The sequence below is a fragment of the Ambystoma mexicanum genome, chromosome 2q (genome assembly GCF_040938575.1).
Source record: "Ambystoma mexicanum isolate Mex_15411 chromosome 2q, UKY_AmexF1_1, whole genome shotgun sequence".
Taxonomy (NCBI): Eukaryota; Metazoa; Chordata; class Amphibia; order Caudata; family Ambystomatidae; genus Ambystoma; species Ambystoma mexicanum.
In genome coordinates this window covers 307,389,764-307,678,121 of record NC_090924.1, presented here as the reverse complement: position 1 = coordinate 307,678,121, position 288,358 = coordinate 307,389,764, and the positions used below count along the sequence as shown (strand labels likewise).

The following is a 288,358-nucleotide window of genomic DNA, read 5'->3' as shown; positions in this document are numbered from 1 at the left end:
GTCGACCCTGAATACCATTTCCTACTGCTATTTTTATGTACTGCTGATTGTTCTCTGTGAAGCGCTTTGGTAAAAAGCACTATATGAAATTTAATAAAATACAAATAAAATACAAACACACTGGGGAGAAAAGTACTGAGTCTGTGAAACATTGGATGCTGAATTCGCAGGAACCACAGGAAGCAACCATCAGGGGGTCACACAGGTATCTTTTGCAATCACAGGTTTTACCAACAAGAAATCGTTTTGACTGCCGGTTCGATCTAAATGATATCAATTGACTACCTTTGTCTTTGGCCATTTGCAATGCCAATGAGCCGTTAATGGTTTTATCGTGGTAGGTTGTCAGCTCAGTGTCATCTAATGACTTACCCTCAAGGGAGAGCCTGAGAGCGTCCCAAGGAGAAAAAAATCATAACCTTTGTCTCTTACAACATTGCCGGGGCAAAAAACAAGTTAGAATGTCCAGCCATAGCTGACTCCCTCAAACAGGCTGAGTTCATACGTAGGATGTGGAATATTTGGTTCTGGGTGGATTTATGTCACACTGGCTAAGAAAATAAGTGTGGTAGATGATATGGGAGTATGGCAATTCATACAACACAATGAGGGGTCATTACGACCCGGGCGCAAAGGGATACCGGGCACCGGTAATGACACCGTTGCCGGTAATCCCTTTGCGCCCCATTCCGAGGTCCCTTTGCGGGTCCTTCCTTAACGCCTGGTTTTAGCAGGCGTTAAGGACGGGACCCGCAAAGGGATACTGGGGTCAATAACGGTACCGCAATTTGCGGTACCGTTATAGCCGCCTTCCCCCTTCCCATTGAGCCGTATGGGGGCTCAAATGGGAATGGGGAATGGCATTTCAAATAGGGACTTACCAGTCCCGCAAAGGGCGGAATGGACCGATAAGTCCCCATACCACCACGTCGGTCGCGGTACCGGTGTTGGTGCAAGTCATGCCGCTAATAGCGCCATGAGTAGCACCAACCTCAGAATGAGGGCCAATGTATGTATGGGAACCCTTAATTTTAGACTCTTCTCCTACTTTTTTCATTCAGTGAAAGTCAGAATGGACAGCCACAGCGAAATATAGCTAGTAAACTTGTGTAACAGCCCACACACGCAATATATGAATCGCTGTCTCCTACAATTAAAATTAATAATTGATATGCTGATAACAAGAACGGGATCTTCCAAAGTGATATTGATTGTGAGTGGGGATTTCAACCTAAGATTCGACAATGGCGCCCCTGCTAATCTTTTTGATGATACTGAGGACAGGATTGTGGGTATCTCCCAACCAATAATGATCGACCCAAGAAGATGCTCTGATAGTCTCCTTTTATGGTCTTGCCTCCTTGACTGGGGCCTACATACGATCAATGGGCACGTAGTAAATGACAACCCTGGGAAGCCAACATGCATAGCAACCCAGGGAAGTTCTTGCATTGACTATTTGCTCTGGCCAGTCATGTTTTGGGAGTCTGAAGGATTTTTATGTTGATTAAACTTTATTTAAACTTTATTTAGTGAACACCATCCTCTTGTGCTAAAATTAACTTAGGGCAATCATTGGAATAACATTGATCATCCTTTTTATGGCTAGCTTACCAACCTCTAAACAAATCCTAGGATGGGGGATAGTGCATCAACTGGTGATCCAGAAAAATATGATTACATCAAACTATGGCCTAATTAAGGTAGTATTAGACAGCCGTGAATCCGCAGAGCACATGGTCTCTATCTTTAGGACTCTAGCTTTAGGCATGTAAGGAAGGTTTCAGAGGCTGGTTAAAAGTAAAGGGCCTTGCATACGCAAAGGCTGGTTCAATAGTAAATGTACTAGAGCTAAAAGTGACCTATTCTCTTTGTTTGAAAAAACGCATCTGTTTAAACCATAATTGTGGCTGGGGCCAATTACAAAAAACAATTAGCCAGGAGAAAAAAGAAAACTTCATGAAAACTCCTGGCAGGATTTAATATAAGCAGCTGCAAAGAAGGACTCCAAAACATTCTGGGAAATGGTGACTCTGGGGCCACAATACAAACAAAATAGGTCCGGTCTTGAAACAATGGTTCCTGACCAGATGTGGGTTGATCATTATTCTAATCTTTACAGGGAAATCACTGTTACTGGAGTGCTGGACATTGCCTGTCTTTCATCAGGCTCTGTCCTTGAAATAGCCTTACCTATGCAAAGTGGTCAGCTCTTCTTAGTATTCTCTATAAAATAGGTTTGTGGTGCCCTTAAAAAACAAAAGCCTAATTGTTGTCTAGGACCAGATGGCATACCTTCCCATCTTTTTAATACTGAACCTGATTTGTGGGCTCCTGTGTTAATATTTGCTTGTAATGCCATGTCTTCTTCTAAGCTCATCTCGAAGTTGTGGGGTATTGTGATTATCCAACCGATCTACAAAAAAGGTCCAATGGACTCTCCACTTTCTTGATCTTGCTTTTAGACTCTTCTTTTAAAATATTTGGCCGTGCTTTGTTGGGAACAGAGGAAGGTACTTGCACATATCCAGTTGGGTTTTCGCCAAGGTTTGGGTGTCAGCAAACAGTTCCTGAACCTTTATTTGATAATAGCAAACTCTTTACATTGAAAATGAGCCTATCTGTTTGGCCTTCATAGACCTGAGCACGGGTTTCGACACGGTTAACCGTCTTAAATCGTGAAATGTGCTCAGTTCCATGAATTGCCTGGCTGAAATATTGTTGTTATTGGAGGCCATACATTAGAACACGTTTGCTTGTGTTAGATGTGGAGTACATGGTCATTGTACTGAATCTTTTGCAGTAATGACGGGGGCTTCAGCATGGCTGTGTGATGGTGCGTCTACATATTAGTCTATATCAATGGTCTCAGTTCAGCCTCAATTCAGCCTTGATACCCTTAAGAGCCAAGATACCAAAAATGGCACTACTGAACATGGCGTACGGATTACGGAGTACACCAAGTTTATGAACCACCTGGATCTGCATGTTAGCACTAAACAATTTGCAATAATGTGCCATAGGGCTAGGTGGCCATCCAGATTCTTGGCAATGACTAGTAAAAACAGTGCAATTCCTTTGATGACTGAATTTGTTTACTTAGGAATGCGTATACATTTTACTTTCTGCCGTCCCCCATATTAGCAAACAATGTAACCATTTTAATCAGGGATTGGGGGAGAAGGGCTTTTTATGGGAATGTCCAGTGCTAAACCCATTGATCTTATTACTACAGTTTATATGAATAAAGCAAGGTCAGTGTCAAGGTATGGTGTGGAACTATGGGGCTTTGAGAAAGTAAAAGACGTTGAAGTGTGGCCGAACGGCTTTCTTGAGCAGATTCCTAGCTTTCCGCGCTCGTCAGCAAACTACCAGGTACACCTAGAATTCGGCCTGCCTCACTTCAAAGATGATTTTGCAATATTACCAGTGCTTTGTTGGAACCGTCTATGGTGTAATGAAAAGGTGACTCTCACAAAATCACTAATAAAAACACTCCTTGTAAAGGAGAAGGTATTGAAGATACCATGGCTGAAATGGCACTTTATGTCATGCCATTGCAAAACAAATAAATAAGAAAATGATGCTTGCACCAGGGATAGATGAGAAACCAACAAGCTCGCCAAATCATTCAGTCATAGCCATGTAATTACTACCTTGAGCAGCCTTCACAAATATTTGCTTTGGGCTACCGATCCTGTCCAACGTGTCCTGATTAGCAGGTCAAGATTTAATTATCTGCCCTTGAGAGTGATTCATTCCAAATGTCTGGGTAACCTAAGTGACACATCCTGTCCATTATGCCCGGCACCAAAGGAAGATCTTTTACATTATGCACTGTTTTGTGCAACTAATGTTAATATCACAAATGGAATTTTTAAAATTGATTCTAAGAGGTGGGTTTGATGTTTTCCCTTGCTCATTTAGTAGTAGCTGCTGACGAGCAGTCAAAGCCAGTTTTTAAGAGGGGGGTGTGGTGTACACAAATACAGTAGAACACAATATAATTTTTAAATAACGAAAGTTCCGCGCAGAGATATTATGAAATTGAATGGTTAATCTACTGTTGAAGGGCAATGCTGATGTTGGTACAGGAGTAAATACGAGAACTATGGAAAGTCTGTAGCACATTAACCCCAAGGTTACAGTTCTCTATGAGGACGACGTAAGTGACTTGCTGAAGATCCTACAGTAGGCACACATACATGATATGGAGGTATGGGCCTGTCCCCAATGTCCTCGCAGGCCCAACCTTCAATGCGCTTTGTGAGAGCCCTTGACAGACATAGCAAACTACGCAGGGACTCTGTGCAAGTGTGCCCACCACTTGGTTATGAAGGCCCGCACAAGGACTGAGTCAAGCAAGATCATTGCCTTATGTACAAGGCTAGGGACACACTTGCTTATAAAAGCCAGCCAGACCACAAACTCAGCATATACTCCATTTGTGTCGCTGGAAGAGCATGGCCCCTACCATTGAGCTCTACGTTTAAGTAGTTTGGAAGGTTTTTAGGTTAAAATATGATTATTTTCATGAGGTTAGTCTAAGTAGGAAATGCACCTTTTGCAAATATCAGATACATGTTGCTTGTTAAGTTAGAAGCTGTTGGGCCAATATTTCTAAACTCTAAATCTGTGGTGTGGTTCTTGTGTTCTCATCTTTTCCCTAAATGGTTAACTAACTTTTTCCCAATGAGTTATTTTCAAATGTTTCATCGGAGGCAAAGATGCTGCATGTGCCCCTGTAAGGTCTTGAATCTCACCTGATTAAGCTTCCTTGTGAAACCTATTTTCCATGCCAGCCTTCTTGCACATAGGGCTCTGATGGCTTCACTGGTTGTTGGAAGACTTTGTGAATTATAGTGAGGTACAAACTGCTAGATCCCAGGTTGTACTTTCTATGTTAATCTACTACTGAGTCCCACAGCCTAATGTGTCCCACAAAATTGAGTGGGATCCAGATTTATCCATACATGGTCATGACTGATGCCTGCCCCCGAGAGCGAGCACTGTAGTTGCCAGAACCAGGTATAGACAGATGCCTTCATGGTTCTGGATTCAACTTTGAAACAACAGGCTTTGACGTCCTCCCTGTTCCTACCCAAAGATGACTCAAGCAGAACCTCAGCTGGTGCTGCATCTTTCCAAGAGCCTTTCTGATGGTGAAGGTCTGTGAGGGTTTGCATACACTTATATTCTCCCTTGACTATAGGGAGACCAAGTTGTCTTGCTCCACAATCCTGCTGGAGAATCCCAGTGGGGCTTGCTTGATTGCCCCCAGTTCCCTCCAGTTGGAGGACCTCATGCCTCCCCCAGGCTTCCGCTGTCTTTGCATTATCATGGTCCCTAGAACCGCATCCCAACCCCTCGAGTTGGCATCACCTTTGGCAGCAGGGGGTCTAGACCTAATTACAGGTCTACAGTCACCATCTGAAATCCTACATGACTCTGGCTGAAAATGCGTTTAGAACCTTGGGGCTTGAAATCTTGGGAGGCTTTGATCCAAAACCCTCATAGATGCCATGGCAGGGACCGAAGATGGAGTTTCACCCATGGCATGACAAAAACAGTCACTGACATCAGACCTTGAACTCTAAACCACTGTCTGGCCATGGCATTCTCTTAATGACAAAGACTCATCACTTCCTCCCCTTGATACAATTCCGTTTGTCTGTGGCACGTTATAAATGCAAATGCAATAAAATTCCTGCCTGACAGTAGATGCTCTCTTTTCTGGCAGGCAAACCATACCCAGTTTCATCTGGAACCGAGCCCCAATGAATTGGATATTCCGGACCAGCTTCCTTGGTGACTTTTTTTTAATTTATAAGGAACACAAAATTCTCCAGGATCCTAGACACCTCTGTTACTGCAAGCTCGGTCTCCAAAAGCTTCAAACCTGAAGCCAAGGTTTGTCGAGAGGGGCATCGACCTGAACTCCCCTCATGCAATAGGCCCACCACCAGAGTTAAGGACCTTGTGAGCACTCTGGGGGTCGTAATTATGCCCCAAACGGCAGAACCACAAACTGAAAATACTGTCCTGTCGCAACAAACCTAAGAAACCTGAAACAGGATGGATGGATAGGCGCATGTATGTAGGCATCGCTCAGATCTACCGGTGCCAACCAATCCCCTTTCGTGAGGAGTTGAATTACCTTTTGCAAAGTGGCCATTTGAAAGAGCAGGTTGCTGACAAACCTGTTCACTGCCTTCGGGCACCAGGTAAACCCTGGAGGAACATCCCTGTGCCGGGGCTTCTTGCTGAACCAGAAGAATTGCTCTCTTCAGCAGCAGGCTCTGGATCTCTGCTTTCAAACAGTGTCTCTTGACAGGATCCTGAGGCCAAGGGATGTCCACTACTTCCGCCTCCCTGGTGGAAGTCGACAATTTGATTCAATAAGTGTATATCAGGATGCCCTGAATCCAGGAATGCTGCACATATTTCAGTCAGATATTCCTGAAGAGACATATCCTTGCCCCTACTGGCATCTCCACAGAAGGAGCCAGCTAGTCAGGAGGGAGCAGATTTTGGGGTGCAAAAGATCTGATCTGATCTTCAGCTGTGGCATGCTATGTCTGATGATCTTGATGGACCTGTCCAGAATGAGATGGTCTGGAATGTTGAGACCAGTTTAGGCACCTGTGGCTTCTATTTTCTCAGAGTGCCCAAATGTTTTTGTTGCTTATGCACTCTGTGTATATTTTCCTCCAATGCGGCACCACATTGGTGCCTCGTTAAAAGGGGAGGCACAGAGCCACTGTGAGGAATTCGACCATTCGCATGGTGGGCATGGGTTCGCCTGGACTTTAAAATAAATAAATAAATAATGGATGATGGTAGACCTATCACAGGAAAATGCGCGGGGCTAAGCCACACACATTTTCCTATGCTGATACTATAATAAATGCATAGACCTGTGGACTCTGGTACAGACACACCCTACAGACACAGTCCACTGCTGTCATATTTAGTTGGAATGTGACAGCAGAGGAGGGCAGAATGAAATCTCAAGGAGGGTGAGGACAAGCTTCCCCCTGCCATGGCCAGCCTGATCGACTAACAAAGGATCCATGGAGCCACCTGCTCTTTTGTTAGGCCATGCAGCTGGTGGCAGCGACTACCATACCAACAGGGGTTCTTCAAATATGCCCAGGGGCCTGACTGCAGAGGATAACAAAGGGGCAGGAAACCCAAACAACCTTTCATATGTAACTGTGTCAACCTGAAGCCAGCTCCCGCTCTCAGTGTCAATGACAGTGAATTGGCATGTCTGGACCTATTGTGGCAGCAGGCCACCCCGCTATGCGGACCCCATTCATATATATGCTAATGTTGTTTGCTGAAACAAGAGAGTCTGGTCTCTCAGTATCTTCAAGGGAGATCTACAGCTTTAATCAGGAACCACAAAGGGAGGACCATTAAGCAGAGAGACTCTTTGATCAAAGCAGACAAGAAGATGGGTGGGATTTAGTAGCACAAGAGAGGCAGCCCAGAGCTCTATCTGTTGAGAGAAGGGTTTCTGCCATATTAGTTCTGGGACATCCCTTGTTCCTGACATCCCTTGTTACCTTTTCCTGTTGCAAAGCACTGTGGTTATGACCTCACACATACAGAAGATTGGTGATAAGGCCCGCTAAAGAAGTTAAAGAAGGATCATCTTACACCTATCACTATCACTGTGGCCCACTTAGCCTTAAAAGATGTCTGGAGCCTCTCTCTAAGCATATCATCTGAAGACTTCACAAGAAGTAGCAAAAATAACCCATCCTTGGACCCTGGCTGAAGGTATAGTCTGCCTGACAGCTTTCGCCAGTGAAGGAGGGCCACAATTATTCAAAGGGGGAAGCAAAATCCCTCTCCCTTAACTTCTCCCAGGGAACAGAGGAGGAAAAGCACTCAGAAGGCCCTCTGCCGCTTCAGAACCGGTACCTAGCCAGCACACAGAGTGCCCTGCTAGGCTCTGCAGCAATCTCCCTGGACAAGGAGTGGCAGAAGGTCTCTGACCTCTAAACCAAGGACAAGGAAGCTGCCTTTAACACACTCACTAGCTTTGGGCCGTCTGCCTTAAAGGACAATGCAGGCTCATTGAAGAAAAGGGCGAAGTTCAACGACAAGCATATACCACCGTCTGCCTTAAAGGACATTCTCGAGCCAGTCGAGTTCCTCGATCCACAACCGACTGCAAAATTGACCGCTGTCAAGTCGCACTTGCTGAAAGAAACCTGAGACATCTCGACCAGTGCTTCAGAACCACCGATCAGTAGAGACAACGATTCCTGATCCCGAGTTGCCGTGAAGGTCAGCCTGCAGCCATTCGCCAAGCTTCGATCGCAGAACCATCTTGCCGCCTGATACCAGATGCTGACTCCCGTCTCGAACTCTGTGGCAGAAGCCTGAAAAGTGCCCTGAAACTGACTCGATGCTGTTGAGCACCAAGAATAACTACAACAAGAGGTGCTTTTGTGGTCTGTCCCCGTGTTCCTTCCTAGAAGGCCCCTAGAGAAATTTTAAGACCCTTTCTCCCTTTTGCTGAAGCCAGGAAGGCTTTTGAAAAATGATTGTGGTTATTAACCATACCAACCACCCTCCTGTCAGTATCCAGAGTGCAACCCTTTTCCTTCTTAGAAACTGTCTGTTCACTGCCTTCCTTTACAGGTTGGGTTGTATTTAGTAGTGGTATTACATTGTCTGTTGTGACAATAATAAAGTAGATTTGAATACAACTTTGTCTGGACCCTCCTTTTATCATTGGGTAATTATTAAATGTTTGCTGTGTTGTAAATAACCAACGATCCACAACCTTTAGAGGAGATAAGTCTACTGTTCTGTTGCCGTGTTGGCAATATTGGACAAGGAGGATTATAATTTTAATTGTATGCTTAGGTGTATAATTTGAATTGCTGTGTCTCCATTCTGATGTATTAGAGTTGTGGGGCTGGCTGATGGTTTAGAAACCGATATCCACTGCATGACCACTGGAACCCCAGAATTGTATTTGCCACATTGGTGGCAGATGGTCAGATCTAATTGGAGCCTTAGTCATTGAACAATAAAAGTCCTGTTGCCGGCAATGTTTTAAAAAAATGCCAGGTATGTTTTAATAATCATGGATCTTGGCATACAGACTGTGAAAGGCATGAGCAAAGATGTCCTGCACATCCTATGCCAAGAGAGGGAACTTCTCCACAGCACCAGGATTAATAAACCTGAGTTACTGATCAGCCTCCAAGCTTGGGTAGAAGCTAGGTTGGCTGGGGAAGAGGTCTTCGAGAAGGGGTGGTGGAAGATGGCGAGGAAGACAACCTGAGTAGTGTTTTTCACCAACTATCCCTCAGGGAGGCAAGTCTGGTTTCTCAACACTCCAGAGTGTCAACAAGATCAGGGGCTAGTGCGGCATCAGCAGGTCCCAGGCCTTGGCACAGCCTCTAAGTGGCCCAGGAATTGTTCTGAGTGTAAACGATTTAGCAGCTAGAAAGCTCCTGTTGGAGGGGAGGAGACTAGCATTGGAGGAACAAAAACAGCGGGACAAGGTCACCATAGAATGGACAAGGCCACCAGAGAGCTACGCTAGCTGGCACTCAAAGAGAAGAAAAAGGCCAACAGATCCACCTCGAGCAAGAGCAGCAGAAGTGGCTCAAATCAAGGTCCTCGGAACAAGCCTAGACACCACATCCAAAAAGATTTAGTACAGGATTATGAAGTGGGGAAGGACATTTTTGACGGGTTTGAAATACTCAAGCTTGCTTTTCAGCTACAGGAGCTGGAGGAGGTACTAGTGTGTCGCTTACTGACACAGGGGACTGATGCAATTCTTCAGTTAACTCCTGAAGACAGGCTCATTTATCCAAAACATTTAACATAACCCATAACTAACATAAACAAGTAATTAACAAACAACCAGTGACTTGGCTGATCTTCACATGTCCTGGGTAGATCTTTTTCCCAGGAGTCAATCTCTCCAAGTTTAAATGGAACTAGTAACAGTTCTTTATGTAGCTGTTGAAATGTTTCCCTTCCAATGTCATTAAAGAAAACAACACCAATGGTAATCCTGGATATCCTCCTCCCAGGATACCATTTTAATAGTTAAAAGGCAAATGTACCACTTCTGCTTCAACAACTGTCTGTCTGGTTATCATCTCTGCAGCGTCTTTAGTATGATTTGTCAGGATGCTTCTCAGGATGCTGCTACTTCCTGACAACCCCCCTCTGCTACTGTAACTGTGGAGGCAGGCTCCTTTGCCCCACAGTAGTCGTCTGCTTCAACCACTTAAATGTAGAATTTACTGACAGTCTCACAGAAAACCACAGTCCTGATAAATCTGCTTCAACAAGGTATTTTAGGCAATTAAAAGACAAGGCTCTTTGATCTTCACAGGTAGGCAATGCACTCTCCTTCCCTAGGTTATCAGGAAAGGGCAGCCTCTTTGCCTGTCTCACTGCCACTAGGATAATCTGTTTTGGCTTCAGACCGTTTCTCTTTCTTTCTCTGCTGCAACAGTCCCAGCCATTCAGATTGTTGACTTAATCTTCTAAGAAGCACACAGCTCCCCTCCCCATCTTGAGTCACACCTTCTTGGTTCCAGTAGGTAATATAAAGCTGCAATAACACTCTTCCAACTTTGAATAACCTTGCCACACTTGTATCAGAGGACACTGGACCTTTAGCAGCTTGAACAACTTCAAAGTAAAGGTGGTAAAGTTTTAACAGGGCTGGTTTCACTATATAAAGGGTAAGCCTACTGGCTTTGATAGTGCTTGTTCTTCTTTTTGCTTTAACAACTTTTACAACTTTTACAATACTTGTTAGTTGTGTTACACGATTTAGGATTCTCAAGAGAAACAGATTTAGGCACACATGTTTAGTCTTTGATGTAGATTTTCACCATAAAGGATTTGCTTTCAATAATGCAGAGTGATACTTTCACTCTGAGCAGGAATCGTAATTATCCACAATCAACCTCTCTTTGTTATTGTATCCCTTGTAGCAGTATGTAAAAGTCAGTTTAAACTTCCCGAGTGATTAGCACAGTGTTCCTCCCTTCTCAATTGGAAACACGCAACCACTTTGTTACATTTATAAAGTTCAACAATGGAAACTAAAACCTTTTTCATTCACTTCAACTCGCTTTAATTGAGTGTGTGTTATATTTTCTTTATTTGGGAGACTCCCTAAAATGAAGAACAACTTAAGATGACTTCTACTCGCTTCTGCTAGTGCGCAAGCAATATTGGAGCTGGTAGCAGTTACCGGCAAGAGCTTTTCAGCGTATCTGAGAACGGAGCTCCACTCACTGGCTTCAGAAACACTGAGGTTGCAGGCAGCTTCCACTTCCTGACTTTTCTTTCTACTACTACTACTTCAGGCGCTCTTGGGACCCACATCCTTCTGTAGAATTGGTGTCTCTGTTCCAGACTCGACCACAGGGAGTCTCCTTCGCTCCCCAATCCCTAGGATTGCTTCTGCACATGGGCCTCGGGCTGTAGCACAATTTCTGGTCGGCAATCACTAAGCACACCTGGGAAGATCTTCAATGGCATGTCTCTCTTAGTGCAGCCACGGCCAGACAGGGTTTGTGAACAAAGGACCTGCAGGTGAAATCTGCTCTTCTCTCATCCTGGCGTCCCTCAAGTACACTTCCTTGTGATTTGCCAGCTTTGTGCTCATCTCCTTCTGATACTACTACTACTGCCTACTCTCCAGCTCCTGCTCCTGCTCCAGCTCGTTCCTCCTATTCCCTCCTGCTGCTGCCTTTTATGCCTCTCAGGTGGAACAATTAAGTTCAGGTGCGGGTCTTTAGTGTGAATTGGCTGACCTAGGGAAAGGCTGTTAGGTCTAGTTGCCTGTGCTCTACTTCTGCACGCCTCCTGAGCCTTCTTGTTTGTCTCCGTCTTTGTCCCATTCTGGGAGATGTAGTTAGATTTTTCTACTTCTTCCAATTGGAGAAAAGCCATTAAAAGGGAGGGATTATGGAGAAAGTTAAAAAGGGGCTACCAGTCTTCCCGGTCTGTCCCCCCCTGTGTGATCCTCCTGCAATACACCACCCCGGGATCAGAACGTGCCTGCCTTTCCCCGGCCACATGAGGAGGGTCTCAGACCAGGTTTCTGGGGGGATTCAATTGGATTCTCCACATTGCCCAAGCAAGCCATAGTAAATGCTGGACTCATGAAGGAGGCCATCATCAGTGTGGGCTTCCTAGAGGAGGACTTCCCACTAGGCCAAGGAGTGGCTGAATGTGGACTGGTTGCACTGAGTGGGAACAGTACTGGATCTCCAGTAGAGATACCAGTTCCCAACAACACTCAACTGTTCTTACAACACATGTATATCAATGGACACACAACTCTTTCAGTCAGGGACACCCGGCTAGCATCACTGCTGTGAAACAGCAGTGAGTACAGCCAGGAAAGTATGTTGCTGGGCCTGATTGTAAAGTCAATTGGTTTGATGGGTAGAGTAAGTGCCCCTGGGTGATAGTAGAGTTCAGTTGGCTGGGTAAAACTACCCAGGGCCGTGTACTGGTGAAAGACTCCCTCCCTGTCCCATGTCTGTTAGGTAATCATCTTCCTGACCCTGGGTTAGTGTGGCAGTCACCGGAACAAAGGCCAAAGAGGCCACCAGATAAACTCTCAGAGCCTTAGGGCCTGGGGTGCTACCAGAGGGATTGTGTGAGGGAGCGGTGTGGCCGGTAGCCCCTGGTCCAGTTCCACAGATTGCTTAGTAACCTATTCCTGTGGGAGAGGGGCCAGTTGCCACTGAGAACCCTGCTTTTGTAGCAGCGGACTCAGTGACTTCAGCGTTGCTTGGCGCAGCACAGGAACCTGAGGTGGTGGACCAGGTATCTTCAGATCTGAAGGGCATGCCCAACCTGGATGAGTTTACATCAGCTTGGACCAAGATCAGACTGACTTCTTTAAAGCCCAGAAAATCCCAGTATGGCGGGCCTGCGGAAGCAGGTGGAGGAGCAGGCTAAGGGCGAGGCCCATAGACTGTTCAAAGTGTACTGTGAGGATGGACTCCTGTACAGCGTGCCAAAAGACTCTGAGGGTGAGGGCACAAGGAGGGTGGTGATTCACCATTGCCACAGAAACGTCCTTTTGGATTTGGCTCACCAGATTCCTTTAGCGGGTGACTGTGGAGTGACTAAGACATTGGACTGGTGGTCGGCACACTTTTACTGGCCCCAGTTTGGTGTAAAGGTTAAAGAACTTGTCTGGTTCTGTCCGACTTGTCAACCTTCTGGCAGGTCAGGCCATAAAGGCACCCTTAATTACAATACCTGTGGTTGGGCAGACTTTTACGAGAATAGGCATGGACATTGTTGGTCCTTTGGATCTCCAAACCAGCTCGGGGAACAGATACATCCTGGTGGGGGTAGGCCACGCCACTAGGTACCCTGTGGCTGCAACTCTGAGGAGTATCAAAGCCCATGTGGTTGCAAAGGATCTGCTTGGGATATTCTCCCATGTTGGTTTTCCCAAGGAAGTCCGTTCTAACAGGGGAACAAACTTCATAACAGCATATATGAAGGTTATGTGTGAAGAGTGTGGAGTCAAGTACCGGTTCTCCACAGCCTTTCATCCACAAACCAACGGGCTTGATGAGCGGTTCAACAAAACCCTGAAAGGCATGATAGGTGGCTTGGAAGAGCACCTGAGGAGAACATGAGTTATACTCCTGCCATGCCTACTATTTGCCTACAGGGAGGTGGCAGAGAATGAAATAGGGTTTAGTCCCTTTGAGCTTCTGTTTGGGCACACTGTAAGCGGTCCGCTCAGTCTAGTGTGAGAGGGATGGGAGGGCAACCGCTAATCCCCCACTCAAGATGTGCTGGACTATGTACTTGACCTTCAGTCTAGAATGGCAAAATACATGGAACAGTCTATGAAAAATCTAAAGGCCAGTCAGGAGCTGATGAAGCACTGGCATGACCAGAAGGCCACAGTGACAGTTTATTTTCCAGGCCAGTGGGTGTGGATTATGGAACCTATCAAACAGCGCCCTTAAAGGCATGTTGACTGGGCCTTACTGTTTACTTAAAAAATTTCAGTGAAGTAAATTATCTCATTGGTTGAAAGGGCCTGAACAGATGTGCAGCGTCTTTCACGTCAACCGGCTAGAACCCTGTTATAGCGGTGATGACTTAGTCACGGCATTAGTGACAGATGGAGATAATGGGAAGGAGACCGATCCCCTCCCAGACCTCCTACACACTGAAGCCACATATGGGTCAGTTGAAGGTGTCAACCTTGCCACTGAACTGTCAGAAAAGGAACTGACAGACTGTCACCATTTACTGGGACAGGTTGCCGGTCTGTTTTTGCGGACTCCAGGTTGTGCACATTGGTGAACCCATAATGTGGACACTGGAGACAGTAAGCCAGTGAAAAGCAGAATTCACTGAATGTCTGATAAGGTAAGGGACTCCATCAAGGAGGATTTTCCAAGATGGTGGCCCTAGGAGTGATAGAGCCATCCCACAGATCCTGGGCTAGCCCAGTGGTACTGGTCTGTAAAAATACCAGTGTTGGAAAGACTGAAGTCCACGTTTCTGTGGACTACAGGGGGCTCTGTCCTGTGTTGAAGACAGATGCTCACCCCATTTCTCTGGCAGATTAACTAATTGACAACCTCTGCGCTGCCAAGTACATGAGTACCGTTTACCTCACGGTGGGGTACCGGCAAGTCAGCTTGACAGAGCATTAGCAAGTTCAGCATTTTCTACCCCAGAGGGATTTTATCAGTTCATTGAAATGACATTTGAATTGAAGAATACCCCTGCCATTTTTAAGAGGATGGTTAAGCAGGTTTTGTTTGACCTGGAAAACTTCTGCATTGCCTATTTAGATGATGCTGTGTTCAGCCACACCTGGCAGGATCACCTATCCCACCTGAAACAGTGCTTCTGGCTCTGCAGAATGCAGGTCTGACAATCAAGGCCACGAAGTGTCAGTTAGTCCAGGGCACCGTGACTTACTTAGGCCACCTGGTCGGTGGACTTATCAAACCACTTCTTGAAGCCAAAATACAGGTTGTGAAGGATTGGGACATCCCCACCACACAGACACAGGCGAGAATCGTCATAGATTTCACTTGGTACTACCGGTCATTTGTCAAGGGGCAATGGGACCATTTCCATTCCCCTGAATGATGTAACTTTGACAAAGATGACAAAAAAGGTAACTGTCAGGATTTGACGGATGGATTGTATGGGCCCCAGTTCTGAAAGTGCCAGAATATGGTCAGGTGTTCATTATCCAGACAGATGGCCGTGATTCTGGGATTAAAGCCGTGTTAGTGCAGCTGAACTCTCAAGGAGTACAGCAATCTGTTGCCTATATTAGCAAAGAATTAACAAAATGGAAAAAGGAACTGGGCCATCATTGAAAAATAAGCTTACGTGGTCGTTTTGGCAGTGAAGAAGCTGAAACCCTACATCTTCGGGTCTCACTTCACAGTCCAAACAGACCATTGGCCCCTTAGATTGTTAATGGCCATGCAATGGAGGAACCCTAAGCTTTTGTGCTGGGTTATAGCCCCAGAGGGATTAGATATGGACATTCATCATATGCCAGTGCTCCCAGCATGGTAATACAGATAGACCAAGCTGGTACGTTCGTCTAGATGCCGAGCCAGACCCTCAGTAGGGTGGTGGTTCACATGTTGTGGTTGGGGGCATGCAAGGAATTTGACCATCTGCGTGGTGGCCGTGGGTTCACATGGACTTTTTTTGAAATGTTTAAATAAATGGATGATTGTAGACCTACCTCAGGAAAATGTGTGGGGCAAATGTACACACATTTTCCTATGCTCACACCACAACAAATGCATAGACCTGTGTACTCTGGCATAGACGCAGCCTACAGGGACAGTCTGGCGCTGTCATATTTAGTTTGAATGTAACAGCAGAGGAGGGTACAATGTCATCCCAAGAAGGGGGAGGACAAGCATCCCCCGCCATGGTGAGTCTGATTAACCAACAAAGGCTCCATGGAACTGCCCTGCGATTTTGTTAGGCTCTCCAGCTGGTGGCAGAGATTAACATGCCAACTGGGGGCACTTCAAACAGGCCCAATTGGGGCCTGGGTGCAGAGGACAACAAAGGAGACAGTAAACTCAACAACCTTTCCTATGTAACTGTATCAACCTGAAGCCAGCTCCAGCCCTCAGTATCAATGACAGTGAATGACATATCTGGACCTATTGTGGCAGTAGGCCACCCCTGCTAAGGGGACCCCATTCATAGGTGTGAGAATGTGGGTTGCAGAAGCCAGAGAAGCTGGTCTCTCAGCATCTTCAAGGGAGATCTGCTGGTCTAATCAGGATCCACACAGGGAGGACCATTAACAAGAGAGACTCTTTGATCACAGCAGACAAGAAGAAGGATGGGACGAAGTAGCACAGGGGAGTGAGCCCAGAGCTCCTTCTGTTGAGAGAAGGTTTCTGCCATATTGGTTCTGGGAAACTCCTTGCTCCTGGTTCACCCATTTACCTTTTCCTGTTTCAAAGCACTCTGGTTATGACCTCACGCAAACAGAAGATTGTTGGTAGAGACCCCATGTTTGGTTCATTAAAGCAGGCTGTGCCTACACCAATCACTGTGGCCTACTGGGTTTAAAAGAGAGCCAGAGCCCCTCCTTAAGCAGATCGTCTGAAGAATTCACAAAAAGTAGCAGGACCCGCAAAGAATGTGTGGTCCGACCACACATCCTTTACAGTTCCCGTTAAGGGACCTCGGAATTGGGCGGTAAGGGATTACCGCACCGGTCTCCTTGCCGGTGCCCGGTATCCCTTACCACCGAAGTCATAATGACCCCCATGGTCTACTGTCACCTGAGTCAAGGATGGAAATAGAGTAGAGCGTGGAGTTCTAGAACAATGATAGTGCATGCTCCCACTCCCATATATTCCCAGACACGAGAATACTTTGCAAGGCCAAGTTCAAAGACAATCTTCATGGCAGAAGGCATGGGTGATGAGAGATGATGGGCTAATTGGGTAGGGAGGTAAAGTCAAGTCCACCTCCTGGCACCTGGGTCTGAGTTTATGTGCTGCTAAGTGAACAAAAAATTCCGGACATGGCACGAGCATGCCAACTAATTATAGAGGGCCGTATAATGAAGGGCTTTATAGTTTGAGAGCCAATGATAACCTGTTTATTTAAATATTAATAATGGTGAAGTTGACATGTTTTAGAGGTAGGCATAAATTGTCCACCTGACAGTAAATAACCAATCACAATCCCAGCCCATATAGAAAGTATACATAGATGTTCCCCTTGAACGTATTACAATCCCTCATAGGGTTTTCTCATTTGCCACGTAGTAGCTGATGTATTATTTTGTATATAAGGCTGTATTCATGAGAAATTCACTGAGAGCTCGAGCGAACGTCGGTTGATGCCCGTTGTTACTCTCTGTTTTAGATAATTGTTAATAAAACAGCAACATTTGCCATCTTCCTGAGTTGGTTTGATTATTTGGTGTGGGAGTTATTCTGCATTTCCATCCATTGCATGCACAATACCCAAAGGGCCACATGCTCACGTGGTAGAAGTGTGGATGGTTAAAAAAGATCCATACTAGTGTGTCCCCAGTCTTTCGGACAATCGAGTATCCTCTGCTATTAGTCAGAGGATTGCAGGTTTTCCTGTGGCAGCGGCAGATAGAAATAAACTTGCAAGAATAACTGAGACGGTGGGCAGGTCCCCCTTTGACAAAATCCCTGCCAGGTTTCGACGGGCGCTCTACGGACGCAAGGCCAAGGGGTCGGATTGGAGGAGGAGTCAATACCGAAGGCCTTAAGTCGATTAACAAACGAATGGTGAGTAGACTAAGGAGAATGGCAAATGAAGAGGATGGGATTGTGATAATTTTTAGCTCGGTAACGGGAAATATTGTGTGAAGAAAAGGTAGCGCCTAGAGTCCTGGCTCAAGGGAGTTTCAGACAGAGATGCTTTAAAATCCCCACAGGGTCAGAGCAGAAACATATAACGCATACACAGGTTTACGTAAGGTGACGTCTTAAACCCTGTATACAGTATAAGAATAAAGGCGAGAGAGAAAAAGGTGATCACAGTGTTTATTAATGTGTAAAGTCGACAAGTTTGTATGTTGCTTGTTGAGTAAAAATGTCAAAGAACGATAGAAGTTGTTAAATAATTGAAAAAGTTGAGGAGCAATTTTGATTAAGCCTAGTGAAGTGATTGGTACCAATCAAAAAGTAAAGATAGCTAATTAAGAAATTAGAGGCTTGAGCGGAGATTGATGGTGCAAGCTCATATTTGTTGTTTTAAAAGGCATTGAAAAATTGGTGATCTAAGCAAAGGTATAGAGGTTTTTTCATAAGTCTGGTAAGTATTGACAGTCAATTGAGACTTGTCATTATGAGAGATACTCTGCTGATGTACTTATGTCAAATATTCCCAAGGCACATGCCCAAGCTCAAACAGTACAGTGCAGAATGGGTGAAATGTTCATGCCACTGCCACAAGGTGGATCATTGTCAAAAGCGGTATTGCAACACATGATCTCATATGTGCACGTTGCATACACTGGGAAGAAATTAGAGAAAAGATTCGCAATTTTAGAGCTCTGGAAAATGTTCCATGAAGAGAGGGAAGATCCACCACCGAAGGAGTGGATGCTTAGTCAGTGTAAGGAGAAAGGTGTTGAGTCTCCAGCTCCCCTTCCCTCACCTGAAGTAAAAGGCGCTAGCATGGAAGAAATAGGGTTATACCCTTTAAAGGAATTGAAAGCAGAAACGGGGTATAGTAATCCGATATACGATCCCCCAGCTTATGATAGTGATTATAGTCCAGAGGAGAATAAAAGAAAAGAAGAGATCTATAAGATCATACAAGACAAAGAAGAAGGGAGTGAGCAGTCAAATCTGTCAACAGAAATAGATGGGAGATTAAGAGATGGAAAGGAGAGAAGGATAAAGCTGACAAGATAGCGCTCATGCAGAACGAACCGATGTGAGGACAGATATTACTTAAAATCTTTGGGCATAGTATCGAGGAAGTTAGGCAAAGAGAAGATAAGGATGAACAAGAAAAAACACAAAGAACAAGAGAAGAGATTGAAAGAAGATGAGCAGAAAAGGAAGAGCAGGGAGAGACGAGAACAGCTATATCAGGAGGAGCAAGATAAAAAAGAAGAACAGGCAGAAGAACAAAGAAAGTAACACATACAATACAGAGTGATAGAAGATAGGCATAGAAGAAAAAGGAAGAGGGGGCAGCACAAAGACTAAGGGACAAAAGAATACAGAGACAAAGGGTAGAAGAGGAAAGAAGGGAAGGAGTAAGTAGAGAAAAACAAAGGTAAGAGGAAGAAAGAATTAGAAGGAATGCAAGAAAGCGAAGAGAACTAGATGAAGAAATAGAACGAAGAAGAAGACAGCAGGGTTTGATACCAGTCTCATTTGTAAGGGACCAGAATAGAAGAGATTCTCTTATGAAGGAAGCAATGCCAAAGGCATCTAGAGTACTACTGGAAGAAGATTTTGATGAGGTGAGCATATGGGAAAAGATTGATAAGGTCTATTACAAATTAAAGGAAGGTAGCAAGTCTGGAATTCAAGGGAAGAGAGATCAATCCCTAGCGTTTCAATCATGAAGCAAAGAAGGAATTCCGTTCAGTCACAAACATAGAGCACTGTACTTAAGCAGATTGAACCTAGATAAAGGTGAGGAAGAGAATAGTCACAGTAGTTGGGGACAAGATATGTCAGTCAAGGAAAGAGATTCTAGTCTTAGGGTAGGAGGAACCAGCGCGTGCGCCCCTGAAGGAAGCATGCAAATGGATAAAGAATTAAGATGGTCAGATCTGGAACAACCTAAGGATAGGGCGCCATATCCCATGGCATATCCAGAGTGTCCCTGAGGATGATCGTATAGTGAGAAGGCAGAATCGCTGCCATACGTGAGCAGGTTAAGGTTGTTACCGATAGGCGACAGACAGGGACAATCATCCCTGCCATGGATAGACGAATGCAGGTAGCTGACTCTAGATTGGGGCACACACAGTTTCCCTTATTGGACCAAAGGGGAGCAAGACGACAGTATACCCCATGGCCGCAGATGGACAGGGATAATTTAAGGTGTAAGCTCCGAGTTTGAATCAGGTACCGGAAATGGATATATGAATCAGAAAAAATGACAGGAGGAAACACACTGACCATAGGGGACATAAAGGGTCTTCTGGCAGCTATTATTGAGGAAAGGTCTGATGACATGTGGAGGAGAGAAGGATATTCAAGTGGGACAGCACAAAACACAGTGCAGGACAAAACGCTGGTTAATAATTGTAGAGCAGATGTTTGCGGAGCGCTCAGGGTTCAGTACCCTGATACATCAGATATGGGTGCAATTATGACACGTAGGATGAAGGGAGATGAAGACCTCATTGCTTACATTCAGGAGAAATGGCAAATTGAAACTTGCAAGCCGTGGAAAAAAAACAGTGGCATTATTTTACCACATTTTATGCCTGGGGTTGCCCAAGCCAGTACAGAGACAGATAAAGAAACAAGTGGGGATTGTAGCGAAACCTTGGGCTGGGATACAGTTGACAATAGCACACCATTGTAGGTTATTGCAAGAGAAAAATAAGAAGAAAGTTTTTTTTTTTTTTTTTTTTTTTTTTTTTTTTTTTTAAAATAAGAAGAAAGTTGAGACTAGGAAAATCGAGGAAGCCTAGTTAGTTCAGAATAAATGGTCTAAATTTGGCATAGAAGGGTCGGTATTGACAAGTGGAGAAGGATTGGGAATGCAGGAAGCAATGGGTGCACCACAGGCAAATAATCAACGCCCGATGGACCAAGGTGAATATGGGTTTGTGCCATGAGGCAGAGGTATGGGATTCAGAGTACCCAGGGAGGATATAACCAAGGGGGACTTGTCAGACGGGCACCCCCGGTATGTTGCACTTGTGGGGTGACAGGGCACATTACACACGTATGTGGAAGCCAAGGGAGTGTACAAAATAGCCAATTTTCAAGAGGGGGGACAGCTCATCCTCCATCATATACAACACAAACTAGAGAGGGGTTTGCCCAAGATCACACATTGTATCAGACACAAGCGCTGCGAGGGCAGCAGGTACAACAGCAAGAGCGAGTGCAAATGAATCCACCACAAGGGCAGTCGCAACAAGCCCTTATGCAGGCACAGCAGTATGCAAGCAAAGGACAAGTGCTTACACCCAGAATAGGAGGTGTCACTAGTAGGACGAAATCCTTTCACAGGGAGGGGAATGAGCCTGTACCCACAATAGGACAGCTCACAGGATGACTTGATGTGCTCAGTACTATCTGTGACACCAGACCCCCACGAGAAACCAATGGTTGATGTGACGATAGGAGGCAAATCCTTTTCTTTTCTAGTAGATACTGGAGCTAGTCGCTCATGTATTTGAGACGAAGAATATTCAATATCGGGAAATGCCATGAATGCTCAAGGGTTCTCATGGAGCTACGAGTCAAGTACCTTTTATTAATGAATTACCAATCTCTTTAGGAGAATGTCATATGTCTGTCCCTTTGTTATATTCACAACAGACACCGGTTAACATTTTGGGAAGAGATTTAATGACAAAACTTAACATGATGATTTAATTCACTGATCAAGGGATAGCGTGCTCCACTCCCGGTTTACACTATTTAAACATGGGCAAATGTATACTAGCGTTCACAGGTCATGTGGATCTGTGAGGCGTTCCAGTAGATCCAGAGATTTTCCTATATCGAGTGAGTATTCTATTGTCATGGCGACCTGACTTGGTGGTAAAAATTGTGAGGATACCTGATGAGTTTTTATTTAGACCGTGAATATCTATGGATGAAGAGGGGGGACAGACTATCTCCCTTGCACTTGCGCGATCTGAATGACACGTGGCCTAGTAAGATAGTTGTCTGTGTTCCCTCTGTTCCCCCTCCCTTACCTCGTAGCTCCTTGAAACACTTGTGTATAGGCACGTTATAAATGCCATATCATATCATATCATATCATAGAATTAGAAGCAGCCATAGTACGAAGGGAAATGGCAATGCTCGAAGGAGTAGATGAGGAATGTAGACGATGGAGAACAGTAATGACTCTCGAGGAAGGGTACAGATTGACTGACATAACTGATGACGACATGTTCAGGGAAGACCAAACAGATTATGAAGTGGTGTTCTTAATGAGCTTCACATACTGGATAAGGATAGAAAAGGCAGAGGTCCCACAGCAAATGACAATAATGCAGCACCGTCCAGCATTTTTTCAGGAAGAATTGGAGAAGGCGCCAAGTGTCCTTTGGACCACAGGCCCTTATGACGTAGGTTTATTAAAGGAATAGGGGAATATAAAATAAAGCTGAAGCCAGGAGTTATTTTACCTTGACAAAATAATACCCCATGTCTGGAGAGGCTGATAAAGGTATATTTCAGACTATTTCAGCAATGATGAAAAAAGGGATTCTGGTGCCATCAGAATCATTGTGTAAAACCGCAGTGTATTCAATCAAAAAATCTAAAGGAGGGTCGTGGAGATTTATACAAGATATGAGACTGATTAACCAGATTGTAGATGCAGAGTTTCTGTTAGCTCCTAATCTCGACACAATACTATGCAGTATCTCGGTGGAAGCTCGACATTTCACGGTGATCGATTTGAAAAATGTGTTTTTCTTGATCCAGTTGCACAAAGACTCACGCAACTTGACTTCCTTTATGCTCCGCCAAACTTGACTGAAACTTACTAGGCTGCCCCAGGGGTACTCTGCATCCCCATCAATCTTTAACAGAGTCCTACAGATGGATTTAGGCAATATTTATCTTTAGAGTGTAGTGATACTAAATAATCACATCTTAATTCCTGGATTTCTAAAGCTAAATCTAGCTCCAAAGAGCTTTTTGTTATTCTTCAGGAGCTTAAGGTTTGCACTACTACATCGGTGCCTCCGGCGGACACTCCATGGTGTCAAAACATCCACAACAGCTTTGTAAATAAAACCCTAACTCATCAAAATAATATTAGTACTCAGGTCAAACTCATATCGGCCAATATATCACCTACTATAGATAATATTGATATTACTGAAGATTTTCCTGCTTTTACCTTTAGATCTGTTTCTATAGAAGAAGTCATTGACACTGTTTCTAAACTTAAACCTACCTCCTGCAAAGGAGATGTTTTTCCAACCTCCCAATTTAAAGATCATATCCTTACTCTTGCCCCATGGATCACTACCTTTGTCAGTAGATCCTTTCAGGAATCCTATGTCCCTGAGAATATAAAGGAAGCCTGGGTCACACCTTTGCTCAAGAAGGAAAATCTGGATCCTGCTGAGGCGGGGAATTATCGTCCAATCACCAATGTTCCCTTTATGTTGAAAATTTTGGAAAAATTGCGTATTGTTAATATCAAACCTTCATCGAGGAACACAATATATTAGCCACACAACAGTCCGGGTTCCGTCCTAATCATGGGACTGAGACTGCGCTGCTGGATTTACAATCCTATATTGCTGGTCTTGTTGATGAAGGTCATACAGCCCTGCTGCTGTTATTAGATCTTTCTGCCACGTTCGATTTAGTCCATCACCAACTTCTGGCGGATAGACTAATTACAATCGGTAAATGCTCATCTGAAGCATCAGCCTGGTTCAAATCATTGCTGGGTCCACGGAACATGAAGGTAACAAAGGACAATGCTTACTCTATGGCATCCTTACTACTATGTGGTGTTGCGCAGGGCTCATGTCTTTCCCCTTTACTCTTTAATGTGTACTCACGTCGCCTCTGCGCTCTTTTGTCAGCTATGGGCATTTATTTTGCCAACTGTGCTGATGACACGCAGATTGTCATCAAACTTACCGGTGAGTATCTAAAAGATTTAGAGCACATTAATCAGATCTTTACTGAAATTCAGAAATGGATGGCGTTAAACTCTCTAGCCCTCAATAATGCCAAAACTGAGCTGTTGATCTTAGGCACTCAGCAGAGGTTAATGAAACTTGACACAAAACATGACAACTTCTTGATTGGTCAACATGTTATTCCTATATCTAAATCTGTAAAAACTCTTGGGGTCTTTTTTGACCCTCAGTTATCCTTTACCCGACAGACCAACTACCTTAAATCCTCTTGCCATTACTATATCCAGCTCTCATGGCAGATACGTCCATATCTGTCCAAAGAAAATCTTGCTCTGATCGCAGTTGCAATTGTAAACTGTAAATTGGATTATTGCAACAGTCTTCTGATTGGTACCTCACAGGCTAATCTTAAGACTCTGCAGGTCATAGAGAATAGTGCAGTATGTGCTGTAATGGGCCTCAAGCGCAATATGCATTTTTCCGATGCTAGCCGTAGCCTACATTGGCTGCCAGTTCAACACAGATTACAACATAAGGGTTTACCCATTGTGTTTAAATGCCTATATGGTAAAGCTCCATCTTATTTTACTGCTAGGCTAAAAAAGAAATCAGTTGGTCGTTCTCTGCGCTCAAGCAGTAATACTATCCTGGTTCAACCTCCATTCACCTTGAAAAGATTTGGAGGCACAAGCTTTGATTCATGGGCCCCGGCCCTATGGGATTCACCTCCCAAACACCTTGCTAATAGTGGCTCCTTGTTCATCTTTAAGAAACAACTAAAGACCTCCTTGTTTGACAAAGGTTAAGACATATTCATCTTCCCTGTACAGTGCCTTCGCACTGAATCTTGTATCTCGCCATATTTTACCTTTACTTTGGCTTCTGTTTGTACTGGATTCCTTTGGTTCTATTGCGTCTTACGTTTTTGATTGTTCTTGTTATCTGTTGTCTGTCTCTTTCCTTCTCCTGTGTGCGCCCTGAGGCCCTCGGGTTTGTGGCGCAATTCAAGAATTTAGATAGATAGATAGATAGATAGATAGATAGATAGATAGATAGATAGATAGATAGATAGATAGATAGATACAATACGTCAATGACATTTTAATTTGTAGCACCATGTGAGTGCAGACAAGATTCTATTCAGTTGATGACTGTTCTAGCAGTTAAGGGGTAGACAAGGAGAAGTTACAATACTGCCAAGAAGAGGTGTTATACATACGGCAGTTGATTTCACATGAAGGAAAGAAGGTGACACCTGTAAGAGCTGAGGCGATTATGAAAACGCCAAAACCATACTCAGTCAAGCAAATGCAAAGGTTCTTGGGGTTATGCAACTATGCCAGAGCATGGGTGTTTGCTTATCATACGTATACAAGACCACTTCTGAAAGCTTTAAAGAAAGCACAAGTGGATAAAGTAAAAGTAGAATGGACTGAAGAAATGGAGGAAGGGTTTGCAGAGTTAAAAAAAGAAATTTGTACAGCCCCTGGTTTGGGAATTCCCAATTATGCTGAGGAATTGTATTTGTTTTAGCACACAAATGGATCAGTCATGACAGCAGTGCTTATGCAGAGAACTACATTAGGGTATAAGCCTTTAGTGTATTACAGTGGGATTTTAGATCCGGTTATGGATACAGGAATTATGGAAGCAATGGGGGTGTTCTTTATCCCGCACAGAAGCATTTTTGTGACAGGACAGCACTGGACAGACGGTGATGCCAGGAGCATTATTAACAGTCGTGCTTGCACAGCTGCATTACTGCCTGCATGTAACTAGGGAGAGTCTTGCTGCTACGATTGCAGAAGACTGGTTCATTCCAAATTCGTTGGAGCATGTTGCACTAGTTATGGTAAACTGCATCGTGTGTCAAAGGTTTACTGCTGGGCATACACTGAGAACAATTAGAGGGGTAATACCTCGACCGAATGGGCAGTTTCAGCATTTATATATCGATTATGATATGAATATAGGTATCTATTAGTGATGGTGTGTCCCTTCTCTATGTGTATCGAGACAGGTCCGTGTACACACCCTGATGCCAATTGCACAGCAAAGTTTTTAGTTCACAAATTTTTCCCGAGATGGTTCCCGAGATGGGGTGTGTCTGAAGTGCTGAGATCCAACAATGGGCCACATTTTGTTATTGAGCTATTTCAACAAGTAGGGTTTCTATTGAATATGAAGCACATGTGTTCTTCTGCTTATGATCTGCAAGCAAACAGGATATGTGAGAGACTCAACAGCCTCCTTAAAGAAAGGATTGCCAAGATTAAACTGACTTTGAAGAAGGGATGGCTATATTGCCTACACCTAGCTTTATATGCCCTTCGTAATCAGCCAGGATCAGACTATCACCTCACCCCTCACAAGCTAGTTACAGGGCGGCGAATGAGAACGCCCCTTACACCTCCATATAGGTGTAGAAGTGATGCTCAGAGTGTAGCTAAACTGTTAGGTGATGAATTGCATGACTATTTGACATGTATGACCTCTAGCATCTTTCTCATGTCAGATCATGTCAAGCGCAAGTGGGGTTGGTTTCAGAATACAAAAGAAGACAATTCAACAACCAACCCAAATCAACTTGTATCAGCGACTAAGTTATTTGTTGGTGACCTAATAATTATTAAAAATCTTTACTAGGAAGTGGCATGGCCCACGATTCAATGGTCCATTTTGCATTGAGAATATAACCCCTTCAGCTGTAAAGGTTCAAGGAAGACGAGCCTGGCTTCACCTGGGCAACGTAAAAGCCTATAAAGGTGAGACATGCCGTCCCACCGTTGCTGATCCAGAAGCAAGACAAGAAGAAGAATTTCAGCATGTGCAGACTCGATCGATGACAAAGAAGAAGAAGAACGATAAAGCAACTACCAGTGGATAATATAGATTTTGCATTTGAAATGAAATTCAAAAGGACACTCCTTATAGATATTTTAGTGGGAGTGCAAAGACTTGCCGAGAATTTCCGGAATTCTGAAAATGAACTTAAGAAATAAACAGGGAAGTATCGAAAATTATGCCTAAATGTCAGTTCTTGATCAGAAATTGGAAACAAGATCAGTATCCAGATTAATTCTATTGAGAATACTTGTTCTAAGCAGTTAAACATATGGTACTTACTACTAGTGATGTTCATCGGCCTGCACTTGCTGTCTTTGTATTTATACATCAAGCTTAACATGCTCTTGTCATAAGAAATGTTGATATTCATACTTTTTACATGATCCTAAAAATGGCCCAGTAATAAGAAGGCTCCTTGTTGCAATAACTGAGCAAATTTTACAGTTGCAAGTATAAAGAAATGTGATGATTGTATTAAAAATTAGAAATATAGAAGTCAGCACGGTTCTAGAGAATGAACAAGTGCAATAAGTTCCAGGATGGTGCGAAAAATGTATGCCTCTGTTTTTATGCATTATATATGTCTGTAGGATTACTCTCGTTGTCTTGCTGTTCCTCATTGTTCACAGTCTCTATCATGTTAGCACTTCTCCTGAAGCAGAGGTCCCCATGGTTCTTCCAACTGTGAGAACTGCTTTTGACTTGTTTCATGATTATTACACAACTTTTGCATATGGCAGACATAAGAGAAAAGCAGAGGAAGATAATGAAGGGATAAATACCTATCTAGACAATGCAGCACACTTTGGTAATAACATGTGGTATCAGCACATGAGAAAGGTGGGAGAAAGAACACCAAAGGAGAGTTGCTACGTCTGCACTCTCATACCCTATGCCATGAATACAGTCCAAACTTTCATCTCCAGGTGCTTCATTCATCTTGCAGCATGTATGACCACAGGGCAATTTCATGGAAGTTGGGCCACTTTACGATGGAGATCGAAATGGTCATTTCCATTTCAGTATGATTATATCAAGACCACACAGATGGAAAAGGAACCTGGATGGAAGAGCTGGGTGCTTGTGTATCCTGCAGCAGGACAGGATGAGGTGGGCATTGAAGAGATGAAGAAAATGAACTGCCCTGGATGAGTAAAGTCCAACAAGGGATGGGAAGAAGGACTTATGTCCTGTGCAGCTCACTGAAGCCAGAGTATGTACAAGAGGTTCAGAGAGTAAATGGTGGGTGTTTGAAGTCATGGCTAAGCATGCCAAACTGCTGACATGGATAGAAGATGAATCAGGTCCAATGGTAGTGATCCCATTGGCGAATGCTGCATTGTGCTTCCGGAGACATGGAAAGAATCATGTGGGAAATAACAAAGACTTCAAAACTACAGTTGAATTTTCCAGGATGGGAGCAAGGACAGCTGTCCTCATGGATTGATATTGGACTTGTGAGCCTAAGGCCTACATGAAGCTGCCCAAGGATTGGGGAGGAACATGTTCCTTGGTGCTCATTTATGTTTCAGCATTAGTGATGCCTCAGAGTGACCTGAAAATTGTTGCATTTCCAAAAGTTGATGCCCATTTAAGAAAAAGAAGATAACTTGAATTCCTCAATCGAACCAGAAGAGGGAATTACTTTTCAGCAAAGTCAATAGAAGCATAAGACTCCATCCCTTATGAACACAGGTTGTTTAGTAAGACTGCTTCAATATTTACAACTATATTCATGCCTGGCACCCATACAATGGCCAATGACAAGTGGTTGCAGATTACGAGATGGGCGCTTCTGCGGATAATTAACACCACCATAAAGGGATTAAATGCTATCAAAGAAGAGCTGAGGGCCATATGACTAAAGACCCTGCAGAACAGATATGTTCTTGACATGATCACAGTGATGGGGAAGGAGGAGTTTGCACAAAAATCGGGCCATCACATTGCACATTCATACCTTATCATGATGTTGAGAATGAAACCCTGACAGAGGCCATAATGTTGCTAACACACCTGCATAACAAGATGGAAGACGAGACAGAGGACATTATAGATGAAAGTTGGTTTGTCTCCATATTCTCATGGATTCCGCAGTGGATGACAAACAGCTTCAAGTTTCTTGGAGCAATATTAGTCATGGTGATGTTTGGATTCTGTGTGATCAGGATAATAATTGCCCAATGCAAAAAGACAGCAAAGAAAGGAGTAGGAATGAAGATTATGATCGATGTCAAATCAGGGGTTGGACCCAAAGAATTGACTGATGAAAATGTCTGAAAATACATAGAGGCCAGCATCGTAGCACCTGAAGGAACCAAGTTCCTGTATCCAAAGAATCATAACAAGTATGTGGGATGATGGGTCTATTGTAATCCGAATGGACAGCGCAGCTACATGACAGGCAGTGTGGATGAACATGTCAAATAAGCCGGAACCCTGAGAGGGGGGATGAAGATAGGGACTCCAAAGAAGCACTTCTTAAAAAGAAAATATCAAGATGTGGAGATCATTGAAGAAGTGGATGACTCGACCAGAGGGTCCCCCCATGTAGAGGAGCAGCTGCATGCCTCTGGAGGAAATCCTGCTGTAGAGGAGGTCCCAAATATAACCTGCACTCCAGCTGCCCATTTTGAAGTACCAGGAACGTTCACACCAGGATATGTGACGTAGGATGAGCAAATAAACCAGCAGAGAGCTGCATTTGGGCTCTGCCCAGTGCCCATCAATAGAGCAATGCCTATTGAGGTGCCAATAACCAGACAAACATGGGCAGTAAGGTATCCATTGAGAACACCCTACCAGCAAATGACACGAAATGACGATTGTTTAAACACTGTCCCAGAAGAAACTCAACAGGCCTTAATTGAAGATGAATGGTGACATCACAAGGGCCCGGACAGACATACAGATGAAATTAAACGACAATCAAAAGATGACACGCAGAGACGAAATGTCATGAATAAGGACATCATGAACTTAGAAGGAGAGACAATGTTGAAATATAAAGAAACTTAAACTGTAAAGCAGGATGAAGCTATTCAACCAGCTAACGTCTGTACATATGCTGTAACCGCAAGAAGCTAAGAAAACAGTGCGGCTTGCTATGCTTAGTAGAAGAACAGAGCGGCAAGCGCCACCTATATATCTACCTCAACAAAGCACACTATATAAGTGTGAGTCCACTTTACACAAAAGCAGAATTACCTCAGGTTGCTAGAGGTTAAACAGGATAGGATTTGTACTCCAGCTAAAGCGAAAAGAGACGGCGGAATTGAAACTCAGCAAGCGCAGCTCGTGCCTGGGAAATCGAGATCAAACCAAGAGAGGGAGGTGGACAGTAGTTTCAGAGAATTGAAACTTAAGAACAGAGCAGCCTGCCCCATGAAGGTCGAGATAAGGAGGCCCAGGCAGGTGGCAAGCCGACTAAAGAATTAAATGCACAAAAATAAGGAAAACCAAGCAAATTCACGGTGTGCTAGCACATGACCAGTCAAGCGAGAAGAGGCACCTACGCCTGGCTGTCTCCCAAACAGAAGATGCCATAACTTTTCCTGACAAGAAGCTACAGTTTCGAGGCCAACCACAGCCAACTAATTGACACATAGCACTAAAGTACTGATTGATGGAAGGGAGGCTGGGTGAATCTTGGGGCATCCTGCACCTGGTTGACCATTCTGCGTGCTGCTAATTAAAGTGGAGATTTATGCATGGGGTTGAAGCCAACCCAATCATAGTGGACCAAATAATCTAGGGTTTTATAGATAGTAGAACCAATGGGACGTCGTACTTTTAGTGACGTCCACCATAGTCATTTTTGAAGGAAGGGCTTAGACGCCCACCTAAGATGTTTATCCAATCCTCAAACTCCATTACCATATACAGATATAGCACCTAGATTTAAGTTACCTTTTCCAACCAATAGAATTGCATGACAAACCTTTTTAGTGTTACACATCAATGATGATGAATGTTGGGTATAAATGTTATCGTTTGCATGAAGTCGCTGGGAGTTGAAGCGAGACGGGCTATTGCATCACTGTTGATTTCCATGTTTCCCCATTTTTTGTACTTGTCATTAAACGGACTCCCCTTTGCCAAACCATTCAGTTGTCCTTATTGATTGGTGTTGGAGTAAAAACCTGCACCCCTATCCACCTCAACGTACAGCTATCTTGTTTTAAAGTACTAGAGAGCAAGCTCTGACTCTATGGACCGGTCAGGGGTCACTCTCTCTCTTGTACACTTGGTAGCAGAGGATGGTTGGTGACCATCGATTATTGATTATTGATTAAAATAAGACAACCTATTGACCGTCGACATAAAGTAACTCCAGGTCTTTGGCAATATCACAAGTCCTTTGCCATTCGGCTGAGTAGACCGTTAAGCTTCCCCTAGACAATGGTAGTTAAACCCAAGACTGCAGTCGGGGCCTGAAGGGACCCGTTTTCCAAACACATACCTTCCCATTCCTACGGGCAGCTGATCGGGTGAAAATCTGAAGAAGGCGGTAACGAAGGTGGTATTCCCGAGGGTCCAGAGACGAACAATGAGAACGGTGAGTGAAGAAAAAATTGAGTGCTTTGGAAAACGGTGTACGCCTTAAGAACAAGTAAAGGGAAAAGGTAACGGAGGGAGGAGGAAAAAACAAAATAGTCAGAAGTAGAGAAGACTGTATATATAAGGGGATAATGACTTGAGAATAATTTAATAAATAGATGTTACCAGGGTGGACACCCGAGAAGAGAGAGGTTACCAGGGCGGACACCTGAAAAGTGAGAGGATTCGCCTTATTCCTGCGTTTTAATATAACGGTCAGAAGAAACGTGTACCCAGAGTCCCACGTAATGGGAAACAATTACACTACCACCACATTTAAAGATGTTGTGAAAGGGGTTCGTTTAAACTCCATGAAGGGGTAAATGATTGGAGGCAGAGATATCTGTGTCCAGCTGGTGTCTGTCTAGTCTGTTAAGTGTGTGTCTTACATGTTTTGTTGTGACGTCATATGTGAAATTTTGTTAAGAGAACTGATTAAAAAATGTTGTGCGATTCGATAGCTGAGACAGAATCGCACGTGAATTGATGTTTTGAGCAAATTGGTAATATAAAAAAAAATGTGGGTGGAAAATTTGGATTGGAGCTTGCAGTGTTTGGTGCTCGCTCATACTGTCACAAGGTGTTTGAACCACACAAAAGCATTAACAAGTGTTATATAAGAGGAAAGGAAACAGATTTAAACATGGAAGACATAACTCCATTAGCACACTTATGCAAGCAATTGCCAAAACATGCACCAAGCTAAAGAGGTATAGCACTGAGTGGGTTTAGGGTACCGGCCACATGATGTTTATGCCATGGCCACAAAATGGGTCTTTATCTAAAGCCGTCTTGCAACATATGACAACATATTTGTATGCCACATATACAGGCAAGAAGCTAGAAAAACGCCTTGCAGTTCTAGAAATTTGGAAGATGTCTGAACAGACAAAGGAGGAAGAGCCGCCAGCAGATTGGATACTAAATGTATGCACAGAGGGGTGTGAGACGCCTACCGCGCCATCTGTCCCGCCTGAAATGAAAACCTGAGAAAGTAAGGATGAGGGATTATACTCATTGAGGGAGCTTAAAGCAGCCACGGGGTATAGCAACCCCACTTATAAGTCACCTGCATATAGTAGTGACGAAAATCAAGGGAAGGATAAGGACAAGAATCTTACCTCCGCAGTCCCGAGGGACAAGGGGAGACGCGATGATGAAAGAAAGGATCAGGCACAGACAAGTGCATCTCTCAACAAGGAGAGAGAGGGAAAGAAATGGAAAGGAAGTGAAGACAGAACTGATGAGATACCATTCGCAAAAGACGAATAGATCGGAGGACACATCTTATTGAAACTCGATGGGAAAGGAAATTATGACGTGAGACCAAAGGAGAGGTTAGATGAGGCACAGAGAAAGGAGAAAGAGAAGGAGGTAAGAGACAAAAAGATAAAAAGGAAAAATAAACTAAGACGAGAACAGCTATATCGTGAAGAGCAAGAAAAACAGCTTGATCACAACCTGAGAGCAGCTTATGATCAAGACAGACAGAAACAGCAAAGGTTAGAAAAAGAGCAAAGGGTACGTGAAAAAAGGATAAGGAGACGAATAGATGAGGAAATTCGAAGGGCAGGTGAACGTAGAAATTAAAAGAGACGGGAAGAAGATAGGGTCAGAGAAAAGGTGAGGAAGTGCAAAGAATTTGACGATGATATCGAACGTCAGCAAAGACAGAGGGCACGTGATCTCGAATATTTGGAGAGGGAAGTTAAAAAACCTGAATTTGTAGACTGGGAAGACATTGAAGAATTCTTTCCTGCGTACGATTCAGTACCAGACACGTCTAAGGCAAATATTGAATGACTTCAACACCAGAAGCATCGGGGAAACGATCAATAGAGTATATGATGAAATGGGGCTAGAACAAATACCCCAAGGAGAGGGGGAGGACAAGCTCTTGGAAAGCACGCAGCTGTATGACACTGAGGATGTCACTCGAAGTAGTGGAAGTAGGAAACTGTCCCTGGACAGATTAGAAATCAGTAGAAACGATGAAGACACAAGGAGTTGCGTGAATTGGGAACAAACCATGCCTGACTCTGAAGGGGAGGAGCACGAGGCAAACAAGGAAGGGAGACGGCGCGAAAGACGACTCCCAAGGGAAAGAGGGATACAATGGTCAGACACTCGCGAGCCGCACCGAGGGCATCAGAGTCAGCCGTACAGTCTGACAGACATGAAGGAGTACCTCATGGTCAGCGGGGGGGTGTCGTCACTGCCCTATGTAGACAGACTAAGGACACTGCCAGGTGGACGGCGATGCATGAATATTACCCCTGCGATAGACAGGAGAACTATGAGAGAAGAGAAAGAGGGCTGTGCATTCCAATTTTCACTTCTAGAAAAGGGGGGAGCAAGACCACAATATATTCCATGGCCACACATGGATCGAGAAAACTTGAAAAACAAGCTTCCAATACTGACAACAGGAGCCGGAATATGGATACATGAGTTAGAGAAAATGACAGGGGGAAACACACCAGCTATTGGGGACATTAAAGGTCTCCTGATTGCCATACTTGGTGAGATAGCAGACGATGTGTGGACCCCGGCAGGCTACCCCACTGTAATGACAAATAACACTGCGCATGACGTAGCACCATTTAACAATTGCAGAGCAGCAGTATGGAAAATGCTATGAGTAATTTACCCAGATACTTCCGATATGGGAGCTATAATGACTCGAAAAATGAAGGAGTCAGAAGATCCGTTAATTTATATCTAGAATTTCCAAGACGCGTGGTTGCTCGAAACACATGAATCTTGGACGAAATCAATACCTGTGTTTTACCATATATTGTGCCAAGAATTGCCAGAACCAGTGCAGAAACAACTCAAGAAATTGGTAGGAGTTGACTATCGCACATTACTGTAGACTATTGCAAGAAAAAAATTGTAAAAAGGAGGCAACTTGAAAGGCTGAGGAAGCGAAGCTGGTGCAAAAGACAGGGCGTTGCACAGAATCACACGGTGCAGCAACACGCGCCAGGAGTGCAACAAGAGGCGCAGCCACAAAACATGGGGAATTTTTCACAAGGACAATCCCAACAGGCACCGTTGCAAGTGTCACACACGATGAGCACAGGGTAGGCCCAGAACCCTGGAAGGGGAAGAAACACTGGGAATGGGGAAAAGCCACAAGTGCACAGTGGGCCAAACTTATATATAGACTAGGACAGCTCACAAGGAACCCTGATGTGCTCTATCCTATCAGTGACACCAGACCCTCATAGGGAACCTAGGGTGGATGTTGTTATAGGGGGTAAAGAATATTCCTTCCTAGTGGACACGGGTGCAACACGCTCATGCATACATGAAGGCAAGTTTTCCTTGTCCGGCGAGGCCATAGATACTCAGAGTTTTACAGGAGCTCACAGTCGAGTTCCCTTTACAGACGCACTCCCAGTCTCCATAGGAGAGTGCGAAATGAATGTACCTTTATTATATTCACGTCAGACCCCAGTAAACATTTTGGGTCGAGACTTAATGACAAAGTTGAACATGACAATTTCGTTCACAGAGGAGAGCATAATATGCTCCACTCCAGGAATGCACTATTCAAATGTATGCAAAATGATTAGAGCATACTCAGGACACGTAGCCATGAGGGCCATACCATTGGAGCCAGATGTTTTTGCATATGGCATTCTTGTGCTTATGGCAGGATTTACAGGCCTTGCAGACAGAACCATGAGAACCCCTGATGAGTTTTTATTTAGACCACGAATACCTATGCATGAGGAGGAGGGACAAGTATTTCCCTTGATGATACACACAGCAGCAGTACGAGGGAAAGTAGCATTGTTTGATGGGTACCATGATGAAGGCAGACAATGGTGCACGATTATCACCATCGAAGAAGGGTATCGAGTGATTGACATCACCGATGACAATCTGTTTGAAGAACAATCAGACACGGAAGAGACAAGAGTGGAAGTGAGACTCATTATTTGGTTAAACATTATCAAAAGGGAAGTGCCTCAGAGAATGATGTTGGCGCTAAAGCGTGCAGAGTATTTTGATGATGATACAGTTAAAGTGCCTGTCTCAGTATGGACTACAGGACCCTATGACGTAGGCCTCTTGAAGGGGTTGGGAGAAGTGAAAAGTAAACTAAAACCAGGAGCAATATTACAGAGAGTCCGACAATATCCCATGTCCAGAGAGGCAGGTGAAGGGATTTTTAAGACAATTTCTGCTATGATGGACCAGGGCATGTAATACGGCAGTTTATCCTATCAAGAAATCAAAGGGGGGGTCTTGGCGTTTAATTCAGGATTTACGAGCAATAAACGATATTGTTGAAGGTGAGTTCCCTTTAGTCCCTAACCCATCTACAATTCTATGTAATGTACCCGTCGATGCAAAATATTTCATGGACTTGAAAAATGCCCTTTTCTCAATCCCGTTGCACAGTGACTCACAAGGTCTGACATCATTCACGTTCAGACAAATGCATCTGAAAAGCATGAGGCTGCCACTGGGGTACTGTGAGTCTCCGTCTATTTTCAACAGAGTCCTGCAGATGGAATTAAGCAATATTGCATTAGAAAGTACCGTCTTGCAGTATGTGGATGACATTCTTATCTACAGCACCATAGGAGAGCAATGCAGGCACGATTCTGTTCAGCTACTGACTATACTAGCTGATAAAGGTAATAAGGTTGACAAGGAAAAGTTGCAATATTGTCAACAGGAAGTTCTGTACATAGGCCAGTTAATCTCACATGTAGGCAAGAAGGTGGCCCCAGAAAGGGCTGAAGCCATATTGAACATGGCTAAACCACACACAGTAAAGCAAATGCAGAGCTTTTTAGGCCTGTGCAACTATGTTAGAACATGGGTTTTCGATTACAGCTCTTATACTAAGCCTTTACTTCAGGCTCTAAAGAAGGCCCAGATGACAAAGGAAAAGATTGAATGGTCTGAGACAATGGATAAAGGGTTTACGGAAGTTAAGAGAGCGATTTGCACAGCTCCAGTTCTCGGAATTCCCAATTATGCAGAGGAATTTTACCTGTTTTTGCACACAGATGGTAGCGTTATGACAGCAGTGCTCGCCCAAAGAACCTTGCTGGGGTACAAGCCCTTAGCATATTACAGTGGGAACCTGGACCCAGTAATGAAAGGCCATTTCCCATGCGAACAAAGTTTACCTGCCGCAGCGTTCGCCATAGAGAAATCGACAACCATTGTAATGGGATGTTCCATGACGTTATACGTCGAGCACTCATTATTTGCCATTTTAGAGAAACCAAAGGGCACATTGACATCTCAGAGAGCTACTGCTTATGAAGTGATCATATCAAACCCATCGCTCAAAATAGTCTGATGTAAGATAGTGAACCCAGCTATGTTTATAGCAGAGCCAGTCACCGAAGGAGAGCCGATACATGACTGCACGAATTATGAAGAATTCTATGATGAAATCCCCAGGGTAAAAGAAAATGCCTTGATAGAAGGAGAGATCATCTTTATTGACGGTTCCTCGAGGATCAACCAAAGCGACGGGCAAAGATACACAGGCGTCGCTGTGATGAAACATATAGCAAATGGAGAATTTCGAGTACTTGTTAGTGCGTGAATACCATCTCATTACTCAGCGCAGGCTGCACAATTATTGGCATTGGTACTCACCATTGATAATCACACAGACCAGGAAGTAACAGTGTACAGTGACTCTGTCTATGCGACGTCAACAGTGCATGCAGGCGTAGCGTGCTGGAAAAGGAGGGGCTACCTCCGAGCGGACGGCACGCCAGTGCATCACGCAGCCTTATTGGACAGGCTGATAGAGGCACTACAGCTCCCAGCGGGCATAGCGGTCGTGAAATGCGCCGCCCACACAAAAGGGAGAGATTTTGTATCACGTGGAAATCACGCAGCAGACACGGAAGCCAAGCGTATGGCATCCAAAAATGAGACGGTTATGGAAGTGCCGTGCACCCATGAAAGGATGATGGTAGCACGAACCACACCAGAAGCCTGTAGCAATCTTGGGCAAACGCAACTAATGGAGCTCCAAGGGGAGGCACCATAGGAAGAAAAAAACTTGTGGAAACATCAAAAAATAGCCCTAGCACAGTTGCATTACCCGACGCATATGACAAAAGAGAATCTAGCAGCAACGCTCGCGGAAGACTGGTTCACATCGAATTTAGCTGAGCATGTTGCATTCTTTATGGTGAACTGCATAATCTGCCAGCAATTCACAGCTGGGCACACATTAAAAGTAATGAGAGGAGTCATCCCTAGGCCAAATGGGCCTTTTCAGCACTTGTTGTTGATTTCGTCGACATGATTCAAGTATGCAACGGGTACAGATATTTAATTGTCGTGGTGTGTCCATTCTCAGATGGATAGAAGCAGGTCCATGTACACACCCAAACTCTACCTGTGTGGCCAAATTCTTAGTGAGGGAAGTGTTCCCCAGGTGGGGTGGGGGTGTGAAGTTATGAGATCAGATAATGGGGCTCCTTTTGTAAACGCAGTCTTTGAGCAGATTAGCTTGCTGCTTGGTATAAAGCACAAGTTCTCGTCGGTGTATCATCCAGAAGGTAATGGGGTCTGTGAGAGGCTCAACGGCTTGTTAAAGGAAAAGATAGCCAAGTTGAAGCTTAAGGAGGGGATGGTTGCACTGCCTTCCACTGACACTATATGCTCTTCCGAACCAACCCGGCTCCGACCATCAAATTACACCACACGAGATAGTCACAGGAAGAAGAATGAGAACTCTCCTCACACCCCGAGATAGAGCTAGATGAGATGCCCTGTCGACAGGAGAGGTTCAGGGTTCTGAAATGCAAAATTATCTGAACTGCATGACATCTTGCCTTACTGTAATTTCAGACCAGCTGCAGCGAAGACGAACAGGGTGCAGGGAAGCACAGTACACAGAAAGAGACACTGCACCAGACACAGCTCATGGGCTACGTGTTCCACTCGTCTTCCCTGGGGACACCCTCTTGGTGAAGAATCACACAAGGAAAAAGTGGGACGAGCCAAGGTTCAACGGACCATTCACAGTTGAAAACGTTACTCCATCAGCAGTCAAGCTACAAGGAAAAAGAGCTTGGATTTTCCTGGGTGATACCAAGCCATACATCGGAGGAACCCCCCTGCCTGAACCCCACCGCGAAGAGACTACAGACAATGGGGAAGAACCACAGCACATGCAGACGAGATCCATGATGAGGAAGAAGAACGCATGACCAGCAAAGTAAAGACAAAGAACTTTTGCAAGTTGTGGCTTAACCTGGACACTTCATGTATGCAAAAAAGGGGATAAGGACATAAAAATGGACACTCTGTGCATCTTAGTTGCAGGGTGAAGAAGAAAAGTGTGTGCATAAGCCACAGCATGTTTTGTTGACTTGAACTTTTTGAATGAAGACACTCTCAAGCCGTGAGGAGAAAAGGACTATGACAAACTTTGTTCAAGGATACGTACATTGGAAACAGATACAGCATCCTGATTCATCCAAAACCGAGACTTTGTTTGGAAGCACTTATGGTGTCCCACAGTAGAGACATCACAAAGGACGTGTTTACATATTTCCACCTAGTGTTAAGATCATACCCGTCACTGGTAGGGAGGCCTACCAGTGTCACAGACTTTCTTCAAGATCCTGACAACGAAAAAATAATCAGACAACTGCTTACTGTCATTACTGATACATTCATCGTACTTCCTGAATACAGTGAGAAGGAAACAAATGCTTCCACCACAGGTGGAAATAGATGAACTCGTCAATACACTTTTCTTTCGCATAATCGAAGACTGTCCATCTCTTATCGGGAGAACAACAGATACATTGACATTCCTTCGAGATCCAGCAAACACTGAACATTTGAGCCATCTGTTAAATAAGATAAGTATTTTGGTCGCACTCCACGCGACCAGACAGTGCAAACATTGTTTACGTAAAGGAAAGAATGTATAATCCTGAATCTCAACAAAGACAGGACAAATGTCCCTATCACCAGAAGACAGCAGATTAGCGCACAATGTCCTTTTTCGCCTAGTTACTGACTTCCTGGAATTAGTGGGGAGACCTATCGAGGTTGACATCCTCACCTTCATCAGAGATAAAGCCAATATCACACAAATGGGAATGCTCCTGCGTGGGAAAATACTCCAAGTAGAACTTTCCAACCATCAGAGAGATTATCTGAGGAGATTCTGAAGAGACTTTCGCCGAGGGACAGATTTAGGGAGCAGAGTCAAGAACCTTATTGTTATATTTGTTGTCATTTTTTCCCTATTTTTTCATACTGACCAGTGTCCAACATGTCCACAGGACTGAAGCAGAATCGAGGAGTGGACTGGGAACTCACACACTTTGAACATGCACAGTAAAGGTGACTTATCGAAGTATTATTTTAATCTATTTTTCCCATAGTTTAGCAAAGAAACTGTATCCTGTATTAAGAGACAATCGTCACTCACAAGAGGGGAGACACTTGTGAAGCACCTGACACTTTTTGACACAAAACCCTGAGAACGGTACTGGGTGGGGGAACAATAACATTGACATTTGGCGAATGATCGAGATGGGGGCCCTGGTCTTCCCACAAGCAGAGAGACACCCCCGCTTTTCTGGAAGAAAATGCTGTCGCCTTGCATATCGAACTACAATGTATTTATGCATTTTATTTATCATTATTTTACTGTCATTAACGGTCAGAACTGCATTCTTTTTTGGTGCACAAAGCTTTCCAATTTCAGTGCACCCACCTGATGATACACGCATGAAACCCACAAAAGCACCCAGACCCCATATAGTAATTCCAGTCCCTAGGAAACCTGACGGTGGAGTGAATGAACACAAAATGAATGTGATTAGCAGTGATACACACACACTTGAGGTAACGAATGAAGAGAAAAGCCGGAGACAGGGTGGGCACGAGATGAATGAAGTGAAATCACTGACAACTACACGCACACACACACTGAAGGCATACGAACCGGACCAAGCGACCAAAGAACCTCGAACGAAAGCAGCAGAGAAGATGAGACTGCCTACCGAAAAAACGTTCACAGGAGATAGTGAGAAAAAACAAGACGAATTAAGAGGAAGGCCAACAGAAGCAGTCTTGTCAGAAGCCCTTAAGAACACAGAAGCGGCCTCAGAAAAACTCTCCGCAAGGACACAAATGTTAGTAGACCTTCTATTCCTGCACCTAACCAGAGCAAGAACATGACAAGAGGAACTGAAGAACAAAACGGCAGAGACTGTATTACTCAGCACGCATATTCCAACACAAGGGACAAGTACCAGGCCTACAATACAACCATATACCGGACCAGTGCCAGGCTGGTTGGCATGAGCACTTGCATGGAGCAGAGAAAAGATGCACGAGGACCAGGAAAGAGCTGCCAGACTTGTGTCCACTCAAATGGCGCAGATGAAGAAGCATGCATCATGGGCCAGGATACCTGAGAACCCCCCAGCAAGTAAAAGCCATACAGAGGCATTCAGAGATGTAGTTATAGCAAACTACAGGAAAACATTAAGAATCGAGAGAAGCTTACATGAAGATAATAATGAACTTAACGATTACCTGGACAGCACAGCACATCTAGGGAACAACATTTGGTACCAGCACATGAAAGAAGTTGGAAGACGAAATTCAGAAGGAGAATGCGTTTGTGCACTTCTACCGTACAGCATGGGGAAATCCAAGATCTTCGTGGCTGTAGAAATTGATGTCCCGACAGCACACTGTCTGTCACACGTAGCAATGCCCAACACCAGAGGCCAGTTCATGGGAAGTGATCCCTCATTGATGTTGGCAACTGAAACAGATTATCCCGATGAAGACGATTATTTTCAGGAAATTAAGATGAGCAATAGAGCCCATACTAGAAATCACGTGATCAGGTACGAGAAACCTGAAGTTAAAGGAGCAGGGATAAGATGGGAAATAACCCCAAGACTGAACGTCCAAGGAAAAACTCCAGAAGAAGCTCAAATTTGGAAAAACAGAGGCCAAATGCAGATTTGGGGAACAGGGCTTTCACCAAGCGGATGGAAAGAAGGAGTACTGATCTGCCGAGCATGGATGGTCCTTGGACCCTGCAAGGAAGCCATAGGAAACTCACAGAGATTGTGCAAGCCACTATAGCCAAAGCTTACAAGATTACTGACATGGGTCGAAGACAGAGGAGGACCCTTGCAGATAGTGCCACTAGAACGCCTGAAATTGTGCTTCAGCAACAATGGCACAAGGAAAATGGGAGAAAATCAGAACTGCAGACTCATTTTTTAAGCTCCAGGAATGACTCATGGGACTGCGGTAATCATGGATCATTGTGGATCCAAAGCATACATCAGACTGCCGAAAAACTGGAGAGGCATATGCACAATAGTGAATGTCCACCTTCCAGTACTAGTGATCCCGAAAGGTGACCTGAATATGGACAGTTTCCTGAAAGCAGATGCTCACCTGAGGAAGAGAAGATCTGTGGAACTGACAACTCGAGTGAAGAGAGAACATTATTTCTCTGCCAAATCAGAAGAAGCATTTCATGCAATCCCATATGAACACAGGCTGTTCAGCCTCACCTCATCAGTGTTCGCAACAATCCTCATGCCAAGATTCCAAGTTGGAGCAAATACTAAATGGTTGCAGATAATCAGATGGGAGTTACTGCAAACCATCAACTCGACAATAAAAGGATTCAATGCGATCAAGGAAGAGTTAAGAGCCATCGGACTGATGACTCTCCAGAAAAGATATGTACTTGACATGATCACAGCTATGGATGGAGGAGTTTGTGCAAAAATTGAAGAATCATGTTGCACATTTATACCTTCTCATGATAAAGAAAACAGAACTTTAACAGAAGCCATAGGTATGCTGACAAACCTGCAGAACCAGATGATCAATGAAACCAACGAAGTTGATGATGACAGCTGGTTTGGTTCACTGTTTTCATGGGTTCCACAATGGATGGCAGATGCATTCAAGTTCTTGGGAGCCCTGCTAGTAATGATATTACAAGGATTTTGTGTTATCAAGATAATAATCTCACAATGACAGAAAACTGCAAAGAAAGCCATAGGGATGAAGATCATGATTTATGTCAAACCAGGATGGAAGCCCAGAGATCTAACTAACGATGAAATAAGAGACTTTGTGAAGGCAAGCGAGCATGCGCCAGAGGGTACTAAGTTTCTTTATCCCAGGAAACACAGAAATTATGAAGGAAAATGGATCTATTGTAGCCCAAATGACCAATGTCAGCTAATGACATGGAACAAGAACGAACATGTAAAGACAGCAGGAAGCCTGAAAGGAGTGATAAAAATATTGACTCCAAAGAGACATTCCTTCAAACCATCATGTACAAACCCAGAAGACGAAGAAGAAATGGATACAGAAGAACCAAGTAAGATGAATCCAAAAGAGGAAGCGGAAGTGGTCGATGAACTGACCAGATGGGGGAGTGTAGTGGAGGTCCCAAATATAGCCTGCACTCCAGCTGCCCATTTTGAAACCAGAAACATTCACACAGAGGTGTGTGACATATGATGAGCAAATAAACCAGCAAAGAACCACATTAGGGCTCTACCCAGTGCCCATCAGAAGAGCAATGCCTATTGAAGTGCCAATAACCAGACAACCATGGGCAGTAAGGTATCCATTGAGAAATCCCTACCAGCAAATGACACGAAATGAAGATTGTTTAAACACTGTCCCAGAAGAAACTCAACAGGCCTTAACTAAAGATGAATGGTGACGTCACGAGGGCCCGGACAGACTCACAGATGAAAGAAACGACAATCAAAAGATGACACACTGAGACAAAACGTCGTAAATAAGGACATCATGAACTTAGAAGGAGAGACAATGTTGAAATATAAAGAAACTTAAACTGGAAAGCAGGATAAAGCTATTCAACCAGCTAATGTCTGTACATATGCTGTAACTGGAAGAAGCTAAGAAAACGGTGCGGCTTGCTATGCTTAGTAGAACAATAGAGCGGTAAGCGCCACCTATATATCTGCCTCAACAAAGCACACTTTATAAGTGCGAGTCCACTTTACACAAAAGCAGAATTAACTCAGGTTAGTAGAGGTATCGAGGTCAAACCAAGAGAGGTAGGCGGACAGTAGCTTCAGAGAATCGAAAATTAAGAACAGAGCAGCCTGCCCCGTGAAGGTCGAGATAAGGAGGCCCAGGCATGTGGCAAGCAGAATAAAGAATTAAATGAACAAATAGAAGGAAAACCAAGCAAAATCACGGTGTGCTAGCATGTGACCAGCCAAGCGAGAAGAGGTACCTACGCCTGGCTGTCTCACAAACAGAAGATACCATAACTTTTCCTGACATGAAGCTACAGTTTCGAGGCCGACCACAGCCAACTAATTGACACATAGCACTAAAGTACTGATTGATGTAAGGGAGGCTTGGTGAATCTTGGGGCATCCTGCACCTGGTTGACCATTCTGCGTGCTGCTAATTAAAGTGGAGATTTATGCATGGGGTTGAAGCCAACCCAATCATAGTGGACCAAATAATCTAGGGTCTTATAGATAGTAGAACCAATGGGACGTTTTACTTTTAGTGACGTCCACCGTAGTCATTTTTGAAGGAAGGGCTTAGACGCCCACCTAATGATGTTCATCCAATCCTCATACTCCGTTACCATATACAGATATAGCACCTATATTTAAGTAGCCTTTTCCAACCAATAGAATTGCATGACAAACTTTTTGAGTGTTACACGTCAATGATGACGAATTTTGGGTATAACTGTTACTGTTTGCATGAAGTCATTGGGAGTTGAAGCGAGATTGGCTATCGCATCACTGTTGATTTCCATGTTTCCCTGTTATTTGTACTTGTCATTCAACAGACTCCCCTTTGCCAAACCATTGAGTTGTCCTTATTGATCCTGTAAACCGCCCTCCTACCCCCTATATGTTGGGAGTCTGAGATTGTGCGAAGCTTGACACCAGCTGTTGTGACCATACCACAAGTATTCAAAAGAAGGTATCCTCTGAGGAAACCCTATCAAATGTATCCCCCGAAGAGATGACAATCTGAAGGAGGAACTACCTGAAGGAATATGAAAAAGAATTAAAGAAAAGACACTGACACTGTACTACAGTCGCACCCTGCTTTAATACATAAAAACCTATTGTGGCTCCTGGATGCAACTCTTCTCACCTGTCTATGAGTAGAAACACTCTCTGTAAACTGCTGTGCATGAACTGTATTTAAAATGTAAGATGTAATATGTAAAATGTATGTTAACTTTTGTTCGTCCAAGAAAGCGTCCTGTAACAGTGCCACGATGCCCTGGGGCAGTTGAGCGCTTTGTAAATTCAAATAAATAAAACAAATAAATAAATAGAAGCCTGTGATGTCACAAGAAGACGAGCGTGATGCTGTGAGGATACTGACTGAAGAGAATGTATGGATCCTATAGAAAATGATGACGAAGTTAAGAATCAAGTAAGCTTTCATATGCGAAAAGAAGATTGGACGTTTGCTAAACTCTGCAGAAAATGCAAGCCATTCAATAATTGTACAGATGTTGTAACGCAAGTAGACTATGTGATCATAGAAGCTGGCTATGTGCAGTGAATAGACTGCATGCAAAGCCGCTATTGTATAGAACCTGGACATCGGTGTCATGAATTTCGTAAGCCCAGACCCATGGAGAAGAAAGGCCGAGAGCTGTTTCGGAGCAAGAATAAGATGAGATCATAGATGAGCATGGCAGGGCTGTGTGGCCTAGTGTCAAAGTTCAAGCAAGCCATGGTCGGTTATCTATTCATGAAGGCAGTGAACGTGAGAAGCTGCATCATCCCTTGTTAATGTGTGAAGAAAGAACACAAAGCGTGCCAAGTTGTATTCATTTAAGACATTTAAATGCTGCAAAATGATCCAAATCATGGTCTCCTGTCATGTGAGCCAAGGATGGAAATAGAGTTGAGCGTGGAGTCCTAGAACAACGATAGTGCATGCTTGCACTCCCATATATTCCCAGAGACAAGAATATTTTGCAAGGCCAACTTCAAAGACAATGCTCATGGCAGAAGGCATGGGCGATGAGAGATGATGTGCTAATTGGGTGGGAAGGTAAAGTCAAGTCCACCGCCTGGCACCTGGGTCTGCGCTTACGTGCTGCTAAGTGTGCCGAAAGTTCCAAACATGTCACGAGTATGCCAACCAATTATAGAGGGCCATATAATGAAGGGCCTTATAGTTTGAGAACCAGTGATAACCTGTGTACTTAATAGTGTTGAAGATTACATGTTTCAGGGGTAGGCATAAGTTGTCCACCTGACAGTAGATGACCAATCACAATCCCAGCCTGTATTGAAAGTATACTTAGATGTTCCGCTTGAACATATTACAATCCCTCGTAGGTTTTTCTCATTTTCCACGTAGTATGATGTCACATCTGATGTATTTTTTGTTTATAAGGCTGTTTTTATGAGAAATTCACGGAGAGCTTGAGCGAACGTCTGTTGATGTCTGTTGTAAATCCCTGTTTTAGATAATTGTTAATAATACAGCAACCTTTTCCATCTTCCGGAGTTGGTTTGATTAATTGGTGTCAGAGTTATTCTGCATCCCCATCCATTGCATGCACGATACCCAAAGGGCCATATGCTCACATCTATCGATGTCCGTCTTAAAGGACATTCTTTTGCCAGTCAAGTTCCTTGATCCGCAACTGACTGCAACGCTGACCGCCGTCAAGCTGCAGTCACTGAAAGGAACCCAAGACATCTCGACCAGTGCTTCAGAACTGCTGATCAGCAATGAGACGATTCCTGATCCCAAGTCACTTTGAATGCCACCCTTCAGCCGTTCACCAAGCTTCACTCGCTGAAACCTCTTGCCGCCTGATACCCGCTGCTGACTCCCATCTCAAACTCTTTCGCAGAAGCCTAAATGCACCCTAAAGCCGACTCGATTCTGTCGAGCACCAAGAATAGCTACAGTAAGAGGTGCATTGTGGTTCTGTCCCCCTAGTCCTTCAGAGAAGGCCCCTAGAGACATTATTAGACACTTTCCCCCTTTTGCTTAAGCCAAGAAGCCTTTTGAAAAACCATTGTGGTTATTAAACGTACCAACCACCCTCCTGTCAGTATGCAGAGTGCATCACCTTTCCTTCTTAGAAACTGTCTGTGCACTGCATTCCTAAACAGGGTGGGTTGTGTTCAGTAGTGTTATTAGATTGTTGGTTGTGATAACAATAAAGTAGATGTTTATACAACCTTGACTGGACACTCCTTGTATCATTGGGTAATAATTCTATTTGCGCTGTGTTGCAAATAACCAACAATCCATAACCTTAAGAGTAGATAAGCCTGCAGTTCTGTCCGTGTTCCCAAAATTGGACAATGAGGATTATAATTTTATTTGTATTCTTGTTTAATCCAATCTGTTAAGATGCATTCTGATGTAGTAGAGGTGTGGGGATGATTGATGGTTTAGAAAACGACATTCCCCCCTAGACCACTGCTACCCCAGAATGTGATTTGTCACAGGCACATTCTTCTGGGAATTTTCAGTCTGCCAATCTTTTACATGGCTAAACCTCCTCGATGCAACTGCAGTACTGATGGCCATTGGGGTCGACCTGACCCTATCGTACACCAAGCCTGACAGGAATTCAACTTGGCGATGCATAGGCTCCAGGAGGCCAGCACATTCCTGTCCTTCTTCCAGAAGTGGGTAGAGCTCTTTAAAGTCCTCCAGAGGTGATGTGAGTTAAAGAGCCCAGGGACAGGTGAGAGGCTGCATGATTGCGTCTCAAAGCAGAGTCCACCATTTTTATCAGTCACCTACCTCACTGCCGCCTGCTCCAAGGACATTAATGGGTGTCCTGTGGGGCTTGAGAGCAAAGAATCAGTCTGAAATGCAGTAGGCACCAAAGCTTCCTCCCCTCTCAAGGGGTAAAGCTTCCCCGTGAACCTCAGCATGGACAGCCTGTATGGTTCCTTCCATTCAGGCATCAGCTTGTCCCTGATGTCAATCAACGGGATGCCCTTTTCCCGGTTTCCTGAATTGCCTCCCCATAGGTTTGGGGTACTGAGTAGTAGTTTCAGTCTCAGCGAACTGCATCCACCCTGCCACACACTCCCGTACCTTGCCCCTGCCTCCTCATCCAAGCACTTTTCTTTTGGCTTTGCATCCTGCCCAGAGATGCCACTTTCCAATGACGAATTTTTGTGCTGGAAGAAGAGGAGGAAGCCCTTCTGCACTTTGAGCCAGGCCCCTGAACTCTCAAGCCGACCTGCTCTTCCCTCAGTGTGTCCTTAATAAAAGCCTTGATCTTCCTGCTGTGCCTGTCCCATATAACAAAGGAAGATGAGCTACTAGAGTCACTTGCTTTGTACCAGTGCTTCCTGCTTCTCTTGTGCGACCCCATAGTTGTGAATAGTCACACAACAAGCTTCCAAATATGGTACACACATTTCCTGCCTACCCCATTTTGTACCGTGGGCCATCTCACCAGCACTCCTTACTCTCTGGTGTGCAGTGTCCCTTGTGGGTGTGGAGAGAAGCCCTCCCCCCCAGCATCACCAATGTGGCTCGAGGCCCTACCCCGGATCCATTTCTCACGCACAGCGACCCCAGTTTCCCCGGCTCTGCGCGGTTTTACCAGGTCTGCTCCTCACCTCCGCGTGCTGGTTGGGCTAACGGGACTCCACCATCAGCTCCAGCCCAGCAAAAACACCATAAGAGGCTGCGACAGAGCCGAACAAACAGGAGCTATGGAGGTAGTGGGCCACCTTCCATCTCATACCAGTGGAGAGGAATCATGAGGGGGCTGTGGGATGGAAAAAGGATATGCTAGAAGTAACTAGGATGAAGGCTGACTCCTTCATAGAGTAATGAACTGTGTGGAGGAAAAGAAGGACGTGGAGGTCGTGCTAATTTTCTTACTTAAATATTGTGGGTTTCTATTATTAGCTGGTGGTTACCTTTGTCTTAAGGACCAGGTGGTAGTGTTACCTGAAATGATCACACAGTGTTGAGCTTTTCCACTGGTGGATTGACGAGCAGGGCCAGCCGGAGGCACGGGCAGTCTGTGCAGTTGACTAGGGCATCACAGTCATTGGGGCCCTGCAGACACCAGCTGCCTCCCTACAGCATATAAAGGGATATTGCTTTCAAAAGGGGCTGTGCTGCCTCCATGTACGAGGCTCCTGTTTTGTGGTCCTAGTGAGGCAACGTGTCACCTCTCAACCTGCTCTGCAAAGCTCTCGAGACAAGGATACCCCTCCCAGGGGCCCACTAGACGGTGCAGCTACGTGTTGCCTATCACTTCAATCAGAGCATTTAAAGTGGGAGCGATTTACAAGAGATGGCTCATTTAAGAGACCATTGTTTTGGACAAGACGCTCTTAACGTTTCCTTGATAGGAACTGCAAAGGGGCATTTTTAATTTGAAAGCACACGCACACCACCAGTTAGCTGCCTAAAAGCTCTGCCCTCCTCCAGGACGATTACATATACGCCACAAAACAGTTTAAAACTATCTGCTTTATTTTCACATGTGCATATTTGACACACCAAAAAGCGTTTAATAATCAAATATCTCGGCTTCCATATTTCTACCCCGTGGAATAAATGGCCCTGATTGCTTACTTAAAAGAGAGCCATTTTCAGAGGCAGTACAGGCAATTTTCGCTAGCGCCAATTTTAAAATGGTTTCACAGGAACATTCTAGCAGCAATAACATGTACATTAGAGATATGCCGTCAATTGGTTGATGTCGATTTGGACTTTGTTGAGGCGTTACTCTGGAGAGGGACTCTTGCTGTGCCACACACCATTCCTATGGCCATTATTCAGTTTGTGCTTGGTATTGTGTCACTCAATGTTCGGATTCTATGGAAACGCTTGTTACTTTGTGCACATTTTGTTAGGCCTCCGCCGCACTCATTGGATGGGTGTTTCTATAGAAACGAGGCCAGGACTCCAAATCCCGAATCTATCGATAACTTCGAGGTCCAATTTAGGAAAAGGGGTTTTGTGTGCAAAGAATTTAGTAATTAGTACTTAAGTCTTGAAAGAACATTTTCAAAATCCACAGGCCAAGTTTTGCCTTCTCCCGAATTGCATTCTGGTATTTGTAGTCTTCCATTTAAGGTGGTGGAATAATGCCATAATTGTACACTTTTGCCTAGCATACTTCTACAAGGATTTATATATGTGTGTAAGAGTACTTTAGTAAGGTCTGTGTACTTTTCAAGTTATCGTTATAAAACAGAGCATTGTTGAAAGCCATACATGAGGGTGAGAGGGGAAAGGATGAGAGGGCAACGATGTGATGGGAGAGGTTACAGCATCCACCCACTTTTTTTCAGAGGGCGGACGCAACCCCTGTTGAGTGTTTTTGAGACCAGCATTAAAAATGAAAGTTTGCTTGCTCACATGTTCGGCTACTAAAATTTCGCAGCAGGTTGTCATGTTTGGAGGGCAGGCGCTTACACACAACACCACATAAAAGTGTCATTGAAGCACACGTTTTATGTTTGAATTTTGTTTTCCTTGGAATATTTCAATATAAATTGTTGGGTTTTAAAGGTTGGCACCTTTCATACTTTTGAAAAAAACAGATGTTGCAGCCAATGTCGGCTTGAGTTCCTATCTAGAGCGAAGCCTTTGTGACTCTCTGGTTCCTTTCTCAGATGGCTAAGGGTCTGCACCAGGGGTGCCTGTATTGTGGCTGCAGCAATATATGTACAATTCCGAGAAATAAAGTTGGTACCCTTTAGTGCGCTCCTTGGGAAGAATTACTCAATCACTTGGTTATGTTAATTCCAATTTGTTTATTCAGTATAGGTTCTGGATACTCCATACACTTAAAGTTTCAATAAACAAACTTTGTCTCCCAAATTGTCTCCCAACACGTGTTTCCCCATGACTTTAGCCACGGTTCCTCAGGGGAGATTCCTTGTCATGTCATAATTCTGATTCAGTATTGATTGGTATTCAATTTTCTCTCTCATCGGCTCTCTATTTGTCTTTCTTTTGTTCTTTTTCCCTTTTTTTTCCTCTTTTTTCCTTTTTTTTCTTTTTTTCCCTTGTGTGTAGATTCTTGTGGATTCAAAGATGTTCCTTTCTCTCGGTACGATTGCCTCTGTGCATCCGTGGTTCCATCTTTGAATCCACAAGAATCTACACACAAGGGAAAAAAAGAAAAAAAAGGAAAAAAGAGGAAAAAAAAGGGAAAAAGAACAAAAGGAAGACAAATAGAGAGCCGATGAGAGAGAAAATTGAATACCAATCAATACTGAATCAGAATTATGAGAAACATGACAAGGAATCTCCCCTGAGGAACCGTGGCTAAAGTCATGGGGAAACACGTGTTGGGAGACAATTTGGGAGACAAAGTTTGTTTATTGAAACTTTAAGTGTATGGAGTATCCAGAACCTATACCTTTCATACTTTGCCAGCATAGTTATTGGAAATTCATCTATCTCTGATTATTTTTCCAGGTTGATTAATTGTTTAGAAAGGCAAATGCTAATTTGTCTTGTGGACTTTCTTCTAAGGGGAAAGGCCAATTTAACAAAATGTGTACATTTCACATTAATATATGTTTATTTTCTCTACATATATTAATGGGTGGTAGCTTTTGATTTTCTCTGTGGGGGCACAGTTTCACCCACTGAGTGACGCAAGGGAGCTGTACCAATCGCCTGGTCAAATCAACACATTTTGCAACACATTTTGTAGAAGGAATAGGAAAAAAGCCATATGATTTAAAGGAAGGTCTAAACCTATAACATCTAAGCAACAGTCACCTATGCTGCTGGGTTGTCTTTGCTTCATTCTGCTGTAGGATACCCTGCAACTCCCGCACCTGCAAAACAGATGTGGGGTTTCCACACCCCACGCAATCAAGAGTCAAGTAGTACATTAATGAGGCTTGCATCCCATTTTGAAGTGAGCAGCAGGTGCTAATTTTGCAGGATGCATGCTAACTCATCACCATGCCTGAACCCAGCAGGAGAGGAGACACAAGGCCTGCCAAAGCCAGGGATTTAGATGAACACGGCAAGGAGAACGGGTGCAACTACGCCCTTGTACTCAGTGCCTATGCATGTATTACTGAGTCTCGCCCACTTGTTTTTTACGACTGGAGCCCTGTTAATTTTGTTAACATTTGAAGACCTGAAAAATGTTTTACTTCCCTGCCTCAAGACATCCCAGGTAAATAGGGTCTATCGTACTATAAGTCAGTCCTGCCGTAGATGCAAGTTGCCACGACTGCTCCCGGGCCAATCCCTGCCCTGACATGACATCCTTAGAACTTGCTTGGAGTTTATTTCTTTGGACAGCCAGAATAATCCTTATCTGTAGCTTCTGAAGTAAAAGCATATTGCTAATTTCGACAATATGGTCAAATATATGCACAATAAAAATTAAAACAATTATGAAACGCAAATAAAGACCACAGCAAACTACAATCGTGATATTTTTGCAATTCCTTTCACAGTCAGATGGTGTTTTCAAACAAAAGTTTCAAAAAGACCTTTTGCAAACAACAATTCTACCAATTATATTTAGGAAGAGGTGTTTTCAAGTTCCTGAATTGTAGACTGGTCACAAATCCTGGCTTCTCTATTCAACCAAAGTGTGTGCTCCTGGGCAAATCCTTTTATCTCATTATGCCTTATTTGCCAAAATTAAAAGTCTATTTAAGGTATTGAGATCACACTGTCTACTACTTCAAAAAAAGACTCACTCCTGATATTGCCACATAGTAAATATTAACACTGACAATTCATATCCTGGACATCACTGTGTATTGCTCTCCTGCCTTACTCATGTCAATTTGTTTTAATTTACCTTCCCATGATAGCGTTGCATATTGAAGACTCATTCTATGATATCATTTCTGTAATAGCACTATTTATGAAAAAGGGAGGGGGGGCACACACCATATGCCGCCCAGTTCCCTCACAAATCCTACGGCCCGCCCTGTTGATGAGCCAATCATTTTCATTGGGGGCTTCTTGACTTGTCAATTCTTTTGATTGGTCGCTGTGTTAGTTGGTACTTAGTATTGTACGTTTGATGCGGACAGTGCCCGCACTGGTGATTTCATTCCAAATAAACTTCGCAAATCCTCACTGCGCTTCACGCTGCATGCTTTTATTTCTTTGGCAAGCATAAAATGGGAGCGGTGTGGGAAAAATATACTGTCAACTAGTGCGCTGCCAGAGCCAAGGTATCTGTAGGCATTCCAAGGTATTGTGCAGCTCAACGTGCGCAATTTCCAACTCTGAAAGGTCGCAGCTGCTCGACCTGTTTTGCGGCATAAAGCCGTTTCCACTTGCCAGTATCATCTTCTGCGTATCCAGTGGCTCTGGGGAGCCTCCCCCGGCTTCGGTGCACAGGTGCGCTCCCCCCCACGCACGGAACCAGGCACTGTGATCCAGGCCGCCCGCCACCCCCCCCTTCTCGGTTTCAGAAGCAGGAACTGATGGGCGCGTCCACCGCGTGAGATCCAGAGACGGTCTCTGCAGCGCCTGGGAGACACACCCAGTTCATCTTCCGATTAAAACATCTGTGAGCGGCCGCTGCTGCGCTGATTTCCCTCCCCTGTCTCGGGACAGTCTTTGGTGGCGGCTGCTGGACGCAGAGGTATGTACCAACTCGCGGCTATCGCGGGGGGCTTTTAGCTGCCTGTGAACTTAGCGAATCATTTATTTCGTCTTCAGAATCTCGAGTGATTCGGTTGGACTTTTTTTAAATACTACCAGACGTATTCAAAGCGTATGATCAGGCTTAGACACTAAAGGGCGCATTCTAGTTATTAAGATTTTGCAATGGCCTTACATTTGACCAAATAAGGGATTTGCCTCACATAGATTTATTTTTTTTAAAAATCACATTAGAAGGGGTTTTATTAAATTAAGTATATGGAGGGCGCCTGGGGACCACTTTCGGTGGTGACGGTGCGCGGTACAAATACCTATAACATAACATATGTAAACTCCTTCCCTCCTCCCCCAAGACCCCAGGACTTCTTGCGACCTTCTTTGTACTAGTCAAACAGCAGAGCAATTTTGCTCCATTTGTGATGTTTTAAGAAAATGGAGGCTGCAAACTGTTGGAGGTCTATTTTTGCAAAGGGGAGATTTGGGACCAAGTTTGCAGGAAGATAACTTTGTTCCTTAACTTATTCCACGATCATGAAAAGAGGGTAACATTTCGATCGCTGCATGTTTGCCGCTGGTGCACTGCTGTAGGGAATGAGTAGCTCCAGCGGTGCCAGATCCTTGTGCTTCTGCTGCGTTAAGATGGCAAGCTCCTCATGCATCCGGCATTACATTGTGTACTGACTTACAATTCCCCACATCTGCCTTGGAAACACAGCCCACTGTCACAGGACTTTGGGGCAGGGCGGCCGCCTCTCTTTCCCGGAACCATGGTCCACCTTACAGGACAGGCGTGCACCTATGCCATCAGGAATCATTTTCCCGCCCCCTGTGCGTGTAGCATCTATTTCCCGCTTTCCCACCCTCTCACCTTAAGGTCTGAATACCCCAGGCTATGGCACTCTACAGCGTTCCCTGCCCCGGGCAAGTCCACACACTCTGAGTCTACTACAGCAGCGAAGTGGCTCAGTACACAAGCATATTAGCAGAACATGGCACTACCATGGGGTTGATATTGTAGCCTGGCACGGCTTCTTTAATGCACCTATTTCTAATGCAAGTGTGTGCAGCTCACACAACTGAGTTACTTTTTTTGTATTGTGTACTTGGTTAAATAGAAACCTGAGACACATTATAAAACATACACAATTACACAATTCAATTCATCAGTACAATTGCATCAATACAATTACATACACATATACAATCCCTTCTCAATACAGTCAAATCAGAAATATACTAACCAATTAAAACCTTTCTGAAAACCTTTTTCAAAATTGAAGCCAAATGTGAAATGCAGCAGAAGTCATAACTAAAAATTCACCTGAAAAGACTCAGCTCCAGAATTGATTGGAAGTAATATCACACATTTTGTGCTAGCAACTTCTATAACCCTTGATGTAGTTGCCTATGAGGCAGCAACAATTTGTGAGAATGTTCATATGGTTTCAATATCCTGCATGCACAAGCGTTGTCCCCGTGCTCTGCCATGCCAGAGGGTCTCACAAGAGCATCACAAGTGTCTGGGACCCTTGCAGCCTGGCAATTCATCCCGCCCAGTGTGCTTGCTCCAGCAAACTCCAGGTCCCCCGACCTATTGAGGGGTGCATCGGGTTATGTCACGGCCCCACCAGTGACTTCTTCCTCTCTTGCTGCGGGCTGCCTGGGCAGCAGAGACAAACACACTGCAGTAGATAGCAGATGAGAGATTCCTAGTGTGACACTGACGGTCCCCGTAGCACCCCCATCCACCCCACTTGAGGTAATGTCTGGTCACTAGCTAGAGCATCTACACGGCTTGTGTAGCACAGATAGCTCAGCGAGTTAATGTCTTGCTGGTGAGATCTGTGCTCTTCTTGCAGGCAAAGGCAACCATTTCAGAAACACACTGACATCAGTATGGTGAAGATTATGCAAGAAGATGTGTTGTCATGAATGTGAGAAGAAGATTCCCTTTTCTCTGCTGCTAACAATTGCTCCATTGTACGGTGAAGTGGCACGAAGCTTGAAACTGGCCCTGCTGCAGCATCACCCTGCCTGACCTGCTGGTGGCATCCCAGTCACTGTCCTTCATAGCTTAGAAATGCGCACACCTCCCAACGCAGCCCACCAGTGTGCCTTACCCCGCTCGGGGGCAGCTAGGGGACAGCCACCCTGTGCTACGGCCCACAGGTGCTTGGTCTGTTCATCTGCCCGCCAAGGACCAAAGGCACCCATAGGCCAGTCCATCTCTGCCCCTCAACACTAGCCTACTCTGCAGTATTGCGGAGCGTGTTCACTGTAAGGGCGGCGAATCTGCAAGGTCATGGGTGAAGGTTATTCACCAGATTGGGGGTGTTACTCAGGGTGGAAACTCAGCCGGCGACAATCAGGATGTGTTCTGGCAGAAACACCAAAAGCCACACATTTGGGATTTGGCGGAGCAGTGAAAATAATAAAAACATCTGTGACCAGCATTTTTACCAGTGCCACCAGACTCAGAATGAGGCACTCGGCGTCCACAGACACACACTACACATCACACGCGTTTCTGTCCCAAATCAGATGTCCTTCTTTTAAGAAACACCGAAATAGTGGCTGGTCATGGCAGTTAATTTAAACACAGCAAAAACCAACCCAGGGTTTCCACACAGTGGTTAGAGGGCTTGCCGAATGGCATTGCACCACAGCTGGTTGTGAAATCATCTGCCCTGAAGCGGAGGCAGGCTTCACATTTCTCAACGTCCCACTGCCCACATAACCTCCCAGACCCGCCACTGCCATTCACAGCCTGGGCAAATGCATCTCCTCCCGGCTTTCCCTAGCCAGCCTGATGCAGACATCTTCCATCTTTCCCTAGCCCAGTCTGAAACAGACACTTGCTTCCAGCTTTCCCTAGCCCAGTCTGATACAGACATCTTCCATCTTTCCCTAGCACAGTCTGAAACAGACACTTTCTTCCAGCTTTCCCTATTCCAGTCTGATGCAGACATCTTCCATCTTTCCCTAGCATAGGCTGAAACAGACACTTGCTTCCAGCTTCCCCTAGCCCAGTCCGATGCAGACATCTTCCATCTTTCCCTAGCCAGTCTGAAACAGACATCTGCTTCCAGCTTCCCCTAGCTCAGTATGAAACAGACACCTGCTTGCAGCTTCCCCCAGTACAGTCTGAAACAGACACTTGCTTCCAACTTCCCCTAGCCCACTCTGATGCAGACATCTTCCATCTTTCCCTAGCCCAGTCTGATGCAGACATCTTCCATTGTTCCCTAGCCCAGTCCGATGCAGACATCTTCTTTCTTTTCTTAGACCAGACTGAAACAGACACCTGCTTCCAGCTTCCCCTAGCTCAGTATGATGCAGACATCTGCTTCTAGCTTTCCCAAGCCCAGGTGATGCAGACATCTTCCATCTTTCCCTTGCCCAGTCTGAAACAGACACTTGCTTCCAAATTTCCCTATCCCAGGCTGACGGAGACCCCTCTGCTTCCAGATTTCCCTAGCCCAGTCTGACACAGAGGCCTCTCCTTCCAGCTTTCCCTAGCCCAGTCTGACACAGAGTCCTCTGCTTCCAGCTTTCCCTCACCCAGTCTGCCACAGACTCCTCAACTTCCAGCTTTCCCTAGCCCAGGCTGACACAGAGTCCTCTGCTTCAAGCTTTCCCTAGCCCAGTCTGACACAGACTCCTCTACGTTCAGCTTTCCCTAGCGCAGTCTGACACAGACTCCTCTGCTTCCAACTTTCCCTTGCCCAGTCTGACACAGACTCCTCTACTTCCAGATTTCCCAAGCCCAGTCTGACACAAGGTCCTCTGCTTCCAGCTTTTCCTAGCCCAGTCTGACACAGACTCCTCTACTTTCAGCTTTTCCTAGCCCAGGCTGACACAGAGTCCTCTGCTTCCAGCTTTCCCTCGCCCGTCTGACACAGACACCTCTGCTTCTAGCTTTCCCTACCCCGGTCTGACACAGAGTCCTCTGTTTTCAGCTTTCCCTAGCCCAGTCTGACACAGACTCCTCTGCTTCCAGCTTTCCCTAGCCCAGTCTGACACAGAGTCCTCTGCTTCCAGCTTTCCCTAGCCCAGTCTGACACAGAGTCCTCTGCCTACAGCTTTCCCTAGCCCAGGCTGACACAGACTCCTCTGCTTCCAACTTTCCCTCGCCCAGTCTGACACAGACTCCTCTACTTCCAGATTTCCCAAGCCCAGTCTGACACAAGGTCCTCTGCTTCCAGCTTTCCCTAGCCCAGTCTGACACAGACTCCTCTACTTTCAGCTTTCCCTAGCCCAGGCTGACACAGAGTCCTCTGCTTCCAGCTTTCCCTCGCCCGTCTGACACAGACACCTCTGCTTCTAGCTTTCCCTACCCCGGTCTGACACAGAGTCCTCTGTTTTCAGCTTTCCCTAGCCCAGTCTGACACCGAATACTCTGCTTCCAGCTTTCCCTAGCCCAGTCTGACACAGAGTCCTCTGCCTACAGCTTTCCCTAGCCCAGGCTGACACAGAGTCCTCTGCTTCCAGCTTTCCCTAGCCCAGTCTGACACAGACTCCTCTGCTTTCAGCTTTCCCTAGCCCAGGCTGACACAGAGTCCTCTGCTTCCAGCTTTCCCTAGCCCAGTCTGACACAGAGTCCTCTGCTTCCAGCTTTCCCTATCCCAGTCTGACACAGAGTCCTCTGCTTCCAGCTTTCCCTAGCCCAGTCTGACACAGAGTCCTCTGCTTCCAGCTTTCCCTAGCCCAGTCTGACACAGAGTCCTTTGCTTACAGCTTTCCCTAGCCCACACTGATGCAGAAACCACATGGAAGGATTCTGCACTGTGGATGTTGGCATCAGTGCTGAAATTCCCTCACCTGGAAGACTAAGGAATTGAAGTGACACCTGTCCCCATGCACCTCAGCTTTAAGGTCTTGGTGGTCTGATATATTTTGTCAATGAACCAGAGAAGTACTCCCTTGACAAACATCATGGACCTGATTTACAAACGTGTTTTACAATGGCTCAATACCATCGAAAATCGCTCTGTAAATCAGGCCCCATGTCATCATCTCTTGTATCCCCTTCCGGGTTACCGAGTGGGATTTTGGGTGTGTCAGTAGAACACGCTCTTCACATAATTTACATGGGTGTAGCTGTATTCTAGTGAAAAATAGCCACACCAGTGTTTCTCCTAACCCAGTAATGTATCTTTCCTCATTCATTCATTCATTCCTCCATCCATTCATCTATCTATGCTTTCAATCAGTAATAACTCCCAATAACTTCGCCCGCAATATTACTCTTGCCCCGTTGGAAGCAAGCGCTGTGTAAGAAAAACGACTTCCCATTGATCGTTAAGCAGCTTGGTGTGCATGTGTGCCTGCAGCAGAGATTGTGTTCACTATGTAGATCGGGCGCTAATATGCTAATGAGGTGACCCTGTCATTCTTTCGTGCGCGAGTGGTACAACAAACATCACAGAATTGCTTAGAAGTTATACATTCATTTCATTTTCATTTCATCATTTTTATAGAACCTTTCACTATGGGTGTGGTCCCAACGCGCTGTAGGTTGAATGCCCCCGGAGGGACCGAAGTCCAAAGTATGGGAAATTGGGAGGTGCCATTATGCGTGTGCGCAATATGGCCATTAAGGGTTAAGAGGGTGTGGCCAAATCCCTGCTAGTCACCCATCTCTAAAAGGCTTGTGGGTTGGTGGAGAGAGGTGCACTAGAAAGATACACTGAAGGGGTTGTGCAAGAGGATAAACAATTATGTGTGTAGCTACAGTTCGAATTTGTGTCGGGAAACATATGCTGCATTCTTACGGTAGAGGTTTTGCACAAAGTGTCATTCGAGTTGTGCGTGGAAGCAAATGTGTGCAGGAGTGTGGCAGCGCCTTTGGCTAATTCCATACGCGCAGGAGCGAGATGAAAAGGCAATGGTTAAATTCACCTAAGTGCAATACATTGCCTACCACCAGAACCCATATACGTGCAGTAAATTGCTTACCACCAAAACCCATTTAAGTGCAATATAACACTGGCCCCCAAATCTATATAGGTGCAATACATTGCCCACCCCGAAATTCAAGCAGGTGCAGTTCGTTGCCTACCCCAAAATCCATCCAGGTGCAACAGATTGCCCACCACAAAATCCAACTATTTGCAGTATATTGCCTACCCCCAAAATCCATCCAGGTGCAATACTTTGCCCACCCCAAAATTCAAGCAGGTGTAATTCCTTGTCTACCCCCAAAATCCATCCAGGTGCAATACATTGCCCACCACAAAATCAAAGTAGGTGCACTATATTGCCTACCCCCAAAATCCATCTAAGTGCAATTCATTGCCTGCCCCCAAATCTATCTAGGTGCAATACATTGGCCACCACAAAATTCAAGCAGGTGCAGTTCCTTTCCTACCCCCAAAATCCATCCAGGTGCAATACATTGCCCACCACAAAACCCAAGCAGGTGCAGTATATTGCCTACCCTCAAAATTCATCTAAGTGCAATACATTGCCTGCCACCACATTTAACTAGGTGCAATACATTACCTATCCCCAGAAGCCATCCAAGTGCATATTAATCATACTGCCACCAGGGGATACACAATCACATAGAATGTGGATCCTGGGTGACCACTGTTGAAGCCAGTCCCTGGCTGTTGGAACTTTGTGCTCCAGCAGGCTATAAATGGCAGCATTGGTTTTGCCTTTCACGAGAAAGGAATCTCCCAGACTCGCAAAAGATCAGAGACATCCAGGAGGCGAAACTACCCGGGAACGCGTCGGAGGTGAGCAGCTTGCTAGGGATGGTGACCTACTGCGGTAGGTTCATACCCAGTCTGGCGACCATCTCAGAACCCCTCTGGATGATGACAAGGAAAGAAAAGGCCTGGGAGTGGTCCGACAACGAACAAAAAGCCTTCGACACCATCAAAAAGGCACTCACAGGCAAGGAATCAATGGCTTTCTTTGATCCATAGAAAGAGTCTGAAATCATTGTGGAAGCCAGTCCGGTCGGCCTAGGAGTGGTTCTCTCACAGGCAGATACGCAAGGACAGATGAGGCTGATTGTCTATGCCAGCAAGGCACTTACTAGCACGAAACAACGATACTCCCAGATAGAGAGAGAAGTGATGGCTGTGTTATGGGGATGCCAACATTTTCAATATATATACTGGGAAAACCCATCAGAGTGATAACTGATCACAAACCGCTACTCTCTATGATGGCAGGGTCATCATTCAAGCCACCCCCCAGGATCAAAAGTTGACCTTTAATTTCGATTCGTGTTATCTGACTCAAATATTACATAATATTTACATTTTTCAGTTCACCAGTGCAATGAAATTACTATAGGTCGGTAGGTGGACAATTGTTGTTTGTGCCCGCTTACTCCCTCTTCCTAGAGGTTAGCCTGACTGCTCTGTAATATCACCTACCTTTTTAAGAATAGTAAAGCACTGTAAAATCAGTCATTGTTTTTTCATAATTTTTAAAATGATGTATTCATCAATTTGAACAAAATTGTACACTTCGGAGACACATTTTAACATGTCATGTGAAGTAATTTATGAGACAACGAAACGTGACAAACGCCATCAACTGTGTAGTTATGTTTCTGTATAAAATGCATATTTATGACCCCTGTAGGGCTAAAGAATCTACACTTCATCCTGAAATATAATTATGCAAATGTAACACAAAGGCCCAATACTTACTTTTGTTTGGCAATGAAAGATCGTCTGTGCGCTGTGGATTTTAGCACAAAGAAATTATAATGTAATTAAACCGGGTTGGTGAAATGCGTAAAATAAAAAGGTGACGGCCATTCCCAGAGGTGGGTCCCTTGTCAGATGTACATAGACAGCCAAGCTGCATGTCGCCGAAGCAACCCGGCAAGACGAAACCTGTCAGAAGTTGGTTGTGGTCTCCGACATGTCTATCAGCTCAGATAGGCCGGTTTCTTTGGTGGTGTTTTTATTTTATTTATATAGTGCCCACAGGCGTCATAGCACTGTTACATAAAAGACAACAGCACATAAAAGACATCTGTCCAACAGAACCAGCATATCAGAAGGTGAGATCTCAGAACGCAGAGTGACTAAGTAAAAGATTCAGAGAAAAGTAAAGTTTTCAAATTTTTCCTAAAAGATGTGAGAATGTGATCAAGCCTAGCACACAGTGGTAATGTGTTCCATAAGGTGGCCTCAAGGAATTGAAAAGATCTACCTCCCGCGCAGATGCGCTTGATGTGTTTATTAGTTAGTAGTGGTCCGAACTGGAAGGCAAAGAGAGGAATGGCTTGTACGATGGTAGCCGAGTTTTAAGATAAGCTGGTGCTTCACCATACAGGCATTTGTGCATAATGGTTAGGGCCTTCAACTTAATCCGTTGTGCAACAATGTAGGCAAAATATGGGATCATCTGGCAACATTGCCAACAATCCTTGCAGCCAAATTCTGCACCACCTGAACTTTAGCAACATAAGGTGGTGCACCAACCAGCAAGGCGTTGCCATAATCAATCTTACTCCCAATGATGGCCCTGGCGTTAGTGGCAGCATTGGAGTCCAATGTGAAGGGCTTAATAAGCACCAGAACAGGGTTTACCGGTTAGCTAAGAAGTGTGTGCTCAGGTACTTACGTTTGTCAATGTTTGATGTTTAAACACAACAGATGTTTCACTGCCCGAATATTTAAAATATCTTTTGAGAACACTTAAAAGAATGATACCTTCAATAAAGTCATAAGCTACTAAAAGTTTAAACATGCACTGTTTACAGAAACCCGTAAAAGGTGATACAAGGTGGATGTAGGGTAAGGTATGGTGTGTCATATAGACAATGTAACGACCTGTAATACAATGGAGAACATTATAAAACATTGAATTGTGAACTCTAAAACATATGAATGATGTCCAAGGCAGTGGCATTTTTCATTTTAATGCAGACAGGTGCAACATCAAGCATAACTGGGACAGACATCCTAGAGGGAAAGTGAAGACCTGCAGGCTATCATGACAGACATCCTAGAGGGAAGGTGAGGACCTGTAGGCTATCATGACAGACATCCTAGAGGGAAAGTGAAGACCTGCAGGCTATCATGACAGACATCCTAGAGGGAAAGTGAAGACCTGTAGGCTATCATGACAGACATCCTAGAGGGAAAGTGAAGACCTGTAGGCTATCATGACAGACATCCTAGAGGGAAACTGAAGACCTGCAGGCTATCATGACAGACATCCTAGAGGGAAAGTGAAGACCTGTAGGCTATCATGACAGACATCCTAGAGGGAAAGTGAAGACCTGTAGGCTATCATGGCAAACATACTAGAGGGAAAGTGAAGACCTGTAGGCTATTAGAAGGAAAAACAAAGAGGTGATGGCTGGAAGGTTTAGACTGAATCTTAACCTCTTGCATAGCTCTGGGAAATCCTTCAATCATCATTCTCCGCCTGCCAAGCCATTACAGAAGGGGAAAGACCAGAGGTTAGGATTAATTCCAAACCTTCCAGCCATCACCTCTTTTGTTTTGCGGCTATCAGAAGGGAAATATTTCAAGATCATCATGTCAGATGGTGGTGGTGTGGTTGTCAGTGTAATAAGGCTGTAGGGTACACATTTCAAATTGACCAGTACTATATGAGACTGGACGGGGCAAAGGGGGTGATGAGTGAGAGCTGGAGGAAATACTGACGGATTTTAGGGTGGATGTTTACCCAGAAACTCTGCCAATGTTTACCACCACCCCAGAGGTGAAAAGTGCTTCTCTACACTAGATGGAGACATCTGTTGATCTGGAGATATTGGAGGAGGGTCACAAAGTGGACATCTCCGATGTCCACCCGCACACCCAATTTCCCATGTCATGCTAAAATGTGTGAGCCTTGACCCTTGTGTGAAACTTGAACCCTTTGGGCATTGAAAATAATGTACGGCAATGGAATACACCCCATCTGTAAAATGTACTTTGCCATCATCATAATGATGGTGGAAATGGAGAGATTTTTTCAAACTTAAAAACAAACTGCCATTTCGGAAATACTGCCAACTTTTTTCCAAAAATACCACTACTGTTACCACTGGCCAGCTTAAGGTGTACTTTGCAGATTTTTTTTAAATACCTTTAGCGGCAGCGGTAATAACCACTGGCTGTATTTCTGCCAAAAATCTGCCCAGACTGTAAAACATCCCTAAACGAATTAGAAAAGCATAGGACGGCTAATGTCGATCAATAGCACTGAGTATACCAGTGTAAGGCTGGAGCCTCTGGACTGTAGTCTCTGAGTAATAGGCCTCAGAAGGGGCAACCGTCCGATGGCATTAGTCTGGCAAACCCTATCTGTTGTCAAAGTCTATGTTTCTAGCTGGGTCCTATGAACAGTACATTTTCCATGGCAACATTTATTTAAAGGAACAGGGCTATTATTTCAAAGTTTCAGTGAAAAACACCCCCACCCCATCTCCAATCATCAGTTTACAGTGAAATTTGAAGACCACAAGTGGGCTCCTCTTGAGAGCATTGTAGCATCAGTGACACTTGGTGGGGCCATGTCCCCACAATGCTTGGCCGTGACCACAATGGCCTAAAAGGTCAGGCAACTACTGATGATATTCAGCATTGCCCGCGTACCCACCACGTTATTCACTTTGGGATCCTCATCCTTCCTAAGTTTCATTTGGCCGGTTTGCAGACCCCTGCTGAGTGATCCTGGGTGGGGCTAAATTTCCCATTTACTGTGCAAGTTCCAAAGCCTCTGTGCCCAGAGAGTGGTCCTAAATGGCCCAGCAGGCATTCAGTATTGCTCGCCCGAACTGTGTTATACCATGTACTGGCTGCAAATTTCCTAGTATTGATGGATCTCAGAAATCGCGATGGGCAGTGTCTGGAGTATTCTACCACGGGGCAAGCGGACCCCAAAGTGGACTGAGGTCTGTGAGTAGTTCAGCAACTAAATGCCTTCCACGCTCATCCTGAGAGCAGGGGACATCATCTCAGAGGCTGCCCAGCCGCCCAGCGGCATCCAGGATTGGGTTCCACTAGTGCTGAAAGGTCTTTGACCACCACAGAAGTCCTAGCGACCAGATTGTTTGATACTAATTAAGATTACTGTGCTGAAATGGACTGCTGAGTTACTTCGCTCTACGAATACTAAACTGCACAGGGTCATATTGCGCAGCCTGGTGGTAAATTCTACTGAATGGTATGTTCCTCTTGTGATTTGCTTTTTAGGTTTTTCTAAGTGTGATACTGATGTGAGCGCACATTGATCATACATTATAATAGGAAAGAAAGCAGAAACACACAGGGGGTCATTACGAGTTTGGAGGCAGCCATAGTGCTAATAGCACCATGGCTGCCTCCAAACCCGTGTCCGGGTCCGTGGTGTCGGAATGCGGACTTACCAGGACATTCCAACCCTTGCGGACCCGGTAAATCCCCATTTCAAAAACCATTCCTCATTCCCATTCGAGCCCCCATAGGGCTCAATGGGAATGGGGAAGGAGCTAATAACGGGCCCGCAAATTGCGGGCCCGTTATTAGCTCCCTGGTCCCTTAACGGGTCCCGCTAAGGGCTGCTGGTAAAACCAGCCGGCCCTAGTGGGACCCGATAAGGGACCTCGGAATGCGGCTGTAGGGGGTTAACGGCATCGGCACCCTTACCGGTGCCGTTAACCCCCTACGGCTGTACTCGTAATGACCCCCACAGTAAAGATGAACCATGTCCAGTTTGGGGGAAGATGGCCGAATTGTGTGGACTGCATCCTTATACATTACTCAGCCCCTCTACTTATTCACGTGTCATGAACTGTCTCCTGTAGTTGATGCTCAATTTAATTAGTGAGGGTGCGCTAGCAGCTGCGATACTGACTGCGATAGAGCGCTGGAGGATTTGGGGATATCTCATAGCTCTTACCTGTGAGCATAACTAAGGTGGACGATCAGCTGGAATTCTAATGGCCCGGGAGGGACACCTGTTGCGCAGTGATGAGCATCGATGTGGCAAAGGTTCCCGTTTGGGCTGATAAGCCTGCATGCAGTCCTGATGCCATCCAACTGCCAAACAGGGCTGTTCGTTGCTGCAGCCATCATAACTGGGGATCCGTATGAGAGTAAGCTCGCGCATGACCGGCCCACAACTGATTCAGCGGTGCGAAGAAACCTGATCAGGATCTCTGGACTTTCAGCAGGCGGGCCAAACCACTGAGGGGCAGTTGCAGTGATAAAGGGGTGCTTCATAGATTTCAGCGTCTCCTCTGGTACCATCAATGGCACCAAACCTCCCAGCAGAAGAAATGGAGCAACATGGGGAAGTAAAGTCTATGAATCCAGCTTTTGCTATCGTGCTTGGACTATACAAACCACCCTGTGTCCCGCGGAGCGCTGTGACCATTCAACCCTTCATGCTCTGCTTACTGGCGTCCGCTCAAAACGAGATCCCAATGTATAGACCTAGGGGGTCATTACAAGTTTGGAGGTAGCCATAGCACTATTAGCGCCATGGCTGCCTCCAAACCCGAGTCCGGGTGCGGTCTGGTTGAATGGGGACTTACCGGGACATTCTGACCTGTGCGGACCCGGTAAGTCCCCATTCAGTAAACCATTCCCCATTCCCATTTGAGCCCCCATAGGGCCCCATAGTGCTCAATGGGAATGAGGAAGGCGCTAATTACAGGCCCGCCAATATCGGGCCCGTTATTAGCGCCCTGGTCCCTTAGCAGGACCCCAAAGGACGTGTGGTCAGACCGCCCAACTCGGAATGAGGCCCGTAGTCTGGATTAAACATGCACATGAGGTGGCATTGACACCTGTCCCAAAGCAGCCATCTCAGCCAACGCAGGTTGAAAGGTGGGCCACCCAGAAACAGATTATAGTAGTAGTAGTTCTACATGTTGTATCCTATGTCAATCTAGGGGTCTCGCTCTCGTCTCGCCCCTCAGTCTCTCTGTGCTCTCTTTCTCTCTCTGAATCTGTGTCTCTGTCTATGTCTCTCACTCGCTCTCTCTCACACACAAACTCTCGCTCTCTTACTCTCTCTCTGTCTTTTGTTTCTGTCTGTCTCTCTGTGTCTCCGTCTCTCGCTCTCATTCTCTCTCTCTTTCTGTGTGTTGGAGACCCAATGTCGAGTGTGCATTTGCTGGAGCCACCTCAGCTGCCACTGACAGCAGCATGACCAGAGAAAAACACAGATGTCATAAAGGAAGGGACTTTTGGCTTTTTTTGGGCAAAATATGTTATTAAAAGTCAGTTATGTAATTTTACTAAAATCAAATTGCAAAGTGCCTCTTTTTAAATAAAAATACAATGTTAATTTCTAATGATCACTTTCAGTATGCAATGTAGTCATGAAGAGAATGTTACGCTTGTCTTACTGAGCAAAAATAAAATCAGTCATAGAATAACCATAATATTTGCTTCTGATAGCAGATTGTCATTCCGCATAGGAAAGAATGTTTCACTGCAATTGGACTCTTTCAAAATACCCCATTGAGAAAAACGCCTGGGAGAATTAGAACCAATGAGGGGTTCTGGCTGCTTTGTATTAAATTAGATAACATTTTAGGAACATAAGCATGACAAGAGATCTTTATGTAGACAAATATATCTTTGATAAGTTGGTTGCATGCTTGTTACACTACTTGCATAATACATACTAGGATTGGTGCTACTTTAATTTTTTTCATAACACTCACCCTAACAATGAAATGTTTGTAGCCTAGAACAAGATATACTTATTAGGGTGGTTATATGTGATTTTACCGACCACAATAACAGAGTGGCAAATTTCATCGCTGACAGAATACTGATAAACACATTTTTTTATTTTTTATTTTGGGGTTCCCCCACACACCCTGTTTTGTTACTCTTATAACGCCACCCCAACCCCATCCTGACCCATGTTAACCCCTTTACCCCACAACCCTTTATTTATTTAATTAATGTTTGCAGTGTTTTTCGGTATTATGGAAATGTACCACTCTGTAACGTTGTAGATATATTGACTGGATGCCCATTCGGACAGCCTCAGGGTTTGATTTCAAGGTTCAAAGGGTTTGTGACATTTGTCGCTCAATTGGTCCCCTGGGGTTCCCTTCCTTTTTGCTTCTGCAGACCTTGACAAGATAAGAGCCTGCGTCTCAGTGTGAGCATGCCCAGAACCCCGAGCACAGACATCCTAAGAGAATTAAATAGGGTAAAACAGGGGTTAACTGATTATTCTACAGTGTCTGGGTGCACTAATTATCAAAGATCAGGCAGTTACCTCCTTCAGGCAAGATCAAATGAGCTTGAGGCACCAGGCCTTGGTGGAGGCTATGAATAGGGGGGCGGGGCCCTTGCAGCCTGCCATTATTGACTTCACAGTAAGCTATGCAGCCATCGGCTTGGTATTGACATAAGGGCCAGGTCTGGGGTTCTGGAACAGGAAACGGTGAAGCTGTTGTTGAAGCACAACAGTTTTTAATCCCTATCCCCTCCAGCGGGAATCACTCCCAATGCCCAAGTCGAAGGCAACCTCTGTAGCTCTTTCAAGTTGTTCTCCATCATTTCTTCTGATGGATTGATGTATTCCTGGCACGCTGCTTGGCAGTGCTTGCTTATTACTGCAGTACTTTTGTTGGGTTCTTTGTGACCTTTTTGGGTGAATGGAGTCGTGACTTTGAATGATTTGTTGGCATTCAATCTATTAATTTGCCAGACAAGGAGTATGCATGGCTGTTCCGCTTCCCTCAAATCTTTTTCTGTAAGTACACTCACTGCATGCTGCCCCCTTTACCCATGATCTTACCACATCCCTCCCTTTTGTGGTTAATGGTCGCTGTGACCTTATTGTGCAGTGTTCCCTTACTAAGTTTAGTTAGTCTTCAGGTTTTTATGTATATTTATAACCTATCAAATAGCTCCAAGGCACTGTTTTATCTCCTAACCGCATAGGTTTTACACCTCACACTCAGAACTGCCTTGAAGGTATCCCAGAATCTGTCTCCCATACACTGTAAGATAAAATGGCCCTTGTTAGCAAAAGGACGGCAGCAGCTGAGTTGTATATGCAGCATTTAGAGTCAAATGCTTGCTGCAATAATCATATATTTTTGGTGGGATCACAGAGCAAGAAGCAGTGTCAATTAATGACCTTCTGAAGTTTATAATGCACCACTTTTGTAGGTATTTGTACAAATACAGCGGGGAATAAACTTGGACTCGGATATACCACAGTCCCACTGAGTTTGCTGGGTAAAGGACAAGCATAGAACGAAACCGTGGCCAATGGTGAGTATCTGGTAATATTATCCCCATATATATGGTCACTGAACATAATGTTGCCAGGAAAAGGTTGTGGCGACATTATATATGTTGACCATATATAGGGGCTCATTGGAAGTGGGGATGGCGGGGGTGTCCCCCACTCCTCTTGCAAAGGAAAAGTGTCTGTGGGTTGCAGGGGTGTCCCCGCATGTTCAATTTGATAATATCCCTGCAAAAAATGGCAAATATTTGGTGACTTTTTTGCCAGGCGACATTTTTGCAGGGACATTATCACATGGAACCGGCCAATGATAGTCAACTTTAAAGTGTACTTCGTCAAGGGGAATCTGATTTCTACCACAAGAAAAAAAACATCAACTAAACAAAGATGCAAATGTATGAGTTTAATGGGAGAATTTGAAAAGTCTGGGTGTGAGATGTTCTTTCAAAGCACTATTAGATTTAAGATTCAATAGAAACAATAATGGTTGTATTACAAACACGAGATGAGGACATTGCCTGACCTGAGCAGGTTTGAAGCAGATTTTAAGGCGTTGTGTATTCATCTGTTGTGAATTGTGCTCCCTAGACTATTTTTCAGGGCTGAGGTTGCTGGGGAAAGTGGATTCCTAACAGGGAGGGGTTAAGGACTTTTTGGGGAGGAAGAAGAATGGGGCAGAAAATTGAAAAATACAATCGAAAATATAGGATTTTTAAAATATTCTTAATGGGTGGCAAGTATTGGTTTACAAAGGACATTTAATTTTGACAAAATGGGGTCTTCATGGAAGAATCTTATTCAAGGTTGGGGTATCTTTTATTACATGGAAGTCATTTTTTCATGGTTCCTGTTGATATGTTAAAATTATGAATTGTCAGCATCTCACTGTTTTGATGTACAGTATGTACGGACATATGCACTTGATTGATTTGTCTGCAGGGGACCAATGTAAGGTAAATGGAAAGTTACTTTGGCCAAGTTGGGTTTTCACAGTTTTGGTAACTTCAGAGACATGGGCAAGTAGGGGTTGTGTGAGGAATTCGACCATCCGCATTATGGGTGTGCCCTCGCCAGGGCTTTGTTGTCATTTTAAATGAAATTGAATGATGGTAGATTAACCTCTGGAAAATGTGGGGGACTAATCTGCACACATTTTCCTATGCTCACCGCATGAAATACACATAGACCTGTGTACTCTGGTGGACACAGCCCACAGGTGCCGCCCCCCTGTCATATTTTGTTGGAATATGACAACCAAGAGTACATCAAGGCATCTCAGTGGGGCAAAGGCAAAATCTTCCTCCTGCCATGGCCAGCCTAATTAACCAGCAAATGTTGAATGGATCCGCCCTATCCTTTGTTAGCTGCTGGTAGCAACTTTGCATACTAATCAGAGTTAATTCAAATTGGCCCCCGGGAGGCCTGGTCGCAGGACTAACAAAGGACAGGAAAACTGCAACAACATTTGATATGCACTGAGTCAACCTGAAGCCAGCTCCTCCCTCTCGGTATCAAGGGCAGTGACCTGTCATGTCTAGGACATGTGTTTACAGCAGGCAACCCCAGGAGGGGGACCCCATTCAGAAGGTATGAGTATGTGGATTGGTGGAGACCAAAGGTCTGGTCCTGTCGCAGCTTCAATTGAGCCCTGCCATTTTAATCAGGAACCACAGAGAGCTCAATTAACACTCTCATCAGCTTTGGGCCGTCCGCCTTAAAGGATGACACAAGCCCAGTGAAGCAGCTAGGAGGAGTGCTTCGACAAGCATCAACCAGCTTCCACCCTAAGGGACATTTTTGAGCTAGTCGAGCCCCTCAAGCTGCAACCAACTGCAACGCTGACTGTTGTCACGCTGCAATCACTAACTTTGTCTGCGACACCTTGACCAATGCTTCAGACCCACCAAATAGCACTGATACCATGATACCTGACTGGGAGCCACCATGTAGGCCAGCCTACAGCCATCCATCCAGCCTTGCTCGCTGACTTGCCTACCGCCTGATACCCGCAGCTGTCTCTCCTCTTGAACTCTGTGCAGAAGCGCCAAAGCATCCTGAAACCGACTCTACACTGTTGAGCACCAAGAGCATCTACAAGCACAAGGTACATTGTGGTTCAGTCCCCCTGGTTCTTCTCCAAAGCACCCTAGTGACATTTTAACCTCCCCCCATGCTGAAACCAAGTATCCCTTTTCTTCTTGAAACTGTCTGTTCTCTACAGGGAGGGTTGTATTTTGTAGTATGCTAGAACTGTCTGTTATGATAATCATACAGTAGATATTTGTATACAACCTTGACTGGACAGTCACTGTTATCATTGGGTCATTGGGTAATAATTGTATTTTCGCTGTGTTGCAACTAACCAACGTTCCATGACCTTGATAAGCCTGCTGTTCCATCCACGTTAGCAAAATTAAAGAAGGAGGTTTATAATTTGCTTGTGTTTCCAATATGTTCGGATCCCTCTGGTGTACTAGAAGGGTGGGGTGATTGTTGGTTTTGAAACAGATATTCATCCCTGGATCACTAGTGCCTCAAAAGTTGATTCGTCATAGGCTGGCAGTGCTCATCATGCACCCAGAAATTAAAAATGGCAGGCATGTCGAGGACCAGTTTGGCTGAAAGGTAATTGTCCAGTCGGAATATAAAGAGAAGCATTTCACATTTTTGTAATTACAGACACCTAATTGTGCTGATCCTCGCTAATTTGAGATGTGTGTAAAGCTACCTGACTGGGCAAAACCATTGATTGTTTGCTGTGATTCCAATCGGGCTCCAAACAAAAATGTCGTGTGGTCAGTGACAGAAGATAACCAGTCTGGAAAGTGCATAAGAAAGTCTGATTCCTTTTCATGTGTTGGCGGACATTTGGTGCACAATGCATCCACAGAAAAGGAAGGGCTAAAGTTACGGAAACTCATATGGTGAATACTCATTAATGAGGCGGGCATGTGGGGATGCTGATTCATGCAGGCATCACACCATCTCTTCTTATGATCATTGTCCACTGGATTCAATGCTGCAGTGGTTAATTATACCCTGGGCTCTACAAGCTTGCTCGCTTTACCGCAAGTTATGATCTGACGCTGCCTTCTGTGATAAGGTTGAGGAAAAAAGTGGGACAAAATCTTTGGCAAACAACATTGGGTCTGCAAAATCTGGTGTGGTCATTGATGCTGTAAGGAATGTTTCAGGGAATAACTAAACAGTGTTATGTATGTACCTTTTGCAATTAAACAGAGGAGCGAAGGCAACCGATTGAGAAGCTAATTCGCTCACAAAATAGCCATTCTTTGGTGTGCAGAAGGTGACTACTCTCAATTGAAACATGGACTCTGCTTCAGTTAGTTGATTATGGCTGACATTCAGCCTTTCTACCAGGACGCCCTCCACGTTTAACAGTATGGCACACTCGCAAGCTGGGCAAATCCCAGCAAGGCAGAGCAAGGAGGCCTCCTTGTTGAAAAACAAATTGTGGAAATGAATGAGTCTCAGGGAAATCAGTGAATGAAAGCACACATCTCTGCAGACTCCACTAAACATGACGCATCCTTATTTTAAGAGGATTCCAAGGCCTTGATTACTAACACAAGTGACTATCTGGAGTCAGTGGAGCTATCTGCACTTTCTACATACTGTATGAGATACTCTGGGGATCCTGGAGCAGATGATGAGTTTAAAAAAGCAAACAAGGGATCTTCCAGGCTGTTAGGCATATGGGCCAGATGGCATTGCACTCAACACATCTGCTGAGTTCCAAGATGGATGGCTTGTATAGTTTACGTAGGTTATGTGATAAATAAAACAAACTAATGTCGCACCACAGTATTGGCCGAATGGGAAGCTCCCTGTAATCCCCATGAAGGAATACTTTATCAATACTGCCTGTCCTCACTGAAAAATGCAGTTAACACATGTGTTGCTTAAATTATGAAATGGATCATAGGCTCTTGTGTATATGGACTCCCAACTCACTTGTACCTTCTTGGGTGCTGAAAAAGCTTTTGATTGAGTTGCCTGGGAGTTCCCCCCTGTACACCAGCATGGTTATGAACACGTTAAGTTTTAAGGGTACATTTGTAAACCATATCATGTCATGTGATGGGGCGAAACAGTCAGTGGTATTACAGAGGTGAAAGACTCTGAATAAACCAGTATCTCCAGAGGTAGAAAGCAGGGGTGTTCTGAGTCACCTCTGCTGATTGCCTTGCATATCTAGCGTTTTTGCTCAGGCTATTCGGTGACAGAAAGGCATAGCATCATCACTCCCATTTGAGCAATCAGCTCCAATCGCTACAGATGAAGATGACGGTGTGGTGTATACCTCCAGCCTAACTCCTTCCATGACAGGCGTGTTTGAAAGCGGTACACAGTTTTTCTGGAGATAGCATCTAAGTACCATGAAAACAAAACAGTAGTTTGGAATGGTAGTGGATCTCAGGGTCCAACAGTGAAGAAATAGTCTGTTTGGTGTAGAAGTCTGGACACAGCTCTTTACATAATAGTGACCGTATCTTGTCTTATGCAGCAAAGAAGCACTGCAACTTTTGTGGATATTTCTGAAACCTTATTTTTCCCACACGCACCGCTCCACAGCCCCACACTCCACATCATCTTTCTTTGAAGCATTGTTTAACAGCCATTGAAGAAGGAGCTCTGAAGAGTGGTGGAAAGCACTTTTTGAAGGATCTAATAGAGCAGTCTTATTTGCCCTGATAAATGTCCTTCAAGTGATAAAAACTCAGTTGGAAGAACAGGATCGAACCTAAGTGGCTAAAGAAAAATCGAAAGGCCTGGTAAACAAAGGGCACGACTGACTGAACTGTATGAGACAAAATGGACTGGCTAAAGCTTTGAGGAGGGAGGGAGGGAAAGGAAAGGGGTAACTCCTTACTCTTTGTATTGTTTCTTGTTTTTTAAAGGTTGAACAAACCAATAAAATTAGAAAAAAAAATAAAAAAAAATAATTGTTTAAGACACAGGATGTTCTTCGCAACTCTCTTGTTAATCTGAGCAAATCTGAGTTTAGGTCATATCCCTCTTATCCTGCAGCAGGAGAAGGGATCATTTCAAGACACCTTGTCTTTTCAAACAGTGATATAAATATTCTTGCAATTTGCAATGAAGGTCTTACTCAACGGTATTGGCCTATCTGGTTTTAGACCCTTCATTTGAAATGTCCATGAGCAATACTTTCTTACAGAAGCTCCTGTTTGCACAAGCCAGTGAGAACAGTCTGAACATTACCCAAGCTTCCTTTCCTCTGCGGAGCCCGCAAGTGTCTCGTGCGCTAGTATAGACATCTCAGAGAAAAAGGTCCCATTTTCTGTCATGCAGAATTTATCGAGAGTTTCAAGATTGGGATTTGGCATCTTGAGACGGCAGTTTATTACATGAACTGGTTGTCCAAAGAGGGTTCCAATCCTTCCTCAGCTCTTGATGTAGTGACTGGGGCGCTCTACCTGGCACCTGGCGTGAATATCCAAAAGGCCCCCTCCATTTTGTTCAGAGAATGCTATCTCCCAGGCAGATATTGCCTGCGATAGATCAAGCAACATTTTGATGTCCGATCCCCACCCTCCTGGCACGCTAGCTGATGGAAAGCAACAATTTAGTCCACTGAGTCACTTAATAAATAAACTTGCATAACCCATTGGGGAGAGGCACACATGCTCGCAAACTAACCACAAGCTGGACACAGTTGGGACACTGCTGCTTGTTTCGACACAGACCGTTTGGACATCATTCTGGGTGATGAAAGGAACTACCAGGCTCTGGATATAGGAGCTGGCATCAACCCTCTTCCAGGTGGTGCCGTGAGATATTACAGCAGTGTTCCGCATCAGCTAGTTCCTCAGGTGGGTCTCTAGGGCCGCGGGCCAGGAAGTCTGATTTCTTCTCACAAGCCACGTGGTTTCATTTGTCCAATTGTTTTTTTTTAAATTAGTTTTAGAGAAGACCCTATATGTTCTTATTTCATATCTACACGATTTGGATTTTCACATCTGCCTGCAATGCCATCCCCAATCTGTGTATATTTTATCACTTGTCATTATCATTCCTTATCTCAGCCAATGGCACAATGTGCCCCTTTTCCACAATACAGTTGGCTGGATATTGCTTGCCACACAATCCTTTTCTTTGTTGCCTCCCACATTTCTCTGACCAGAAGAGAAGTTGAAGCATTTTACTGGACGTGGCGGCAAACTAGGAATACCAGATTACGCCACGGTTTAGTACAGCGCATGCAAAGTGTTTACTAAATCCATGAACTCTGAATTTCTAAATGGGATTCCTGGGTCAGAACAAGACAGGATAATGCCCAGCTCCAAATCCAATCGAGCATCATTTTCTTTCAGTCTTCAGGTGCTCACGGCGCCATTTTATTATCCTGCAGACTTTGTGATTTAGGACCGGAGGCTTCAGCTGCTGAAGCGGTGCTATAAATGAAGTAGACACAGGACTAACAGAAAAGGAGAGCTAATAAAGTATGCGTTCAGTTTTGCCTTTTGTCCCATAACCTAAGAGCCTTGAGTACAGTGTGGGAGATAGCCGCGTACTGTACTGTGGTGTTAAGCGTCAAGTTTAGATCGCTTGGCAGACTGTCTATATCAAAGCCGAGATGTTACTGCATACATTGGCTGGGGAGGTGGAGGGGGCTATTTTGTTCCCAGATAACTTCCGCCTCAATTCCCCCACCTCTACTCGAAGTTCCATCACTATTGTTTTCAAAGTGGCAAGTTCCGGTTTTACGAAATGACAGTCCTGGCAATGAGTACTTCCATCTCCTATCCTTTTACAATAATCCACTTGCTTATTTACTTGCTCCTACTGACATGGAAGCTGCTTCCCTTTTGTCTCATCTCTATCTTTACTATCTAACTGGCCAGTCGAAGGTGGCGTCTGCGTCCCAGTCGTATCTACTTGCAGAGGTGAAAAACGATTGGAAGTTGGGATCACTTCATTGATCACAGGGGGCGGGGGGGGCGACGATGACCGAGAAGATTGTACACATTGCCCCCACACATATCATCCATCCGTAGGCCAATCTGGGCAGGGGGTACAACTACTACTCCATCTCCCATGGGATGAACTTCAATGCAAAAGATATAATTACACCCACCTTGCAGATGTTCAAGCCGAGGGCCAGGGTTACAATCCTAACATTTCGGTTATCAATTCATAAAGGCTTGGTTTGGCTGTAACCAAAGTCGGAGTAACTCTGTAGTGTATTATCTCTGATTTGTAGTCAGAGGTGTCCCTGGACTCAAGTCCTTACCATAGTCCATGCACTTGTACGGCTTCTCTCCAGAATGTATCCTCTGATGTCTCTTCATATCTGCCACCTCGTTGGAACGCTCACCACAGTCCATGCCCTTGTGGGGCTTCTCCGCAGAGTGGATCCTCTGATGATTGTGCAGGTTTCTGATCTGAGAGCAGCATATTCACACTAGGTACACTGGTACGCTCGCTACCCAGCGTGGGGTCTTTGATGCCTTACAGTTGTGATCCCTGAGTGGTGCTTTTGTCACTGTGAAAAGGATGAGCTATAGGAATGGGTCTTACCCTAAGTTGCTAAGGGTATTCCAGAAGCGGACTGCTGTATGTATGCGTCTAGAAAGCCCCTGTACCTCAGCGGCACTTCAGTGGTGATCCCTGACAGGGCAGAAAGAGCTGTCTGTGCCTGCTGTTGCTCAGTGGGGAACGGGCTGGCATTTCAGTGTGAGCCTGCCCTTACTAGCAGTACCAGGCTCATATGCCTGGTACCTATCTTACCTCTGGGGTGGCACAGAAAGCTGAAAATTGATTTTAGTTGCTTGTGGATGGGTACAATTCCTAAGAACAGGTTGTCGGCACTGCTGTTTTCAGTAAATGGGCTCTTACATTTTAGCCAATCAATCATTTTTAGAGCTCCTCCAATTTAACCATGATGTAGTAAGAGGATCTCTTCGACTTAAATCCTTTTTAATCTTCACCCTTAAAGAAACACAATTGGGTCCAACCTCTTGTGAGCGATCACTTGGGAGCCAAACGCTTACGCACCTTTCTAGGCAGTACCTCTTTTTTGCGCTGATGCATTATATATTACTTAGAAACAGTTACTTTAACACTACAGAGTTACTATTCTTTGTCACGTGTGAGTTTATGATCGGTTATTTATAACGCGCTTAATACCCAGAGGTTTCTAAGCACGGACTTGGGGATCGAACCTGTGTTGCTCGGTGTCGTCTTGCTTCCAAGGTGAGCACGTTGCTGCTGAGCTATCCTCCCAAGTTCATTTATCAGTTCCTATAACGACCCCTCGAGTTTCGCCAGTCTCACATCTGTCATGTTTATTTATTAGTAGAGTGCTCAGTGCACACATACATTGCTTCCTGGCACTTAAGTGTGGCTCCTCCTCTACTTACTCCGGGGACCCCTAATTGTCCTCTGTTTGATGCTGCTAACCCCCCATTGTTTGTGGGACTCCTAAGCCTCACATTCCCCTATTGCCTAAATCCCTCTTCTATGTCTCGCTTTGCAATGGCTTCCTTCAGAAAAGACAGCCATGGAATGTCTTCTCCTGGTCCAGGGACCATGGCAGGGAAGCATGTTTTCTGACTTGTCCTCTGTGAATGACATTACCCTTTTGCCTCATGAGGTTTGCTCCTTGCACCGCCCACATAGATCTTGCATCCTCTATGCGCAGCTGTGACGGCGAATCCAAAGAGAAATCCAGAACGGTTGCTAATACCTCAACATCACTTGGTGACTAACTGCCTTCAAAAGAAACTTGCAAGACAGCAAAGAGCATCCTCCCCAACGTGGATACTACACGTTTTCTGGCATTGCCTATTGTACACACATGGGAAGACCTCGATGTGTATGCCTTCTCTGTGGTGTACAGCCGCGTGCCTTTAATTCATTTTCTCAGTACAGTGGTCAGATCCACTAGACCGCTGAGATCACCACTTGCTTTCTCAGGATCTGATCCTCACAGGGGAACTGACCAATAGACTTAGATGTATTCAATTGGGCAACAATGAAACTGATTTTCGCAGAAGTTAAAACAATGAGGAATTGGTCATGAAGTGGTTACATATTTAATATATTTGAAATGGCATCACCAGTGATTCACCACATGGAGTCCATGGCTGCCTTCTCTTGAAATCTTGCAGCATTTTAGAGGCATTCTTACATCATCGTTGGGTCAGGTTTTATCAGGAAAGGTAGATTCCCTAAAATTCACAGAAGTGTTTGGTTTTTAGCTGCAGGGTGAGGGATCTGATGATTGTATTTGTAATTATTTATTTCGTTTTCTGTGGTGCAATCCAGGTCCTCAGTGCATCATATTTTTACAAGTATCATCATTACAATGATCACATAATGATTACACAAACCTCTCCCTGTTGCCTCCCCACCCCCCAAAACAAATCCACGCCCTTTCCCCTCCCCCTCCCTTATTCCCCACTGGACTGTTGGACCAGAGGTTTGTGCTCCGGTCCTGGCGCTCCTCCTGTCTCCCGGCCACCACCATTGAAAAAGAAAAAGGATTTAATCCCTTTTCCCTATGGCGGCAGCCATCTTTTTTCCTTTTATTTTCTTCAGGAGATTGGCTGCACAAGCTATACTAATCTCACGAGGAAAAAAAAATAAACCTTTTGCCACCTGGATAAACCCTGGTGTGTGAATATAGCGCCTTTGGAAGCTGCCTGCTTTTGGCAGGTGCTAAATGGAGTCCGATGCATTGTTTATTTATTTATTTATGTAATTATATACAGTAGGAACAATGCTTCTTTGATCACAAAAGAATGTACAATAGGTAAAGAAATCAGATTTGATGGGAAGCAGTGAGCTTCTTACAATGGTGTGAGTTTCAGGGACATTCTTACCAGGTTGTGGAGTGGAGTAAATGGATTTCATGTAACTTTTGTTGTAACAATTTTGTAACACTTGAAATTGGGGTCATCGTATGTCTTACAGACATGGTTCTGGTATCATCCCGTTTCGCATTTAACACACTTTCATGGTACACTATCCAAATCTGTAATTCCTAAGGCATTTGAAGTGTATTCACTGATGACGTTGTGTGTAAGTGACCATTTGGTGTAACGTTTTTCTGTTCATTTATAATGCTTTAAATTGGGGTAATTGTATATCCTACACACATGGGACTGGTGTCATTCCGTTCCACATTTTGCCCACTTTAGTGGTATACTGTTCAAACTGCAATTCCTAAGGCATTTGAAGTCCATTCCCTGGAGTTCATTCATTGATGAAGTTGTTTATGAGTGACGATTTTGTGTAACATTTCAATTGAGTCTTGTGGCATTCCGTTCCACATGCATCCAACTTTGATAGTGTATGTCAGGAAGGTCTGTAATCTCCTCTTCCTCCTGAGATGCTCCAGACTCCCTTTCCTCCCCTTCCGCCTCACCTTGAAGTCTCCGGCGTTGAGTCAGCTTTGGATTGTCCTTTGTTCGAGTCTTCACCCCTTTTTTTAGAAGATAGGGACGACCAAGGTAGGACACCACAGTGACACCCTTTGGGTGATCTGTGGCAACCCTCCTCGGTCGCTGGTCAATGGGGAAAAAGCCAGTGGCACAAAAAACCCCGGAAGATTTGGATCTTAAAACGCAGAGAGGTAGTAGTAAACACACCCCGGAGGCAGCAGCAGAGGGAGAGGAATCTGGTGAACACAGTCCAGAAATAGAAGAAGTTCCAATGAGAATCGGGTATGAGACCAGATAATGAGAAAAGTTCCAGTACAGATAGACAGAAGAGGGTTTGGCGAGGCAATCCACAAGACAGGCTATGGTCGGTACACCGGGATATCAACAGGAAGTAGTTCCGATACAGGATAAACAGATGAGGGCTGGGCGAGGCAATCCACAAGACAGGCAATGGTCAGTACGGAGAGATAAGCAGAATAGGAACAGAGGAGGGCAAAAAGAAGAGGACCAAGAGAGGTAAGCACAATTCAGGAAGGAAGCAAGAATCAACAGAATAAGTATAGAGAGAAAAGCACGAGATGGGAGGGAGGGAGGAAGGATAAGAGACGGGAACGGGACAGACAAGGGAGGAGTAGTCAAGAAGGAGATACTGACTAAAGGTAGGGAGAGCAAGGAAAAGGAAAAAAAAAGGGCGAAAAAGGAACGAAAGGTCAACGGTGGAAAAAAGGGAAACTCCACGAAAAAACAGCAGCGCTGGAAAACAGGACGAAACACTGTACGTTGCAACGCACCCGACCCTGGAAGTGAAAGGATTAAATACCGGTGTCAGGAACGTCGCAACGACAGCTAGACCTGCACAGCGCTTCCCAAAAAACGTGATGGAACCCGCTATGGCGGGCACAGCTTCCACTTCTTCCAAAGCCACCAGGTTCCTTGAGGCGTGACAGTGTACTATCCAAATCTACAATTCCTAAGATGTGTGAAGTTTATTAAGTGACATCAACTGTTGAAGTTGTATGATGAACTTGTGTAAGTGATAAGTGATGATACCGTAATACTTTGAATTGGGGCCATTGTATGCCCTAAAGATATAGGTCTGCTGTCATTCCGTCCCACATTTCTCCAACTTTGCTGGTACACTCTCCAACTTGCCAATTCCCCAAAGTGGGGGGTACGAATGAAGCAAGCCATTGGTGGAGTATCCCAACAAGCGGCCAACCTGTCAAGTTCAATGCGCAGCAGTTTCCAGGGGCTGGCGGGGCGAGCAAAGCATATGGTAGAATTAGACTGTCCTGGGGTCTATGGTGTGCACCTGTGTCGATGATGATTGTAGTCGGCCATCGTCAACTGGGTCTAGGGTGACATTACCTACAGCCTTCCTTCCCATACCGCTTCCTTCATCCTTCCTGTGCTGCATTTCTGTGTGACCCTTGCTTCCTCAAATATCTCTGAGCGGAACTAAATGCTCTAGTTTCCTCAGAAAGTTGGTTGAACATCTTATACTTGTTTGCTTCGTCACGTGTTGAAATCCAATCCAATTCCCAGATTTTACATTTAACCATTTCTCGGTTTACTCTTAGATCTTGTTATCCCGATTGCACCTATTTTCAGTCCTGTTAAGTACAGCCAAGCTTCGTAAATGGCAGGAAAGGTACCGTGGCAACCCTTCCGTTCACCACTCTTTGAGAATAGACGCGTATGTGTCTTGTGGAAGCACAAGTTAAACCCATTAAGTTCCTATTCTGCTCTCCCACCTCAAGGCAGGCCATCAGAGCTCTTTCCTTTCTAGTTCGTTCTAGGTTTTTTGTTTCTAGTTCAGTACCGAAAGGACAAAGGAAACTTAAACCCTGGATGGGCGATGGCTGACTTCATTCTATACTGCTCACTGAATGAGCCAGCTAGAAAAAACAAGCTCTGGTGGCTTCCCTTGAGGTGGGGGAGAAGATAGAAAACGTAATCTGTTCAACTTGTGCTTCAAATGTCAAATCATAGATATCAAATTTAATTGTTTTAATCCGCTGTAAAATGAACTTCCATATGGTGTAGTGCAAATTGTTTGTACTTTGCCGAAGTGATTAGAAAGTGAGAGGCCCATTTTGCAAGAGCAACTAATACGGGCTTGATGAAATGGTTGCCTGTGTGTAAAGCTGGATACATGTGGGCCCTTAGGTTCTGTGAGCCAGGTTACCTATGGCAACGGAAGTGCCAGTGGGCTATTTCTGCTCGCACTTGCTGCAGCCGTTTTGCGAGGTCCTTTGCACTTCGCAGACTGGCAGCCTGAGTTGGGACGCCATTTGCACTCCAACTAAAGGCCCTTCATGTCAGAATCCACGTTAAATCCACGACCTTCAGAGGAAGCAATTATTGGCTTGTTAGAGACCTGGTTGCCATGATGTGCATTGTGCGCGCGCCAGCCCTTAAGTTAATACATGACAGGGATGTCCTAGCAAACAGCAAAAGCCCTGCAGGCAAGGCCCACGGCCGACATGCGGCTCTGCATTCAGTTGGTATGTTGGCTGTTTATTGCGGTATCTAGGCAGCCTCGGTACCCAGCTATGGGCCGGGTATGAAAGTGACTTAGAAACAGAGAGTGCTGCCAATGGCCTTGCCTGACAGAGCGTCGACAGACAGCGGCGAGAGAACTCACAGTCCTACGGAGCGGTGTCAAGGGTGACTCCTGGTACCTGACTTTGATTTCAGAGCGCCATTCCCTTTCTGAACCCCAGCAGGCGGTGGCAGTGCTCAATTTAAGGTGAGTCCCAGAGAGACCCAACACCATGCCACAGATGAGAGAGCCTGTCCCAATTTCTGTTCTTTCAATATTTCTATTTGGAATAGTCCAACAATCAACATACATATATGCTTAGAAAGGGCCAGCTTAAAATGGCATTTGCCAAATGTATGATAAGGAATAAACAAATAATATCACATCGAACGTGGGTAAAACCATTAAATAATGCATGTATCGCAGCCAATAACACCCAGCAAAACAGCTTACGGAAAATGAAGTCAACTATGCTGATTTAGTTAGTCTACAGCACTAAACACGTGCACGTACACATAGAAACGGAAACATGTGGAAACACTTGCTGCATTATTGCAAAGATCAACACTATGGTGTGTGCCCCTATGCCTATGGGCCGTGACCGAGTTACAAACAAATAAATAAATAACACATCCTGAAGTGAGGCAGGATGCAGGTCTTTTTTTAATTCATGTGGGAAAACACAGCAATGAAGGATCTGTTGCAGAGAACCAAGATAATAATGTTATCGTTGATGACCCTGGCAGGGCAGGGGATGACGTGCTGCACAGAATCGTCTGTTTTCCTGACACAGTTTAGGATGTCAGTCAACGAAACAGGCTTGAAGTAGGTAAGAAGGCGGCAGGGTACAACGTCCTTTCATCGACAGTCGTTATTTCGATGTTTTTTTAATGCATATTTTTTCACGAAAAAAGTAATCAAAAAATAGAGGAGGGGGTGGGAGAGTGTATTTAAGCGGTAGGGGGTCGGGAATAGAAAAAACAACAGGGGGATGGGGGCTTGGGAGGAACCTCCCAAACAAATACAAAAAAAGACATTTTGATGAGTTTTTTTCATGAATAAATATTCATAAAAAACCCATTGAACTAATGATTGTCGATGAAATGACATAGGACCGGTGGCAGAAGCTGTGGGCAGCATCAGAAGAGGAGAGATTACTTCTTTAGACTGAGCAGCAGTGGTGGCAAGAATCTGTTTGATCTTGTTGATGAAAAAGGAAGAAAGACTATCAGCCATGGTTTGGAAGCAGCACATGTCACCGGAGCACTCATTTCTTTGTTAATTCTGAAGAACTCTGCTGATTTATCAGTAGCTGAGTCCATGCGGCTATGAAGGGAGGTCTTTTCTTGCGCTCTGTGCTGACATGGTAGTGTTTCTGGTGACATAGACCAGTTTGTCACTACTAAATTTGGATTTGTTCCAGTGACTCTCTTCCGCTCTGGTTCTTCTCTTCATGGAGTCCAGTTTGAGGTCGAGCCAGCTATTGAATTTACGTTCTGCTGTTAACCATCAATTTGAAGCCAAAAGAGAGTAAGGGAGCGGCAGCAGCGCATGCGTTACTAGAAAACACGTTATAATGAGACACAGGATTTCAATGTTCAGCTCCACAAGAATGTTGCAGATGTTAACAAGATACTTGTTCGCAGACCCAACATTGATTTGTACGTCTGGATTTCAAGGACTTTCCTCAGAGCAGGACGAGGGGACCTCTAGGTCTCCCTACTTTCACCTTTGGGAGATTCACATGCACCTTCTATACCCAAAACATAGTTTATAGCTCCTAAAATTTAAGGAATATACAACCATTTTTCAGGCTCGCCAGTAGTAACCCAAGGGTCACACTTACCACTTAAAGTCAATTTCAACCCAACCCAGGTCAGTCAGGAGCCTCAGGGCTAGCCAAAGCCCCACATCCCTAACAATAATTGTTAAATGTATGCAAATATGATTGTGGCAGCATAATAAAAACCTTCTACTTAGTACAGCCAGATAGGAACAAGGAGTTCTGAACATACCAAACAGGAATACCCAGCTTGCAATTCTCCATTCCTGCCTGGCTGGGCCAAGCCAAATGTCCCGGTTACCTGCAGCTGTCCTCTGCTACTGCACCCTGCTGACTCAAAACTTACCACACCTTGACATTTCTCACGCTGACATTGTGTCTCCCTGCTGGTCCTCGAGGGCCTTCTCCATTCTCCTGGCCACTCTGGGTCTCAGCTCTTCCCCAGCCCACTCCTCCCGGTCCCCACACGCATGGCCTCGAGGGCCTTCTCCACTCTCCCGGCCACTCTGGGTCTCAGCTCTTCCCCAGCCCACTCCTCCCAGTCCCCACACGCATTGCCTCGAGGGCCTTCTCCACTCTCCCGGCCACTCTGGGTCTCAGCTCTTCCCCAGCCAACTCCCCCCGCCCCCACACGCATGGCCTCGAGGGCCTTCTCCACTCTCCCGGTCACTCTGGGTCTCAGCTCTTCCCCAGCCCACTCCCCCCATTCCCGTAGGTGTTGTGAACATCAATGCCAGAAATGGCTCTTCGCCATCACCTACTACACTGCGTCGCCCAAATATGCAGAGCCTTGATCAAGGCCTTGCACCGACAATGTCGCTCCCTCTTACAGGCAGTTTACATTTTTCCTTTCCTGCACTTGTGTTAGAGTTTGAAGGCATCAATCCAGACCGCGTATCCTGTCCCCAATGGGTGCTAAAAGCTCTAGAACCCTAGGGCAATCCAGGGATTAGGTGTCCCCAGATTTCCATGACCTCTCTGACCAACTATTCCTGACTTTGCTGAAGGCCTTGGGCGCTAATGCATAAGTAATGTGCTGCTAAGTGTCTACCCAAAGGTATCATTGTTCCGGAAAGCTATGCGATACCAACAGTTTAAATGATACCCTGCTCCTTCCATGGATTACTACATACTCTGAAAGCGAGTGTTTGATTTAGGCATTTATCAAACTCATATCTGGGATTCGTGTCCATGTTGGACTAGACTACGTAGGACGTCCATCTTATAAAGGGTTGTTAGTTAGTCGTCACCAGCCCTAGACCCAAATAATAATACTTTTGAAATGTTTGAGGGCTTCTCCGCTTGTTGAACCTACTGCGAGGACTGGCTGTACGGAACAGGCTAGGTGGGAGTGGATTCCTTGCACTTTTTCAATGCAATTCCTGCTAACTACTTAAGTGCAGGGGTGGGCGGGGCTTACAAAGAAGTCTAATGTAATTCAGGACGAAATTCTATGCCCAGAACACTTTAGGAGAATCCTTTTGTTGGGGCACAGCAATCTTCATGGAAGACAATCTCGACCATAAACGCTGAAGGCTACAAACAGGCTTGGACTGGCCTATAGGGCAACAGGGCAATGCCCGAACCAAAAACGCATAATGTTAAGGTGTGTGCCAGTTTTTTGGGTCAAAGTGGGTCACTTTTTTGGACCATATGGGCCAGTTGATAAGTTACTTCACCCTGCGGCTAGTAGTCTCTTGACCAGTGTTACTGAATAAATATTCTTTAAAATGCACAATTTGCATCACATTGTATCAAAAACTCCCCCTTGGGTACTACTCAAACAGTCTGTCACAAAAGGAATGAATAGCCATTTGCAACTGTGTGCCACTTTTTCATTGGTACCTGAGACAATTGTATGCCCCAGCCCAACCATGGCTAGGAATGTGTGTTGCCCCCATCAGCATAATCATAATTCTTTAATAGCCAACATGGTTTATACAGTAATGCCATGTAGTACAACTTGTGTTGTTTTATTTCACTAAGGGTATTTTTGAAGCAAGCCCCTAATGGCTGCACACAGCTCAAACCAACTTTGACTTTACATTACAAGAATGGAACACAGCATTAATGAGCAAGAACATTCATTTTTTGTGTATTGCTACAGTCAAATTTATAATGATGCACGAACTAAAGAGTATGGTATTCGTTCTCATTTTACTACTGTTGCAATTCTAAATTATAGTATATTTCTTTTTTAGAATCAAAATCCAGAAGAGATGAGCCCAGGGTGTATGGCGAATGCGCCCTTTTCCCGGATAATGGGAACGCTTCTCCTTTTAGGTAAGATTTCTCTGGGGAAGGCAGAGGCATGCCAGTGTAATCTCATGTTATGGTTTATTTGTGCATATCGTCCTGATTCTTTAAAAGTGAAATGACCTGCTCAAATTGCTTTGTGTAGGTGGTGTAATGACACTCAAAGGACCATGGCATGGGGATGTGTTGCGGGGGAAGGGCAGCCACATCGCGGAGTGCATCTGTGTCTCTTGAAGACATACACATGTCTGTACAGCTGTTTGCCCTGCACATGTTCTCCCTTGCCACAGCGCAGGTGAGGGCAGAGCGCAGTGCATGCCAATCGGCTGCGCCCCAAATAACAAGCATACGTTTCTCTATCACTATTCATATTTCCACCCCGAAACAAGGATGGACATGTGAAACGTACCTTGCCACCAATGGACCCTGGCGGCCCTGTCTCTGACAAAGCCAATGCCTAGCCTACCCAGCACCTCTGGGATGAAGAGACAAACCTGTCCCCCCCACTCACTGGGTGGCGATGCATGTATGATTGTCAGACACAAGTGGGACACTTTCATATGCATGGATGGGTTGACACTGGGTTGCTTGTGCCCTCAGGCATTTCCACCTCAGGCACCCAACTCCCCATGGTTACTGAAGGCCAGGAAATGCGTGAAGATGCAGGAGGAGAATGAGAGGGGCATTTTGCTCTGCCCTAACCGCCCCTGCAACTTTCTCATGAAAGGGGTCGTTATATGCATCTCCAGTTTATGTTATCTTAGATTATTGTGACTTGTACCGCACACCGCTGCCATTTGCATGGTCTTGAGGCACCCTGTCGTATTTTCAAGGGGGTTGGGATGGGTTGGCTAGTAGGATTGATAGGGAACAGCGCAAGAGAACTTTGATGTGCTGTTGGAGACTTCAGTTTGGAAAAACCTGTGACTGTGTGTTGGTATGTGTTTGGTTGATCAATGTTTGTGTGGTGTTTCATGGGTGGTTTCATGCTGGGGTTTTATGTGTGTCTTAGGTGTTGTGAAGAGTTGGTAGAGTGGCTATAGTTTGGAGTGTTTTGTGACAAAGGTATGTGTCTTGTTTCTTCAGTGTTGAGTGCTGGGTTTGCAGAGTATTGAAGAATTTTTAGCAAAGTTGTCTGGATCTTTTTCTGTGCGTTGGATCCAGCCATTGGTCAAGTCCTATTGTATCGAGTTTGCGGTCAAGTTTATTTTGGCTGATCTGGTTTGGCAGATTATTATTGTGTTGTGTAGGCGTTTTTTTTCTCTCCTGTGTTCTTTCTTTAACTTGGTGCATTAAAGAGCCTTGTTTTGATCAATATTCTGATTTTTTGGTGGTCTTCTGTTATTTGTATTTCCTTTGGGAGCAAGTTCCAGAGTCTCACTGCTATGTAGGAGAATTCTGATCCTCCGAATCTGTGCTTTGCGTATGGTTTTGATACGAGGCAAATGTCATTGCTGGACCTAAGTGTTTATGTTGGTTTGTAGATGATGATTTTTTCCTGCATGAATACTGCTCCTTGGCCGTAGATTGCTCTGTGTGCTATGCAATGTGTTTTGAAGAAGATTTGTTTTTTTCTCTGGCAACCAATGCAGTGTTCTCAGTGCTGCAGTGGTGTGTTCTCTCTTAGTGAGTCTGATGAGTTGTCTTGCTGCTGCATTCTATATTCATTGTAGATTCCTCATAGGGTATTCTGGCATTCTGATGCTTTTGGCGGTGTCTATTCTTACAAAAAATAAAGTTGCTGCTGTGCACAATTTTGTGACTGGGAATGCAACAGCGTCTCAGGTGCAGGAGTCTTCTTAGCAAGAGTACAGACACAAGATTATTTTCACTACCAAACTGTGCAAAGGAAGCGGATCCAACCACTCTGAGTTGGTGGGACCGTCCCTCCAGCCCTTCTCATCAAGCTTTGCTAGATACGTTGGAGGGGGCTGCCGCCATACCGAAGCCAACCGTGTGGTTGCATTGGTACTGCCACCCGCCAAATCTATCAGCACTCCTGTGATTTAACGAGTGCCTTCTGTCAACCGATTTAGAGGTGGTGGGTGGGCACAGAAGAGGTCGCTTCTGATAGAAACCACATTCATAAATCATGTGATGGGTGAGTGTGGCAGAAGCAGGCCATGTCTTCCTCCCACTAAACTTGATACAGGGTTGGGCAGTAAATGTCTGGTGTTCCCTCCTTCTGTGCAATGTTACTTTTTTTTAGCTGCTTCTTTGCTGGTTCTAAAGAGTAAAACTCTTGTTTGCAATAGCAAAAAGAGATCTTTTTTGACCCTCTGCAGGTTTCAGTCCTCTGTCCCTTACACCTCTCAACCCTGACTCCTCCTCATGAAACCAATGCCATTTCAAGCTAACTGTGCAGACCATTACCAGCCTCTGGGGACAGAGCAATCGCCCCAGTCATCTGCTGGAAGGCAAGGGCGTAACGCAACCCTAGGCGCCCTTCCCCTCACACTCTCACAACAGGGTATGTTGCCTGCAGCACAAAAGAGGATCCTCCAGGGCTTGAGCTTATGCTAATGTTGCTCATCCACATGGCGCTCCATGCCACTTTGACCTGTGCCCTCTATGCTAGATTTTAAACTGTGTTCATCATGAAACTAAGTCATTTTGCAGTCACTATATTACAAATAATGTAATTATTTACTTTCCTGTGTTGTTATGAAGTCCTGTGCTTTTTAGAGGGGCTGTGGGATTCCTAGGGTTAACAGATTTGTAAACAATAAGACGTCATAGAATTATTCACGATGGTGGCTTCTCTCCTGAGAATGGCTCTTCCTAGTTCTGTACGCAGTCCTCCATTAGTGTTATCGCTCAACACCAATCCCTGTTTTCAGGTGAGGTTCGAGTGCTTTGGTGGGTAGGTGATTGTTCAGAGTGTTTCTAGTTCATAGTGTCCATTTACAATGGTTTACAGAGTGCATACATGTCCCATCACGCATTTCTTTGAAAATTGTATGACCAGATGCCTCAACACCCTGAAGAAAATTCTCGAACGAAGAACGGTTACAGCAAAGTAGTACAGTAGACTGGACCATTTCCATCAAGCCTAAAAGGGGAGCCTTTACCACAACTAAACCATTTTTGCCTTTACTAATTTTCTGTAAAAACTTGCACCCCTGGATAGTTTGATTTGTGAGGTTTTCCTGCCAAATACTATTTCATGTTTTTATGAAAAAGAAAGCAACTCCTTCCCACGTGTGCGTACATGCAGGCAACGTCCACCAACATTCTTCCAAAGCAGGAAATGGCAGCCTCCGCCTGGAAGAGGTGCTTATGACGTAGTGCTTCCTTTTCTTAATTCTCTGATTCCTCCCGTGTCAGAGTGCATCCCACTGCGACTCAGGCCTGTCAGAGAGTTCTGCTACAGATACAAATGTGTCCAAAATGTGCCCCATTTCAGGCATGTTGCTCTGACTGAATTAATATTTCCCCAATGAAGAGAGTGGGCTCTGGTGCTGCCCACACGCTGACTCGAACCGTGACTTTGGTTCAGGAATTGTAACTTTATACATTGAATGTAAACTGTCGCGCTCATGTTATTTACGTACGGTATGCCGGTGAGAATAAGATCAATCAATGGGATTTTGAAAGCAACATGCATTTGAGTGTGTTTACACCTTTTAGGTTTTGTGTTTATCGGGTTTGGGACTTCAGTTATGAAAAATCAACTATTCCAGTCAATCCAAAATAATGTTATCAATATATTTATTTTTGGATTCCAAACATACTGACTCCAGAAAAATTAATGAAATGCGCACAACAAGTTGGTTCAAAATACATAGTTAATAACATACATAAATACAGGCTTAAAATGTGTCCACTGCTTATTTGCTTCTGTGTATTGCATTGGGTACACACTTCTTGAGTGATAAGCACGACCTAAAAGTGCAAATAGGCAACTCTTCTTTGCTCAAGACGTAAACATTTAAAAATGGATGAAAAATACATAAAAGAGACATACAAAATGAAAGTAAAGACGTGTTGCTAATGCAATACCATCAAGTTGCGTCTGAGTGCAACTCCTCATCTATTTACCAGCCACAACACAATACAAAAACTCTTCACAAACAACAACCTGAGATGTATCTTCTTAATATAGGTTAGGTATCTTTCAGAGCCTGTCAATGCTTGCGCATCAATTACTAAATCCTCATTCATGGCTTCTGTTAGAATTCAGAACTTCCCTTTTATAGTTAACGCTACATTTGAAGGACGTTCGATCAGATAGTCCAACCAACCACCCAGACCTAGGGCATGAGATATTTTTTTGTGGGTGTTTTCTTATCGTGTTTCGTGCTTCAGTCCACGCTCTGAGCACAGGGCTGGGTTTTGAACCCATGCTGCTGGGTGATGTTCTGTTTCCCGGACAAGTCCATTGCCCCTGAGCTATCCTCCTTAAAGGCAGCTGATAAATCATCTTTAGATCTTTAGAGCAGCCTCAAGAAGGCAAACGACCGCTAAAACAGAGCTCTGGAGCGCAGTCTAGGACTGCACCAAATAGAGCACCATTGAAGCAAAGGAATGAAAGACTTTCTAACCTCCATGCATATGATTTCCAGTTCTTCATGTACATCGCAGATGGGGTTACATTGGGGGTACCGAATGCTGTTCGGAATGGGAATCTCAGCAACGTGCCGTGGGGGCGATCGCCATCCACCAGATTCCATATCAATGATTGGCAATAGCAACTTTGTTTGCATATATTGGCCATAATATCTGCAGGGTGACTTAGAAGGCGGTGGCCAAACCGAATAGAACATTGTTTTGCTTTGTTGGTTGACATGCTCATGCCAGTTACCAATGGGTAAACCATAACTGGTAGACAGGGGCAGGATGCAACTCCTCACATCAAATTTCCACTTATGGCAATTGGGTTTCTTACATAACAGAGGGCCGAGAAATGTATGTTTAGATTCCCCAGCAGTGGTCTGGAGGCCTCGGAAGGCGTATAGCCAGTAAATCAACCAGTGGTAGAAGTGTACCAAAAAAAGTAGTGGAACTGTGGTCTCGGCAGGGAAGGGGGTAGGCGGAAGCATAGTGCAACATGTGACATGGTGTTGCAGCCCGTGCACTGCAATAGACTAAGTGACTGGTAACTAAGGCTCCTATTAAAACATTACAATTGCACAGGGACACACATGGACAAATCCTCTATAGAATGGTAATATGGTTGTAAAAAGTAGAGGAATGGTAAACAGAACAAAATAAAAGTAGTGGAACATCGCTCCCGACCGTTCCCGCTCACTTCTATCACTGAAATCAACGAATGAATGCTTGCAAATCTTTATGTGTTCTAGATACGAATGCTACGTCAAACACATATCATAGTGGTGTGGCTTGGCTCACACCTATTTGTGGCGCATCTTCTGTGAGGTCTTTGCATTCATTGGCTAAAGAATTAAAATCAAAATGGAAAAGGAATAGTGCCGGAAACTATGCTTGTCATGTTCTTCCTGATTACAGGGAATCCATAAATCAACATACTGTAAGTGCTAAAGTGTACAGATGCTGTCATATTCAAAATGAAACTGGGTTTTTATATCGTGGTCCAGGCTCCAGTCCAAGCTCTAAGCAGACAACCAGGTTTTGAACTCATGCTGCTCAGCGATGTGCTGTTTCCAAGACAAGTGCGCTGCCCCTGATCTATCCTCCTAAAAGGCGGTTGATGAATCAATAAAAGTGATCTACATTGGGGAACAATTTGCAACAGTGTATTTTCAGCACAGTAGATGTAAATGAAGGGCCTGCTCTTGAGGAGCCAGTCCTTGCTTGAAAATACATTGCAAATCCTCCTCCAACTTCCTGTCACCCACCCACTGTTGGAGACAGGCCAGTGGGAGCTAACCACATATTTTGACAGCCGAATCGGGCACCAATTTAATCGGGCACCAATTTAGCGTGATAATAGGCAGTGGGTGACTTGTCATCCTTCTAGAAAAGAGAGTCAATAGTAACTGCCTTCGATGTATTGGGCTTTCGGCCTGCCGAAAAGACTACATAACACACATGTCTCAATATGAAGGCATACAGTTGCTCGTATGATTTATACATCGCATGGGAGCTCCATTGGAACCGTCGCTCTTGCATTTGCTTGGCTTCCAAAGGCACTATTCACTTCCTTTGGGGTATAGATTGCTACACAGTGTAAGGGGAGAGCAAATGTGGAGCAACACAAACACGCCTTATTGATATCTGGCATGCAATTCTAAATACCTGAGAGTTTATTGACCAATTGCTCAATTCTGAAATGTCAATCTTGTTCAAACACATCCCCAATACCTTCAGCAATCAGTGACTAGAATTCGGAAGCAGCCCTTTCATCTCTGGAGGTTAACAATGTTTGACAAACATCCTGCCTCAGGACTGCATTCCCATTGGCCTATCTTGTTTTATAGTTACTCCTCTTTTGTGCCAAGATGTCTCTGATAGGTGAGGTCCTCTTCAGAGGCGTCGACATATCCCGTTTTGCAAGCCTGAGCTTTTCATCACACCACCCTTTTACGTGCTTACGTTCTCAGTGAAAGAAGCCCTTTTGTTATTGCCTCAAAATAAGTCATTAGTTGGTCATTCTCGAGATCCCCTGAACTCGATAAGAAACCTTCATTGGCAGACGTTATGAAATACTTAGTGATGCTGAGTGGATTACCATGTCCCTAACTTAACCTTCGTTTATTGGTCGGTGGCTTCACACTGCTCTTCAATTTACCTCAGGTAGTGGGTATTTGGCATGAAATAATTAGTAGCTCATCATCTCAACACAGTGTACCACCTCCATAGCGCACTCTAGCAGAAAATCGAAAAACGGAACGTAATCGATGGTGCTATGTTTAGCGATGGTTGAATGTGGAAAGGCAGTGGCCTTATCCAAGATGGCTCTTCTAATCAAGGTTCTGCGTCCCAACTCTGCCATCCGATTATTAAGCCGATGACCTATTTGGTCTATGTTGCTGCCCTGCATCAGGTAGTGGGAAGGGCCCTGGCCATTTCCCCCAAGTAGCCAGTATACTGTCTTCCAACTCACCAACGTCTTGCCCAAAATCAACCCCCAAGATCAAACATTGGCCAGATGATGAGTTGTCTTTAACTTCTCAGGCATAGCTCCCAAGGAGAGCATTCTGCTTCCAAACAGGGGCATTGTTCCTCGTTACGTCCCAGGTGGCCACTGTCAGTCGCGTATTCTGTTCAGGCATGAGCAAAGTAGCCTGGAAATAACTTGAGTCCGTTACAAAAGGCCTGGCTCAGCAGTGCTGAGGACACCTGTGCAGGTAGACCTAAAGAATTATTTGCTCACTAGTGCTTTCAAGCTACCTCGTGTGATGAAGTAGAACTAAGACTGAATCTGCACGGAAGACCCCAGATCCCCACTAGTGGTATTTCATAATATGTGCTAATGGAGCAAACCCGATCTCCATCGCCAAGGTTACTAATCAGGCCAGCAGCTATGTTTACGTTCTCCGGCCAAATGATTTGCAAAGGAGGAGTAAACTAGTGTGGATCCAGTGGGGCTCTGCACTGAGCATCTCCACCTACTGCCTTCTTCAGTTGGTCAATTTCCTGCAACCTGGCTGATATATCAACTCTATTTAGACAAACTGTTAGATATTTCTCTCCTGTGAAGGATGTGAAGAAACCTCTATGGACAATGTCAGCGCATGTTATCTTGTCCAGGTGAAAAATGACCCCCATAATTGCTTATATGATTAGTGGGAATCCGCGCGTGTGGAGCATTAGCTTGCACCATTGTAACTATTCCTTTCTACATTCTTGTGGATACTTGGCCAACTATCCATTGAACAATGAAATGATCTCATCCATGTACCTCCAGTTCTAGATATTATGTCAGCAATAGATAATACGGTACTCTCTACGGCCCGACAAATGAGAGAATTTCCTTGCATATGACTGAGCTGTGGTGCCCTCCTCAAGAAATAGTGTTCTCCGAGAACGCAGGGCCATTTTAATTTCAGGGAGCCATATGTAACCAGCCGTGCAAGTGCCATTTGCAGACCATGCTTTTATATGATCAAAGGCATGGAAGTTGTTGGCTTGAACATTTTTGGGCACCGACTGCAATGCACTTGAATTGAAATTCCAAAAAGTGGTTTAGATGGGAGTTGTGTGGTCAACCGGGCAACACGTGTTTTATGTCAGCATGAGCAAGGCCCAATTATTAATTCATCAGTCGCCTCACCCTTTTTCTGAACTCCGCACGCCCCTTATGATAAAATAAAAGACATACTAAAATTTCAGATTGAGCTTGTGTAACATAAACCCACCTGTGCAACAACGTCTGTGCAACAAGGTGTAGCAAACGTATACTACCATTTATGGTATGCTAGTAAACCAAATGTGAAATGAAAAATCATCATAAATGTTCCATTTTGACAGTTCAGGCAGAATTTAGCTATCCACGTCCTAGTTCTGAAATTACAAAAATAGAACAAATGTGTTCCAAAGTAACATTATTTCCTTATTTAGCACAAAATGAAAGTCCAAGTTCATGTTATCCAGGCATGTGTAATAGTGAAATATGTCACCGTTTTTTCTACCAAGACACTTGCATTTTATGAAGCATGTTTGACCAGATTTCACAGCTTTCAGACACACGATCCTTTTTGCTTCAGGTTGGACTGGGAGGTGCGGGGGGGGCGTGTCCTCCTCTGGGCACAAGGGTAACATGAACTGTGGCAAACAATGGTCCTTGTGAACGCTTCTGTCTTCGAGCCTATGCCCAGAGTCTGCACGGGCTACTTACAGTGCGATACTTGATCTTCCTGATATGCAAATAAATGTGTTCTCTGGCAGGTCAAATGGTCCAATCAAAGCAGTTCCTTCACAAACATTTCCAGCATTGAAAAAACATATATGGTACGGTAATTCATGAATACTCTTAAGTGATGAGTTTTAATTGCACCTTCGTCCAAACATTTGGACATGTGGTGCATACCCGCCTCTCAGTGTGCCCGATTCATGGAATATTTGCCCGGTTCAAATTGAATTTGCACTGATGTTAATGTTAAAGGGATGGTCTAGTAAAATTTCCAACACAATAACGTTGTATTTATGTTTGCGGTCGCTTCAAAAGCGACCGCAAACATAAATACAACGTTTTTAAAGCTGCAGTTCTCCTCCAGCCCGGAAAACTTAGAAAAAAAAACGCAGCTAGTGCTTATTTTTTGTAAAAAAAATAAATAGCACTTACCGAGATTCAGCTGCAGCTTTCCTGCTCTGGTCTCCGGTCCGCGTCCTCCGAGTCCCGGCACTAATGAAGGGAAAGCCACCCAGCGGTAGACTTTGTTTACTACAGCTGGCTGGCTTTTCCTTCATTAGTGCCGCAAAAGCAAAAGCCAGCACAGGAGGGCCTCCATTTCACAAAATGGCGGCGCCCCTGTGCTTGCTTTTTCGAATTTTGAGCTTGAATAGCTCAAAATTTTACATAGGAAGTTTTAAAACGGAGGATGCTAGTATTTTTTTTTATGTGGCCTATCTATTTTTTAAATAAAAATTTTTACTAGACCATCCCTTTAAAGGATATTTGTACCGCGCACTATCACCACCGGAGTGGTCCCCTGGCGCATATGATGAAAAGTGACTTTGCACTGCCGACACATGGAACCGTGCAAAGTGTATTTCTGCAGTGCAAAGTCAGCGCATAGTCATTTTTGCACTACAAAATGACTTTGCCCGGATTTTGCTCTGCAAAAATACACTCTGCACGGTTCCATGAATCAGGGTTTGTGTTGGCAGTGCAAAGTCACTTTTCACCAGTGCAAATTCACTTCGAACCGGGCAAATATTCCATGAATCAGCCCAGTGAGTCTGCACTTAGCATGTTCGGACCCTGTGGCAGGCCCACCTGCCTTTCATCTCTCTGAGATGGATACTTTAAATACCATTAACAATGGGATAATAATCACAGATGTTATAACTGCATTTTCGAAGCGAGAGAAATCCGGCATGCAGTCTTATATAAGAACACACATTGTTACTGTGTGATATATTGAGAAAAAAAAAACATTAAAGAGAGATGAAAACCTTTTAGTGAGTCCCACTGTTGCTGGATTAGTAGACTAGCCCAGCACTGGCGTGTGCCCAGGAGGGGCATCAGGGTAAGGCGCTTAGGGCGGATTAGTGATCTTCATCTAATGCCAATATGGACGAATGTGTTCACACCATTTTAAATCATTTGCTATTTTGTTGAAAACTATTTTATGGCGCAACGAGGGAGTTCTGGTAACCCTGGAGGCTTTGGAAAATGCCTCCTGCAAGCTGACGTCAGAATCTGTGTATGGCAAGGACGCCATTTGCGGGTCGCGCCTGCGACCCCTGAACTCCCCCTTGCCAGCCCTGTGGTCTCCCTTGCTACCCCTAAAAGAAGGACAAAAAAGAAATACTTAGTGTTTTTTTAATTTTTTTTAAAGACACTCCTGGGCTATGGCCAGTGCCATGTGGCTCTTTGTTTCTGGGGTGGCGGGCTTTCTTGTTCCAGGCTCTTAAAAAAACTGTGGGTTCCACAGACCTGCAGATGAACTGGCCTGCTATTAAATCTCACTTACCAGTTTAATGGTGTCCACTACAGAGTGTCATTGTCTTTCTGACGCTGAGAACGTTCGTACATGTAATTGCTCATGTTACTATAGCTGGTGAGATAGCTATAGCTGTTAATATAGCTCAGTGGGATGAGCGCTCGCTGCTTCGATGTGTTTGTGATTGTCAGGTTGCAGGTTCAAATCTCGGCAAAGGCCACATCACCCTTCCATCCTTCTGAGGTTGATAAATGAGTACTAACACGGGTAGGGTCATATTGTCTGTATATTTGTTCTATATAAAGTGCGTAAGTGCTATATAATAACTTATCCTTTATCACAGTAATTTGGTAATATTGGCCTATACACACTGATATTAACGACGCATATGGTGATACATTCTTGTATGAAATGTATATCACATTACAGTGATAGTGTACTTAGGAACCATGTTATGTGATGGCACTTACTGTTTTGTCAAGGGGTGAAGGCCGTGTTCCATCGCTTCCCGTGATGTCACTTTGGGGTGGGGTCAAATGACAGCACTTCCCGTGATGTCATCAGAGGTCAAGCCTCCTGTGATGTCATTTTCTCTACCCCTGGCATTTTGGTGAAATGACGTCCCTGGTGTATGGCTGCGCAGGCGTCCTCTTTTCATGTTACGCCCTGCCCTCAGTTTCCATGACTGCGTGTAGCTTCCTTCTAGAGTTGGCTTTTTCATATTTCTGCGGGTCCAAACGTATTTAACGCAACACGTGTGGATGTTCTTTTTCTGACTGCTTCCCTGGGTAACGAGCCTGGGATATGTAGAAATTCAAGGGTTCAAAATGGCGTTGCTCTGGCAACTCTGTTTGGTCAATTCTGCATATGATTTCATGTTCAGATGTGCAATGTTTTCAACTCCTTTGGGCATCCCCAAAATAAAAAAACGCGGAATCAAATGTTGCTCATCTTTGCACCAAGCATGCTCGTTTCAACGGGTTGCAATATTTTATGTTATGTTATGTGACATTTGAGAGTGCCTAAGCTATTGTTTTGGCCTCGAAGCACTTTGTGTTGTCTCGGACTCAGCAGACCACAATCTGACCAATAAGAGGTAACGCGCTACATTGAAACACAAGTTACGTGATGTATAAGCGCCTTTCAACTGCACCATAAATAAATAAAATAAATACATTGCAAGTAAAGGACATTCAAAGGTGAGCTGTACGTTATAATTTGCAAGAAAATGACAATTGCTTTAGCAGAGATGACTAGTGCTGTAGTGTTTAGCAGTTGTATGTGCTGGGTGTGGGATGCAGTGTGTTTTGCTAGGCCAGTGACTAAGTGATTGCTGGCATGAGAGCCGAATTTGGGCGTAGGTGTAGATGCACCCATATGGGGCCATCGCACTTGATGGTGGAGCGAGCAGCATGTAAAGACAGGAATAAAGTGACTTACTGCATCTCTGGGCTCTGCAATTACATGTTAAACTGTGCGTTAAAATCCACTGCATGCCTATTCGGTGGAACTTGTCTAGTTCTCACAACTGCAGGAGAATTACTTTCTAAGATGATAGTGACATGTTAAACAGCATGGGACATTGCAGGCATATTCGAGGTCAGCAGCTCCTCTGCCTCCTTCTCTCTCCCGCTCTCTAGTTCTCTCTCTCTCTCTCTCTCTCTCTCTCTCTCTCTCTCTCTCCCTCTCTCTCTGCCTCCCTGCCTCCCTCTCTCTCGCTCTTTCTCTCTCTCTCTTCCCCCTGTCTTTCTCGCTCTCTTTCTCTCGCGCTCTCCCCTCTCTCTCTCTCTCTCGCTCTCTCTCCTCTCCCTCTCTCTTTCTATTTCTCTCTCTTCCACCCTCTCTCTCTTCCTCCTCTCTCTCTCTCTCTTCCTCCATCTCCTTCTATCTCCCTCTCTTCCCCTCTCTCTCTGCCTCCCTCTCTCTCGTTCTTTCTCTCTCTCTCTCTCTCTTTCCGTCTCTCTCTTTATTTCTTTATTTCTCTCTTTCTCTCCCTCCTCTCTATCTCTCTCTTTCTCTCTCTCCCCCTCGTACCACACCCCTCTCTCCCCCTCTCTCTCTCGCTCTCTCTCCTCTCCCTCTCTCTTTCTATTTCTCTCTCTTCCACCCTTTCTCTCTTCATCCCCCCTCTCTCTCTTTCTCTCTCTATCTCTCTCTCTTCCTCCGTCTCTTTCTCTCTCCCTCTCTTCCCCGTCCCCTCTCTCTTTGCCTCCCTCTCTCTCGTTCTTTCTCTCTCTCACTCTCTCTCTCTCTCTTTCTTTCTCTATCTCTCTCTTTCCCTCCCTCCCCCTCTCCCTCCCCCTCTCCCTCTCTCTCTTTCTCCCTCGTTCTCTCTCTCTCTCTCTCTCTCTGTCTCTGTGTCTATTTCACTCTATGGGCCTCATTACGAGGTAGGAGGTAGCCATGGTGCTATTGGCACCATGCCTACCCCCTTACCATATTCCGGGTCTGGGTTCTCGGAATAGGGACTTACCGGGTCATTCCAACCTTGGAGGACGCGGTAAGTCCCCATTCTGAGAACCATTGCCCATTCCCGTTCGAGCCCCCATAGGGCTCAATGGGAATGGGGATGGAGCTAATTAGCTCCCTGGTTCCTTAGCGGCTCCCGCTTAGCAGGACCCGCTAAGGGATCTCGGAATACGGAGGTAAGGGGTTAGCGGCACCAGCATCCTTACCGGTGTCGGTAACCCCTTACCTCCAACCTCGTAATGAGGCCCTATGTCTCTGTCTTCATGTGGGCGGGAGTCCTGTTGTCAAGTGCACATGTACTAGAGCCATGCCATCTGTTGATGACAGCTGCAAATTAGCCCAAAGCTCAAGCATTTGCGCCAAGTTAAGGTCGTTCTCTATAGTGCAGTGATTTGAGCTTGCATGGGCCACCTATCGGCCCAAGTAAGTGGTCACTCAAAGATGAGGTAGACCATATCATCATGTTGACGGTCCGGATGACCAATCCATCTACATTGACCCTCAGGGCTTGTCTTGCCTCAATATCCCTGAACTCTATTCATTCCTACAGCAACAGTGACTACATCCTATCTGAACAATGGTGAACAAATGAACCCATGCCCTTTCCAAGGAAGTTAAAAAGATGCTTGCAATCTCATGATGACGGGGATGCATATGCCTGGACTCCACGCAAAGCTTGGCTGCCCGAGCATTCCAAGGAGATCATGAGAGGTGCCAAATGAGAATTCTCCCCAAAAATTGTTGTCCATTGGAAACTCCACATAGCTATGATTTCAGCACAGTAGACCATGCTAAATGACCTATCTGATTCCAAGTAACCTCACAAATAGTCCAAGGGGAATCCCCATTTTGATCAACAGGTATGGTCAGTTTTTCTGTACTTTTTCTCGCACCTGTCTCCTCCCGATAGTGATGAAAACATTGAACTAATTCAAGTGACTATGATTCTCATACCTCTGCTGTGATTAGGCCTATGGTGGTACCAAGGCCTTTTTCATGTGTCGCACGAGCCTCACCGGAGGCTTCCTTTAAGCCAGACCTGCTTTGCAGGATGAATCGCAGCTTATAACCTCCCATCCTCCCATCAGTGATCTTAGCTGTAGAGGTCTTCGATGCATCAACTATGAACACTGAAACCTGCCACATGTCTGGGCTTGGCCCTGCCACCCCTTGGGAAGAGGAGGTATTAACTATTCTTCTCTGTTTGGCAAAATATGGCTTAAAGTCTCCATGAGCGGTCATGGCTGCTAAATGAAATCCTCTGACCATGTCGCTTTATACCCCGATTCAGGGAATTAGAGATTTCTTGGAGGGGTTGAGAAATGTCTACACCATGCAAGAAAGCCACCCCCTCCTTCGGAAAGGAATGCTGTTTTAGACAAATGAATTGGGCCTTTTTTAACCTATATATAAATCAGACTTCCAACAACTGTTTTGGAATATGGCATTTTGGTAACCAGAATGGCATACAGGAAATAGGTACCCTGTGCCCTCTATAAGGATATAAAGTATTTCAAAGCAACAAACCTCCCCTAAAAACACACAAAAGTCGCCTTCCTAAAACCTTTTCACACTTTTTAGGTAACCAGCCTCTTTGCCTGACTTTGTTTTTCACTAACACATCTTCAATATGGAAGAACAATGCTCTATGCTAACGGTTATACATTGTTTGATCAGGTAAATTTGCTTGAGGTTGAGTTGTTTGCAATTCTTTTATTTAAACAAATTTAATTGCAAATAAAATTCGGGGGGAGACCGCCCGCACCAATCCTCCCTCCTTCAACTCCAATCATTATTAAATACCTAAACCCACCACCCCATATATATTTGCAAGGAAATGTGTTACACAATTGCAAACAGGTGGTCCTAGAGCAATGAACGAGAAATCAAGAGCATGCAGACCATTGTGTGTCCTGCAATAGCCTCCAGAATGGTATAACGTTCTTTCATTGGCTAGTGCAATTTCGCTGTTTTTTTTTTACTAGTACATTTAACTGAAAAAACTCAACGAAATATATATGGGGAGTTGGGAAAGTATATCTAAGCGGTGGTGAGGTCGGGAATAGGTCAAAAAGAATAGGCGATTGGGGGCTGTGGGTTGGAACCCCCCAAAAATGAAAATACATCAATTTCAATGAGGTTTTTCAGTAAACCATACCCGTAAAAAATCATCGAAATTGCACCTGTCGATGAAATGACATCGAACCTCCAGAATTACCTGCTTCATCATTACAGTCCTTCAGCATTATAGCTAGAACAGTGTCTAGTATACAGACAATCTAGCTTGCGCGTTTAAAATGGGAAAATATTTGGCCTTTCATCCAGACGCTCCTGCTGCAAAGCAAGGAGTAGGGCTAGGGCTGTAAGGATGACATTGACACAGGTGACCTACCATTGCATTGTACCTTACTCTTTAAAACAAATATGTGATATTTCCGTAAATCGTGTCATGATAATAGGGCATGGTCATAGATCCGAAAGGAAGCCATGCTACAGAAAATGTTACACTAGCAGAAAACAGTCACCAAAAGGGCCAAGGCAATCACCCGCAGACAGTGAATGGTGTCTAACTGATTACAGTTGCATATATCCAGGTTGTAGCGACGCATATTTTACAAATATTCAAATAAGGAATAAACAGGTTCCCCATGGCTGTTCTGTGTATTTGACAGAAGGATATATTGCTTGTAATGATTGTCTCTTTATTTATTTACCAGTCTGGGAGAAATGTTACATTTGATATGATTGGTTATTTATAAAGTGCTTAATACCCAGAAGTTTCTAAGCGTGGACCCGGGGATCGAACCTGTGTCGCTCTGCGTCGTCTTGCTTCCAAGACGAGCGCATTGCCCCTCAGCTATCCTCCCGCATCACTTGTTCTTTCTTTTATTAAGTTTTGACGTATAAGTCTAGCTCTTAAATAGTATAGCCTTTTGTTGTAAAACACCTTTTTCTGCCAGATAAAGGGAACAGCAATGGAGGCTATATTCACCCAAATGTATGCCATCCTGATTATGGGATGTTATAAGGGGGAATATGTCTGATGTGATGATGTAGAGCATTTGTCTGAGCACATCTTCACCAGAACTGGGAGGATAGCTCTGGCGCAACGTGCTTGTCTTGGAAGCACAGCAACACAGAGCAGCCCTGGTTCTAATCCTGTTGTCATGCTTAGATTAATAGATTACAATTAATTAGTTCTCCATTTAATCTTTGCTAGTGATTGAAGGGAAACCACCACCAACTGTTTCTACATGAAATCAAATTCCAGGAAGCAGAGGAAATGGCTTCAAAGATGTCACTTGTATAGAGTGCAGGGTCTGTAAAATGTCCCGAATCTTACATTTCGTTAGTGTTATTGATTCTAGAGTACTCAACTTGTTAATAGAGCCTCAGATGAGGTGCAGTATAAAATGCAGTTGTGCCTTTGTTTCAATGCAGCTATGTCTCATGTTCTCAAACACATTCCCTTCTTTGTGTGCTTGTAGGAATCCTGCTGACATGCAGTCATGCAGCCGCCGTCAATGATACAGTAAGTTTACATTTCCTTGTTCTAATGTTGCTTCTCTCAGGATATCAAAACTTGAGAAAATAGCGATTGTTTGTAAAAGAAAATGTGCGTCGTTAGTTAACTATCTTTAGGTATATCTATCTATCGATCATTCTTTTTTTGGATCTCTCTATCTATTTGCCGTTGGGTATATCTATCTATTTTGAGCATAGCTATCTATCTGTTTATCTGTGTTTGGATCTCTAGCTATCTAGAAATCTATTCTTTTGATATTTATATCCGTCTATCTTGGTTTGCCATATCTTTTTATTTATTTATCTATCTGCCTTGGGTCTCTCTAGCTATCCATGTATCTGTCTATCTATCTATCTTTCTATAGCCATACATACATCTATTTATCTATCTGCCTTGGATCTCTCTAGCTATCCATGTATCTGTCTATCTATCTATCTTTCTATAGCCATACGTACATCTATTTTATCTATCTGCCTTGGATCTCTCTAGCTATCCATGTATCTGTCTATCTATCTATCTTTCTATAGCCATACGTACATCTATTTTATCTATCTGCCTTGGATCTCTCTAGCTATCCATGTATCTGTCTATCTATCTATCTTTCTATAGCCATACGTACATCTATTTATCTATCTGCCTTGGATCTCTCTAGCTATCCATGTATCTATCTATCTATCTATCTTTCTATAGCCATACGTACATCTATTTATCTAGCTGTCCTTGGGTATCTTCATCTACCAGTTTATCTTTCTCTTTCCTTGGGTGTTTCTATCTAGCTATCTATTTGTCTCTGTATCAGCCTTTATTTAGATCTATTTATCAATCCATCCGCCATGGCTCTCTCTGTAGCTCCATCCATCTACCTCTCTTTCTCCTGCTTGTGACCTAGGGAAGCCTGGTTAGTTTGGCACCAACAGCTACCAGGAGCTACTTTTGGCTCCCCAGGCCAACTGATGCCAAACAAACACACACTTGTGAACTTAACTCTATGCATTGGGAAAATCTATAAATAAACATTATAACACACACATATATATGCATTTAAAGCATACGGGGTCATAACAATAAACAAAATGTTAAATTTGCATCTTATGTTGAAGTTAGATTTGGAGAACGCAATGTACTAGACCCTGGTTCCCCAGTCGTAGCTCCTGCTCACTGGTTGATGCCGGATAACAAAGTTCTGCTTTTTGGTCCCGCTTATCTAATCTTAATTTCAACCCCTGTATATATCATTCTATCTATCTCTCTCTCTCTCTCTCTCTCTCTCTCTCTCTCTCTCTCTCTCTCTCTCTCTATCTATCTATCTATCTATCTATCTATCTATCTATCTGTCTGTCTATCTGTCTGTCTGTCTGTCTGTTTGTCTGTCTGTCTATCAATCTATCTATCTATCTATCTATCTATCTATCTATCTATCTATCTGTCTATATGTCTGTCTGTCTGTCTGTCTGTCTGTCTGTCTATCAATCTATCTATCTATCTATCTATCTATCTATCTATCTATATTTGAGTGTATGCATCTAGCCATCTCTTTTTGGGGTAATCTGTCTGTCTCTATATCGGTCTTAGTCACTCTATATATCCGTCTGTTTGTCTCTGCCATATATCATTTTATCTGTGTACCTATCTTTGTGTGTGTCTATCTGTGCATTTCGTTTGGATCCATCTATGTGTTAATCAATATCTATCTATAAATGTGTGTATCTTTGTTTCTGTCTGCTTGCCTGTCTTGGGTCTCTCTCTCTCTCTCTCTCTCTCTCTCTCTCTCGCTCTCTCTCTCTCTCTCTCTCTCTCTCTCTCTCTCTCTATCTGTTCTCTCTCTCTCTCTCTCTCTCTCTCTGTCTGTCTTTCTGGATGTCTGTCTTTCTGGATGTCTGTCTCTCTGTTGTCTGTCTGTCTTTCTGTTTGCCTGGAGCCTCTATCTATGTATCGGTCTGCTCTTGTTTTATCTATCTAGCTATCTGGCTTAACCTAACGTGTGGGCTCCCCATTCCCCCCTCTTCTATGCTATCTTTTCCCCCTCTTTTTTATATATCCGTTCCATCTTCCCCCATGAAGTGGAGTGTGCTCTGCAGTAGTCTAAGATCGATTTATTTATTTATTTATTTATTTATTTATTTATTTGAAATTATTTATTGTTTGCTTGTTAGGCACTCATACAGGAAGTAAATTCTGTTTCAAAGCACCCACAGGGCAACAGGGAGGGGCCAAGGGAATGAGAAACGATTAAAATACATACAAAAATACTAAATACAGTGGGGGGGTGAACCTGCTATGCCTTGTGAGTATTTAGAACGTGCAAGGGCAGAAGGGAGGGGGAATGGGACAGATGCTGTGGTGCTCATGGGTGAGTAACAGGTGAAGTGCAATGTAAATTAAGTGCAAGCCTCCAGGGTGGAAGGTGAGCCGAGGCAAGTGCCGAGGATAGACAGAAGCGGGGGGCGATTCAGTGTGTGAGGTCTGGGCCCTGAGGGTGCATAAGGGCCCTGAACACCAAACAAGGAACTGTGAGATTAGCAGAGCATAGTGGGGGTGGGGGGGGGCGAGGGGATAAAGAGGAAAGTCTTGAGCAGCTTCTGTAATTTAAGAAAATCCTGGTCAAGACGAAGAGGGAGGGGTAGGCTGTTCCAAAGAAGTGAGCCAGCGGAGGAAAGCGATCGACCTCCTGCCCTCTGTTTAGACGCTTTACTCACAAAGAGTTGGTGCCAGAGGAGCGCAGAGGTCTAGAGGGGGGCTATTTAGTAAGAGAGTGTTGCAGATAGTGTAGGGTTGTGATGCCTCCACCTCTTGATTTTGGGGCACTGCCCCGTCTGTGACTCCCATTCCTAGACAACTCATTGTTGCCTCTCACCCCTGCTCCTTTGTCATTTTTTCTCCTTTGACGTTCCCTGATGTTGGCCACAATTCCAGACCCTTGCCCCCTGCCCCAGATCTGTGCCAGACACTGCACATGATTTTGCACTTTGGGGTCTTGGCCCCTGGTCTTCTTTGTTCTTGTACGAGATCTCTCCCTTGGACCCCTCTGCTCAGCTCCTTTGGGGGTTTTGCTGTTGATTTTCTCTCAGCGTGAATCTCCCTTTTTCAGGTTCGACTAGCCGTCCCAGCCTCACCCGTAAAATCCTCACAAATTACCGGTGCATGGAAAACCGGGCCAGTGAGTCACCAAAGCTCCTCCCTTGCTTAAGACGGGTTCACAGGAGGAGCTATACTTAGTGCTGTCGTTCTACGCCAGCAAACTCAATATTAGGGTGTGCCCGTTGCCAAGCGACCCAGAGATAATTGATGCCTCTCTATTATCAAACAGCACAATGAAAAGAAAAATAAATACATGCAACAGGAGCCTCGCCCCTTAGCAGCATTCCCAAACTGTTGCTGCACCCTGCCCATGCGACACCGATCCCCAAATATTGACCTCTCGTCTGGTTTATGCCAGACTCAGAGCTCTCATAAAACTGCTTGTTGGGCAAATGAAACTCCCACGTGTGTCTTAGTGTCAGCACAACCACCAGATCCTCCTTTACAACGGCAGAGTTTGCCAAGAGCAACAGCTGTATTGCATTGCTGACTCATTTGGCAATTTTATAGTTATAATGTATAGTTGAAGTACATATAGCAAATCATTAGGTCTAGTGGCTCCGTTTGAAACAAACAAACAAAATCCTAGCTTCTCCACCTGACCAAATAGCTTGATCTTGGGCACATCACTTCATTTTGTAGTCTGAAATGCCAGCATTGTCCTCAGTGCTCCCCTGTGATCATCCTCAAGCACTGCTGTTCCCCAGGTTTGGCCTCTGATCATAAATGTGTCTTCAGGCCAAAAAGAGTATGCCTGGCTGCCTGGACTGGGTGTTTATGTCTGCAATGAGAGCCCAAACTCAACCCATGGGGTCAGGACTGCACTTATCAGCAGCCTTACTCTTCCTTCACCCCCTGCAATCACACCTCCCCCTGATGTAATCAGGAAGGGGCACTGACTACTGGTCTGTGAGCGGATCATCTTCAAAATGCTCTCCATCACAAACAAATATCTCTCGAACACTGTGCTTAAATACATCTCGCAAAAACTCAACACAGCTCAATCATCCAGACCTACTCATACCACCTTCGCTCACTGTCCGACTATCCCGAGATTCAGGTGCCCGGAAAGCAGGGGGGATAAGCTTTCCGGTCATTGCAGCCAAGATCTGGAATGCCCTGCCCCCTAACCTAAGGGCAGACCAATCTTACTGGGCCTTCCGCTAGCAGCTTAAGATACTCTTATTCACACAGGAGTCTACTACGACCAAGCTCAGTTCAGAAAATGAGACTATCTTTGTCTCAAACTTTTGTTCTAACTCCTCTGTATTTACCAGGATAAATATGTAATCTGCAACCAGCGCCTTGATGCCCCTGGGATTAGTACACTTTAAAAATGAATAAATAAATAAACAAATTAAGTCATGCCTGATCCCCATTCTACTTCTCCTTCCACCTGTCTAGATCATGACTTTCATACCTCATTTAATACCATTTACATGTACACATCTAGTCTTGAAATGTTGTCCTCCCTGAAGCCCTCTGCATCTATTGAACTCTAGGCGTGCACTATCAATTCCACGTGGAATTCGTTGCCTCTGCCTCCTTAGCATCTAGGGAGTCGCCAGTGAAGCAGAGAAAGCTCTGTGTTCCCCTGCTGTGACATCAAGCCATTGGAATGCATAGCCTTACCCCGTGATGTCATACCAGCAAAATACGACGTTCAGGTGTTAGTTTTATTTTCTGATTCATGCACAATAAATGGACAACACCCTTCTTGCTTTTTATTTGTGGTGGCGCAGAATACTTTCTCACTGGAGGAACGCTGTGCACCCACCCGTGTGCCTTTCCACCGGGACCCATGCCATCACGCAGGGACGCAAGACAGCATCGCAATGCAGAATAACAGGCGTGAATTGTGTACATGAGCGGAGAGCCAGCAACAATCTATCTACAGGTGTGTCATCACCTCATAGCTGCTGTGGCCCGGCTCACTCAGGCCCATACACGCCAGAGTGCCCTCCTTACTGGGACATGGCCCACACACTGGGCCCCTGTATATCCTGCTCCAGGATCACTGGCAGTGCACGACAGGGCCCCTCTAGGAAGGCCTGCTCCATCGAGCAGCCTCCCTACACCAGAGGCCCCTGTGGCTGAGGACTTTGGTAAGGATCTCACACTATTCTCTAGCCGGCAATACTTTGGGATGATCTTAATGGTCCCTTCATCAGTGCACAAAAGTGAGCCGAGGAAAATGTTTTTTTAACATAATTCTAGCATTATCAGTCAGATATGTTTTGGAGGTCCCTGCAAAAGGTGTCAAGGCGCATATGAGGTTCCCACCACCTCAAGTCATTTGAAGCCTTATTTCTATGAGTAAGGCCCTCCGTAGCGAGTGGCCTGCTGCGCTGAAAGAGCTGCAAAGGGCCATGTTAGGATCCGACGCTCCTCTACTCCCAAAGAGCCAAACACCAGCACCAGAAAGGATTGAAGCCATACAGGGACACCACATAGTGAGACGAATAAGACATGGCATTTAGCACAGGCAAGGGACACATGCAAAAGGTGACCATGAATCACTCCAGCGGGGCTTCCGACGATCAGTCTTAAAATGAGCACCAGCAAAAGTGTGCAGGCGGCTGGAGAGGGCATGCACCCCTGTTCGAGCTGTGGAGCGAGTGTCCTCCCATCGCAACATTAGGGGTGTTCTGAAATTCGGCTTCGGGTAAGTATTCAGCCGAATTCTGGCTGAAAATGAGATATTCAGCTTTGGCCGAATACTTAATTTATTATCACCCAAAACCAAATAGTTTCCCCTACAATATACATGAAGTACTGCTTTGACTGCATGCCTGGAATCATTCAGGCGTGTCATGTTTATCCTTTAAAAGGATCATTAAACTCATGCTGCTGTCACTTTTCTGATTGAGTACAGGCTGAGCAGAGGTGCGAAAGTGCAAGCAAAGTCCCTGCCCTTCTTCTGCTGGACAAACAGACTTTAAACTAGTGGTTTGCTGGGCAGCAGTGAGCTGCAGAAAAACTCTCAATATTTTGAATGTATCTCTGATGTCCCCTTTATTTTGCAGTTGAAAACCATTGAGCTGGAACAATAGTTAATGAAATTGCTTTAGAAAAATGGTATTTCTTCTAGACGCTTATTGATTTGCTGATGACCCGTGTGATATATCTGAAAGTTAGAGGTTCAATCCCACCAATTCCCAATCCAAGTAATATAATGAAGTGGATTAATACAGCTGTTGCTGGGATCCCAGAAAGTTCCAAACTTTGAGGAAAATAGATCAGATGGTAGTGTGCCTACAGAAAAGAATTGTACTCAGCCTGCAAGCCAAGGTTACAAAGAAAGTACGATGGCTCAGTGGGAAGTGTGCCTGCGGCAGAGATGTGCTTGCAATATCGAATCATAGGTCACAATTCCTGCCCTCATGTTGCTAAAATGAGTCCCTTTGAATTGTGCAGAAGTGACAGAAAGTGGCTATATATCTGTAACCAAAATGCTGCAGTCTGTGGCAGCCGAAATATTCCCTGCAACATTAGAGAGTTAAAAAAGAAGAGGGATATCTGCGTAATAAAGATGAGGAGATACACGTTTACAATTTAGAAACATTGGACCAAATGGATGTACAAGTGGACAGCATAAGTACAATAAACATGCACATGCCAGGTAAAGATCTAGAAATCAGCACTGTCCCTTCCCTATAGGAAGCTGAGAACCCTGGAGGACTCAGCATTCCCTATGTATTTTTGTATGGGTTATTTTACCATTCCCAAAACAACCCAACATGCCCCACCCAAAAAAGAAAAGAAAATACTATCTATTAATGAAAAGACATTTTTCAAATGACTCATCCCCACTCAGTTCCACGGGTAGAAAGCATGACCTTGGCATCCCAAATGGTTGTATTCAGCAGCACTTCAGCAGGCAGCAGGGGGCTAATTGATGTGATCACTCCTTTTGTGTTTCAGTGCCCTGCTGGAGCCAGAAAGCTAAAGATGGGCAGGCCCAAAACAAGTCGACACATCCCTGTGTTCCATCACAGTGATTGCACACTTGCACACTACACCTTTGGGCTAGTCTTAGTTACCCAGGCCCTGCCCAACACGCACCCATGAATGCACAAAAGTACACTGTGCTGTTATTGAACAGTTTTTGTTTTCAATAATGTATTCCTTTCATTGTTTACACAAACATCTTACAAAGACAAGGGGCCTCATTACGACCCTGGCGCTAATGGGTTAACAGCGCCGTAAAAGGCTGCAGCGTCGTTAACCCATTAGCGCCTTACTACGAGGTCCCTTTGTGGGACCCGACCTGAACGGCTGGTCTAGACCAGCCATTAAAGTAGGGACCCGCAAAGGGACCTTGGTGCTAAGTACGGTACTGCAATTTGCGGTACTGTACTTAGCGCCTTCCCCAGTCCCATTGAGCCCTATGGGGCAAAAATGGGAATGGGGATGGGCCAATGTTCAATGGGGAATTACTGCCCCGCCAACCTTGGAATGGGGTGGTAATTCCCCATTGAACCATGGTGGACCCATTACAACACCGGCACCAACCATGGTGCTAATAGTGCCATGGTTTAGCGCCAGTATCGTAATGAGGGCCACGAAACAGAAAATTGATAAGGAATGGATATGCATATTTTAAAGTATGTTTTTAACTTTATTTATTAAAAAGGTACCTATTCGGCTCCGTATTCGGCTCCAGCCGTATACATGTCCAACAATTTGGTTTTCGGACAAATATTTAAATCTACTATTCGGTACACCCCTACGCAACATTCTCTAAAACGAACAATCAGCAGATCGTTCTTTCATTTGCAAATAAGGTGGACCCTGCCGTCCTTACGTTCGTAGTCGGCTTGCTGAATGTTTTAGTGGGTTCCACGGAATCACCGTTTGCCACTAATCCTCTGCGACCAACTCAGGAAACAAAGCACGACACTGACTGCCAGCCACCGTGACACCAGGCTGCTGCTCCCGCCCTGCCTGACTCCTGCACGAGCCTCGTTGTTTCCTTCCGGTGATGGACACATTGTTTGATGTTTCACTTTCAAACCACAATTATAAGATGAACACAGATGCACATTCAGATAGGATTAAAGACATAATCCAACCGCTCTTAGGGAACTGAAGTGACCGGCTCTCTACCAAGGCGATGTAAAGAAAAGCAAACACAATTTACAAACAAAGTGGTTTCAAGTAATGTGGCCGCTGCGTGTGTGGCTTGGCAGCACGCACTGCATGTGTGGTGTAGTCCCATTTAGAATAGCGGTGTCGCTGCCACGCACCATCACTGCTTGGCCTGGCACGGCCGCACTTAGAACATGTAGCTCTGAAATGCCTTTGCTGTGGGAAAGGCACGATGCACCGGAGTGCGGGAGTGACTGACATACTGACTGAGCAAGAGAGTCAATGAGTGAACACGTGATTTAGTGAGTGAATGAGTCAGTGAGCAAATGCTTGATTGTCCGCGCGAGCGGGTGAGGGATGGAGTATAAGATTGGGTGACTGAATCAGAGAGTGATTAAGTGAGTGAGCAAATGACTGAGCGGTTGAGCAAGTGAATGAGGAGACAAGCAAAATAGTAGATAAGCAAATTAGAGAGATTGAGTGAGAGATCATGCATTTGAGTGGGCAACTGAATGAGTGAGTGAGCAAGTGAGGAAGTGAGCAAAGGATTGAATGAGAAAGTGAGAAAGTGAGTACATGCATTGGTGTGTTCCTGATAGGCAGGTGTGTGGCTGCACATGTGTATCTTATGTTATGTATTCTTACAATGTGCAAGCATTCATCACAAATAGTAACCTTTTGGCACAGAAAGAAGGAACCACAGCGCAAGCCAATAGCACCCATTGAACAAGGCCAGCCAATGGAGCGTTTGCAGGTCTTTAATGAAGAGTGGATGTCCTCTGTGGCCTTTTATGGCAGAGTATCGACATTCTATAAACTAAGGGCGTGCGCAGAGAACGGACTGCCACCGGGACTGCTCTCTTTGGAAAGGATTAACTTACGCAAGCAGAGTAATGGAGGTGTCCAGGAAATGAGAAGTAGCATAGTGCTCAAACCTTTCTAAGCTCACTGTAGGCACTTGGCCATAGCATGCGCGCATTCTCACGGGTACATAAAATCAATTATGTCTTCCCTTGCTAACCATTGGAAAGATCAAAGAGCAGGCATGGCATACTCTAAATGTCCCTATGGCAATAAAAGCCGAGCCGCAGAGTGGCTCCCCTTGTGGTAATGATGGGTGAGGGGCTTTGGAGAACCGAGACGTATGCAGTTTGTGGAATCTAGATGGGATAACACTAGGCCATAAACACTTGCAAACTGTTAGGAAAAAGTCAAAGCCAAAAATCCTTAAGAGAATTTCTAGATCATAGAATCCTTTTTTTTTATTTTTTAACATTGCAGCTATGCGTGGGTCCATCAGTTCTGCATCAGCAAGAAACCCACGACTGTGCACTACCATTTTGGCGTCAGGCCATTCTCCTAGTTGCTGCCCCCTTATTTAGCTCACTATACAGAGGACGTGGACCAACGTGAACCTTCGTCCTTGGAGGATAGCTCAGCGGCAACGTGCTTGCCTTGGAAGCAAGACGACACGGAACCATGCAGGTTCGATCCCCGGGTCCGTGCTTAGAAACCTATGGGTATTAAGAGCATTATAAATAACCTATCGTCTCATATCAATGAAGCTACTTGAAATGCTCATGAACAGCAGATTTGAAAGCTGCTACTCTGTGTATCGGGGACCTTTAACTGTGCATTGGTACCCACTGTTTTTCTCTCCTAATCAGCTGCTTACTGAGCTGTTCTTTCTTATTTGTATTGTATTTATTGTTTTAATAAAGCGCTTTACAGATTAACAACAAGAATACATCAAACATGGAACAGTAGAAGCAATAACAACATACATGAATCAAACCAGAAAAACAGCATGTAGAACAATTTGCATATGAGAAGGAAGAGGAGAGAAGGGGGTGGGGAAGGAAGGAAGAGAAAGAGAGAGTAGGGAGTAAAGTGAGTGGTAGGAAGAGAGGAGATCTTAGGAAAGATGGTGGAAGATAAAGAGAACTATGACTGGGGTACTAGAGGGAGAGAGAGAAAGGTAAAGGGAGGATATGGTGTCAGAGAGGGGAATGAAGAAGGAGTGATTTCAAGGAGGAGCGGAAGGAGGAATAGGTGGGGTTGGAGCAGATAGAAAGAGGTAGGGAGTTCCAGTGTAAAGGGGCAAGGAGCTCAAAGGAGTGGGAACGAGAAGAGGCACAAGGGGGTGGGGGACAGAAAGTAAGAAGAGATCAGCAGAACAAAGGGAGCGAGAGGGCGTGTAGAATGACTGAAGAGAGGAGAGGTACGAATTAATCCGTTGCCATTTGCCCATGAGTTTGATCTGAGTTACACTGAGATTATTTCGTTTCGATACAGTTATGTTGTTGCCCACAGCAGATGTATCTTCTACTAAACTGTAGGGGAGGGATTGGTGGAGGACCTGAGCTGGTGTTTCATCGATGGAGGCAGTAATGGGAGAGAAAGATGGATGCCAAAGTGGAAAGATAGAGATCAATTACCTGGATCATTGATAAAGTGATGGGGTGTGGATGGATAATACAATCGGGATGGATGAATGGATGGACGGACGGACAGACAGACTGGCAAATGGATGGTCAGGGAAATGAATGAACAACTTGATGACTAGAAAGGGAAAGGATGGATGATCAGGTGGAAGTAAGAGTGATCATTCAGGGTTGTCAAATCCATGGCCCCGAGGGCTGGATCCTTGGCGGGTTTTCAGGATCCCCCTCATTAATATTCATGAGGTCATTTTGCATACAATGATTCTAAATGCATGCCAATTTTTCCACATGAATATTAATGAGGGATATCCTGAAAACCCGTCAGGATCCCGGCCCTCGAGGCCTGGAGTTGGACAACCCACATGAATCCACCATAGGAGAGATGCCTGAGAGACCTCCATCTCGTCTCTGGCATGGTTGCTGAGTTCTTCATGTGTAACACACTGTTACAGCCGATCACCTTTACTAATCCACGTCATGTGTTGGCATTTCGCCTGTGGCCCATTATGTGAATATCAATTACTAACAGTTCGCATTTTCTCTTTTTTTAGTGCCTCGTGAAGCCTGCAAATGGTAGGTGTCTGCTTCTATATTGCAATATTTTCTGTAACATATGCGCCTTTAAATTGCTTGTTTTTGTAGTGTTTAGAGCTGCTCCATGCTTTAAGTTTAACTCTGGCATCATGTGTACTGTTGCACCTGGCTCTGCTGGAGGCTAGTAAATGAAAGTTCAACCATTTGGTGACATGCTGCCTCCTGTACATGTAAAGCCGTTCCACTGTGGTAGGGAGCGGAGTGAGGGAACGCGCTGCGCGCTCCACATTTAAATGATGCCATGGTGCGTACACTCTATGAGGGTAAGGCCCAGCGAATGGGGTGTGTTAACGAGCTCAATAATCCGAAATGCATGTACTCAATAAGGCTTTTAATTCATTGATTCTGATAGGGTCCGACGAATTTCATGCGCCGCTTTGGCCCACACTGTCATAGCTACTTGGCCCGCCCCTTGGTCCATACTCTTGAAGCACTTGCCTCCCGCAACCCATAATAAATGAGGATGCCGGCGCACAGGTGTTTAAGCACTGCTTGCTGTGCGAACTATACAGTACCTTGAAAGCACTCAGCAGCCTCCCTCAGTGCAGTTCACGCTGTGCTGCATTGAAGCCTTTTACAGTACCTTGAAAAGTTTAGCTGGCTCCCCCTCTCCCCCTTGGTGCATGACACATGTGACCTGTCTCCCATTGAGGTCATATATTGACTCTTGCATCTGTGTGTGCTGTCGCCCTGCAACATGGGGTAGGCTCCATGTTTATGCCCACTGAATTGACTCTTGCATCTGTGTGTGCTTCCACCTTATAATATGGGGCTATGCTCTACGAATGCACTTACCTTGAACTCTCTTCTTGCACTTTGCGCGTATGGTATTACACCACAATATTCTTCTGCGATGTAATCAACATATGCGCTTCACTTCTGTAACCTGAAGCATTGTAACCAATCTCTTAAGTAAAAGCGTCTAGATACCCCTGGGTTTTGTTCGCTATATAAATAAATAAATAAATAAATAAATATTGCTGTAATGCATGGAGGCTTTCATTCACCACGGCGCAGGACCACAGTTGGGGCACTCTGGTGCAGCAGGCGAAATATCACCCTGAAGACCATGGGGGCTCATTCCAAGTTTGGCAGGGCGGGAAAATCAGTGGTGGTAATTCCAATACAGCTGTTTTTCCCGCACCACCAAATTATAATTTGTGGCGGATTTACTGCCAGTATAATTACAGTGCCGTAAATCCACTGATTATTGGAGGAAATGTGGCGTATTCACCTCCAGCTTATTGCTGGGGGTAACTCCTCCACTTTGATTCCAAAAATCATCAAATTTACCAATAAGGTAATGCCACTTTTGGTATATTCAGCAAAAATCCCCATGAAATCCGAGGGACTACACAAATGGGGAATTACACCACCCTCCCACCACTTGTGATCCCAAGGTAAACCCACGGATCTTGCAGCGGTAACTGATTTTGGCAGTAATTCAGCAGATTTGCACCAATGTACTACTAAGCTCAGGATTTGGCCCCTGGTCCTTTATAAGAGAGTGGCATAATGTGGGCAAGAGTGAAAGGCGGCTGGAGCTGCAGGTGAGGATGTTCTCACTTGAAGGGAGAGGGGCAATGGGTGTTCAAGGTTGCTGCTGCCGCCCCCCCTTTCCGCAAGCAAGGGGTTTGCCTCGTCACCAAATAATTGCATACTAAAACAGTGATGCACCTTGTAGTGAAGAGACAGCGGACTGGAGGTGAGATCAAAAAGTCACAAGTTTATTCCATATCATCAGGTGCACAGGAGATCAGCGGTCATCATCAGGAATAATTACAGAGAAGGCTGCATCAACTTTCACGGCGGCCCTCAGGATAAACTCACATTCATAGGACACACATACCTCTGGCATACCCATGGTTCTATGCATCATTCCATTCATGTCATCGCTCACTCCTGTCACTCAAACATGCAATCATTCAGGATATACGCAATCAGAGGCGTTGCTAGGGGGGGGTGAGGGGGCTATAGCCCCGGATCTTTTGGTTGTAGCCCCGAATAGAAGCTCAGGAGCTACAACCAAAAGATTAGCTAGCCCCGAGCCTCGACAGTCCTGACATTAGTGTAGCCCCCGGATCTTTTCCAGACTTAGCAACACCCCTGCATGCGATTCTTAAACAAGCTTTGGAAATGCCAACAGTTTGGTATTTCTTTGTAGGCATGGGCACAGCCGTAGTGGTGTTAAGTGGCCATTGATGGTAGCAGGTGAAACATGGTGTGCATGTCTGGGCACATAATAGCAGGGCCTGTCAAATGCCTAATACTTAAACACAAGCCAAAACTGTTGGCTCTGCCAATGCTTGCTTTTAACAGGACTTCAGTGAAGGACAGGCATAGGGTGGTATGCAGTGTTTATAACGACTGTAAAAATAATGACACTGCTGTCGTTATTTTCATTCTTTTATTTAAATGCACTATCCAACACTTTCCCCAAATATTTTAGGACTGGAGTTAGTATATAAAATTACACCAGTCCTGCAATATGTTGGGGAGGGTGTTTGGTGCATTTAAATAAAATAATGAAAATATTGACAACGCTGTTGTTATTTTTTCAATCGTTATAAACAAACCGCATAGGGCTTATAAATCGAGTGGCTGAAGGCAGACCTGGTTAAGGCATTTTTATTACACCCATGGCACAGTTAAAGCTCCAATTAAGTCATTAACTCTCAGAAGACAGCTTTGAAAACACACTAGCAGGCACTTTTAATGCAAAGTTTGATAGTAAGGCTTGATAAAAGCTAGATCAAAAAGTTCCCATGAGGAAGTGTTTTGAGCAGTGAGGGGCATGAACTCGGTGGGAATGGCCATAGGGATTAGCACGGCCCTGGGCAGTCAATGGGTGGGTAAATAACCAAACACCACCTACAAGCTTTGTGTCCCTCCTCGCATACCATTTCTCCCTAGCTACACTCTAATGCAATAGTTTCAGTTTATAGGTGGTGATTTAGTGCAACACTGTTCACCCTATATGCAGAATATGCCGCCTCCCTGTGTGCATTCCTGATTCATGCATGCAGAGATGACTTTTTGGGATGCGTCAGTTCCTACCGCCGCTCAACCTGAGCGTGGTTTACCATGTTGCAGGCCAGGCCGAGTACAACTGAGAGAGTGGTCTATACAGACCCATGATCATAGTCTAGTAGCTAGCTTTTTTTTTTTTACTTTTTACTTTTCCACCGTTGTAACAGGAGTGAAAAAGTGAAAAATGTGTTTGCAGCGTCGGTTCCCCTGAAGTCAGTCACTGCAAATGCGCACCAACCAGCGTTGAAGCACTCTCTCTCGCCCTCCAATCACGTGGATGCTGAGGTCCTATTTGAGTGGGAGCCTAGGACCCAAACCAGACTCTTAAGTATCAACTGAGGGACATGCAGCTTGTCCTTTTCTCCCTGCACGCCAGACCCACTATGAGTCTGCGGGCTTGCGTGCAGGGAGAGGTGGGTGTAGAACGCCCTTCACATTCTGCTCCTTGTAGGCCAGAGCTGGTTGTCTCTTGATGTCCCCCTCCTACATTATAAAGTGTTTGTCTGCCGCATTCCCATTGTTGAAGGAGGAAATGGAGTAGAGTCCATTTTCATTGAAGTCTCGTAGTCCATCAGGCCAGGGCAGAAATGACAAAAGAACAAGGGGGGTCCTGGGAGACCCTCTGCCGGACATTAGTCCCAGTTACGAGAGCCTTACCCAGATTCTTTAGCTCACTATCTTTCACAGAGAAGAAGTATCCCAAACATATCAGTTTTTGTCTTGTACTGGGGCAGTCCAGCACCGAAATGCTATGCAATTCTCCTCTGAACAAGAGTACTAACAGCAACCCCAGCCACGTCAGTAGGGTGCAGCTGTGCCTCTCTTAGAATAGTGAGCAAAGGGTCCACGTCTGGATTCCACTAGTAACTTAGGGTGAGACGCAAAGTTACTTAAATTATGCAAAAAAATAAGGGGGTCCTGGGAGCCCCTCTGGCAGACATTAGGTCCGATTACTCTTACCCAGATTCTTTAACTCACTATCTTTCACAGAGGAGAACTATCCAAAGCACATCAGTCTTTGGGCCTCATTACAAATCAGGCGGTCCGGAAATAGCGGTGGCGGTAAACCCGCCACCACCATTGTTTCCGGACTGCCTGATCCCGACTCCTGCAGGCGGGAGGTGATGTTCCAGCCAGGTTTGACCTGGCGGGTTTAACACGCCCGCCTGCAGGCGGACGAGGAAGCACCGGCAGCATTACGAGATGCTGCCTGTGTTTCCATGATCCCCATTCCCATTGAGTCCCATGAGACTCAATGGGAATGGGGATTAACACTATTCCGCCTCCGTGATTCCCGGGAAACCGGGATTGTAATGCCCCGGTAATTCCGGGAATCACGGAGGCGGAATGGTAATACGAGTCCGGCGGTAACCAGGCGGTTTTACCGCCTCAGTTACCGCCGGACTCGTAATGAAGCCCTTTGTCCTTCCCTGGGGCCGACCAGGACTGAAATGCTATGCAATTCTCTGCTGAGCAAGAGTTCCAACAGCAACCCCAGACACGTGTTTGAGGCCATCTTCCAAACAATGTAGTGCCCTCCCATGACCAGAGCTAGAGTCCACCCCAGACATTGGCTTGTGTTAGAAGGGCTGAAGGAGCTGTCTCCTCCAAGAGAGGTCTGCGCTGTACTGCCGCCGGGCTAGCTACAGGGATCATACTTTGCTAGCTATTGGCTGGCTCACAAAAAGGGGCTCAAGCAATTCGTCTGCACACTTATGCTACCGGCTACTGAAGCAGAGCCTGCTCCCTTAAGCAGCTTGAAGCCAACTTAATCTACCGGCAAGCACAACTTTGCTGACCTGATTAGGCATTTCTTTGTTTGCTTCTTATACGTTTCTTCTGTAGCACAAGCAGCCTCCTGCAGTACATGTTGAGGATCTGGACAGGGATCGCCCTCAATTTATACAAAATCACTGGTATCAGAACCGTTTGGTAGGAGGTGGGTCGAGTCTCGCCAGCTCTCCAGTAGACCTTTTTAGGAGATGGGACTGCCCCCTTTTATAGGCAGGTTGCTGGGCTGCATCTTCATCCATCTTGTATCTAATTCCAGTGGCTCTCGTAGGCCTGACAAGTTGAGAGAGTGGTGATGGGAACCTACTCTTTTCAGAGTCAGTTGGATGGGTGGAATGGCAAGGTGGAGGGATGGTGGTGCACAGGTGTGGTGGGTGCGTGCTGCCGACAGACCACCCACGGATCTACATGAACTCTGACCTACCGTCCACTTCTTATAGGACAGGCTGCAAGCTCTTGGGAATCCCTCACATAACACCTTCTGGGAGCTTGGTACCAGGAAGAGTAATTAGCTCTCACTGAGAAGGTTTACCTCATGATATTTTTTAAAAATGTTATGTTTTGTATATAAGGCTCAATGGCCAGGCTAGGGCTTTCCAGCTGATAAGTGCCTTATTAATAGCAGAACCACAGACCACACGTTTATAAAGCACCCAGCACAGGAGGGAACTGAAGTTGTGTGAAAACTCAACAGTGTTGATGAGAATGAGATGCACCATTCACAGATGATCACTTTTGAAAGAGTGGGAGGGACAGACCCGGGATCTCACAGAGCCGGGAGAAAGTGCACATTGATAGTGCCCCATTGCACTAATGAAGCATCTACTGTCACTGGAAGACTGTCAAATCTGAGGTGGCCACACAAGACTATCAAATGTAATAAAACAATACATGTTTTGCAGAAATGTTGGAACATGGTTTTTAAGGTTTGTAACCTTCGAATTGTTCTTGTCCCACAGAAACCACCCAGTGTGCCAGTATCACCAGGTAGGTGTTATATGAAGCCTTGTGCTGGCTGGTATATGCTTTGTGATGTGGCATGTGTGTTGTGATCTATCTGTTGAATAGTATGTACATTGTGTGATATATTTTGGTGAATGTGTTGCACCTTTGGTGCTCTTTGCTTATTTTTTTCAAATTTGTTTTTATTGACAATAAACAAATAAGGTTGGGCAGGAAGGCCGACCCAACCGGCAAAAACAGCAATATGAATCACATTGTCAGTAGCATTTTCTTTTACTTTACCTTAACTCCCTTTCCCAATTGTCCCCTCCCGCCCCACCCCCCCAAACGGTTAACATGCCAAGTTTAGAGGTGTTGCGAACTTATTGAAATATAGGGGAGAACACTTGCTAACCACTTGATTATTATGAGTATCACTTGAGACAGTGGGGTGCAACTGAGAAACAATTGAGCAAAGGCTAGACCGGGTCTATGTGGGGTATGAGGAAATGTACCATGTTCAATCCAGCTCAATATCCCTTCTACAAGCGCATGGAAACACAGTCATCATGCAAAAGAAATGGTGTGTGTTGTGTTTGCTGTGTTATGAGTTTGGAGGAAAAGACTAGTACTGGACGAGTTGGTTCCAACCAACTTCGGTTTTTTTTGTGGGAGTTGGGGGGGGATTGCGTTTTACCTTTGGCCTATGACGACGCCCGGAAGATCTCCTTGGGGAAGATCCTAGGTGCCCAATGGACATGAAGGCTCCATAAGGCAGTGCCAGATGAGGTGGTCTCACCGTGGCGGTCGTTTTAGGGTGGGGAATTTGTGTTGATGCTTATGGCCTGTAAGGAAGTCTGTGGTCTTCTCTTGGGAAACAGGATCCAGTAGACGAGGGAGCTTAAGGGGGTCATTCCGAGTTGGGCGGTAGCCATGGTGCTCGTAGCTCCATGGCTGCCTCCCAAACCGGGTCTGGGTCCGGTCTGGTTCAATGGGGACTTACCGGGTCATTCCAACCCTGGAGGACCCAGTAAGTCCCCATTCAACCAACCATTCCCCATTCCCATTTGAGCCCCCATAGGGCTCAATGGGAATGGGGAAGGCGCCCTTAGCGGGACCCGTAAAGGACGTGTGGTCAGACCACACATTCTTTGAGGCTCCCGCTAAGGGACCTTGGAATTGGGCGGTAAGGGATTACCGGCACCGGTCTCCTTAACGGTGCCCGGTATCCCTCACTGCCCAACTCAGAATGACCCCCTAAGTCTCAAGTAGAGGAAACAAATGTGTTGGTAGCGAACAGGAGAAAGATAGGCCTTCATTAGGATACTGGCGGAAAACCATGGTGCTATTAGCACAATGGTCGATGCTGGAGTCGGCCATGGCGGAATGGGGAATTACCACCCCATTCCAAGGTTGGCGGGGCGGTAATCCCCCATGCCACCATGGCCCTTCCCCATTCCCATTTTTGCCCCATAGGGCATAATGGGAATGGGGAATGCGGTAATTACGGTACCGCAAATTGCGGTACCGTACTTACCTCGAGAGTCCCTTTACGGGCCCCTACTTTAACGGCTGGTCTAGACCAGCCGTTCAGGTCGTGTCCCGCAAAGGGACCTCGTAATCAGGCATTAAGGGTTTAACGGCGCCGACACCTTTTACAGCGCCGTTAACCCCTTAACGCCAGGGTCCTAATGAGGGCCATAGATGGAAAAGGGGAGCATCAGGAGGGGTGTGAAAGAGTAATATGCTACGACAGGTTATTTATAACGTGCTTAATACCCAGAGGTTTCTAAGCACGTACCCGGGGATCGAACGTGTGGTGCTTCATGTCGGCCTGTTTATAAGGCAAGCATGTTGCCCCTGAGCTATCCTCCCAAGACAAAGCCAAAGACATCAAAGTGGCCAGTTTCACTGCGATGCACTTGTGGAGGTCCAGTGATTGGGTTTTAATAGGATCACAGAGAGAGTATCATAGCGGGTTTTGGGGGCAGGCGCAACAGATGCATTGTATGCTAAATGGTTGTATAATTCTGAGATCAGTTTGAAAGCATCCTTCAACAGGCAGGTTGCCATGGTGATCGCGTATGAATATCAGTCTTCCATGGCCTTCCATGCCCCAGCCCTTTACTCATATAGCTGGAATTGTGGGGTGGTTAAAGCATCACGTATGTTGGAGAGTGCATGTTTGTGTCCGGGAGAGCAATCATGGTGTGGGTGCTTTTACATTTACATGCCATTATCCTTGCACTGCATTTGATAAATTGAGCCAATTCTCACTGGAACCTTTCAACTGAGTAAAGGCGAGGAACAGATTGAAAATGAGTCAGTCCATTCATTGCTACTCTTCCTAAAGGTTAGTCCTTCAGTCATCTGGTGCCCTGTGTTTCTGATGTTCTCTGCTTTCTCCTTACAGATTGAAACTAGATGCATTTGTCCGTGTTCTTGTCAGTCTACGTTCACCCTGCGAAATCAGCGCTGCAGAATACGCCTGCGCAGATGTGAGTAAGAGTATCTTCTAAAATGTACGGCGAAAAAAATAAGTTGTGTACAACTCTAGTGGGAGAGGAGACAGAAGCCCCTCTTACTTCAAAGGTTTGCAGACAAGAGCAAAACAGCAGGTCTCTGTGTTCCTCACTTGAGGTGCTTGGTCTGAAATTAAAGGCTTACCCACGGCCATGTCAGCAGGAGAGCACAGACAGAACCACTTCAAACTGCAAAACCATTAAGTATGAACTCATTATGACGTTGAGACATCAGCAAAGGTGATACCTCCAAAAGTAAGCAAATGTGGTGCCAGTGGTCACTGCCACGCCTGATTATGAATTTTCATTGGCCACCATTCTTCATTGATAAATTGAGGTATGGCTGTAGTGGCAAAAGTGCCAGTTGTGATACTCTAATGTGTCTGGCGGCAATACCGCTATGCATTTGCTAGAGGCATTGTGCCTCCTTATTTGTTTAATTACTCACAATGAGGCAGACCAAAAGAACAGGTCGTAATATCAGTTCAGCCTGTCTTTACAGTCATTGTACAACTCCTAATGAGACCCTTCATGCCCAAATACACAGTAATGTGGCCATATTGCCATTTGCTACACTACCAACCACTACCAAGTTCCATTTCCTGTTGAAGTTATTGGGGTCAGCTGCTATTCTAGCAGTCCAAGAAACAGATGTACTAATGGAGGTGGTTAGGAACATATGGTAAATTGTAAAATGTCTAACCAGTCTTTAATTAAGTAAATCCACTACCAGTGGTAGTCCACCTCGAATGTGACGTAGGCTAGCTTGGGCTAGGACCAAGGGCAAAAGGTACTTTCAGATTAAGTAGATTTTGTTGGCGCTCAATCCAAACACGCTGGTTTTGGACACGGGCAAAGGCCAAGATGGGTTCTGCAGCCTCTGATAGGTTCCACAAGAACCCTCGGTGAAAGCTGCTTGTGTAGATGGAAAGGCGGCAGCTGGTAGAAGGCCCCTCTGGAGGCCAATGCAGCACAAAATGGCGATGGACTCACATGGTGGCCTGCTGCAATTGGTGTGAAGAGACCGTAAGTTATGGAGCTGCGATGTCCTCAGCGGAAGACAGCCACAGGAAGTATCAGGCAAGAGTAAACCAATGTGTGATAGGCCATGTGAGAGCCAACTATCAAGAAACATATTCTAAAAACAAATGCTCCAAGCATCTCCCACAGGTGGCAGGAAACCTATCTTCTGCATTCACTTGGTAGGTTTGTCCCTATTGATTCTCCGAAGAGACTGTTTTTGGCGCTCCAGATTCCTCAGCTGTTCACAGGCGATTCCTGGTGGGGACTCCACTAGGAGTTCTCAGTGAAGTGTCTTCTCGCCGAACAAAAATCTCTTGGTAATGGATCCAAAAGAATTACATCACTTAAATTTAATTACGAAATCTTGTAAGTACTTATTGAAGGCTAAGTTGTAACTGGGGAAGTCGACACTGTCTGTGCGCTAGAACTAGAATTAATATCTTGGTAATAGAGTATTGTTCCTATATTTGGACTGACACAGTGAGCGACGGTGGCAGACACTAGCAAAATGAATACATGGGCCTGGGCCTAGGAGAACAGAAGTCCATAGTAGTGACTGCTTTGCCAAGACCCTGAGAGAATGCCAAAGCAAACATCCCAAGCACGCATACTCGCTTTCTTGGTATTCTCCTCATGACTCGTTTAGGAACACGATCATTGTTGGAGCATTGCATTACTAGGGAGGAGATGGACTCAGTCCCTGATTAAGGACTTTGAATAGTCTGAAATGCATTGGACTTCAGTTCTCTTGCTATGGTCTCCTCATTAAACTTCTAGCATTTGTCAACAGACATTGTTTCATGCATATGTTGGTATCTAAATAGAGACATTTAAAAAGAGAAAACATATTTTTTTTCAGGACAGAAATTTACAGCGATTATTCGCAAGGGACCACAGAGTACTAATAATAAATAATAATAATTTGGCATTTATATAGCGCTACGAACCCTCAGGTATCTGAGCGCTGCTTGTTATTACCCACGACCTCGGAAGGATGAAAGGCTGAGTTTGGCGCTGCTGGGATTCGAACCTGCGTTCGCAGGCTCTGCACAGATGTCAAAGCGAGCGCTCTACTCGCTGTGCCACTTGACCAGCCGAATCCCTAGAGGTTGATTCCCCCTCGTCTCAGGGCCAGGTACTTATTCAAGGCTAGCCTCAGTCCTCACCAGGTGGAAGGCTCAGCGCACACAGCTTCCAGGAAGCTGACGTCCCTGCTCATCCACAGACCTGTTTAGCCTTCTCCATAGAAGAGGCAAAAGGCAGCTGACAGACCCACCTTCGTAGACAGACGGTGGTGCTCTCATGCTAACAAGTGAGGAAAAGTGTTTGCAGTGTTTCCTTACCAGTGAAGCAAAGCATACTCCAGGTGCTTCATTTCCGAAATTCGACCAGAATTTGAGGCAACAGCATTCACATCTATGCAATAGCATTTGTGCGAGTGCAAATGTACTTCCGATTAGATGCAATTGTGCATGCACCGACACTGCTTTCAAATGTGCAAGATGCACACATTTTTTGTGGCTTGGCCTCGGGGTTCATGCACAAGTGAGTGGATCCCAGCCTGATCCTATAAACCCAAGACTAGACTCTCAGGGCTCCTTATTGAAGCAATTTCAATGTTTCGCGGGCTCCGGCAGGGTTGTGTGCTGGCACAATCACTCTTCAACCTGTATATTGCTGATTTAGGGTAAGGTATTGCCTGGTTGCAATTGCTTTCCAGCCTGTTGGGTCATCTTCATATATGTCACTTACAATATGCAGATGAAGTTGTACTACTTAACCAAACACCCATTGAGCTTCAAAGACTACTGGAGTCCCTTTCTAACAACATGCGTAATCTAGCTTTGAAAATCAATTCACTTAAAACACACATTTGAATCTTCAACACAAGCTCTAACAGAAGGGTTAATGAAAGATAGCACATCAATAACCGCCCTCTAGATCAAGCGAAATGTAGGAAATATTTAGGAACCAGTATTGAATCTAAATTGACCCCTGCCACAGTATGTACAGAATAACATGTCTTTGGCTTTTGCTTATCAGATGAAAAAGCTAGACACGAAATATGGGAAATTCTCCATTCTCCCACTCATAAGATTGTATGAGGGTAAAATAGTTCCAAGCATCACCTACGGTGGGGAATCACATTTTGGTTAAGTTCACTCTGAGAAAGTGTAGGTAGCTCTTTGTTCTTTGTCTCCCTCGGGGGGTTCCAATATCTATTATTCAACAGGAGTTTGGGCTGAAATCCCTACAAGCATATATCACTTGGAAGTCTCTCACACTCTTTTCCAAGATTTTAAATCCTCCATGTTGTTTGTTGTACATTTGTTTTTCTTAAGTAATAACACTTCTGAGCTCGTGGAGGCTCCAGAGAGAGTGAAATAAAATCTAAACTTGACTGACCAGATTCAAACCAGAGCCGCAAATACCAACTAGAAATTGTTTAGATTTTCCGTTTTAGAAGAAAAAGGACTTGGACATGTTCCTCCAGATGGAGTTCCTCCTAAGGAAATCCCCAAACAGAGGTTGGAGGAGGAATTTCCTTAGATTCAGATTAAACCTTCAACCAACTAGGGAGATCAGCGGTAGTAGAGATAAGGACAGGCATGTCTTAAATCGATGTAGGTTTTGTGGTGATGCAACTGCAATCGAAACCATAAAACATTTGTTCTTGGTGTGGCCCTTGTTAAAATCTAAATGTGTTACATATTTTTGGAGATTCCAGGAATCTTTTAATGTCATGTCATCCACAAGTATATCGAGTAACATCCTTATTGCAAGACAGGGCTCGTTGAATATTGGAGCTATGCATTTTTATATCAGATATCCTAGACTTAAAGTAAGGTATGTTGGTATAATCTATTTACATATTTTATGTAGCCTTACCCCTTTGTGTGAAACTCATGAAGTGTGTGGTTGTATATATATTGTGAGGATTGTGATGACATATTTTTTTCTATTTCTAGCGCAGGCAGGATGCTCATACAGGAAGTAGAAAAACACTCAATTACATTTCAGTGTGGGCAGATCGGCTAGTGCTAGAAATGGGAAAAGTATCTTTCTATTTCTAGCACAAAATGATGATCTCATTCGGCATAGAAACAAACTGGGATTTTCAATGGTGGAAGACTGGCTGCATTGAAATTTCGAATCTATGTGATCACTGCACCACCCGTAACTGTGCCGATGAAAATGGCGATGCCAATTAAGGCACGGTGCAGTTATCAGATGGCTTACTTTGCTTGCATACCCTGGCCTGCATTCCCCTACCTACTCCCCCCTTATCTTTACGGCGGTACACATCTGTGTGCGCCAACGACTCCAAGCTATCCCTGCCATGTCAGTTCCTCCCCCTTACGTGGAACGGAGCTGACGCTGCAGGGTCCTTTTTTTAAAAAATAATTATTGTCCCCTGGCACCCCTGACCGTTACTGTGCCCAGGGAGAGCAGGGGACACCCCTGCAAACCCTGCTCTGCTTGGGCACAGTAATGGAAGTCAGCAATAGGAAATGTACCAAACTCACCATAAGTGGTTAGTCCCAGTTACATGGTCGACATTTTGGTACATTTCTGAAATTTCAACAGTTTTTTGCCATATCGCTGAAAATGTTGATCATCGGAGGGACCTCCAACTGGTCTGATCACGACTAATTAAGACTCTGAGATATATCCCGCAAATGTAGGGCAATATGGTGGACGGTCTGAAGGTACATCAATTGTAGTAAGATAGAGCTTTTGTTCCATACGTTCATAATAATGTGCTGGTACTCAATTCAGCATATCCTTTTCCACTTAGTATAACCCATTGCTTATTGCAACATATCAAAATGACAACACCATCAATATTACTGATTAAGCTATGCCCCTGCCAATAAATTCCAAATTGCATTGCTAGCAGCAGTTTCTCATACCAAGAACCATGGAAAATTATGAACACCAAAACATGGATTTTAGCAAGTTGTTTTTGCCCTAAAGAAGAGAAGAGATAAGGGTAGAGACATGTTGGGGTGGCCAATGTAATAAGGCCAGCAGTGACTGGACCTTATGTTTACTGCATACACTGTATCAGGCTGAATTTGTATTGATGATTTTTCACTTAACAGTATTATTCATGTGGTAGATGATGGCTTTTGCATAAAGGTGTGTTACGAATTAAAAGGAGTTGATTGACTTTGGATTGTGATTGTGAGACAGGTAGGGCATTTTGTCATGATTTATTAGTGCCCCAGTTTGCCCCTGTGTAATTCACCCAGGCCCACAATGTTTTCACAAATTAATTGTTAGTCTAACATTCGTCTCAGAGTAATAACATCAAGAAAATCTGTAAGTGGCACAGAGCAGAATGCAACATATTGTAGGGATTACGTGGCTTGTTTAAAATTGTTGGTAACTGGTTGGACACAATATATTAAAAAAATATTCTTAAAGTGCAGTGGCAAAGTAAGAAATCAGTTAGCCATGTTAAGAAATATATACGAATGAATCAAAATTATCTGGCATTTTCAATTGATGGTGGATCCTGGTGGGGTCGGAGCCCGGCGATGCGGTAACGAGAGCCATCAGCAAGAGGCATCTCTACTTGGTGCATTGTGTCAGCAAATGTTAATGGGCTCCTTCCACTTCTTCAGTGCTCTGCCCAGTGGGCAACACTAGATGCTCAGGTGAAGCAGGTGGGACGTACAGGGACCAGATGAGCAGGCGGGAAAGAAAGGGCGCTTTAAGGAAGAGGACATTCTCAAGAGGCTTCTCCAACCACCGCAGCCAGAGGTCTCACGGGCATGCACTCACTGTCAAAGTTAGCTGAGCAATCTACACTGGCATAAATCCCAAGAACACACGAGGAGGAGGCTGTGTCCCATGTCTAGGCCTCTCCACGTGGACTGAACTGTATCTTCTTTGACGCACATAAGGGGGTCCTACAAGCCTTGATCTCCTTCGGTCTCCCCATCTTTGTATGAAGATTTGAATAAGTGTATGGGGAATGAGTCTTGTGGAGGTGGAATACAGTATATGTCCCTCTTAAGTCGTGAATGTAAATCTGGATACTGAGTCCCTTCTCACAAATACAGAAAAGGTTAAATCCGGTCTTTACGATGTAGACTGGATAGAGACCATTGACCACTTTCAAAACTATCCCTCTCTGAGTCACCTTAAACACAAGTACAAGAAAATAGGCGTTTTTGCGCCCTATTGGATTTTATTTCCAAAGGCTCATTATTATTATTATTATTTATTTATTGTGACATAAATCAATCAATCAATAAATTTTATCAATTACCAATATCTATTTCCCTCCAAGTTGGTAGATACCGATACACCATGATGTTGCATTTGTGTTTCCTTTCATTTCTTTTCCTTCCTACCTTGAAGGCTAATCGATATGTTCAATGCAGGCCCGTCCGTTCCCTCTACTCAGTCAAATCAATGGATTTACAATTTACAATAGCTGATTTTCTAGCTTTCTAGCTTTAAAGCTCATTATAGAGCAATCGTTCTGAGATTTCGGTGGAATCTATTTCTGACTAGGGAAGACCTACTTTGGCGAGGGATGATCCCTCCTGAGGAAACGTCATGTAGATTCTGAAGGATGAAGGCAGTTGAAGAAACAACTGGACATTTGATTTTGAACTGCCCCAATCTGAATGTTCTCAGGATGGGTTATTTAGGCAAGATATTTTTGGGTGTGAATTGGCTTAGTGGGAGATGGTTTGGCCGTGGCCGCCTTTTTAAAATCAACACATTTAAGTAAGTTCTCAGTTCTAAGCCACTTATGAATTCTTACCGTGTAATTGATGGAGCAGTGGCTTTTAGATTTGCTAGCAATGGATTTTAAGGGAGAAAGTGCAGTTTGAGAAGAACATTTGTGTTTATTGTATGCTGCTAATTATTGTATTTGTGATGTTTTTTAGTCTAATATATTGTGTGGTAATGTATCCTATGGTTAACATGTTGTAAAGTTTTTTGTTTTTTTTAACGAAATACAATTATAATAAAAATGTTAAAAAGAATATATACTTTGGCGGCTACCTTTCTTGATGATGTCCCAGCCAGCATGCTTACACTGTCTTGGAGCCTCTAAATCGAATATGCGGCAGGGCTGCCCATATGCTCACATGGCCTTCCACTCTACTATGAACAGTGATTACCATTGTCGCAGCTGTGGTATAATGTAATTCTTAGATATGTCAACGCATTTCTAGGGGCAACTCTCCTGCAACATTGGCTGGCGGGTACCTGACAATGGGCTGGGAATGCAGAATTGGGATTAGCACTGCATTGCGGTTGATTGCCGTTTGACTGGTGACCCATTCCTTACTGGACCTTTATCTTTTTTTATTTCCAGAACTCTGTGCTCGTCATTTTGCCTACAAATTTCTTGATCCATTTAGGCGGCTGCCAAAGCAACGCGTCACTGATGAGCTTGGATTCCCAGTACTCGGACCTGCTGTTCTCACGACTGCAAACGCCCTACTGTGAGCATGTTCTCAGTGAATTTGCAAAACAGGTAGGCCCTTGGATAAAAATGAACACTTATCGTAAGTCAACAAACATAGTAGGCATGTTGATTGTGACGAGGGAGACGTTGATGCCCTTGAGGGTGGCATTCTGACTGGCCATGTGTGGGATTTGCTTCTAGAGCATGAGATTCAATCAGAGGCTACAAACACCTTGAGGCCAGTCTCATGTGAATCTGCCTTCTAGTGAGTGAGACTTTACTGCGAGTCTGTGCTGGCGCAATGTTATTTTCCACCCACTAAATAGCCCTCCCAACATATTTTAGGACTAGTGCAATTATATAAACAAACTCCAGTCCTAGAAAATGTGGAAAAGTGCTTGACAGAGGGAGAAAACTAACTTTTTTTCTGTTGCGGAATGTTTTCTAAGTGCGATGATATCACATGTAAAGCCGTATAGTAAGTGATACGCTTTTGAAGAATATGAATGCTTGAATACTTCCTGTCATTGAGTGAAACACCGTTGAAGTCTATGTCACCATTAAGTCTGGCAGCGAGTCAGATTACCCTGGAATGAAGGAGATCCTACCAAATTTTAGGAAGCCACTCAGACTGGGGCGCATGCCTCTCCTTTCTAGAGATCTGTAACGTTTACAAGATCATTAAGACTTAGCATGACTGAATTCCAGTGACTGAGACACCATTGAAGTCAGTAATGAGATTATTCTATAAAGAATGAGTCTGTGAGGCCATTAAGAGGTCTTAGGTCAAGAGACCTTTTTAAAAAGACCGGGAAAAAAAACGATTTAGAAAGACTGCTCTGTGACTGCACAGAGCGGTCTTTAACTGTCAGCCCGTTCGATGCACACAAGTGTGTGTAGGGACTGACAGGCACACCAGGACCTGGAAGCGGCCAGGAGGGAGAACAAATACGTGTCTTTGTGTGTGTTTGTGTATGTGTGTTGGTTGTTCCTGTGTGTGTTTGTGTGATTTTTTTGTTGGGCTCAGGGGTGTTAGGAGGGGAGGGAGATGGCGAGGACTGTGGGCAGGGGGTTCGGGCAGTGAAACCCCCCGATTTGCACTAGATCTTGGAAGAGGATGTTGGGGATGAGGAAATTACATTATTTCGATTTGTGGAGGCCGCCTAAAATCAGCTGAAAGAAATCTGTCTTTTGGTTAGACGACCTACAAAAATTGAAATAATGACATAGAACCCATTTGTTATGGCCCCCGGCACAGACCCACTCCAGGTATCACCATTAAGACTGGTGGTTAGTGTGCAATTGTTTCCCAGCAAGAGGTAGGCCACAGCAAAGGTCAGCTTGAGTACAGGTTTGGAAATGCCCTCTAGGCAATGGTGTGACCAGGTGTCACATGAAGTGGCCCTGAAACCAATCTTCCTCTACATGGCCAATTCTCAGACCTGCGAGTAGTGGCAAAACCTTCAATGGTGTGTCTTAGCACATTTTTACCAAAGTGTAGGAGCCCCTCTACAGAGAACAAACATGGTTCAAATAACCTGCTCTGTGGGGTGTGTCCCACTCAGCGGGGTCTACAGCCACATGTGGGGTCACTGAATTCATCACAGAGGAGAAATGTCCACTTGTATAGTAGTCAGGTCCCACCCACAAGGACAGCTATTTTGTTACATGTATAAATCTTGCAGTTTCTAAGCAGTTGATTCAGTTTGCAGACTTTGAAGCAGGTGGTGCTTTTCTATCTTAATAGAATGTACATACACAATGACAAGTGTTTTGAGGGCTCAATAAATGATGTAACAATGTATATATTCCTACACAAGACTTGATAAAGATTGTGACAATGGCGTCACATTTCTCATCCCAGACCCATCACCCACAAAGTCAATGTTTCCTTTTCTGGTGCGATGTTATATTACCTGAAGGAAATAAACCTGCTGAGCATTAAAAGGAGGAAAAACGAAACAAAGGAAAGGCACACTGTAGCCTATGTGCACAACTGTGGACTCTTTGTCGATCAAAGATTGTCCTGGAAATATCAACAGTGCCGGCATCAGCCTTCCGCCTGTTGAGATAGATTGAGCACTGCTTCCTTTCAGGCCTCCTTTACTTCATCAAAGGTGGCCATTTTGATTTCTGTTGGCAACCCATGGCTAGACTACAGTAACTGAAATAGCTTGCAATTTGAATGAAGGTGGAACTAGAACAGAACTGTTAATCAGCCAGACTTTGCTGGGAAAGTTAACAGATTGTTTGTCCTGAGAGGGCAGAAAATCGTTACTGGGTTCAGAGCGTGATAAACTGATGTGTTCATGATGAAGCAGAAACGCAGAGTGATTTTCGGAAAGACATATATTTTTCCTTGAGGGAATATAAAATCACAGAGGCAGGATTATGAGTAAGACATTCTTTCGGAGGCACCTGTAAATTGCAGTGACTGATTTGTTGTGACACATCAGTCACTGTTTTTTCAGAGTTACACATATCTTTTATTCCTGAGTGAACACAAAATATGTGACAAGCCTCAGAGAGACTCGCATTTTCCTTCCTCAAGGGAACAGAAAATGATTGGTAAAACAGAATGGCAGGCGTATCTTTACTTTGGCTATGCAAAATCAGTGAGTTCAGAGTGACAAATGCATTTGATTTCTGAGGGAGACGAAATTCCCAGTGAAGTTATGTTTTGTGAGGTGGCAAAAAAATCACTAATTGGCAGAGACACACATGATTTGTTTGTGCCTCGCAAATGTACATTAGTTATATGTCTTTTCTATCCGATGGGTGGTTTTATGGTTCCAAATGGTTATTTGGTCCTGTTCCCAGAAAAGCCACACTTGCACTGTGGGGTGCAAAAGGTATCTAGGGATGTTGTCTGAGTTGGAATGCCCCAGACGTCTGGAAGGACCTTATGTGAATATATCACTTGTAATTTACATATATATATATACGCTCAAATCTGTTGTCAGAGACATGTATCTTATAGAAGGACCCTAGGTCATAGAAACAGATCAGAACAAGAAATCACCTTTCACAGCCTGACAGGAATACATTGAGCTCTCACGGAAGTAAAAAGTGAAGACCATATAGCCATTGGGCAACCCGGGAAAGCCTATGTCTCTGATAAATAAATATTTAATTGTATGCAAAACCATGCTTTTATAAAATGTTCCATGTAGAAATATGAAGAAGTTAAATACGGACCATCTATGTAACATGAATGTTGACAATATATGTGTATATATGTAAATTACAAGTGATATTTTCACGTTAGGTCCTTCCAGACGTCTGGGACATTCCAACCCAGACAACATCCCCAGGGTGAAAATCACCTCATAATTCTTTGAGAGGTTTCAGGGCCCTTCCTGGCTGCCTCGAACCAGCCAACATTACAGCCAATACTGAACTCCAGTTTGAGATCCAAATGTGAGTTGCAGTTAAAAGACAACTTTTAGTGATCTGCAAGCCTAATCAATCCCCTTACAAAGTTTGAGTGGCTTGTCGGTCTGTTGCGGTGGAGTTCACATGGCAGTACTTAAGTGGTGCCAGATTGTGAACTTGAAGACGAGCCAGAAGAGTTCCTCAGAGTGTGCAAGGGGCATGGACAAAGACAATTGTACTCAACTCCCTCGGCCTTGCTTCATACGTCCAGGTGCAAACAGCTGGAAAGTTGGCGATGCGTAGATTATTGCTGGCTAAAACGTCTGCCAGGCATTCCTGGCGTTTTCCTTAATTGCAGGTTCTCTTTTTGTAATGAAGATAACTGTAGGTTCCATTTTTCACGGAGAGCAGAAGCAGGATGTTGCTGGGCATGCACTCATGCCATCGCATGATACATTTAGAGCAGATCTAGTGTATATTTCTTTGCAGCTAATGTGCAGTGACATCGATGTTCCTGGCGTACGGTACCTCTCAACCTACTGAGCCCTTTAAAACACTTGCCTTTTGTATAGGCGCTTTACAAATAAACATTACCATTACCGTTACCATTGACTCTAAGGAGGCTGAAGGAAGATGTTTGGGAGGATGGCCCGATAAAGGGAAATGAAGGCAAATCATGCTTGAGAGGACAATCCAGATGAACTGGGTGATCCCTTGGCAGTCTTTCCAGAGAAGCAGCCTGCCCGAAGGATAAAGATGCTCCAAAAGCAGTGGCAACTGGTGACTTTTTAAAATGCCTGACTGTATATATTTTTCCAGAATCGGAACAGGTAAGCAAGAATACTGAGTGAGCTCTAACCCACTTGGGAGGATCAACTCTACAGGGAAGTCTCTCGAAGCTATTATTTTAAATGGGTCAAAATAGTGAAATTATGTTGAAAAATATTGCTTTTACAGGCAGTTGTAGTTGTGGAATACAAGAAAATCTTTGAATACTTCAGAAAGCAAAATAAAAGAAGTGATGGCCAGAAGGTTTACAATAAATCTTAACCTCTGGCAGTGCTCTGGGCAACCCTCCAGACCATCGTTCTTCGACCTGCCAAGCCATTACAAAAGAGGAAAGACCATATGCAAATCAGGCTTGGTCCCACCCCCAAAGGGGCAGTCCAGTACGAACTGCTTGGTCACTTTCCTTGCGCACCAGACCACAAGCCTCCCCAGACGTGTTTCGGCCTCATTGGGATTCATCAGTGAGGGGTAGCTTGGGTCTCTAGGCCCAGCACCCATATTTGGCATACCCGTCCCACTCGGGGTGAGAATAGCAAAACAAAAGAGGGGGTGACTGGAAGGTTTAGAATAAATCTTAACCTCTGGAACTGCTCTTGGCAACCCTCCAGACCTTCGTTCTTCGCCTGCCAAGCCATTACTAAAAGGGAACGACCAAAGGGGCAGTCCAGCCCAAACTGCTTGGTCACTTCCCTTCTGAACGAGATCACAAGCATCCTGAGACATGTTTCAGCCTCATTCGGTGTTGTCAGTGAGGAGTAGTTGGGTCGCTAGGCCCAGCAGGCACGGCACCCACGTCTGGACATACCCGTCCCACTTGGAATGACAATAGCAAAACAAAAGAGGTGATGGCTGGAAGGTTTCTATTTCCCTATGTAAGAGAGGATATGGCCAGATGTGGGTTCCTTGTTTGCTGCGATAGGGAACCAACCTGCACCTCACTGAGAAGGCCCAACAAGGCCGACACATGTCTTGGGTTGCTTGCGTTTCTGTGCAGAGGGGGCCTGGCCTAGCAGTTCGGGCGGGGTGGCTACCATTGGTGGCAGTACCTGACTGATTTGCATATGGCTGGACCCCTTTCACAATGGTGCAGACGGGCTAAAAAACAGTGGTGTGGAAGGTTGCAATGCCAGTGGTTCAGATTTATTTCTAAACCTTCCACCCATCATTTTGTGGGTTGTTAAATACTTCAGATGCCAGGTCACCAACAGTATGCAGGAGTATTTCACTGGAGCACATCTTGCATGTGCAAATCAGACGATTGACAACCCCTCAGCTTGTGAGGCCTGGGATGCCCCTGCCTGTGCTCTTACCTGGTGCCTCCCCAACAGGCACCCCCGGCACTTCCCTCCCACTCCCTTGGGAGCCCTTTAGCACATACTTCCCCAACCGCGGGTCGGGGCCGTCTAGCACTTACCCCCCACCTACCACCCCCCCACTTCTTCTTCTCTCTGCACTTGCATGTTCTGAATGTGACAAGGCCTCGTAGTGCCGCTGTTGTGCGTTTTTTCTTATTTATTCGTTGTCATTTCCATTGTTTATTTTTACCCTTGTCCCCTACACTTTGCCTTGTGGTGCTTTGAACCACTGTCTTGTATAAGCGCCATATAAATAACCCATATATACAAATACAAATTGTGTGCAATGTAGAAACACAAGGTACACAGTAGACACACACATTTGTGACATGTTTCTGAATACATTCTGGATACATTTCATCACTACGACACTGAAAAATCACATCTGGCAGTGACACCAGTTTTAAATACTGTGCCCGTAGATTTATAATTAGTGCACACCAATATTCCTGTGCATCTAATAAGATACCAACAGAGCAACCGCAACATAAAATACAATCAATATCAGCTATGCTGTGCCCCCCAATTTTGCCCCACTCTATTCCCATAAAATGCCTTGTTGGGCGGGTTCAGCCCTATGTCACAGTCATTGCCCACCTTTAAGACACTCACTTTTTTTGTTAATTTATATTTTTAAAGCGCTCACACAGCCCCGGGGGAATAGAGGCGCTGTTCCAGGAATATGTCTCTTAGTTGCGTGTTTATAACGCAATAAATACCTGGAGGTTTTTAAGCACGGACCCGGGGATCGAACCTGTGTTGTTTTGTGTCGTCTTGTTTCTAAGGTGAGCACGTTACCACTGAGCTATCCTTCCAGGACAAAAACCTGCCCCATCGTCTCCCGTAATGTTCCATGTCACTCTCATTGCCCTAAGAAGTGCCCTATCTCGATGTGCCACATCATGGTCTGTCCAATTGCTCTTTCATTTCCCCCCACTTGCCACATATCATTCGCATCGTCCCCAGGCCTCCTCTATTACACAAGGTTTGTCGTCAGGTCAATCCCATTATCCCAGAATTGCCTCATTGCCTCCACACCTCCCTGTGCTACACTAGTTCCCCCCAAACCGCCCTAAGCTTTGCCCCATGCCACTCTCATTGCCCCGGCGCAGGCCAAATGCCTACTTATTTGCCCTTGTTGCTTTGCTTGCGCCTAACTTTGCCCAACTATCTCGCACTTCGCTCCTTGAACTGCCCCATTATCCCCAGTTGGGCCTCATGCTTGGCTCGTTGCCGCCAAAAGACCCCGCTGCCCCCTAGTGTGTCACAGCGTGCCTCATATTGCACTTGAATTGTCCCATTAGCCCTAGTGTTTTCCTATGTCATTCTGGAATGCTGCACGTTTCACTTCCATTGCCAGGCTATGCCAAGCCGGAATGGGCATGATCTAGAATGCCCCATGCACAGTTACAATTTGCCAACGGGCAGCCCCGTTTTCTTCTTCCACGCTCGGCCCGGAGGGTCATGCCTAAGGGATATGGAAGCAGGGAGAATGGTGTCTGTCGCTGCTCTCCTTGAAACCTGCCTTCATCAGGACTAGGGAAGGACGCTCGCAGCCCCAGCTGTGGCTGTAAGATTTGAGCTCTCCCCGGGACTAATAGGGACCATTTCACACCCGCGCCACCCGGTGGCATGCTGAGGTCTAAGGCGCTAGTGTTGCAGAGGGCACTGCAGCCAGCGAGCCTCAGAACTGATCAGCTCAAACGCTGGTTGAGGATGGTGCTTTTCTGTTTCCACGCAGCACCCCCTAATGGTCGCTGGGTGTATCGCATCGCGAACTGTTCACAAGTGTGCCGCACTCCAGGCAGGCATGCGTTGGGAGGTTGCACGGTCTGACGTATTCTTGCTGAAGGCTGATTCTTCGCTGATGCTACAACAAGGCATTTCTAAGTGGCTGCCTCGGGTGCCACGTGCAAAAGGACTCCATCTTGGCTCCAAAAGCATCAATGCTGATCCTAGTGCAATGAATTGTGTGCATCAAAATGACCCTTCACCTGCAACAGCATACATGCATACACTAGCCCGGCTTCTTCGCACAGCTGCTGTACTGGAATCATTAGCAACTTGGGGTTTTAGCATCAGTAAACATGCAGAGATGCGGCTGCAGGGACACCAGTGCCAGGCAGGTGTGCCCCGAGGTCCTTTGGCAGGTGGAGTCCAGGCTTGAAGGTCAGGGCTTGAAGGTCACTGGCACTGAGATCAATATTTCCCATCTGAGCAAGTTTGTGAATAATCGAAGACATGCCGTACATCGACAACCAAACCGAAATGACCTTGTGGCTCAGAGGTCACCTTCATGTTTTTTTAAAACTTTCTTTTGACAATGGCAGAAAGACTCATGCATGGACTGAAGTTCTTTTTCGGGTCTTCAATAGAATTTATGAGGCCCACTGAGCTCCTGCTTTGCTGGGGCCTTGAACCTTGAACTAGATCTCCAGACCTATAACGCCCGGCATAGCCCAGCCTAACAGACTATATTAGACCATTCAAATGTTTATATCTGAGTTATCCATTGGGAAACATCAGGCCTTTAGGTATGACGAAGAACCAACTGCCACAACATAAACATTATAATGTTGCTCATGTGCTCAGCCACTGACTCTCTTGCCCACGCTAAATTCCTCAACCCCTCCACCCCCAGGGGTTATCCACCTATAATTGATTGACAGTTAGGTAGGAGACATGGGTCACTTGTCATTACACATCACATGCCTCTTCATCCCGTCATCCTTGCTTAAGGAACTGAATAGTTTGCCAGGCTTTGTTTGCAAGTGGGAGGAGCAAAATAATGCCAGACAACCTGGGTTCGATACCCGGTCCTGCACTTAAGAGGCTGGAACCTGGTATAAAGTGTGATATACATAACCAAATGAATTACATTAATTAATTTCCAGTGACTTGTGGGTAGCTGAATGACATATACATCTGAAGCTATGGCTCGAAAAAGCAGTAGGTAAGCCTCTGCTCTCTTAGCATCACTTTAGTCACTGCCTCTTCCTCTGCTTGACTCTGACCTCAGTGATTGACAAGATCAAAGGTGGAAGAATGAGCGAGGAAGGTTAGTGCCTTTTCCAGGGGCTTTATCAAGGGCACGCTAATCTTTAGCCTCCTTGAAGATCCTGGAATCCTCGGTCATGTGTGGCAGCCATTTATAGCCCGAGAAAACCAGCTGCAACCTTCACTAATGCTACAGAAGGTCATTGCAATAATTGAGTCCCTTTTACTGAGTCTGATTTCCTTCTCACTAGTCAATTTCTCCCACTCCCGCCATTTTACATGTCATCCGTAACCCTAAGTATAAAGGAAGTACATGGAGCTTTTGTTCGCGATTCTGCTTTCCTGCCCGCTTCTCCCGCACTTGCCCGCCATCTCAGAATTTAGAGTCGGATGGTCCGCTGCACACTAGCATTTTGAAGAGTGATTTGTGCAAATTCACAATGATTGTGTTTTACGACAGTAGGCTGCCATCGAGCATGGAGGGAATTCACTATAAAGCTGTCCTAGACGGCATGCAGAGCAATACAAACACCCCTAGATACACACAAATATGCAGAAACAATCGTGTCGTAGGAAGGGACACATGAAATTAATAAAATGAAAAGGTTAACAGGACAGAAACATTTTTTGATTTTACTTTGCGCCCGTGTTCATTTGTGGTGGACGGCTTGAGGTGTGAGGTGTGCTGCAATTATTTGCTAGGTGCAAACACATCGGGCACGTCATAGTGCGGGGGCATTGCCGCCTTATGCTAGTACAGTCAAGCATGGATATTTACTGCTATCCTATGCCAAGTAAAGCTTCATAATACAGGTACAGTCATCACATGCAAAATGCAGCCACACCTGCCCATGTTACAGCAACATATGCCAAATAACTCTCAAATGCCAAAATACTGCCATCTTATGCAAAATAAAGCTTCATTGTCCAGGTATAGTACTGTTATGGATGGTACAGCCTCATAGGTTAAGTTGCTGCTATCATATATCCTGTGCAACATCAAAGGAAAGGTAATACCTCAACATCATCATCACCTGCCTTCCCGCCCTCCATCACAGCTTTCCTATCCTGCTAGACTGGTTAGACCATCTAGCAATCCCCTTTGAGATTAGTCACACCATACTGCTCATGCAAACCCATTGGAAAACCAGCAAACAAGCCTTCATATCATTCAAGAAATGCCCAGTGGAGGCTCTCACACAAGATCTCGCCAAACTCCACCTCAAAGGGCGAGTCTACTGCTGACGAACCAAGACTGTGACTCGTTTCTCCAAGAACTAAACACCACCCACACAAACAACATCAACCACCATGCCCCAGTGAAACAGTGCACCCTCAAGCCTAAACCTTCCACACCCTGGTCCACTCAAGGTCTCAACTTCAACAAACGAACCATCAGAAAACAAGTATAGAATTGGCAAAAATCCTGCACTGCATTTGACCTTGCCCCGCTCAAGGAACTACACGCAGACTACGGATCATCACTGCCAAGACCACATACTACCAAAATACCATTGTCAAGACCAACATGGAATATCTGAGGAAACCCGAACAGTAGGTGTGAATTTGTGAAAGTCCATGTCCTGTTATTATTTCAGGAAACCTGGGCTAAAGACACACCGACCCATCTCATAAGTACACAATTGAAAAAACGATCATTGCATTGAAATGAAATCTTATCCCTTTTTCTCTCAAATGGGGCCCTTCATCCTTTTTATGTAGTGAAGGTTTATGCTTCCATTACCAAACAAGAGACAAGGCCACGAACTTCATTAGTGGACAATCAAGCATTTATCAGATAAACTACGCAATACATATGATATGATATGATATGGCGTTTATAACGCGCCTATACACAACTGTTTGACGAGACAATGATCCTACTAGGCCAGGTGTCAATCAGACCGCGTATGTGCAGCGGGGGAGAATGCTTTACCTGCCCCACCAATCATAGTTTGAGGGGACTTGATAAAAAAAGGATGGATGTGAGAAAGTCCCTGTGGGAAGAGATGACAGCGGTAGCAAGGATATAAATGAGAAGCAAAAGGCATGCAGGACAGCGATGAAAGGAAATGTGAACTGCCCACGGAAATCTGGGAGAACCTTTTGGAGACTGCTGATAATAACAACTTGTGGCGATTCTGGTGAATTATTGCAAAGGGAACTTGCCCTAAAGTGAACCAGAATAGTGAAACAAAATGTTTCATCTCATCAATGATTGCAGCAGCCCAATTAGTTGGTGAACAAGTGACCAATAGAAAAAGCCCCGTCAAGGGAAGGAATAGAATAAACCTCCAATAAAAACAACATTGTCTTCACCATAACCCGGATAAAAAAAACAAAAAAACAATTTCAGCAAAAATAAATCTAACAAGAGCTCAGGCCCACATTTCATTCCTGCTGGTCTCTTTAAATTAAATGTTCAAATTTGGGGGTCACTTTAAATAACAGATTCTGATGTTTTTATCCCAATAGACATGCAATCAGATGTTTAGAATAGGTTGAAAATACTTCCAATTCATACCGCATCAAGCGCAAAATGGAAGATTGGGATTGGATCACCACAGTGGAAAAGGCGACTAAAAACAAACTTTTATCCAACCTACCGCCCACGTTTAACAAATTAAAGAAGCCACTAAACTACTGCCTAAAATTCCCTGATAAAAAATTGAGAACCTTACTTCTGAAAGCCAGATTGAACCTACTCCCGACACGGGAAATTATGGCCATTCGTGACCCAAAGACCGTCAAGACTTGCCGCCTCTGCAAAGACCAGACTACGATCGAATCTGTCAAAACACCTAGTGATCGACTGCCCTACGACCAGGGAAAACAGAATAGCCTACCTTCACCCTCTGATCGAGAACGCCTGGATCTTGGAGCCCGACGAGTGGTGGGATAGACTAATCTCAGGAGAGAAAACGAGTTGGGCAGTGGCAATGGCCAAGCTAATTGAACTAGAGATGAAAGAAATAAACTCCAAAGGAACTCCAGTGCATCCACAGCAAACGTCAGATTCTCTTTCTTCACCCTCCACCGTAAGTCGTAACGCACGAGAGGTGTCTCCGGAGTAAGCATCCGTTGGAGAATAACCTGCGGTGGCGTTGCGTGAAGCCATTCCCTCCATAATCGAAGAAGGAGGACAAACTTTCACAACTTTTGATAAAATTCAGTTCCTTAAAAACGGAGTCAATATTTCAATAAAAAAAAAAAAAAGAATAGGTTGAAAATACTTCCAATTCATTTTTTTATTTTTTATTTATTTGCATTTATAAAGCGTGCAGAACTGCCCTGAGGCATTGTGGCGCTGTTACAGTAGGCTTAAGCTTAGACATACATAGTTATGGAGTAAACAGTCAGTTGCAATAGTGCATTGATAGGTGGTACGAGACAAGAGGGTCAGAAAGTTATGCTTTGCTATGGTTACAGTGCAAGCATAGCTGAGCATGCTGGTCAACATTTAGCAGAATAGAAAGGTTTTTAGGTTTTTGCAAAAGGTGGTGCATGATTTTTCATTCCCTAATGAAGTTGGTAGGGAGTTCCAGTTTTTGGGTGCGAGGTGTTGGAAGCTAGATCCTCCAGCTCTCGTTCTTTTGAATGTGGGAACATAGATCTGGTTGGCATGGTGGGCTCTAATGGGTCTGTTTCATAAGAAGGGACATAAGGACGTCACTTCTTTTTATCGTCCAATAACTTAATTAGAGGGATTTTCTAAAATATTTGGACACCTGATGTATATAAGCGTCTGAATGACTGGGTGGCAACTAAGAACCGCTTTGCTGATACACAATTTGGGTTTAGCGAAGGCTTTGGGACTTCAGGCAGCTCTCTCGTGCCCCCTTTGCCCCCTTACCCATGGTATGCTAAAAAGGCCCAGTACTGACTGTTTTCTGCAATAAAAAGTGTACAGTAATGGTACAAACAGCTATTGTAAATTACCTATTTCCACTTTCACACTAAAGTCATGGACGAGGAAAATGTTTTAAAAAAACATACACTCAGTGGTTACCTCCGACAGTAACTATTTCTGCATGGGGTGGGCTTGCATAAGTACTACTGGTGAAGGTGGAAATCCCCGCTGGCAGGATTTGTTCTAGAATGTCCACCCAACCTATAACGAGGCTCGCCATCTTGTGAGTCGTGTCAGTCAGTGAATTCTGTTTATTTCAGATTCAAAAAGTACACTCCATAGAAATGCACCATTGCGATAAAGAAATAGGTATTTTTAGCACTATAAGCACACATTATACTGGTTCTATGTCATATCATCGGCAGTGATTTTTACAGGTGTTTTTACGAACAAATTCTACTGAAAAAAGTCATCAACATTTTTAAAAATGTTTTGGGGCGGTTCTCAAGGCACTGATTTTTTATTGTTCCCGACGCAAACCCCTTATCTGCCGTCCACACCCAAAAAAATATCAATTATTTTTTTCTGCAAAGTGTTTTTAGTGAAAACACCCACTGAAGAAATGACTGTCGATGAAACGGCGTCGTATCCATTATACCATCACAGAGGTGTTAAGAATAATAACATCTCCTGGGCCCCGCAACCCCCCATGCAGAACTAGCTAAAAAAAGAGCAAAGCTGAAAGCATCAGATGAAGAGCTTATTAAAATTGCATTCCATGATGACATTGGCTGCTAGTTACCTTGCTAGTGGACATCAAAAGCCCTAGGACTTCTACCTTCCCGGTAGCTGCATCTTATCCAAGTTGCTTCTGCATACCAGAACCAGACCAATAAAAGTTGCCAAGACAAATAATTGGTACCTGCTCCCTACATAAATGGGAAAGACAATAACCGCTCCAGGATTTGTATATCCAACTTCCTTGAAGAGAGGGGCCAACCGTCTTCTCCTCAATCCACGATCAAGTGGGCGGAAAAGAAGAAAATTAGACCTATCGTCTGGTTCATGGAATTTTTTGCACAGTGCAAAGTGAATTTACACTGCAAAAATACACTTTGCACTGCTCTCTGTGAATCAGGGTGTTTGTTGGCAGTGCAAAGTGACTTTGCACTGGAATTCATGGAATGTTTAGTGTGGTGCAAATGTGACCTGAAAGTGTCCATGAATCCAGCCCATAGTTTCTAGCATTTCCCTCAAGCAAGAGCAGCGGCCACATTGATACAAGTTAAGCCTGCACTGGGCTACATTGCTTCTCAGATGTAATGTATGTAGTCTTGTTCTGTTCCGCAAAAATCTATCTAAAGGAATGATCACCTGGTCCAGATATTATGACTAGCCCCCACGGTCATTGATGCTCAAGTTGGACCTCATGCCAATTTCCCTCATGCCGCAGCCTGCACACGCTCTTGTATTTCAGCATAGAGGAGTTTAGTACTGCCACAAAGCTCAGTAGGGTGTTACCTGGGTCAAGGATCCATGATTCAAGCACTAGTAGGAAAAACGCCTGCCTCACGTTTGTTAGCCATTTGATTTTGTTCATTTTGTCATGGGAAACAGCTCCTGTACAATGGCCACACAGGCAAATGCTCTTCACAACACCACACATTGACCACGCCACGCACCACACGCTATATAGTATTGTATCCCCTTCCCCGCCCAATATTTGCCTCATGGTGGATAATCACATTAGCTGTTGACTTGACAGAGGTTTTCGGAAGCCATTTTCTATCGCAGGGACACAATCTCTGCCTTATGGCCCCCATACTTCGGCTGCAGAGGTTACTGGCGCATTCGATTTCTCGTTGAAACGCCTGGTGGCAGATGAAACGGAGATTGTCCTGCGCCTCCAGTGCAGTGATAGAATGATAGAACCCAAAGTAAGTTCACCAACAAGTGAATACCCAGGTAGGCACACGTCTTGTCCATCTCTGGTGACTTATCTTCATTAATAAATGTCTACTTAGGGCCTTCTCCTCCACCACCACCACCATAACCATTGACTTGGCAGAAGTCACTACCAAGCCATGGTCATCCCAAAAAGTCATAAAGGTATGCAGTCATTTCTTCAGAGCAATCTGTTTTAGCCAGTAAGACTGCATCATCTGCAAAGGTCAGCACCGAGACAGGTCTTCCAGAAATTCAAGGTTCCTGTGTTGTTTGACTTCAACCAGGAATCTGATCCATTTTAAAGCAGAACTACCAGTAAGGCCGACAGAAGGCATCCATTGTGTATGCCACAGGATTCTCGGAATGGCATCGTACAGTTCTCCCACCCTCACCCCCCGCTAAACCTCACGGGCAGGCCTAGTACAATAGTCGCTTGTTTTGTTCCTCCCCTCCCTTTCTGCACCCCTCTTCCTCACCTTTTGTTTTTCTCCGGCTCTACCAGAAATGTCGTCTGGCCTAGTACGGTAGTCGCCTGTCTGTTTCCATTTCCTTCCCACTCTCCCCCTCCCTTCCTTATCCATGTCTTAGCTCTTGCACTATCTGAAATGTCTTCAGGCCGAGTACGATAGTGAATTTCACATCCTTACTGTTCATGGCCTGTTAGAATGGAATTGTATTTTCCCTTGTCCCCTCCCTTGCCTTGAATCACTTTGAAACACATTATGTATAGACACTATATAAATAAACTATCATATCATATGATATAAACCCATTGTGCAGTTTAGAAATCTATTAAGAAACCCAAGTTAAAAATAAATTCCAAAGGTTTTCGACAGGGAGCAAGTTCAAAAGCTGTATTCAGATTGTGAATTACCATGTAAAGCGTCTTGGTTTTGATAGAGCATGGCGTGGTCCTGATCAAGTGGAGAGTCAAGCATTGATCCGCTGTATTGTTGCCCTTTTTAAAGCATGGCAGGCTTAAGGACATCAAAGTCGGCTGCTATGGTAAAAAAGTGCCGGTGTTCATGGATGCCGGCACTTTTCCGGACCGGACAATTACGGGTTTACCCGCGGGGCACCTGGGTTACCTCCAGATGGAGGTAAGGCAGGCGCCCTACCAGCAAAAAAAGCTCTCATTACCGGCAAATCCTCTCATGGTTTCCTATTGGAGTCCATGAATGGGGATTAACTCTGTCCCTCTGGCACTCGAAATCCAGCGGCAATGCCGCCATGCCGAGTGCCAGAAACTGTTACAGCCTTTGCTGGTATCCTGGCAGGTTTACCGCCAGGATAAAGGCAAGGTTGGAATGCGGCCCAATGGTCTTTATCAAAGTCAATTCCTGAAGTTGACTACAAAGCACACCCTCAAAGGTCTTGGCGTCTCTATAGAGCAAGGAAATTGGCAGACAGCACTTCAGGTATGACCTCAAGTCCTTAGTACAGATTTGTACAATCTTGGTCCTCTTGCAAGCTTCAGGAATATCCCCTTCCATCACAGTGGCTTCAGGATGTGTACCGTATTGATAACTCCTGTGCATGCTTAGCATGCGGGAATTAAATAATTTGCCAGGTTAGGGGTTTATCACCTAAATGTGGGTGTAAATGGAACATCTGATTCCCTGAATACCTGCTTGTGGTATCAGGGCTGGTATCTCCTGCGTGTGGTGCCAGGACTGGTGTCTCCTGCGTGTGGTGCCAGGGCTGGTGTCTCCTGCGTGTGGTGCCAGGGCTGGTGTCTCCTGCGTGTGGTGCCAGGGCTGGTGTCCCCGGCGTGTGGTGCCAGGGCTGGTGTCTCCGGCATGTGGTGCCAGGGCTGGTGTCTCCTGCGTGTGGTGCCAGGGCTGGTGTCTCCTGCGTGTGGTGCCAGGGCTGGTGTCCCCTGCGTGTGGTGCCAGGGCTGGTGTCTCCTGCGTGTGGTATCAGGGCTGGTGTCTCCTGCGTGTGGTATCAGGGCTGGTGTCTCCTGCGTGTGGTGCCAGGACTGGTGTCTCCTGCATGTGGTGCCAGGGCTGGTGTCTCCTGCGTGTGGCAACAGGGCTGGTGTCTCCTGCGTGTGGTGCCAGGGCTGGTGTCTCCTGCGTGTGGTGCCAGGGCTGGTGTCTCCTGCGTGTGGTGCCAGGACTGGTGTCTACTGCGTGTGGTGCCAGGACTGGTGTCTGGAACTCCCTTCAAATCTGGATCACAGGAGTGTCCGATGTTCAAAGCTTCTGGCTTGCTCTTAATGCTTTACAGTGGGCCTCATTACAAGTATGGCGGTGTGGGGAAAAAGTGGCAGTAACGGAATTACTGCCACTTTTACCGCACCGCTATACTACAAGTTTGGCCCTAGAGTGGGGGATTGACCTCCAGCATTATGGTGAAGGTGAAGACCCCCACGTTCCACCGAAAAATCTGCAAAATCGGTGGAATTACCAGGGCAATAATTCCGCTGGCGGTAATTCCGCCGAAATACCCAATGGCGTATTATTGACTCCAAATGAATGGGGACTAACGCCACCACCACCAGCTGTAATCTGGCAGTAAATCCGCCACACCAAGTGACGGTAACGGTAATTCCGTTGGGTGGTATTCCGGCAGATTTAACACCGGAATACCGCCCAACATGTAATGAGGCCTACTGGCTGTGCTGTGTTTCTATAGTTCTCTGGGAATGTCTTTTAAATGTTGTGTTAGATATTTTTCTGTTGGGTAGTGTGTCGGGGCTCATTGTACATTACACCATTTATCTTTTTCACAAGGCTTCTTCCTTAGGACTTCCAGCCAGTGACTCGAATAATGATCCCCATTTCTTCTTTACTTGTGTTTTTTCTCTCTTGGGCAGTTTTCTAACCTCAATCCATCATGGAGCAAGTTTTTACTCAGCGGTATCTGGGCAAGAGAGATTCAGAGGACAGATGTTTCAAACCACAGTGCTCTGGGACAACTGTTTCAGATGAAACTCCAGCCATTTCTTACTGTCATCAACACACACAGCTTGGAATGCCTCCTGCTCAAAATCGATTCCTGTCAGGGATTCCAGGAAGTGTGAGTACTGGTGGGGAACTCTGCAAGTTCAGCTCGTGTGTACAATTCCATACTGCAGTGCAACTTTAGTAGTGTGTGTGTGATTATGAGAGAGAGAGAGAGTGCGTGCGTGTGTGTGCGTGTGTTTGTATGTGTGTGTGTGTGTATGTATCAGGGATCCCCTCCATCCCATTTCCCTGCATGCTTACACCCCAGCATCAACACAGTCTTAAAAGGCAACCTGCCATGTCTGTGCATGGTGCCGCATGCCAGGTCTGTGCATGGTGCCGCCTGCCATGTCTGTGCATGGTGCTGCCTGCCCGGTCTGTGCATGGTGCCGCCTGTCATGTCTGTGCATGGTGTCGCCTGCCAGGTCTGGGCATGGTGCCGCCTGCCATGTCTGTGCATGGTGCCGCCTGCCCGGTCTGTGCATGGTGTCGCCTGTCATGTCTGTGCATGGTGTCGCCTGCCAGGTCTGTGCATGGTGCCACTTGCCATGTCTGTGCATGGTGACGCCTGCCAGGTCTTTGCATGGTGGGAGGCATTTACATGGATTCCTTTGCAACCTGCCTGATTTTTGAAGGTACACAAACACGTGGATCCCACAGGAATCCACTGCATCTCTGGCCGCATCAAAATTAGGAGCAGGCGTAGATGTCAGGTTTGTGTGCGACAGAGAGGATGGAGGTTTCGGATTCAGTCATTATATTCTGTGCCCCCACTCTTTCTCACAAATCCACCAAGATCATGTAGTGAGTAGAAACCGTGCAGAAATCATGGTATGCCTGATTTGTGTAGACCGTGGACTTTGCGCACTGACAGCAACATGATACCCCAGCAGCAGGCCTTGCTTTCTTTAATTCTGGTGGAGGGTATTTCAGCTTTAGGTAGAAAGAGCAGAGTTTCAGCTAGGAAAAAGTGACAATTGTTCATTTGCTGGCCCGTTGTCAGCATCCTCCCCATTCCCATTGAGCCCTATGGGGGCTCGAATGCGAATGGGGAAGGACTGGGTCCGGGTTCCCTGAATGGGGAAATACCGAGCTATTCTGACCTTGGAGGGCCCGTTATTTTCTCATTCAGGGAACACAGACCCGGTCCTTCCCCATTCCCATTCAAGCCCCCATAGGGCTCAATGGGAATGGGGAGGATGCTGACAACGGGCCGTTAATGACGGGCCTGTTGTTAGCATCCTGGTCTGCTTGCAGGACCTGCTAGCAGACCTTGTAATGAGACGGTAGGGGGTTAACGGCGCAAGCAGCTCTACCAGCGCCGTTAACCCCCTACCGCCAGGATCGTAATGTGGGCCACAGTTTCCGAAAATTGACAAAAGGGAAATTACCCATTTGTGAACATCCCTAGTTTTACTACCAGTTGCCCGACAGTGTGAAGTAGAAGAGCTTGCCCTGATAGTCACGAGTCCATTGCTGGCCTGAATCTTGCGAGGGTAACAAGTCCCACATGTAAACTGGGACGACTAAACTCTGCTTTAGCGCTAAGTCCAGATGGAACTGTAACTAGAACCTCTTTGATAACCAGTCTCGATCAGGGAGTTCAGTTGTAATATGTTTTAGTGGAAAAACTGGACAAATATGAAAAGGAGACCAATTATAATTATAATTGGTTATTTATAACGCGCTTAATACCCAGAGGTTTCTAAGCGCGGACACGGGGATCGAACCTGTGTTGCTCCGCGTCATCTTGCTTCCCTGAGCTATCCTCCCGAGACTCACTTAGTCCGGGAGATGTGAGGCAAGTGCTGCTCGTAAGAGGTTAGGAGCAGCACATCCAGAGTCCTTAACCAGATCTACTCAGTTTCTATGTAGACAATCCATGCCACTGATGTTTCCTGAAGCTGTGAGTCAAGTGCATGCCTATAATCCCCGTTTGAAAATAAAGATCTCTTTTCTGATGTGCCCTCTTGTGTTTGTGATTCCTCCCTTCCCCGAATAGTGTGAAGGGATTGGACATGAAGTACCCAGAGATGAAGGATGCTAAACGGCGTGAGCTGTGCACGATCTTCCTTAGCTATTTGCGCATGAAGCACAACGCCACGGGTGAGTAGGGCGACCCCCTGCTATCGAGGGTTCTTGAGAATGGCTGACCCTGGGTGATCCGAGGTAACCTTGAGGAAACTGGGAGGGAGAAGGTTAGCGGCCATCATCGCTATTTCAAGAGATCTCGAGACTATTTGGCCAGCAGTGATAATCTGGCCAAACACAAATATATACCTTGATACTGGACTCCAAATACTTGAACTTAAAAGGTTTCTATATTACAGTCCTTCCTGCTCACACTGTGCTGCGCCCGCCCGATGTGCATCCAAACATCCCATCAAACTTTTAATGGTGTCCCACTGGACCTCAAAAAACAAAGCAAAGTCCCTGTACTGAGTTCCAGATCGCACCCTCACTATACAGACTTAGGGCCTCATTACACGGAAGGCGGTAAACCATGGTGCTATTAGCACCATGGTTGCCGCCGGTACCATACCAGTACCACCATGGAGAAAAGGGGAATTACCACCCCATTCCAAGGTTGGCGGGGAGGTAATCCCCCCTTTCTCCATGGCCCTTCCCCATTCCCATTTTTGCCCCAAATTGCGGTACCGTAATTAGCACCAAGATCCCTTTGCGGGACCCAACTTTAACGGCTGGTCTAGACCAGGCGTTAAGGTCGGGTCCCGCAAAGGGACATCGTAGTAAGGCGGTAAGAGTTAACGGTCATCGGTACCCTTACCAGTGACCGTTAACCCTTACCGCCTTCCGTATAATGAGGCCCTTAGACCCCAGTCGCCTACTGTAGGTATCCACTTCATACAGTTAAACTCTGTCTTGGCCAGCGTTAGCCTAACTTTCATTGCAAATGTGGTACTGACCGTGACATAAGACTCATGAAAACATTTATATACAAGTATTTTTGTATATAATTGACAGCAGTAAATTCACGATGCAATTGTTAGGTCAGTGACCGATGCTGATGTAAGTCCAGGTCACGCCGCCATATATACATTAGCTTCATTTGAAGGCCAGGACTATTTCAAATTCGTTCTTATTATTCTTTACGGGCGTCGCAGTCATAGTGCAGAATTTCAGGTCTACTGTGGCACCCCAACGCCTTGTCTGAGCCCCATGGGAAGGAGAATGTTGCTTATGTTATATAATACCCACCATGCTGCTTGCTCGGCCTAACCTCTTCTTTCACTCAATGTCACTGATCATTTCCAATGGAAAATGTCCCCATTTCTCCGTAGGACATTCTGCCTCATGCTTCTTTGTGTTGCTGAACCCAGACTACTACTAAAGTTCTCCCATTCACATTTCTGTTTAGGTTCCGCTTGCCTTCCAGAAGGCAACAGCAGCCGTTGGATAGAAGACAACTTTGGGCGCTTTACTATGTGTGCCCAGTTGAATGATTTGATGGGCCTCAACAAAAACATCAGTGTGGTAAGTAATGAAAGAAGTCTAGGTTTGGACAGAGCCATTGACCTGGAACATGGTGAGGCCATGTTGTGGGGTGGGGAGGTCTGGTTCAAGTCGACTGTTTAAGGGCCGGAGGATCAGGACGGTAGAGAGCGGGGGAACCTATACTCCTCTTTGGAGGTCTCTTGCAATCATACAGATCCAATCAGTGCCTTTGTTTTGGTGGAGAGAACCGTGACCCACATTAATTGACCTGCCGTGACGGCTGAATGCCAGCTGCACACAGCAGGAAATGGTTGCGCCCTAGGGATTACACCACCAGAGAAAATAAGGGAACCTGCAAGGACTATCGCGAGGAGATTGGAATCAGGGCATCAGGAGGTTTTTGCACTCTGTGAGCATTGGAACCCTCTTTCTCATTTCAGAAGGATTTTCTGACTCACCTCTCCGTGCCACAGCTGGTTAACGTCACGCTGGAATACGGCGGATTCAATGACCCAGAACTCATGGGTAGCATCTGCAACCACCTTGCGAGCACCAGAGACCTCCAAACATACCAAGAACAACTCCAGGCTGCCTTGAAACAGGTAAGAGCACAACAATGAACGATACATGAAGGCATACACAGAAGCAATCATTGTCCTATCCATTCCTATATTTCCTGGTGGAGGAAAAGCCTGCATAAGTCAAGCCGCTCTTTAGGGTTCAAACAATGGATACGGGGACGGTCTTTCCGACTCCTTACACTGTGCGAGAACAGGAATATATATTTGTTCTAAAAAAAAAGAAATACAGCCAAACTAACTTTCTGGGGCGTTTTCACGAAGTTGCTACCATTGGAAAATACACTTTCATGAACAAAACAAAACTTTAGAAACAGTTTAAGTAAAGAAAGAAAATGTTTGCCCAACTTTTTTTCTCTTTGATCACCCAAACCCCCCGCATGAAACCACTTGCCTCCAAGTGAGGAGTTGCAACATTCCTACTGAATGAATGAGTGTAACGTTGGATAACAAATGTTATCCAACAGGGCAGTTGGGGAGATTTTGCAGGGACGAGGAAGCAATAGGGGTTTTATTGTGGTATTTCCCCCAACAAGTTCATGAAGTTGGCAGTTAAGCGCAGCACAAATGCACTCAAGAAACACATTTTTGTGAAGCTATACAAGAAACACATTTGTGAAACTGTGTTTGTGAAACTGTTTTTTGAAAATGACACATTTGATGAATCAACATGGATCTGTGAGAACCCCATGAAAAAACTCTGGTTAAGTGCTTTCTCGTATGGTTCCCACCTCTTGCAATGAATGAGGAGAATGGACTGGGCGTGGTGAAAACTGCACAAAAACATTTCCCAGCAGTTTATCGGCAGCATTCAATCCATAGATATTGAAACTGTGAGAAGTGAAATTGATTTCTTAGGACCACATCAATTGCCTAGTGATCACCAGAATAGCAAGAAAAGCATTTGATGCTTGTTATACTTCCATGTTGGAGGTGGAGCTGTTCTTGAGCAGTGTTAAAATCCTGTGTATGGAAGCTGTGCACTATCGTTTGGGACACCCAGTCAATTTACCGAAAATAATTCAGAGTGGTACATTTCACCAAAAACCACAATATTGAATAATACTGAAAATATTAAATAAATGTACATAGGGTAGTGGGGTTAGGAGTTGAGATGGGTTGAGATGGGGTTGGGGTGGGGTTATAAGGATAGAAAATCAGGGTGTTTGGGGGGAACCCCCATTAAAAAAAATGAACCAATATTTATTTTACGATATTTTTGTTGCAATGAAATGTACCGCTCCGAATTTTCCGTTGGTTTCATCACATATAACCATTGTTTGCATCTACTGCCTCAAGGAGGGTGGTGTTGGTTGGGGTAATGATCTTGCATCACTTGGACAAGCAAGGTGGATTGCAAGACAACCCTGTAGATCATTGCTACCTGTATCCATGTGATTGTGGCATGGCAAAACCAATTGAATGGATGCTTGAGTTTGTCTCTGGCAGATTGCACTAATGTTGCAATAGATAGTAGTCTGACAGGTATGCAAAAATCTCAAGGCACTTAGCTATTATGGGTGATAAGTTGGCTTCAACATTCTGGCACTTTAAGTAATATGATGTATGTCTTAAGCTCAAATTAAACTTGTTAAGGGGAGAGTGGCAAAGGAGACAGAGTGTTATCTTGCTGTGTCTGGTAATTAGCTGGCACTAAACATTTACGTGCTAGTCTATACTTTTAATACTTTTACATTTTCTAATGCAATATTGAACCCAATACAAAAGTCAAACTATGACTTTGTTTACACCATCCTTTTCAAGTTGTATCAGAAGAGAGTAGGTTTAAGATATAGACCGGCTTTGATTAAGTTGATTAAGGATCAAATTAGCTGGTATTTTAAATTCCAGTGCTTTTTTCTGATAATACTTATAAGCACCTTCTTAATTGGAGGTACTTATAAAAATGGTGAAGGCGTCAGTTATAAAAATGGTGATGAACTAATCAAGGATCTTTTCCTAAATCTTGAAAAGACTTATGTCACTATAATTGGTAATACATTTCAGTCTGAATCCCCTTTACAGCCCAGCGTTTAGTGATGCGATCAGTGATAGTTGAAGAAAAGTTCTTATTAGCCTACAACAGGTCAGGATATTTAGAAATGTCAGGGACTCTAAATCGTCAGCTGGTAGCTGACCATATATGTTTGATTGCATACCAGGTTTTTAAGTTAATTAGTATGTATATATGTATGTATATATGGGATTCATAAAGCACACGTCTAAGGGAATCAATTGGTGAGATGTTCTTTGAAGGGTAGGGTCTGCAGGCCCTGCCTGAGGTGCAGAATGGAGATGGACGGTATTATCTGCCTGGGTCACTTGTCCCTCCCAGATGCAGGGTGCACAGCAGGAAAAGGTCTGTTTCCTGGTGTCCCTCTTGCTTTTTGTGTTTTACGCTCTTATCAACCTCTCATTCCAAAGTTGCAATCTCCATCACAACCTTCTGCATAATAGTGTTTGCACAAACAGCGGTGAGTGCCATTACTCTAGTCCCATCACTACATGTCGAGTTTAGTGCACTTCACTTCCAATTTGATCACAACAACAGAATCTGCTTGTTCATTTCTATCTTCCATTGAGTCTTGCCATAGTGACTCCAGACTGGCCTCCCCATCATATATAGTGCGATAATAATGCATTTAGTAAAATAGCAAGCACAAATAAAATCAAAAAAGCCCTACTTTGCCTGCCCGCTTTAAGGTCAGAACTTTAGGTCCAGTGCAGTTTCCCTCTAAGTCTTTCTGTGCATCCAAAGGTGGCCACCTCGCACAGGATGCTTCAGGACCAAGAGCAGGCTGTGGTTTAGGCCACCGTTTCTCAATGTAGCACCTCTTATAACCCAAGAATAGCTCCCCTTATGTACAAATCCACATGTTTATGTTGTTCTTCCTTTTCCAAAAATATAGAGTTTTACGTTGAGTAACTGCTTTGCTATACTTGTCCTCATTGCTTTGTTTCTTCCCATAATTTGTTTCATTTTTTATTAGTTTAAGTGATTGTATTTGTATTTTTTCTCTATAACGTAAGTTGCTGGAGTATTCTGGCCCCATAAACCCTTCTGTCCTATTTGATTTTAATTATTTTATCCTGTGATTGTATTGATTATTTAACCATGTGTAGGTTTGTCTACACTCTGGCGCTTTAGCTAGGGAGAGATGGCCTATGAGGAGGGACACACAACTTGTAGGTGTTGTTTAGTCATTTACCGGCCCATTGACTGGTCATGGCCATGCTAATCCCTATGGCCATTCCCACCCACTTCCTGCCCCTCCCATCCCGGGATCTCTTTGAGCTAACTTTATCAAGCCTCAAAATCAAACTTTGTACTCAAAGTGCACTCAAAGTGCCTGCCAGGGTTTATTTAAGGCAGTCTTCTGAAAGCTAAGGTTTAATTGGTGATATTAACGTGCTATTAGTGTAATAGAAATGCCTTATTCAGGTGTGTCTTTAGCCACTTGATTTATAACCAGTATTTGTGTCATTCACTGACGTCCTGTAAAAAACAAGCATTAGGAAAGCCAACAGATTTGGCTTGTGTATAGGTATTAGATAGGCATTTGCTAGGCACTGCCATCATGTGCCCAGGACATGCACCATTTCCAAACTGCTAACATTAATGGTCAGATAGTACCATTATGGCAATGCCTGTCAAATACCTTTCCCATATCTACACAAAGCCAAACCAGTTGGCATTGACAATGCTTGTTATTTAGTGCCCCAATACCCCGTGTAGATATCTGTTGTTTTTTGATCTACGTGTTTCAATAAACATAAAGAACCAACATCTTAATAGTGGTAAGTGGTGGCTCTATCCTCTACCCCGATCCCCTCCCAAGCTGTGGTTGCCAGTCAAGTACTAGGTGGTCTAGTCCTTATGGACGGGTTGGGACCGATGATCTTGCATCCTACGAAGATAACACTAGGCCAATTTTACAAAGTAACGTCAGGACATTTTACCAAGTCATCTTTCCTGCCAAGCCCCAACTGCAAGAATGTGCTGAATCCTGAGAGCTCTGAGACCACCTGCATGTGACTTGTGCACCAGGGAGGAGTCCTTCCTAGTCGCAACGGCGCATGATATCTGGAGAATCATAGATGACCGCTTTGCCAGTGCCCTGGCTCAATTGCCTATCAAGAGCCATTCTGGGATACGGGCCCGGCCCTTAAATAGTTTCACTGATTTCTTCAAGGTTGAAGGCAGCCACAAAATCCTGACATAGAAATTGTTCATTTTTTTATAATAAAGCAAAATAAGCCTGCAATTATCACTGTAAATATGATCTAGCCCCTCCCTCCAAACACATTCAGGTACGCTCACAAATCACACTCAGATCACACTCACGCAAACAGACATGCTCCCAAATTAAATATTTTGAACACAAACATTGCAATAAACTCGAACATGCACGTGCTTTTGTTTTACATACCTTCAATTTCGCATGTTGTTCAGAGATCCCGTCCGGGTGTCTCCATGTTGACCCACTCCCCATTGTTGTGGTTTTACACGTGTTTCAGTTCTTTTTCTGAGAGAATGTATTCTGACTTGCTTCAACCTTTCATGGTAGCATGCCCAAAGGCCCCTGGAGAAAGGCCCAAAACATGTCAGTACAAACATAAACAGTGAAATGGTTGGGATCATGGTGTGACTGGCCAGCATCAGGGGACTCTTCTGGCTCCAGAACCCTTCAGACCGCAGGGACCTCCCTTAGACCGTTGCAACCGTCAACCTTTACCTAAGGATCTGCCAGGATGCCTTAGAGTACTGGATGGCACAGTACTCCCATAAAATGGATCCTATAAAAATGGAATTCTTGCTAGTCACCCTCAAGTGCTGTATTCCCACTATCCAGTCTTGGGCATTCTCACTGTCTTCATTTAGGGCTGCAGCACTTCTATGTCCACAATCCTCTCCAGTTCTACAAGTCCAAGGAGCCAGCTGTTGCAGTGAGGCAGGGAAGATACCATTGGGTGGCACCTGGCACAGTGGCAGTCAGTGAAATTACTATCTGTATGCTAGTGGCGGGGCAGCTTTTGGTGCCGGGGGAGCAGACAATCTCTGAGTAGGTACCAGCATTGCAAATGGACCAAGGTCAGTGCAAGGTCAGTGGTGGCAGATTCATATTTTTTGTGATGGGACATTACTATCGATTCTGAGCCCAAAAATGAAGCAAAAAGGACACAGAATAGCAAAAGGGAGCAGGGGACCTCACCGTAGCTTTGCAAGGGACCAAAGTGGCATGCTCAGGTGGCTCGGCAAGGTACTAGGTCCCCGTTCAAGTTGGTGTTGGGAACCGCCAATTGGAGGACGGACAAGAGACAGGGAGAGAGCACGGAAGGGGAGGCAGGGGGGATCAACAAGGCACCGGACTCTGGAGCGCTTCTGAGCACATAAATTAAGCAAAAGGGACACTGATTACCAAAGGGGTAAAGGGAAACATGCCCAAGGCCCTTAGGGAAAGGTCCAAAACACGTGACCACAAACATAAACATTATCACTAATCTTGGAGCTGACGCGAGTGAATGGGCCACATCACTTTGCAGGTGCGATTAACCCAGTGACTCAAGAAGGTCATCACCATTTTTTCAAATCCACATATTCGGAATACCACAAGTGATGTGATTATGAGATATGCCCTGTTTTGAGAAAGGCTCAGTGTGAGCCGAAACACGTGTCAATCAAAAGGGCCCTCCTATGGGAGAATTATGATTCAAAACATTTTTTAAAATTGGAATTCGATAAACCAAGTGTGGCGCAGTCACCTTGTGAAACCGCTAAAAAGTAAACATTATCATGGTTGGGATTGTGGTGTGACCGGCCAGCATCAGGGGATTCTCCTTTCCTCAGAATCCCCTAGAGCGCCTGGTCCTCCCTTAGACTATTGGAACTGACAAAATTTACTTAAGGGTCTGCCAGGATGCCATAGAGCACTGGTTGGCACACCACTCCCTTAAAATGAATCCTTCAAAAATGTAATTCTCGCTAGTCACTCTCAAATGCTTTACCCCCTCTAACCAGTCTTGACTAGCCTTCCTGCCTTCAGTTGTAGTCAGTGTTACCCTAATCCCACAGGCCTGTTCCTGAGACTCATTCTTGATTTGACCCTAAATCCAAAAGGCAACATGGTCAAAATAGTTCACACTAACAATTTGTGTTGACTTCATTTAGCCTGATGAAACCATATTTTCTCCCCTTAGACCCATAGTCAAAGCTTTGGCATTCCCAGAATGGGCAAGAGTAGCGCATTGTTTGTGCTCCCTGCCCGCGCTCTGCACCTCCCCCTTATATCCATCCCACACTCTTATGCAAGCTTCATTACAGGAGCCAAAATGTGGCCATATCGCGCCATTTCTTTTTTTCACTTCACTAACTCCACCTGCACTTTCATTCCCAATGTGAGCTTTCATGCACTACCTTCATGGCTTCAACCAGTGTACATGGGGGAGAAACTTGACATTGGGGAGGGACATGACTTGACGGAACAGGAACTCCAAGAGAATAGTGATTCTGAAATGTAATCTCTGTTCTAATTATGCATCTGCTGTGGTCACCATTCATCTATGGAAATCCCTTCAGCCCAATATCCTGTGTTCGCCTGAACTTCTACTTTCCAGGAGATTCCTAGAAAAGCAACTTGTTCTTCTCGCATTTGCATCCTTGTTTAAACCGATATTACCCAATTTGATCGAATATTATTGATCGAATGGTACATTTGGCCGAATTCGGCCCAGTACCATTCTATCGATTTGATTTGATCAAGTTGGGTAAAAAATACCGAACATGGGGAGCGGGGGTTGCGTGGGTGTCCACTGCTGCCCATGTTCGGTATTTCAGGACTTGGGGGTTGCGGGGGTGTCCCCCACTTCCTGAAGATTGAAGGTGGGGGATGGAGAAAAAAAAGAGAAAAAGGAAAGGGCACCCTGCGGTGTTGGATCCGGTATCTGGTCTTTCCATCGAATTAATTTCCAACAAATTCATATCCATTGAAATGAGACCCCCCAATTAAAAATAAATACCGTAAGATACAGCGAGCTGTCCAGTGTTAAAAATAAAGATGTTTGCACTGGACAGCTCCATGTAACGTTATGTTCCATCGAATTTCCATGCAAAAAAATGTAAAGTGTTTATGTAACGAGACCCTATTCAATGAAAGGGTTTCGATGCATTTACACTTTGCACTAGGAATTCAATGGAACAGTTTTCGATGGAAAAAATTTGATGGTACTTACCTTCAATGGAAAATTTTCGTTAGAAAGACCATAAACTGTTGGATCCAACCCGCGTTAGAGGGACATAACTGACGCCGCAAGGTCAGGCGAGGCAACATACGGAGAAAGAGTAAGTGGAGGGGGTGGGAGACATAGATTTGCTGTATTTTGCCACAGTAAAATTCTATTTGCGGTGAAATTGAGTACGGTCAATTCCGCCGCGAACAGATCTGCCACGGTCAAACAACCCAGATCTGTAGGAACCTGCCTGTCCGGCACGTACATGAACAGTTCTCCTCCTACCGACCTGCCTCTTTATTTTATCATTGTACTGAAGTTCTCTTGAATTCTTACTGTAATTTTTTCCCACTCTTTTATTTTGTTTTCTTTCCAGAAAACTTCTCCCTGGCTATATTTATTGTTATTTTAGCATGTCATTTCTCTAATACAGCACATAGCCTCATTAAACCTTGGGGCTAGAGTGCCCTCCCCAAGCCTTTACTCACTTTGGCATTATCTTTTCAAAGTTGTTTTTACTAGGAATTAACGAAAAGCACCCCTAACCGCACTGTAACCCCTCAGAGATCCCCTGGAGATGTATGGCTCTGAAATGGGATCAGGACAGATATTGGCTTTGAGAAAGGTTTGCAGAGAACTGAGAGCCAACTGAAATCTCATTTGGTGACTCACGGGAGCACGCCAATATATCTTAAAAGGTTTACCCAGGGCAATTCTCCATGCGTTCGTTGTTCTCCTCATCTGTAGCTTTCCATGTGCACCCTCTGGCCTGTTCTCCACCTTAGCTCACTCCAAGAGTCTCTGGTACATCTCCTGAGGAGCAGGCATGTCCACTTAGTTTTTCCAAACATTATCAGGAAAAATATATTCCCATTTTTCTAGCGAGAACATTTTCCATTTCGCAAATAATTGGGCAACTCAGAAACAAGCAGATGATGTGCCTTTGTGAAATGCTTGATTCTACTAAACGTGCAGGTCCTACAGAATGCGCATGACCGTGTATTCCTTTACCTGCCCTATGCAGCTGAACGAGGACCAGCCTTCCCCCGCGAACTGGTCAACGCTGGGACCGATCTGCTGCATCAAGATGGAAGGAGAATTTAGCCTGATGTTCCTTAAAGGGCTCCTCACGCTGAAATGCAAAATGTCTGCTCATTCTATGCATTGCGTCCCCATGCCATCTGTATGATAGGCAACGTGGAATTCCTGGGAGTCCAGTTTGAGTATACAAGATGTACACCACACACAAAGCACATATGGGGATGGGGGTCCAGGGGCACCTGCATGTTCACTTCTATATTCCACATATGCTGATCCTTTTTCTGATGGCCCTGCATTTCTTTGTGCAATTCAAGAAGATGCTCATCCTGGCCCTTCACTTGTGCAAAACATTTTCTTTGAATCTGGTTCATTCTTTTGATAAGAATAAGGACCAAGTGAACCTTAAAAATAAGCGACAACTGTGTGAAATCATTCTCTTGACATGATTGAATTTCTGTGCATTTCTCAAACTTTTGAGGATCGGATTCCTGGAGACTAGTTGACCACAAAGTTTATGGTGCAACTAGAGTGGGGAGAGGTTGGCATTTCAGACACGTGGCCACTGTTTCCTGTCAGTTCACAACATGATGTGAAGAAAAGATGTATACTTGTGACAGAATGCTATGTTTTTTAAGAGCCTCACTAATTCAATCCCAGGTCATTGATATTTTCTTCTTCTATTTCTCAATTTTTACAGAGTAACAAGACACTCAGCCCAGAGGTTGAGAAGAAGCTGGAGAACAGGAGCATCCAAATTTATTCAACTGAGTTTAACTCATACGGACCCTCCAACTGGACTGATCTGTTCAGGGGCCCATGGAATCTGGCAGCCAACAATATCAGTGCCTCTCATCTCGCCTTGGTTCCGAAATATCTCAGCCCTAAATCATACAATGACATGTGAGTACTCTTTTCAAACATTTTCTTTTTATTGTGAAGCTTTTAAAATGCAGCCCGTGGTCATGTTGATAGTTGGTTGGCCACTCTCCTCTCCCTACTGCCTAGAAAATGAACACGTTCGTGTTGTATTAATGCCCTCTTGACAGTTTGGCACTATCCTTTGAGTCTGATTGGTGGCTGACAGACTTCTAAGCACGATTCCCCCAGAGATATATCTGTGCCCCAAATCATTTTCTTCTCGACCTTAGAATAGTAGACAATGGGCCTCATTATAAGTTTACTGGTCCAGAAACAAGGGTGCCAGTAAGCTCACCGGAACCCTTGTTTCCGGACCGGCAAGCTACAAGTCTGTCTGCCAGAGTCGCTGTGCCCAGCAGGTCGAACCTTGCCGGGTGCAACGGCCACGGTAGGCCGACCCATCACGGAAGCACCGCCAGACCTGTAATGAGCCCCAATGATTTTTCAAACTTCAAAGGTGTCCATTGAAACAGAAAAGATCAACTGATACATTTTGTTGTTTTACTATGTTTTGTTCACCAAGGTTTTGTCAATGTTTGTAATTCAAACTGGCTTCCGTTCATAAATCAGTAGTAATCCTTGCCTTTTCATTAGAGGTTCATTCTTGTATCTTCCAGCAAGGACTTGCTGTCGCATTTTCAAAGCACAGCTGCTTGTCCGCCTTTCAAGGTTTTTGATCAGTTTCATTTTGGGAAAGATTGATTAAAGTTGCAGAATTAACATAGATAGAAGAGTTGACTAGCATGCGAGTACACCATTGTCTTAGTCGACCCATTTTGTACTTACGATAGACCGGGAGTTAGATTGTCCGCGAGGCAGGGGTTGCACTACTCGGTTGCTGGGGATTCAATGTGATATGTTCAGTTCGGTTTTTAAGAGCAGGGCTGCCTATTTGGATTCCCCAGCAGCCAGGAGTCCCCAGAAAGGTCATGACAATATACAGACACTGCTTGCATGCAACATTTTTCCAGAATTTCTCAGGGTTTTCCCTGTGACCCCAACATGCCATTCTAGTAGTAAGTTATCCTTTATCCACCGCAAGTATTTTCCATGATCTGTCACCATGGACCTGACACATATGTAGGAGATATACTGTGGGCCTCATCACGAGTTGGGCTGCTAATAGCATTGCCGCCAACTGGTCCGGCGCTATTAGTTGCAGATCAAGAGTTGGGCAGTAATGGGTATTCTCCATTCCCCATTCGGTCCATTGGAACCAATGGGTTATTTTTGGTGCAATTGGCGTGCTAATAGCGACGTGCTAATTGCACCTAAAAATAGGTATTAAGTTGGCGCATTTACCCCCAGCTTAGAGCTGGAGGTAAATGCTGCCAGACTCGTGATTGGGCGGACCCTTAAATGCAGCGGTAATAGTGTTACTGCCACATTTAAGGGCTACCGCATAACTTGCATTGAGGCCCTGTGTCTTAAAATCTTGACACTTGTCCCAAATTACTGAGGCCTATCATGGAACATATGGGAACAAGCGGTCATTGATTGCCATGCCTGCATGTAGTGCTGGAAAGCTTTTATTCAGCGCCAGATCACAGTGGTCTGTGATCGCTATGGTTTCACTGGAAGTTGGCATGTTGTGCCCCTGCTGGGGGTATCTATTACTTGGTCCTCGGAAGAAACTAATGATGAGGGGAGAGGTGGGGAAAGGGGGAGATAGAGGGGCAGGTACGACAAAAGAAGAGGATGCTTGAGGCAGCGAGGTTGCATGTTTTATGCTGGCATCTGTGCATGTGGATGCATTTTCCACAGACCTTTGATGGGGATATCAGAAAATGCAGCATTTTCTTGGCCTTGTGACTCTAGTTAGATGCAAAAGCTATGCATAGCCAGCCATCTAGTGGTTGGGTGAGAGTATTACAAGTTGTTTACTCAAAAAAATAAATGGCCGCCAACCCAGTGCGTCCCTGTTATAAAATGCCTGTCCTAGTTATGTGGGTAGCCTCATTCATCAAATTCTTAAAGGAAATGAGTGGGAAGTCAACATCAATGTACTCAAACAAAATATTTATCATCTAGCAAAATGCAAACATAGAATTATTTGCAACAGGTATGAAAGCAAAATGACCAAACTTCGCCTCCAGGCACCCAGACCGATGGCCACTGGGTAATGCCATGTGGAGGACAGGGTCAGGAATACACTTTTCCCTCAACACCACTAATCCACAAAGTGACACAGCAGATACTGCACAAGTGCTTGACTCTCATAATTACGCTCAAATCAGAGACAGGTGTGGTAACACGTCTACTGCTTATGGCAGTACATGTGACGCTAAAGCTACAGGCAGTTCCAAATGTGCCGACAAACCAGCAACAGCAGACAACACAGTGTAATACACACAAAAGTAATTTAGCTGCTTGGCTCCTCAAGCCATATCATTTGGACATTTCAATTAAGCAATAATCAGCCGCTCGACGGGCTGACACGTGGGATAATGAGCCTATTACGAAATTCTATGTCAAAATGGTCATGGTTCATTCGTTGAAAGACGCAGCTCCGCTCACTAACTGTTCAATAACGTATATGTCGGTAATACTGTACAGCTAATACTCCAGTACATGCGAGAATAAAGCTCAAATCATTGAACATTTTGGAATATTTTCTGTACCTCTTTAAGCAGGGAATTCCTGAATTATTATACTTTCAAATTTTACAAAATTAACACTAAGCTTTGTAGAAGGTGCTTTTTGTTTTTTGTTTTTGCTGTTCAACTGGTACAAATTATATACAGAATAGGAACTTTTATATCGATTTTAAAAATCATGCTCGTGATAACTTTTCTTGGACTTTTGAACACTACTTATTCCATGGAGGCTCAATGCAGCATATCTGTTCCTTTTCTTGGGTGAATACAATGTAACCTAACTCGGCTATTTTATATCAGACATCCCCATTTCATCTAGACTTAAAAATAACGTCCTTGTCCTATTACTTTATGCCTGACCCCACTGGATATGACAACAGTGTGCAGTAGCACCTGGAGCATTCCAAGTGCCAGACGAAATTACCAATAAACAATCTCAGACCCAAATAACCAGACAGACTCAAGTAATATGGTAAATACTACTTTATTATCAGCTCAAATAAAGTAGGGAAACCTGGTGAACAAACAGATTGCAGCTCACTCACTCTCATTTACATTTCGATTACAGAAAGGCTTCATACCTCGATGTATGTCAGCTATGACATCATCCTATGTGGCAAACAGTAAAAACCTATCGAAAGGATGGATTGGCTAAGGGAACATATATACCTATACTTTGTTTAGGTGTTAGTTACATAACTGGCTTATCCCTGTCTAGTAGGCACGCCTTGAACTACCTCTTACTATGTATAATACAGACTAATAGCAGAAAAACAGCATCAAATTGGTATCTGCCACAATATATGGTACTCTGCTGCATAGGCCCTCATGATTGGTTGGAATTCTCTCCCAACCTTGGACATTCGGCTCGTTAGCAGCACGTAAGCAAAACAAAACCTAGGTGCGCGGAACAACATCAGACCACTGCCCACTTGGTGAATTAGCCTACCAGCTCTCATCAGGTAGCACAAAGCCAAGGCTTCTTCTCTGTAGTCGATCTTGTAGACTGTCCTCTTCCTTGGGACTCTTAAGGGAGTGTAGGAACATCACTATCTTCAGTTGGAGCTTAATGACCAGGCCTTGTTTTTGAGTCTTGCACCACGTGTGGCGAGGCTATGATTTTGTTCATTTCAACCTTTTATTAAGTGTTATTTAATTCAATTATACTGGGTGCTAATACTCCTCTTGGCCTCTGGAGACTTAGTTGCTCCATCTTGCAAGTGCTCTCTGCATCTTTAATTGTTCAATACTTGGCACTTACAAATGTTTTTTCCTTCACTTAATGGAATGGAAAGATGTCATCCTATGTAGCTTATCCTCTTCGACTCCTTTCGTGCCTTTCCATTGCTTCTTGCTGCAGCATCGTTGATCCCAAGCCAAACTGATATTCTTTGTTCTTTGCACAAGCTATCTGTCAGCTTTGCAGTTTTGGTTTCTCTCTTCAAGGCTTCTTGCTTATTATTTATGCAGAGTCCACGTCCATCTTTTCATCATGGCCGCTTTACTCGCGTTATATTTTCTCTTGCATCAAGCTTCTATATATCTCATCTACCTTCCATTTCTGCATATATACATTTGGTAATTCTCTTCTTACTCATCGTTTTACTGTATATGATTTCTTCGTATTTGCATGCATGTTTCTCTCTGTACATATTCATTCTTAAAGTATTTGCATATCGTTTCAGTGTATCCTAATGTCTTCTCTTTGTGATGTCACTTTACTCTGGTGTTATTTCACTTATCGTTCTTCTATATTCAGTGGTGTATGCAGCTATCCTTCCACCAAATCATTAAATAAGGTTGTCTTCTCTCATATCTTCAATGCTCTATTGGGACGATACCAGGTGTTAAAGACAGTGCTCTCTTGCTGTTCTTCCTGTATGACAGAGGTGAGGAGGTGGGCACTAGTGATGATGTGTACATCTGCCTCTCTACAACAGTATAATCGCCGCCTTGTTATTCGTTTTCACAGCAACAAGTATACAAAATTGGCTTGATAGAAAACACAAGATAACAAAAAACAATCCAGTCTTATTTCTTGATGGGATGAATTATAATTCCCCTTACCAGGAGACCTGTAGATTGAGAACTTTGGTGTTCTCTATGAATAAAAAGTCCAAAATGTTTCTAAGGTCTCTTAGATGGTGTTGTCAAATTGATTTGACGGCACACGCTTTCAATTGACTGATCTCATTCAGGATCTTGTGGAATGAAAATGACGTACTACGCTTGATTTCGGGTTAGCATTCCTAGTGCCACCCTTATGTTTGATCAACCAATCCATTAATCATCACTTACTTTGTCCAACGTAGATCTGACCCCATCGCCATTTGATGGCATAAACAATGTGCCCCATCAAACATGTTGCATAATGATTTAATCGACTCTTTATCCTGTTTGGGCATGATGATTGTATTGTCCTGCATAATACTCTTTCCACACGAGCAAGGCAAGCATTGTATCTTTTTACCCTAAATACGGACAAGGGTTTCTGGTCATTGCATTGAATGCAATACCATCGAATGCCTTACCATTGAAAAAATTGCATTAAAAAAAGCATTAAATGCATTTTTTTAAAGGTAAAGGGTTTAGTTTAAATATAATGGGTTTTAAAGGTTAAAGTATGGGGTTGCAGGGACCCCCCATTAAAAAGAATAAAAGTAAAAAAAAATGCATTTGATGCAATTTTGTTCGATGCATTATTCTAGATGGAATGGTATGGCGATGGTAGGAATTCGATGCAATGACTATAAACCCAGACAAGCTAGTTATGATGTTTCCTTTCAACACTTCATACTGACCAAACACATTTAGCATCATAAAATAAACGGCATTACTTCTGCTTGCTAAAGAAAACGTAACACCAAAACTGTACATCATTCAGAAGAAATCCCTTTCCCTATTCAGAGACTTTGAAAAGCAAATTGCACATCAGTGCAACTGGGCAAAAGGAAACATAGCGAAATGGGGTTTAACCTGAAAATATGCATCACCTATCTGCCAATATTTTGAAAGGGTTAATCCTCCAGATTTTTGAGGTTTGCAAAGTGTGAACTATATATGGACCCTGGCCAGTCGCAAAACAAGGAGGATGGGTAACATATTTTAAAAGGAGCTTCCAACTTGCTGCTCCATCCTAAATCAGATACTGTAAAAAAGAGACGACACGCAGGGTATTCTGCAAGCAATGTAGTGCCATTCGATCAATCAGAAAACAAATATTGCACTCACCAGTGAAGTATGGAGTGGGAATTACGCGCTTGTAGCAGCCAATGATCGCGGCATGTGTTCAAGCATGTACATTTATAGAAAATGATCAAAGTTTAGGACCAAGATGCCATTCTCTGCATTCTTTCTGTTTCAAGCGTAGATTGGGCTTATACGCTATTGGGAGGATAGCTCAGAGGCAACGCACTTGCCTTGGAAACAAGACAATGCTGAACAACACAGGTTCAATCCTCGGGTCCGTGCTTAGAAACCTCTGGGTACCAAGTGTGTCATAAATAAACAATTGCAATCATTGCCACTGAGAGTATATGTAAACAGACACTGTCAATGCTGTTGCAGGTAGGGCTCGGACATCAGGCGCATCCCCATTTTATGATACGACAGATCCATGTTTGATGCACACATCTCTGCATTGTATGAAATAAAACCTGTTCTCCAAGTCCCTCAGTGGGGAGTGACTGTTCTGCCCTTGATCCGTACCCCTGGATGCCCACATTTAGGGCAGAATTGGTACTTTATGTGGATAAAGGTCTCTGCGGCCCAACAGAGACCTTCATCTAGATAAAGTACCAATTCTGCCCTAGGTGTGTGTGTGTGTATGCACGAGTTTGGCATTGCGAGTTGCATCTGTAGGGTTCTCACATTATTTCTAAAAGGAATATGTTTTAAGTTCAACTAGGGAAACAGACACCTTCCGAAACCAAAATAGTTAAGAAAAGTCAGTATTGAAAGGAAGACGGTTTACTATGTAATATTTGTATCTAATTCTCAGAGATGCCCCAAGAGCCTTTCCAAAGTCCTCTAGTTCAGCCCAAATATTGTTCGGTAAGTTAGAGGACAGGGATATTAATCACAAAGGTGACCGGATAATACGCATCCAAAATCAGTCTATTGCAACCGGTTATTTATAACATGCTTAATATCCAGAGGTTTCTAAGCACTATATCGCTCCGTGTTGTCTTGCTTCTAAGGCGAATCTACAGAGGTGAGGGCCAAGGACCGAATATCTGAACCAGTTACCAGAACAGGAGGGCAATCTACAGGCGGGTCAACAACAACAGCATGAAGCAGGAATCTACTCAAAACACAAAACTGCAACACAATCCAGAGAACTTCTTTCTGACGTACTGGACACATGCTTTCATAGGGCTTAAACCAATCACTTTGAGCTGCCCCCTTCCTGACCAAGGTCCCTTATTCATGGTAGTTCTGGAAATGATGGAAATGCAGAGGAGTGCATGCATAATGGGCATTGTGAGCAACAAAAGATTCAATGTTCACCCTGTACTGCTGCCTGTGGCCTCTAGGAGATACATGACTCGCATCTAGGGGATCCCACTCTGCACGCTGAGCACTGCATGCCGGTCCTTTTTCACGAATCACCCGCAAATAAGGAAATACAGCCTCTGCTTGAATCCTGCGCGCAGTGAGGGGGAGAGGACCGCTAGTGCTGTTTATAAAGGTAGGAGTTCAGCAATGGGGCCCATAGGCAAGAGTTCAGACAACATTCCAAATAGGAATAAGCAAAGGGCTCGAAATGATTAAATAGATTGAAGCCGAGCTGTCAGCACGTGCTCCAAAATGCAAAGTCAAGCAGTCAGCAATTAATAGGGTGACCAGAAGTTCCGGTTTTGATGGGACTGTCTGGGTATTTGCAGCTCCGTCCGGGGGTTCAGAGACTTTTTTAAGCTTAAAAACTCTGTCCAGGGATTTGGGAATCGGGTGGGTACTATCCCGGTTTTTGGCCAGATATAATCCCATTTCCACCGGTTTGCCAAAAACCGGGATGATATCCACCAGATCCCTAAACCCCGGATGAGTTTTTGAAACTTAAAATAGCCTCGGGACCCGGCCGCTGTAACATGACACGGGACAGGCCACCCACATAGAAGTAGGACTACAGTTTCCCAGCTGAAGCTGTAGGCCTACTTCTTTGTCAGTGGCCTGTCCCAGTTTTTTTATTTTCGAAATATAGTCACTTTAGGAATGAAGTCAATATTCTATAGACAACTGATCATTAAATAAGCAAATAGGGAAAAGACCAGGAGTCGCAAAGAATCTGGGATGAATAAATCAGCAGCGCAGCACACAATCCCATTCTTTAAATCTCACAGTAGAGCTGGCAGCAAAAATGGCAAAGACCCAAGCACGTCCAATACTTCAATATGCAAAGGTAGTGTGCAGGGCAATGAATCCAATGGCGGGACGCAATCATTCGAAAGCTGGTTAAAACGATCTATAAGGTTTGCAGGGATCAAAGGGCGTGAGCTGGGCAAATAAAGCAATGATCGAACAGCAAGAGGCATCAGCTAGTTCAAGATGCAAAAAATCTACTAAATATCAGCAAATACACTGCATGAAAATGGGCAGGTAACCTGATCACCGAGATTCCAGGAATGGATCCAAGAGGGGGAATATACGAGTTCTGAAAGACAAAGTGTAAATGAAGGTAAATGACAGGAAATAGACGAGAAGCCAAAGGGCACCATTCCATCTAAATAAGGCCTCTGCAACCTGTGTCACTCCAGCTGTTTTTGACTATGACTTCCATGATCCCTTACTATTGACTATGCTTAACAGGGCCACTGTCGTAACAGGGGCCCCTGCATCCCTGGGCTGTGGGGGTCTTCATACTGCCCATGCCCAGCAGGGGTCCCCGTGGCAGTGGGGGTCCTCGGGATGGCCTGCATGGGGGTCCCCCACATTTTGTGTTACGCCACTGGACAGGGCTGAGGGGAGATGTAGTCCAAAACATCTTTGGATGCAAATACTGCAGGCCCCTGTTCTATATTTAGTCAACAGAACCATATGGGGCAACAGACTGGAACGCTTTACGCTGCTCAGGGCAAAAGCCACTATGTGAACCAGATCCAAACTATGAAAGAGACAATAGTATGACTGCTGTGGGTGGTTGTGTATAATTGTAACCTATGCCCACGGTGTCCAGGACATAATGTAGTATAAAAATGGACACACGCACACTGCGCAGTAACAAAAGTGATTTGTAATTTTGAATTCAATTAGCCGAGATGAATACAGCCGACACGTGTTTCGACTATCAGGTCCTGTTCAAGGCTGAAGTTTACGTGGGCAGCTGAAAAACATTCAAACGAAAGACTGTCATTCCTCACTCGCGGGTTTATAATCAGTCCACACTGAGATTATCTTTACGCATTAACAAATATAACGGTTTTGTTCAGTTCATAGCTCGATTGAGTGTGTACAATTAGAACAATCTCAGCCTGGAAGCAGACCTGATGGTCGAAACACGTGTCGGCTGCATTCATGTCGGATAATTGAATTCAAATATTACAAATCACTTTTGTTACTGCGCAGTGTGGTTGTGTACATCCTTATACTACATGGTTCTATATTTAGCAGATCATTATTTGCCAAAGTTCAAATCATGCACAGTAGCAGAGGTCTGACAGTAGGGTTGGAATGTAGAGGCAGATGTAGCATAGTACCCCAGGACACAGGCGGATATTGTTTCTGAAAGGTGTCCAGGTTTAGATCTAGAGAAGCAGAGAAAAGGGCGTTTTGAAGATGTATGCTCCATTTTCACATGGGGGTGTAGCTCCAGGCACCAGTGCAACTGAAGTCGAAGGAAAACATTCCTTCGCATTGCATGCTGAACACCGCATGCACCCTCCCGCAAATGTCACAGCACCAGTTGGGCAAGATGGTTCTGCCATTGTAACCACCCAGGTAGGTTAGCATGCCACATTTGAAATAATATGACACTGTATAGCGAAGAGTGACGAATGGCGCGGGGCGTTCTCACTCTGCATCTTCTGTTTAATGATCTCGATTGATTCTCCAGCCTATTATGGGCGCCAAAACTGCCAATCAATAATTTAAAGTGTCTTCTCATTTTCTGTCACAGTCTTGAAGTCGTGAAAGCTGAATATCCAAATATTACGTCTGAAAAGCGAAAATTGTTTTACGATGCATGCATGAAGCCCTACCTTGCAACGAACGGTAAGACATGAAGCGCCGCCACTCCTTTAATGTTTTGGTAATCTTGTGTTTTTTTTGTTTTTTTTCGGCTCACCTTCATCCGGACTATATGCAAAGGTTCTGGCATGTGGCCGCACAAGGATGTCTCCTATTCCCCATCACATTACAATGAGGGCGGCCGCAGAATGAACGGTGCCGGTAAGGGACTGGCACCGTTCATTCCGGGCCGCCACATTACGAGGTCTGCAGCAGGTCTTGCTCTGGACGCCTGGCCAGACCAGACGTGCAGAGCGGGACCCACTAGCAGTCCAGGATGCTAACAACGGGCCCGTCATTAACGGGCCTGTTTTTAGCATCCTCCCCATTCCCATTGAACCCTACAGGGTCCGGGTCCCGAGAATGGGAATTACCGGGCCCACTAAAGTCGCCATGGCCTGGTAATTCCCTATTTTTGGGACCCGGACCCGGTATCCGGTTTGGGATTAGACATGCCGCTAAAAGTGGCATGGCTACCTCCAAACTCCTAATGAGGACCTATGACTAATTTTCACCATCATTTGCTTCAGAATTCCAATAATTGTATGTTTTGGTACAGCGCCTCCGCCTATTCCACAGTGGGCCCAGCAAGGCATAGGAAAAAAGAGGGAGTGTTAAGCATTGTATTCATTTTGGAAGTAGCTAACCAGTACTAGCCATGACACATTACTGAATTTCAGTGAGTTTTTAGTTTATTATATTTACTTGTCTTATTTTTTTGTATGTTATCTTTCTTTACAAATCACTGTAGGTTGCAGCAGATCTTGCATATGCACAGTGATAAGTTATTTCACAAAAGAAGATATTGGACAAAGACAGCCGCGTTCGCTGCAGTGAGAATCCTTCAGATGCAAAAGTAAAGGTTCTGTTCTGAGATGCCTTTGGGGCACTGGTCTACTGGAATCTGATTCCTTTATCTGGAACCTGTTAGCTTTAGGAAAGCATGCTGCCTCTTAGGCCTTTACGACATTAATCTACGGGAATCTGATTCCTTTATCTGGAACCGGTTGGCTATGAGAGGACATGCTGGCTCTTATGCCTTCAGGGCACTGGTCTACTGGAATCTTATTCCTTTATCTGGAACCTGTTAGCTTTAGGAAAGCATGCTGCCTCTGAGGCCTTTAGGACTTTATTCTATAGGAACCTGATTCCTTTATCTGGAATTGGTTGGCTTTGAGAGGACAGGCTGTCTCTTTTGCCTTCAGGGCACTGGTCTACTGGAATCTTATTCCTTTATCTGGAACTTGTTAGCTTTAGGGAACCATGCTGCCTCTTAGGCCTTTAGGACTTTATTCTATAGGAAGATTTCTTTATCTGGAATTGGTTGGCTTTGAGAGGACAGGCTGTCTCTTTTGCCCTTGGGGCACTGGTCTACTGGAATCTTATTCCTTTATCTGGAACCTACTGGCTTTGGGAGAGCATGCTGGCTCTTAGGCATTTAGGACATTAATCTACGGGAATCTGATTCCTTTATCTGGAACCAGTTGGCTTTGAGGGGGCATGCTGGCTCTTTTGCCTTCAGGGCACTGGTCTACTGGAATCCGATTCCTTTATCTGGAACCAGTTGGCTATGAGAGGGCATGCTGGCTCTTATGCCTTCAGGGCACTGGTCTACTGGAATCTTATTCCTTTATCTGGAACTTGTTAGCTTTAGGGAAGCATGCTGCCTCTTAGGCCTATAGGACTTTATTCTATAGGAACCTGATTCCTTTATCTGGAATTGGTTGGCTTCGAGAGGACAGGCTGTCTCTTTTGCCCTTGGGGCATTGGTCTACTCTAATCTGATTCCGTTACCCTGCACCTACTGGCTTTGGGAGAGCATGCTGGCTCTAAGGCCTTTAGGACATTAATCTACGGGAATCTGATTCCTTTATCTGGAACCGGTTGGCTATGAGAGGACATGCTGGCTCGTAGGCCTTCAGGGCACTGGTCTACTAGAATCTTATTCCTTTATCTGGAACTTGTTAGCTTTAGGGAAGCATGCTGCCTCTTAGACCTTTAGGACTTTATTCTATAGGAACCTGATTCCTTTATCTGGAATTGGTTGGCTTTGAGAGGACAGGCTGTCTCTTTTGCCTTCAGGGCACTGGTCTACTGGAATCTTATTCCTTTATCTGGAACTTGTTAGCTTTAGGGAACCATGCTGCCTCTTAGGCCTTTAGGACTTTATTCTATAGGAAGATTTCTTTATCTGGAATTGGTTGGCTTTGAGAGGACAGGCTGTCTCTTTTGCCCTTGGGGCACTGGTCTACTGGAATCTTATTCCTTTATCTGGAACCTACTGGCTTTGGGAGAGCATGCTGGCTCTTAGGCATTTAGGACATTAATCTACGGGAATCTGATTCCTTTATCTGGAACCAGTTGGCTTTGAGGGGGCATGCTGGCTCTTTTGCCTTCAGGGCACTGGTCTACTGGAATCCGATTCCTTTATCTGGAACCAGTTGGCTATGAGAGGGCATGCTGGCTCTTATGCCTTCAGGGCACTGGTCTACTGGAATCTTATTCCTTTATCTGGAACTTGTTAGCTTTAGGGAAGCATGCTGCCTCTTAGGCCTATAGGACTTTATTCTATAGGAACCTGATTCCTTTATCTGGAATTGGTTGGCTTCGAGAGGACAGGCTGTCTCTTTTGCCCTTGGGGCATTGGTCTACTCTAATCTGATTCCGTTACCCTGCACCTACTGGCTTTGGGAGAGCATGCTGGCTCTAAGGCCTTTAGGACATTAATCTACGGGAATCTGATTCCTTTATCTGGAACCGGTTGGCTATGAGAGGACATGCTGGCTCGTAGGCCTTCAGGGCACTGGTCTACTAGAATCTTATTCCTTTATCTGGAACTTGTTAGCTTTAGGGAAGCATGCTGCCTCTTAGACCTTTAGGACTTTATTCTATAGGAACCTGATTCCTTTATCTGGAATTGGTTGGCTTTGAGAGGACAGGCTGTCTCTTTTGCCCTTGGGGCATTGGTCTACTGGAATCTGATTCCTTTACCCTGCACCTGCTGGCTTTGGGAGAGCATGCTGGCTCTTAGGCCTTTACGACATTAATCTACGGGAATCTGATTCCTTTATCTGGAACCGGTTGGTTTGGCAAGAGCATGCTTTCTTTTAGGCCTTCAGGGCACTGGTCTTCTGGAATCCGATTCCTTTATCTGGAACCAGTTGGCTATGAGAGGGCATGCTGGCTCTTATGCCTTCAGGGCACTGGTCTACTGGAATCGGATTCCTTTATCTGGAACTGGTTGGCCTTGAGAGAGCACGCTGGTTGTTTGGAATGGAGGGCATTAGTCTACTGGAATCTGATTCCTTTATCTGGAACCGGTTGGCTTTGAGAGGACAGGCTGTCTCTTTTGCCCTTGGGGCATTGGTCTACTGGAATCCGATTCCTTTATCGGGAAGCAGTTGGCTTTGAGGGGGCATGCTGGCTCTTTTGCCTTCAAGGCACTGGTCTACTGGAATCGGATTCCTTTATCTGGAACTGGATGGCTTTGCGAGAAAATAGGGCCACAGTAGGTGATCTATTCTGATGGGTTGGTTGGGGAATATGTAGCAGTGCAAATATGGGAGACTAGGTAGGCTGTGTGCACCATCAGTTTACACCACTTCGAGGGGATCACATCATGTAGCAGGTGGCTTCTTCTCCTGCCACAGTCCCCCAGTGTCCCTGAGTGGCACGGTCAGGAGGTATTCTCTCTCACAGTGCATTGGCAGCCACCCAAGTAATATTGAGCGGTAGCGCCATCATCAGGCCTGTCCTTCCTGCAGAATTCCCCTGCTTCTTTGAGCGCTGGCGACCCGCTGCCAGACTACCCACTATGACCTGTTACTGCATCGTATGAGGAGGTCATTGCTAGCACCTTTAATCATTCTGCAGGTGAGATGATCACGCATTCATCACATCCTGGGCATCACCATAGGCAGTTTGTTTGGGTCTGGTGCCACATAGTGGACAGAAGGGGGAGGTACAGTTAGATTGCCTTTGCGCCCATTGGTCATTGAGGAAAACAAATGAATATGTCGGATGCTGCACGGGAGACAAGCTCTCTTGTATCATGGCAAAAGGTGCATTGCCTGTCAGCCAATTTAACACATGTCAACAATAAGTACTGTCATTTTTTAGACCCGCACTTAATCTTCCTTTGCAAATAATTATGTTCCTAAAATTGTCTCTGAATTTGGATGGCCTTTATTGAAACGTGCAGTAAATAACCCTCACATTTTCATATGTTGTGAGGACCAACCCTGTGAAACACCCTCACGTCCCTTGTGCCTGCAACCCTGCCGCTATTTACGACCAGCACCGCTGCTGCTCCATTGGTGCACCACCGGCTTCTTCCACTCTGGCGGTGTCCATTCTGCAGTAGACGTGACTGGCGGACACTGGGGGGCGCAAGAGATGTGCCTCTGGCATGCGTGGGATTTCCAGAGGAATTTGAAAAAATGAACTTTCACGTTGACTTTCTGAATGGAGGTTATTGGAAGGGCTGGCGTTGCATGGCACTTTCCTTATTGTGTGCACGGGCACTCAAACAGCGCTTCTCCAAGAGAGTGCAACTGGCAAGCACAATGAATTGGATAGGTTTTGTTCTGTAATTTGTTTAACTTTTTATTTTTAAAAAAATCATCTGCAATGTAGAACGTTTTAGTTGTATTAGCTTTTAACAATATTTTATGGTGGCTTGTTTTGTACATAATATGAAATCTTCCAGCTGTTATTTCTGTTTTTTTCCAAACAAAATTATCACAAGAATGATTTCAATGGGATCCTACGTTTTTATGGCGCCCAGAACTCACTATTTCACTGGTCTTGAAACCTTTTGATACTGAGCCCCCACTTGAGTAAAAATATCGTTTCTGAGACCCCACATAAGGGTTACGCCCCCTCAGGCCCCTTGAGGGGCATCAGAGGATGTCCAGTGGGCCCCAGGCTCTATACGGTTTTCTGGGGCACCCTTTGGACATCCTTCGAGCCCCCCAGAAAGCTCATTAGGAAACACAGCGAGCGTCAGGCGACGTGCTCCATGGTCATAGCATTCGGTGGTAAAACAGTTCTCCGCTAATCCCCCGATTGAGTAAAATGGCATTAGCTGCCTCCATTTTGTTACACGTCATGGTCACAGATACCATCTTTTCTCTTATAACAAGAGTTGTAGCTTTTGTGAAATTGTCTTTGCACACAATATTTTTCAGCATTGTCATTTTTCATGTTTGTGAGTTTCTTATTGTCATCCACAAGTCCTCCACACACACCCGCGTATTAGCTTTTAGAACGGTATACTGTGGTTTTGGAGAGATTTAGGTGTTCTTTCTTCGAATGTCAATAAAAAAATTAAACCAGAAAAATAAAAATGTTTGATGAAAAATGCTTAACAAATTGTTTTTCGACAACAAACATTTATCAGCGGAGCCCTTTCATTAAACCGTGTTTTAGCTCCTGCGCATCCAAATGGATACTTCAAAATGGCCTCTTCTCTTTGTTCATGCTCTGACATGCTGTTCTTTTAGGTCTCAAGCCAAAAGGCCTCAACGCATCGGACCCCGCCGCAAACTCCACCGATGGGCTTGTGCGATACATCGGACCTTTCCTGACATACTGCACCCCAGAGGACCTGACTCTTTTTGCCAACGAGTCCTATGTAAGTTGGCTCTGCGGGCACCCCAAAATGCATTGAATGTACTTGAGATGGAATGGTAACTGGCAGCCTATCTTAGATGGGAATCTCTTCACCTCACCAGAGATGTCCCTATGCAAATAGACTTTCAGATCCTTGTCTAAGTGTATTCTGATTATCAGGATCCGGGTATCGCCAATGCAGAGTACAAATGTCATGGAAGTGACAGGAATACACAATAAGAGGTTTCAGGGCGGTTCAAAACAAACTTCTAGACACTCCATCATGGTTGCAAGTTGCACGACCCAATCTATGTGTGGACTATTATTTGCTGACAACAAGTGAAACATTTGGCCATTTTCTGTGCAAAATAGAAAGGGGCTTGGTGGGGTCAGGCACAGAACAGCAGGCGTAGCAATGGAGGTGACGACGTGGAGGAACCGGAGGAGGCGTCCAAATAACGGGGCAGCGTCCGCCTCTCTCTCCTCCTGGGTGATTGGGGTGGCAAGGGTGGCGATTGGAATAAAGCAAATATGTTGGTATAAGTATGGAGAAATGCCCAGGTTATGCCGGCACGGGATTGACGGAATAGCGGTGCTACATTGGCACTAGAATGTAACAGTGGAGAGACTGCCTGGGAATAGGCGGGTGCTGTACATAGCAAGGCAGAAAGGAACACATCATGGGTGGAGTAAATGGAGTAATCATTACGGGTAGAATGGGTGCGTTGCTGGTGGGCAGGTCGGCACTTCCACTTCCAAATGTCACGTGATTTCCATGCAGTTGCAGCTCACGTAGACGTGCTGCACTTTGGTCTGGTCACATGATAAGCTCCGTAGGAGTGCATTCATAAACCTACAGTGCAACTGATATGCAAGGCAAGCTTTATACTGCAAATCCCTGGTCTGTTCCACATGTACAGCTAACATAAAAGGTTCGAGACAAGCTGCAGCCAAACACCCCAAATGGTCCCAATGTTTCACGCCAGATATCAGTACCCACAGTCCATAATTCCAGGTGGGGATCGACGTCCCAAGTGAGCTGAAGGAGGCCTAAAAGCCAACCTACCAGAAACACTGGGGTGGATTTATAAGGAGCCCCTGGCTTGGTGTACGATACTTCAGGTGTACGTCAACCGTAAAACTGGTCCTAACTGACACCTCTCAACGGTATTCGGAGAGAAACCAGGTTACAAACTCACTACTGCTGCAAAATCCTATTAAATAGCACCTTGCTCACAAAAGAATGCCCACTTGACGATGAACCATGGAACAGCTTGCTCCACAGATATCAGACAGGGAAAACAATAGAAATGTATAACAACCTTGTGTAAGCCTTCATTCCCCCACTTCAGAATACTTCCCCCACCACATCTCCCTTCTTGCTCCCCACATCCCTCACATTTACATGAACTTCCAATCACTTTCATACCTCCAATCCTACACTGACAGACAGCTGGCCATTCTGGTGTAACTTATGTGTGTTCACAGTGGTGTGAATACAAAATAAATGATACTGATGTCCAGGGTCGTACTGGGACAAGAAATGGTCCCTGTCACCCAAAAAAAAAGTGGCCACCCCTCGCCTCACGACTCTTGACCTCTGATGACATCACCAGAAATGATATCATTTGACCCCCACCCCAAAGTGACATCCCGGGAAGGGATGAAACACGACCTTTCACCCCTTGACAAAACAGGAAGTGGCATCAAATAGCATTGTTCCTAAGTACACTAAATTACTGTGAATCCAAACAGGGCCAAATGATAATATGTTATTGTACAGCACTTACGCTTAAGCTCTTTTTTATAGAACAAATATGCACACAATATCACCCAACCTGTGTTGGTACTCATTTAACGACCTAAGAAGGATGAAAGGCTTTTTGAAAAAAAAAAATAGAAAAAAAAAAATTCAACATTTCTTTTCTCCAAACCGGCCCAGGCATGGCCAGAAACCGGCCTCCACTTCCCATGGACGATTACGGCCCGGCCACGGGCCGAAAGGCCGAGGGGCCAATCCGACCCTGCTGATGTCGACATGTGCCTTTTCCCCATTCACACTCCCCCTTGTCGCAGCTGTAACTCCCTTACATTCCCTTGTGAACACCCTGGCTTGCTGGTCATGGAGGAAGCAATAGAAAGCCACAAATCCCTTCCTGAATCACTCCTTGAGTTATTTTGTAAATTTGGACAAACTATCTTGTGAGTAGATTGCCTTTGCTCTAGAAAAAAGCAAGTTAAACTTACTTCTGGAAAAGGCTTGTGAATTAGCCTGACTCTTCCTAATGAAGGGGCCGCTTCACTAAGCATTACCAGGACTGACTTTTACGTGTTTCCTAGAGGTACACTATTTGATGTACAAAGAAGTTACCCTTATTAACTCCGACTTACTCCTCGCTTACACTTTTCTTCCAGGAGTAAGTCAGGAGTATGTCACGGATACTTATAATCAAAACGCCTCTTCACTGGAATAAACCCAGAGCAGGCCAGAGTTAGTAATGACCACTTCTTTGTGAATCAACCCTGAAGGGTTTTGATGACAACATATTGATATCAAAAGAAAATTCCTGTGGTAAATTCCTGTGGTTACGTTTCAACTTACCAGCCCAAAGGTGAAAGTTGTCAAAGTTTGAATAGAAATGCCATACCTTCTGCGGATTATCTTCTCATCATGTCTAGAGCCCCAATATCAGTTCAGAACTGTTAACAAAAAATCCAAAATAAAGCCCCATATTATTGCCAGCCACTGAGAAAAGGTTTGGTACTAAACATTTTGATAAAAATACTTTGGGAGCATTAAAATGTGAATTGAAAATATCCATATTTTCTGCACTTCCGGTCTAGCAGCGCACATAGCCACCCACACTGAAACACCTGACGTACCTCAACACCTCTGCCACTAGCACTTTGTCGCAAACCACCAACAATGCCCACCCATGTGCCTGACCTTTTCGGCTGCTTTGTCGAGCCTATCCAGCCACCTGCGTCCTAGATCGCCGAAAAAATGCACACAAGCATCAAACTCTTAGAACCTCCAGCACATTGACTACTGTCACCAGGGGCGTTCCAACCACAAAGCGCATTGAGGACATACAAATGGGGAAAGAGCGTTATATAAATAACCCAATACAATACAATATAGTATTTATGATAAAATAGAGTGAAAACAAAAGGCCAGGGTGGGCAATCACATCCTTAAGGAATGTCTTTCAGGACTCCATACTGGGCTATTGTTCTTTCAATTGGTGCTAAGTACCCTGTTAAATACTGTTAAATACTGTATGCAAGGGATTGCATGGATAACATACCCTCTGCAGTATAGTGAGGGGACAACGGGGTATAGAGTAAGCTAAACTTATGTAAAGAAGTGGGGGATTCAGCCGGTATGAATCCTGTTTTGGAGATTGATGGGGGACCATGGGGTGGTGGGGAATTGGGGGACCAGGAGGGGGAGGGAAAGAGAGAGAGAGAGAGAGAGAGAGGAAGAGAGAGAGAGAGAGAGAGAGAGAGAGAGAGAGAGAGAGGATGTTCTGATTGACAGTAATCTTTAATATGTAGATACAATTGAACATCAAGTCATTCACATCCTTTGTGATCACAAAGACACTTGCGAGTACTTTTTCAGTGGAGGTGATTTACAGAACAGTGCAAAGTGTATTGTTGCAGTGCAAAGTGACTTTGCACTGCAACAATACACTTTGCACTGTTCTGTTCTGTAAATCTGGGTGTTTCTTGGCAGTGTAAAGTCACTCTGCACCAGTACAAATTCACTTTGCACCGCACAAAACATTCCATAAATCAAGCCCTTAGTGCTTCTCTCATTAACATAGAACTGGGCGGACTTGGCACAGATCTGAACCATCACTGCAGGTATGAAACAACTCACCTGTAAGGGTATTGTGAGGACGGACGGTAAATGTTGAAAATTGGACTAGAAGAAGTGAAGTTAGAGGGCCTATCCTCTGCCTTCTCTCAATACACCGGGCCTCCACTTGGCAAAACCTTCTACTTGGGCACTATTAGTGATTGGATAGTTCTGTGGCACATTCATTCTTCAATAATCGAGGAACAAACATACCTAACAGCAGGGTAACCACCCCTATGCCAAGTAGCCGACTTAGAACTTGATTACAATGTACTGACCTAATTCATCCTCTTCTCTGATGTCTTCCCTGTAGCTTCAAACCCTGGCCAGCAACCCAGCCAACACAGAGCTTGCCAGAAGCCTCAACCTGTCCAAGGAAATGGATGCGTATTACACCAAATTGCTGACCTCTGCTCCCGGCGTGAATCTGTCCAGGTATGACAGTATTGCAATCATAACAATTCCACTGTCCAGTATAAGGACAACCAGAAAGTGCATAGCCCTCCCAAGTATGCCCTGGTAAGCAGGCAATAGCAGCCCTCCAATACGGCATGTTGGGTTAAGGTGGCATGGTTAGATCTTCTGGGGTTAAGAATACTGCGGGGCAGTACAGCAATTGTCGATGTTCTATAAGCTGCCCTTTGTTTAAGGTAAGAATCTGTAGTTCTTGTTTCGAATGGTTTTACTCATAACTGGAGGATGCCAATGATTGCTTGACTCTTTCTTTCTCCACATGTCCTTCATGGCAGCATTCCCGGCAAGTTCATGTGCTACCTCGGCCCTTCAGCGTTGAAAAATGTCAGTGCGCAACAGGCTCTGCCTCTGGCCCAGCGGTTCAACCAGTACTGTCTGGCAGGCCCGAAAAACACCAGCGCCAATGGGACGGGGATCCCCCCCACACCAACACCCGAAGAACGGCAGGTAACATTATGGTCCAGATAGCTCATCAATAAGTGTGGGTGCATACATTTATCCGAATCCCAAATCACCTGAATTTCCACAGCACAATGTTTAGGATTCAACAAACTTTACAAGCGGTTAAGACATGTGGGTGAGTTGGGGGCTTTCAGATTCGCCGATTTGTATAGGGAACCTGTTTCTGGGGTACTTCCGTCACTGGGAATGTTGGGGAGAACGCAGCGGGTGATGTCTGTTGTATTAGAGAACTAGACCCTTTCACTTCTGACAGGCCTTCAGGCATTGATCTCAGGGGTGATTAGAGGCAATCCTCAGCGTATCCCGTCGTGTCATCGCCAGGCAGTATTACGACTGCCTTTCAAACGTGAATACAATTACGAAAAATGTCATTGCATTTTTTGGGGGGTGGGAAAGGGTAGATAACGGGTTGGGGGTGTCGGGAATAGTTAAAAATAGGGGCGGGAAGGGGGGTTTCCTGGGGGGTGGAACCCCCACAAAAAAAATCGATGCTATTTATCGAAATGTTTAAAAGGCAGTCGTAATACTGCCCGACGTTGAAAGAACATAGAAGCATCCTCAGCGGAATGTATTTGTAATTGTTTATTTTTGCACACATCCCTAAAATGAATTATCTGTAATTCACACAAAAGGGGCTGGCGAGGCATGCCTTGCTAGGGCTCTGGGATGTCACTTCGACTGCCACCCCTTCATCCTCTTGCTGGCGTGTTTTGTGCAGGGTCGTCACATACAACTTGGTTGAGCATGATCGCTGACACACACGAGCACCTGAAGTTCTTTTGACATTTATTGGCACACTTTGATGGAGGGGGAAATATCTTTGGGGCATGCTGGGAAAATCCTAGTTGCAGGAGGAATTTGCACTGGGGTAGAACACACAAGCACACATGAAACAGTTGAGCTCAATAACAGACACAGAGTAGCACCTGCATTTCTTGCACAATGTATTAGAACAGTGAGGGAAGGGGAAATGGCTTTGTGGGATGCTGGGTAGAGATTGTTTACAGGGTCTTGCTGATGCCTCAGGCAGTCACAATAGTGGCAGGGTGATTGGCTGTGTGATGTAACCTGCTATCTGCCTGGACGGAGGAGCAATTTGTTATGGTGTGGCGTGACGGAAGGTGCTCTCATGCGCGACTCAGCTAAGCACAATATTTGACTCAAAGGCACTTGAGTTTCTTCCGAAATTTATTAGCACTCTTTGGGAGAAGGGGAGAAGTCTTTGGGGGCATGCCGAGGAAACATTGTTTGCAGAGTCTTACTGCATGCTTAGACAGTGGGCTTAAACGCAGGATGATTGGGTGTTTGACCCATCATGGCACCTGCCCGGATAATGGAGGTGTTTGCATTGTTACAGCTTAATTATTGCAGCATTGAAGCATGGCACTTTGCTTCAGCAGTTGAGTCCAGGTGTATAAAATCGCACAGCACAGCCCAGCCATGTTTTGAAGAATGCACTCAGGGTTTTCAGTCACTGAGCTGTGTAAGGGATAAGCAACAGCCAAGCCCGGCAGGGGTAGAGGATGTTATGGAGCTGCTGCTGGAATTGCTGGGGATGCATGAATCGTGGGTGGCAGCATCGCCCAGCAACTGTTAGCAAGCAGATGCAGTAGACCCAATGGCTGCAGGTAGTCAGAACATTCCTACACCGATCAAGGCACATGTCCATCTAGCAGAGGAGCAACAGACTGAATCTGGTTTGGAAGAAGATGTTCTTAACAAGGTGGGTTTGGAATTGCAACTCTCAGCAGTAGCTCTCGGCCAGCAGGGGCATGTCAATCGCCCATGTCCGAGGTCTAGAATGTTTCTCAACCTGAGCACCCACTATATGCTCCCTAGCCCTTCCACTCCTGTGGCCTATACATCCGATGATTAAAAGCAAAGGTGACTTAGGTAGCCGGCCATTGCTTACGATTATCTAATGTGTTTTTGTAAAGAACTATGTACCAAGGCACTTCACGGGACATGAAGTTAGTAAACCAAAACATGTATTAAATACAATATAGAGAAGCAGACAGACGTTTTACTCATTCCATTTGGCAGTTTGTTCAATTCAGTAGTAGGCCAACAGGAGAAACCTTGTCTGTGTCTCAAATTATTCGTGACAAGCTTGTCTCTTATTATACACACAGACTACGTCTACATGGTATCTGGTCATTGCATCTAAAGCATTACCATCGAATGCCATTCCATCGACAAAATGGCATCGAATAAATATGCATCAAATGCATGTTTTTTTCAAGGTAAAGAGTTTAGTGTTATTTATAATGGGTTTTAAAGGGTAAACAACAGGTGGTTGGGGGGGACCTCTGCATAAAAAAAGGAAAAAACATGCATTTGATGGTAATTTTTTCGATGCATTTTTTTAGATGGAATGGTCATTCCATGGTAAGAATTCGATGGATTGACCATAAACCCGTCTACCTGTATATCAGTCGGGTGGAGTGGGGTGCATAATGTGCCCTATACAAAGAACTGGCTAACAAATCCTACTCCTCCATGTCCATCAGGACTGGATATGTGCCCACAACTCATTTCTGGTCTACAAAAGCTACACATATAGCTTACCCAGTAGTCATGGTACCACAATCCTAATATAGTACAATCCGAAAATACTTCCACCTACAGATACTGTCCAAATAAAGCAGTGTTTGGACAGTATATGAATCAATCATATTTAAGAAAAAAAACATGCCCATCCATTCCCAGGGCCTTCTGAAAAAGAAATGTTCAATTCATCGGTGGATACATAAATACTGATTTATACAAATAGTGTTGCACTTTACCTTGTTATATCTGCGCTCAAAAGCATGTTGTCGTACAAGTAGAAACTCTCTCCCTCTTGTCCAAGGAAACTTCTAAAGTGCAAACTTTGAAGGGTTTCTTGTGGCAAGAATGATTCTGCCCTGAAAAACCCAAATACTAGTGTGCCCTGTTCATGAAACATGGTGTGGTCTTAGTATTGCTTTATACAGGTCGCCTCTACTACATTTCTCGGCTTACCATTTTGTGACAAAAGAGTTTGTGCATCTACACCTTCAAGGTTTACTTTTGAAGTGTAAAAGCTCCAGATCCTGTGCTGAACATCTTTTAAATTAGGGCCATTATCTGTAGAGTAAAATGTATATGTCAAAGCCACTTTATGGCTTAAGTCCAAGAAAACAGGGGATTGAAGGGAGAAACAGGAAAGGCTTTTTATGGAAAGAGAACTTACCAAATCCACTAATTTTGCAAGGCAGAGACAGTTCTGCCACCTGGTCTCCTGATTGTACCATTTACAATGACAGCCACCATTTGCCAGCTCCTATTTGTGGAGCGGTCATCAAATGCATGCTATAGTGTGATGCGTAATGACGCGAATGAGCGACTGACGTCATAGCTCTGCTGACGCCATTGCCCTAACATACTGCTACTGCGTGATGATCTGTGAAGAACTAACTCCTTGCTCCCTTAAACCCAACCCGTACTAAAGGATATGGCCTGTGATAATTCCACCAGAAAGATAAGCCTCAATCAAAAAAAGGGCCACCATCTCGTAGTTATGTTGTTGATAATGGGGTTGCATACAGGAAATAGATTTCACAATGTGCATCTTTCATAATACGCTTTACAACTTAGGAAATAGTATCAACTCCGTGGATAATAAGGTAATTTCCAATCAAAATGCAAAAGACGCTTCACTAACTTATTAACACGTGTCATGTTATGTTATGTTCTGTTATGTTATTTGGCATTTATATAGCGCTCTATATGTCATTGGTATGATCTCAAAGTGCTTGTGGGTTGAACGCCCTCGGGGACCATAGTCCAGGTCAGCCGAGAGCGTAGGGTATCATAGGTTGCTTGGCTGCACTTAATATGTGAGCACCTGATGAGATTGCCTGATGGTAGCTGCATCGTAACATTAGGTGTGGTGGTATTGAGATCAGTCAAATGTGTGCAGTCTGGGGGTTGGTCTCCAAGACTGCATTCTGGCGGCATTAGTCCTGTGTAGGGCGTGACGTGCCTGATGTTACCTGGCATGAGACACGAGCCATCATACCTCATTCAGAAAGCAACAGATGAAATGACTTACAAGTCATTCAGATAGTGTTTACAGGATTCAGGACATTAAATAAATATTATTCTCCAGTTTTGAGCTGTTGGACCAAATCACCATGGGCCTCCTTACGACCCAGGTGGTAGCTGTGCCCTTATTAAGTGCACGGCTGCCGCTGGTAATGATTTTTTACCGGGTCCCAGAAAAGGGCAATAACTGGGTCATTCCAATAGGGCAGCCCGTAATGAACAGTGCCCCTCCCGTACCGGCACCGTTCATTAGTGGACTGCCAGGGTCCTAATGAGGCCCCATGTCTTTTCGATAGCTGAATTTGTTCAATGATAGTCAAAGTTAGAGCAGTCGGTTTGTTTTTTCATATACCAATGTTGGACTCATTTCGTTGTTAGAAAAACTACCCTTAAATGTGACCTTTGTTCACTGAGTCTGATAGACATTTTTCTCGTGGTCATGCACTAATATGGGTGACCACATGGACAAAAAAGACAGTATAACACATGACTAAAATTAGGGATTGAGCAGAAATGCTGTTCCCATTTCATCTTGCCCCATTTGAAAACTCTAGATCTATTGGTAGACACACAAGAGATGAAATATCCTCCATGGTGGTGGCCCCATATGGGCTAATCCCTCAATTATGAGGGTGATGATGACCAAGACATTGGGTCAGATTGTCAAAAAAAGGTTCAAATGAAAGGATCACAGAGATTGCGCTATTTCATTTGTGCTATTTTTAGAAATATTCAGGTCACCTTATTCTCACAGGTGAACTGCGCATTTCAGGAGGGGCTGGATAGTGGCGCAAATATCTGCTGCCCAGACCCTTTGCATATCAATGTATGACAGGCTCCCAGCAACCACATGGTAGCTGGGAGCGCAATTCACTGAGACGGGCCACTAAAGGGCCAGTCTCGGAGAAATGAAAAAATAAAGAAAAGTATTTCTATCCCTGTTTGGGGAATGGAAATGGTAGTGTGACAGCCACGGTTTAATCCACGGAAGTACGACTGCTGAATTCCAAATTGGTAAATATGCTGGCAACAAACACTATGCCAGTTTTAGAGAGCTGGTGGAAAGTGCTGAGGCCTGCTGGCAAAATCCGAACCAGAGTGGAATCTGGTGGCCGCAGATGATGTTGAGGAGGGCTTAGGAGCGTAGTAGGCCAGTGGGATAGAGTCTTCCATATGGAAGCGGGGTGGCTAGCCCATTTATAAATCAAAAGAGCTTAAAAAGAAATTTGCAGAGGGGTCGCTATTGCGGGTAAAACCAATCCTGCATGAAGTTGGTGTGAGAATGTGGACAAGGGTTGTCGACAATTATAAAGAGTGTGGAGACAAAGTGCTGTACTTTAAGAGGGGCAGAGGAATAGATGGGAATCTCATTAACAGGCTGGAGCTGTAATCAAATCCACTAAGCTCAAAGTGAACGGAGGATAGCACAGGGGCATCGTGCTGGTCTTTAAAGCAAGACAACAGAGAGCAACAAAGGTTTGAATCCTGGATCCGTGCTTAGAAACCGAGCTCAGGTACGGTATTGGGGTGTTACAAAAAACAGTTAAATAAAAAAAAAATCAAAAGCTGGTGAGCAGAGTCTTAAAAGAGTGACAGGAGGAGTATTTTGTGATGTTAGTGTTAATTAGACTAGGAGCTTTTCAGCACAGTACATTTTAGTGCAGCCCTCAATGACAAGGAGGATACCATACACAATGGGAACAGGAAAGTATCTGAGTTCACACTTGGGATGGTCTTCAAGTTCGTCTCACTAAACTAAAGTCTAGAGTCACTGAGAGGAGAGCTGTTTCAGAGTATGTGCCTACTTGTCTAGGGAGGTTCTTGGACTAGTAGGGTCTCAGTATCAAAGGCACTTTGAATGGGTGGTGAGATACAGTCCCCTACGTATCTGTGGCAGTGGATGGCAGGTTAACCCAGAGGGCTGGAGCAGCTGGGCCTGGGGGAGGGTCCCCTTTCTACTGCTACCCCAACCATGACACAAACATGCAGGAGGCTCCCTTTTAAATGTATCTCTTTAAAGGACAAATTGTAATCGGTTATTTGTAACGCAATTAATACCCAGAGGTTTTCTAAGCACAGAGCCGGGATTCCAACCTGTGTTTGTCTGCACTGTCTTGCTTCCAAGGCAAGTGCGTTGCCGCTGAACGATCCTAACGGCCCTACCGGCCCAGGCTGCAGTATACAGATTCACAGGATAATAACCGTGGAAATGTAATGCCAGCATCAAAAGACAGTGTTGATAAATCGGGCATCCCTTTAAGGGAATTCGAGAGAGTCAAACCTGCACCATTTCCACTAAAGGGCCTCTACAGTTGTAGCACTATTCCTAAGTGTGTTTCACCAAAACTGTATGATTGTATCACTGCAAGGGCAGGGCAGAGGTTATATTATGTTGTCTTATACTGCACAACGTTACCATTGGTAAGGTCTCCTGGCGCTCACGTGGCTCTGCAAGAAAGAGGGTGGGGTGGATTAGTATTGGAGGAGTGATAGGATAGGTCCAGAACCAGGAGAAACTGGTGTCTTTGCGTGTTGGCTTGCTGGTGAGTCGATTGCGTGCATTGGCTTGTTGCATCTGTAAGGGTAAGGCCCAGTTTCTGGTGTGTTTGTTATGCTGGGTGTGTGTTTGTGTGTTTTATGTGTAGTTTGGCTGGTAGTCCGGCAGGTTAGGAAGGAAATATCAGCAGAAAGGAAGAGAGGGACGGGAGGAGGAAACCATCAGAATGCAGGAGGGAGTAAAAACCATGGAAAGGTATGATGGGGAGATGTGAGAGACCAAGAGGAGTAAAGCACGTTGAACAAAGGAAAGGAATTGGAGGAGAGACTGAGAAAAAGTGCCATCAGGAGCGGGAAGGAAAAAAGGGGTTATGGACATTAAGGACCAGAGTCGCAACCCAGTGTAGACCATACCAACCAAGAGAGCCAAAAGATAGCGTGGGAACTAAGAAGTAGCCGAAGTAAGACCCTGGGGGGTCTTGGATGGAGTGGACAGATGGTTCTGGGTGAGAGACACCTAAACACTTTGAGGACCTGTGGCCAATGACTGGGACTGCACAATCCTATGAAACCTTGACAAAGCAAACAGCAAAGACAGCAGTAGGCTAACGAGGAAGGTCCACCAATGAGACTAAAAAACAATTCCTGAAAATCTGCCCTGCACTGACAAGTTAGAAACAATGATCTGTCACAGAGACAAACCATCCTTCCTCGACCTCTCCGGAAAAGAGTGTTCAAGAGCAGTGGACATTCAGTTAGCTTGTTCTACTGCCCCTCTGAGAGACGCATCCCAGCTTGGTTTTCATTTAATTCTCCTACCCAGATGTGTTCAGCACAATAACAGGCTCTCCTAAACCCCCGACTGCCTCTCGGGACACCTGTTGATTACTCTTGTTGTGAGCGAAGCCATGAATATGTGTGTTCTCATTCAGAGTGGCTTCTTTCCCTCTTTCTCTTTCCTGATGGCCTGAAAATACCTTGTATCGATCACTGCTGTAAGGACTATTGCCACAGTTTGCTTCGGAACAACCTGAGTTCTATCCAGAAATTTCTTTTCACACCGTGCAGTGATTTCCTAGACCAATAATCCCCTGCCAGCGATCACTGCACCAACATACTCCCCTCAACACACAGCAAACCTTGTATCCACTATTGAGCCACACGTGGGTGCCAGAATGCCTGCAGGAATTTCAATTCCCAGCATTTCTTTCTGATGCCAGCATCATGACACTTAGCAATATTCCTATTCTAACTGCACGCATCTGCCTCACCCAAACGCCTGCTGCAAATGTAATACCCAGCATTCCTTGCTTCTGCTGGCATGATGTTACCAAACCATCCTAATCTGCTGTATGCACACTGGCTGCACTGAGGCCTGATGTTCTCTGCTCAGGTTTGGAGATTGTGCTGCTCGGTTGCAATAAGACTTGTAAATCGCACAAGCCCCTCGTTATTTTTTCTATGTATTTGTCCCACTGGCCGACACGCTCTGGAAGCCTATACAATCATTGGCAACCGATCCTTGGCTCCTGAAATGTACCTTTTGACTTCCCTGGTTAGTTAAGTATCAATGCAGTGCTTGATGAATTCTGATGGGGGCTTTGTCTAGGGCCCCAAAACAAGGCTCTGCTGTTTCTGCACGGAACCTTCCCAGGGGTGGTTGCTACCCTATGTTGGCTTAAATGCTGTCAATTGCCCCACTCTACACCCACGCATGTGCATACACTTTGCATCCTGGCTCTCTACACACAAGGACAGCACCTGGCGTACGCGTTACTGGGAGTGCGCCTCAGTCTGCTTCACATGTTTCCACCTCAGAGCTGGGAACACTGTGGCATTCTCTCCTTCAGACATGCCTGGTAAAGGATGCTCTCTATGTATCCCGTCGTCGTCACTTTTACACCACAAGGGTAGTCAGACAGGACTCTGTTGTAAGGCAACCCTTCCCGCTGATTCACCCACGGACAGGGTTGGCATTGTGTCAGTACCAGAAGACGCGCCTTGAAACACTTGTGTATAGGCGCGTTACAAATGCCCTATCATAAGGCTGAACATCCTAACTCATCATCCCATGGCATGCCTGTGTTCTTTGGTATGGCATGTGATGATAGATACATGACAATGAATGTTAGATACAAAAAGAGCTACAAGCATGAAATGAAGGCGGGGCGGGGAAACTGTGCTAAGTGGCCTAGGTTTTCAGGATTTCAGGCACTGCTGTTGCTCTTGGTGGGAGAGCCCATGTATATGGGGAGTTTGGCAGGACACCTGATATTATTTTGGTTTGGGAGTGGGCAAACACGAGGACGGTGTGGGTAAGGTGGCAGGAGGGCAGGTCCATTTTGATGTTAAGGTGAGGGAGAAGTTGACACAGTACCCCCCCATTTTGTGTATGCTTCCCTCATACTACCCCTCTGCACCCAGTACAGTGGTGGTTCATGGATACAGCAGGTGGGTTGGAAAAGAGACACCTAGGGACATGCACAATATTAAATTATAGGTGAGCCACTGTCAGTGTTGGGTATATTTCAATGTGGGCATCAGCTTGACATCGTAGGCTTCTCACGCTTCACTCTGGATCCCTGTCAGATGCCACTCATACCCCCCCCCTTATCCCCACCCCCCTTATCCCCAATGTTGATAACAATGCACAGTTCGTTTTGTTTTACTGAAATGAGTTGAGTGCCCCTCCAACGAAATATGCTCGGCCTAGAACACGGTGGCGGGTGTGATTTGGTGTTACTCCTGTTCAAGGTAATAGGGTGTTGATCTTATCTTACAGATCTGTCCATGTTTTATAAATTAGATTAATTCGACATGGGTGGCGTAACTTAATGCCATGATGGTCGATGCTACAAAGTACTTAGGGCTTTGATTCAGCCTTTAACCATTAATACCTGATTAACAAACGATGAAGACATATAGTTAGACACAAGTAACTCAAGGATTACAGCGAACAAAAAGTAGCTCTATCAAAATAGCTTAAATAATAGGCCCAGGAAATTGCTTACTGAATGTCTTCCTTTTCAAGCTCTTTAATATTTCAGAGGAAGTGTGTGTGTGTATGTGTGAAATTTTGAAGCATGTTGGCCTGAAATGTGTGCCTCTGGTGCTGGGGTTCCGTTTCAGTGACGGTAACATGCAATATTTTTTTATAACCCTGACAGATTGCGGTCTCACTGGTGAACAAACTTAGCAACTTTTCAGCAGACACCCTAAAGACTTTGGGCCCAGCGGCGGTGGGACTATCCTCATCCCAAATTGATGGCATCAGCGACAAAGACCTGGAAGCATGCCTTGGGAACTTCAAAGAAACGGCAGGTTGGAATCCTACGCAGTCCAGAAGTATTGTGGCCAAACTGGTCAAAGGAGGCCACAAGGTAATGAAACCCACTGCTGGTGTCCGCCCTTGCTCTATCCTGGATTCAGACGTCAAAGCCTATCCCTCTCCCTATCCCGCAATTATGTTCCTGTCTCTCCTTCCAGAACTCGACTTTCAGAATAATCTCGAATTATATTTATCGAATTCTGCCTTCTCATTAATCACCTCTAGGCAGCTTGTGGATAGATAACACAGTTTCTTATCATTAAGGTTTATACCAGGAGCCATGTTAGAATGGGATTATATGTGAATTTAAAACAAGTTGCACGGCTGCAAGGTCCACTCAAAATAAAATTACATATATCTTGACTTCATGTCTACATTATTCTTCCCAAAGGTTCTGCAGCCCTGATCTTGTGCACACACCGTCTAAAACGTGTTGTTATTCACTCAGTCAGGAATGGGAGAAGCGACACCGCCGCTTAGGTAGGCCTCTCAAAGGAGATGATCCAAATGCAGTCCTGGGCCAGCAATTCCACCAGGAAGTCAGGCAAAGCACAGCCACAACTTCTCTGATGGTATCCCACAGAAGATACTGAAATGTCCCCACAGGTGTAGAAAGAGGACAGACGAAGGTTAGAAGAATGGGAATGAAGAATCTCACACCGAGATTTCTGATTGGTGAATATGGGTACGATTTCTCCGGGGAATTTTACGTTTAGTAGAAATGTGAACAGCTGTTTTTTACATGGCTATCACAGAAATCAGTTATCTGACCCTCAAACATTTCCACAGATTCATTGAGACAACTAGCTTATCCAAATGGCGATTGACTTTGTGGTTGCTGCAACGTAGCCTTTACTGCGGTGAACGTTATCCCTTATCCTGTCCTCCTTCCCGCTAGCTTCTCCTCACGCTTCACTCATACTCCAGTACCTTCCACACTCCCTATCCTCTTCCCTCTCACCCGCCTCCATTCACCTGACAACTCGTATTCAATGGATTTGCATGCAGCCTGTTACAAAAAGAACCTATTTCAATAAACAAATACCAGAGTCCGTAGTGTTTCAAAGTCAGACATTCTCCTGCAAGTTTTACACCAGGATTCACCAGGATTTACGCCCTTACAACATAAACGTACAGGAGCCTTTCAGCAAGCCCATCTTTGCTAAAGTCTTATTTTCCAGCTCCACAATACCTATAATAGTAGTAGTTAAGGTTTACAAATGGAAATAAATAGAAAAATAAAATGTAAAGTTTCTTGCCACATACTCGCGCACATCCCACCCCACCCGGATGCTTCAGAGCATGAATTTGGGAACTGCAGGAGTCAATGCCGGAATCAACATCGGATGCTGATGTCTACTAAGTCAGGCTCTTACACTGGGATTGAACAGTAGACTGTTCCGCTGTTTCCTGGAACAGAGATAATCATCCGTGGCCCTCATCCAGTAGAGCATATCCAGGTTCCAAGCCAGGGATAGTCACTGGCGCTGTCTCCCCAATAAAGAGTCGGGTATAAATATGGTCATGATATATTCGCTACCCTCTGTAACAGCAGGAGCCCATTCGGTTCACAAAGGCCAGGTGATGTACTTCCATATATTTTATTTTCAAGATTGAATGTCCTGGCACATTCTTGATTGTTGTGCATTCATTCCATGTTTGTTGGCCACACATTGCAGTCGTTAACAACATTGAGAAGATTCAACACCCTCACAGGGGTATCACTACATATTATCCCCACCAAAAATATCGCTGTATATATGGTCGTCTGCAACGGCCATAGGCAATATTTTTGGGGGGGGCCTCATTTTTTGGGGTTTTGGGAGCGGGGTTTCGGGGTTGTCCCCCGCTCAATTAAAAATAATGTGGGGGTTGCATGGGTGTCCCCTGCAGGTTCCATGCCTTAATATCGCCGCAAACGTACGGCAACATTTTTGTATGGCGATATTATTGCGGGGATATTAACACATGCAACCCTCACGGGGGAGTTATAGTGTGGGGGTGGATGCGTAATTTGTGAAGCATCCTAAACAAAGGGTGTTGTACATAATTTGTTTTTTTTAAAAAACATTACAGCAATACTCAGCAATAGACAATATGTACATGTCTGAACGAATCCCCAAGTGAGCACTCCAATTGTCTTGTGTGGGCGACCATTTTAGAATGAATCCTCGCCGCTCTGCGGCAACTGTTACAGAGAAGAGATTGAGTGTGCGATGGTTGACATTGCTGTGCTGAGGCCAGATCCTGTTTGGACGTGAACACCAAATCACATTGGCCCTCATTACGACCCTGGCGGAGTGGGATACCGCCAGCGGTAATCGCGGCGGACCCGTCCGCCGTACTACGAGTTCCCTTAGCGCCATGGAGGTTTTCTCCGCCTGGTTTTACCGGGCGGAGAAAACCATGGCGCTAAGGGACCTCGTTGTTAATTACGCCGCCGTACTTTACGGCGGCGTAATTAACTCCTTCCCCACTCCCATTATACCCTATGGGGCAAGAATGGGAATGGGGAAGGGTAAAATGGGGATTGGGGATTTACCGCTCCGCCAAGGTCGGCATGGGGTGGTAAATCCGCCAACCCCCATGGCGCTATCGGCGGCTTTCCGCCATGCTCCGCGGTGCATTTTGCACCGCGAAATCCGCCAGGGTCGTAATGAGGGCCATTGTGTCATTGCCATACCGTTGACAGTTTACCTGACAATGAAATGTCTGTGTGTCTCTCTTACTCTAGAGCTATGATGTGGGTGTGTGTGTGCGTGCCTGAGTGTGTGCATGCCCAATGCACCTATACAGTGTAGCGCCGTGTTTACTTTGAGACAGGTTGTAGCCCCATCAGAATACTGCCAGGCAGTCAATGGACAATGTTTTCTTGTTACTTTGCAACAGATGCGCAGAGTGGCAAAGATCCGAAACCAGCTCCCCACAAGAGTGAATTTCAGTGCTCATTTGGAGAATAATTTAAATGTTTGAATGTGGTCAACTGCCATTAAGCAGTGTGCTGTTGGTGAGTACTTGTTTGAAAAGGACACATATGCGCAACACCGAGAAATGAAAGTCATACCGTCAGATCACCTGATCTACTTGGTTCACAAAAGACAATGTATAATCACAGCATGACCAGTTTGGCTGCTTAGAGACTGAAGGGCATGGCCCCGCGTTTTGGTGGCCATGTGAATGGTGTGAGGAGAGCCACGCAGCATAGAAAATCTTTATCCAAAGAAGTACATTGATCGGAAAAGTAAGAACAATGTCTTCTTATGGTGACCCTTGCTCCCTTTTCTTTAGTAGGCACAGTATTTCAATGAAGATGCCATGTGGGTGATGAGTCAAATAACCAACACAATAAAACTCACAAGAAATACAAGAAGGAATGTCAAGATTGATAAAAGTCCATCTCTTAAGAATCAGGGAACGTTTGCCCATAAGATGCCCACCGTACGCACTGAGTGGGGTACCTGCCTGATGTTCACAGGCTGGTCCTTGGAGTCCTTGAGAAGCATCAGGGGGCCCTGGATATTCCACTGTCTGGGCAAGGCCTTCCTTCTTCTGGCAGTGCTCTATCTAGTCTTTATCACTGATAAATCTTATCATCTAGACTATCGCAAGGATATCGGGGGCCTCTCCCTTCAGTCCCCGCCTAAACCCTTTGAAATGTACCCCTCCAGAGTTTCAGGCCTAACATAGGGCGATGATGAAGGGTCCGTGTTGTGTGCCATAAGCTTGAGTGAAGATACTGGCTCCATTAATAGTGGCCTCCACCCTCGCAGATTAATAAGTAGCACTGAAGAGACATTGTACAAGACCCGCAGAGACATCCGTTGCCAATGACTCGGATTCGCTCATTCAGAACCAACATTCTCCAAGAAAAATCTATAGAAATAAGGGAAAGGTGCAGCGACTGATGGAATCCTTATATGGAATACCATTGTGATGGTACTATTACATTTGCATGACTAATTAATGTACATTGATAGAAGCTGTCGTTGATTAATAGTACAGACTAGTTTACAAGAAATCATCCTTCGAATACCACATGGCTAAAATGTTCTCTTAATCCTGGAACACATTCATGTTTTATGAAACTCTCCTAAATGTACATTTGGAGAGTGATGGGTGGGGGGCATGGAAAGGAAAAGTGGGGCACGCCCGCATTTTAATTCACCACCCTTATTCTTAGTGTGCATTTGGGAATTTGCGCAAAAAGTGTAATGAGGGAAAGGGAGCACATCTTCTCCACTAGGTGCAGGTTGCATACTACAAAGCATTGTACATTGTAAAAATTTGCCCAAAACACAATTCACTAGTTTGCTCCACCTCCTTGCTGTGTGTAAGTTAGGGTTGTCCATGTCACTGTTTCAGTGAGTACACAGTGGGGTTCATTTTTAAAGAAGTTGCCAGATGTAACACTGGCTTACTCTTGGCTTACTAAGGGAGAAGTACTATCTGATTCCCGGAACAGCTTCTGTACTGATCTATTTCTGATAAGAGAGGAGTACGTGGACTAGAAGTCACAGTTATCACCATTAAGTTCTTATAGTCTATTCCTAGGAGTAACTCAAAGCTATTCCTGGGAACTTCTTTGAGAATTGGATCTGCTCAATCCCGAAACAGCTAAGAGTTACATCTGGGAACTTCTTTATTCATTGAACAGCACCTCATCAGGAGTAACTCAGAGTTACTCCTGGGATCATCTCTGTGAGTCAAATAGACTCAATCTAAGAATACCTCAGAGTTTTTCTTGGGAACTTCCTTATACATTCAATAGTATCTCACGAGGAGTAGCTCATAGTTTCTCCTGGGAACTTCTTCCTGAACTATCCTCTTGTGCTTTCAGCTCTGGTATGCATTTAGCAAATTGCTGTCTAAGTGTCGTAGGCTGCGTTCACTTGATTTGAACCAACTGTACACAATAGATTTTTAAAAAGAAAGCAAAGAATTTGAAAAATGATGGCCCCAATATCATGGGTTCACCTGGTAACTTTAATTCTGATCGACCTTTCAGGACTAAGTGTATGTACAGGACTATTATACAGTATGAACAGTTGCTCCCCCAACTTGTCAAGTATTGACATCAGGTGAGGATATGCTTGCACCATGCACTAGAAAGTGCCATAATCTGTCCACAACCTCCTATTCCGGTACAGATATTGCCATGGTGAGCCAGTACTGCCTTCAAATGCCCATTAGTGCCATCAAATGCCAGGGCCCTCCTGGAAAATGACAGGAAATGCATCATATCACCGCCCACTCCCATAAAGTGGCAGAGAGTACCATGGTACGCTCAGAGTGATTCTGGATCTCAGTAGGAAAGACCACATCTCTGAGGCCAGGAGAAGTCTGCATTGGCTTCCTATAAAAGATAGAATTACTTTCTGGCTTATGGCAATTACTCACAAATGCTTGAGAAGTACAGCTCCAATCTATCTGAAGGAAGTGCTGGTACTAATGTCTAACGTACATAACCTGAGATCGAATAACACCTTCCAATTAAAAACCCCAGCCTGTAGATTGTCGCAGGTAAAGAAAGGAGCCTTCTTCGCTGCAGCTCCGGCTGTCTGGAACACTATTCCTCTAAATTTGAGAGAGGAAACATCAACTCCTGTCTTTAGAAAGAAATTAAAGACATTCCTGTTTAGTTGGACTCCCCACTCTGAGCCTCTATAGATTTCTATGGTAATAGCTGATTATCCTCTGCTTCGTCTGCCCTATGTAAATGTATCCCTTTTTGTTCTGTGTGTCCTCTAGCGCCCTTAAGCCTCCGGGTCAGTGGTGCGCGATATAAATTAATAAGGTAAAGTAAAGTAAAGGTTCTTACAATATATTACATTTCTTGTGATATGCCGTTGCTCCAATCAAATGCCAAATAGGGCGCCAAATGCCGGAATACTCCCACAACATGTCAGATATTCGCTCATGTGAGTAGCTGCTCACTCAGTGGGTCTGAACGTGCCAGATATCTCCCGCATTGCAGAGTGCCTACTCAACAGCTCTAATGGAGGTAGTTATCCCTGGCTCTCCGTCTCTTTCTCTCTCTGTCCGTCTGTATCTCTCTCTTTCTCTCTCGCTCTATCTATCTCTCGCTCTCTAACGCACACCTTCTACCTACTGCTTTGCACTGAAACGTTTGTGCACAAGATTTGGGGAGCCAACCCTTTCCTTGTTTTTCTGATTTCAGTTCGAAAGCCTGAGTGACATCGGAAGTCTCTTGAATGGCTGTACTACTGACACGCTGCGAAACCTCAATCTGGGCAGACTCGCCGAAGACTTGAAGAATCCCTGGGTCAAAAGCCAGCTGTCCAATGCTTCACCCGCTGTGCAGAGTGAAATTGTAAACAAGGTGAATTTGGTTTCATTGGTATCATTGTCGGGTAAGAACCATCTTTAATTTGACCAGCTGTACTAATCTCTGATCTGCAGCACCTTACAGCTCGGGCAGGGAGTGAATTGATCTGTTTGCTTGTGCGCTGGTCAGACAAAGGTGCTTAGATGTGCTTAGCTGTGCCATCTCTGTGTCATGCAGTACATAATTTTTCACAGATATGCCAGGCCACGTACCTCAAAAGGTGTTCACAGGGCTTGGTGCTCACAACCCAAATAGCGGCTGGGGAACTTTCCAGGTAGAGCACAGGCGTTAGAAGGTCTGGCCTTTCATAGTCAAAACTTTCACCCAAGAGGAGCAGCTCAGCTTCAAATCTGTGAAGCCTGACAGAGGAATGTTTCGGATAGGGAGGTGTACAAATTGTTAATGTGTGGGGGTGCTCTTGCCCCGGGACATGAAGTCCAAGGTAACTGTGTCCTCCACTACTGTACTTTCCTTCTCTTCCTGCCTCACCCTAAGCCACCCTTGATGTCATTTCCACTTCCCTCTTCTAGCCTTGACTCCTCCTATGTGAAAGCGATAGTAACATAGGAGAGGACGTCTTGTAGAAGGCTGTCCGTTGGGAATCTCTTGTATTTAGCCTTTTTTCATTTGAGGATGGTCAAACAACAATGAGCAAAAATGCAGGGCAGAGGAAATGGCAGGCCACATGGGCATTACCGTCCTGGTCTGTTGCCATGCTATTTGTTGAATGCCGCTGTCTGCAGTTGGGTTATTTTTTAACATTTTTGGGAAGAGCATACATCTCCTTGGGATGTTCCCTCCAGTTGAAAAAACAGCTATCTCTTCCAGTAGCCATCACTTTGCTACCAGTGAAGCCGAATGGCCGAGCAACACCCACCAACTCTGTTGGGATTAATGGCTACAGTAAAAAATGAAAGCAGCAGCTCGCTACATAGAATCAATGAAGCCACGACCTGCTAATGATGGCAGGCTCTGTCCTGCAAGGATCAAGAAGCCTGAGCTGGAAAAAACATGGAAGCTACTTGGCCACAACTCATAAACAGCCATTTCAAATGACTTTGGGATTCCCACATTGGGGCAGCAGGTATTTGTGGGTAGGCAAATGCAATGCATATTGTGACAAGTTGTATCCAGTGTTTTCTCTGTGTGTTATCTCCTCCCAGGTGCCCAATATATGACTTTGAATCTAAATGTGACCCCCTAGTGATAACATAACCCTATCTAGGACCTTCCATCTCCTTCCATTTCTTCGGTGCCCCCGGAAGCTAACCTTCGAGCCTAGAATAAAGCGCTAGTTTCTGTGATGGCGTGGGATTGGATGTATACCCATTTGGGTTTTTGTCCTTGGCATTTCAAAGATTGTGTATTCATTTCAATTTTAGATCATGTCCATTTTTCCTGGCACTAACGAGATGATCCAAAACGTCCCCGATGACCTAGTCCGCTATATCCCAAAGGCAAAGTGCCGCTTCCCGGATGGAAACCCAGACGTCAAAGTGATCAACCCTAAACAGTGGAGACCAGAACAAGTAAGTTCAACCGACATGTGCACGGAAGAAGGGGTCATTAGGAGTTTGAACTGCCCCCAGAGGAAGTGTTCAAGTTCACCAGCGGTATTTCTGAAAATCACTCCAATTTAGAATTTTACACTGCCTGAGGCAGTATTTCTGGGATACCGCCAACATTATTCCGGCACAGCTATGTGCAGTGGTAAATACTGGAAAAAATGTTTCATCATTTTCTCCTATTGATGGTGGAAATCGATAACATCATACTGTATGCACAAGCGGGTTTTCCTACCCTTTCTTTAATTTTTCAGCAAAGATTGCAGGGTACATCAGAAATGTACACTTTCTCATCCCCTTCCAAAGTCACAATGTAAAATATTTTCAGCTGCATGAAATGGAAGTGCTGACAATCTTCTTAGGGCATTTTGCAATTTTTACCACCATCTCCTTGGTGGAGGTAAAAATATCCAGACTTCACCTCAAAGTCTTCCTTGAAATACCACCGACTGCATTCTCTTGGAAAAATCCAGAAGTATTTCACTCGACCTTGAATTGGGCCTACGCCACACCTGTTTGGCAAACACTGTCAGATTTACCGTTACCACACAATATGTAATGAGGTTCTTAACCTTAGAGTAGCTTTGAATTGTTTTTGCTTTGGTTTTTCTTCCTCAGGCTTCCATGTTTTTTGAAGATTTGATAAAGTCAGGGGCTAATATTTCGAGGTAAGGAAATTATCATACTTTCCCGCTGACGTAGACAGCCCCGTGGGTGCTGACGTTGTTGTATCAGTTCAGAACCTACCAGAAGCGCCTGAAATATAACAAGAGCAGCCTACTTCCGCCACGCGTTCCACCTAGCGCATGCCCTCCCCGTGCCTGGACCAGCATAGACTCCCAGCCCTGCTCCTCCGTCGCCTCTATCATCAGGTGGACTGCAAAGCATTAGTATTGTATAGTTTCACTCTTGCAGCGTAGTTCCTTAGGGGAACACGTTCTAGAGTCCATCAGGAGGAGCAGGTATCCTACAGGACTTTGTTTATGTATAGGAAGAAAAGAAGTTTCAAGACATGTCCCTCCAGTCCCCATTTTATGCCGTTTTCAAAATAATAATAAAGGTTTTTCACATAGTGCTTCTTGTGAGATTTCTCCCGCTTCTAAACACTATAAGAATGGCTGTTATTGCCCGATTTATATGTACTCCACTTATTGAGATCCGAACAGTGAAGGGCCAGGTCAACCATACGCCGATTCAGACTTGTGACGTGCCGGATTCCCCCACATCAGAGGCGAGCGCTTAATTCATGAGCCGCCTGCTCTAATAAGCCACCGGAACTGTGCGGTTTTTTGTATCGCTCCTCGTTCTCATAACAGTTTCTCTTCTGGCTTCCAGCCTGTCAAAGCCGGTCCTGCAAGGCTTCACTTGCACAGCAACCAACAACATGTATCCGGGTGCCCTGCAGCAACTGGCGCAAGCCATGAAGGACCAGAAGGCCCAGTTGGACGCAGATCAGGTGGGTCCCAGCATGGCATCACTTTTGTTTCCCAGCTGCCACCAGCAGCCCTCTGGATTGGCCACCATGCTGGAAATTGAATGCCATGTCTTGTCTCATTTTAGATGGCCTGCCTGACCAGGAGGTTGACCAGCAATGGAACCAAGATTGATTTTGATAAATGTCCCCCGGAGATGCTGCTGTTTCTCAGGTAGTAAATCAAGGGTTTATTGCGATACATATGAAATCAGAAGAGACTTATGTATTACCACTGGACAATGTGGGCACCGTATTAATCTATTTGGCAAAATGCAAATGGCTCATCTGTGCCCAGAACACTATACATATATGGGAAGAGGAATAAGACTTCACTGATTGAGGGAACTACAGAGATGGACTGTTTCTTAGCGGTATCAGGTAATAATGTCCCCATACATAATGTCCCCATACATGTCGCCGGGAAAAGCCATTGGCGACATCATATATGGTGACATTATGTATGGGGACGGGTTGCAGGGATGTGCCCTGTTCCCCTTGTAAAAATGTCTCTGCAAAAAACATATTTTTGTCAGGAACATTTTTTGTGGGGACATTATTACATGCAACCTTCTTAGCTTTAGGGCACTTTTCGTGTTGTAGAGGCTCACCAATCTCTACATGGTTTATTTATCAGGTGACAAATAAGCCACATGTATGTTTCTTAACAACTTTGTGGTTCCAATGTGAATCATAGAAAATATTCATCTCAGTTCCCACCCTAGTCTTACTCTAAACACCACAAGCCCTTCTCTTCCCTCCTATGGCCAGGGCACAAAAACTGGGCACGCGTGGAGAACACCCCTGAGACAAAAGCTGACAAGCCAGCCATGTTAAACAAAACGCTTGGAGAGTAAACTGCTTGTCGCCCCTAAGCTCCGAATCAGCCACTCGTTGTATGGAAAACAGGACAGATTTGATAGTCGCAGGGTGCACACTCCCTGATCTTGCATATGTCCACAATTTGGGGCGCTTTCTAGCAAAAGAATAACCACTTAGAGAAGAGAGGGAGGATCCTTCAATGACTCGTGTGTAGGGTGCGTGAGTGGCACAAGGTTGGCCTCAACGTGTATACTTCTTCTGTCCATAGCGGCACCAATTATTCTGCCTTCGGAGGCTGTGCCCAGTACTTCCAGAGAGTTGGCGAAGCAGATGTTGAAATTCTGCCTAAGACGTCCCTCCAAAGAAAGACTCTGCTGTCAGAAGCTTTATCCTGCATGGTGAGTGCAAAGTGAAACATAATGGAGTTGTTCCCCTAATGGTTGAGTGACAAGGGCGGACTGACGTCATCGATTAGCTTATTACCCAATATGTCTTTTTGGTCTTCTTTGAAATGGAAATAACCCTAATGGGACCCCAGGGTGTGGACATACATGTCTACTTCCGGAGTCACTGAGCAATGTTAAGGCTGCCCCTTAGCTTTATACCAACAGCAGGGTGGGGGCACCACCTTTACAACATTGTTGCATTCAATAACATGCAGAAGTCCCAGGAGGATAGCTCAGGGGCAATGTGCTCGCCTTGTAAACAAGACGACACGAAGCAACACAGGCTCGATCCCCGGGTCCGCACTTAGAAACCTCTGGGTATTAAGCGCCTTATAAATACGCAACTAAGAGACATATTCCTGTAACAGCGCCTCGATGCCCATGGGCTGTGTGAGTGCTTTAAAAATGCAAATAAATAAAATAAATTAAAAATAAAGTCAGGAAAATGACAACAGAAGTTTATTTTGAAGATAATACAGATAGGCCTGCCTCTCCCATCCCTCCCACCTCATCTTCCTCTGGTTCCCGATCCCTTAAACCTGTGCATTGTGACATGCATGCCCTTAACCTTCAGTAACCCACGCTTGTACCACTTCTAAACGATGGGTGTTTATTCTAACCAAACACGTGACGCGCACTTTTGCCCACTCATCCATAAACACTAACACTGTCACTCCGGAGAGGACACATTTACTCTTTTTGGAGCTCTTGCTATATATTGGGCCCGCGAGGAGTGGAGCCATCACTTTACCACAGCTAAAAACATAACCCTTTCTCCTTCTCTTGTTCCCCAATCAAGAACATCTCTGGGACAAATGTTTCAGTGCAAAACGCTCGCATGCTTGGTGGATTGGCGTGCGGCCTCGACAGCGCCTACATTCAGGACTCCGCCCAGAATGTGCTGCCGCAGTTAAAGACATGCAAATCCTTTACAGCGGATCAAGAAAGCGCCATACAGAAAGCCCTCTCCTCCGGCAACACACAATTCGGGTCAGTGTCAACCTTTAATGTGTTCTTTTCTCCTTGAACTCATTCCAAAATGGCTACTTTCTTGACTAATTGCATTTCCTATGGCAGCAACATGCAAGCAGGAAGAGAGTATCCTGCGCCGGGAAGTGCCACCTAATTGGAGAGGGCTTCTTTCTAGCTGAGCATGCAATACATGGTACCTCAGTTATGCTTTTTAGAACTGCCCCGAAACGTATTCAGCACAGAGCGCTACATTTCTGTTGCCGTGTCCTTGCCTGGACCTCATGAATCCTGCTGCTTGCAATGCCTCTGATGTCATGTGGAAGGTTGGGCATCGAATATTGGAATAGAACGCTGGGGCCAGAGCTGGGTGAAGGTTCCATGTTAGTTTGTGTTAGACCTGGCAAGGTGCTGATGGTCCACTGGGTGTTTCCATCATGTCAAATGATATGTCCAAGAAACCTGAGCTACTAATAGACACTCCTGTGTGTAACCTGAAGGCCCCAGTGTCTTCGGTCAGGCTGCACCTAATGTTCGCACACTGGTCAAGAGGTAACTGGGAAAAGGGAAAGCAGCGGATTCTAAGTGCTCTGGTGTGGGACCGGGGACAGCAACATATTTTGGAACACCCACTACCCCAACAAACTAACCATCCACCTATGTAAGTAAAGGGCTTCTAGGTTGTGGAGATAGCTGGGAGTAGTGGTGCATTGCTCCTTTTTTGAGGAGTTTTTCAGAGACATTATAAACCCAGAGGATCTTGCCCATTGCCGTTTGGTGAGGGGTGCATGCCTGCGACTGTGTGAGTGGAGGCAGAAGCTGGGGGGGGTATCGAGGTGCAGTAAGCAGCATTAACCTTCCGGGTCAGCCTGTCAAGAAAACCTCAGGTATAGTTTTCTCGTTTTGCTGTGGGGTCATTAATGCAGCACATATTAACTGGGAACAGTGATCGATTTAGCTGGGATCGCCTGCAGCTCTGGGGGCATCAAATACAAAATCCCTTGTTTTTGGGACCCCTCAGATCTGGAGTGGTGCTGGAGATATGTCAGCACTGGGCTGCAGCATAGAGCAAGCGCATATTACTTGCCGGAGGCATGGCTCTGTGCTTGGAGGATGAGCCTCGCTGGTGGGGAGCGACCACCAGCGTCTATGGGCCACGTGAGGAGCTGCAGTCTGGATATTGCTGGTGGTGTAATGGTGGGCTGCCAGTAGGGCTGGGCGATATATCGCATTTTGGAGATATATCAATATATTTTCAAAATCGATATAGGATGAGATAATATCGTTAACATTGAGATATATACTGGTATATATACATTATTACATATACGACAATTCTTTATTTACATTTTGTTATTTACACAGTTGTGTGTATTCTCAAACAGGAAGAGAAACCCTGTATTTGTACTTTATTTTGATCGATGTCTTATAAATAGAGGTGTTTGTGACATCTGACATGTAGTTGTCGGCTTACAACTGAGCATTTAACCCACATAAACAATATTGATATTCATATATCGTATATCGGCATTCAGCCCAATAATATCGAGATATGACTTTTGGTCCATATCACCCAGCCCTACTGCCATGTTGGGGGTCAGAGCTAGTGGAGCCAGAGCTTTTCCCACGCTGTCACTTGGCCCTTGTATGTGCACATGGTATAGAAGTTGGTGCACACAACATGGCTGCCCTCTCAGTGGGAATCTCACCATGCGCTGAGTTTCACTGTCATCATCTCCATTGTTTCAGCGAGTGGTTATAAGTGTGCCTGCTCTGATGAGCTGTGCACCTGCTGTGCACCATGTCATGGCATGTTAGGAAGCAGGGAGATCATGGGGCTGTCCAGCTGGGGTGAGCATTTGGGGGCATCTAGTGCCTGTAAGGGTGTGGAAGGGTGGGGTGCACCTGTTTGTTTTATGTGCTTTTGTTGAAGTAACAGTGAAGGTTCAGCAATAATCAGCAGCGGAATCGTATTCAGCCAACAAGGAATCAAGTTTCAATTGATTGACTATGATAGTTGCATGTGATTTAATCGCTAGAAGAGACATTGAGGGAGGCACATTTCTTTTTTAAAAGGCACTAATCACCCTTCCCAACATATTTTATATCTGGTGCAATTATATAAACAAACTCCAGTCCTAGAATATTTGGGAAAAGTGTAGGATGGTAAATAAAAAAAAAAAAACATCGAGTCATCCTCAATGTTATTTTCAGAAATTATATCACTGGATACCGATTATGACAAAATCAGAACAAGGCATGTGCACTGTGCGTGGTGGGTGGGTGGGTCGTTGTGAAGGAAGAATACATAAGGCAATAAAATTGTTCTTGACCAACCATGCAGGCTTGTATTTCATGTATTGGGCATTATGCCCAGGGGATTTCCAGATATTTGGAATGGCTAATTCGGGTGAAGAACATGGGGAAATGGGGTCAGTATTTTGATCATGTCAGTTGTGGGAAGTGGCATGGTGCCATGTTCTTCTGTTTGAATTGAGGTCATTTGAATTTGTTGTGCCTTTGACTCAGGGTTTCTGGGGCCTGTCATGCAACAGATGTGGTTGGTCTCTAAGCACAGTGAATTCTCCTCTTTGCGGAGTGGGGATGGCTGTGTGTTGATCATCTCTGTTGGATGGCCCGAATGCTTCCCGTCTGGTGTGGTTGTGGTACAGGTTGTGTACGTCATGCAGGGCTATGGAAGTGGATGGTGCTGGATTTCACTTTGGTTTGGCGCTGCTAATTATGTGTTTGATAGTTACCTTTCCCTTTTCGTATCACTTCTTTTATGTTTCTTTTTCTGATTGCAATTGGCCGCTGGAAATCGTGGGAGAGATTGTGGTGGTTGGTTCCCATGAGTGTGTTTACGTTCCAGGTCAGAATGACTCTGTTTTGTCATTGGGGTTTTGTGATGCACACCGGGTTTCGTGTTTGTCTGGGTGCAGTGTGATTGTTTCGTGCAGTGCCGTCCCTCAAGTCCCTTTTCTATTCTTTGAGCTTTCAGTATGTACAGAGTGACAGCGTGCGGTGGTGGACTTGTCCGTTCTGCATGCATGCTGCTTCATGGAATGCCTGTGATATCTTGTGGATGCGTAACTATAAAACAGTGAACGGTCTATGTTTGAGAGTTGGTGTGAGAGCTGGAACGGTGTAGATGGTCAGATGGGTGCTGCCCTCATGTCATTTTAATGGTGATGATTTTTTATTTATATAGCACTTTCGCCAAAGAGCTATCCATTGAGCATATTTACATACAATTATCACACAACCGATAGTTGGTACTCATTTATCGACCGTGTAGGGATGAAAGGCTGAGTTGGCCTTGCCCGGATGCAAACCTGCAGATCACACACAGATAGCAGCAGCGAGTGCGCAACCCGCTGAGCTATTTCACTGGCATTTAATAAGTACACACAATTGGAACTATAACTAGTAATAAACCTACCTTTGTGTAGCCTGAGCAGTCCATCATCTTTCATCAGGTTGCAGCTTCTTTGATCACAGTATCATCACAAAAGGTGGATGCAAGCATATTACAAAGCCTTCCTTCCTTCCTTCCTCCTTCCTCCTTCCTTCCTTCCTTCCTTCCTTCCTTCCTTCCTTCCTTCCTTCCTTCCTTCCTTCCTTCCTTCCTTCCTTCCTTCCTTCCTTCCTTCCTTCCTTCCTTCCTTCCTTCCTTCCTTCCTTCCTTCCTTCCTTCCTTCCTTCCTTCCTCTCATTTAAGTTCCTCCTGTTCCTACATGACACATTTGCTATGGCATATACACCCCTACCTCTCTGAAAACAACAGGGCCCTGATTGCAGCAGCTACCATAAATACAAAATTGGATTACTGTAATAGCCTTTTAGTTGGTACAACTCAGACAAATATTTAAAGCGACAAGGCATCCTAAATTTAACAGTTTGTGCGGTTTGTGGTGTGAACCGATGGGCTCATGTGTCTATGGCTTGTCGGAAACTGCACTGGCTCCCGGTCAATCAGAGAATACTACTCAAGGCATCCAGCATAGTATACAAATGTTTGCCTGGTGATGCTCCTTCATATCTCTGCTCACGAATCAAGAGGGCACCTATTAGGCGCACCCAGCTCTGAAATAAAGATGCCCTCTTGGCTCAACCGCGCATCTTCCTGAAGGAAAGTGCAGGTCCAGCTTTGCTTCATGGGCCCCCACTGCTTGGAATGCTCTCCCGCTCTTGCTCAGATCTATTCCATCAGCAGCACTGTTCAAAAGGAGTTTCAAAACGTGTCTCTTTGATAGAGGAGCTGACTGGTGTATTGTGATACCCACTTGATGTCTCTTATTCTGTGTTCTTTGTGGTTTGTTTCTGTAAGCTCCCTGAGGCCCTCTGGTATGTTGGCACCATATAAAAACCCCATAAAATCGAATAGAGCAAACATGTTAAGCTATTAAAATTAGTTCAAAAGAAAGGCATCTGAAAATCTTGTCATTGAATTAATTTGGTGTTTTAGTGGCAGTTGAAATTCTGGTGAGAGCTGCCTTTCCCACAGTGAGCTAACTCTGGTGTCATGAATTACCTCTAACACGGGAAGTGTAGTGAGGCCTTTTTTAAGGATATCCAGTGAAAATGTTGCCATGCAACATTTCACCTAAAATCAAACTCTGTCTACAAATATTCTAGGACTGGAGTTTAGAATAGTAAATAACGCCAGCCTTAGTGAAAGCCTTTTAGAAGTCAGGAAGCAAAATCGCCCCTCTCTGGCAAACGTTTGCATGCAAGTCTGTCACATAGAACCAATAAGGGGATCAACTTCCTTTATGAGATTTGTGGCCTCTGATTGGCTGAACAAACATGGACGTACTCGAGGAATCTTTGAGAAGGACCTGATTAACTAGACCAACCCAACGAAACAACACACTATGTGTCACAAGAGCCACTGCTCCTGATTGAACAAAGACTAATTCCATGAGAGCCGGAAGCCTGCCACACGTCCGCCAGGATTCCTCTGCACCAAAAGCCTGTCCCATTGTCCCGGTTGCGACAAATCTTCACTAAACTATTTGTCACACCCAGGGTCTGTTTAGGAGAAGTTTCTTCCAGGCCCTTTCCATGATGCGGATTCTTATTAAAAAGGGTAGGTCCAGTTTGCAGATAATCTGGTTCTGTTTGGAGGTTGAGCACGAGTCATGAGCCAAATAGGATTTTACAACAGAATAAGCTAATGGCATTATTTGTTGATTTGTTGTTTGTGCATTTCAGAGTTGTTGAATTTTGTTTCAAAATATATCAAGTTTGCATGCAATAATGTATGTTTTGCTGCTTGATCTGATGATGGGGCGGATTCCCGGAAACGTTTGATTGGATTTGCTTTGATTTAGTAGTTATTTCTTGATTAACCTATTACTAAAATTGAGGGTCACCACCAACAGCAGAGTCCTAGAGCAGAACTGTATCTTTGTCATTGAGTATGGAGGAATTATTTTGAAGCTATTTCCAAGTTACTGGCAACCCAACTCACCACACAAGAAATGCACTTTTCATAAACAAGCAACAGAAGATTACGTGCCATATTAGGAGATTGTACAAGAAAGTCAGAAACAAGCTAAATGCTTAGCTTTGTTGACGAAGAAGAACAAAGCATTTTGGCATCATTTAATAGTCATGAGCTTTTATTTCAACCTGGAGACAAAGTCAAATTTCTGAAGCAATCTTAGAAAATGATGCAAAAGGACGTCACACTCACAATGAATGAAGCAGCGTTGGCTGGATAGCTTGATGACTGACGCCTTGCAAAAACAATCCAAACTTCATTATAAAGTGAAGAGATAATTCCAAAACAACAGTTTGGAGGTTTTATTATTATTAACAATTCAGGAATTATAAAGCATATGCATGCATGTGAAATGTAAATTACATTGCAGCTCTGGAAAAGTTTACCAAAATAACACATACACACAAGGAAGAATACATTAAAAGTAAATATCAAAAATATATGAAAAACTAAACAGCAGCTCCAAGCAAAATCAAAGAAAAAATCCAGAACAGGAACCATCAAGAAAAAAGGGACAGCTGGGAGGGAAATACATGAATTGGAAAAGATATAACAGAAAAAGGAAGGGAAAGAGACCAACAAGAGTAACACAATGCAAACATGTGATTAGAGCAAGAAATGAGCAGCAGAAGGAGTGAGAGGAAAAGTAGAGAAAAGTGAGATTCAGAAAGAAAACTGCAATGGAATTAGATAAGGTAAGGACACTGTGCTACAAGGAGAGGCAGACACTGAGAGAAAAATAACAAAAGGAGAAAATAAACCACTGAAAATGTAACAAGGGGTAAAAAGACAAGGATAGCATTGATTTGGGGATGTAAAGAAATAACCATGTATTGCATATAGGATATAAGTAAGATCACTGAGGTCAAAGGTGACTTGCAATATTGCTTTTATGCAGGGCTCAAGTCGAGGGCACACGCGGGTGGACGCAGTCCCCCCACTTGTTTCTGAAGTCCCCCCACTTATTCAGAGTGCACCATGTTATGCTAATTTCTTGTGACACCACATTCGATTGGTATGTTAATGAGTCCCCTAATTTTTTATGAGGACTTGTCCCCTGCTCTTATGCATGGTACAGGGTATAGAGTGTTTTATTTCTTATAAAACATGGAAACAGAGTTTCATCCACTTTAATACCTGGCCTCTTGCTTAATCTGATGTAAAAGATCTTCCAGCTGCTGATAAATATAATCAGGAAGAATCTATAGGATTTAAAATAAAATAAGCAACTTCTTATAAAATGAATCTATCTATGTTTTGTGCCTTGAAATTGGCATATGTGTTTAACTCCAACATTGCACAAAAAACATACTGGGCCCATTAGGACGCTGGCGGTATGGGTTTAACGGCGCCGTTAAAGAAGCCGGTGCCGTTAAACCCATACCGCCCTATTACGAGGTTCCCTCGCGGGACCCCGCTCTGGATGTCTGGTCAGACCAGACATCCTTTGCGGGTCCTGCGAGGGGACCAGGGAGCTTACAACGGGCCTGTTAGTAACGGGCCCGTTGTTAGCTCCCTCCCCATTCCCATTGAGCCCCATAGGGGCTCAATGGGAATGGGGATGGTCCGGGTTCCCTGAATGGGGAAATACCGGGCCCTCCAAGGTCGGAATGACCCGAGTTTGGAGGCAGCCATGCCCTTATTAATGGCTACCTCCAAACTCCTAACGAGGCCCACTGTCATAAACAGTACCTTATCAATGAATGGCTGTAAAGTGTCATAGAAAGCTATGTTAAAAGAAAGGAATTTAAAAAGCTTGTCGTGGTTTTAATTAAGTGCTGTGGTTGAAGTGTTGTGGTACAGCTGGAACTCTGCTCTGTGCTGGCTCAAGCGGCAGACATGGTGAGGTCATAATCCAACTGTGACAACTGAGTACACAGCATTGGTGATTTCATGTTCTCTTTAATGAACAGTCGTAATGTCAAAAGCCAAGACAATTATGGATATGCTTTGCACAGGTATTGCACTCAGCCATGTATTACAAGGTACATAATCCCCCTGTGTGTAAAAAGCATACTCTGGGCACTGCCGATTTCTGTGATCTTGTAAAGGCACTCAGCCATCAGCCTCAGAGATTTACATGCTCAAAAAAATCTCTTCAGTGACTTGCAATATCCTTACAATATACAGTGGGTACACTTTAGCCCACTTGTAGTGAAAGTTGGGGAATGCTACTTTGTATATCCTATCAGCCAATCTGGGCCCGTTCTAGGATAATGAGTAGTAACCACCACCAGCTGGGGATGTGGGAGTTGCTTGGTAGTCTCTGGAAGCAGCAAACATTTTCTTTCTCTCTAGGGGTGGGGAATATCACCCTACCAAGGTTTTCAATATTCCTTGCCGTAACCTTGGGGATAATCTTAGGAGGTAATGCCACACAGCATCTCAGAGTGGTAATGATGCGTTACGAAATACTGTATTCATGTATGTGAGCTTTGACAAGGACATACACAGGTAGCGGACACAGCATTAGCAGTATGCGGGCGGTCACCAGGAAATGTCCCTGAAACTGAGACGTCCTCACCTTGTTTAGTGACATCTTGCAGGATGAAGTCCATGATTAGGCTGTCTGCTAATTGATGTATCTCCTTCTTTCCAGATCTCCTTCAATGTGGACGCCGTCTACACTTGAGAGTCTGGGTGGTCTAATCAGTTCACTCAGCGATGCTACAATTAAGCAATGCCCAAAGGTACACAATATTGAACTTGCATCGCTTTCATTTGGGTTTGTCAGAATGCAAAACTGTAATAGGGCTTGCAGTCAGATTCTTGAAAACAAATTTGCGAATCCAAGTTTCATGACTCTAGTGTGATGACTTTTTTTTTTAAACTTTTGTTTTTATTGACATTGGTTAAGGGAACAAGACATAACAATTTTTCAAATTCCAACCACATAGTAATAGACATTCTTGGTGAAAACCCAGTCCTTAATCATTTATCCCACCCTTTCCAGGCCCCCCTTCTGACCATTTCTCTGAGCAAGCAAGCCTCTGGCACCTGAAGTGAAATGGGGGAGCTCGACACTGATGACTTCAGGGAGGGCCATATTGAAAAACTGTGGTTACCCTCATTGTCACGGCAGATGGGCCATAACACCCCCAAGGTGGGGTGGGACCTGACATGTTCCGGGATGGCACACGATGGGGCCCAAAAGTAATCCCTGACCTTCAACGGGTGAGCTACCAAATCTTCCAAATAGGTCCAATAGGTCCCCAAATCGTCCCTCATGAGCTTGAGCATCACCCTCAGCTGTGCCGCTTTGTAATACAGTCGCACATCGGGGAACCCAAAACCCCTACTATCCCTCAGTGGTGTCAGTGTTGCCATTTTCATCCTCAGTGTTTTATTATCCCAGATAAATCTACAGAGTTCTCCTGTGACTTCTAAAAAGAGCCTTTCTGTGAGCTGTCTTGGGCTGGCTATGAACAAAAATAGCAATCAGGGGAGTACATTCATCTTAATAGATGTCATCCGTCCGGACCAAGTTAGTATAAGGGGGTCCCACCTTTTAAGATCTGCTGTAAGCCGTGTATGAAAGGGATCATAATTTGCTGATACCATCTCCTCTAGGTCCCTAATTACCTGAATACCCAGGTACCGTATGCCCTTGTCGTTCACTTTCATGCCCTGGTTTCGCTTCTTAGAATCGAGAAGGGGACTGTGCTTAAGTATCGGCATAAAGCATGACTTCTCTACATTAATCTTTAGCAGTGAGAGGTTACCATGTTCCACGATCTGTGTTATAAGCGCTGGGAGGAAATGCTGGATGTCGGTGAGGTATCCCAGTATGTCGTCCGCGAAAAGCAAAAGCTTGCACTCATTCTCCCCACCACCTATGCCCTTGATCTGCCCATTGGAATGGATTGCAATCGCCAGCGGCTCCATCATCAAGGCACAAAGTAACGGAGAGAGGGGACACCCCTGTCTTGTTCCTCTGTTTCAGCGTGAAAACCTCAGAGAGTCCCCGATTGACACTGACTCTAGCTCTGGGCTTGTTATAAAGTTCTGCTACCCATCTCAGGAAGTACGGCCCGAACTCCATCTTCTTCAGGACCTTCATCTTGAAGGGCCATTCGACTCTGTCAAAGGGCTTCTCAGAGTCTAGCGATACCAGGTAAAAATCCAGGTCTCCCTCCTGTGCACCATGAATCAAATTTATAGTCTTTCATATGTTGTCAGAACCCTGTCTTCTTCTAATGAAACCCACCTGTTCTCCATGTACCAGTTTCGGCATTCCCCCCTCTAGTCTCGTTCCTAGGACTTTGGCCAGAATCTTTACGTCACTGTTAAGGAGGGAGATGTGTCTGTATGAGACGCACATATACGGACCTTTCCCTTCTTTAGGAATTGCTACTATCATCGCCAACAACATTGTCGAGGGCAGTGCCTCCCCCTGCAGACATGCGTTGTACACTTCACTAAGGATGGGGCCAACAGAGACCTTAATAGCTAATAAAACGTAATCGTAAAACCGTCCTGCCCCGGGGGCCGTCCCTTCCTTCATACCCTTAATGGGCAGTAAACATCCTCAACAATTGTGGGGCGCTCAGAGTTCTCCATTGTATCCTGGGGAAGCCCTGTAATGGGTAGACCGCTGAGGAAAGTATCTATTTGTGTCTACTCCCCCATCCATTCCGACGCATAGACGTTGCTGTAGTACTTTGCAAATTCCTTTCCAATGCCCTTATGGTCGAAGACGAACCCACCCTCCCTGGACTTTATAGCCCCAACTGTTCTTTGCTTCCTCTCCTCCCTCAATCTCAATGCCAAATCTTGTCTTCTTTGTCCCCCTCTCATGATATTTCTGTTTCAGGAATAGAAGCTTCCTTTCCATGTCCTGGGTCATAATGGTCTTCAACTGTGTTTTTTAACGCCAGAGCTCCTTTTCTTCTGGCAGGGAAATATATTTTCCCTGGGCCCCCAGGCTTTATTTGTGCTATCCAGTGGCATAAAATGCTTTCCTTCTTCCCCCTCTCTTTTTTCTTTTTGAAGCCTATCCTGATCAGCATCCCCCGGATGGTTGCCTTGAAGCCCTCCAACACAGACTAAATTCCGTCCTCTCTGGTGTCGTTGAAGGAACAATATTCCTTAATTCCCACAAGCAGTTCCTGTTGCACCTCCCTATCTTTTAGTACACCTCCAAATCCCTGTGGGGTCTCCTCCCCGCCCCATGTCAACCGTGATTCTAACCTTATCATGATCAGATCATGGGATTGGGGTGACCTGAGATTCCAAAACCTGCGCTTTCAGGGTTGCGTCCACCAGAATCAGGTCAGTGCGTGAGAATGAATTGTGCACCGCTGAATAAAAGGTGTACAGGCTATCACCTTCCAGGGGGGGCGAGAGGGAATCAACCAGACCCAAAACATTGCTTACTTGTTTCAAATGTGCCGATTCCGCCGACCTTGTTCTCACAGCCGGTCCCTCCCCCATTCTCTTGCAGTCCCTCATCGGGTCTAGCACCATATTGAAGTCACCTCCAACCATCAACTGACCCTCTGCAAACTCAATCAGTTTATCCTGTCGCCCCTCCCAGGAGTCCTCAAGCACCACATTGGGAGCGTACACAGAGCCCAATGTGAGTTGAGTGTTGCACCATAAACCCCTTACAAACACATATCCCCTATTGGGATCGGCTAGAACCCATTCCACAACAAATCCCAGTCGGGCTGAGATCAGGATCGCCACCCCCTGCCTTTTGCCCACATCAGAAGCCATGATCACACTCCCCAACCCCCACCTCTCAGGATCGTAGTCGGGGCTCTTTGCCCCTGGGCCAATGTGTTTCCTGAAGACACATCCAATCTAATTTTGCCAGCTTAAATTCACGGAGCACAATTGATCTCTTACTTGGTGAATTGAGACCTCGTGCATTGAAGGAGCCAATACTCATTTCACATGATCCAGACATTACTCTGCTGTCAGAACACCACATGACCTCTCCCCTCCCCTGAGACATTACCCTCGATGAGCCCCGACCCCGGAACCCATGGAACATTTAATAAACTTTTAAACCCTGCACTCAGAACTTTGCATAACAAACCCAACTCCACCAAAACCCTGACCACCCCCGCTCTCGGCATCCAACCCCGCCCAAATTCATCACCTTAGATGGGATCAAATCACCAGCGGTCCTCCCGAACCCAGGACCAGCTATCAATTAAGCACTTTTCCCTAAGCCCCTCCATCTCCGAATACCTCAAGTCACCTCCCTCCCCTCCTTCTCACCACTCCTCCTCTCCACCCCTCAACATACTGCCCCATGGTCCCCACCACTCCTCCCCAACATGACAATAACCTCCGAAATGATCTTCAGCGTGGTATACATTGATTTTCCCCTTTCTCCCGGGGGAGTGTTACGTTTTTAAAACGTCTGTGTCCTCATAATCTTCTGTCTATCTTTCAACTGGCTGCTGCTGCATGATCCTCCCATCGCTTTGCCAGGACCCTGTGGCAGGGGTTGGGAGTCCCCCATAAGTTTGGTGATTGCTCTTTGAACGTCATCTTCTGTTGTTAGTCTGTGCGAGTAACCCTTGTGCTCAAAAGATATTGAGAAGGGGAAGCCCCATCGGTATCTCACACCCTTGTCAGTGAGCCATTTTGTCAGAGGACCTACATTGCTTTCTCCTAGCCAACGCGAAGGCCAACGGGTCGGTATCAGGTAATATTATCCCCACCAATAATATCGGAATGTATATAGTCGTTGGGAACGGCCATAGGCGATATTATTAGTGGGGATCATTTTTAGGGTAAATGGGTGCAGGGGTTGTGGGGGTGTCCCCCGCTCCCTTTAAAAATATATGGGGCTTGCAGGGGTGTCCCCCGCAGGTCCCATGGGGTAATATTGCTGCAAAAATATGGCGGCATTCTTGTATGGCGATATTTTTGTGGGGATGTTATCACATGGAGCCAACAGGTCCTCGTAGATTGCTATCTTTACGGGCCCATAGGTCACTGGACCCATCTTCCTCACCTTCTCCAGTATCTTCACCTTTTCAGGGAAGTAGTGGGACCTCGCTAACACTGTCCTTGGTCCCCTCACTCTAACCCCTGCTCGGTGCGCTTGGTCAATCGTGGACTCATCAATCGCATTAGAGCCAAACAAGTTTCTTAGTAACTCCATGATCGACCTCTTGATATCTCCCTTGGTTTCTCCCTCTCTTTCCAGGAACCCAAAGAAATGGAGGTTGTTCCTTCATTCCCTGTTTTCAAAGTCGTCCATTTTTAATTTCACTTTGGTCTCTCTCTTTTCCAGTTCCGAGAATCTCATATCCATCTGTGTCTCCAAGGTATCAAGCGAGGTTTGGTTGTTCTCCAGGCATTGAACCCTCTCATCGATGGAGTCCATTCTCTTGTTCATGTTATCTAACCTGAGGACCAGTGCTGAGCGCATTCCCCTGATTTCCTCCATCAGTGCGGCAATGTCCTTCTTGGTGGACACTGAGTCTGCCTCCAACTCACTGTCCTGGGAGGGCAAGGTCTTGGGTGTACCGGTCACTGAGGATTTTTATACTGGAACCTCTTAAGGGCAGTTCTCCAGCTCATTTATCTTCGGACTCCCAGTATTCTCTGTAGCCCCTTCAATGACCTGCCCGTCCCGCTCTTTCCTGGTCAGTTGCTCAGTGTTGGTGCTGCTCAACTCTGCTAAGGGTCAACGCTCACTGCACTCCAATTGGGCGGACGAGCTAGGTCCAAGGAGGACGGAGCAGGACCCCTCTCTTCTTTCTGTCACCAGTCCCCCTCAGCTGAGTCCACGTGCCTCTGTGAATCCCTCTCAGGGGTCTTCGGTATGGCACCTCGTGTCCCCTACCTCCAGCGCCACGGGCGATCTCCCCTTCTTATCAGCCCAAACTCTCCTGTGGCAGTCCCTGTGGGGGTTGTGGTAAGGCGGACCCATGCCACTTTTCCAGCTAAGGGGGCCCTCACCTCACCACTTACGCCTTGCGCTGGTCTCACTTGTCCTTGTCCCCAACGTCGCTTTTCCCTTTAGTGGGGCACAGGGCCTCTCTGTCCCAGAAGAAACTCGCCACGTATGAGAAAGTGCCATGGGGGTGCTCCACCAAAACTGTTCCCCCGGGTCCCTAGGATTTCCTGCGGAGCCCCGGTCCAATCGGTCTTTCAGCAGGGGGTCTCCAGGTATGCTATTCCACCAAAAAACACACACTCCGCGGCCTCCTCTATGCTTGTCACAGGGTATGGTCCCTCTCTCAAGCCTGTATACCCTCCTCACACAGTCATTGTGGGCGCCAGAACTGTATACTCCTTCTCAATCTGACGCCCTTATTGTAGCCAGGTGTTCTGTTTCCCCACTCTAGGGGTCCAGTGGTGGCCTTCCTCCGTTTTGCGCCTGCAGGTATGGGGTTCTCAGCACGTGTCCCCCTCCAGCTCCTGACTCCTATCAGTGTCTCTGGCGCCTCCCCCAATCCCCACATCTCTGCGCCTTTATGCTGGAAGATTGAGGGTCATAGAGTGTAGAGTGTGTTGTCCGTTGGGCTCCACAGGGTCCCCCCCACTCAGACTGCACCTCCCTTGCCACCACTTCTATTCACCTGTGATCTGGGGGGGAGTCAGCCCGGGCTTCTCAGGCTCTTCATGAAGCCCGCTTCCCTCAGCCCGGCTGAGTGTGCTGTGTAAAGTCCCCCGCAGCAGATTTCCTGCTCCATCTCCGCTGGCGGACCACCGTGGTGGCACTGTCCAGTCGCAGGGGCCCAGGGCTGCACCGGGGGCCAGGGTGGGAGGCTGAGTGCTGCTTCCCACCAGGCCTCATGAGGCCCACATCTCACTGCCGGGGCTCTTCGTATTACTGTCTATGTCTCCTCCACGGGCGGGTTCTCCCTCTCTTCCGCCTAGATTTTACACACGGCTATCTCAGCCATCCACGTCTCCTTCAGCACCAAACTCGGATCGGGTGCTCTTTCCAGGCTCCTCTTGCAGGGGCAGTGTCTGGCTAGCAGATTGGGGTAGACGAAAGGGGGGCTCAGAGTCCCTTTATGTCCCACTGCTCGGGAGCTTGTGGAAAGGCTAGCTTTCCTGGTTGGTATGGAAAAGTTAGTGTACAAATAGGGAAACACAGGGGAATAAAGGCAGAAGAAATGCACAAGGGGCTGTGGTTAGGGATCAGTTTGTCAAAAAGGGAACATCGAGCACTTTGCCCACTTTTCAGGACATGCAAAATGTCGATTCAATCTTCTGACATCCAACCTTGGAATAGTTCTACCTGCGCAATGCCACCAATCTCAATATGTCTATACAATTTGTTTTCGCAACTTCTGCTTGTAAAAGGCTGAAGTAGAACCTCAGTTTGAACACCAAAGTTGAAAAATTAATCTTGGAAGTTAAAGTTGGAAATACGCGGGGGCTAATTTTCGGCCATGCACACCGTTAATTGAAAGCGTTAAAGTCCTGCGTAGGGCTTTTACACTTTCAATTAACGGTGCACCCCATTTTCCTCAATTTGTATGGAACAGACGAGGTCTTCTATACAACAGGTTGTACCCTATATTTTAATTTTTTGAAGAGTTTGTGGTGTATTAGGGTACTGGTTCCTTGAACAACAAAAAGAACCACAAACTTCCCCCTACTCCTGCATTTTACGCTATCAATCCTTCTTCTCTGCCATACAACTACTCCAAGCATTTTTATATGGGTGCGATTGCTGGAGATCCACATTGGGTGCGCCGGCTTTATGCACCAGCCAAAAGCAAGCAGACTCCACAGGAATCCATTGTAAACACTGCCTGCCAATGCTTAAATGAGAATTAGCGTTTACTTCATTTGCATGGCGGAGTGCAAAAGTGCATGCTTGTATGCCGCCTTTTGCCCTGCACCTTTGCACTTCGCTGTGCAAATGAGCAGAATTTGGCAGTGGGGAGCCGTTTACATTGCAGTGCTTATGTAACTGTTCCCCGCCACTACATGATGAGCTCTTTTTAAAAGAGCTCCACATTGTTTGTATACATTGTTTGTATACATTGTTGCTTTTCATTCGTTTTTATGATCGTTGAAGTGCTTGTTCCTCTGCTGTCTTCCTGCATTACTTTCTATTAGGTTCCCTTCCCATTAGTCATGCTTTTTATTTCGAGGCTTTAACAGGGGTAACCCCCATCACCTCCCTTTTAACTTGCTGACTCTTCTTCGACCTTTCCATGTAGCTATGTGACCTTCTGCCCTTTTTAAAATAGTTTTCATTTGAATAGTAAAGCAAGTGGACCATATATATTTATTGGTGTACTTTAAAAAAGGAAATGAAAAATCACTTTTGGGTTTCAAACATTTCTCAATCAAAATCATTTTTAGCACCATATATCATCAAATCGATTGGGCATTGTTTAGGTCACATTCCCCGACATTCTGCATTGTCCGGGGGAAGAAAGCAGATTAAGCACATTGCACATCCCCTGGATTAGTTGATGAATACCGCCATCTTGAAACCCAAAGAATACTGTCACCCAAGCACTTTCGGCAACCCACCCACAAGCTTCCTTGTCTTCTCTTCTTCAGGATTCTTGGATCGCCTTTTTGAGAAATACCACTCAGAGCTCAGCTGTGCCAAAAAGCCAGGTAACCAGGATCATAAAGGCCCTCGTCCCTCCACAATTGTCCAGAAGCACTGCTGGTAAGTATGGTCTGAGACAGGTAATCACAAGTGGGTATTTCAAGACTATTATAAAAGGCAAATCTGGATGATGAGAGAGGACTCGGTTGTCCCTCTCACTACACATATTATAATATAGTTTGACTGATTTTAAAATCGTTTTAACAGATTTAGCCCACTGTTGGACACAGTTAATTTATTTATTTTATTCACTTATTGTTTTTTATAACACACCTAATACCATACCTGAGTTCGGTTTCTAAGAGCGGATCCAGGATTCAAACTTCTGTTGCTGTGCATTGCCTTGCTTCCAAAACCAGTGGGTTGCTCCTGTGCTATCCTCCATAGGGTTAGATTATTTGAAACCACTTAAGAGCACAGCCTGGACACACAACATCAATGTCTCTTTAAAGGAAACCTAGCATGACTTAGGTGGTATTGAATTCAGGCAGTACCAAAGTCAAGTAAACTCCCTTCTTACTTTGGTGTTCACTTTTGAAGATATAACTGGAGGGGATTTCGAGCAGAGCTGAAACTCATTACAGTTCCATCGTAGCACATCCTGTTTTTGGTGACTGTACCCTAGTCTAGTTTGCGCTAACTCTAAAGGAAAGTATTTTGACATGCTCTTCAAAGTTGCCCCATATTACACACTGTGAGCAAGACCAACCCCCTTCCCACAAGAAAATGTAGAAATAAGGTAGGTAAACACACTAAATAGGGCAATGATGCAGAAGCGAGCCAGGGAGGCTCCAGAGGTCCATCCGCCCCTGCCTGTGATTGTGAACAGTAGGGTTATTCTAGAGTTGGAGAGTACTAAAAACATATGGAGAACTGTAGAAAGAGTAGTCCTCTTCGCACTGTTTATGGATAGCTGTAAAATAGTTCAAACGTTTCTGACACGTGATACAGTGTAGCACCCTTGCCTTTTACATTCTCCAACGACAAGACATTTGTTAGTGATGCTACGTTTGAAGCTTGTGCCTAGCACGGGCATTCTCATGCACGAACCAAGCAATGGCACTAAGAAATACCCCTATGAAGAGAGAGATCACTTGCCACCAGTTAGTAGCATCTTCAGTGCTCAGGAGCTCAGTGAATCAATCTTAGCACTCTTGGCAAAAATCACGAAACTGCACTTCCCTCTGCTTCTTGGTCAGCACATATGATTTCAAGAACAGACCATTTAAATGAGGGGTCTGCAACCTGTGGCTCCCCGTAGGATTTGGACTACAACTCCCATGATCCATCACCATTTGATGTGCATCCTATGGCTGATTAGAGTTGTAATCCAAAACATCTGGAGAGCCAAAGGTTGATGACCCATGGTCTAAATGTTACGGCGAGTAGGACAGATGCAAAGTCACCCACCGTCCTGCGTAAAGAACATCTAAATTCCTCGTGATATTCTACACACCACTCAGCCAACAAGCGGCATGAGACTTCACACCCCAAAATCAGGTCACCAACAGAAGCACTGGGTATTCACATAGTCAATGGGAAGCAGTCATTTGTGTGTGCTAGTTGGGACTATCCTGGAAACAGGCGATAATGCCTTATGTGAGTCATTCGGTAGAGCTCTTTATTGTCTGAAATCTCGCAGGCGCATTAAATATAATTAGTTTTTCAGTGATTCCTAAATAGGGCCTTGGTAAAGCTTGGCATTGGGTACTGACTTTCCTAGTACCTGTAGTCAATCTGTGGGTAGCGAACAAAAGGATGTTTATTATTACCCAGTATTTTTATCACATATGATGGATAATTAGATCAGAGGCCATGATGCCCATGTTTAAATGTGTTGTGACGCTGTCTGTCTCTTCCCCACGTGCAGCGGTGTGTCCTGATAACATGCAGATCACTGCAGACAATGTGAACAACGTTCTCCTGCCTATACACTACACCGCAGATGAGTTAAACGCCTGCATAGATGACCAAACTCTGGTGAATAACTTGGCTTTCCTCGGGGGACTGGCCTTCTCAGATGAACAACTGAGAGTGCTGAAAGGAAGGCTGGACAAAGTAAGTTATGCATTAAATTCACACTGCACACGTGGGAAAGGTCATAAGGCGCAAGAGGCAACTTCACATTCATTATTTACCGAAACCTGGTTCTCTGACGACGTCCTTCCTGCTGAACATGAAGCATTCCCCCTGGTTACTCCGTGATTGTGCACAACAGATCCAGCAGAGTAGGGGCAATAGCCATCCACCACAAACCTAACCTCACAACCCTACACTCTGAGAAACAATCCTGCAGCGACAACTGTGAATCCATAGAAGTCAAACTGCCATCCTCGCTCTCACCAACAGTTTCCTCCTCCTTTACAGACCCCTGGGCTATAACAGAATTTTCACAAATTCTCTTAGCGACTCCATGGCGGCGATTATGATCTCTCAACCCACGCTTACACTACTTGGTGACCTGAACATCTGGTTCAACATCCCCTCTAACCCCATGGCCCGTCATCTCATTGGCAACCTGGATGCCTTCAACTTAACCCAACTCATATCAGGGCCCACCCACATTCGTGGTCACAGCCTGGATGCAGTTTTCAACTACATCAATCTGATCTCCGACACGCTCACTGGTCCCCTATTCTAGACTGATCACTCTGCCATTCTTTTTTCACTCCTGACACCTTACCCCACCAACCCCCGCCCGCATCCTCCTCCCAGATTCCCCTTTGGAACAAGGAAATTATCTCCTGGGATTTTATCTCCTTCCTTCTCTCCACCTTTCCCTCACACCCCCTCCAAGAAGAAACCCCCTCCCCCGTCTACTTCGACTCATCAGTCTCTACCCCCTCAAACCATCCAGATACAACTCCCACCATATAGGTCCTTCTCCCAGTTGGTTCAGCCCCTCCATCAAATCCCTCAAAACCCTCAACCACCGCCTGGAATGCCAATGGCGGGCCAACCCTTCCCCCCAGATCAAAGCCAACCTTGCTAGACAGATCAGGGCCTACAGGATAGAAATCAGGAAAGCCAAATAATCTTTCTGAATGGAACTCCTGCAAGATTATCTCAGAATTCTAGACTCCTCTCTGCTCAATGCCCCCTGCACCTGTCACACAAGCACTTTGTGATGCCCTGTCAGACCACTAATATAACATAGCCATTGAAAGGAACCTCACTATCAGCACTAAACTAGCAACTTTCCCCCCTCTCGCATTCCCCTCGTCACCCTCCTTGCCACCATCCCCAACACACAACCTGTCCAGCTCCTTCTCTGCCATCTCCCACCCCGAATTCCTGAGGCTTCTCTCAAACAGCAGCCCCTCAGGATCTCCTAGAGACCCTTGCCCCCCTACTCTCCTTAAGAACATTCTCTCTTCCATCTGCGCAGGCAGCCTCACCAGATCTATAATCAACCACTCACTGATTTTTGGGATTTCCCAGAAGCTTACAAACCTTTAATTCAATCCTTTATTCAAAAAGCCCTCTTTTGACCCCCTCGCCCCCTCCAATTACCAACCCATCTCCAACAATCGCCTCACAGCCAAACTCCTAGATCGCACAGCATTCTCCCAGCTCAGCCTCTTTGCAGAATCCCATGGCCTTCTGGACCCTTCCCAGTCAGGCTTCAGACCCCTCCATGGAACCAAAACCTCCTTTGTCTCAATCTGGGATGACCTAGAAAAAACATCAGACTCTGAAGTCTGCACGGCACACATCCTCTTTAACCTCTCAGCAGCTTTTGACATCATGAACCACAGCAGTCTCACAAACAGACTCTTCTCCCTAGGCATCAGGGACTCTGCCCTTAGATGGATCTCTTTTTTCCTCACCAACCGCTCCTAAATCACCATCCTCCACCCTTTCTCCTCTGACCCACGGCCAGTCCCTCGCGGAGTCCCTCAAGGAACATCCCTCTCCCCCTCCACTTCCACCTCTACCTTTCCCCAACCCCGCTCTCATCCGCTCCTAAAATCTCACCTGCTACAACTACGCTGACGACACACAGATTATTTTCAAGATTGCCAAATGCCTAACATCACCCCTCCCAGACCTTGCCTCCTGCCTCACAGACATTGACCACTGGATAATGAACAACCACTTCCTCCTCAATCCTGCAAAACCGAAATCCTGATTTACGGTAAATCATCTCTCCTTTCCCAAACTACCCCTTGGCCGTCTTCCTTAGGACCCCCACTATCTGCATATTCCTCAGTTAAAAACCTGGACTGCACCATTCCCTCGGACCTGCCCCTCTCTCGCCACATTAATGCCATCTGCAGATCTTGCCACTATCACCTGCACATTCTCAAGCAGATCTTTCCCTATCTCTAATACCCTCACAGAATCTCTGCAATCATGGATGTCATCCTCTCTCACCTAAACTACTCCAAATCCCTCTATCTAGGTGCCCCTGCCTTTAAACTCAGAAAGCTTCAACGGATCCAATACTCTGCAGCGAGACTCCTTCTTGTACTCTCTCCTAGTCATCACATTTCCCCTGCACTCGAGGTGCTCCACTGGCTGCCCATCAGTCAATGGGCCACTTTCAAAGCTATGTGCTTTATCCATCGTGCCCTCCACACGAAAGGCTCTGAATTCCTCCAAAATAAACGTACATGCTACCTCCCTAACCGATCCCTCAGATCAGGTTCAGCACACCTCCTGGTAGTCCCGCTTTTCAGGTTCTCCATACTAGGAGGCTCCTCCTTCTCCGTCCTAGCACCTACCATCTGGAACTCTCTCCCACTCTCCCTCCGTTTCACAGAGGACCACCTCTGTGCAGGAATGCCCTCAAAACCTGGCTCTTCCCTCCCGCAACCTGACACCCGCACCACCCACACACATGGGATAGCAGTAGGCACCCCGCCTGTCCCCACGCTCCCGACGTTTCCATTCCGCTACTCTGCTTTGCCGCTTTTTATCACCTGAGACCGACTCCCGCCCTTTCGCTCATTCTCTCCCCCTGAGCTACTGTTCCCCCGTCTATCAGAATAGCCAGGGTAGGGTGCCCGGAGGAGTAAGGGGGCATTCAGGATTTCTAACTTGGAAGAAGTCTGAGAGTGGGCCAGGTATTGCACTTAAATGGCTTTGAGGGTGGGCAACACATCGCACTTGAACCCCCCTTGAGTGTAGGCAATGAGCTGCACTGGGATGGATTTGGGGGGTGGACAATGAGAGGCATTTAGATTGTTTGGAGCGGGGCAATGTATCATATTTTATGTATTTGAGGGTGGGCAATGTATTGCACTTGGACGGACCCGGGTTGGGACAGTGTATTCACTCCAGGATGAACACTGAGGGTGGGCAATATATTTGTATGGATGTTGAGGTTATGCAGTGTTTTGCACCTACATGGGGTTCAGGTGGTGGGCAATGTATAATGTATGACTAACATATGTATTCCTTTTGCACTCTGCCCGTTCAGATCTTAGCCGAATGCGCTGCCTCACTTCCGCACACACCTACTGCCACACATTAATCGAAAAAACACTTTGCAGAACACCTCTGCCATAACAATGCAGCTAACTTTGACAACAACAAATTCGAACTGTAGCTACACATATGATATCTATCCTCTTGCATACACACCCTAGCATACCTCACTCCGCCCAGCCATGTGCCAATAGACATGAGTAGCTAGCCAGGACTTTGTCATCCCTCGTAACCTCTAACTGCTTCATGCACAAATGCATTTTAACACCTCCTATTTTTCCATACTCTGAACTTCGATCCTTCCAAGGGCCTTCAACCTACAGCACGTTGGGACCACACCCATGGTGAAAGGCGCTATGCAAATGACGAAAATGAATGAGTATGAATGAATGAATGAATGAAAGAATGAAAAGATATGGCTGAATGATTAGTATGTTAAATTATGTGGGATTATATATAGCGCCCCTCTGCCATTTCCATGACCCTGTGGTGCTATATGGTTATTCAGACAGATGTTTACATAGGATCTTAGGACAGATGTTTTGGACTATGACAACTTTGAGTCCCATGCTCCATCACAATTAACTGTCTTGTACATGGCTTCTGGTAGTTGCAGTCCAAAACACCTGGAGAGCCAGAGTTTGCCGTCTTCTGTCCTAGGACTTTGGGAACTGCATTGGTTGGCAATTAGGGATATGGTTTTCTTTAAACTGTTGGCTATTGCACACTTTACGCTTTACTTGAGTCTTCAAGTCCGGTTCTTACGAGACAAATGCACTCCTTGTTTTCAGCATATCCATAGCACTGAATCCTAATGGGAGGTATTTACATTGTAAGTGGTTAGCCTGAAAACCTGGTCTGGCTCTTGAAAAAAAACGGACTTGGAGAACATTGCTTTACACTGTGGGTAAGGAAACTGGTGATTTAAAGACCATAATCACCTTCCCTTAATGCTCACTTACACTCATACTGAGTGACCAACACATACTACTTATGCTAGGGGAGGGAGGGAGAAAGTTGTTTTGCCTTCCAGGTCCAAGTCACTGCAATAAACGTGCTCCTACACTTCACGTATCCTAACAAAAGCTTGTCTGAGTCAGCAAGTGTTCTGGAATCGGCTGCCTTTGTTGCGGGGTGTGGGGGTGGGGTGTGTGTGTGTGTATTTTATCAATGCCCTGGATGCTAACTGTTGATTTGAATCTGCCCCCAGCTTTATCCTGACGGGTATCCTGAAAGCCTGCTGTCCAGCCTGGGAGCCATCATTTTCGAGTGCAATCCGAGTGATATCAAGAAATGGAACATCTCCTCGCCGGATACCATGGGAAGTTTATTAAGTGCGGGGCCGCCTAACAATCTAGTAAGTGGCTTTTAATGTGGACATGCCTAATGCGTGCAAGGAACAGTGGAGTACAAGTGGAAGAGTCTACTTGCACAGAGGGTTCTACATTGGTTTTTTGTTTTCAGTTTAATGGTGTGCACTTTATTCGTGCACTTTTGCCGGATATGTTTTTCACCGATTTTTTTTTATTTTTAAATGCCCCTCAAGACCCCCCTCTAGCCCACAGCCACAGCCCTTCACCCCCTTACCTCCCAACAACCTCCCACACACTACCCCATGCACAAATTAACATAAACATAAAAATGCATATGTAATAGATCGAATTCAAGCGAAAGTGCATGAATAAAGTGCACACAACTAAACTGGCAATAAAAAACAAGCGTTTTAAGGCACAGGGGAAGGGATAGTAGACATAGCAAGGTGTGCCAGGATAGTACTAAGCGTCTAGTGTGCCAGCTGAGCGTGGTCGGCAGTGGAGGCAGCAGTATTCTCACAGTGTTTACCCTGTGAAACCTTAAAATCAAATTTGCCCCGCAGAGCGTGGTGGAGAGCGTGGTGCAGAGTGTGGCAGCTGCGTGTGGTCAGCAGTGCGTCAAAGTGGGTCGGAGCCGGAAAGAGGTGTACTTGTGCTAAGCCTTCTACTTTCACTCTGTGTAAATGACAATTCCCCCCTCTTGCACAGCTCAAAGTAAGACTCTTTTTGGTCAAGCCGACAGTAGTTAAAAATAAACCACTCCTCCCTGACCTGGCTCCAGGCAGCACGGCTGACTGGAGACCCGCTCGCAGCCTCGCTCCTTCTGCCTAATCAGTTTACACGCACTTGGTGACTCTAAACCAATTGTGTCCCTTAGGTGTAAAATTTAGACGTGCAAAATGTCAAAAGGTCATGTGAAGCACCGGGGATGGACTCTGTTTTTAGGTCCGCAGAGAAACCAGCTCAAGAAAATCATATTCAAGACGGAAGAGTCGAGAGTAATGTGCCGTTAATAGTTACCACGGCGCAAGTCTACACAAACGTATATCAACATACATTAATCATGGTCCGGGATTTGGCAGAACGATCACTTCCCCAAACGCCAACTAACTCTACCCTTCAACTAAGGGCTACGTTGCTAAGTGGCCTGGAATACAAGTTGATGGCTGTAAATATACAGAAACAAATTAATGAATGCTTCCATGCATGAAAGTTCTGGAATCTGGGTGATGCATGGACTTCATTTCACCAAAATGCCAGGGGTGGCGGAGGTGACATCACACGACCCTTGACCTCTGATGATATCACAGGAAGTGATGCCATTTGACCCCACGCCGAAGTGATATCACGGGAAGCAATGGAACACGACCATTCACCCCTTCACAAAACAGGAAGTAGCATCACAGCATTGTTCCTAAGTACACTTGAAAAATATGGTTAAGATTTCACAATAATGTGATGTAGATTTCATACAAGAATGGATCGCCATATGTATCATTAAGATCAGTGTGTATAGGCCCATATTACCAGATTACTGTGAATGCTAGCAGACGTCCATGGCCAAATGACCAAATGACAATGATGTGTTATTATATAGCACTTACACTTCAGCACTGTATATAGAACAAATATACATACAATATCACCCAACCAGTGTTGGTACTGATTTATCGACCTCAGAAGGATGAAAGACCGAGTTGAGGTGTTTAAGAATAGACTAAATCAGCGGTTCACCCCGTAAAGTGTGCCTGAAATAAAACTTTAATGAGTCTAGCAATTATTGTATAGCATTCCAGAAAGAGAAATGATTTGGTATTTCCATTCTTTCTTATTTAGGGTCACTGCTGAAAGAGTTAGACTTGTGGAGCCGCTGACCTTTTTTAGATTTTTTTTAAGAGGCCTGAACAAGAAATCAAGCCACTCCAGAATCAGAGAGCCACATGCTGCTGGCCACATCCCAGACAGGACCCTGCTTGCATTAAAAAAAAAAAAACTTCTTATTTTTTTAGGGGTAGCAAGGGAGACCACAGGGGTAGCAAGGAGGATCTTAGGGGTAGCAGTTGCGACCCCTGGCAGCCCCTAAATGACATCCCTGGAATGATGCCGACCTTTTTGAAGCAGCCGACAACATTAATGCTAGCACAACTATACAAAAAGATGTTCTAGAAAGGAGCTCTTTGGTTTATTCATCCAGCCTAAGTCCGGGCTTCCATAAATCCTCTTTTCAACGGGCGAAAACAACATCTACTAAAGCCTTGAACTCCATAAAAGCTCTCTTGCTACATTCTGGACCGTCACCAACAGCAGAATCGATGGAAATGGAGCCACAACAAGCTAATACAGCAGAATCAACCGCCACTCTCTCCACTTTGAACATTGTATTAACATCATTAGTTAACGTATTTGAGATGTTAAACACAGAAGTCCAGGACCAATCGGTTTCACTGTTGGGGTTGTCCAAAGCAGCGAGCAATACCGAATCAGCCTTGGTTGGGTTAAAGACGGTATTAAATGAAACAATATTGGAAGCAATAAACGATCTGAAGGGGGAAGTTGTAAGACAAGAGAAAAGCGTTGGCGAGCTCCAGAAGGTGATCAAAGGGTCAATACCTATGAATAATCCTCCCATGTCGATAAATGAAAAAACAAATGGCGCAGCGATTAATCAGGCGCCGTGACGAGTGGAGGAAGACTTCAGTCCATCTTATTATTATGTAGATTTAGACGATACACCCCTATCTGAATCTGTTTTGGAGGAGTTCAGACACGCAGCTAATGAGTCATTGATACCTGAAGGCTCATTAGTTCATCTGTTGGAAGCGATACAAGAAACATCTCCGGAAATAACTGTTCCTCAAGAAGCTGTGTGCAGGAATCGGAAAAAAAGACAAAGGTAAAAGGAAAAAAGAATTAAATTATGACTAAGTGATGAGGCTCCATTTTGACCTCCCCAGCCCAATGCTTTACGATTGTGTGCCGGGACATTCAGTACTATAGAAGGGAGTTTGGGATCCCTTCTCAAATTGTACATATCATGGACATACCATACATGGCACAATGAGCCATTTGCATGAGCCATGAAAGAAGGAATGGTTGGAGATGTGGCATAGGTGCCTTTGTTGGGCTGGGCATGTTTGGAAAGGTGGAGCTTGTAATCGCCCACATGCTTGTATCCAGGTAAAAGACGAAGCCGATAAATCAGTTGGGTAATACGTCTAGCAAGCTATCCTAACTCCATGGGTCAAGATGGGAAATATTGGAAAAGGGGGACAGGCAGAGACATTGCCAGTCTCCGACAGGAAGGGCCATGTAGAGCAAGGAGCAGAGGTGTATGGAAGCGGAGGAGTTGGGATGGACTTGCATGGAGGACGGGTGCACGCACGGGGCCTCTCCGACCTATGGCAAAGGGGAGGTGCTGCGATGAGAGCCTGTGGACAAGCACGTGGTGCCATCAAAATAAAAGGACATCTTATATACAGGGAATACAAATGAAGGAACATTCAAAGAGAGGGGCATTATAATCTAACCACCTACGAATTGCCATCTATTTTGAAGGCCTAGAATCACCTCCCTTCTGTGTTTCACGTAAGCTCTTTTTGGACATTTTTAGGTACAGCAAAATCCCCCCCAAAAAACTAAAACCAGGAGTAGGAAAGTCAAAGGTTTTTGGGCTCTGAGGAGTATTCTTAGACATGATAATGACGTACACATTTACCTGTAATGCAAATAGGACTCCTTTGCGTCAACGCTCTGCTTTGTCTTATGGTTTTTTCCTTGGCTTTAAGAACAGAAGACAGGACAGCCCAACTTTTCTTCTTGATCAAACTTCCTTGACAAAACATGGAAGTCATTAACTCCCCAAACTGTAAGCATGAAGTATCAGAAAACCACATTATTAGGCATGGAGTTCAACTGTAACGTTGCCTCCTTCCCTGAAGAGACAGAAAGATATGCCTGGGATTCTCCAAACACTGGAAAGAACACTGGAAAGAAAGGAGTCCATGTCAAGAAGCGTATCTAGCACCTCCAGACAAGGTGGCACGGTGTCCAGTCAACTCGTCGAAAAAAAACTGGTCGACTGCAATTTGGTCGACGCAATTTGGTCGAAAACCAAATGGTCGAATTTTTTTTTTTATTTATATATTTATTTTTTGGGTTTTCGTTTAGTTAAAAAAGGGGTTTTTAGAGAAAAAAAGGGGGTTGGGGGGGACCCCCCCAAAAAAAAAAAAAAAACGGGTTAAAATAAAAAAATAAAAAAATTCGACCATTTGGTTTTCAATCAAATTGGTTCGACCATTTGTCTGGTCGACCAATTTTTTTCGACCAAATGACTGGCAACCGGTGGCACACGTATTGCGTACAAGCTCTGCGGAGAGAGGGGGCATCGTGGCATGCTTGTGGAGACTTCCATTACATATGACATGAGATTTCAATAAAGTCTTCCTTGAGGAGTCTCTATGCTCTTAAAGCGGTGGGAGAGGGTCTCGGAGGAGGAAGAGTGTGGCATATTGTGAAATATGTGTTTAGAGAGTCTTCCTCCGAATACAGATGAGTTCCCGAGGAGTCTGGGAACATTAAGGGCACCACTGTGAGTATAGTGGTAACCTCAAAAACATGTGGCATTGTAAATACCTCCTATTTTTGAATTAACACCTAACTATGAGCTGGGATCACATGTGACAATTACAGCTTGAGATACAGAGAAAGCACTACATGGGGTAAATAACCCATATTTACAGCATGTAGTATGTTTCTATGTACCCCATGATGTAAATATCCCATGCAGGCCAAACTCAATATTCAGGTAACCTTTTTAAAAATACGAGGTATTAAAATACCACTGGCCTCATTACAGGTCGGGCGTAAACCCGCTGCCACTGTTAATTCTGGACCGCCCGATCCCGAGTCCTGCAGGCGAGAGGTGATCTGCCTGCCAGGTCTGACCTGGCGGGTTGAACACCTCCCGCCTGAGGCAGACGTGGGAACACCGGCACCATCACGGGATGGTGCCGGTGTTTCCACTTACCCATTCCCATTGAGTCCTATGGGACTCAATGGGAATGGGGATTAACACCATTCCGCCTCCGTGACTCCCGGGACACCGGGGCTGTAATGCCCTGGTAATTCCGGGAGTCACGGAGGCGGAATGGTAATACGAGTCCAGCGGTAACTGAGGCGGTAAAACCACCTGGTTACCGCTGGACTCGTAATGAGGCCCCCACATGTTTTATTAACATTACTACCATGCTCATAAGAAGGCTCTTAGGTACTCATCGCATGCACCTGTACAGTGTTCATTCCCTTAGCAGAGAGGAGTAAAAAAAGAACACTCATTACCGACAAGCGGAAACCACTTGTTTGTGGTTTAACCTTTATGTTTTCAATTTTTCTTGTATGATCAATGTTCATGGGTTATGTCTCACGCTGCATGCATGTTCATGATGCTTTTCTATTGGTTATGTTGTAAACTTCACCATTAACAATGATTGTTAATGTTTTTTTTTGTGTTCTGGTTTCATAAATTCAAACTTACACAATTGTATTGAAGAAGAAAACAAGAATAAAGAAAAGTTTAAAAGATTACAAATGCATTACGAAATCATCCTTCTATAAAATTCATAGCATCTCATCACATTTTATCACAGCCCTACAATTATATCTAAAAACAAAATCAAGTAAAAAATACAAAACATGACTATCGTAAAATATTCCACTCATTTCATCCCAACTTTTGGTTATTGTCTACAAGAAGGTGCAAAGTGCTAAATGCATAATCTGTTATCATCAGATTTCGAGTCCATTTTACCACATGCAATTTTACCATTTCATCATAAGCCTTCGACTATTATCTATGAGAAAGTGCTGAATGCAAAGTACACAAACAATTGTCATCAAGTGGCTGCTCTATCATGTGTCATGTTTTCAAGGGTCATTCATGCATCTCAACGCTGCCAATACCCTGTCTGTATCCTTGCCCATAATTGCAATGGGTCATGGAGCAATCACTGGGGTGTACAGGGCCGGTAATGGCCCGCCAGCCAGACCTTGGATTGGCTCGATTGAAATAAAGGCCTCAGCAAGGGCTCAGACCCGTTACCGGTCTAGTACGCCCACCCCCCCTGAGCGGGGGTGAATGCTATTCATACCCTTGGGTGTGAATAGTTTACATTTTATGTATCTTTTACGGGGGATGGGCTCTTCACATGTGCACAAGTCCAATCGCCCATAGAAAAAATATGGCTACCATCATAGTAAAAAGGACTCAGTTTCTTTTCTATTTCCATGATGGCTGCAAGAGGGAGGAGTGCCTGCACCGGAGCACAACACCCCAGACCAGCTGGTAAGTGGGGAGGGAGGGTTGTCATTTTGATGCCAGTAATAACTTCAAAGTAATTAAGTACTTTGAGATGTTACTTCGATTATTATTTTTTTTTGATTGGTGGTCCTGACAAACCTCCAATCCCCTACAGTACTACCCCTACCCAAGCCCCCACCCCCTTTTTACTCCATTACCCACAACCCATTATATGTTTTCAAAGTATTTTCGAAGTAGTTACATCGGAGTAAATTACTTCAAAGTAATTACCGGCATTGTAACTATGGGATAGCCAGGCAGTGGGTGGGGAAAGGGAGCAGGATGTCTTCGGGGTGGCAGGGAGGATGGGGATGTGGGGAGGCAACAGGAAAAGTGTCCCTGTCGCCTCCCCACAATCGAGATGGCACCATCCGAGGCAGGGCCTCGGGTGGCTGGGAAAAGTGGGCAGTACACAGTGTTCTCGCCCACCTTTTCCAGCCACCTTATTGGCTGAGCATCCTTCTCCGGGTGCCCATATACATTCATGTCGTGTACAAAGAACTTGAAATATTTAAAACAATTTACATAGGTTTTGGGGCATTTAATCAACAGTTCTTTTAGGGACCCTGTAGAGTTATTGGCCTTCTAAATGTGACACATTGCGTTCTTCGGATGTCATCTTGTACCTACAATCTCCAGGGTCGGCAATAAATTGTGTCTTAGTCTGATCATTAATAGATTACTTCTCTTTGCAAACATTGTCATGACCATTGTTCATTGACGCTTCTCATGGTTTATCTTTCTTCTTGGGTCATCCCGTGCAAGCTATCCTTCATTCTAACACTGATATTCCAGAAAGTGCATTCATCACAGGACCGCTTCAGCTAATGTGTTGGCATATCACTCCTGATGTGGATGGGACTAACTTTACAGAAGTGCTCAACTCTCCCTGTGTGGTGTGAGCCGGCCCAAGGTTAGGATGGTGTGCGGCCTACCTAAAAGGGAAAGCAAAAAAACAAGTCAATCATCTCTCCTCAAGCACTAAACTGCTTTGCTGAGGAAATTAGAAGAAATACTTTAGAGAAAGGAAAAGGAAAAACTGAACTATGGTAACAAATAGTCTTTGGTATGACCAAAAAGCCAATGTGTTGCTAGGAAGCTGCTAAAATACAATGAAAAAGAGGGAGCTTCTCTGCTTTATTCCGCCCTCTTCCACATTCCCAATCACCGAAACTCTTCAATTCTAAAATCAAATAGCAGGGTATCATCAAAACATCAATTTGAGAATATCCCTGTATCCCTAGTGGACTGGTTTCAGCCACACATGTTCGTGCATTTGCATTCTTCAGGACGTAAACAGTGGCGTCACCAGGAATCAAATTTAGGAGCGGCACAGTGGGGGCCAAAGACAAATGAAGGGGGGGCACAGAAGAAAGTAGGTGGAGAACATGGTCACTGCTCGTCTTAGGTGGGGGGGCACAAGGAGGGACACAGGGTTCCACAGGGGGGGACCTGCCCCCCCCAAGTCCCCTCCCTAGCGACGCCACTGGACGTAAACCATCCTTCAGTCCAGTATTGGGACTCGGTTATTTGGGTCGTTGTGCAGATATGTTATTTACTGCAACGTGTTCCTCTGATCGAGCAGCGATGCTTAAACATTACGTTTTTGTGCTCACAATCTGTATTTCATGTGGGGGAGTATTGCATAGAGTTTCTAGTCCAAATCACAGAGTGTTAGGCCTGCATACAAATGTTTACTAAATTGAGCATCCAATCCAAAGCTGTTATCCAGAACATATTATTTGGAAAAAATAGCAATTGGTCATTGACATGGCTTCTTTGCTCATCAGACCCAGTGGATCAGGGTGCCCTAGAGTGACTGAGTCAGCTGTGGGCATTACCGAATGTATGTCAATGTATATGAATATCTTCTAGAGGGTGGAGAACCCTGCAGGGTGACTACATGATAACACCCTGCATCCAACCTGCTTCTGGGAAGCCTGCCAGCCTAGAGTAGCACCACGGTAAGGAACAAAGAGCCAGTCACAGGATATGATGGTGCAATCCAAATAAAACCTGTTCAGTCAGAAACCCACAAAAAACGTCAGTAAAAAAGACAACCTCTTGCTATGAAAACAGTGCATTTATTTCGCAACGGAAAGTGATCCCATTTTACATATCCCCCAGCTGAAGTGACTCAAATTAGGTAAATGTCCATTTCATGTGTTGCCCTACCATTAAACTTGAATGATAATACTATATTTGTATGTAGAATTATTTTGCCCGAGCACTCCTACTTGCTGCAATAGTAGGATTTGTTATGACCCAATTTCATTCTGATCAATGTATCCACCATGGAAGGATGAGTGGCTCTGCCGGCACTTTGGGCATGCAAACCTGCGTGCTGCAAGCTGACCACAGGCAGGCGACTCGTGCTTAAACTTGCTGAGCTAGCGTACCAGGTAAATACAACGATGGCTGTGCATGTATGAGCCCAATCACACAATGGTACCTGATGTCGTCTGTGAGATGAGTGACGTGCCCTGGCTTCCTTTGCCAACCACTATGAAAATATTAAGAGTTGGACTCTGATAGAAGCGATTCTGTCTGAGTATCAGATTATGTTAAGTCCCCCATGGAGTATTTTGCTGACTGCAGAGGGTCTCTTCAGAATGCAGTTGAGTCCCGCCGGTCGGAAAGTGGAAAGAAAGACAGCGTGCAATGAGATGGCTTGTGATAAAAATAAATAAATAAATAATAATATTGTATATAATAATAGTGATATGCCTGACTTCTATGCATAGCTTCACTCGAATGGATAGTCATTCTAGTGCCACTCTTTGTCAAAGAAGAATATTAAGAACTATTGAAGGATTAAAAAATGTGTTTTTTTAAATTGTTTTTAAGGTTTCAGAAATTATTGTCGCATACACTAATTCCGGACACCCAATAAATGCATCGGCTCTGAATGCCATTGGTCAATACGTGTGTCTCCTGAATGATGCTCAGCTCAACAGCATTGATCCTTCTGCTATCAGGTATGTTCCGCACTTCAGGGGAAATTGAACATGAAATGTGGAAATGAGTATGGCATGGCCTGATGCAGCCCTTTGAAGTGATTGAGAAGCTGGTCGCCAAAGCGAACGCATGTGTCTCTAGCTTGCCCAACTATTGTGTTTCAAAAACATCTTCTGTGTGCTATTTCACTGAGACCTTCAGCCAGGTGCATGCTGTGGACAGTGGCGTGCCCAGGGAGTGGCCTGGGGGGGCACGTGCTACCCCTGGAATATGAGTGGCCACCCGAGGTGCCACCCCATTATCCTAACCTATGATCATTAAACTTTAAACACAGAAATGTAAGAAACTAATATTAGTAATTAAACTAGATATGGGTAGTGAAGACTAATACTAAATGAATGCTATTCAGACATGTGTGTCTGTGCATTTGTACGCGTGTGTGTGCATGTGTGTGTGCGCGCGCGCGCTCGTGCATGCTCATATTTCATTCCACGCTACTTGGTCCACCCCAGTCAAAACAGTATGGACACACCACTGACTATGGGCTCATCATTCAGTAAGCTGTAATTCATTTATGTCGCAGGCAGGCCACTTGCAGTGAAAATAGAAAATCCTACTTTCTATTTCCATCATGGACGTGCTTTCTCAGTGTAGAAATAGAAAAAATACTTTTGTATTTCTATTGCAGTTGTGGCCACACGCGTTAAAAATTGATTCTCTCAGGGGAATAAAGAATGAAGGTGACAACACATTTTCCTTGTTTATTGAGTTTTTAAAGCACTGACCAACGAATATGTGTGGGGCACTTGGGAGGTGCTGTGGCTTCCCTAAAAAGATAAAATTCGAATTGTCTGTGCAGATTCCAGGACATGCAGGGCGCTAGCTGCTTCGTTACTGGAGCCCAATAGCACCATGTCAAAACAATTAGATTAATGAGGGGCGAGACAGACCTTGGGTTTTCACTAATGGTGATTAGTTAATCCCCCACTTAAGGCCTGTCTCTCTATCAGGTAAATGCCCTGCACTCCTCTACTTCCCCAACCTCGGATTGCCTCTTGGTGGATCACAAAACTCTCATGCCATGGCTCTGCAACCCAAGTGTGCTGGTGGGACTGGGATGAGTGACACTGCTTTAAATTACGCAGGTGTTTCACCAGCTACCACATCACCCCTTCCATCTGTGATCCAGTGTGGAGCCAAGTCACCTCCTCAGGTGGCAAGCTGGGTCAATGGTTCCCACATGCTCACTGATGCTTGGTGTGTCGGGCTACCCATATTAGTAGCAATGACCTAAGCCCCGTTGGGGTCTTTATCACCCAAGAATCTTTGTGCTGCAAGCAATAGTATGTGTTTTGCTTTTAGAGGAGGACCTGTCCACTTCATGGACCACTTCATGGACCTTGGTGGTCGACCCTTGCTCCTGCACGCTTGGATGCAGATTGCTCTTTACCACGCCCAGTTGGACAATGGTTCCCACATACTCAATGATGCTTGGTGTGCCAGGCTAGCCATATTAGTAGCAATGACCTAAGCCCCGTTGGGGCCTTTATCACCCAAGAATCTTTGTGCTGCAAGCAATAGTATGTGTTTTGCTTTTAGAGGAGGACCTGTCCACTTCATGGACCACTTCATGGACCTTGGTGGTCGACCCTTGCACCAGCACGCTTGGATGCAGATTGCTCTTTACCACGCCCAGTTGGACAATGGTTCCCACGTGCTAACTGATGCTTGGTGTGCCGGGCTAGCCATATTAGTAGCAATGACCTAAGCCCCTTTGGGGCCTTTATCACCCAACAATCTTTGTGCTGCAAGCAATAGTATGTTTTTAGTATGTTTTTTGCTTTTAGAGGAGGACCTGTCCACTTCATGGACCTTGGTGGTCGGCCCTTGAACCTGCACGTTTGGATGCAGATTGCTCTTTTCCACGCCCAGTTGGACAATGGTTGCTACATGTTCACTGATGCTTGGTGTGGCAGGCTAGCCATATTAGTCGCAATAACCTAAGCCCCTTTGGGCCATTATCACCCAAGAATCTTTGTGCTGAAAGCAATAGTATGTGTGTTGCTTTTAGAGGAGGAGCTGTCCACTTCATGGACCTTGGCGGTCAGCCCTTACACCTGCTGGTTTGGATGCAGATTGCTCTTTACCACTCCCAGTTGCACAATAGTTCCCACATGCTCACGGATGCTTGGTGTGCAAGGCTAGCCATATTAGTAGCAATGACGCAAGCCCTTTTGGGGCATTTATCACCCAAAAAGCTTTGTGCTGCAAGCAATAGTATGTGTTTTGCTTTTAGAGGAGGACCTGTCCACTTCATGGACCTTGGTGGTCAGCCCTTTCACCTGCACTCATGGATGCAGATCGCTCTTTACACTGCCCAGTTGGACATTTGTTCCCACGTGCTAACTGATGCTTGGTGTGGCGGGCTAGCCGTATCAGTCGCAATAACCTAAGCCCCTTTTGGGCCTTTATCACCGAAGAATCTTTGTGCTGCAAGCAATAGTATGTGTTTTGCTTTTAGAGGAGGACCTGTCCACTTCATGGACCTTGGTGGTCAGCCCTTTCACCTGCACTCATGGATGCAGATCGCTCTTTACACTGCCCAGTTGGACATTTGTTCCCACATGCTAACTGATGCTTGGTGTGGCGGGCTAGCCATATTAGTCGCAATAACCTAAGCCCCTTTTGGGCCTTTATCACCGAAGAATCTTTGTGCTGCAAGCAATAGTATGTGTTTTGCTTTTAGAGAAGGACCTGTTCACTTCATGGACCTTGGTGGTCGGCCCTTGCTCCTGCACGCTTGGATGCAGATTGCTTTTTAACCCACCTAGTTGAACAATGGTTCCCATATGCTCACTGATGCTTGGTGTGCCGGACTAGCCAAATTAGTAGCAATGTCCTAAGCCCCTTTGGGGCGTTTATCACCCAAGAATCTTTGTGCTGCAAGCAATAGTGTGTGTGTTTGCTTTTAGAGGAGGACCTGTCCACTTCATGGACCTTGGTGGTCGGCCCTTGCACCTGCACGCTTGGATGCAGATTGCTCTTTACTCCGCCCAGTTGCCCAATGGTTCCCACATGCTCACTGATGCTTGGCGTGCCGTGCTAGCCATATTAGTAGTAATGACTTAAGCCCCTTTGGGGCGTTTATCACACAAGAATCGTTCTGCTTCAAGCAATAGTATGTGTTTTGCTTTGTGTTTCTTCTACTCTTCTAGCTGTGCGTGTGCAAAGCATTAAATAATTTGCTGGCCTTTCTTTGACTATTCATTATCTTGGTAGCCACATTGCCATATAGCTGGAAGGTTCTACTTGATGTGGCACTACAGTGGTGGTTAAGGTGTCTTCTGCAGAGACATGTCGTACACAATTTTTCGTATGCTCTAATGTAACCAACTCATGATGAGAAAGAATACTTTTGGGGGAGCATGACTAGGGGGAAATAGCAGTTTACCGTGCTGTGGTCTTTGCATACAATGTACTTCATGAGCAATGCATGCACTTTGCTATAAAACTAAACAATAGTGAGTGTGTTTACAGTGGCAAATGAGGCATTTCTATAGAACACATGAGCCCAGAATTAACGTGTTTGTGCAAAAACCACAAAGCCTGCACAACTGAGCTAATTCCGTAGGCCAGGGGTGAGCGACTTGTGGCTCACCAGTCGTTTTGGACCACAACTCCCATTAGCCATAACCAACACAATCAATGGTGTGAAATCATGGGGTTTATTGTTAGAAACAACTGGCGAACCACTGACTAGATGAGGAAGGATCTGGTGTGCTGACAAAACACACTATCTCCACAAGAGAGGCCAACAGACTAATCCTGTGTCTACATCCCTAATCACGAAGGGAGCCATGAGTTCTGTTTATGATAATTGGACCATCTGCGTTCAGTAGAGAAAGACCTGGGGCCACTGGGGTGTCCCTCATGCTGGGGAAGGATCTGAAGCAAGGACACAGCCATTTAGAAAATAGTGCACATCTCACAATGAAATACAAAAAATGCACACATATCAAAGACTGAGGGCCCGATTCATGGAATTATTTGCATGGTAAATCAGTAATTTGAGTGCCAAACTGTGTGCAGAATCCTATATGTCGACTCATGGAATCGACTGCGTTGTACTTTTCTGTACTTTGCGGGGACTTTGCGCAGGCTCGGCATGTCTCTACGAGCGGCCGAGTGCCTTGAGCATGACACTATGCAGAATGTGGGCGTGGATGGAACAGATGCCAGGGAAGGGGCAGAACCCGGAAAATGAGGAAAATGAGGGCATTACGAGGGACGGCCCGCCCACTATTGCACAGAACGATACATATTCATGGATCCGACCACGCAACCTCTATGCAGGGAATTGGACACGCAAAGCCCTCATTCTATCCGCCACCCGAAGGCAGGCGTACAGACACTTGTGCATCGGATTCACTGCACAGAGGTAAGATTAGGTGTCAGATTTAGGAGTGTGTGCATGCAGTCGGGGTTCCGATCTAACTGAGGGGTGCGCATGCACAGTGTAGCAGAGTGCAGGAATGGTTTACGGGGGTTCGCACACAGATTTTCTGAGATTTACCGGAGTAACGATAAATCGTATTCATGTTGTTTTGGTGCCAGTAACAGTTATGGTGGACCCTGTGCAGGGTCCCCGAGATGCATGCCTGCTTGTGGGGAACCCACACAGTGATTTCAGGGTGCATGTATTCGTGTCTGGGAAGCACGCAAAGGTGGCTGTTTCTAGCTGTTTTTGCTTTGCGTGGGGGTGTGTCTTGGGAATTCTGGCCACGACTTGCGTATACAGTTACTTTGTGCACACAATTCCATGAATACGCAGAGCGTGTAGATAATATTCTGCGCACAGGCTCGCACAGAGTTGTTCTCCATGGGATTCTGAGGTATCTCTGTGCACTATTCAATGAATTAGGCCCTCAGTGTTCACTATAAAACATCCTTAAGATTAGGTACACTAGATGGGTTATTTGTTTGTACCTCTCTGTAGGACTAGACCACTAACTGCACATTTTCTGATTACCAGGAGTCCTTTGTATCCCAATTGAAGTTGGCATCTATCTAAATTGATCCATAACACAGAGCATCCGCTTGAGCTTGTCAGACTGGACATCCATTTGTGCAGGCGTTCTGGGCATGCACCTGCATGATCCTGAACAAAGGGTATTCCCTCTATTGTATCTGCCATAAGCCACATCCTCTTTTGGGTTCATTAAAATCACCAATTACTATTTCTTCGATTCCTTATATAGTGTGTGGCACACCCGGAGTGGACTTAATTGCTTCATGCAACACTGAGTCAGATGTTCTCTGTTACATTAAGAATAGTTGCAGATGTCAGCCCATCAGTGTCCATTATTACAGCTAAGCAGCCACTGTAATTGGTTAACACTATCTATCCCACAGCATCCGCTTCTCACAAAGTGTTTTCCATTGTGAGCTCATTCGCCATAAAAGCAAATGGAAACCTACATAAATCCGCTGCCAGATGGGAACGTTCATCCTGTGTGTGAGTTGATATCAGTCATGAAGGACGACCATCCCTGTATCTTATGTCTCGATGAAGGCGTGTTTTCTTCTCTTTAGACCATCAGAAAGTGCAGAATTCATACTCGGACCACCAACAGAAGCCTGCGTCCCATGCACCTCCTTTGCGAATCTAACTTTATCTCGCCATTCCGCGAGCTTGGTACGGAGGCTCTAACTGCCTGTACAATCTGCATTATGAGATTCCCTTTGCAGAGGCGTTGCAAAGTGGGAGATGAGCGGGCTATAGCCCCGGGTCCTTTCTCTGTAGCTCAGGGGCAACAACCGAACAAGCTAGCTAGCCCCGTGTCCCGACAGTCCAGACGCTAGCGTAGCCCTGGATCTTTTCCAGACCTAGCAACACCGCTGCCCTTTAGGATGTGTTTACACATAGGGCAAAGACTCTGTCTCTGGGTAAGCTTCCCTTTTTCCCCTGACCAACCTCTAATAGTGTTAGCGCTCCTAAAACAGGGCCTTTTCTAGGCTTGGGGAATTTCTACCCTCATGTGAGACCCTCTTCTTCAGAACCACTAACTTGGGCAATAGCCACCTACCACATAATAGAGCCCTCTGTTGTGGGCTCTAACGCATCAGTGGAATCCTGCATTCTATACTTGACTTTTGGTCTTCTCCTTGTTTCTAGCTCTCCAGCCCATTAGAGAGTGCGGAATGCAAGCTTGTACCGCCTGTGAAAGCCTGGATTCCAAGCTTCCCATTGCCATCATGAGGCGTACATACTGGGAACTGGGCAAGGAGACAGGGACCATTTGTATCATGGGAACCACCAGGTGGCGCTTCCCTTTCCCACCCCACGAGCTCTAATAGTGCCATAGCCCTTTCACTGGGCCCTAGTGTGTGCTAGGCGACCATCATCCTCATTAGAATGGCTCGCCTTTTGCTCGCGATCACTCACTTGTGTGATAGTTGCCTACCACAAAATAGAGCTCTTTGGTTCGGGTTCTGATGCTTCATTGAATATTTCTTTTATCGTCTTCCCTAGCTGTGATGCGAGGGGTCAGGGGTGCCCGCCTCTGCTGAATTTTTTTTCTTTTTTTAAACTTTGGTTTTATTAGCATTTTCTTATGGTTACAAACAGGGTCAATGCGGATATAAAAAAGCAAACAGTCTACTGACCCAAAAAACCCTTACCCCTCCCCCCCATCCTCTATCCCAACACCAACCCTCCCCCTCATACCCGCATTCGAACGAGAACTTTGATCTTGGGAGACTCTGAATGTTCTCTTCGTGTCCTGTACATAGGAGATGATGTGATTGGTGACCATTTTTGCCAGCTGAATTGAGGTTGCCATCCCCCGGGCAGTGGGCACGTGGTTTGTTAACCGGACGTCTCTGGCCCTGCCCCGCCTCTCTCGATCAGGGGCATCAGTTGGTGTTAGTGAACGTCCCACCCCCAGGTCTGCTGGACCCCATACCAATTTGCTAGGAATGAACCGGAATCGTTATTCACCATTGCTGGCAGTTTGTCCATCAAGAACATATTCTTTACTTTCTTCAGCCAGTCCTCCTTGGATGGGGTCTCCGGGCTCTTCCACTTCTGTGCCAGGGCCACCCTACCCGCCCTCAACATTGTTTCCAACATCCTTGGATATCTGTATATTTCCGTATCCTCCAGGGGGAGGCCCAACAGCATAGTCAGAGGGTTTAGTGGGAGAGGGTCGTCTGATACCTCTCCAATCCAGGACCGCACCTTTCCCCAGAAGACCTGGACCTTAGGGCATAGCCACCACATGTGGCTCCTGGTGCCCAACTCGCCGCATCCCCTCGGGCATCTTGGTGTCACTCCGGGGAACATTTTTGACAGTTTCACTGGGTCCCTGTGCCACCCCTGCAAAATCTTAAAGTTATGCTCCATGTCCGAGGTAAATAAGTTCCCGTGGAAGGCAATTTTGAATATCCTCGACCAAACGTCCTCTGAAATAGCTTCCCCCGCCAGGTCGTTCCAGAATGAGCGAAAGCTCCTTCTTTTCCCCCGGAAGGTTAATGGTGTTTAAAATTTTGTACATTCGGGATACAGCCCCCTTCCTTGAGGTCGCCGTGTCCAGGAGCTTCTCGAAGGGGGTCAACTGCCTCCTCAGGTTTTGGCCCCATGACTGGTCGCAGAGTATGCCCTTGAGGTGGAGGTATTGACAGATGGAAAGAGACCCCTGTCCGAGTGCGTCCCTGAATTCCTCATATGTTAGAAACTCACCCTCTCTGAACATCTGCCCCGCTCATTCCATTCCCATGTCTGACCAGGTCTGGGAGTCCCGGAACCCCCTATTGCCCAGGTTGAGAGGGTGGCCCCAGAGAGAGGTCATCGGGGACGGCCATGAAGTAAGATAAGCAGTCAGGGGGCCCTCTTTCCAGACTTCCCAAAGGACTCACAGGGTCGGATGGGTTCTCAGGTTTCTCAGAATTGACTTGCGCGGGGCCCACAAGAGGTCCCGAACCTTCAGGGGATGGGTGTCCATGTCCTCTAAGTATGACCAGTATGTTCCCATCCCTTCTTTCATGTGTTCCAGGAGTACGCGCAGCTGCGCAGCGTGGAAATAAAGATGAAAGTCCGGTAACCCAAACCCTCCCTCCTCCCTCGGTAGGGTCAGGATCACCCTCCCGGTCCTCGGGGTCTTCCCTTTCCATATGAAATCTCGTACTGCGTTTTGCAGTTCTCTAAAGGTCTGAACGGGGACTCTGGTTGGGAGTGCCGTAAAGAGGTACAGACGCCTTGGCAGGACATTCATCTTTATCGCCGTCATCTGCCCATACCACGAAAGGATCATCTTGCCCAATCTCCTCAGGTCAGATGTGATCCCTGCCATTATGGGGTCGTAGTTGGTGGTGGCGAGTTTTGAGAGGTCCCTACTAAGCAGGACGCACAGGTATCGTATGGAATCCTTCCCCACCGCAATCCCGTTGTACCTATCCAGGAGGTCAAACTCAGGGTCTTGGGCTCTCATTGGGAGTAGGACCGATTTTGTTGTGTTGATTTTCAGCCCAGAGAAACGCCCAAACGTGGCCAACAGGGACAACAAGGGGGGGAGCGAGGAGCCAGGATCTACTATGTAGGCTAAAATGTCGTCCACAAACAGGGATAGCTTAAATTCTATCTCACCTCTACTAATCCCCCTGATGTCCGGATGTGCTCTGATCGCTATGGCTAGTGGTTCCATCGTAAGGACATATATCAAGGGGGAGAGAGGGCAGCCCTGTCTTGTTCCACGTGAGAGGGGGAGGGACTCTGACAACTTTCCGTTCACTTGGACCATTGCTGTGGGGGCTCTATAGAGTGCGGATACCCTGCTCCTAATGTGAGACCCGAAGCCCATTTTTTGGAGGAGGAGTTCCATGTATCTCCATTCAACCCTTCGAAGGCTTTCTCTGAATCTAAGGAGAGGACACATACCTCCAGATCAGATTCTTGGGCGTAGTGAAACAGATCTAACGTTTTGCGAATGTTGTCCGACCCCTGCCTTCCTCTTATGAAACCCACCTGATCCCCATGGACCAACTTCGGCATTATCCCTTCCATCCGCCTCCCCACCACCTTGGCCAGGATCTTTACGTCTATGTTTAACAACGATATAGGGTGGTAGGAAGAACACTCTGTGGGGTCCTTGCCCTCCTTAGGTAGCACTGCTATTAGGGCTCCCATCATGGATTCGGGGAGAATGCCCCCCTCCAACACTGAGTTGAAAACCCTTGGTAGGTACGGGGCTAGGACGGAGCGGAACCTTTTGTAGAAATATACTGAAAAACCGTCTTCCCCTGGGGAAGTCCCCACCTTCATACCGCTAATCGCCCTGTCTATTTCCTCCTCAGTGACCGGGCCCTCCAACCCCTCCGACATCTCTCTCATTAGGGCTGGAACTTGGATGGAGCTCAAGAAGGCCTCAATCTGGGCGTCGCCCCCTTCATATGCAGACACATACAGTTTTTCATAGTATTGGCGGAAGGCTCTCCTATGTGGGGAGTATCATAACCCATTGACCCCTGGGCGTTCCTTACCTCCTTCACCATTCTACTTCTCTGGACCTCCCTCAGTTTCCAGGCCAAGATCTTGTCAGCTTTATCCCCTTTGTCATAGTATTTTTGCTTAACCAGCTGGAAGCGCCTTTCTGTTTTGTGTAGGAGGAGGTCCTTCAGCTGGAGCCTGTAGTCCTCCAGGGCAGACACCCGATCGCGTTCAAGGAGCTGATCCGGAGGGCCCCCCAGCTGAAGCTGGGCTATTTTTTCTCTCAAGGTCTTCTCCCGGGCCTCCCTCTCCCTTTTCTTCTGGGCGCCTATTTTTATGAGAACTCCCCTCAGGGTTGCCTTAAAGGCATCCCACAATGTGTGTGTGCCAACCTCCCCGTTGTCATTTAGCTCAAAAAATTGCGTTATGGCATCTAGCACTTCCTGAGCATGGACCTCATCTTTTAATAGGGCATCGTTACATTTCCAGCGCCCTCTGCGGTCTTTGCAACCATCCCTCTACTAAGGTGACACGGACCATGTCATGGTCTGACCAGGGGACCGGGTCGACCCTGTGGCCAGAGATATATGGGCGGAGGGCCTCGTCCACCAGGATGTAGTCAATTCTGGAGAATGAGGTGTGAATAGCAGAATAATATGTAAATGTCAGATCATCCGTCCTTGGGATCGGGATTGCATCTACCAGGCCCAGCTCGAGGTAAACCCTCCGGAAGATTCACGCCATGGCTTCATCTGTGGGCCTAATGCTTTGGGGACCAGCATGCTTTCCATCCATGGATGGGTCCAGGACCATGTTGAAGTCTCCCCTCACTACCACCGTGCCATGTACGAAAAGTTTAAGCCTGTCCCTCACTTCTTCCCAGAATTGAGCTTGACCCTCGTTCGGGCCGTACACCACCGCCAGAGTTAGGGGGGTGCCCTGTAGAGATCCCTTTACCAACAAGTAGCGGCCCTCGGGGTCCTTCAGTGTGGCCTCCTTTTCGAAGCCTACGTCCCTTGCTACTAAGATGGCCACTCCCCTTTTCTTGGTCTTATGAGATGCACAGAACACCTCGCCAATTTCTCCCCCCCTCATTTTGGGTTCCTTCCCCCTTGCCCAATGTGTCTCCTGCAGGAAGAGCAGGTCCAGTTTTGCCCTCCTGAATTCTCTACAAACCAGAGATCTCTTGGTGGGGGTGTTCAGATCGTACACATTCAGGGTACCCACTCCCAGGGCTGGCAGATCATCAGCCATAATCTAGGTGTCCCTCCCTCATGGTCAACATCATCACATCCTTGCTCCCTTCTTGCTCCCTTTGTCTCGCTTCTTGATTTCTCTGGTTCCCCTTTCCTCCCTCCCAGGGGGTCCTAAAACTAACCCCCAACTGCCCCCCGAACTCTATCCCTAAAAGAACCACCCCAACCAACTTGTGACCCCTCTCCCCGCTACCCGGCATCCAGCCAGTTAGTTTTGCCATTGCTGGCATTTGGCCGGACCACCAGCCTGCCCTTCTCGGCTAGTTCTTTAGTACAACGCTCATGTCTTTGAGCCCCTTTCCCCCCCACTGCCTTGTCCCATCAGTCACCCTCATTATACTTGCTGTTCAACGGGACTTTGCTTCCAGTGAAGCCTCAATGACTTCCATTTCCAGTCCGCTGCTGATCGGGGGCGCCCCCCTCGTCAGCCCTCCGAGTCGAAACGTTCTCCTTCCATTGCAGGCGGCGGAGTGTTCAATTTTTTTAATTTCCTCGAACTGGTTTTCCTTCTCCCGGAAGCCGACTGGCCGGGATCGCCCCTATCGAGTGCCTCTGGGCCAACTGGGCCCCTCCGGGGGGTAGGTTCCACCACGTAATCCTGGATGGCTCCCTTTATGTCCTCTTCCGTAACCAGAAATGTTTGTTGGCCCATATATTCGAAGGAAAGGGAGAAGGGATACCCCATCTGTAGCGCACCCCCTTCTCCTTTAGTAGTTGCATTAGGGGGCGGCACATTCTGCGTTTGGCCAGGGTGTAAGCGGAGAGGTCCTGAAAAATGGTGATCTGGGCGTTGTTGTAGGTGATCACCCCCGCCTTCCTTGCTTCCTCCAGAACCTTAGTTTTTTCCATGTAATAGTGGAACCGGACCAGGACTGACCTGGGGCTCCCCGCCTTTCCCCCTGCCCTGTGCACCCGGTCAATCGTGAGTTCTGTTGTCATCTCCTCTGCAAACAGGAGGGTAATAATGTCTCTCACCACTCGGATTAAGTCTCTCTCCGTTTCTCCCTCCATTTCAGGAATCCCAAAAAATCTAAGGTTATTCCTCCTTTCCCTATTTTCATAGTCATCCATCTGCCTGGCTCTTTCCTCGTCCCTCTTCTCCAGAGCCGCAAGTCGCAAATCAGTTTGAACCTCGTGGGATGCTGAAGACGACTGGTTGGTTTCCACTTGTAGAAGCCTGTCCTTGACCATGTCCACACTTTGGTCCATCTTTTCGAATTTCTGAGCGATATCTGATCGCATTTCCCTTATTTCCTGTAGGATAGAGGCGAAGCCCCTTTCCATCGCTGACGTGAAATGCGTAGAGGCCTCTAACTGGGCCATGTCCCCGGTGCGGGTAGAGCCGCTTATATTGCTCTCTGTTTCCTTGTAGCGGAAAGCCTGCAGGGCCTCTTGCCAGCTCATACGGTCTTCCAATGTGTCCGTTGCGGGGTCTGCCGTGGACCGGGGGCCATTTAAGGGGTCTCCTCCCGGCCCCAGCCTGTGGCAACCTGACTGGGGAGACTCGGGGGAGCTCTTGGGGGGATTGGCACCCTCCTGTAGGGGGGGGCAGCTTCCAGGCGGGCACACGCCCCACCAGCTCCGGATGGGGGCCTCTCACCTGGGTCTCTCCTCGATGTTGACGATGTTCTTCAGGGCGGAGGGGCCGCCCTCTCCATCCCACTGCCTCCATCTGATGACTTCAAATGTCAGGCGGGCACACGCCCTGGGGCTGGACCCAGGGGCCACCACCTGTTGGAGTCTGGCACGGGAGATCACTGTCCTTCCGCAGGCCTTCGGGGCGGGTGCAGGCTGCTGCAACTCTGGGGCCCCTCGGGGGGGTCGCGGTCCCGCCTCAGCGACTGGTGTGCTGTGGTCCAATTCCACTGTGGGGGCCCTCCGCGGGTCGATGCGGTTGTTGACGGTTGTAAGGGAGCGGCGGGCGCGGCCCCACTTGGTCTGCAGCGTGGTGTGTTGCGGGGGGCCCAACTCCCGTTCCAGGGTCGCTGCCCCGAAGTCGAGGTTGTGTGCTCCCCCTGCGGAGGCGGGGGAGCAGGTGGGCGAAAAAGGCTGGGGTCGGTGCCAAAACTCCCCCGCTTCGGCGGGCTGCTCCTCCTCCTTTGGCGCTGATGCCGACGTTCCCCTTGCCGCACCACCGTCACTGCTCGAACTCTGGCTCTCCGTGGTCCTCAAGCTTTGCTCTTTCGGGCGGGGGCGTCACGGGGGGTCACCGGCTCGAAACCGCCAAGTGGGCCCACCTGGGGGAATTCCAGGGGGGGCTCAATCCCCTTAAAAGGCCCAGCCTCGGCGGGAGCATGGCGTTCAGGCAGCCATTACCTGTGCGCCCCCTGGTGGCCTCTGCTGAATTTATTTTAATGTTTTTTTTATAACACGCCTAAATGAGTTTGGTTTCTAAGCGTGGATCAGGGATTCAAACCTTTGTTGCTCTGTCTGGTCTTGCGTACAAGGCCAGCACATGCCCCTGTGCTATCCTCCGTTTGCGAGAAGGTTCTTGTTGTCTTCTGGGTGAAAGTACTCTGCCTGCTTTTTATTTAAGAGGACAGCGGTCATCCAGAGTGTGTCTGAATGTTTTTCTTCTGTTCCACGGGATGCTGGTGCACCACTCTGTGGTGTGAGATGAAGTGCTTGTCCCCTCAGGCGGTTGTTGGTTTGCTTGTGTGGGATTGACACAATCTATCCTATTCAGTATGAAGGAGACCACTGGCAAGCCTGGGGTGGGATTAAGAAGGGAAAAAAAGAGGACCAGTAGCCACAAAAAGAGAGGTATGCTGCTTGGAACACGAGTTCTGTTTGTCACTTTTCTGAATGGTGTTTTCTCATCTTTATTTACAGGAACGCGGTGGCCTTGGACATTTCTGCATGCAATGAGACCGTGAAGACAGTGCTTTACAAAAAAGCTAAAATTGCCTTTAACGATACAAAGGGTACAGCCTACTATAACCTCATGAAACCATACATAGGTAAGTGATACCGTTGCCCTACAACTCCGCTAGCTCCCAGTTAAGAGCCGTATTCAATTCGGGTTCTGTGCATTGTTCATGTCACATTTCTTAATAGTGGGGCCGAATATTTGCAATCTGAGCTGCGGTCTACTTCTCTTAATTTGTTGCAGGTTTCCAGGTTTCTTAAGGCCCGTTTGGGGGGTTGTTCCTTTTCTGTTCTTGGTCCATCCTTATGGAACTCTGTCCCGCCTCAGATTTGGGAGATTGTGGACCTTTTGAGCTTTTGTAAGGCCCAAAAAACCCATTTATTCTGAGCCTTGCCTCTTTTTTTACCTGTGGTCTCTCTTTTGTTTTGCTGCTTTCTGATTTTCGCCTCCCACAGCGTCTAGATGGCTGTAGGCCTTTTGTCTGCGCTTTATAAATTCTATAAATATGAATATACATACAAGAGAAGAGAGAATGAATCTGCTTTTCCATTGCAGTGGCCTTGAAAAAACATGCGGTCAAATGTGTGTTGTCATCGTACACACTCACTATGCTGTCAGGAGGGATTTTTGTCATTGTGCAAAATCATTGATCTCTGAAGAAAACTGATTTTGTCGTGGTACACCCTGATTTTACCATAGATAAAAGGGATTTTGATATGATGTATGATACATGTTATGATTCATGTGGCTGTTTTGTTTGTCAGATTATGTACATATTTAACCGCAGATGAAAGTGGTTTTGTTATGGCAGGTAATGCGTTGGCCCTGGTAAAATTGGATCTTGTTGGGGTTGCACGGATGAGGTCTATGTATAAGCAAGAAGGATATTGGTGGTTGAGGTTTGGGTGTGAGAGGAGTGATTTGCAGTCAGAGATGTCCCTTGGCAGTGATGCTAAAACTCCTGCAATTACCTTCTTGGCTGGGATGATGGAGTTTGGAGTTTGTTGTAATTGCTTTGTGTGCTACAACCTGGTAAGTACTGGCACGGCGGGACGAGGATCTGGAGTAATGAAGATTATCATTCCATCAGAGCATTAATTCACAATCAAACCCCATCTGAATCAGAGGACGTTTATGAAATAGTCACATACATCAAAACAGGCTTCGGATTTGATGATTTGAAAATCTTGTTGATTGTCACATTGGATACAGGAAACAAGAATATTTGTCCCAGGTCCTACAGAGGAGAGATCTGGCCTTACTTGTTCAAATCCTAAACGAAAGGCTGCTCAATGATGGCAAATAAAACTGCCTTAAGTGTCCTAGGAAGGGCTTAAACAAGAAGGAGGAACAGAGTCAGTGCTAACCGCATGATCAGATTCAGGAATACATCCAGCAGGTGAATCACAATGATTTAGAGAAACAGCACAATTAGAATTAACAGATGCAGCGCCCACATTAACAGTCAATGGCGGAGTAATGACATTAGGTAAGAGGAACTACATGGAATAATTGCACAACAGTTGATAAAAGTTCATCAGGTGGAATTTCAGTGATTTCAGAACAATCATCGCCCTTTCTGTCCATCAATGGAGTTTTAGGCTCACTGTTCAAGATTTCTGGGGCATCCCTTTTCTTAGTTGGTAAGTGACTTTGTTGATTTACAAGAAAGTCTTTTAAAACACTCTGGGCCTTTTTGTTCTCAAACCTAAAAAGCAAAGATTCCAGCAGAACGGAACGTGTCCTGACGTCCACTTGTATCCCCTCATATAGTGAGACCAATACATGCAACAGCTGATTGATCTCTGCTAAAGTGTCTGTTGCGCCAGAAGACAAGTTGCTGTCCGCCGGCTGAATAACGGGTGAATGGCGCCGAGGGGGAAGCTGAGTTGGAGGGGATGAGATAGATGAAGGGGAAGAAACAGAGGAATACGCTAGCACAGTGGAGAGATCTGGAGGTGCTTCCAAAAGGAAAGAAGAGGTCGGTGATGCCATTGAGTGGGGCGTAAACGAAAGACGGCCTTTCATTAGGGGATCCACTTGAATGATAACGCCAGCGGAGTCATGAATATGAGATGGTAATGGCACAAAAGAGGGTTCCAAGGGACTCGGGGCCTCCAAAGCTCCAGTAGAGGTTGTCAGATAATGAGGAGTTACTAAAAAGGGATCTGTGGTGTGGCTCTGATTAACAGAAGAGGGGATTGGTTCCGCTTGACGTACCAGACCACTCTCTGCATTGCTGGCGGTCGGGGATCCAACAGAGTGGATCAGCACCCCAAACGGGAGACAAAGGAAGTGGGAGATCATGGGCAAAAGCATTTCCTGGTCAGTTAGAGGAACTGCATTGAAAGTAGAAAGTTTGGGGAAAAAAATCCCACTCTGCAAATAGTGCATAGGCAACAAGATGGTATTGTACATTTAAAAAAGGAATAAAAAAAGTCAAAATGTGGCTGCAAAAGAACAAAGGGCCCATAATGAGATGCCTGGCAGTGGCTGGGGCTGCTCAGCTGCTAAACTGCTGCACTCAAACCGCACTCATTTGTGCGTGTTTCACGCTGTGAACGATGTTCTATCCTGTTTCCACTGTTGTGCCGAGTGCTCCCAGGCAGGTTAGCAGAATCCAGAGGAATGGAGTAGAGGAGCAGGCAAAAGTGGTGGATCACAGATGGATGAGCCGGTGAATAGAATCCGCACTGCAATAGACACAGTTAACCTGGGCGGGCTGATACAAAGTTCTCTGCTTAACTACTACACTTAAACCGCATGCATGCCCCTGATGAGCCTATTTCACATACTTTTCCTGCTGCTGCCGAGTGATCCCATGTCACGTGTGACACTTTTGAACCATTGTGGCTTTTAAGCCACCATCTGTTGACATTTTGGTTTACCTTTTCAATTTTCAGTAGCAGCATTTAAAATTCTTCTGTGTATCAAAAGCTAGGCCTGGCTGAAAATGTCACGCATGACATAGGGTCAACTAGCTCATTTGGTTCAACAATTTGAAGGCAAGCGGCTAGATATAGGAAACTCCACAAAATGCAGTGGCAAGACAGGGGTCTGAGTAACTTTATTTACAATTTAACAATATACAGAGTGAATCATAACTATGCAACCATGTAGTCAAATCAAAATCAAACAACCTAATAAACAATGCAACTATTTACAGTGAAGGATGTTATTACGTCATCGTCTTTCTCAGAATTTGCCGAACCTCCCACTTCTCCCTCCGCCACCCCCACCCCAACACCCCAGTCCTCCAGATTCACTTTTGCATATTCACAGATTACTACAAAGAAAGAAGTCTTCCCCAGATCTTTTCAAACAGCACATTTTTCCTGTCCCTTCTGTGCAGTACTTTCTGCCAGGACGTGCATATTCGAGATCCATGTGCCAATGTTCCAGCTGAAAGCAGTCTTCCAATTGCTTAAGATCACTCTCTTCCCAACCATGGCACCTCGGAATAACCATTTTTTCTGACAGGGGTCTGAGTAGTACGGCAAGCACCTACTTTATTTTACACAAAGGCAGACATAAACTTAGAATAATCAAGAGTCCTGTGTATTAAACCCGTATCCAGTAAAGCTGGTATGAAGATACACAAGTTAACACAGACTCGAACACCTATATCTCAAGATGGAGTGGTCTGGATGTAAGGACTTTTTTATGGATAATTGCAGCAGACAAGAACATGTTTTGGGAAGGAAGGCAGGAGGCACAGCATCATTTGAGTAATCGATATAAACCGGCCCCCTGATGCCTATTCAACGGCTTCCGTCAGTCTCCCAATGTGTAGAGATCAGGTTTGCCTGACTGGGTAATCCCGGTGCAAGTGGCCAGATAAGGCCACCATTTTGATGCTCAGAATGGAGGCTAAGGTTGTTTGGGAGCTGCAGCCCGAACCTAATTCAAAAGGCATCAGTCAATGAATGGACAATCAATCGCAGCTCACGTGGCAGACAGCCAATGGATTTCTAATCATAGGTCACATTATATGCAGCCAATTAGTTTCTAATCATAGGTCACATGGTTACAGCCAATGAATGTCGAATCGTAGGTCACATGAAATGTAGCCAATGCATTTCTAATTATTTCTTGGCAACAACAAGCTGCAGGAAGAAGAGAAAGGAGGGCCACCTGACCGCAGGCAGGTAAGGGCCGCGGCCATGCCACAAAGTATGAGATACCATAGAAAATGCAGCTAAGGATAGCTTGTACGTGATAATTCGCTGTCCCACTCATTCTCTGGCCGAGCAGCAAGAAGTCACCACGCAGGCAGATGTTGCAAATGTCAACAGGTCAGTCAGTACCCCTGCTACCTGCGAGGCTGGAGGCAGCCATGTGCACATACATGGCACGACCTATGATGACCGAATGATGACCAGGTGGTGGGTGTAAACCACTGCCATCTTCCTAATGAGGCCCACTGATTCCCAAGCCTCGCTGCAGTCACTGGTCCCTATCGCTGAATTCCCGTTCACTTTCTGTCATGCATTTGCCCGGGAATGACAGATAAGCACAAAAGTATACTACAATCAAAGAAGCATAGCGCCATATTCTCGAAAGCTTCTTGGGCGCAAGTGAGGAGAGTCGCATTCTCTCACTTGCGCCAACAGAAAGTGTCAGCCCAATTCCCAAGGGGGATATTAATAAGAGCGCATCTTAGCTGCGCTCACGGAGATGCCCGTTTTCCCCTCCCAGCGCCTATCACACGTTAGCGTCGGGAGCGCTGTGTGCAAAGAGGATGGACAGTGCATCTTGGTGCGACTGTCCAGCTGCGCAGGTCACCTTTGAAAATAAGGTGAGCTGTGCATTTAAAAAAACAAAATCCACAAATGAGTACATTTCCTGCGCTCCTTTCATTAGTGCACTTTTTTGAGAATCTGCCCCAGAAACTTCAGAGTAGCAGCAACAGTGTAACATTTCACCACAACACATTACTATTCAAATATGGATCTTCTAACATGAGAGTTTAGCTACCACTCCTCATACACCCACAGGAAGACATGCCTTTTCCCTCCTCTGCATCCTAACATGGTTTGGGTGTTCGGGAGTGTTTGAGCACTTCTGCTAATGTGTCTTTCCTGTTGCACATTTCAAAAGCAATTTCTCTTGTAATTATCGCTCCTACTATCCGCTCCTTTGGCCCCTCACCAAAACACCTCCTCCGCCTCCTACTTCAGCTCCCTCTTCCTGCTCACACATCGCTTTCCTTCCCTGACCAGCCTCCACTTGGCTCCACAATCGGACTGTCTGTAGCCCGAATATAGCCCTTCCCCTGAAACGTGCTTGTATTGTATGTTCTGTCCCGGTTCATGTAACATGTACTCCTGTTCATCTGACAGTTATATCCTCTATGTTCCACATGCTTATGTACGGCACCGTGCTCGGGATTGCCCCATTGACTGCCATACGGTGGGTATTGGCCAATTTGACCGATTTTATTTGACCGTATGGTCCATTTGACTGAATTTAGGCTGTACGAAATGATCGTACAACCAAAAATGTGGCGAATGGGCCATACGATTCCATAATAGCGAACAAGGGAAATGGGGGTTTTCGGGTGTCCCCCGCTCCCCACCATCTTTGCTCGCTATATTGGGAACAGGGGATGCAGGGGTGTCCCCCACTTCCAGGACAGTGGAAGCGGGGGATTTAAATAAATAAATAAATAAAAACGAGTAAGGGACCCTCCAGTGTCAGTTCAGACCCACGTTGCAGGAACAGAACTGACGCTGCAGGGTCAGATGTAAAGCGGCTGGGGCAAGGTAAGTGGGGGGGATGTATTGGGAGGATTTGGGGGGAGGGAGGTGGGGATGTATTGGGGGGAGGGATGGATGGAGGGTGGGTGGGCGGGCAGGATTGGTATGATTTTGCCCGTGGCAGCATTGGGTTTGCATCTAAACTGACTATGGTCATATCCGCTGCGACCAATTATGCCACAGTCAAATCACACCAATCCATACGTTGTACGTGTCTCTGGGTGAAACACCTGTTATCTTCAATAAATACAAACACAAATATAAATCATTTATATTATACTAGCTGATATACCCGGCATGCCCAGGCTCTCATTCCCTCATAGGTAAAGGTAACTGTGCCCAATTTGGTGCAGATTGGTGAAACGGTGTGGAATTGTGTAAGGAACAACGCTTCATCAAGCCACAAATCCACAAACAAGTTTTGACTTTTGCTGAAATCCGACGAAGGGGTGAAGTGTCCAAATGTCATGTAGCCATTAATGTCTAGAGGGTCCTTAGAGGTGACTGTGCAAAATGTGGTGCAGATTGGTGAGACGGTGTGTAATTGTATGGGGAACATACGCGAATCCACAAATCCAGAGACTTTTGCTGAAATCCGGCGAAAGGGGTGGGGTGTCTAGATGTCATGCAGCCAGTAATGTCCAGAGGGTCCTAACAGGTGACTGGCCACAATTTGGTGTAGTGAAGATTGGTGAAGCAGTGTGGAATTGTATAGGGAACATACGCTTTGCCACACACCCACACATTTTCACTTTTATATACATAGATTTACCGTATGCTTGCATCCCCCATTCAATGTGTGCTCTCCTCCACCAACCAGTGTAACCTCTGTTTATCTGCAAAAACCAGAGTGTGCATCTGTAGCCCCACAGTTCGAGTCCATGTTCCGCCCTATATCGAAACCCCAAATAAGGTAGGCTAGCCTGCCAAAGGTTGGCTGAAATCCAACTGTTGGAACTCAGAAGCTTAGACCATCACTGTGTTGGCATTTAGTTAATGGTGCACACAAGCAATGAGTGGGCAGCCATTGATTTCATTAAATATACCTTAGACGTGTTGTATATGTTTTCTTCGACTGACTGCATGTTGAATGTTGCTTTCCAGGAGGGGCACCAGCAGAAGATCTAAAAGCACTAGCTCAACAAAACCTCAACATGGACATCAAAACCTTCATTGGCCTGAAGCCCAGCGCGGTGATGGTAGGCACAGGATAACCATAACATGTCCCATGATGTGTCTTCTGTAAACTCAGCTGATGTCATGTTGTCTCTGAAGGCGGTCATACAGGGCATACGTAGTGGCTGTGTCATGTTAGGAAAAAGTGAGAATGGACTAGACTGCTAAAGTGATAGTGGCGAGGGAGATGTACCAAAATGTTGCCTCCATAAATCCGACTGCCGAAGATTCTGATAATACAAGTATGGGGAACTGCGGGTGTCCCCCCCGCATGTGTATGTGGTGTAAAGGGGGTTGGAAAAAAAGCATTTTCAGCTGTCGGACTTCTGGGGGTCGCAGTAATGACATAGATATGTGACGAGCAGTGTCCAGTCGCCCGGGGAGAAGATATTGGACAGCGTATGACCCTTTGGGGCAAAGACGTCAAAGGCCAGCAAAACAATGCCCATCCATGGGGCATCGAAGAATGAAGCAGTGCCCATTCTCTTAAGGGTCAGGGAAATGGAAGAAGGGGGTGGGGTTAGGGGTTTAGGCAGTAAGACAGGAGAGCAAGTGGCACATGTCTCTGTTTTTTGGGTTTGGCAGCCCCTTCGTATCCTTCTCCCCATTCCCTTTCACTTTCATTCTTTAGGGCTTGCAATTCATTTTTTATTTCTGAAAAAACGAGAGCATCTCACGCATTCCTTTGTGAACTTATTTTCCATTTCAGAAAGCTTTGCTTTCCGATAGCATTTTCCGCATTTCGGTACGGAGTGTCCCCTTGTTGTAGTGCTCGTTCAATATATTGGAGCATATGAAATGGGGAATTGTGTCCATTTAGCGTTTGAGACTCTTACAGAGGCACATTTGGGCGAAACGCTAGGTGTACCCTCCCGACCATAATGCATTGATGGCACAATTATTAGCAATTATGAACGACACTTGGGTTCTTGCAAATACATAAAAATAAGTAATTTTAAAAGTTTGCCATTTTGTGCAGATGAGAGGTTGAGTCCAGCCCATGAGTGACTGCAGCCAAGAAGAACCATTTCACTGAGGTCCCTTGACATAATGCAACAGAAAGAAAGCCATCATTTCTTTGTGCAACATAGTGAGACGCGCATCTCATGTGTCACTTACCATGTCATTACCGCTTACAGACTGCCTGCAATATATGGTTCTATTTAAGTAACCAAATGTTGCATCATGTGTTGCCCTTTAGAATCTCACTGTGGATGACGTGAAAGGTTTGCTTGGTGTCAACGTCAATGGCCTGAAGGATGAACAGAATAACCCAGTCGTGGGGGCCTGGATCAAATTGCAGAAGCAGTCGGATCTGGACAAGTTGGGGATTGGACTGCACGGGGGTATCGGGGACGAATGGACCACCTCAAAGCCTGCCACAATGACGACGGTAGCCCGAAACACAGGAACTCAGGGAACAAATGCTGGATCCTCCAACATCTCGCCCCACTCAGGTAATGTAGAACCATCACGTATGACAACCCCCGTTCATGCCCCCACATACCCTTTGCCCAGAGCGTGGGGCTCTCGAATGCATGGTTTTCTAAACAACATGAAGCAGAAGGGACACCAGGGCACTAAAGTGGCAATACCCCAAGTGGCCAGTGGTGGCTAAAAACAGCATGGCGTCAAGAGCCAGGCAATCTGAAAGGCAGAATTGCATCTGAAAAAATAAATCTGAACATATCTAACAATATAAAAGGCCAGATGTATGTTTGTCCCTGTGTGTTTGTCCAATGCAGTAGCTTTGCCTGTTGTCAACGCTAGAGGGAGCTCTTGCCTTAGGATGTACAGTGGTCCTACTCTGTCAATGTAAACCTGCACTTTGGCCTGTGTACACAGGCTTCTACACAAGTACTGGAGGCTTACAGGAGAGCAAGGCAAGTTGGCCTCTGCAACAAGCTTCAGAGACCGCGCAGTATGTCCTGCCACACAGTTGATCTTGCTATTAAGTGCTAGGTGAAAGGAGAGGAGCAGACTTTGTAGTAGCGCAGGCTTCAGGACATTGTAGAAAGAATGTCAAACGATGACTTAGCACTTTTGTGCCAATATGTCCCACCGCGGGTGTATGCACCGCAAATGAAGTGAAGAGGTTCTACTGCATCCTGAGAACAAGCTAGAAGTGGGCATCACCGATCATTTGGAGGATGGTGTTTTAATGGCATCACAGCTGCAGAGGTGTCCTAGAAAAGGATAGGGCAGAGCCCTTAAAGAACTGCCCTAGAGCCCCATGAGTCACCTGGCAGGAAATAAGTCATGGGCCTGTAGTGAGGGGAAGGGATTGGAAACATACCAAGAGAGCCTTCACTGAGTGAAACAATGGCTTTGCCATTGACCGTTCCAAGGGGACGTGAGTGCAAAATGTGGATTCTGAACCAGGCGGAGTCTAGGACGCTGGCAACCGCTGCCCCAAAAGTTCACTGTGGTGAATTTACATAAATGAAATATGTAAGAATTTTAAGAAGACATTAGCCAGACTCATCAAGGAGAAGAATGCACCTCTTGATTTAACAACCACACTGTTTCTCTCTACTCTATCTACTTCCTATTGTAACTGGCGCCTAGATGCCTGCATGCTATGTGTGATGCTATAAATGTATAAATAAATAAATAAATAAATAAATAAATAGGGAAATACCTCTGTTACATAGTGATAGCCTAGGAGAAGACAGGCAACCATAGGCGTGTCGCTCATTAAAATTGCCATATCTAATAAGCTTATTCCTAGGACCTTGTTCCTCTCCTGAAGATGAGCATGACCCACTCTTCCCATTGCTGATGCCATGTCTTAAATGCCAGGTTAACTGTGATTTGGACATTTGGCCCAAAGGGATTGCCCCATACATTCATTGGAATAAAGCTCCCATCTCTTTTTAGCAGTGGTGTGCATTGCTTAGCAAACATCTTTACTAGATGGACAGTGGGAGGAACAGAACCTTTCATTTAGAGTTAAATCACCAACATAAAAAAAATCTGCAGGCTTAGTGATGGAGTATTAGTGTTCAAAGGGTCATATTTGGACATGTTGACCTATGCTGCATTCCTATGTGACCCGTGAAAGTGATCTGCATCTCTCAATATTAAAGTTTCCCCTAAATGTATCACTCTATCCCGCTGTAGCTCTTTCAGCCCACACAAAAGGCTACACAGAACATTTAAAGTGTTGTCCCGCTTTGTGGTGAGTACCTCGAGGAAGTGACTATCAAGGGATGGAGAAAAAGTGGTGTTTCTAGGAACACTTACAGCCCCGAATATCACAATAGCCCGACCACTTTTGCTTGTGATGATCAATGATGACCACCTCCAGACCAAGCGATGATCACATCTCACCTCAATGCTTTGTTCTTTGCTTTCACAGGATCAATATTTGGATTCCTGCAGCTCCTGCATATCCTGCTGCTCAGCTCTGTCCTAGCAGTCATTCTATAGACAACGCAAGAACCACGAAGAGGGAGACGATGTTGTAAAACAGACTTTACGCAAGAACCGTCTATCGCCCTATCACAAGACTTGCAGGAAGACCTACTGGAATCCACACTCAGAGGCCCAGGCCATTTGAAATCCCCTTTCCACATTGTATATTACCCTCTGCGCTCTACGACTTCCACCTCCACTATGGACTTCTTGATGTTTACAACCATTGTACCGCTCCTCCATTGACTGCTGCTTCTCACCGTGTCGACTACCGATTCACTGGTCGCCGCTTCACAGGACTCCTTCTTCTCGCTTTGGAGAATTATTTGATGCCACAATTGCAGTAGCAGCAACCAATGAAAACATCTGTTCCGAAAAACACTGCCCCAATAGGAAAACAGCTTACTACTGTGCTTGCTTTACTTTTTCTCTAAATATCGGAACACAAGTTACCCAGCCAAAATGTGGTTTGTGGCAGGTGCTCTGTCTGATGAGTGCCCTTCAATTACATCATCTTTGGAGACAAAGCACAAGACTTTATTAAGAGGCAGCAATGTTTTTGGCATGAAGCAGTTTTTTCTTGCCAGTGATGGAAACTAAACTACAGAGCTTCTCATCCATTCTTGTGTTACGATTACAAAGCAATTGAACTTCAAGCTGATGGTACATTCGTAGCTGAGCTTTTTCTTGTTACTGAAGTGTGTTTGTGCTTCCAGGTCGACCCTCGATGTCAATTGACTCTTGACCTGAGGTGGATGAAGAAATGCGTCATATCCGTATTTCATAGCTTTGATTGACCTTCACAATTCGACAAGACTGTTTTCATATTTTATGTTGATGTTAAGTTTAATTGAAAAGCTAGTTTGCAAAAGAAACACTCAAAAAACATAATAGAAAAATATGTTGAAATGACCCCTGCGTTGCATGCAGAGAACAAATCCCCAGGCAACACATGTCTCCTTATCTAGTCTTCTTATGGCAGCCATTTTCTATCCCACCCAGTCCATTTACCAGCATTGGTCGTGTGGGGTTTCCTGACAACAATTTCAGAATGGTGTTGAGGGGTTGGTGGGTCTGGTGCCCTAACATTAAATACGAACGGACCAATAGAAGCAAGGATATGGGTCCTTTCTCCATCCTTACCCTCTACTCAGGGTCAATGCAGGGTCAATGCAGCTTGCTCTCAACCTGGGAATAAACAGCGCAGGCAACCCGACCCTCATCCATGCCGGGAGCAGGGGAGCATGGAAGCAAGAACACGCCAACACTGCTTCTACGGGTCAGTTTTAGCCACAATACTGAATAGACTGAATAATGGTGCACAGGAGCATCCTGTCCTCACCAAAATAGAGTTTTATTTTAACTAAGGGCTATAAAAGGAAACTGTGGTCTATCGCACTAGTCTTGAACGCTCTGCACTGGATCCAAAATAACCAGCCAATCAAAATTTTAAAAAAAGGAGCTCTTCCTGGTGCACAAAGCACTTCATGATAGGGTCCCTGCCTACCGTGAAAACTGTGCTCCACATGTCAGCCACACAGACTGTCCTTGCTTCCTCTTCCCCCCACTTGGAATGGCAACAGGGAGTACTAAAGAGGTCTCAACAGATACCATTCCCAGTCTACTTATCTAGATATATAAAATCGAAAATCTGTGTGTTTGTTTTTTCCTCATACAATTCCACACCGTTCCACCAATCTGCACCACATTTTGCACAGTTACCTGTTAGGACCCTCCGGTGGTCACTGCCTACATTACATGTGGACATCCCACTCTGTTCCCTGGATTTCAGCCCCTGCACCCCTGAGATGGTTGCCTGGGAGCGGCGAAACATCAAGGTAGCTGTAGAAGCACAAGAGAGTGCTAATTTCCAGCATCTGGACCTGAGGAACACAACTTGAAGGTCCAGAGGGAACGCAAAAACCACGTTTGTAAGTCCTATGACACACTGTTTCTGGGATATCAGCACTGCAATGCACCACAAACGTCAATGGTGTCATAGAAGGACCGGACAAGGCTCATTTAAACCGTCTCAACGGCAGGAACAAAACTTGAAGGTAGGGACCTCCACAATTACGTTTCAAGGCCCTCCGATGCACCATTTCTGAGAAATCTCCACTGCCACTGCAATGCACCACAGCACACTGCACTGCACCAGGGTGAGGCGACAGGTGGAGAGAGCACACAGAAGGTTGATTTATTCTTCAGAATGTCAATTCTCCCCTCCTCGTCTGCCCCAGGGTATGTAAGCCAGCCACACGTGCCCATTCTCAGTGCAGAGTGCAAAGCACATCAAACTATACACGACTCAGTAAAGTGACCTACATGACTGTTGAGTAACATAAGTGATTCACAATAGCGACCTACAGGGTCATTTCTTGTCAACACTTGATGAGAATGTCATCATGTCTGTCCACAGAATCCGTGTGGAGTACGGGTATATGTGCACGACAACGCATGAAAGGACCAGACAAAGCTCATTTTAGGCGTCTTGATGCCAGGAACAAAACTCAAAGTTCACCTTTTAAAGCACGTTTCAAGGCCCCAGAACACATAATTTCTGAGATATTTGCACCACAACGCACAAAATCAGCAAAACATGATTGTGGTCGTGCAAGGACCAGACAAAGCTCAGTTTTAAGCGTCTCAACGCCAGGAACAAAACGCAAAGGCCTTCGAAAACCACGTTTCGAAGCCCTAGGAAGCACAGTTTCTGAAATATCTGCATCACAGCGCACCACAACACACTGAATTGCGCCAGGGTGAGACGACAGGTGGGAGAGCGCACAGAAGGTGCCATTATGCTGCAGCATGCCGACTCTCACCTCCCGTCCACGTCTGCTCCGGGGTATGCAAGCCAGCCACATGCGCCCATCCTCAGTGCATCAAACGATGAGCGACTCAGCACAGGAACCTACAGGATCACTGATTGTCAACAGGTGATGAGAGCGTTATCATGTCTGTCTACAGAACCTGTGCGAAGTACGGATACTTTTTGCTACTAGACCATAATTGCAGTCAGCACGCGTCTGCTCTCAGCGTATGCCTGCTCCCAATATTCTTCACGCCTTCCTCTTCCCAAATAGCTTCAAAGCGGATTTAGTATCACGAATGCCAGATAAGAACAATGAAAGAAGAAGAATTTCACATTTTGGAAGAACTCAAATGCCTATGAAACATTACATTATATAACTATTGTTCACAGTTTATTTTGCAGGTGTGCTTTCTTCCCACCCCTGCAGATGCGTTTGTTGTCACCTTCTTGCTTGGGGGGTTCAGGGGTGAGTAGTTTAAGCAAAGGTTTCCATGAAAGGTTCTGATAGTATGTTAATTTACCAACGTGATGCTTAGGTGTGTCTGTCATGGAATCATTTCTGTTGGTATCTTGGTACGTGCGCCTGCCACAGAGGAATTCGCGCAAAGGCTCCTTAGTCATTGAATAATTAACCAATCGAAGTAAATGTATCAATTCAGATCTGAATTCCCTGCCAACCTCTTTCTCATAACCCATGCCAAGCAGCCATGTGCACATGCATACATGCGGACTGAAACTATTCCTTAAATTGTATGTTTTGTTAATGTACATTGTATTACCATCTTAACTGGTAGGGTGGTGCACTAGTTAAGTGCGCACCTCTGACATGCAGGGACCCTGCACTTCGCAAGTTCCAATCCCTGGCAGTTCAACTCAGCCTTCCATGCTTTTCAGGTTGATAATACTTGAGTATCATGCAGTAGGGTAATGTCTGTGATTTAAGTGCTTGTAGGATTCCGGCATGAAGTGCTGTACAAAAACAGATATTGTTATTATGTGAATGTCCTTTGCCTAAGCACCTTTGAAACACATGGTGTATAGACGCTATATAAATAAACTATCATATCATATTACCTAACTACAGGAGGTAGCTGTGTTCACCAAGCAGTGCATGGTCCATTTAAAAAGAAATGCAAAACACAAAGCCCTTTTCAAACGAAAGAAAAACGAATGGTGGAAGCACTTAAATCCGCATGCACATATAACCCTCACAACCGGTGCCCATGGATATGAAGTATTCAAAAATTCGAGTTGACAAGGGAAGGAACATATTAGGGCCTGCTCTCAAGATCATGCCAGGGGCTGTGCATTGCTATGTTGAGTGCCAGAGGCCGAATCTCTCATTCTTTCTCAGTGACAGCTGATTCCATTGAGCAAAACTCTACAAGCTCTTCCATTAAAGGAGTTGGGCCGAGGTTACCTCAACACAGATGCAATCCCACAGTTCTGTGTAACAACCACTAGAGGTCGCTGTAGCACTGGTTTTGCTTTCTGTACGCGAGAAGAGAAATACACAGTATCAAAAAAGTGACAGCCTATAAAAAAGGTCTCAGCTGGGCCCTAAATCGCAGGTAGCAGAGGTGCTCAGGTCACGTGGTAAGAGGTACGTTGTTATTGAGGTCTCAGGCCAAAAGAGGAGACTAGAAGCTAAATGGTGTGATTCGGGTTCGGAATCTTTGCCGACCCTGTGCATGTGATGGTGGGTGATGCCCAAAAATGTATTACTTGGTCGGCATCGGAGGCCTGTTTCATATCCCGCCAGTGAAAACATATCTGAGGCCAGAAGAAACGCTCGCTGGCTCCCAATTCGAGAACGCATCTTATTTAAAACCCTGGACATCACCCATAAATGCCTCTCCAATGCGGCCCCCATCTGCCTGTCTGAAAAGTTCAAAAAAGCCCAGTCGAAGAGACCCACCCGGTCCACTCTCGCTCACCGGCTTGTCACACCGAGATTTAGACGATGCAGAGCTGGAGGGTGGCGCTTCCCCGTCATTGCCGGCAGGTCATGGAACTCGCTACCTTACATTAAGGGCGGAGCAATCTTATCGGACCTTCCGCGGACACCTCCAGACGCTGCACTTCCCTCAAGGCCTGACCCTGGTCTGAGCCATCCCAGCTGACATTACTACTCTGTTCTTAACACCATCTAGATCCTCCCAACAAGCGCCATGATGCACAAGGGTTTAGTGCACTACTACAAATGTATAAATAAATAAATAAATAAATAAATAAATAAATAAATAAATAAATCCTAGCACTTCTCTCGTGAGTAGGGGTAACTTGTTCAACAAGTCAGGGACTGAAGCTAGTTTAAATACAATCGTGTAAATGAAATGTGTGTACTTTGAAAGAAATGCACTATGATTTGTGTTCTGTTCTGTATAAGCTATCTGCCAAATAAAAGCATTTTGATTGTTAGACAAGCAAGTGTCACATGTTCAAGGTGCTTGCAACCACCACCTGGGGGTTGCTGCCGGCATTAGGATGGCATTTCACCAGGTACAAGTATGTATGTATGGAGCTTTGTGCAATGGCAGTATCATAGCTCATGAGGTTTAACCAAGGTGCGATTATTAGTTCTTGAAAACCTTACTCAATACCCTGCCTTGACAGCTTGAAAAAGATTTGAAATTGGCATTTTTTGACAGTCTCCACAGAGGAGAAATATGTATGTAAGTATGGGATTTATAAAGCGTGAACCTAGCGGGGAAGCAACAGAGTGATGTTTTCTTAAGGTGACACAGGGCTACAAATAGCTATCACACCCTCCTCTGGAGGCATATAGGACCCGTAACTGCCCTGAGCCCTCGCCAAGGACCAAGCGGCTGCGGGCCCCTACTTGCCGCGGGTGTGTCTGCTGTATCAATTTCCAAACAATAGAATCTACATTGTTTAAAACACTTTCCGCCAGTTCTCATTCTTCCTTAGGTGTTTAGAACAAAGCTATTTTACAAGACAAGCACTCACAAGAACACAGCTTTAGAAAATGCCGGTGATGGCACAAACCACGATGTACTCACGAGTTGAGATTGTATACACGGGCTCGCTGCGACGAGGAAAGGAGCACCGTGCCTAGTGCCTAATATCAATTGGTATGCCGTCGTTCCATCGACAGGCATTTTTACGACTGCCTTTTTCACGTGGACTCTATTTTGTAAAAGTCATTGATGTTTTGGGGGGGTGTAGCTAAGGGGTTGGGCGGTCGGGAATAGTTAAAAATCAGTGGGGGTGGGGCTTTGTGGTTGAATCCCCCAAAAAATAATGTTGATTGCCTTTTTCATAATAGTGCCCAAGTAAAAAAGGCAGTAGTAAAAATGCCTGTTGGCGAAATGACATGGAACCTCTCAAACTTAGTACCTTGGGCAATCTGGAGTATGCCATCACTGCCCAGGTCTACAGTTATTTATTTTATTTATTTATTTTTATATTTGTAAAGCACCCAAACCCTGAGGCACCAGGGCGCTGTTACAAGCAGTTAAAAGAAAATCCATTGAACAAGAACATTCTCATAATGGGAAAATGTCTGTTGTTTCTTTTCTGTTGTGCATTGTCTGGTACTTATGTAATTTTCTTGCTCAATTATTAGGCAACACATAAAAATGTTGTGTGTCTTGTTTGCTAGTTGCATAGTCAGCATACAAAGAGCAGAGCGGAAATAACGATCAGCAGACCTCGTCTTGGGAAAAACAAACACGCATTAGCTACACTTGACCACGTGTTTCACTGCACGTGAACTTTATCACGACATCAGGCGCGAAACAATTACTAGGCCAATGGGCCTTCTGACTGCCCCAAGCTGCAGAAATTCTGGATTGTGTTGACTTGACCTCGCTCCCCCACAGGCCATCAGCAACCAGAACAGGGCAAGGATCATACACGGCGCCAGGGATGTCATTTCACAAAAATGCCTGGGGTAGCGGAAGTGACATCACGTGACCCTTGACCTCTGATGACATCACAGGAAGTGATGTCATTTGACCCCACCCCGAAGCGACATCACAAGAAACGATGGAACATGACCATTTACCCCTTGATAAAACAGGAGGTGGCATCACATAGCATTGTTTCTATGTACCGTATAAAAAATGTGGTTACAATATCACTGTAACGTGATATACATTTCATACAAGAATGGATCAACGTATGTATTGCCAGAAAAAAAACATGCTATAACTGCAGCTTGTGAAAAGCAAAATTCATAGTCCGAAATTGATGCTTATTCTACTCTAAATGCTTATTGGAGAATTTTGTCTGCATTGTGAATTTGAGGTGTTTAAGAACAGACTGAATCAGTGATTCGCCCCCTGAAGTGTGACTGAAATAAACCTTTAATGTGTCTAGCAATTACTGCATAGAATTCCGGAAAGACAAATTATCTGTTGTTCCTATTCTTTCATATTTAGGTTCACTGCTCAAAGTGTTACACTTGTGGAACACTCTGGGCCTCATTACACGGAAGGCGGTAAGGGTTAACGGTCACCGGTAATGGTACCGGTGACCGTTAACCCTTACCGCCTTACTACCAGGTCCCTTTGCGGGTTGGTACTTTAACACCTACTGTTTAGCAGGCGTTAAAAACCAACCCGCAAAGGGACCAGGGTGCTAATTACGGTACCGCAATTTGCGGTACCGTAATTAGCACCTTCCCCATTCCAATTATGCCCTATGGGGCAAAAATGGGAATGGGGAAGGGCAATGGGGGAAGGGGGAATTACTGCCCCGCCAACCTTGGAATAGGGCGGTAATTCCCCTTTCCACCAAGGCGGTGCCAGTATTTTACCGGCATGGACCAAGGTGCTAATAGCACCTTGGTCCTCCGCCTACCGTGTAATGAGGCCCTCTGTTTTTTAAGAAGCCTGGACAAGAAAGCCAGCCACTCTAGAAACAAAGAGGAGCTTCAATTTGTAAAAACAAAAATAAAAATAAAAGAAAACGTTTTTTTGAAAAGAAAACTGGGGGTAGCAAGGGAGACCTCAGGGGTTGCAAGGGAGACCCCATGCGACCCCTAAATAACATCCCTGCACGGCGCCCCAAGGCTGCGCCATTAACAAAGGCCTGGCTATTATTTCTGGGAAGCATTACACTGTTAGCAGAAATTGCGCTTTTTGTGCATACATTTTTAGGCACTTGAAAACGTGATGGACTATGTGACTTGCATGTCTGGGGAGTGCTTGGACAGGTAAGAGGGCACAGAAGACAGCTCATCTTCACAGCGGTCATAGAGTGTCTGGATTCAGACGTGAAAGGGAGCGTTAACTCATGTTAACACTGAAGAGTCTATGGAACTCATTTGGCCCCTAATCGTAATTTGACAGCAGGGATCCGTTACGGTAGCAGTGTGTTCTAGTTACTGCTAAGTGTAGTTTCCATGGTTAGTGTTCCATGCAACATTACATGCACATAGATTGTTGTCATGTGAAAGGGGGAGGGAGGATTCCAGTTCTAAGTGTCAGCTGCTGCTGGCTGTGCCATGGGGTCCACATACTAAACTTGATGTTTCCGCTCTCAATGGTGTCACAGCTTCTTTACAACATTGGCGACAAGGACGGGATCCACACCCAGGGGTGAAAAGCACAATGGTTTAGTAGTGGTTTACACGATGGTTTGGGCAAAGTGGAGCCGACAGATGCGGGGAAGCCGGACATGCATGTCTTGGATGAATTGGCGGAAGATGTTACCTCTCTCATCGGTAACATTGTCGACGAGTAGATCCGGAACCCATGGCTGTCAAATCCACGTGTGCATAAGTGAATGATCCGGACTCGGCAACCCAGGATCTGGAGTCTGGGATCCAGCATGGTAGGGAGACAGTGCCCTTGACGGTATTACCCAAATTGTTCGTTTACAATTGTTCGAATGAACAATTGACTGAATTTGAAGGGTCACAATTGACCTTTTCACAATTGACCGTATATATATATATATATATATATATATATATATATATATATATATATATATATATATATATATATATATAGGGGTTTTGGGGGTTTGGCGTTGGGTGGGAGGTTGTGGGGGGTTTCCCCCACATATGTGTTACAATTGACCTTCACAATTCGGTCAATTGTGAAAAGGTCAATTGTAATTCGAACAGTTGTAAAACAAACAATTCATATACAACCCCCTTGACATTGCCATTGTGTCTACCACGGGGCACAGTCTCCAATGGCGCAAAGATTCTCTGTGGTATGCAAAGCTGCTTGGAGCGGGTTCCATGACCCAAAGTGCAGGGGAACCTAACAGGTACCAAGGCGCAAGCGGAGCCACGGGCAACAGCACGTGGCTCGTGCATAGAGGAAAGCACCCTTAACGCAGTGACATTGTGCATCACAAGAAAAAGGTTAAAGGAAAGAACCTTGTCTGCAGCAGTCTACGATATGGAAGGGAGGGCGCAAAAAAAGTCCAGAAGGTGAAAAAAGACGCATGGGGCAAGGATCAGGCCGCACATGGAGTCGGCAGGGGCCAAAGGTGACGGATCGGCACTTCGGCCATCTTCAGTGACCACTTACTAAAAAAAGGGGGGGGGACGGCTGTGAGCAACAATCATATTACAAGTACAGCGCAAAAACAGCTGTAGCTACTCGAACAAGGTGCATAGTATCAATATGCAGCAAGCTAGTGTGACATTACCTCCAGTCTTTTTAGCTAATCTGAAAGAACCGCCCGTGGTATGGTACTTGTGGGTGACTGAAATTAAGGTATTCTATTTTCAGTTTGCCCTCCTCTCAGGGTTTGTAGAGCTCAATCTTTAAAATTGCTTCACAGATGAAAACATTTCCAAGTTTTATTCCGTTTCTCTATCCACAGGATTTAAACATTTCTGCCCAAAAACCAAGCCTAAATTGCCCGGATGGGTCCGTGTTCTATTTTTCATTTTTAGAGACACAGTATAACAAAGTGCCGTGGTTCTTCGTTCGGCTCTCCTGTACACTGTGAACTAGTCTTACAGGTTTTTTAGGGGGCTCAGTTCAGAGTGTGGAGTCGTCCTCATGTTATGTTCTTTAGGACGATCATTGTCCAAACTTCCACCGAGTTTCCTGTTTATCACTCATCTGGTAGGTTGGAAAAGAAAAGCCGACCGGTTTTAGTGGGGTAGACAATTTACAACCACTTTCATCAGGGCTATAGAGTCAGGCACTAAGTGATGTGCCGTCTTAGAAGTTACTTATTTGTCAATGGAATTGAGACAGGAGATCCCACCTCTAGTTGGAAGAGAAGTGGGGTAGGGGGCAACAGGGGAAAGACACGTATGATGTTATCAATGAATGCTATAAATGTAATATCGGATTGCTGTACAGACCAGGGGGACATTACCCCTGGGTATTCTATGATGCGTGTCTTACCCTAGTGGTGCAGTCCCCATAGATTTCAATCCATGTAGTCGGGAAGCATACATAAGTTACTTCCAAATCGGCATTCTGCTGCTTGTATGCCCGGGAGCCTAAAGTGAGAGATGTATTGTTATAGTCTCGCACTTAAAGGGCCTTGTGTATATAAGTATACATGATTATGTAAGTGAGTGCTTAAGTGAGTGGGTCAGCTCACAAGGAGTTGGCCCACAGCATATTACATATGAGGAAAATCTGATAGCCAAAAAGGGGAAGCTCCAGTAGGTGGAGGCGGTCTGAGGCTACAAGTGGTAAAATAGTGACACCACAAAACAAATGAACGAGAAACATGTGCCCGGCATATACGTAAAATGGGAGATGAATTCCGCTGTATCTTCGGATCTGCATATAGCGTCCGCGGCTTTCATGGATGATTACGCCATCTTACATGAGTGGCAGGATAGGGGGACGCCGAAACCTGGTGCACACACTGCTAGATCTGTGTGCTTGCATGCTACAGGCACGAGCAGGGCTTCAGGGAAGGAAGGAGGCTAAACCTATCTTATGTCATAGAAGAGCGTTGCAGTAATCTTCCCCTGACAAAATGATGGATTGTACTATAATAGTGTAGTTGTTTTCAGCACATTAGGGGCAATTATTATTTTTTAGATCTGATTCACATGGGTTTCTGCATCCAAAGATGAATTGAGGTGTATGCCGAGGGTTCTAATCTTGCCCAGTGCAGGAATATTGCAGTTTTGAATGGGGAAGGCTTTCTAATTCGATGTTAGTTTTGGCCTTAGCTTGCGGAGATCCAAAGATCAGGAGTTCTGTTTTCCCTCCATTGAGGCGCATCCAGTTTTCTGTCATCCCGGATTCAATCAGACCATAGATGTGTTTGAGGTTCACTGTGTCGGTGTTGTAGTCACCTGTGATCTCCAAGACATGCTGCGTGTTGTCTGCATAGTTGGTAAAAAAGACCCCAGTCTCTTCCAGAAGGTTGCAGAGTGGTCAGATGTATACGTTGAAAAACACTGGTGACGAACATGCCCGGTGGGGCACATCACAGGTCATGGGTGCAGGGGCTGTAGAGGCATTTCCCCAGCAAACACTGGACAAATGACCGGACAAGAAAGATTGAACCCATTCAGATGTTCCACAGGAGCAGCAGGCAGTAACTCCCAAGAGGTATAGTAGGCGCTCATGGTCAAGTAGGACCAAACAATCCCACCTTTCCCCTATCCACAATTCCCAACATATGTGACTGGAGATGGACAAGAGCGGTCTCAGTACTGCGGGAAGGTTAAAAACCTGATTGTGGGATGTAGGATGCCAGTGGTTTCTATGAAAGTCTGGAGTTGTAACGTAGCTGCTTTATCTATGATCTTTATTAGAAAGTTGCAGTTTGTTATTGGCCTTAGGTTGCTTATGTCGTTAGTGTCTAGCACTGTTTTCTTTAGAAGTGAGGTCTCCGTAACATTTTTGATGTTTTCAGGGACAATACGAGTGCAGAAAGAGGCGTTGATAAGTCTTACCGAAAGTGGTGCAAAGATGCCTTTGTTATCTAAGATCATTTTTGGTGATAAGGTATTCCCCGGGAAGGGTGACGGGTGCATATTATTCAGAATCTTTCTCAGGTCTGGGAAAGACACCGGATGGAATTTGAAAGCACTGGGATTCTTTTCTGGCAGTAGAATTGGAGGGTAGGCTGAGTCTGGCCTATTTGATCTTTTTTTATTTTGTCTCTCGCCTTAGCTACTTTTCCCTCAAAGACTGATTGAGTTCTGCTACAGTCCAGGTTTGTAGGTGCAAACATCACTGATTGGGCTTTTGGTTTTTCTAAAAGTGTTAGGATTTCGAATAGTTTCTTGGATTTATTGTCAGTTCCGTCTATCTGTTTGTTAAAGAACTACATTTTGGATTCGATAATTGCTGTTTTGTAGGACCTCTCTAGAATTTTCCAAGTGGCTTTAATCTCAGGGGAAGGGCATTTTTATCTGTCGTCTCTGCGCTTTCTTTTTGTCTGCTTTCGTTGCTTTAAGCTTGGGTGAAAACCACTTATGGTGTCCTCTATTGTTTCATACAGTTTTGGTCTAGTTTATCGAGTAGGTTTCCAAACTCAAGGTTATAGGTATTGACTAGTAGATCGGGTGGTCAAACTCAGTAGTACTAGTCATGATTTTGGTGACGCACCTTTGGAGGTCTGTTCTAAGTACTTTTTTCGAAAATACGATTAGTGATTTTCTTTAGAGGATTATTAGCTCTGGCTAGGGGTACTTGGGGTGGATGCAGAAATTGATCCTATACCGATCAGCCCAGATTCATGGCGTGGGTCTTTCAATATTGACATCTAAATTCCTCGCCTCAATCGAGTCTAGGATATTGCTTTTGGCTGTTGATGGGTCATTGTTAACTACATGATGGTCAATGATGCAAAGGGCTGATTCAAGGGCGATGGCTTCTTTATCTACAGTATTACCACACCATCTATTAAGGTCACATAGAAAAAGAGTGGCGCTATGTCGTAGAGTGTAACACGGGCTAGTGGTGTTATGCATGAGCTCGTGGATGCGAAGCATGGGCTTGTGGAGGTGGCGCGTTCGTGCGTGATTGCGTGTGCGTATTCTATGTTTGGCAGTTGAGATTACCGTTACTGCCAGGTGGGGTGTCACCAGTGTTACTCACTGACAATCTAACTTAATGAAGGATGGCATTGTAACCTGGAATAAACTTACTATTCATTATTTATCTTAGTGGCTGACTTCCTTACCAACGAGGTTACATCACGCTATTAGTCCCATTTTGATCAGATAGAAGTTGTATAATTTCATCATTAAAAGAAGACATCTCCACAGTAGGTCAGTAGATCAGTATAAAGTTGAGACTGCCGCATCGAGTAGGGGTGATTTTTAAATGCAAGGTCTCGCAGTCGTTGCAATGGTTTGGTTTTTTGAATAGCTTAATAGCACGTTTGGCAATAATTGCCATGTCGCGCCCATCCCCCGTTCTCTATTTTGGCAGAAGATGAAGTAACCCCCTGGAGTGGCTAGAGTGAGAATTGGGGGACTAGCGTCCGTGATCCAGGTTTTGGACAGGATTAACATGTCAAGGTCATGATTAGCAAGGTAACCCTGGATTTCCAGGGCATGTTTGTTAAGCGATCTAGTGTTTAATAGGGCTAGCTGAAGAGTTTGTATAGACTGTGGGTTTGTTATTTCCTCTTTGTATCTTTATGAGGTTCAGGTTTTATGGTACAAGGCAGAGAGAGAATCGCTGATTGAGGTTTTGTCGTTGACTTGTATATCCTGGGGCATGGAAGGAGAGATGTGGGTATTTGCGCTATCCGGGCAGTCACTCAGTGTGATATCTAGTATGTTTCTCACAGAAGGCAGTACAAGTATGTCCTCTTGAGAGGGATGACTTTGGCTTGTTGACATGAAACTATCTGTGGTCACATTGCCCTGAGGGGGTAGAGTGCAAGGATGGAGACAAAGGTGGTCTTCAGTGGACTCAGTCATCTTGTTGAGGTTTGTGGCCATGACTTGGTCGGACTGGATGGAGGGCACCGGGTGCCTGTATAAGCTCTCCAACGGTATCTGTGGACTATCTAGTCCAGCTGTCATTGTTTCTAGATAGCGGGCTACAATAGCCATGTGCTTTGCTTTCTGGCTGGCTAGTAGCAGGTTTAATTCCATGGAGTAACCTATGGCGCTTTGTAATCCCGAACCTGGTTGGGGCTATGTCGGGTGTAGGTTCTAATTTCACGTCACTCGTGGGGGAGGTAGCCACATTTTTGTTGGGAGTGGTTCTGTATAGGGAGTACACAGCTAATGGAAACAGAGGTCAGATAGGTAAACACCGTACTTTTTATCCGATCGATATTCTCCTAAAACCGGTTCGCTGAGTTCCAGCGAGGACTGGCAAAGACCAGGCTTGGCACAGGTGCGCCGGCGCTGGTCTACTTGGTCACCTCTTTAGTAGGGCGCTGGGGCTGCTGGGAAGGGTAGTTTTTTCGCTCTACAACATGTTCCGGCAAAAGTAAAACAGTATGCAGAGCGAAGGTCCACAGGTCCAGCACAGACAAATGTGTGTTCACCAGGGACCGTGGATTGTTAATGCTAAAGCAGGTAGTTTGTACAATTTCAAATCTAGCTGTTTCAAAATGATTGCTCAATTCTTACAAGCAGCGTAATGCAGTAATAATTCACACATTTATTGCTGGCAAGAATATTTCATACTATTGCTGTCATACAGAGAATACATTCTAGCAACATTTTTTATTGACATCCAAGTATTCCCCAATTGAGCTGTTAAGTGTTTTCAGTCCAGATGGGGTATTTAATAAAAAAAGCGTGAACAGCAAGGTTTAGCCTAGCCAAAAAGTGGTCTATCTAGTAGCCTCACAGAGTACAAATAGCGATCCCTGGAGTTACAGGGAGTGAAGGGCAGTTTAAATACCGGTGAATACCGGGCTTGCCTCAGGCGGGCCGGCGCTGGTGCGCCTGGCCACCTCTTTAGTAGGGCGCTGGGGTTGCTGGGAAAGGTAGTTTTTTCCCTGCCTGGAGTTTTCCAATAAAAGTAAAGCAGTATGCAGAGCGCGGGTCCACAGGTCACGCACAGACAAATGTGTGTTCACTGGGCACCGTGGATTGTTAATTAGCAGGTAGTTTGTACAATTTAAATTCTAGCTGTTTCAAAATGATTGCTCAGTTCTTACAAGCAGCGTAATGCAGTAATAATTCACACATTTATTCCTGGCAAGATTACTTCATACTACTGCAGTCATAGACAGAATAAATTCTAGCAAACAAGGTTATTGCCACCCAAGTATTCCCCAATTGAGCTGTTAAGTGCATTCAGTCCAAACAGGCTATTTAATTTTAAAAAAAGGTGCAGACAGCAAGCCTTAGCATAGCCCAAAAGCGGTCTATCTAGTAGCCTCACAGAGCACAAACAGCGATACTGTGAGAATGTTACAATTTCTTCTCGAGGGCTCAAAGAACTGGCAAATCAATAGATGCATATGTGACAGCATTGAGATACCTGATAGCTACGTGTAACCTTGTAGGGGAACATAAGGGACCGAGGAAATGATGAGAACATGCAACACCAAAATAAGAGAAAGACTATGGATTGACAAAGTTCCACCATTGGGCAAGGCTTTTGAGATAGCAAGGTCAGTCGAAGAGTCTAGTGCGAGTGTACAAGTGATGCCTGAAAGAAACTCACAGGAGAAGTGGTGCGGGCAGTTATGGCTAACAATAGAAACAGTAATAATAGTGAAGGATATCAGGCCAGAGGCAAGTCTGAGGGGCTGATGCAATCAGAAGGACAAATGACCAGATTCTCGAAGGGTACAACCGGGGCATATGGAAGACAAATGTGCAAAAGGTGTGGATGTTCAAGTAATGCAACCTGACCCAAGAGTGTCCGGCAAGTGCAATGGAATGTAGATAATGTGGAGGGAAGGGGCATTTCCATAGAATGTGTAGATTGCGAAACGGAGGAGACATGGAAAATAATGGAACAGAACATCAGGATGGTAGAACCAGAAGAGAAGACGACGATGTCAGATGGGACATTGCTGCAAGTAGAGGGGGAAGAGAAGAAGGGACCCTGGGACCTATTGAACGTGAATGGAGTTCAACCCGAGATATTGATTGATTCAGGGCCCCTTTACACTATAATTCACCAGAACTGGATTAAGCAAGTTATGGTAAAGAGGCGAATGATCTTAGAGCACCAGACATAAACGTGTTGCGCTATGAATGGGCAAAAGGGGACCTTGTACTACAGGAAAACTATCTGTTGCGCATGGCAGGCAGCACGTACAATGGATCCCGATGGCGTCCGCCGGCTTTATGCTGGAAAATCCATGCCGTCGAAAATATTGGAGCGTTTGTATGGCAGAGAGGAAGGAAGGGGGCGGGAAGGAAAGTTGTGTTCCGCCTCGCCTCTACGCCATACAAAAAAATGAAAATGTAGCGTGGTGTGAATGGGAGGTGTTAAGCCTTACTCAAGGCTTTTATGCCTTCCTTTCACGTTAGGCCACAACGGAACATGACCTCTGTAAATAAGTTAAACGCCATGGCTACCACATTCGGTCAAATATGCCCACAGAAAAAAAGTGACTCAAAAAATGAAGCGACTTTTTTTAAAGCAGGGTTTCTTTTTTTATTTTTTATTTTATTGTTTTTGGTTTAAAAAACAGAAACCTTTACAAATGACAAATTGCAGTAATAAACATAATTAAACAGAATACAATGTGACAATATTACAACGATAAAACCTATACAAAGCAACCTAACCAAGATTTAAAAAAATGTGAGCAGTAACTGCAATGGATACAAGATATAAGATTATTAACAAAGCCAAAACCATGTTAATACACAAATCTAAGAATTCATTACCTTTATAAAGATAACATTTCACCAGCTAGTTTCGCTTAGTAATTCAAATAGTTTCAAGGACATATGGAGACTGTAACCCCCATGCAACGTCTCCATAGTGACTCGGCGTCACTATGGAGTCGGCGCTGTTAAACCCTTAACACCTGATTACGAGGTCCCTTTGCGGGTTGCACTTTAACGCCTGCTTTGAGCAGGCGTTAAAAAACCAACCCGCAAAGGGACCTAGGAGCTAATTACGGCACCGTAATTTTCGGTGCCGTAATTAGCGCCTTCCCCATTCCCATTGAGCCCTATGGGCCAAAAATGGGAATGGTGAATGGGGAATTACCGCCCCGCCAACCTCGGAATGGGGCGGTAATTCCGCCATTCACCATGGCGGACCCCGGCATGGACCATGGTGCTAATAGCACCATGTTTTAGCGCCGGGGTCGTAATGAGGCCTTATATGTTTGAATGAATGGATTCAGCCCAACGATTCGATCGCGTGGAACCTTAAATGAATTATAATAGATCACTAAGTGTTTCATGGTTTCTACGGCTTGATTTGAGTGGCAAAAGCGACATATACCAGAACCTATGATACCTTGGCAGCCATTCCACAATTTGGTTCTTTCATAGGTTTGAAATTGGTTTAACCTAAAACGTAGATGTATTTTTCTTGCACTGGCAGATGGAAATTGGACAAAGTATTTTGGACGATCGCCCCATTTTCGGCGAAAAAAGCTATATTCATAAAATGCAGAGTTTCTATCCACGAGATCTACTCGTTTACGATTAATAGAAAAGTGTGGTTGCATTCTGGGATGTGTAGTGCTCCATTCAGGGTGGGCAAATACAGCTTCAAAGACACTTTTTGCCTTAACAAGTTTAAATTAGGATTAACATATTAAGGTTGCTTTCGGTGATTTGTGTACTTTTCAAGTAGACTGCGTTAGACCATATTATCGTGGTTCTTGAAGGCCAAAGCAAATGTGTACTAACTACAGCTTGAAAGGTATGCAGTAAATTGCCTACATTTTGGGGATCAAAACCTGGGTTCACTGCTTAATCAAAATGTGTGATCCTGGACACATAATTTGATCCATCCTAATCACAGCATTACTGTGCTTGAGGTTAATCATATCATGTTTAGAGGCAGTGTTAGTGGTCTGAAGTGCATTAAACTGCACAATTTGCTGCAAACTTGACACCAGGTCTCACAAACGTGTCTTTGCAGAGAATGCCCCCAAACAAGTAAGTTTGCCCCTCCCCCACAGTCTCTGAAGTTTGCCCCTGTCCCAAAGTAAGAAGGGCCGCCTCATCACCGCAGAGGTTTAAGTCTAGTTGTACCCCTGACATGCATTGACTGTATTATTTAATTGCAGATTTGTATAGGCTAGCCATCAAGACAAAATGTCCAATTACAAGTAAATGTGCAATTTATGTCGAATCAAATATTCAAATTTGAAAAGGTAAAGTATATGTTTCTATTATCCTCATCATGTAATATTGAAAATGTACAAATTCTTCGTTGGTTGGTGGATAACCTTTAAATGATTTACCTATGGAAATGCATTGGCTGTGTGATGCCATATAGCACTCATATTTCAGATAAGCTCATTAAAGCGGAAGCCTGGCGTCCTGACTGGTTTACAGGTGTGTCGGGCGTGTGGGTGATTAAAGAATACATCACATGTATGCTGCATACTCTAAAACAGGGCAACGGGCAATGGAATACGGCCTGGCACCATAAAGTGTGCTTCTAGGCGGTGTAGTAGCAATCACCTCACTACGCTACACATGGAGGAGCTGCACACAGTATGCAGTGCATGCTCTCTATCTTAGAAGGCCTTGTGGAGGTTGGAGGGTGGTCACCTTTTAAGAGGTGCTGTTTGTATTACACGTTTTTAGAGGGTAGTGGTGATTTGATAAGTCTGCGATTCGATAGCATTTTGATTCATACAACGTGCACAGCTCAACCTGTTGAGTCTACACGCAGGACAAAGTCATGGGCATGTGCCGTCGAGCCATGAATTTGTATTCACCCCATAAAGTGGGTGAAGCTCAAAGAATATGTAAGCTGAAGCGCAAATGATCTCATGCCACCTGCGGCTTACACAGCCTTCTCTGAAGTCCCATAACATGCTTTTGAGATCTGCACCATTCTGCATAGTATCGTCAGTGTTGCCATGCATTTCTAAGTCCCAGTTGCCTGGCCTGGAAACGTTGTACAATTGAATGATGTAACCCCTAAAAAAGCCATTTGCTACAGGGTGAACAATTAAGACTGTACCACTCAGAAGTAGATTTCAGACATACATGATGTGTGAGAGCATGTCTAGGAAGGCCTGCACTGCTTGATAACTAGTGTGTGCAGCAAGGTGAGAATATTACACTTTACTGTAACAGAACCCACACCTGTTTACCAGTTCTGTCCAGGCAAAGAGGTCCTCAACACTTGCGTAGATGACAGCAAGATCCAATAGGGTTAAGGCCGCGTTGCCTTTCCCGACTGAGACACATATGAGCAGCATTCATACCTCACCATTTACCTCAGGGACATCTAAAGTAGCTCTTCTACCTAGTCCTGGCCTGCAAGTTTCACAGTAACTTACAAAGCTTAAGTCCCAGACATAGCTCTCGCCGTCCAACCCAGCAAGCCCCCACTTACACAATGTAGAAATACCACACAAAGGTCCATATGCATGCTTGAAGAGCAGGGTTGTGTCAGCATAACAGAATTGAATGATTGTATGTTACATCACCTTCTATGCTTTCCCCCTTTCACATTCTCCATCCAGCATTTCATTCTTTCGTAGCCTTGTCTTGCACTATTTCCATCCTGGCCGGAACCACAGTCCCCACTGAGGGGAGGGGAAGGAGAGAGAGGTGTAGATTTGGAAGCAGCTTTTGACTCAGTGAATGTGGAGTTGCAGCAGTGAAGGGAAGGCCTGAGGGAACGGTGCATAGAGATACTGGTGATATGATATGATAGGTTATTTATTACATGCTTAATACCCAGAGGTTTCTAAGCACAGACCCAGGGATCGAACCTGTGGTGCTCCGTGTCGTCTAGCTTCCAGGGGGAGCTATCCTCCTGAGTACAGGTCACAATGGCTATGTGGCAAGAATCAGATACAGCCTGAATGGAGAATTGATGGTGCCATTTTCTACAGAGATAGCTGTCAGGCAGGGTTGTGTGCCGGCTATTTAGCTGGTTGCAAAATGATTTAGAGGAGTTTCCGGAAACTGGATGAACCCAGGGCGGAAGGCCAAGACGTTCTACTCCTGCTATTTACAGGCGACACTGAGCTACTCACTCCCATGGAAGTAGCAATGCATACAATACTGGCCATCTTGTGTAACTGTATTGCATTTGAAAAGACTCTGGGCTTTAATGAAAGCAAAAAAAGGCAACAGTGATGGACCCAGCTAAATGCCCCAGAAGAGCTTTTCATGGAAGCAATACATGTTTAGAGGTAATATATCACTTTGACTGCTTAGGCATCTGCTTTGATTATTAAACAAATACCCACTACTATTAAAGCAGTCTGGGTCAGCCTGGCCCACCCCCTTACTAAACAAACCCTCCGTGGACACGACAGTGACTACCAACTACAGGCCCATTCCCACAATACCCTTCCTGCTCCAAATTCTAGACCGCATTGCTTACTTACAATGCCAGCAATTCCTAGATCAACACTCTCTGCTTGGCATCAGACAATCTGGCTTCCAACCAAAACACAGTACTGAAATGGCCCTTATCAACATAAAAATGCAACTTGACAGCATTAGAAAAGCTGGCAATGCTGCCATCCTACTCTTCCTGGACCTCTCCACTGCATTTGATCTTGTGGACCACGACCTACTGTGCCAAAACCTTTCCGGGATCTTCCACTTCTCACTGAGGCAGTCCAATGGATCAAATCCTTCCTACGTGACCGTACCTCCAGATTATTCATTGACAACCACTCAGCCGACCCTATCCCTGTCCTCTTGATGACCCACAAGGCTCTTGTCTTGCCGTGACCCTCTACAACACTTACACTAAACCCCTCTTTGACAAACTTGACACCCTAGGCATCACCTACACCAACTTTATGGACAACATGCACATTTTCATCCCCCTCTCCGACAACTACACTAATGACTCTAACACCATTAACAAAGTGTTCTGCGTCATTCAGTCTTGGATGGCTCCCCATAACCTTTGCCTCAATGGTGAAATAACAGAGTTACTTATTGTAGGCTCTCCCGCTCGTCCCAAAGCTCTCGACCCCTCCTACGCCCCCTTAACCTTGCCGGCTCTGCCATCCCTGTCCTCAAACATGCCCTGGGGGTTTACCTTGATGCAGAAGTAACAATGGCGAGGCATGTCACTGCTCTGGCATCCTCAAACTCCCACACCACAAACTTATATCATTAAGCAGACATTTCCTGAGCCCCAACAACTGCCTCACGCTCTCCAGAGCCATTATCATGAGCAAACTAGACTATTGTAATGCCCTATTCAAGGGCATATCTGCGTCCAATCTAGATAAGCTAAAGCTGCTTCAAAACAAACATTTCTGCAACTCGGCGAGAAGTCCATTGGCTACCAATAAAAGCACGGATTGACTTCCAAACCTTGACTATAGCACACTGATGCATCTACAATGAAGTCCCCATGTACTTGATCCATTGCATCACAAAGAAACAGCACTCTCGCTCATTCAGCTCCTCTGACCAGCGCACCGTAGCTGTTCCACGTTTCAAACTAGCCAGAGCAGGAGTGGTTAGTTTCAGCACTACAGCCCCCACCGTGTGGAACTCCTTACCTCCAAACTTAAGAAATGAGCCCTACTACCCAGCATTCAAGCGACTGTTGAAAACTTGGCTATTCAATAAATTTAACTAACACTCTAAGCATGAACTGTCTCCTACTTTGCCCGTACTACTTCCTACTAACGCAATGATCTTTAATGGTTTTACTCTGTTATTTACTCTGTTATTACAATGTACAAACGCTGTGATACCTATGGGTCTGGGCATTACACAAATATTAAAATAAAATAAACAAGGTGGGGCTGCAGGTGGAAAGGATTGGGAATACTTTGGGCCAACCTCCCTACAGGGTTTTGATGTTCAACAGGAAGTTCTGGGACAATTCCCCTCCACAGGGTCTTGATGTCTGTCACTATGGCTATATATGTGGTGTTGTGGTCTGGGGCTATGCACCATGTGCTGCAGTGAAAATGTATTTCTTGCAAATATCTTTTCATTGGCAAAGAGAACCCCAACCAGACACCTGCATCTAGAGGCCGAGATGTGTTCTATCGCTGATTACTTACCCTCATACTAATTGCAAATTAGATTAGACCTGGGGTACAAGCAGGAAACAATAAAAGACATTTGTAGGCTTGGACTCTTGTATGAAGATCTAATGAGTGACCTGGTTGAAAAACACTTTACATGCATCATGCTTTGGAAAGCTGTGACAGTCTCCAAATATGATTACCCTAGTGAAGTGAAGGAGAGATTTTGGGATATGAAAAGGGAGTTGAAGTTGGGTAACCCAAACAAATGCCCCATGCTGTCTTGGTATTTGACACATAATGATATATGGGGGATGGATGCATATGTGTCCTCAAGTATGCATAAGGAGGCCAGGAAGCTATTTATGCAGTTTAAATTCGGATGCCTCCTTTTGTGCTGGGTCACTGCTATTCCTAGCTCCATTCGTTCAGTCAGGGTGGATAGGGTTACAGCTAAATCTTAGTTCAGAGCACTCTTTCATGCATATATTAAGATAAAACGAATGCACTAAATTTTGCAAATATAGTCAGACGACTACATTTTACTTGTCTAATGTACAATCGGATTCACCTATTATGACAGCAGTTAGTATGGTGTTTGATAGGTATTCTGTCTATAGGTCATACCCCACATCTGGCCAAGTAGGGAATAAGAGAGTCTTACCTATGGTAGGCACAACTGTTCCCAAAACATAAGGGGCATGAAGAACCTAGAGCTTTCAAGAGGGTCTTCGTGGAGTTTCAAAAACCAGTGAGGAAAAACATAATATACTTGGTCATTTTCCCCCAGAAGTCCTGGCGAACACGCTAATTGATAGATTCCCCATTGAATAGATCGATTAGACACTGGATTTGATTCCAAATAATGATTGTAATAGCCAATTATGCAGAGAACTCAGGAATGAATCACTCGCTGAAGGTCTACTATCAATTGAATTTAGAATCTATCTGCCACTAGCCTCTATTATTGAGCTCAGAGCTTTTCCTCATTTAGGCCTAGCTAGTAAATGTAATTCTGTTGCCAATGTGAAGCCAGCTAGCAATACACCTAAATCTGGTTTGACCCTTAATGAGATTGTAGACAGCCCTCAAAGTTATTATGATAGTGATATAGCTTCAGGGTTGAGGGAGGTTATAATAGAGCCACTGACCTCCACAACAGATTAAAGAGAAGGAGGGTGTGATGAAATTGACTAATGATTCACCCTGGGGCAAATGCCAACCTATACCTACTAATTTCAATCTTACTATATGTGAAGGGCTGTTTATATAAATATGGACCATTGCAGGATTATTAGAGAAGTTGACAAACAGCTCATGGTGTGTAGAACACCAGATAGTAGGCTTTCAGAAAACATGGTTGACTCAAACAATACATTTTTTAAGTCTATACTTGCTATGATATCCCAGCATCTCAAAGGGCCAGTGGAAGGTCGAGAGGAGGCCTAACAGGGTGGGTGAACTGAGCTCTCAATGCGACAACGATCATGATAACAGTTCATGTGGCCTCCAAGAGCACCAGCTCCATTTTCAGGGTGGTTTTAAACTGAAAATATATATAACAGGCCAATGGCAGGTGATGGGTTGAGAATTACAATTAGCAAGAACTGTCATTGAAGTTTGGAATAATAGTATTACTAAAAGATCACAGATTCTCATATTGGAAGATTTTAAATTACAATGTGAACGCCTTGCCCCCTTATATGGACTACTTGAAGATAAAGATTCTGTGCTATATCTGATCTTATGGCAGTTCTCCCAAGGAAACAACACACACCTTCATTATAAGTAGCTCACACTTGTGAGCATATGACCCTTAGGAACGTGCATATTTAATGGATGAGATCACACCAGAGTCATTCTGAGTCCAAATAATGGAACCAACTCAGGAAGATGGCAAAGTACTGTTTTATTAACAATTATCTAAAACAGGGAGGTTACAACGGACATCAACAGACGTACGGTCAGTCTCTCAATGATCTCCACAAAAAATACAATTCTTATAGTGATAATGCTTCAGAGTGATGTCATACTACGTGGCAATAGTGAGAAAACCTATCAATGGTCGGGATTGGTTAAGGGAAACATCTATATATACAATTGTATAGGAGCTAGGATTGTTACTGGCCGTCCAATATCAGGTGGACAACTTATGCCTACCTATAAAAACATGTAATTTCAGAAACATTAGATACATAGTTTCTCATTGGTCCTACAAACTATAAGGTCCTTCGTTATATGGACTAATATAATTGGTTGGCACGCTTGTGCCATGTCTGGAACATTCCGTTCATTTAGCAGCACGTAAGCCCAGACCCAGGTGCATGGAGATAGGACATGATACTACCTCACCATCCAATTTGCCCCGCATCTCTCATCGCCCATGCCTTCTGCCATGAAATTGTCTTTGTACTTGGCCTTGTAGGGTAGTCTCATCTATGGGAATGCACGAGAGTGAAGGCACTAGCTATCGTGGCTGTGACTCCAGGTTCAAACTCTATTTCCACCCTCGGCTCATGTGACAGGAAACCACAATCTGGTCCATTTTGTAGGTTTTAAGTGCTCTAAATGAATTAAAACTTGTCATCCTTGGTGTTCTTTCTTGCACCTTAACAAGAGAGGATTCATCCTACGCACGCTCGCTCCTTTTCAGAATAGATAGCTGACCTTGGTTGCTTCAGTCTTGACTTTGGGCCAGACAGCCTCGCCACACAGCTCCATGAGCCTGCTATTCAGCTGCAACACAACCTTCTATCTCCCTTCATGGTTTTCTGGCTTACTTATTTCATGATACCAATGTCTAGTTCTGTACAATGGCGAATTGGCTTGCATTCTATTTACTACTTATAGCTGGGCTCTATGATGACTTAATCTACTTTGCATTTCAGCATCTGTACAAGTGTTGAACTTCTGTTTTCTACACATCTTATTTACTCCGTAGCCTTCTTGTCTTCATCGATAGTTCATTTGACCGCTTCCGTTGTTATTTGTCAGTCATACTTTGTCAGACATCGTGCACACTTCCTTATATTGTCATCAATTCACCCATTTAGGATCTTTTTATAGTACTTCAGGGTTTTCATCCTGTAAGTTGTCATCACATCGAGGGTACATTTGGTAGAGTTGCCTCAACAGGTATCTCCTGCAGTATTGGTATTATAGCTGGTGTCAGGCACAGCACAATCTCTTGTCTGTAATACAGGGGAGACAGGGAGATGGGATCGCCTGCAGATGTACACAGCTGCTTCTCTACACTTGGTATAACTTAGTATTTAAAGCATTTAATGGGAGGGCTGTAGATGACCATCTAGCTGTGGCGACCTTTCTGAATGTGCCCAGAAATAGTTATATGCATTACATGCTAACATATCTGACTGAATAGCTGGCTTTAAAAACATTTTAAGTCATAGAGCAATATGAAAGTGATTATCATCCATTTGCTGTATAATTAGTTAAAATGTGCATTCATCTTTCAAGGGAACTTCGGCTAAAGAATAAAATTGCACTTATGATGTATGGATAATTGAGATGGGTCATTGGATGGGAACAGATTGATATTGACATAACAAAAACTGCTAACCATATGGCTATTCTACACATTTTTTTAAAAGAGATAGGAGCTACTTCTATTACTAATAACGTGATTCCAAGTGATTATGATGATGTTATGGTCATCATACAGGCTCTAGTTACCAAACGTAGTGAGAGAGAACTATTTAAATATCATAAAGATACTTGAACAGATTCTCAAAAACATGCACATCTCAAAGAAATATGTGCTTGCGCGATCAGGCAACACCAAAAAAATGCACTGCGTGCATGAGAGCAGTAATTGTTGGGAAATTAGTGGCAATTTAGTGAGGTTTCTGATGAGAAGTGCATGTTTCTGGTGCATCTGTCAGATGCACACTTTTTGGGCAAATGCCTTCATGAGCATGTCATTATGTCAAAAACATGTGCATCTCATCGGACGCCCAAAAGAAATGAGTGCAACTACCCTAAACTACAAGCAAAGTATTTCAGACAATGTATTTATTATTCATTCTCTTTTTGTGTTATGTGCATTATGCCTCTGATAGGAAGGCTATGTGATGCTGGAAATGCCTTATGGAGGGACAGAGCCTCCTAGTCCTTGACCTACCACTGCTCTGTGTGTATATGTTTTCTTTGTTTTCTGCCACTGAGGTCCAGTCTGGACCTCTGGCAGTGCAGCTCTTCCTATTTTCCTTTTGATGAACAACACCCATGGGATACCCTTATGGCATCGATGGGTGGGGGTAGGCCCTTGTACCCCTTGTGTGTGTTGTTGGGCATTTGAGTGTTGCCCACCGAGCAGGGTGTGGGCTGGTGGCAGCTACATGCTGACTTGGCAGTGGCTCTGAGTGTCCCCCATTTTTTGGGACACTGAGGCCCTGCCATAGGAATCAATGGATTCCTGAAGAAAGGCAAGATGGCCACTGTGGCCTCTTGGTTTCTATTGCCTTTAACTTGTTTCCCAAAGTCCTTGGAAGCCCTGACTTGTCCCTTTCTCCTGACTAGCTGTTGGGTGGAATCACCATATATGGCTTCGGGGCTGCCTCCTGTCAGACTGACTGGAGCCTTTCCAGGGGCTGACTGTTGTGAGTACACCCTAGGGTTAGGACCTGTGTGAATGGGGACTGACATGAACTCACTTTATGTGTTATGGGTGTCTGGTTTCTGTGTGTGACACAATGCCTGAGACAGCCCAGACTGAAACTAACATGAATGTATGGGTGTCTGGGTGGGGTAAATGGCCTGAATGCCTGTGAGCCTGATTGATTGCCTGCCTGCATGAATGCCCTTCTGCATGGTTGGTTGACTGAGCCTGGCTCAGTCTGAGTGAATGGGGATTAAATGTGTATAACAGGAGGCCTCTCACTTACCAATTTGTTCAGAAGCTGAAGTTGAAGCTGAAGCAAGAAGAAGCTGGTCCTTGAAGCTCAGCTGGAGGAGAAGTCTGCTGCTGCATTTTCTTTGTGTAATCCAAAAGCTGCTGTATTCTTCCAAGGACTGGTCCAGAGAGGACCTGCAAAGGAGACCTCTATCCGAGCTAGGCGGGACACTTGTGCAACCTGCTGCCCTTCATCCGAACTACCCTGAAAGACAGTTCTGTGTGCCTGCCATACGTAGAAGGGGTCTTCAAGAGTGCTGAAGAGGAGTGCACGGACTTCTCGAGTTGAAGGAGTCCATTAGTGTCACCCAGGATCTGGAGGAGCGTTGTGACCGCTAGAAGCCTGTTGCTGTCTACCAGAAGAGGGGGTACCCTGGCATTGTGCTGCTTGACATCCACATCTGCAAAAGTTCCAAACTGCCAAACAATACCTCAAGTGACATCCTTGCCATCTTCACTAACCACTTTTTCATGCCGGAGAAGATCCAGGGTCGCTGAGTGTAGAGGAAGGTCTGCCGGTGGGTTTCCCGCAACCAGAATGCAATAAAGATGTCCCGAGGGTCCAGAGTTAGTGAGATTCCGTAGTCACTCGAGTGGTTGAGTCCAGTGTGCACTAGGACCCCAACCAGCCCATAAAGCTGGGGGTTACCCAGTAGCACTTTAAGATGAGTAGCAGCACCCGTGAGATGGATGGGGATGCAGATTAATACTCTTGCATCGAATCAATAATGACAACTCAATAGTTTGGCAAAGGGAGTCTGTTTAATGACAAGTACAAAAAACAGGAGGTTCATGAACATCAGCTTTTGCTTGATCTTCCTTCTTGCTTCACAACTCCAACCAACTTCATGAAAACTCATCATTACTGACATGTAACGCTTAAAATGTTGGATGCAATTCTATTGGTTATAGGAAGGTAACTTTAATATAGGTACTATATCTGTATATGGTAACGAAGTGAGGGGATTGGATAAACAGTGTCAGGTGGGGCATCTGATCCCTTCCTTCAAAATGGCTGCCGTAGACGTCACTAAAAGTACAACGTCTCATTGGCTCTATTAACTATAGCACCCTAGATTACTTGGTTCACTGTGATTGGGTTGGCATCAACCCCACTCATACTTTTCCACCAGCCTAGCAGCATGCAGAATAGTCAGCCAGGTGCAGGGAGTTTGTTCGCTCGCCCAGTTTCCCTCCAATTATTGCAACAATCAATCATCGTTTCGGTGGTCATGTGTCAATTATTTCTTTGTATCTTGGCCTTGAAACTGCTCCTGGTCTGGAAAAGTGAAGGCGGCTGGTCATGGCACAATTCCATGCGTAGGTGTGAAAGTTTCATCTCTTCTGCTGACTCAGTCGCGTGATTCCAACACCGTCAAAGTTATCTTATTCTCCATGTAATTCGTGCATTTGATTTAATTTTGCCAGCCATCTGCCTCCTGAAGCTTATCTTGACCTTTCAGAATAGGATTCTCTGTTCTTCTCTTTATTAAATGTATCTACTATCGGCCTACTTCAGCTAGTATGACCTTGGCTTCTTGGCAGGACTTGTCTTCGTCTGAGTTTCTGTCTGTCCTTAATTCTCGATTTTCCTGCTGCAAAACTCTCCTCGTGAGACCTTAAGTAACCTTTGGTCAGTTCTGCTTTTGTGCATAGTGAAAGTATTCTTATATACAGTTCTTTTCTTGAGGTAGATATGTATAGGTGGCGCTTGCCACACTCTATTTTACTATTAAGCTTTAGCAAGCCTCACGATTATCTTGGCTTCTTGCGGTTCCTTGCATATGTACACGTGTAAACTGGCTGAATATCTGCAAATAATGGCATAAGCATTTAACATTTGACATCGTTATTTCGCTTTAAACTCAGGATGTCACTTATCCATGGTGTTTCGTCTCTTTTCATCATTCATAGGACGTCATATCTTTTATGTGTGAGTCCGTCCAGGTTCTTGTGACGTCACCATTTGTCTTATTTTAGGACTTTCTTGGCTTCTTCTGGTATTGCATTTTGACAATCGTCATTCTGTCTCACTTGTCGGTATGGTTTTCTCAATGGGTACCTTACTGTCCAAGGTTTCTTAGGTGCAGGTACTTCAATAGGTGATGTCAGTCTGATAGGTACTGGGCAGAGCCCTGCTGCTGCTCTCTGCTGGTTTATTTGCTCATCATACTTCACATATTCCGGCGTGAACGTTCCTGGCACCTCAAAATGGGCGGTGGGGGTGCGAATCATGTTTGGGACCTCCTCTACACCAGGTTGCCAGAAACTGTCCAGAGGTCTGTGCCGTGGCTGCAGCACCCAAGAACCAAAAGTCAGAAAACCGTGATATACCAAAAGTCAGAAAACCGTGATATTCCGAAAACCAACACCAAAAGAGAATTCTGCACCTGAGCCCACACGAAGTAATAGATGGTCCCGAGGGCTCTTATTTTCATGTGCAAAGCCTTTAAGGAACCCACAGCAAGTTTCATCTTCCCAGGACATCTGCAGTCTGAGAAATGGTCAGCCAATGTCGAGCACTGCGTAGAACAAAACTGCTGCACCGAGAAATTCTGAGACTTCACCTGTGAAGGCACCAAAGGCACTGTAACTAGGAAGAGCAACTTCTAGCCTCAAGAGTCATCCAGGTGCCTTTATGGCTCTTTAGTAATGTGCACGCAATCGATGGGATCGCACAGTAATTCTGAGTCCAAATAATCGAATCAACTCAGGAAGATGGCAAAGAGCCTGTTTTATTAACAATTATCTAAAACAGGGAGGTTACAATGGACATCAACGGACGTTCGCTCAGGCTCACAACGATCTCCCAATAACACATCCTTATATACAAAATATACATCAGAAGTGACATCATAGTACGTGGCAAATAATAGAAAATCTATCAAGGGTTGGGATTGGTGAAGAGAAACATCTAAATATACTTTCTATATGGACTAGGATTGTGATTGGCTGCCCACTGTCAGGTGGACAGTTTATGCCTACCTCTAAAACAAATAAATAACAAATAAATGCGGCCGTGATTGGCTTGTATTAATCATTGACACTGCACAAGAAAAGTCGAAACAGATCGAGATTGATCTTAATAAAATACAAGATGATCTCAAAAAAGAATTGTCCCTAGATGTGTTTAAAAATAAACTTGACACTTTACTTAAGGAGATGACAGATTTCAAGAAGGACAATACTCTTGAAAGAATAAAAAGGATGAAAAAGGACTTACAGAAGTTTAGTCATGAGAAGATCTTCCCATATACTATGGAAAACCACAAATTTGGTAACAATTTCAACTCCAACAACACTCAAAGAAGAGTTCGCTTTCACAACACTTCTTACAGTTCAAGTGACGAGGGGAGCAATGGTCCTAGTACTAGTGATGGGAATGATCGAGGTAACAACAGAGGCAGAGGTTTCCGAGGACAGAATCGCCGGAAACAGGGTAGGTCTTTTTTAGAACAGGGACCACGAAGAAACGATTGGAATCCCGATCAAGTCAAGACTCGAAGCAGAACACAGAAACAATGGTAGTCAACCTTTCTGACTACGTGCTAACTGCTTCGGAAGAGCGAACTCTAAACAAAGGTTTGAATTATGTGATTACCAAACATCATGATCCCTTTGAATTTAGAAGGGAATTCCAACAATTTATGCGTAAGTTGCACCTCAAATAATTTTTTGATGATCAAGAATATTCAGAAAGCTGCAATGCCAGTGGTCTTCGCAATCCCTCCACTTTTTGTGCCCCGGGACATACTTTTACTCATGAGTCCATTGTTTTTGAAAAAAAGACCCTCGAAGAAATTTCTAAGTTGGAAAGTATGGATAGAGGAGTCAATTCCAATTTCAGTAAAGAACAAAAAACTCTCATGCAAAATTTGGCTTATAACCATCATATCATCATACGCCAGGCAGATGAAGGTGGAGCGATTGTGGTTCTAAATAGGGCCGATTACATAAGAGAATGTAACAATCTCCTTCTAGATAGGAACAGTTCTCGGGTTCTTCAAAGAGATCCTACAGAGGAAATGGTTAGAATCATTGACTAGAAAGTTTCTTTAGCACTGGAAAATGACATGATAGGGAAACAGGAAGCAGAATATTTAAGAAGAAAGAATGGTAGAGTACCGGTCTTCTATATTCTGCCAATAATTCATAAACATCTAACTAGACCCCCAGGGCGTCCGATAGTGTCGGGAGTAAACTCCATCTTGGAGCCATTATCAAAATTTGCCGACTTTTATCTGAGACTGTTTGTTCGTCAAATGAAAAGCTATCTTAAGGATACAACCGATGCCATCAACAAAACTGAACGGGCCAGGTTTGTACCGGGTACTAACTTGTTAATCTGTTTGGATATTCAGTCCTTGTACACAGTCATTCCTCAAAATGCCACCCTTGAGGTGGTTCAGGAAACTCTTCTGGGCCGCAAAGACAATCACCCTGTGAGTAACAGCTTCATTTCATGGTGCACAAAATATGCCCTTACTATGGATTTTTTCCAGTTCGAGGGAACTTTTTACCAGCAAGTAGAGGGAACGGCCACGGGGGCGGCCATGGCTCCTAATTTGGCTAACCTATATGTGGAGATGTTCGAGAACGTGACCATCTATGCCGACACTAACCCCT

The 288,358-nt window shown here is 45.1% G+C and overlaps 1 protein-coding gene and 1 non-coding gene across 2 annotated transcripts; both read left to right on the top strand.

The window, feature by feature from the left end:
• The first annotated feature begins 52,733 nt into the window (after positions 1-52,733).
• Positions 52,734-262,229, top strand: LOC138569360 (otoancorin-like). The gene is made up of 33 exons (XM_069647277.1): positions 52,734-52,955; positions 85,139-85,220; positions 101,683-101,726; positions 112,885-112,906; positions 118,708-118,735; positions 121,104-121,188; positions 128,582-128,743; positions 145,809-146,011; positions 147,941-148,044; positions 149,318-149,433; positions 149,835-149,996; positions 158,938-159,140; positions 168,870-168,964; positions 174,484-174,614; positions 178,771-178,892; positions 179,207-179,378; positions 189,125-189,337; positions 195,464-195,625; positions 197,014-197,160; positions 197,815-197,864; positions 198,532-198,652; positions 198,757-198,842; positions 199,758-199,887; positions 200,735-200,925; positions 209,013-209,103; positions 216,914-217,028; positions 218,839-219,026; positions 223,612-223,758; positions 232,917-233,047; positions 246,600-246,727; positions 253,500-253,594; positions 254,773-255,028; positions 256,933-262,229. Exons 2-33 carry the CDS (start codon positions 85,157-85,159, stop codon positions 257,001-257,003), a joined length of 4,035 nt encoding a protein of 1,344 aa, XP_069503378.1. The 5' UTR covers positions 52,734-52,955; positions 85,139-85,156; the 3' UTR covers positions 257,004-262,229.
• Positions 262,230-262,325: 96 nt separating this feature from the next.
• LOC138570465 (U4 spliceosomal RNA) lies at positions 262,326-262,466 on the top strand. The gene has a single exon (XR_011303515.1). It is a non-coding gene; the product is annotated as a U4 spliceosomal RNA (small nuclear RNA).
• The last annotated feature ends 25,892 nt before the right edge of the window (positions 262,467-288,358 follow it).

Bases quoted from the DNA above. Each gene is read 5' to 3' on its own strand.
- LOC138569360 (XM_069647277.1), top strand. From the start codon at position 85,157: ATGAGCCCAGGGTGTATGGCGAATGCGCCCTTTTCCCGGATAATGGGA. The intron at 128,744-145,808 runs GTAGGCCCTTGG...TCTCTTGGGCAG, and splicing joins TCAGTGAATTTGCAAAACAG to TTTTCTAACCTCAATCCATC. The intron at 197,161-197,814 runs GTAAGTTCAACC...TTTCTTCCTCAG, and splicing joins AACAGTGGAGACCAGAACAA to GCTTCCATGTTTTTTGAAGA.